Here is a 288358-nt window from a genome sequence, read left to right on the forward strand (position 1 = left end):
TGGAGGCTGTTTGGAAAGGTGGTTTTTAATGGTGGACAGGACCACATGGTTTGAGGTTCTGGGGGAAAAGGGGAGAGATGCTGAGAGTGCCCTGGTTTTATGCCCTCTCTGGGCCCCACCCCAGAGCTTCCCGTCCCTGTGCAAGAAATGCACTCTGATTGGTGGTCAGAGTCCCAAGGGACGTGGGTCTTAGCTAACTTTGTAGGCTGTCTGTCTTTTGAGTCCCAAGCTTGGTTGAGCTGTTGCTCGGTGATGATGTAACAAAAGGGTTTCAGGATTCCTATTATGGCTCTGCCTGAAGTAGGTAGATCTTTGTTATGTAGAATAGACTGGCGCAAAGATTAATGGCCCATTGACAAAGTGGGGGGGGGGCAGAGCTGCTTTGTTTTTGAAACGTGTTTCTCCTTTTTTCATCCAGGGAAATATAATATTCTGCCTTTTTAAAAATATTTCCTAAAATATTTCATTTTTCTAGGAATGGGGTGGGTGCTAACTTCCTACATTTCCATCCATTGCTTCTTTGATCTACCTTCAGGTGCTTTGGAGAATAGGTTGGTCCCCTCTTCTTTGCGGAAGTCTAAATTAAATGCCCCATCAACAGAAAATACTAAAACCAGTTATACTGGGAGAACTAACAAGAGTACTTCATACTGTGTTTCAAACTCAAGTTAAGTCAACGACACAAGAAGACAGCAGCTGTTTCTATTCAATCAGGATTAACAGATTGACAGAGTTGCAAGGGACTTTGTAGGTCATCTAGTCCAACCCCCCCACCCAAGCAGGAGAAGTTGAAAATGTTGGAAAATGTTTATTCTCCCCCCCCAGCCCCGCCCAGGGTTCTGCCCTTTCTACAAATTGGTCATGGTCCCAATCCCAGTTTTCCAAGCCTTTCCCCCTGCAATCCTATCACACCCTACCCCGAGGAAATCCAGAATGCTCTGCACTCAATGTGACAGTTTCATTTATAATCTCTTTGGCAAGAGAGGACCAGCTTGCCTGAAAAACTTGTTAAGTCTCTGCCTGCAATTGGCTCTTCAGGATTTGCCAAAAGAGAACTGGCTGGATTTACCTGGGAACAGAAAATCAGGCCCATCAATAGCTGCTCTCTTCTACCGGCTCTGCCTTCTGAATGAAATTGTTTTTCACTGGGGCCTATTTTAGATGTATTTTAATAGTTTTCTTACGTTGCTTTAAATAAAATTATAAGCTGCTCTGAATAGAAATATCACTAGTTCTCGAATAAGCGAGTGACTAAATAAAATGCAGGCCAAACTGAATGGAGGGGAGGACAGAAGGGAGGGAGAGAGGGAAGGAAGGAAGGAGAGAAGGAGGGAGGGTGGGAGAAAGGAAAGGAGGGAGGGAGGGAGGAAATTAGAGAACAGAGTTGGAAGGGACCTAGTCCAATCCCCTGCCCAAGTAGGACAAATGGCATTCCAGTCTCTTCTTAAAAGCTTCCAGTGATGAAGCTCCCACAACTTCTGAAGGCAAGCTGTTCAAAACTGTTCAAGGAAGGAAGGAAGGAAGGAAGGAAGGAAGGAAGGAAGGAAGGAAGGAAGGAAGGAAGGAAGGAAGGAAGGAAGGAAAGAGAGAAGTGGGAGGGAGGGAGAAGGAAAGAAGGAAAGAAAGGGGAGGAAGGTGATGGAGAAAGGAAGGGAGGAAGGAAGGGAAGGAAGGAGAGAAGAAGAGGGAGGGAGAAAAGGGAGGGAGAAGGAAAAGGAAAGAAGGCGATGGAAGAAGGAAGGAAGGAGAGAAGAGGAGAGAGGAAGGAAGGAAAGGGAGGGAGAAGGAAAGAAGAGAGAGGAAGGAAGGAAAGAAGAAAGGTGGTGGAGGAAGGAAGGAAAGAAGGAAGGAAGGAAAGAAGGAAGGAAGAGATGACTCTACCTAAGGAGTTTCCATGAATTATGGTCACCATGAACTATGTTAGTTGAGGAACAAGAGCAGAAATCTATGGTTGCTCAAGGAAACGCATCCATGGCAGTGAGGTTTAGCAACTGCAATCAGGGTGGAGAAACTTGGATGCTAGTCGAAGGGTGTGAAACTATGTGTTAAGTAATCCAGTGTGACATGGTTCTTCTGCCCTCATTTCCACTTCATGGTAATGGAGCTCCTAGCATTGCACAAATGCTGCTTCTGTGTGCTAAACCTACGAAGCTGTGATCCTCCATAAGCTTAGATCATTGGTCCGTCTTCCCCGAATTGACCTATCCTGGGCCTTCCCCCACTTGCATCTTTTTCCAGTAATCCCTGAACTCCCATGATGTTGCTTTCACCTAGTCCCCGGTGCATGAGTAAGAATAAACTCTGCCTTACCTGATCCAGTTTTTAAAAAAATAAATTTTATTCATAGACTCTTTTTTGAAAAAAAACAGTGCATTGTCAGGGTACATCATTTATAAATAAAAAAAGACCAAAAAAGAAGAGTGGTGTTAAACATTGACATACAAGCTAATAACAACAATAATGATATAGTAACAATACTAATAATATAACAAAAAAAGCTTTTAGCTAGGTTTCTTCTTACATTAAAGTATTGTAATTATTATTTCCTTATTTTCAGTACTAACACTTAAGATCTTTTCTCTAATTCCTACCTCTTGCTTCTATCCATTTATAGCATTTATTCAAATCATAAAATATTCTGCATCTCCTTGATCTTTAATTTTAAAGGTTAATCTAACTATTTCGGCACAGTAAAAAAAAATTCGAATTACAGCCTCCTCTGGTGGGGTATTCACATTTTCCCAATATTTAGCATATATGATCCTTGTTCCTGTCAGTATGTGTAAAACTAAATATGTGGTCCCTTTATCATGGCCTCTGGCAGAGATGAAATTCAGCAGGCTGTGACCAGTTCTGGAGAACCAATAGCGGAATTTTGAGTAGTTCAGAGAACCGGTAAATGCCACCTCTGGCTGGCCCCGCCCCCATCTATTCTCTGCCTCCCGAGTCCCAGCTGATCGGAAGAAAATGGAGATTTTACAGTATCATTCCCCTACCACGCCCACCAAGCCATGCCACGCCCACCAAGCCACACCCACAGAACTGGTAGTAAAAAAAATTGAATCCCACCACTGCCCTCTGCTAGTATACCTAAAAGAGACATGTTTCTGATTTCAACTCAATATTCTGTTTTGCTTATCATTTCCAGCCAGTTTTGCATTTTCCCCCAATATTCTCTTGCTTTACTACATGTCCACCACATGTGGTAAAAAGTGCCTGGGGTCTGACTGCATTTAAAACACTCAGCGGACAGGTCACTAAACATTTTTGCCAGTCTTGCAGGTGGCAGATGCCACCTGTAAAACAGTTTATAGAGATCCAGTTTTAAAGTAGCGTTTCCCCCCCCCCCTTCAGTCAGTGTGTAAAACCTGATAGGCTTTGCTTGTTACCACCCCAGGTAGCTTCCCCCAACCTGATGGACAGCTATCTGGCAGATTGTTGGGGCAGGAGGTAAAACCCAAGAGCCAAAACTCTGTGAGTTTTGAAAAAGCATTAAGCCCCACTGTCAACCTCATGAACAACAGTTCAGTAGTGAGGGGATTGCATGCTAAAAAGTGGAAACCTGTCAGTCTACTAATCAGCTGCAAAAGGTAGGGCATCCTGCTTTCTCCTGGATATCAAAGTGAGACAACAGATCTATGTTTAGTTTACAGTACTTTATTGTCATTGCACCTCATACAATGAAATTAAAGACCATCTTCAGTATGCATTATACATTAAAAAAAATAAAACAAAAAAATTACACATCCTTCACATTTTATACAAATGAATTGAAAACTCCTGATATTGCATTAATATTGCACTATGCAGTAGAATTCAAGGGACATAGTGGCTCAGTGGCTAAGATGCTGAGCTTGTCGACCCGAAAGGTCGGCAGTTTGATGGTTCGAATCCCCAGCGCCACATAACTGAGTGAGCTCCCGTTACTTGTCCCAGCTTCTGCCAACTTAGCAGTTTGAAAGCATGTAAAAAATGCAAGTAGAAACATAGGAACCACCTTTGGTGGGAAGGTAACAACATTCCGTGCACCTTTGGCATTTAGTCATGCCGGCCACATGATCACAGAGACAGCACTGGCTCTTTGGCTTTAAAACAGAGATGAGCACCGCCTCCTAGAGTCGGGAACGTCTAGCACATATGTGCGAGGGGAACCTTTACCTTTACAGTAGAATTCAATATAGTTACTGCCCTGGGGTAGAAGCTGTTTTTCAGCCTACTTGTCCTTGTTTTTGTTATCCTGCACCGTCTTCCAGATGGTAATAGTTAAAAAAAAAAAGGTGCCCAGAATGAGATGGATCGTTAAGAACGTTTTGAACTTTCTTAAGGCAGAGGAAGCTATAAAGCTCTTCCAAAGAGGGGAAAGGGCAACCAATGATCCTCTGGGCAATGATGTTAACCCTCTGGAGCACTGTCCTATCTGCTGTTGTGCAATTGGCAAACCTTACACAGGTGCATTAAGTTAGAATACTCTCTATGGTGCAGCGGTAGAAGGTCACCAGCAGTTTTTTCATTCAGTTGTTGTTTCCTGAGAAGTCTCGGGTAGTATAATCTCTGCTGGGCCCTTTTGACCAGGGCTGCGATGTGAGCACTCCAAGTCCTCTTTTATGATAACATTCCTCTATGAAAACTAGAGGAATGCCATGGTCGAATGTGAGAGCTGGCTTAGACGTTTGATCAAAAATCACCACATATTCAAGTCCCAATCCTTATCAGCCCTCCATCGTAGACCAAACTGGGAAACCAAAGACATGCAAGTTATTACTTTTATTATAAGTAGCAGAAATTTGCAAGCTTGATCGTGCTTCCCTCCCCCCTTCTTTTATTTTTGTGAGAACATGGGAGGGTCGTCTCCGAGACACTTTAGATCAAGGGTCTGCAACCTTGGCAACTTTAAGCCTGGTGAACTTCAAATCCCAGAATTCCCCAGCCAGCAAAGCTGCGAAAATCTACGACATGAATTTCATGGGATAGGTTTTTAGTATCAGTTCTGGGAAGGCCTGGTGAGGCCTGTGGCATCAGAAAATCGAGACCTCGCCATGCAGTTTGGATAAAAATGACCTCACCCACAACCAGCTTTTCCATGAAAGCATGAAAAGCTGTCATCGCTAATTTTAACTGAATAAATGCTTGCAGAAAAGTCAGGCACCCAAAATTTGATCTAACAGAAGCTAAAAAAAAATGAAATAAGGCAAATGATCAGACTTTAGAGCCTAGAAACCAATATGGAAAAGACATACATTGTCATATATTACACCAGAAGCTATGGATTACAAATCACAAAAATAAAGTTCAACCATTGTCCTAAGCCGAACCCAAAACGTATTATGATTTAGCACAGTGAATACATGCAAGCTAAGCCTGCTAAGGAAGCATCAATCCATTTTGATCCTTAAAATCTTTTGGCATTCTTTCCGCAATTTCTGTGAGATTTCATGGGGAAAGAAAACTTGCCAAATTAACTCTGTTTGTCCAGTCTGGCTACAAGCCTACATTCAATTGATGAAAAGAAAAGCAGGGAAGCTGCTTGACATGTGTTGGATTATGGTACGTGCTAGTTGATTTCCTTATGGGCAGCCTGTGTTAATATATGAATTGGGTTTAAAGGAGAAAGTTATTTTCTCATTAGCTGTGAAGAGGCAGGAGTGTTTGTGCGACCTCCAATAGGAGATGCTCCCTTGTCTGCTGGAAAAAAATCAAACTGCTAATATACAGCCAGCAACAGCTGGAACAGCTGGTTATCAAATAACAGATGTGAGGGAATAAATGCTAGAATTGTTAATGAAAGGAGCAGAAATGATCTAGGTATCCAAAGATTATTCTTCAGTAAAGTGATGTAATTCTGCTTCTAATATAGATGAAACATTTGCATTTGGGCATATTGCTAAACCATTTAATATAGTTTGCTAAAGAGAATCAAAGGAGGTATTCAGCCGGTTTGGATCGGTTCAGACGAACCAGTAGTGGAGATCGCAGATGGGCCTGACCACCCGCTCCGCTCCCCGGCTCTATGCTGTCCTATTTAGCCATGTTTTTGAGGCCAGGTGCCTGGGTGGAAGGCGCACACGCCAGGGGTGGGTACCGGATTCTTTTACTGCCTGTTCGCTCAGGGACGCACTTCAGGCGCTTGTGCAAAAGTAAAAAACAAGATGGAGAGAGTGTTTACTTCCACACTGGAGAGGGAAAGAGAGAAGTGAATATGGGTTTTTTAGCTTATTAAATGTAACCTTATAATTTGAAAAATAAAAGTGATATGCAATTCAATTCAGCATGAAAACCAGTTCAGGCATGTGTACGGCCAAGTTACTACCTATTCGGTCGAACCGGTCCAAGAAGGGAGGAACCTACCTCTGGTACATGCAAGCAAAGTGCATGTGCAGAATGCCAGGAGCCTGCACAGAAGGTGCACACACACGCAAAGTGAGTGTATATAACCAGTAGTAAAAATAAGTGATACCCACTGCTGAAGAGAATGCTACAGTATGGTCAGGAAGGGGGGGGGGAGCAAAAAAACAGAAAAAGCAAACGTAGAAAAGAGACTTATAATTAAAATTAAACATTAAGTAAAAATGTCAAAATATCATTCATTTAATTTTTTTTATATGTAAGTATCTTAACATCAATCTGAAACTTTAGATCATTGTTGAAATCAAATAAATATGATGTAACTAACCGCAGCCATTAGTGTATTCTGAATAATGGATCAAGATAAAAATTATAAGAGTTTATAAATTATTTTAAAAGTAACCTTGTTTAGCAAATCAAATGAAAACTTAAAGGTTGAGATCTTGAATTAAAACAAACCCAAACTCTGGGTATAGCACAAACCCAGGCATATACTGGTAATCCAAGAATGATTTTCATACTGAATTGAACTGCATATCAGTTTTGTTTTTCAAATTAGAAAGTTACATTTAATAAGCTAAAAAAAATCCACCACATTCATTTCTCTCTTTCCCTCTCCACTGTGATAGTTGAATGATAATAAGTATTCTTTTTTTTAAGGAAAGTCATATATTTCCTAAATCAGAATAACTACTACTTTTGATTTGCACTAAAGAGAATAGAAAACATTGACTACTTTTAATTTCATATTGTAATGTGAAACAACCAGGAATATTTTCTTAATTACATCCCGCTCAGACGGAATCTTATCATTTTTTCCATTGCTGCTCAAATACAATTCTCGTTGCAGTTAGTATATGCCAAATCAAGTATATAGTCTTTTTATCATATTTTTCTGGTAGAATGCCCAACAAAAATATCTCTGGTTTCAGATCTATATGTTGTTTATCATTTTTTCCAGCTACATATGTATTTTCACCCAGTATTTTTTTGCTTCTGGGCATGTCCATCACATATCGTAATATGAACCAGATAATTGATTACACTTCCAACATTTAGCAGATCTGTCTTTATACATTTTTGCCACTCTTGCCGGTGCAAAGTGCCATCTATAAAACATTTTATACAAGTTTTCCTTATATTTATTTATTTATTTAGTTTGTCGAAACATATGCGAGATAACAAGTATAATATAAACATGGACATGAACACAGGAAATGGATATGAATAAATGGGAACAGTAGGACAGAGATGGTAGGCACATTGGTGTGCTTATGCACGCCCCCTTATGGACTTCTTAGGAATGGGGTGAGGTCAGGGATGGGTTCCTGCCAGTTCTAACCTCTTCTATAAAAAAAGGTTCCACAAATCTACTGTGCCGTTTAGAACCTGTTCCAGCTCCCTCCCCCTCCCCTTCCACACCATGCTTATCCCACCCGCCGCTCACTGATTGGCTGACTCACCAATCACCCCGCCCGCCTCTAAGAGTCCTATCTAAATCTTAAAGTCTTAAAGCTGTCAAGTTTGAACACCCCTGGGTTTTTTTAATCTAAAGGGTTAGGGGTGCAAGGGTCTTGTAACTTGACAGCTTTAAGATTTGCGTGCTTCAAATGCCAAAGTTTCTGAGCCAACATTTTGGTTGTTAAGCAAGAGCATTGTTAAGTGAGTTTCACCACATTTTACAAGTTGGCCACACCCACTCAGTCACATGACTACCAAGCCACTCCCACCCAGTCACATGGCTGGCAAGCCACTCCCACAAAGCAGGCCACACCTACAGAAGAGGTTCTAAAAAAATTGAAACTCACCACTGGGCGAGGTACACAGTGGACAGTTTAACGTTAAAGTTATGAGGGTTTGAGGATGTAACAACAGAGTCAGGTAGGGCATTCCAGGCATTGACCACTCGGTTGCTGAAGTCATATTTTCTGCAATCGAGTTTGGATCTATTCTTTGCCCGTATATTATTGCGATTGAAGCTGAAGTAGTCATTGACAGGTAGGACGTTGTAGCAGACAATTTTGTGTACTACGCTTAAGTCAGATCGTAGGCGTCGTTGTCCAAGGCCAAAATTTCGAGCTTGGTGGCATAGGGAATTCTATTGTGAGTAGAGGAGTGGAATACCCTTCTTGTGAAATACCTCTTGACTCGTTCGATTATATTAATGCCCAATATACAGTGTGGATTCCAGGCAGATAAGCAGTTGACATTGTTAATTTATTATTTCTATCCCACGGTTTCTGTCTTTTGTCTAATTCTATTGCATATCCAAAATTTTTGGCTGTGATATCAACTTGTTTTGTGTGTGCAAATGTGTTCCACACTGGAGCAGCAGTGACACTCAAGGCCAAAACTCTGCTTAGGATAATTTGTTATCATTTTAAGGAAGATTCCTAGCACCAGTGATGGAATTTTTCTGGCATAGTAGCTGGGTGTTTCAGGGACAGTACACAGGACTTCGGAGACTCATGGTTTGCCCATCCCAGCTTTAGGTGGTGGCAACGATTTGAATATTTAAGGGTGTACCTAGTTTCAGTGGTAAAGTTGAAGCAAATACTTATTAAGTTCAGCTTGGGTGCTGGAGTACTCTTTCAATAACAGCAGAAGTATCAATGTGTACAGGAAACAAGTATTCCAGGGAGTCAAGGGTTTCTAAAAAAAAAACCATCATTCTCCTGGATACTTTTGGGTAAAAGAAGCTGGGATTTAAGAATGTCTTGTGATATTTGACAAACTTTAGCAAATATAAATCCAGCATCGGGGGATTTTGCAAAGCTGCAAAAAGGGACAGTCGGCATTTCATTCCCTCCACCCACCCCCAGCCCTAAATAACTCCAGCTTTCTGCATGTATGTCTTTTATTGTCAACTGAGCACCAAGTTGTCATTTCTATTGTTTTCAACTTTCAGTGGGAAGCGCAGGCTAGTTAATGCCTTATAGTAGAAGCAGTTAGTAGGGTTAACTTTGGCTTTTGACAGCTTCAGTCAGTAAGGCCAGTGGTAATAAAAGCAGATAGTTCAGTAACATCCTGGTGGCTCACACTTTGTGTATCTTAGTCTTCCGATATTCCATCGACAGGCATTCAGCAGTTATCTATTATGGTTTGCTGCACCATCATCCAGATGTTGAGAGGGGATTTGGCATTTTTATCAACCTATTCAGTCCTTCCCAAGGACTTGGGATAGGCAGATGTGGTTGTTTGATGGAGTTAGAGGTATTGTCACAGGATGTAAGCTGTTTCAAGTAAATCTGCCTTTTGCAATTGACCAATGGCAAATTTGTCATTTTGTTGTTGTTGTTGTTGTTGTTGTTAGTTGCAAAGACATGTACAACCCATCACAACCTCATGGACAATGTTCCTCCAGGCCTTCCTGTCCTCTACTATCCTCTGGAGCCCATTTAAGCTCACGCCGATGCTTCGGTGACTCCATCCAGCCACCTCTTTCTCTGTTGTCCCATTCTTCTTTTGCCCTCAGCATGGGCTCTTCTCCAGGGAGTCCTTCTTCCTTCTCCTTAGGTGGCCAAAGTCTTTGAGTTTCCTCTTCAGGATCTGGCCTTCTAAAGAGCAGTCAGGGTTGATCTCCTCTAGGACTGACCAGTTGGATCGCCTTGCAGTCGAAGGGGCTCGCAGGAATCTTCTCCAGCACCAGAGTCCAAAGGCCTCAATTGTTTGGTGCTCAGCCATCCTTATGGTCCAACTTTCAATTTGTCATTATTATGATTAAAAATAATATTAGCAGTAATACAGGTAGAACATCAGTTCATTTAGTGACTGTTGAAAGTTATAATGGCACTGAAAAATGTGACTTATGACCATTTTTCACACCGCTGTTGCAGCTTTCCCATGGTCACATGATCTGAATTCAGGCGGTTGACAACTACTTCATATTTATAACGGTTTCAGTGTCCCGGGGATCATTTTATCCGCTTTTGTGACCTTCTGACAAGCAAACTCACCGGGGAATCCAAATTCACTTAATTACTGTGTGACCAACTTGAACAAATGCAAAGGATTCCCTTAATAACTCTGGCAAGAAAAGTCATCAAATGGGAGCAAACTCACTTAACAAATGTTTCATGTAGCAAGATAAATGTTGGGCTCAATCGTGGTCATAACCCGAGGACTATCTGTATTGCATTGGTATCATTTCCTCCCCATGTGAAGCTTTTCAAATATGTTCAGATTGTAATTTTTATCTTTGGGAACTAGGATGCTGCCTCAGAAAGACTGAAGCTCTAGCACAATGTTTTTCAACTTTGGCAACTTACTAGTTGGAGAATTCTCAGAGTTAAAGTCCACATATCTTCAGGCTTGGCAGCCTGAAGACACACTTTTCTAGCACAACACAACTGAAAGGCAGCAGAATGGGAAGTCTACAGTGGTGCTCAAATGTTTGTGACCTCTTTCTGGGGTTCCAACTTCAACAACCCAATTTCTGCAGAAATATGACCTAAAACCCAGCCTGAAGATGGTGAGTGAAACTTCGCCGAAACGTTGCCAAGATAATCTCAATCTTACGTGGGGAAAGACCCGAATACAACAAGACCAGCATATCTACACCCGTGAAAATCTACGAAAAGACACACACGCACGCACACACGCTCACGTGCGTGCGCGCGCGCACACACACACACACACGTTCATTGATTTCTTTATTTGAATTGTTCATTCATTTATTTTTTGGGAAGGTTATGTATTTTTAGGATTTGTGTGAACAGATATTTTGGGTCCTATATACATAGCAATATTGAACATTCAAAAGGGGCCACAAAGCTTTAAATGCCACTGTGTATTATCTCGAAAGAAAATGGGGAAATGTTTTTTTAAATGAGTCAATACATAGTCAGATAAATTATTATCTGAAAGATATGAAAAGAGAGAGAACTTATTTTAAAATATATATATATATAATCTGGGAATCCAAAATGTTGCTAAATCCAAAGAGAGGCAGATAAGGATAAAGAGCAGGAAGTTTGGGGCCATCATTTACAGAAGAGGTGAAGAAAACAAAAAGATAACTGAGAATGTCACCATACTTAATGACCTCTTTGCTTTTATTTGAATAAGGATGGTAGTGTATATAGGGTTGTGTCAAAGGGAGGTTTATGCAAAATAGCCTGAAGAACTGGAACTTACTGAATCTTAAGCAGGGGAAAAGGGCAAGGCACTCTGTGTAATTTATATCTCTATAACTCCTTTGGTTATCTTGTTTTCCTTCCCTAGTCATTATAAGGCAGAATTTTAATACTGCCAAAAGATAATAGACACATATAGACACACAAACATATGCACAAAGAATTTAGAAGACAAAAAAAAACATAGATGAAATTATATCCAGCAATTATGAAGTCATCTATGTCAGGGCATCAAAAATAAAGAAGCCCAAAGTGACAGGTGTGATACTGATTTAAGGTGTTATTCTTCAATTAAGATGACAAAGTAACTCAGTAAGGCTTTTTGCAATACAGCGAGTACCAAGCATAAACCAGTTCTAGGCCATATCTGAAGTTTGTTTTTGAAGCCCTATTTATTATTTGGCCTAATGGAGCATAAGCAGAACGTCAGGAAAAGGAAACTATTTTAGATAAGTTTATTATTACGAACTCCCTCCCTCAAATAAGGTTTGATCAGAAAACATTGCTTCTTTTACAGGTGGGCCTCGAGTTATGACCACAATTGGGACAGGGAATCTCCATTGGTAAACAAGGCAGCTGTTAAATGAGTCGCATCAGATTTTATGACCTTTTTTTGGCCAGCGAATGACCGCAGTTCCTCAATGAGTTATGCGGTTGTTAAGTGAATCCAGCTTTCCCCGTTGACTTTTTGCTCACAGATTTAGAGTTGGAAGGGATCTTGTAGGTCATCTAGTCCAATCCCTGCTCAAGCAGGAAACCCTACACCACTTCTGAAAGATGGCAGTCCAGTCTCTTCTTGAAAGCTTCCAGGGATGAAGCTCCCACAACTTCGAAAGGCAACTTCTGTTCCATGGATTGATTGCTCTCACTGTCAGAAAATTTCTCCTTATTTTCAAGTTGAATCTCTCCTTGTTCACTTTCCATCCATTATTCCTTGTCTGGCCTTCAGGTGCTTTGTAAAATAGCTTGACCCCCTCCCCTCTGTGGCAGCCCCTCAAATATTGGAAGACTGCTCCCATGTCTACCCTGGTCCTTCTCTCCACTAGACTAACCAGGCCCAGTTCCTGCAACCGTCCATTGTATGATTTTAGCCTCCAGTCCCCTCATCATCTTGGTTACAAGAGCCGAGGTGGCGCAGTGGTTAAATGCAGCACTGCAGGCTACTTCAGCTGACTGCAGTTCTGCAGTTCAAATCTCACTGGCTGAGGGTTGACTCAGCCTTCCATCCTTCCTAGGTGGGTAAAATGAGGACCTGGATTGTTGTTGGGGGCAATATGCTGACTCTGTAAACCGCTTAGAGAGGGCTGAAAGCCCTATGAAGCGGTATATAAGTCTAACTGCTATTGCTATTGCTATCGGTTGCTCTTCTCCGCATTCTTTCTAGAGTCTCAACATCTTTTTATAATATGGTGACCAAAACTGGATGCAGTACTCTAGGTGTGGTCCTACTAAGGGTTTATAGAGTGGTATTAGTACCTCCCTTGATCTTGATTGTATCCCTCTGTTAATGCAATTTAGGATTTGGCTGCTGCTGCACACACTTGGCTCATATTTAGCTAGTTGTCCACTAAGACTTCAAGATCCCTCTCACAGTTTCTGCTATTAAGCCTGGTTTTACCCACTCTATACGTGTCCTTTTGGTTTTTCTCAGAAGCCATCTGGGGAGGCTTCACAAAGGGAGGTCACAAACAGTGATCACATGATCTGGGAATGCTGCAACCATTGTAAATAACACACAGGTGCCAAGCACTGAATTTTGATCTTTTGGCCATGGACATACTATGATGGTCGTAAGTGCAAGGACTGATCATGTCACCTTTTTCAGCGCCCTTGTAACTTTAGATGTTCACTAAGTGAATGGCTATAAATTAAGGAGTGCATGCAGCTGTCCCAGTATATGCCAAAGGGTGGGTTATATATGTATTTTTTCAGGAAGTCCACCACAGAAGGACTATTATTTCTATACATTTATAGTCAATTAAAAGGGAAAGGGAAAGGGAAATAATGTGTCTGAAAGGGGAAGGAATAATGCTAATGCTGTTATAGATTATGAGTAAGAAAAGGGTGGTTTTTTTTTAAAAAAGAAATCAACATATTAATTTTGGCTTGACTACGTCTTGAACAGCCAAGTGTCATGGAGAAGCAAAGTATCAAAACGTCCCTTGTTCTAGGATTAAAATGTCAAGGAAGGTCTTCAGAAATGTCTATGGAGATTCTCAGTCATTCAGGTCATGGTTGTCCCAAAGGTGCTTTTTTTTTTCCAGGAGGCAACTGGACTTTCTGTTTTTTTCTTTGAAGACGTTTCACTTCTCAACCAAGAAGCTGCTTCAGCTCTGATGGGATGGTGGGGAATGGAAGGATTTATACTCCTTGCAGACAGCTGGTCATTTGCATGTTGTAATATAAATCCTTCCATTCCCCACTATTCTGTCAGAGCTGAGGAAGCTTCTTGGATGTGAAGCGAAAGGTCTTCAAAAGAAAAACCAGAAAGTCCAGTTGTCTCTTGAAATAATGAAAGCACCTTTGGGATCTTTGCTTGCTTGCTTGCTTGTTTGAAAAAACAACATGAATCGTGCAAAGCGCCGCGGCGTGAAAAGCAACTCAACCCAAGGGAGGAGGACAGATTCCCAGCTTTTCCCGGAAAAAAATTCCCGCCTCTCCCCTCCCCTTTGATCGAGCAGGGCATCGCTGCCCTTCCCCTTCTTGGCTTTCCCTCCACGCCCGGCAAGGAAGCGCGCCTGGCCGCAACCCCCGAGCGGCCATCCCGGGCGCTCGACGCGGCACCGAAAGGGTTAACAAGGCAACACGCTCGCCCCGCCCTCTCAGTGTGACGCCCCCTCCGCCCCAGGCCTGTGCGTGACGTCGTCGCCGAGCGCGCCGTTCCGTGACGTCACGTCCGGGAGGCAGAGTCGAGCGCCAGGAGCTGCGGTTTCCGGCTGAGGCGCGGGACCGGAAGGGAAACTATGAGTTGGTGAGTGGGGGTCCCGGTGGGCGCCTCTTCCGCCTCCAGCCCCGCCGAGGAGGAGCGGTGTGGGGGGAGGGCTTCTTCTTCTGAGGCGGCCTCTTGGCTCCAGGGGAGTTTCCCGTGGAAGAGGCCGAGAGGGGCGGGGGGGGATGGAGGGGCTTCAGCGGAGTTGTTAGGGAGAAGCTTCGGAGCACCCGGGTCGCTAACTGTGGTGGGTGGCCGTGGAAGGGAGGAGCCCGTCGGCCTCAGCAGCTGCAAGGAACTGTGGGGGTGGTGGGTGCTTTCCATCCTCTGCTGGTGAGGGGTGTTTTCTGACGTCCCTGCAGCCGAACTTGGCTTTAGTTGTCTTTCTTTCTTTCTTTCTTTCTTTCTTTCTTTCTTTCTTTCTTTCTTTCTTTCTTTCTTTCTTTCTTTCTTTCTTTCTTTTTCTCTTTCTCTCCCATTCCTTCTTTCCTCTTTCTTTCTTTTGTTCTTCCTTTTTTCTTTCCTTTATTTTCTCTTTCTTTTCGCTTTCCTTCACTCCTTCCTTCCTTTTCTCTTTCTTTTATCTTTTTTCTTTCTTTTTCTTTTTTCCTTCTTTCTTTATCACTTTCTCTTTTTTCTTTCTTTCTCTTTCTCTTTCTGTTCCTTCTCCATTCCTTCCTTCCTCTTTTGTTCATTTGTTCGTTCTTTTTTCTTTCCTTTTCTCTTTTTCTTTTCTCTTCCTTTCTTTCTTTTTCTTCCTTCCTTTCTTTTTTCTTCCTTCCTTCCTTCCTTCCTTCCTTTTCTGATTCTTTTCTTTTTTCTTACTTTCTTTTCTCTCCTTCCTTTTTTCTTTCTCTCCTTCCTTTTTTCTTTCTTCTCTCTCTCTCTCTTTCACACACAGACACACACACACACACACACACTGGGGGAGGGGGCTATTTTTCTCTTAAATCAGGTTCTCCACTCTGTTATACACCATTTTCTTTGTGTGACTTGACTTTGTTTGCAGGCTAAAACATTGTGGACATTGTGCAGTTGCAAAAAACAAGGCTGCAGTTCCTCCCTCCTCTTACATGCACAAATATTTATAAACTGGCATAAACCGAACCCTGCTTGTGTTTGGTTTTTGGGGGGGCATGGCCTGGGCCTGAATTATCCAAGCAGCTTCTGTTTGGTTTTGATCCCAAGGAGTTTCTAAAGCATTTTACTTGCTGAATTCTAGGAGATTTTTTTTTGTAAACAACAGAGACTAAAAACACTAAGTGGGATTAGTATAAAAGTTTATGTCCTTGTTTGCTTTTTAGGAAACCATAAACACCTGTTTTAAAAAAATAGTTATTTTACTACACTTGTTTAATTTGTTTTTGTTATACATTACTATGATTCAACGGTATAAAAATTTTATAGTAATACATACTTCACAAAAAGATCCCTGATCAAAAGATTTTGATGCTACTGTTGCATTATAATATTTCATTTTACCCTTTCAGGATGATTATTTCCCCCCCCTCCATACAGCAATCTTTCATGCGAACAAAAACAAGATAAATGTTACTGGATCCATATATCATGCTAAAAAAAGTTTGTTTAATCATGGTTTATTGCAGCAGTCCCCAAGTCCGGTATGCAGCATGCCAAAAACTGGGCCACACAAACAAAGTGATACCACATCCACAAAACACAAGCAGCATGTGAAACCACACATACTCCTGTCCGTGGAAAAAAAAAAATCTCCCTCCACGGAACTGGTTCCTGATGTCCAAACGGTTTTTTTTTTGGGGGGGGGGGTGTCACTGGTTTATTGTAAATTATCTGGACTGGCATAGCATCCTTTATCAAAATGAAGCAAACCATATGATGACTTAGTATAGTGTGAACCTAGTCTTCATTTTTCCATTTAAATAATACAATACAATGCAATAGCAGAATTGGAAGGGACCTTGGAGGTCTTCTAGTCCAACCCCCTGCCTAGGCAGGAAACCCTATACGGTTTCAGACAAATGGTTATCCAACCTCTTCCTAAAAACTTCCAGTGTTGGGGCATTCACAACGTCTGGAGGCAAGCTGTTCCACTGATTAATTGTTCTAACTGTCAGGAAATTTCTCCTTAGATCTAGGTTGCTTCTCTCCTTGATTAGTTTCCACCCATTGCTTCTTGTTCTACCCTCAGGTGCCTTGGAGAATAGTTTGACTCCCTCTTCTTTGTGGCAACCCCTGAGATATTGGAAAACTGCTATCATGTCTCCCCTGGTCCTTCTTTTCATTAAACTAGACATACCCTGTAACCATTCTTCGTATGTTTTATCCTCCAGTCCCCTCATCATCTTTGTTGCTCTTCTCTGCACTCTTTCTAGAGTCTCCACATCTTTTCTACATCGTGGCGACCAAAACTGAATGCAGTATTCCAAGTGTGGCCTTACCAAATGGTATTAACACTTCACCAGTTTCTGTCTGTGTCATCTTCATTTAAAAGGCTTTTCAGCGTGAGCCTGGGAAGTGTTTTTGTTTGTTTGTCAAATATGTACAAGATAGGAAGTATAGGTATGAACATAAACATGATTTACTTCCATTTACCAAGGAAGTAAATCAGATAAATGGGGTCAGTAAGACAGGGACGGTAGGCACACTGGTGCGCTTATGCACGCCCCTTTTATGGACCTCTTAGGAATGGTGTGAAGTCCACGGTAGACAGTTTAAGGTTAAAGCTGTGGTTAAGGCTATAACAACACTCGGGTAGAGCATTCCAGGCATTGACTACTCTGTTGCTGAAGTTGCAATTTCTGCAATTGAGTTTGGAGCGATTTACCTTGACTTTGTATCTATTGTTTGCCTGTGTATTATTGAGGTTGAAGCTGAAGAATGTATGTATATATGTATGTATGTGTCTCTCTCTCTGTCTCTGTCTCCCTCCCTCCCTCTCCCTCTCCCTCCTTCTCCCTCTCCCTCTCCCTGGAAGTCCTTTAACATTAGCTACAGTTCTCAGATGAATCAAGCTAACTGCAATAGTAGCAAACATCACGCAGAACTAACATTTAGCAGGCATTCATGGCTAGGTTCCGAGCTGTAATATGGATCATTGCTTCTGGCATAGCACAGTGTGGAAACCCAACTGTTGTAATGAACTGTGATTTACAGCTTAGCATATTGTGTGAACTCTTTCCAATTTGGGTTTATACATTGTCAAGGTAAATACAATATACGCAGTACAATATATTCATTGTATTAACACAATCATTAATCTGTATCAACACTCTTGCGTATTATCAGTTTCAGTTCACAGTTCTAGGCTACATAAACAGAGGGATAGAATCAAGATCATGTGAAGTGTTAATACCACTTTATAATGCCTAGAAGTCATTTGTCCTTTAACTTGTGAAGAAATATGCAAAAGCATATGAACAATATTAGTCTGATGTTGACCTTTTGCTGTTCCATCAGTTTGGTACACAACCAGACTCCCTTAGGATACGTTGTTTTAAAACTGAAAATCTTTACTTAATAAGGACGATAACTGTGTGGTTTCTAAGATCTCAGAAGTTCTTCAGAAGTTGTGGTTGCTCCATCACTGGAGGTTTTTAAGAAGAGATTGGACAGCCATTGTCTGGAATGAGCAGGGGTTTGGACTAGAAGACCTCCAAGGTCCCTTCCAACTCTGTTATTTTATTATCTATGGCAGTGATTCTTCAACTGGGGAAAATTACTCCTCAAGGGGATAATTTGGGCATATCTCGGGATTAAAGAACAGGGGTCAACTTGGGTGGATGATGAATGGCTCCCCCCAGAGGAATGAAAAGAGGAGCGAAATGGGGGAGGAGTTTTCAGGAGATAATTAGTTCGCTTAATTGGTTCGTGACTCAGATTCCTTGTTCGTGACTCTCTGAGCTCTCCAAGCCAGATAAGGTCTGTGACTGTAAATCCTCCCTTGAAAGACTTTGCCGGCTGTGAATGATCAGAATTCACAGTCAATTAATAAAAGGGGTTTTTGTTGGGAGAAGGAGTTTGCTTCATGCTCTAGGGAACCCTAGATCAGAACACACCCCTGGTTTGGAACTTTTCTGTCTCACTAAAATCAGCATTTCTAACATTCTGAGAATTCCTTTGTCAGTTGGACACTGAAGTTGTTAACTTGGCTGCTCAGAGATGGGGGGCAGTGATCCCTTTTGTATGATCTAGCAAGGGCTCCCTCTTCTTTCCCAGTTCTTTGTGAGGGACCAGCTGAACAAACCAAGGGGCCTGTGCTTTGCCTAGTGTCACAGGCCAGGTAACTTCCTTGGTGGGTTGCTGCTTAAACAAAACTACAAAGCAAGAACAAATTATTGGAAGAGGAACAAACACCGCATCCCTGTTTGATGTAATATTAAAATCTCATATGAGGTTCCATGGTTTTTTCAGCTGCTTCAGATAAGCTGCATGGCCCAGAAAACTGGCAAGATTCGTTATTCTCGCCATCTACATTTATATACATCTGAACTGGACTGTATTGTGTCTCTGTGTCATATCTGGGTATTTGCATAATTTGTTTTGTTTATATTTTTGTCACGTTTATGTAGTGCATATTAGAGATCTGTATGCGATGAAATTTCATCTTTTTTGTATTTTTTTTATTTTAATACAAAGAATCCATCTTCCATTAAACAGTGTGTCATCTGTGTACAAATGTTTTGTGCAATTACAATTAAAATTTACAGTCATATTCACTATTTAATCTATTCTTAGCTTAATGCCAATCTCTTAAGTGTCTAACAATCCTCTTAATTTATTTAACTCTATTAGCTCTATTAATACATTTTCAATCTACTTTCTTTTCTAATTCTTATATTTATCTCTAACCATCAATAAAATTATTCCCATATAGTATAGTAATCAGTTTGTTCTTTCTCTTAGATTGCCAATGTTAATCTGTTCATTTCTGCACATTCTAATATTTTCCTAATCACATTCTCCTCTGTAGGAATCTCTTCACTTTTCCAGTTTTGTGCAAATCTAATTCTAGCTGCAGTTATTACATAGATAATCAAATATACATTTTCTTTACTATATGTTTCTGGTAAAATCCCCAACAGGAGTAAACAAAATTTCATTTAATGTATGATGATTAGTTTATACTTAAAGTGACAATAAAGTTAGTATAAGTCTAAACTTTTAGTTCCAGTGACCTAGAGAGAGATCACACAAAGGTTGTGTGCTATGAGTAAGCACGCAGTGCGCTTGTGTTCCAAACACAAGAAATGTTTTTATTGTTTTAACTCGCCTACAGATTTGTGTTTGCTTTTTTGCCCCACACAATCCTAATCTAGACGTGAGTGAGTGGCAGGACAGATTTAAAGATAACAGGGATTACAAGTAGTTCCCGGTTTACAACAAACAATGGGGTTATGTTCTGAATTTCTGTCACTAAGCAAGGCGAATTGTGCCCAATTGTGTGAGGGGTTGGGGTTTTTTGCCACAGTTGTTACGCCAATATCTGCAGTTAAGTGAATTGTGTGGTTAAGTGAATCCAGTTTCTCCCATTCACATTGCTTGTTGGAAACTAGCTGGGAAGGCTGCAAATGGTGATCACATCACCCTAGGACACGGTAAATATATCAGTGGCCAAAGAGCCAAATTTTGATCTTGTGGCTGTAATGGTTATAAGTGTGAGGACCAGTTGTAAGTTACATTCCCCCCTGCCCCACAGTGCTGTTAAACTTTGAATGGTTGCTAAATGAATGATTGCAAGTCAAGAACTACCTGGAATTGGTTTTTGAATGTTACACATGATAATCCTCGTATCTAGGCCATTTCTCAGAAGGGATTGCCGATTTATAGGGCGTGGAACTTGAAGGAATAACTAGTCCAGTGGTAATTGTGTGCGATTTGCCTTTGAGGGGAAAATGGCGCTCATAATATTAAACATCCCTGCGTTTGGGTCTTCTCTATGGGTAAGGGGATGTGGCGGACATTTTAATTGATGTGATTTGATACCTTAAAACATGTAATAATAGCAATAGCACATAGGCTTACACAGCAGTGGACGAACCAGTTGTTAAATTGTTTTAAATTGTTAAGTTGAAATCCACAAGTTTTAAAGATGCAGAGATTGGGAGCCCCCTACCTTAAAGTATGTCCGTGTGTGCATGTGTGTGTGATCGATGCTGTATTATCTGCTGGCAACCCTTTCTAGTATATCTTTAGCTTTTACAAAAAAAAAATTATCTTACTGGAGGATCTATGCCTTCTTGAAAGAGATTGCAAATCAACCGTGTTAAACACAGACAGTGATAAATCATTCCAATCATATCAGGCAACTAGGTCCTTGCCAAGAGTGATATCTGGAGGATGCCAGATTAAAGAAAGTTGATCTTTAATCTCTTTTGGGGTGTAGATCTGGAATTCTAATTAGAGAACTTTAGCTGCCCATTTTTTTTCTAAAGTCCTGTGAAGTTCCGTAGTACAATAATTCTATTCCTAGAATCCTACATATCAAATTAGAGCATGCTGCAATAGATCATTTAAGGAAGTGATTTTGGCACACTTAAAAAAATAATAATAAACAGAATATTGCCTTGAATGAATGTCTTACACACCATGTTTCCCCGAAAATAAGAGAGGGTCTTATTTTCTTTTGACCCCCCCCAAAATAAGCACTTGGCCTTCTTTTTGGGGAGGTCTTATTATTTTTCAAGGTATTTATTTAGTTATTCATACATACATACATACATACATACATACATACATACATACATACATACATACATACAAATCTCATTTACATAGTCCATTTTACATCATAGTCTTGTTTTCACTTTTGGCCAAATTATTCTCTTCCATTATTTTTCATCTTTATAATTATTTTTTCTTACTATATAGCCAGTATCTTCAATTGCCCCTTTACAGTTTCACCAAATTTTCATTTATTTTCTCCATTGATATATTTTGCTACAAACAATGTATATTCTCTAATTCAATTTAATTCTAGAGAGCATTTCTTTCAATTTTTTCTACATTTAACAATGTACTAAATTTCTTAATTTCTTAATTATTTACATAACCATATCAGTCTTACTATTATTCTCTTTAGTTTACTAATGTAACTCTTTTTCCCTTTCTTCCTCTTTTAGCCATTTTCTCTTGTGCTCTTAAAAATCTCCACTTTTATTTCTTCTTCTTCTTCCCCTTTCCCCTAACTACTACTTTTTCTTTTTCCTGTTTTTGTGATTGTTGTCTCTTTCATTCAGGGTATTTCCTTTTATTTTTCTAGTAACTTTCCCCAGGGTTTCCCCTGTTCGCTTATTATTTTTGAGGTGCAGGAAGCGGCAAGCGTGGTCACCTCACGGCTGCTGCTGCGTTGCAATATTTTCGGGAAGGGCTTATTTTCGGGGAAACTGTATTATTTATGCATTCTTCAGTTCCAAATACAAATGTGAATTATTTTTTTTTAAAACAAAAAGATTGTTTTTTTCTCATCTTTGAGAAACGACATCCCCAAGGACCGTTGCTTATTTTAAGCATCACACCCATCCCTCCCAGCATTTAAATAAAGGCTTACTAAAAGCCCAATGCTTCAATTTAGAATACCGATAACCATGAAATATATTTGCAGTTGCAGTACACAACACATTATAATAATGAAGTCATTCTGAGTGTTTCAGTGAAAAAAAATTGTTCTAATAGTTACGATAATAATACAGAGGGGACGGGAAGTGCATCAAAATGGATGCATTCCCAAGCTGGTTGGGAAAATCTTATTCTCCACATGGATATAACATTCATACACTGATTTGGGATTTAAAGAACTCTTGGAAGGTGACATTCTATACATTCTAAGTGAGGTCCTTTTTGTAGACTTCCTTTGTATACCAATAACTTTTTGGGTAGCTGGATAATAGCAAAAAGCTCCAGTGCCCCTTTTCAGTCTTCTTCTAGTCAGAAAACGAGTGTATTTTTCAGAGTATAAGACGCACTAGAGTATAAGATGCAGCAAGGTTTTGAAGAGGAAAATTTAAAAATGAATAACCCTTAGGAGGCCTGTAGAGTGCTCCTGGGGGCGAAGGGGGGCAAAAACGAGCAACAACGGCCCATTTTTTTGCTAGCCTTTGGATAGCCTTTAGGAAGCTTATAGAGTGCTGCTGGGGGGAGGCATAAAACAGGCTGTTTTTAACTCATTTCTGCCCTCCCCAGCCCCCAGGAGCACTCTGCAAGGCTCCTAAAGGCTCTGCATGGCCATTTTGGTGAAGGGGCAGAATTACGGGAGGCAAAAAATGCTGTATTCAGTGTAAGACGCACCCAGATTTTAAGCCTCTTTTTTGAGGGAAAAAGGTGCATCTTATACTTCGAAAAATATGGTACCTTGCCCAGGGGTCTCCAACCAGCTTTGCTGGCTAAGGAATTCTGGGACTTGAAGTCCACAAGTCTTAAAGTTGCCCAGGTTGGAGATCCCTGAGGTCCTAGCCAATTTTGGCTGAGCTTGAAAACTAAGCAATCCGCTTAAAACAGGTACATCTCAAACTTACATCAGTTGATTTAGTGACCATTGGAAGTCACAATGGCACTGGGGAAAAAGTCACCTATGACCGTTTTTCACACGACCATTTCATCATCCCCATGGTCATGTAATCAAAATTCAGACGCTTAGCAAATGATTCAATTCAGTTTATTACCACGTAACACCTAGGTAACATCATCAGTGCTAGGAGGAAGTGGAGTTTGGGAGAGGAGGAGGAAGAGGAGTGGGAGGTCCTTGGTGTTCTCTGAGCCTTGCTTGTGTTCTTGCAGACGTTTCCTTACCCAAACTAGGTAACATCATCAATGCTAGTCTAGTCATGAGTCACTAAACATTGATGATGTTATCTAGTTCGGGCAATGAAACATCTACAAAAAAACAAGATCAGAGAGCACCAAGGACCCTTGAAGCCAAAGATGATTATTTCTTAAGCCCTTGTTCAAGAAACCAGGTTTTAATGTGCTCTTTGAACCTGATCAAAGATAAGGCACTTTCCTTACATGGGGCCATGGGTATCAGAAACTGAGCGACAGAGTTGGAAGAGACCTTGGAGGTTTTCTAGTCCAACCCCCTGCTCAAGCAGGAGACCCTGCACCAGTGATGGCTAATGGGGGGATTGCATAACCTCCCCACGCTTGCCCTGCCCGAGACATCCTGTGCTCCCCTGTTTGTGTGCCCCCTCCCCTTGCACATTTCACGAGTGCATGCCACCCCGTGTTGCCCTACACATGCATGCAATCCCGCACGTGCGTGCCCCCCCCCCTGCACAACTGTGTGTGTCCTGCGCGGCAGAGACCCAAAAACCATCTGGCCAGTGGGAGGTGCACGCACATGCATGGTGGAGCTTAGCTGGGATGATGGCTTGGGTGCCTGCAAAGAGGGCTCTGTGTGCCACCTGTAGCACAGATGCCATAGGTTCTCTATCACGGCCCTTCACCATTTCCAAAGAAGCGTCTGTCCAGTCTCTTCTTTTTTAAAAAAAATGTTTTTTAATTCAACAGAAATTAAAACATTGGACACAGTGTAACTGTCCTGGGAAGATCAATGCCATACATTCTAAGATACAAAGTTGTATATTATAACCACCATGTTTTTAAACCTTCAATCTATTGAGTATTTAGAAATATAAAAATATCATATTTCCAACCATATTGCTTTGTTCTTATCTTATACATTTTCACTAGTATAGTTTCATACATGATTCTAATCTCCATTCTATAAATCTTAGTCATTGCTTATTTTGGGTCTTTCCTTTTTTGTTCCAACCATCGGTAAAATTTGTCCCAGTTCCTATAATATTCTGATTCGTCTTTATTCTTCAATTCCCACATCAATTTATCCATTTCAGCAAAAGTCAGAATTTTCCTAATTATTTCCCCTTCTTGAAGAATTTCCCTGTTTTTCCAGTTTTGGGCAAAGACCATTCTATGTACTGTTAAATAAATTACCCCTTGTTATAGTTATTGTTTATGATTCCCAAAAGAAATAGTTCTGGTGTGAATTCTATTTCCTCTTCGATTATCTTTGTCAGCCCGCTTTCCACCAATATTCTTTTGTTTTTTGGCACGGCCACCATATATGGTAGTACGTGCCTGATTCATGAATACATTTCTAACAATTTGGTGTCTAGTCTCTTCTTAAAAGTCTCCAGTGATGGAGAATTCCTGGCTGTTTCCAATCTGGGATGGTCGGAAGAGGGAGGTTGCTTCGTATCTTCAGGTGGGGATTTGGGGAATGACCTCAAATGCCCGGGCCCTTGGAGAGCACACGAGCCGCATTCATAAGCAGAGCATTCTTGGGAAGCATGGAGCAGATCTCAGGAAATGTATTTCATTGGAAAAAAATAAGAGATCATTGTCAGAAGTGTGGCTTTTTAAAGATGGGCCATTCTTGCCTTCTCTCTGGCTGCCGATTGCGCGTCACTCCTTGTGCACATGGCGGCCTCCCTTTTTGTACGTGAATACCAGCGGGATCACACTGCAGAGATCTGCCAGTGTGTAAAAAGCACACAATCACCCTCAGTTCGGTTTGTCAATAGTTGGCAGGGACAGCCTTGACTGCAACGGTCCCTCATTCATGCCAGGGGATACATGCCGCCACTTGTTTGAATGAATTGTCTCATTCATGGAGCGCCGGAATGCCCTACGTCTTCCGATGGGGAAAGGGTCCCGATGACGTCCAGACCCGGTCTGTGGAAGGTCAGTCCCCTCGGCCAAAGATGCAGCAAACTCCGCAGCAGACAAGGCGGTTAAGCCATGAAATTGGGGGTGGGTGGGGAGGTAGCCTCTATTGCCTACCCTCCTTGTGTTCCTCAAATGTCACTATAGAAAAAAAAATCTTTTTCTATCACTTTGTATTTTGTAGTGCTGCACAAAAAGAAAGAACAGATGAACTTCACTTCCTGTGTTGAATCCCCAATATTTTCTTTCTGCGGGAGATTCACCACAGCTTAGTTTAATCCGCGTGTGCTGCCTTCCTCCATTATTTGCTTCAGGTCCAGCAAACTTTTGCATCTCAAAATCTTATCTAAAAGTGCTGGCATGTTGATGTTCTTAGTTGCGAAGTTGTATCTGGCCCATCTTGACCCCATGATAACGTTCCTCCAGGCCTTCCTATCCTCTGCCATCCTCTGGAGTCTAATTAAGCTCTCACCAACTTCTTCGGTGACTCCATCCAGCCACCTCATTCTCTGTCATCTCCTACTACTTTTGCCCTCCATCTTTCCCAGCATGAGGCTCTTCTCCAGGGAGTCCTTCCTTCTCATTAGATGGCCAAAGTACTTGAGTTTTCTCTTCAGGATCTGGCCTTCTAAAGAGCAGTCAGGGTTGATCTCCTCTAGGACTGACTGATTGGATCTCCTTGCAGTCCAAGGGACTCGCAGGAGTCTTCTCCAGCACCATAGTTCAAAGGCCTCCATTCTTTGGTGCTCAGCCCTCCTTATGGTCCAACCTTCACCGCCATCCATTGCAACTGGGAAAACCATAGCCTTGACTAGACACACTTTTGTTGGCAGGGGGATGTCTCTGCTTTTTAGTCTGCTGTCTACATTTGCCATCACTTTCCTCCCCAGGAGCAAGCCTCTTTTAATTTCTTGGCTGCAGTCCCCATCTGCGGTGATCTTGGAGCCCAGGAAAATAAAACCTGTCACTATCTCCATTTCCTCCCCATCTATTTGAATTGAGAGGGCCGGATGCCATGATCTTAGTTTTCTGAATGTTGAGTTTCAAGCCAACTTTTGCACTCTCCTTCTTCACCCGCATCAAGAGGCTCCTCAGTTCCTCTTCACTTTCTGCCATTAGAGTGGCATCATCTGCATATCTAAGGTTGTTGATATTTCTCCCGGCAATGCTGGCATGGAGTGCTCCAAATATCTAGCCATTGCTCCTAATTATTTCTCTTCTTCTGGGTCTGGCTCCTGTTTGTTTGTTTCCATTGTAAATATTGGTACTGGAGAAATAGCAAAAAAAAAGCATGGGAAAAAATAACAGGTGAAGGAAACTGATAATTGGGTGGTTTTTAAGATTTTAAAAATGCCCAGAGTTTAAAATTAAAAACAGTTTTCTTCTGAGCTTCTAAAGAGCATTGATGTGGTTCACACTTTGGGCTAAGCTATGCAATGTTTAGTTGGATTTGGCTTAATCTTCTGTGTTAATTGGCCATGCGGTGTATAACCATGATATTAGAAGTGTTCTATTGGCAAGAATTTTTTGTGATTATGAAGTCACCCGAGTTGAGCTTTCTGTTATGTAATGTTATTAATTTGTGATTTTATTCCTTAGCGTTAGAGAAACTGTGGTTTAGCACAAATGTGAATTCAGATTTATCTATGAAGTTTCTCAGTCATGGTTGTCCCAAAGAGGCAACTGGACTTTCTTGCTTTTCTTTGAAGATGTTTCGCTTCTCATCCAAGAAGCTTCTTCAGCTCTGACTGGATGGTGGGGAATGGAAGGATTTATTTTCATTACAGGCAGCTGGTCATTTGCATCCTTTTAGAGGGTCATTGAAGCACTTGGAGGTTTATCTGTGTCCTCAGGGTCACCTGAGTGGTGCAAATGGTTCCTGTAGTCTGCAGTTTTTCCTCTGGAAATCCATCCACACCACTCAAAGGGTGTCCATCCCAAATTGTATGGCTAAAGGTCTGTAGAGATTCTCCGTCATCCAGGTCCTAGTTGTCCCAATGGTGCTTTTTCAGGAATCAACTGGACTCTTTTTTTTTCTTTTGAAGATGTTTCGCTTCTCATCCAAGAAGCTTCTTCTGTTCTGACTGGATGGTGGGGAATGGAAGGAGTTATATTCATTGCAGACAGCTGGTCATTTGCATCCTTTTTAGAGAGTCGTTAGGCCACTTGGAGGTTGTCTGTGTTCTCGGGGTCATCTGAATGGTGCAGATTTGTGTTGCGCTTTCTTGGAAAGTGTTGAAAGAACTGTGTTGTAGACTGGAGATAGACAATGTCATATCCCTCTCCCTCTGTTGAGAGAGGGCTGTTCAATTTTGACACAGATGCCCTCTTTGAAGCTTCTTTCAAGCCAGTGGTTCTATCTGTCCAAAATGTGCCCTTTGCTGTCTTCAAAAGAGCATCCTTTGCCTTTTAAATGCAGATAGGCTGCCAAATCTTGTCCTGATGGGTTTGTTCTCTCTTGTTGTTGTTAATTGCAAGGTTGTGTCCGACCCTTCGCGACCCCATGAACAATGTTCCTCCAGGCCTTCCTGCCTTCTACCATCCTCTGGAGTCCATTTAAGCTCACGCCGACTGCTTCAGTGACTCCATCCAGCCACCTCATTCTCTGCCATCCCCTTCTTCTTTTGCCCTCCATCTTTCCCTGCATTAGGTTCTTCTCTGGTGAGACCTTCCTTCTCATTAGGTGGCCAAATTATTTGAGTTTCCTCTTCAGGATCTGGCCTTCTGCAAGAGCAGTCAGGGTTGATCTCCTCTAGGACTGACCGGTTGGATCTCCTTGAAGTCCACAGGACTCGGAGGAGTCTTTTCCAGCATCAGAGTTCAAAGGCCTCCATTCTTTGGCGCTCAGCCTTCCTTATGGTCCAGCTTTCACAAGCTTCCTTAGGGGGAACATTCCCAAAACAGCCACCCACCCCACTTAAACAAGGCTTCTGTTCTTACTGTCAGCTGTGTCATCTCTAGCAACCAACTGTCATACTTATTCAGTGTAGCCAGCTGAAAAACGGGATCGAGAATTGCTTCACACGGTTTAAGATGAATTAAGCTTTAATTAATGCCTGCAAGAGCACTTGATTGCAATTAAGAGATGGGTGTAACTGCCCTGAGATGCAGATCTTTTCTCCTCCCTTACCGCCTTTCCTCCTAAGACTTTCATCATCATCATCATTCTCATAAAAGACCTTCCTATGTAAGTAGGCCTGGCCTGTTACAGGGATATACATGGAGGATTGGTTTGGTTTAAGAATGTGGTGCACTTCTGCCAAGGGTCTCTAGGGTTTGGCTCTCTTATATGTTGAGGGAGAAGGTGAGGGATGACTAGCTCCTCAAGAACAAATCCTGGATCCAAAGATACTGTGGTTCCCTGAAAATAAGATAGGGTCTTATTTTCTTTTGACCCCCGAAATAAGCGTTCGGCCTTATTTTCGGGGAGATCTTATTATTTTTGAGGTGCAGGAGGCGGTGAGCATGGTCACCTCATGGCTGCTGCTATGTTGCAATATTTTCCGGGAGGACTTATTTTTGGGAGAGGGCTTACTTTTGTGCATGTGCACAAACGCCCGATTGGGCCTTTTATCCGGGAAGAGCTTGTTTTCAGGAAAACAGGGTACATAAACCATTTTGAAAGGGTGTTGATGTAAAAAAGGGGTGTCAAACTCAAGTCCCGGGGGCTGAATCTGGCCTGGGGGGTGCTTAGATCTGGCCTCTGGAGCCGGCCTGGAAACAGCAGAGGACTGCGCCCCTCTCCCGGCCTGTTTTCACTGGCAAAGGGGTATCAAAACAAACTAAGAACAAAACAAAGGGAGAAATGTTCCCCTCTTGCATTTGAGCATCCAAGGAGGGATAGGAAAGGAGAAAAGAAAAGAGGAAAAACAAAGAAAAGCAAGGAAGGAAAAAGAAGGAAAGAGGGGAAAGAAGAAGAAAGGAGAATGAAGAGGGAAGGAAAAAAAAGGAAGGAAGGAAGGAAGGAAGGTTAGAATGAAAGTGAGGGAGGGTCTCAGGAAAGTCCTGCCTTAGCACTTGGCCACCACAAGTACCCCTGACACAATTCCTGCCCACCATGGCCACGTCCACCCTCCTCTGCCTATGCCCCCTCCGGCTCTCTGAGGTCAAACGCAACCCTGATGCAGCCCTCAATAAAATCAAGTTTGACACCCCTGATGTCAAACTGTCTGTATTTTCTGCTCCTGCTTCTCTCCGGGGCATTGAAACACATATTCCTACAGGTTCTTACCTATCGAGAAGCAAGCAGTCTTCATTTTTTGTCATCTCCTGAAGCCTTGGGGCACAGGTCTCCAAATTTAGCAACTGTAAGACTTGTGGGCTTCAATTCCCAGAATTCCCCAGCCAACCAACCATGCTGGGCGAGTCAATTTCCAGGAGTTGAAATATGCAAGTCTTAAAAGTTGCCAAATTTGGAGAGCACTGGGTTAGAGCATGGATGGAAACAACGGCATTTAAAAAAAATTTCAGCAGTTTTAAGATAGGTGGACTTCACCTCCCAAAATTCTCCAGCTACCACGACTGGGAGTTAGAAGTCCAGACGTTTTAAAATTGCTTAGAGTGAGTGACACTGCTTTAGAGCAGGGGCAACTTTAAGGCTTGTGGACTTTAACTCCCAGAGTTCCTCAGCCAGCAAAGCAAAGCTGGCTGAGGAACTCTGGGAGTTGAAGTCCACAAGTCTTAAAGTTGTCAAGGTTGGAGACCCCTGCTCTAAAGTATCTCACAATTAGAAAATGAAGGGTTAGTAGTAGCTGCTGTCTTTTTCTTGCATTAAGCATCTGGCAGCTTAATCCTGTGAGAAAAGAAACAGCCACCAGGAGCCAAAAGGCTAAAATCTGGTTCCGTTCCCTGCAGAAAACGCGAGCCAATTCTTCATTTGCCAATATGAAAGGAAAAATAACAGGAATGGCTTCCTACCTCCTTTTAGGAGTCTATATGGGTAATGTGTCTCCATTTGCAGAGGTGATCACTTCCTGTCTGATAAAACTGATAATATTCTACATCCTCTTTTTGTTTAATTTGCAATGTCAATCTATCCATCTAGTATCTTCTCGTGGTATATCTTCATTTTTCCAGTATTGGACAAAAAGCATTGTTTTTTAAGGTGGGGTGACAGCATTCCGATGGATGCCCTAATTAACTCATGAACCTCAAGCCAAATTTCAAAAGAAATCCAGTTATTTGTCAGGCAGAACATTCAGCACTGTTCCCATTTGAGGTCAAATCTGCCACACATGATTTACAGTTCAACTGTGACCGTGTTTTCCCCCTCCCAGACTCCTCCCAGAATGTTTCATAAATCACATTATCCAATGAGGCACTTTCGCGGACTGTAAAATCCACGCCTTTCAGGCCATCTCTGGTAATCCAGGATCCAACTTGAGGAAAGTATGCGTGGTATGTGCTTTTGATGTAGCTGTTTGGGTCCGCTGGCAGCCTGCGGAGCTGGTAGCAGAGCCGGACAGTGAGGAAGTTGGGGAGGAATATGGGCCAGTCTTGAAGTCTGGGGAAGGCTCGGACGAGGGCTCTCCATCAGAGGCAGAGATCGGGCCAAGACCATCTGGTAGTGATGTGCTGCCTCTGGAGTCTGACAGCGAGACAGAAGAACAATGTGAGCCTGTTCCCAGTGTGTGCATGAAGGCAAGAACAGTTAAGACAAAAGGGGTGGCTTGGGAGTAAGTCTTGGAGATGATTGGCCCCTCCCATAAGACATAAAGGAGGAGCAAACGGACATGAGCCTTTTCAGGAAACAATTTTGTTCGTTCTGGGAGGTTCAAACTCTGAGAAGCTCTGTTTGACTCTGCTCCGTTTGGCCTTGCAAAACTAATTGGCAGTTAGGTCTCTGGCACCATTTCAAGGGAGATAAAGGTGGGTGCTTATCAGCCTTACCCTGAAAGACTGTGGCAGACTTCTGTCGGACTCTTCGCAGACTGTTTGTGAATCATTACGGGCTGTGAATGACCATAATGCACAGCCGTTTCAATAAAAGAGGGTTTTTGGGACTAAGTGTGTGATTTTTACTGTCTCAGTAGATGCTGAACTCCTCCCATCAGGCCTCCTCCTTCCTGTCCATGGCAACTCGAGAGCAGACCCTGATTGCTTTGCGAGTTGACATGGGGATTCGTTTCTTTGTGTCTCCGGTGTCTTGCTTTCTAAGTTTTTGATGTTCTCTTGTCCTGAGCTCTGAGTGCTAACCTTGTTGGTTCCATTTTCCACTCAAGTGGAGAGGCATTTTTTAAAAAACAGTGATCTGCTTTCAGCCTTTTAAAGCGCCACTTGCAGCCTGCGCAAGGGGGGGAGGGAAACCTGTGAGGAGCGTATAGCTTCTGCGGCGAAAAGGGGGCCATTACACTTTCTGTCACTCGCTCTACAAGTATCTAATAGCAGGGCGAAGTAATTTGAGTTTCCCGGAGTTATGGAATAAGTGCATTTAAAGCAAATGCTCAACCTGGATTAATTCTGTAGCTTTCTACCTCCAGTAGGCAAAGTTGAAAGCTCTTTAAAAAAAAAAAAAAGACAGCAGGAATCGAGCTGGAAAAAAAAAGTGGAGACAAGGAGAGTTTTTAAGCATCGCAATGGTGGTTTTTTTTTTATATGCTTCCACAATGGCTGCTGTGTTTACTCTGGCAATAAAGCCGAAAATGCACACTGTGAATGTAGCTGCATTATATAAAGGCCTGTTCATGTAGCTCATTAATCAATAATTGGCTTTCATATTCCATGGTTTGGTCTTTATCCTAGAGACCAGCTGGCAAGTACTTATGCAAACTGGAATGAATGCTTGTGTTAATTTTAAGATCAGGGGTATGTATATGGACAGCAAGCATGCAAAACATACACATGCAACATTTTTTCAAAGAATAGCACCTGGAATTCTTCAATTTGTTTTGATTTGTGTAGTGCCCCCCCTTCTATGAATTCCCAAATAAATGTAGATTAACCGATTAGTTGGAAGGGACCTTGAAGGCCATCTAGTCCAACCCCCTGAAGCAGGAGACCCTACATCAATGATGGCTAACCTCTTTGTTGTTGGGTGCCAAAAATGTAAGGGCGTGCACACAATAGCAGGCATGCGTGCCGGCACCCATAATGCAAAGCGCGCCCCCACATGTGCATGTGCACACAACCCCCACACGCTCTCCCCACCTTCACGCACTGCACTACTCGCCTTCAAACTGAGCTTGGTAATTCCTGGGGGGGGGCTGGGGGAGGTCATTTTCACCCTCCCCAAGCTCCAGGAAAGCCTCCAGAGGCTGGGGAGGATGAAAAATGGGCCCAACGGACCAACTGGAAGTTCGGAAATGAACTTCCCGTTGGCCTGTTGGGCCCATTTTTAACTCCCCAGGGTCCTGAGGTCTTCCTGGAAGACTGAAATTCAGTTGCTACTATTCCAGGTAGCATAGTATTCTGTATCTCCTTTTATCTTTTATTCTTAGCGTTAGTCTGTCCATTTCCGCACAGACTAGTATCTTCCTTATCGTGTCCTCCTCTCAAGGGGTGTTTTCGCTCTTCCACTGCTGCACAAACACCATCCTTGCTGTGGTCAAGATGTGTCATGTTAGGTATATTGTCCCTTTATCATAGCCATCTGATATAATGCCTAATAAAAATAATTCTGGCTTAAACTCTAGACATTGTCTAACCATTTTTTCTAACTACATCTGAATTTGTATCCAAAATTTCCTTGCCTTTATATAGGTCCACCACATGTGGTAGTATGTGCCAGGTATTTGCTTACATTTCCAACAGTTTGGGGGCATATTGCTAAACATTTTAGCCAATCTTGGCCGGGGGGCAGATGCCACTTCTAAAGATGCTCATGTGTGTTTAAGTTACAAAACTTCTAGTAGGAGTTAAGCAGTTGTAAAAAGCGATATAATTACATTCAAAGCCATTATACTGTTGCCTTCAGTACGTTGGTTAAAGTAGCTCCAGTAGGAGAGGCTAATGCAAAGGTTTTCAGAAGCAAAGTGTTGGTCTGGCTACTATACCCTTTCATATTATTATGGCATCTAGCTAGCTAGACCAATCCTAGGTCCAGGTACTCTGTTTCCCTGAAAATAAAACCTCTCTGGATAATAAGCCCAATCGGGCTTTTGAGTGCATGCACTAAAATAGGTCCTATCCCAAAAATAAGCCCTCCCTGAAAATATTGCAACACAGCAGCAGCCATGAGGTGACCACGCGGGCCTCCTCCTGCACCTCAAAAATAATAAGACCTCCCCAAAAATAAGGCCACACACTTATTTTGAGGGTCAAAAGAAAATAAGACCCTGTCTTATTTTGGGGGAAACACAGTAGCTAAAAATATCCAGGTAAGAGAAAAAAATATCTGTCATATTTTTCTGCATATAAGACACACCGGAGTATAAAATGCACCAAGATTTTGAAGAGGAAAAATTTTTTTAAAAAGTTTTTGCACTTTACAGACCTCCCAAAAATGGCCTGTTTTTCATGAAAACAGGGTCCCCTTTTTTTAAAAAAGGGCATGAATAGCCTTTAGGAGGCTTGTAGAGTGCTCCTGGAGGGTGCCCCCCCCAAAACGAGCAAAAAATGGCCCGTTTTTCACTAAAACAGGGCCATTTTTATCAAAAAAAGGGCATGCATAGCCTTTAGGAAGGTTATAGAGTGCTCCTGGGGGCTGGTGGGGAGGGGCAAAATTGAGCAAAAGACGGCCAGTTTGGTGAAGGTGGCAGGGTTTCGGGAGGCAAAAAAATGCTGTATTCAGTGTACCCAGATTTTCAGCCTCGTTTTTTGAGGGAAAAAGGTGCATCTTATACTCCAAAAAATGGTACCTTCAGTCCCTAAAGAGCCAATAACCCCATGGGGAGACGAATTCAGAATTCATGGGCAGATGCAAAATAGCTTTCCTGCACATATTTATCTGGGAATACAAAGAAGCGGGGGGGAAAACTACGCAGATCAAAACAAATTGAAGAATTTCTGATGCTATTCTTTGAAAAGTGTTGCATGTGTGTGTTTGCATGCTTGTTGTCCATATACATACCCCCGATCTTAAAATTAATGCCAAGCATTCATTCCACTTTATATAAGAACTTGCCAGTTGGTCTCTAGGATAAAGACCAAATAAGGCCAAGCACTTATTTTAGGGGTCTAAAGCAAATAAGACACTGTCTCATTTTCGGGGAAACACATATATTGGGGATAAAAGAAGAGATTAGAAGCTCTGTATAGTGCTGGTCATATCCAGCCCCCTAAATATTTTTTGAAAAGAGGAATGAAATCAACAAAACCGATCTTCTAATTTTCTATTTGCTCAGGATGCCACCAGTGTCATTTGTAATGGAAAAAAAATTGTGGGTCATCGTTTTACTGTCTTGTTTCCAAACACAGACTGTAAAGTTACTCCCCTACTGCTTGAACACGGTTATTTTTGTAGAAAAGTCAGCTAACACAGCCCTGTAGATTTCTGCTTGCCCACATGCCCAGAATCAGTAATTTTCCTTTGATGGTTGAATACAATATCATTAGGGCCTCCTTCCCCCCCCCTTTTAATGACCAATTTGCAATAATTGGCTGCTTATTCAAATAACGTTTGAATAACCATAAAGGAAGAGGAGCCCTCCTGACCCCAACAAGCTGGCATAACAATTAACACAATTGATTAACCTGAAATCAAGTTAAATAACAGATTATGCCACAATGGCTGGCTAGGAATCTCCTTTGCTGGAACTCCATCTCTCCCCCCCACAAATTTTCGTTTTTAAAATCCTGTTCTTTTTTTTTAACATAGTGTGTCAGATATCTTCTTTTATTAAGATATTTCTATACCATCTGACAGAATTTTTCCCCTCTCCAGATGGCACCCAACATATTTTACCCCATTAAAAATGCAAACACATAAAATAATACAAAGTTAAAATACAGTAAAACAGAGAAATTGCATAAACCGGTGGCTGTGAGCAGTAAGTCTGCCTTTTCTTCCATGAGCTGTCAAATGTCATGATAAATAAATATCTTATCAGATGATACATCATCAGCAATTTTTGGGGGTGGTGGGAAGAGATTTTGGAAAGATTTCTACTTTATCTTTTAACATTTATGACATGGTTTTTTAAAATATTAATAATCAGCTTGCATTGATACTGTGTTTTCCCGAAAATAAGACAGGATCTTATTTTCTTTTGATCCCAAAATAAGCACGTGGCCTTATTTTGGAGGAGGTCTTATTATTTTTGAGGTGCAGGAGGCCGTGAGCATTGTCACCTCATGGCTGCTGCTGTTTGCGCGTTGCTGGGCCTGCCACTCTTTTTGCGACGGCCATTAGCTAAGGTTGCGATGGCTAAGGTTGCAGGAGCGTCCGTTAGGTAAGGGTATGTGGGGTGCATAGGGTATGTTCCCCCTTCCCTCCCCCCCTCTCCGGCCTCGTGTCCTCACCTCGTGTTGTTTGCACAGCAAGCAACCAGAGGAAATGGTGGGGACCGGCTGCCCATGCATTTAAATATTTTCAGAGAGGGTTTATTTTGCTGTGTAAATATGTTTTATTTTCATTTTCATTTCATACAGTCACATATATACTGTGCATAACCGGGGGCATATAACATTGAACAATAAACACAGCCATTCTTGTCAACAATACCCCCCAAAATACAAACCCAATATACCACTTCAACCCTCCATACACCCTTTCTTTCACCCCCCTCCACAGAGAAGGTTTATTTTAAGGGGAGGGCTTATGTTAGAGCATGCGCTCAAAGGCCCGATTGGTCTTATTATTTGGGGAAGTCTTATTTTCAGGAAAATAGGGTAGTATGGATCTCTTAGCAAAATCCTCAGAAATACAATCCCCCTCCCCCTTCTTCTTAGTGAATTAGAGTTAGGACTGAGCACGTCCATTGGCCCGAAAAAAGTAATGGGCATTTTTGGCGACGAGGGGATGGAATGAGGGAGGACTAAGAGGAACACCGGTGGTTAGATGCCTAAACAGGAACGGGTTTTGTTCTATGGCCAACTTGTCCATTGGCAAATTAATGCTGCCTGATTTAAGCCTTTCAGCTGACTTTCCTTCTCAAAACAGCCTAGGTGGTAGAGAATTTAGATTGGCATTTCTGTCAGAATTAGCAGTTTGTGGCCTACTTCAATAATTATTTCCTCTGGTGCTTTTTCTGGTTGCTATATAGGGACGAGAAGTAGGATGGGATGGCTTATGCAGTTTCCATGGACACCACGAAACGCAGCGGCGATAAACCCAGAAGGAGTGGGGAATCTGATTTCCACCATCTACAGGTTTCCACTTTCCGCTCCAAAATAGTCCCCTCCCCCCCAAAAAGGATTGGACTTTTCTTTGGCCCCCGTGAACTCTGCGGATGGGCAGCCTCAAGGAGCCACCAATAAGATTTATGATAGGAGGAAGTAGCTGGATGACATGCAAACATTCAAATAATTTTCCAAAGCACTTTTGGCTTTTTGTGTACGGCAAAAGCTCTTGATAAACGAGAAGGAAGGCTTAGCTTTGTGTATCATTTTAGCTTTGAAGTCTGTGGTGAGGGATGCCCGCGCACCAGCCTTGTATTCCTGGTCTCACCTGCCAAATTCAAGGAATTCTCACTGTGTCTGGCCAGCCAGCGGACAGATAGGAATGAGGATGAGAAGAGCTGTGTAAAACTCCCTTTCATCTCCCAGAACTCCCTTTGAACTGGCCTGTATCGTCGTTGTGTATCTTAGTCAGGCTGCAGTAACGGCAACAACATGCGTATGGCAGGAAGGGGCATTTTATTTTCCCGAGAGGCCACATGAGAAACTGGGACTGTTACGGAGGTCGGACGAGCCAAGAGGTCGTACTTGATTCTGCTCAATTGCGTGAATGGCGTCCACTTATTTGATTTCTAATTTCCGATTGACTTTGCACAGGTAGGACATGGACAGCCAAAAGTTAAGCCTGGAGGCCATAAAATGCTCAGGTCTGATGTATGTGCATATGTGCGCGTAGCTTCACTTGTATTTGTCCGTGGCACGACAAAACCGGGAAGCCCTTATCCGTGGAGATATAAGCGCGTCGCTAAAGCCGCGACGTCATCACCGTGCGTCATCACCGCTGCGACAACAGCGCGGCAACAGAAGGGCGCTTTAAAACGGCGCCGCGGCAAAAAGCCGATTTCAATTAAGGTAAGCGTTAGGATTAGGTTTAGGGGTTTGGTTTAGGGTTAGGTTTAGGGTTAAGTTTAGGGTTAGGGTTAGGTTTAGGGTTAGGTTTAGGGTTAGGTTTAGGGTACTGAGTGCTTGGGAATGCGCGGATTTGCCCTCCGCGATTATGTCATCGCGGTAGGGTCGCGTTTTTCCTTAGCGCTTCGAACGGCACGAATTAGTCTTCGTGCTTATGTCTCCGCGGATAAGGGCTTCGCAGATTTGTGGTGGAACCGTATTTGTCAGTGTTCCACGTAATGCACCCATAGAAAGCAGAACTTCTCAAAGAGCAACTTATTGGATACATCACACCAACTGGTGAAAACCGACTCTGAAAACTTCCTGCGGCTTTCACCTAATTAAAAAGGAAAAGTTTCCCTTTCCCCCTCCAAGTCACTGGTCATACTGTCTAACCCAGGTGCTGTCTGGTTGCTTGGTTACTTCACTCCTCCTCTGGCCCGCTCCCTGTCAGAATGTCCTTGGTTCCCACAGGAAAACTTTATTGTTTGGGCTACAAAACCCCCTCTAGCTATCCCCCCCTCCCCGCCTCTTCTTCTGCTTTGTGGCAACCCTGAAGCCTCCAAGATGGCCTCAGCCAGGTGCGCTTCAGGGGTGACAGTATGAGCAGTGGACAGTATGAGCATTTGCACAAGCAGTGGGCGCCTGTGCCTGCCACTCATGCAATGGGGCTGCACGCATGCACTTGCCTGCCACTCATGTGAAATCATCCCCTCCCCCCCACACTGCAAAGCCAGAAAGGTTGGGGGCCGCAGGTATGATGCAAAGAAAAAACTACCCTGTTTCCCTGAAAATATGAGCCAGCTACACAAACAGAGGGAGAGAATCAAGATCGCGTGAAGTGTTAATACCACTTTATAAGGCCTTGGTAAGGCCACACTTGGAATACAGCATTCAGTTTTGGTCACCACGATGTAGAAAAGATGTGGAGACTCTAGAAAGAGTGCAGAGAAGAGCAACAAAGAGGATTAGGGGGCTGGAGGCTAAAACATATGAAGAACGGTTGCAGGAACTGAAGAAGAAGGACCAGGGGAGACATAATAGCAGTCTTCCAATATCTCAGGGGTTGCCACAAAGAAGAGGGAGTCAAACTATTTTCCAAAGCATCTGAGGGCAGGACAAGAAGCAATGGGTGGAAACTAATCAAGGAGAGAAGCAACCTAGAACTAAGGAGAAATTTCCTGACAGTTAGAACAATTAATCAGTGGAACAGCTTGCCTCCAAACGTTGTGAATGCCCCAACACTGGAAGTTTTTAAGAAGAGATTGGACAACTATTTATCTGAAGTGGTGTTGGGTTTCCTGCCTGAGCAGGGGTTTGGATTAGAAGACCTCCAAGTCCCTTCCAACTCTGCCATTGTATTGTATAAAATAAGACCTCCACAGATAATAAGCCCAATTGGGCTTCTGAGCTGATGCCCTCCGTGAAAATATTGCAACATAGCAGCAACCATGAGGTGACCACGCTTGCTGCCTCCTGCACCTCAAAAATAATAAAACCTCCGTGAAAATAAGGCCAAGTGCTTATTTTGGGGGTCAAAAGAAAATAAAACCACGTCTTATTTTAGGGAAAACACGGTAGTTACAATCTCATTCAATCTTTTCTTTCCAACACTCCCCCCCCCCATGATCACGGCATCTTAAATACAGGTGGGGCACAGGTGTATGAGGGTCTTTCGGTCTTATGAACACAGGTAGGAGCAAGCTGGATGAAGCCAAAATTCTTGCTTCTGGCCATTATCAAGAAGCTGTCAAAGGATTTGAAAGTCCTATTTGCCTGCAGTTGTACCTAATCCTGAAGGTGCAGTGTCACTATTGTAGTTAATGGTTACTAAGCATAAGAATTTCAGCTAAGATCAATTGAAGATCCTATCTAAACCCAGCAACATGTTCCCCTCCTGTGAGAACCTGGTGGCTCAGTGGCTAAGACGCTGAGCTTGTTGATCAGAAAGGTTGGCAGTTCGGTGGTTCGAATCCCGAGTGATCTCCCGTTACTTGTCCCAGCTTCTCTCAACCTAGCGGTTCAAAAGCATGTAAAAGTGCAAGTAGAAAAATAGGGACCACCTTTGGTGGGAAGGTAACAGCGTTCCGTGCTCCTTTGGCATTTAGTCATGCCAGCCACATGACCACGGAGACGTCTTCGGACAGCGCTGGCTCTTGGGCTTTGAAACGGAGATGAGCACCACCCCCTAGACTCAGGAATGACTAGCACATAGGTGCGAGGGGAACCTTTACCTTTTTAAGCATAAGAATTTGACCAGGATCAACTCAAGAGCCTATCTAAACCCAGCAACATGTTCCCCACCTGCGAGAAACAGCGCATTATAACAGTAGCATTACTATTTTTTTTTCCGCTCTTCCATAGCAACTGGTACTGAGGAATGTACTACTTCAAGTTTTTGTTTCTAAATTTCATTAGGCATCTTGAATATTCATAGCGTAGAAAGAGAGTGTAGCAATCAAATAAATAGATTTAAATCCTTAGAGCCCCTGGAAAATCTAGTTTCCTCTTTCTTAAAAACTATTTCTCTTCGTGTGTCCTCCCACATGTCAGTGAGTTCTGCAACTTAACTACGTAGTACAGGTAGGGCCCCACGTATGACCATAAATGAGCCCAACATTTAACATTTGCTAAGTGAAACATTCATTAAGTGAACCTGCCCAGTTTTATGACCTTTCTTGCCACAGTTGTTAATTGAATCCCTGCACCTGTTAAGTTAACAACACTGTTAACGGAATCTGGCTTCCGCATCAACTTTGCTGGTAAGAAGGACGCAAAAGGGGATCACGTAACCCCAGGACATGGCAACCGTCGTAAATACAAACCAGTCGCCAAGCATCTGAATTTTGATGACATGACCCCGGGGATGGGGCAATGGTCGTAAGTGTGAAAAATGGTCATAACTCACTTTTTTTCAGTGCCACGGTCACCTGTCGCAAGTCGGGGACCGCCTGTAAGTATATCACAGAAGTGAGTACACCCCCTCACATTTTGTAAATATTTAAGTATATCTTTTCATGTGACAACACTGAAGAAATGATACTTGGCTACAATGTAAAGTAGTGAGCATACAGCTTGTATAACAGTGTAAATGTGCTGTCCCCTCAAAATAACGCAACACGGAGCCATTAATGTCTAAACTGCTGTCAACAATTATTTAAATATTTGCAAAGTGTGAGGGGGTGTACTCATGTTTGTGATACACACACAAACACACACACACACACACACTTTGCAAAATGCATTTGACTGAGTGAAGCACATTTCCCAAACCTTTAAAGCAGCTGCTTCCTTTGGAAGGACTGGCCCACTGTTCCTGCCTGTCGGTATGCATGGGAACATTGCAGCTACAGGTACATTGAAGGGTCCTTGGCATACCTATGCATTCAGCCCTGGGTGGGCTTCAGGGCAGTTCCAGCAGGCTTCATGGACATGGCTGCTTGCACACCTCGAGGACAATTGGTGTCCTGTGTGTTAGCTTGTTCACTCTCCAGCACCGCTTTCTAGTGCTTTGCACAGCCCGAATTGGATACCTAACAAAACCCATCCTTTGAACTAGAGTTGATATCAGACATTTGGAAAATTGGATTGAATCAGGGGTGAAATGCTCTGAAGTCTTCTACTGGTTTGCTTCGTGCGTGCCAAATGCGTGCTTTGCATGCCTGCGCGCCAAAGCCTTTTCTGAGACTGCAAAGGTAAGTAGCACAGCGAGGGGAGAGGAACAGCTGTGCCACGCAATTTAGATTCACTAAAAATCTCACAGCACAGCTGCTTATCACACAGCTGATCGTTGGAACTACCAGTTCACCTGAACTAGTAGCATTTTACCCCTGGACTGAGTAGGAGCAATGTGTCAAATGCTTGCTTTTCTTTCCTCTTTTCCCCATCACTTCTTAAAACAAAATGCCTTATTCCTCAACCAGCAGGCAGTAAAAACAGTTATCACTGTTTTTCAAAAATTCAGAAATGGTTAGGTCTTTTTATAAATGTAATAACAGCAGCAATAACAATTGAGAGTAGGATAGCGACTTTATGCTGAATTAAACTATTGGTCTGTGTAATTTTAGGACTGCTTCCAAAGTTCGGTACAACAAGTGTTTCAATATCAGCCTTGCTTATTTTCTCCCCAGTTTTATCCTGTCCCGGCACTTGCTTTCTTCAGAGTCTTAAAGTGGAGTTTTTTAAATTTTATGTGCTTTTAGTGCTGCTGTGTAACTGATGCTTGTTCTCTGGTGCCAATGTTTGCCCAGGGATTTTTTTAAAGCCAGCAATCTTGATGGCACTATTACTGAACATTCAAATAATTTTTTTTTTCTTAAGACCACTTTTAAGATTAAAACCAAATGCTGTGAACTTAAATTTCAATCATTTTTTGTCTGAATTTAAGTCTTACCTAGTTCTGGTTTTCTTAAAGATAAGATTACTTTTTTTTTTTACGGTGAGTGTGCTGGTCCACATGCTTGCTTTTCTTTCCCCTTTTCCCATCATTTTTTTAAACAAAACAAAATTACCTTTGGTGGGAAGGTAACAGCACTGCATGCGTCTTCACCGTTGACTCATGTGGCCACATAACCACGGAAATGTCTTTGGAAAGTGCTGGCTCTTTGGCTTTGAAACGTTTCCCCCTAGAGTCGGGAACAACTAGCACATATGTGCGAGGGGAACCTTTACCTTTATATGTATGTATGTATGTATGTATGTATGTATGTATGTATATGCACATCTATCTATCTATAAACACACAGACATACATACCCATACATAGACATATATCATTTTTGAAGTATGTATATACACACCGGGATGGATGGATGGATAGATAGATGATAGATAGATAGACAGACAGACACACATACACACACAGAGACACACACACACACATTAATCACTATCAATTTTGAATATATAGCAGAAAGAGGAAACTTGAGAATTTACAAGGTTGATGCTATCAAGTATACAAAATAAGAAAACCGGTTGGTTAAGGTGCTGGACTTAGAAACTAGGAACTTGTGAGTTCTAGTCCTTCCTGAGGCATGAAAGCCGGCTGAGTGACTTTGGGCCAGTCCTTCTCCCAGCCCAACCCAGGTTGCGGTTATGGGCAGAAGGAGAAGCTCAAGTATATGGCACCCTTCCTTGGATTCTCAAATGAAGATGAATAAAAATAATAAGAACGTGATAATTTTCAGATTAAATGCAGGATGTATTCCTAATAAATACAAACTAAAAGTTCTCATGCCACAATTGTGATTTTTCTCTCCAAGATTGTGTTCCCGGTTGCAATTCTGATGCATGCTTATAATCGGACTGTTGGGAAAATGATTGTGTCCAATGAGGAATCCAGAATGGTCTGTGCTCAGCCCTCAGTGCCCTCTTGAGGCAGATTAGGGAACAGCATCCGAAAAGCTCTTTTTAGATCAGACTAAACACTTGTTCAGTGTTCCCCACCCCCCCAAGAAGTCTACTTGGTGATAACAAAGCCTCTACATTTTGCCTATTTGCCAGCCTATTTTGTCAACTCTGAGAGGTGTATGCAACGAAAATTTTATTTTAATGTATGCCGATTAGTGTACACTAAAAGTAACAATAAAGTTATTCTAAGTCTAACTGATGTCAATTAGTGTCATTGAACCTGCAAGTTTGTTTGTTTATTTGGAAATTTATATTGCTGCCTATTTGCACATGGCGACTCAAGGCAGCTTACAAGAAGTGTGTGTATCTATCTATCTATCTATCTATCTATCTATCTATCTATCTATCTATCTATCTATCTGCGATTCGAATCCCTAGCACTGCATAACAGAGTGAGTTACTTGTCCCAGCTTCTGCCAGCCTAGCAGTTCGAAAGCACGTAAAAATGCAAGTAGAAAAATAGGGACCACCTTTCGTGGGAAGGTAACAGCGTTCCATGCACCTTCAGCATTTAGTCATGCCTGCCACATGACTCCGGTGATGTCTTTGGACAGCACTGGCTCTTCAGCTTTGAAACAGATGAGCACCGCTCCCTAGAGTTGGGAATGGCTAGCACATATGTGCGAGGGGAACCTTTACCTTTAATTACTCTATTAAATGGTCTACTGAAATCTTCCTGCAGATGGAGAAGGTGCCGTTGAAAGAATCTTCCAGCATATTCTTCCAGTTTCGTAGATCATCCTTTTAGTTTCATTTTATTTTGTTCCAGTTTTTGGCTTTTTTTTTTTAATCGTCTCTAAAATATCACTTTTGAAAAAGAGAACTTTGTAACTTTGTATCCTACAGATATATATGAAATTTCTTGCACTCTTAACTCACCTTTCCATTCATACATGGTATTAGATGTCATAAAGCGAATGCGCTAGCCGATAGAGGATGGATGGATTTCATTATCTCTTAGTTAATCGTTGGAGAAATTCTTGCCATCTCAGGCTAAAAAATAGGAGCAATGCTATATAAACCCAGGCAGGCTGCTCTAGGATTACTGACGTTCTGAAATACTAGCGTAATCTTCCATTTCATCTAAGCTTGCAAAAATTGCTCGACAATGGCTTTTCCGGACTGTACTCTTGGTCTTTGATTGGTATGAAGTGCTAAGGTCTAGGTCAAATGACTGTATTCCGCCACAGAATGACCAATTAAATCACAGCTTTTTGCCACAGTTATTTCCATTCATTCGGGATGAATATGCATGTGTTCCGTGGGCTGACTACTTCCAAAAGTTCCCATATTTGATTACGTGCCTAATAATGCTTTAAGGTTAGATGTTTGATCCCAACCATTTTTCTCATCTTGAATGTCATATAAATGACTAGGGAGAGATCCACCCCAAGATAAAGGTAAAAGGTAAAGGTTTCCCTCGCACATTTGTGTTAGTCGTTCCCGACTCTAGGGTGTGGTGCTCACCTCCGTTTCAAAGCCGAAGAGCCAGCGCTGTCTGAAGATGTCTCTGTCGTCATGTGACTAGCATAACTAAACACCGAAGGTGCACGGAACGCTGGTACCTTCCCACCAATTTTCTACTTGCATTTTTTACGTGTTTTTGAACTGCTAGGTTGGCAGAAGCTGAGACAAGTAATGGGAGCTCACTCTGTTAGGCAGCTCTAGGGGTTCGAACTGCCGAACTGCCAACCTTTCTGATCAACAAGTTCAGCGTCTTAGCTACTGTGCCACCGTGTCCCTTGTAAAATAAGACCAAGATGAGACACTCCAAATCAGAGTCTATTCAAGGGCTCGGTATTGTGTTGGCAACACAATAGAAGTGGTTTCTCATGGTCTTTTTCCAGATATATATTTCCTCTCCCATTCTAGTACTGCTGTAACTTGAATAGGTACACTTTGACCTGCCCATTAACTTGCATTCATCAAATAGTTTGCAATTATAATGTAGGTGGCAGGCTGTTTTATTACTTTTCATCTAAATTCTAATTAGCATAACCGTTGAGGTTGTTTTTTTTTGCTGCTTGTGTTTTTTAATGTTTGGTTTTGTAGAATTGTATGATTTTATTTTATTTATCAGAAAGCGTGCAACTAGACTTGGCTTTATATAAATCTATGATTAATGTGAATAAGCCAAGATCAGAAACCCTTATTTGATCTTTTTTTTAAAATTATTATTAATAATTGAATCCATAGCTTTCTCTATTCTGTGCGGGAGGTATATTTAAAACGGAAAGCAAAAATGTAAGTTTTCTTTTCTTGTATAAAAGAATAGTCATGTGGATGATGAGATGCCTATAGTGGACCTGTATTGACCTCTGACCTCAGTTATTGGGCAGTGGCTACATTGATTTATTTTTCTCAATCAATTATAAATGAAGCATACACACACACATATCATCATCTTTTTCTTTTAATGACCTCATAATCCCTTGGGAAGTGGAGTCTGGCCAATTGAATGGAGCTGAGTGCTTACTGGCCAGATGCCCTTCCTGCCGCCAATGCGGAGTTTTTTTTCCAGCAGATACAGTCTCATTGTGCCCAGAGAGAGAGAAATATCTGTCTCTACCTAGGATCAAACTCTCAGCCTCCTGATTGTAAGGTGAGAGCTTCATCTCTAGGCCACCATACCAGCTAGTGCGCGCTGTGTGCGTTTGTGTGTGTCTGTGTATAAAAATATATCTCCAACCAGAAAAAGGCAGACACCATTGGATCTGTAAAGCACTGGATTTCACAGTAGAATAATAGTACAAGATCAGAGGGGTTTGCACATTTTAAGAGCAATAATAAACAGCAATGCAAACTAAATGATAAAAAATGAAAAAGAACAATCAAAAGGTATAAAGAAATAGCTTCCAATCTTCACAGCAGTTATAATAAGTACAGTTATATTTTAACTCCCCCCTCTCTCAAAGTTACATCATGACTCTCCTCTGGCTATAAACTAAGATCAGAGACATTTGTTGATGTGCAGAATAACCTGCTAGTTTCTTACTACTTTCCCACACTTCAAAGTAGCTTAGAAGTGAGCCTGGCTCCAAATTATTGCATCTATTAAGCTCTTTCTTTCAAAGTTGGGCACTTTCCATTGTGAAATATCTTTAATCCTTTTTTTCTTAATCTTCAAGGCTTTTTGACCTGTCAAGGGCCCCTATGATATCTCCAACCTTCTCAGACATTTTGTTTTTGCTATCTTTCACCCCGATCAGTCAAAAAGACTGAATCACTTCCTTGCTGAAACCTACTGAAGATGCAACCATTTTTTAAAAAAAATATTGCATTATCTTTAATATCATGGATTACTGTTCTGTAACTTGGTGTCTTCCAAATGTCTTGTGGTTAAATTTCCTGGAATTCTCAGCCAGAATGGGAGTTTTAGGAGTGATCATTCCAACATCTCTGAAGATTTCAGACTGGGGGAATTAGCTGCTTTTTCTTCCTCCCTTCCACCTTTTGCCATAGACCTTTTCTAAGGGAAAAGTAAAGGTTCCCCTTGCACATATGTGCTATTCGTTCCTGACTCTAGGGGGTGGTGTTCATCTCCTTTTCAAAGCCGAAGAGCCAGTGCTGTCCGAAGACATCTCTGTGGTCATGTGGCCGGCATAACTCAATGCCGAAGGTGCACAGAACGCTGTTACCTTCCCACCAAAGGTGGTTCCTATTTTCTACTTGCATTTTTACGTGTTTTCGAACTGCTAGGTCGGCAGAAGCTGGGAAAAGTAATGGGAGCTCACTCCATTACACAGCGCTAGGGATTCAAACTGTTGAATTGCTGACCTTCCTGATTGACAAGCTCAGCATCTTAGCCGCTGAGCCACCGTGTCCTTTTCTAGATTTAGCTATATTCTCATACATCCTTACTGCAGGATATTTCTACCAACTGTACAGAAAGTGATGGCTTATTATTCTACAGAATTAATTTATCACATCAGCAACCAGATTTTCCCTTCTTTTCTAAAACATGAAGACTAATTTTTTTTAAAAAAAAAGCTATCTCACATTCTGTAACACGTACATACCATAGTCATTTCGTAGGGGAAGAATGTCAGAAAACAAACTGCTCTTGTATTGTTTCATTAATTCCCTGTAAGAATAACTGTGGAACTACCGTACCTTAATTTCATGGCTTTCCCTGTGTAGAAGAAATTTGGAAGGAAAATTCTTGCGTCTAACCCCCAAATTGTGTTGACGATGTCATTATATGCCAAGCACTCATTGTTAATGGAAGCCATGTAATTCATTGCTGTCGGGGTTAAAAAAAAAAAAGCCCACAAACCAAGAAAGAGTTAATGGACTAAAATTACATCAGCTTTCTTGCCCAGAACAATAAACAGGAAGCGTAGCAAAAAGTAAATTTATACGTTTGTGACTAAGGCTGTTTGAGAGCTTTGCGCTCGGCTCAGAAGGGTCTGGTTTTCAGGCCAGGTTTATTATTGGTGGCAAAATTATATACTTGGTTAGAAAACAATGCTGTCGACTGGGCAAAGAAGGAAAGAAGAATTACTTAAACCTTTATTTATGACCCTTCTCTCTCTTCAGCCTCATTGGTCAGATTATATATAGTGGTCAGCGCAGAGCACTGTTTCCTGTGGGGCATAGTATTTGTGGAATGCCCTCAAAGTATCCACGGCAGGTGGCTTCATGCGCAGGCGCACCAAAGGTCGATCCCATCACGCTCAAATTAGGGCACCTGTTTGTGTAGGATAGAATATATAGAATATAGGATTGTTTATTCGCCAAGTGTGATTGGATACACAAGGAATTTTTTCTTTGGTGCATATGCTCTCAGTGTACATAAAAAGACAAGATACATTCAATAGAATAGAATAGAATTCTTTATTGGCCAAGTGTGATTGGATACACAAGGAATTTTTTCTTTGGTGCATATGCTCTCAGTGTACATAAAAAGACAAGATACATTCAATAAAAATAGAATAGAATAGAATAGAATAGAATAGAATAGAATAGAATTCTTTATTGGCCAAGTGTGATTGGACACACAAGGAATTGGTCTTTGGTTCATAAGCTCTCAGTGTACATAAAGATAATAAAATATATTAATCAAGAATCCTAAGGTACAACTCTTAATGATAGCCATAGGGTACAAATAAGCAATTGAATCATACTAGGAAACAATCAATATAAATCGTAAGGATACAAGCAACTAAGTTACAGTCCTACAGTCCTAAGTGAGAGGAGATGGGTGGTATGAAGGATGAGAAGACTAATAGTAATAGTAATGCAGCCTTAGTGAATAGTTTGACAATGGTGAGGGAATTATTTGTTTAGCATTTATTTATTTATTTTTTACAATGACAATAAAGACTATACTATACAGTCTGGTTCAGAGCTGGTTGTAAGTACAGGTAGTCCTCGATTTATGGCCGCCATCGAGCCCAAAATGTATATTGCTAAAGTGAGAAATTTTTAAAGTGAGTTTTGCCTCATGTTACAATCTTTATTGCCACTTTCGTTAAGAGAATCACCATGGTCGTTAAGTTAGTAACACGGTTGTTAAGTGAATCTGGCTCCCCATGGACTGCTGGTTAGAAGGTCACAAAAAAATGGTCCGCCTGACCCTGCAGCCGTCCTAAATATGAACCAGTTGTCAAACCTTCAAATGTAAATCACCTGCATATGGGGATGTTGCAGCAGTGTGAAAAACCCATCTTGTTGATTTTCTTCAGTGCTGTTGCAACTCCAAACGGTGACTGAATGAACTGTTGTAAGTCGAGGACTACCTGTAGAATGGTGTTCTACTGATAAAGGAGAATATTTGTAGCCCAGGGTTGAAATAGCACTTAGTAATAGCACTTAGACTTATATACCGCTTCACAGTGCTTTACAGCCCTAAGCGGTTTACAGAGTCAGCCTCTTGCCCCCAACAATCTGGGTCCTCCTTTTACCCACCTCAGAAGGAGGGAAGGCTGAGTCAATCTTGAGCGGGTCAGGATCAAACCCCTGGTTGTGGGCAGAGTTTGCCTGCAATGCTGCATTCTAATCACTGGGAAGGAAGGAAGGAAGGAAGGAAGGAAGGAAGGAAGGAAGGAAGGAAGGAAAATAGCAATAACACTTAGACTTATATACTGCTTCACAGTACTTTACAGCCCTCTCTAAGCGGTTTACAGAGTCAGTCTATTTGCCCCCAACAATCTGGGTCCTCATTTTACCCACCTTGGAAGAATGGAAGGCTGAGTTGACCTGAGATAGACAGACAGACAGACAGACAGACAGACAGACAGACAGATGGATGACAGACAGGAGAGAGGGAGAGACAACAATAGAAATAGCATTTAGACTTATATACTGCTTCACAGTGCTCTACAGCCCTCTCTAAGCGGTTTACAGAATCAGTCTATTTGCCCCCAACAATCTGGGTCTTCATTTTACCCACCTCAGAAGGACGGAAGGCTGAGTCAACCTTGAACCTGGTGAGATTCGAACTGCTGAACTGCAGCTAGCAGTCAGCTGAAGTAGTCTGCAGTGCTGCACTCTAACCACTGAGCCACCTCGGTGAAGGTCTTTGGTGCTCTTGCTTGGTTTTAGAAAATGTGAAGAATTAATCCACTCTTCCTTCATCTCACTTCCATCACCCTCCTCCAGCAAGTGTGACACAAGAGGAATTGAGAGGTCCTTGGTGCTCTCTCAGCTTGGTTGTTTTTTTGAAGACGTTTCATTAGCCAAAATTAGGTAACATCATCAGTGCTAGAGCAAACCCCATTCCTTACCAGCCCTAATGATGTTACCTACTTTGGGTAATAAAGCAGCCATAGTGGCGCAGTGGTTAGAATGCGGTATTGCAGGCTAACTCTGCCGACTGCCAGCAGTTCGATTCTGACTGGCTCAAGATTGACTCAACCTTCCATCCTTCCGAGGTCGGTAAAATGAGGACCCAGATCATTGGGGGGCCATAGGCTGACTCTTTAAACCGCTTAGAGAGGGCTGTAAAGCACTGTGAAGCGGTATATAAGTCTAAGTGCTATTGCTATTTTCCTTCCTTTCTCCCCTCCCTCCCTCCCTCCCTCCCTCCCTCCCTGTGGTTAGAATGCAATATTCCAGACTAACTCTGCCGACTGCCAGCAGTTCAATCCTGACCGGCTCAAGGTTGACTCAGCCTTCCATCTTTCCGAAGTGGGTAAAATGAGGACCCAGATTGCTGGGGACAATATCCTGACTCTGTGAACCTCTTAGAGAGGGCTGTAAAGCACTGTAAAGCGGTATATAAGTCTATGTCCTGTGGCTATCTGCAAGAAAGCAAGCACAGAACATACCAAGGAGCCCTGCTGCAGGAGTAGGATGGAAGTAAGCTAAAGGAATAGTGGATTAACCCTTCACATTTTCCAAAACCAAGCAAGAGGAAGGAAGCCTTCTTCTTAAGACCATCTGGTTTCCTTCTGCCTCTAAGGCTGCCTTGAGGCATGACTATATCTATATACTCTTGCACATATTTCCCTATAGGTAAGTCATGTTGAACTTGGTCTTGTTCTTTGCTGAGTGGCTTCTGCTAGAGGCGAAAGAACACATGTGTACTAGAAAAGAAGTGTGCGATGAAACATTTATGTCCTGGCCATTGGGAGTGATTGAACTGGTATTCTTGACTGGAGCCTGCGTTTGGAAGGAGCGAGGTGAAACAATGCTCTTTATTTATTTTAAGCAGCATTAATTCCACTTGTGGGTTGCAAGACGGGAGAGAAAAGCATATCCATTTTTAATGTCAGCATCAAAGCAAAATTTTGAAAGTGTGGCTAGTTCTCTCGACCTTCTGTTGCAGACCTGGTGATGCTTTTGTTAACTGACACAAACCTTGTTGAAGAAAGCAGTATAAATCTATATACACTGTGAGAAGGGAGTTTAATACTCCACTATTAAAGGGGCCGAAGCTTACTTTTGGGGCAAAGTTTTGCTTCTTTCTTAGTGGCAATGAAAATGAGATTCGCACCTTCTTTCACTCATGGTGATCATGCTCCGAAACGAAAAGATATTGGCTGACTATACGTTGCAGGATTTAACTATATGTCGAATAGAATTCAAACCGGAAATGTGTCTCCTGGGGAGTATAATAGAAAGTTGAAATACTAGATGTTACATATAATAACGGCAAGGATTGCTTTTGTGCAATATTGGAAGAAAGATAGTATTCCACCAGCGGGATTAGTAATCCAAAAAAAATATTTGATTGTGCAGAAATGGACAAATTCACGTTAGAGTTAAAGGGAAAGGATGACTCGGAATATTATGCGGTATGGGAGAAATTGTATGAATCAGTGGTGGGTTCTGGGCGGTATGGCGCGGTACGGGCGTACCAATGGCTGCTGGGAGCAGCGACCACCGTACCGGAACGGTGGCTTGTTGGGACCACTCGCCCGCCTGCCTGCGTTCCTTACCACTTTTTGAGTGAAATAGGCCACTTGTGCACACGTGCACATGTACGGTGCCTGCGCAACCTTCGCCGAGCAGCTGGGGCATCACAGGGTGATGGTGTGCGCATGCCTGTATAAGAAGCAATTGGTGGTAGTGGGGAAGCTTAGTGGTGGTTGGGGAGGAGGGATGGGGAGAGAGGATCTGTGTTCGCCAAGCAAAGATGGGAGCCCCTGTGCGATGCTCGGCTCCCAACTTTATTTCTTTTTTAATCCCCAATATCCCTCCTTGAAAAGATAATGTTAAACATGACATGCTGGCTTATTTGCCTAGGACCATGATGGCGAACCTATTGCACACATGCCACAGGAGGCACACAGAGCCCTCTCTGTGGGCACACCAGCTGTTGCCTCAGCCCAGCCCCACTGTGCATGTGCGCGCCGAATGCTGACCAGCTGGTGTTTGGGTCTCTGCTGTGCATGCGCAGGCGGGGCCTTCCCTGATTTCAGCAGGTTCCCTCCCAGCCAGTGGTGGGTTCTGGATCCCATTCCAACCGGTATGGTTGGAACGTGCCTGGCGGCATCCACATGAACATGCACGCACATGCGCGCAGTGAGCACATGCGTCTTAGCGCCTGCGAGTGCATGGATGTGCCAAAGACTTAAAAGACCGGTAAGGAGCTGGGGCAGGTGAGTGGGCCCTCCGGAGCACCATACCGGAACGGTATCCGGTGCTCTGGGCAGGCTCCAGTACGCCCATACCGGGGCGTACCGCCTGCAACCCACCACTGCTCCCAGCACACCCTACTCTTCTCCTGCATTTCTGCTGCCTGTGCCTTCCCCGATCAAGTTGCCCCCTCCCCAGTGTGCCCTATCCTTCTACTCCATTTCTGCCACCCGCAACAACCTGGAAGCCAAAATGGGGTGCTGGGGGGTGGGGGTAGGGCGTATGCACTGGTAAAGTGCATGCGTGGGGAACGTGCGTGGATGCGTGGGACTGGGGCGCATGCACTGGGGGCACTGCCATTACATTTTGGGGATTGGGGCACAAACGCGTGCATTTGTGTGCACACACACGCTTTGGGCACTCGGCACCAAAAAGGTTAACCATCACTGGCACTAGGATCTTAATCTCTGCCGCTTTCTCTTCTCTTTTTTCCCCATCCAGGATTCCGTTCAAGATCGGGCAGCCTAAGAAACAGATTGTACCCAAGACAGTGAGTAAATCAGTTTTTCTCATCCCCCCTCTCCTTCTCTCCTTTTTTTTTTTTTGAAAAAAAGAATCTTGCCTTTGATCATATGGCTGATGACTCAAGCCAGCACACATTAACCAGCCCGCTTTTAATATGTTTATAGGCGTGTGGGTGGGAGGAAAAAAAAAACCCCATGAGTGAGCTGAAATTGCTTCTCTTTGGCCATGGCTCTCTTGACTGAGGGGGAGTCTCAGCGCCGGGTGGCTTATTTTGGTATCTTCTGGATCTGTGTCCCTGCTCCTTTCTTAGCACCCCACTCCTCCTCCCCTGCCTGTGTGTGTGTGTGTGTGTGTGTGTGTGTGTGTGTGTGTGTGTGTGTGTGTAGAGGAGGGGCCTGTGTCGCTCTGGCATGATTTTCCTAGGAGATGGTTGAGCAGGCTTCCTTCCTTCCTTCTTTCAGCTGTGTGGCTTGTTTGTTCCTCTTCTTTTTTTTCCTTCGGAGCAGATGGAGATGGAGGCCTGCTTCGTCTTACTGAATATAACTGTTTCCGAAGGCAGGCTTATTAGAGGAAGCATGAAAATGCTTAGTGCCCGGGTGTGAATTCATTTGGATTGCAGAGGAGCAGTTGCTTTAAAAAGGCATTTTAAGACACACACATACACCCAGTACACCCAGTTTCATATTATGGAGGCAGCCTAATTGTCTTACCTTGAAGCAACTGGCACAGGGCATGGGGTATTCACTCACACACACAAACACACACACACACCGAACTGATTGCAAACATGGACCTTTGTGTGGTGTTTGTGCAACAAAGAAATCCGTCTGTAGAGGAGGCATGGGAAAGCTGTAGCTTTCCAAATGTTGCTCAGCTACATTAGTCATGCTGGCTGAGGCTGAAGTAGCATGAAGTTGCAGGAAACCCCCCACCCCCCCAGGTCTTTTGAAAAGGTTCCCCTAGTCCAAGGTTCAGCAATCTTAAATACTCAAAAGAGCCACAAAGGTCCTAACCGGAAGCCTCCCCCCCCCATTCAATTCTGGAGCCAACCAGAAGTCAGATTCCCCCACCATAGAGTCTCCTAGTGTGGTGTCCTTTTTCCTCTACCTGTCTTAACCGAAAGCCCTATCAATTGTGGAGCTGACCAGAAAACCCGTCCCTTGCCATAGTGTCTCCTTTTGGCGTACCCTGCTTCCCCCTCTCCCAAACTGGAAGCTCCTCTCAAAATTGTGGTGCCAACTGGCAATAGGGAGCCACAGCAGAGAGATGAAAGAGCCACATGCGGCTCCAGAGCCGCAATTTGCTGACCCCTGCCCTAGTCCAACCCAAAATTAAGCTGGCACAATCTGTCTGCAATCTTGAGGTTTTCTGAATTTAGCTACCCTGTTTCCCCGAAAATAAGCCCCAGCCGGAAACATAAGCTAGAACCATGATGGCAGACCTATGCCATGCGTGCCACAGGTGACACACAGAGCCCTCTTTGTGGGCACACAAGCCATTGCCCCGGCCCAGCTTTACCGTGCATGCATGTGCGCCTCCCGCTAGCCAGCTGGTCTTCAGGTCTCAGGGCCTTCCCCAATCTGCACAGGTTTCTCCCCCAGCACGCCCTACCTTTGTACTCCATTTCTGCTGCCTGCACCAATCTGGAAGCCAAAACGGGATGTTGGGCGCCGTGCGAGACCCCCCCGCACCACGTTTTTGGCCTGGAAAGCCTCCTGCACCAACCTGGAAGCCAAAATGGGGTTTTGGGGAGGGCCCAGGGCTCATGCATGGGGGTGGAGGGAACACATTGCATTTTGGAGATTAGGGCATGTGTGTGTGCGCGCACGCTTTGGGCACTCGGCACCCAGAAGGTTACCATCACTGCCCTAGCATAATTTTTCAGGATGCTTGTAATATAAACCCTACCCCCCAAAAATAAGCCCCAGTTAAGATTGTCAGCCAGATGAACATACTTAGTACCGTATTTCCCTGAAAATAAGATCCAACTGGAAAATAAGCCCTAATGGATCTTTTGGAGCAAAAATTAATATAAGACACAGTCTTATTTTGGGGAAAACACGGTAGAAAGTGGATATAATAACTGTTGTAGTGAGATACTTTTTCTACTTATGAGCACCCAATTAATTCTGAACCATGATGCCTCAGAGAGCAAGTTTGGGCTTACATGGCTTCTGGAAATTGGGCAAGGTGAGAATAGCATGAAAGCTTTGTGATGCTCCACTCTAATGACACTTTGTGTTGGGCAAGATGTTGGCCTTGGGGTTTCACAACAGGAGAAAGCAATTGTTGCCTTCTAAGGTTTTGTATCTTATTCCCAAAAGTGCTTTTTCAGGAGGCAATTGGACTTTCTTGTTTGTTTTTTTAAATTTGAAGACGTTTTGCTTTTCATCCAAGAAAGTTCTACAGCTCCGACTGGATGGTGGGGAATGGAAGGAGTTGTCTTCCTTCAGCTATCCTGTCAGAGCTGAAGAAGCTTCTTGGATGAGAAGTGAAACATCTTCAAAAGAAAAGTCCAGTTGCCTCTTGAAAAAAAGCACCTTTGGGACAACCATGACCTGGATGACTGAGAATCTCTACAGACTTTTAGCTATACAAATTGGGATGAACACCCTTCAAGTGGTATGGGAGTAGGAATGGATTTCCAGAGAGAAAAACTGCAGGAACCATTTGCACCACTCAGGTGACCCTGAGGACACAGATAAACTCTAAGTGGCCTCAAATGCTCTCTGAAAGGATGCAAATGACCAGCTGTCTGCAAGGAATATAAATCCTTCCATTCTGTGTTATCTACAAACTTTTGTATCTTTGTTCCCCTTAGTTCTAGCCTGCAGAACAGATAGCAAGAGATTGTAGGAATTGTAGTCAAAGATGTTTTGAGAGCATCCAGGCTTGATTTAAATGTTTTAGAGTAACCTTAACACTTTCAAATCAGCAAAGGGTCATATAGGTATAAAGGTAAAGGTTCCCCTCACACATATGTGCTAGTTATTCCCGACTCTAGGGGGTACTGCTCACCTCCATTTCAAAACCAAAGAGCCATCGATGTCCGAGAATGTCTCCGTGGTCATCTGGCTGGCATGACTCAATGCCGAAGATGCATGGAACGCTATTACCTTCCCACCAAAGGTGGTCCCTATTTTTTCTACTTGCATTTTTACGTGCTTTCGAACTGCTAGGTTGGCAGAAGCTGGGACAGGTAACAGGAGCTCACTTTGTTACGCAGCACTAGGGATTCGAACCATTGAACTGCTGGCCTTTCTGATCGTCAAGCTCAGCGTCTTAGCCACTGCATCCCTCCTACGTATACATATAATATGTACTTATACATAAAGCATATTTTTGGGAGTATAAGACCCACCACGATTTTGAAGAGGCAAATTTTAAAAAAAGTTTTTGCACTTTGCAGACCTTGCGAAAACGGCCAGTTCCTATTAATAGAATAGCAGAGTTGGAAGGGACCTTGAAGGTCTTCTAGTCCAACCCGCTGCCTAGGCAGGAAACCCTATGCAATTTCAGACAAATGGCTATCCAACATCTTCTTAAAGACCTCCGTGTTGGAGCATTCACAACTTCCGGAGGCAAGCTGTTCCACTGATTAATTGTTCTAACTGTCAGGAAATTTCTCCTCAGTTCTAAGTTGCTTCTCTCCTTGATTAGCTTCCACCCATTGCTTCTTGTTCTACCCTCAGGTGCCTTGGAGAATAGTTTGACTCCCTCTTCTTTATATCTTTATATATAAAGCTATCTTTATATATAAATATATCTTTATATATAAAGATATATTGATATCTGTCAATGCTTCTTTGCTTCTCACATGTCCACCGCATATGATAGTATGATCCAGGTAACTGGTGACATTTCCAACATTTAGCTGATTTGTCTTTAAACATCTTTGCCAACTTCGTTGATGGAAAATGCCATCTATAAAACATCTTATATAAATTCTGTTTATATGCGGTATCATTTTGACTTTTTTTTTATCTCTTTCCAGAAATGTTTCTAGTTACAAAATGATGATTATTCTGAATCAGGGGTCTTCAACCGTGGCAACTTTAAGACTTGTGGACTCCCAGATCCCAACTCCCAGATCTCCAAGGTTGGAGACCCTTGCTCTAAATTGTTCACTGACATCCTGGGTAGGATATCAAAAGTGCAAGATACTTTGTTCCGTTTCCTAGCCGCTGTACCTAGCATTTGTCCAATATTCCTCATTTGATTTATTCTACTGCCATGTTTAGCAGGCATTGTCAGTGTTCCAAATATCACCCAGAATTAAATCAAGAGTCCAAGGCAAAACTTTCCTCAAAGTTCCAATTTAATAAGAGAGACATGTTGGTACATCTGTGGGAAACCCGAATCTGAAAGCTTCCTGGGGTTCCCACCCAGTTGAAAGTTCATGATCTTGTTTCCACACCCACAAGTCCATCACATGGTCCAATCTTCCACTGCCACGCTGGCATTTCCACCCATCTAGTTCCAGTTAGGTACAGAGGTGCAGAGACAAAGAATGACCTTGGGCTTCTAGAAAGGAATGTTTTATTTTGACAACACCACATTCTACAATTCTACTCCTCACTATTCCCCCTCCCAATTCCCCACTAATGAAACAGCCTAGTAAAGAAAGAGTATGGCAGGCCAAAGATCCTAAAATGAATTTGACTACAGGCCTGACAGGCATCTTTTAAATATTCAGTCTATAACGGAATTGCTTCTTTGAGTGGTCCCCTTTTATATTTTGGATCTTCTCTTATGCCCGCTCCTTCTGCATGTCCTTCCTTGGTTTCCACAGTCTTCTACAAAGTCTTTTATGAAAACCATGTTGCTTCAGCGAACTGACAGGACGCTTTTCCTCATCCTATTCCCATATAAAGGCACATTCCTGACCACCAGTTGCTGCCATATTTATGAAGAGTGTTTTATTTTTGTACAGTAAGATTGCCTGATGTCACTTTCAGTTCTGAGCTATGTATCTGTACCATCCTTTTAAAAAACCTCTTTGTTCTCCTCTTCAGGATCCCACTTGTCCATTATTTAAAATGGGAAGAAGCGCATGGAAAAGGCTTCAATCTGCAACTGCCTTCTCCCACATGCCATAAAGAAAAGAGAAGCCGGAATATTGTACATAGTTCAATGCTTAGAAGGGTCTTCCTTATGAGAATAGCTTAGAATAGGGGTGTCAAACTCAAGGCCCATGGGCCACATTCGGCCCACACAATGCTTAGATCTGGCCCACGGGGCCGCCCCAGTGGTAAAATTCAATTGGTTTTACTACTGGTTCTGTGGTAGGTGGGCATGGTGTGACTTGATGGGCATGGCTTGGTGGGAGTGGCAGGGGAAGGATACTATAAAATCTCCATTTCCTCCCTACTTCTAGAAAAGGATACTGCAAAAACTCCATTCCCACCCCACTCCAGGGAAAGGATACTGCAAAATCTCCATTTCCTTCCCACTCCAGGGGAAGAATACTGCAAAATCTCCATTCCCTCCCATCACTGGTGTAGGGTCTCCTGCTTGAGGTGGGGGGTTGGACTAGATGACCTACAAAGTCCCTTCCAACACTGTTAATCTAATCTAATCTTATCTAAAAACACCTTGAATTGCACCTGGGAGTGAACCTGCAATCAATACAGCTCACGATGCAGTGGGTGTTCATGCACCCAGTAAGGGTATACTTACCAGCCTTGAGTTTATTTATAGAAATAATAAAGGTAGGATAAAAATAAAAATAAAAAACTAAAGCAGATACAGATAATCTCAATATACAACCGTTCATTTATTGACAGTTTTGAAGTTCTAACAGCGCCGAAAAAAAGTGATTTATGACCATTTTTCACACAACCATTGCAGCATCTCTATGGTCACCTAATCAAAATTCAGATGCTTGGCAACTGACTCCTATTTATGACGGTTGCAGTGTCCCAGAGTCATGGGATCCCCTCTTGCGACTTTCTGACAAGCAGAGTCAATGGGGAAGTCATTTATGACTACAGACCTTATCTATCTTGGAAAGCTTTCATGTAAATATTTTCCAAATGAGGTGCTGTGCAAGGAAAGACTTGGTACAGAGTCTCTGAGATTCACGGACAGATCTTCACACTCCTGAAATGAACAAACGAATGAATTGTTTCCTGCAAAAGCCCACTCCTCTTTTATTTCCTATGGGAGGGGCCAATCACCTTCCATCTGTGACTTTACTCCCAAGTCTACCTTGATTTCTGAGTTGTTCTTTTCTTCTGGCAGCTATGCGCATGCGCACACTGGGAACCGGCTCTAGCTGTTCCTCTGCCTCATTGCTGTCTACCTCTGTAGGCACCTGATCACTGCCAGATGCCCTCGGCCCCGTCTCTGCCTCCGACACAGAGCCCTCGTCTGAGCCTTCCCCAGCCTTCAGGACTGGCCCATGTTCCTCCCCAACCTGTGCAATGTCTGAGCCTGCTGGCAGGCCACAACAACTTGAAACTGCAGTGATTCACTTAACAACTGTGGCAGGCAAAGTCATAAAAATGGGGCAAAACTTACCACAAATGTTTCATTTAGCAACAGAAATGCTGGGCTCAGTTGTGGCCGTTAGTCGAGGACAACGAATAGAATGGGAATTATGCAATTAACTTCTAAAATTCACTGCTATGGCCCACCAGCGGCCAGCGAATCTGGCAGCAGATTCAGACAGTGAGGAGGTTGGGGAGGAACATGGGCCAGTCCTGGAGTCTGGGGAAGGCTCTGATGAGGGTCCTGCATTGGAGGCAGAGAGTGGGCTGAGGCTGTCTGGCAGTTCTCAGCTGCCCTCGGTGCTAGACAGCAGTGAGGCAGAGGAAAAGCTGGAGCCTGTTCCCAATGTGTGCATGTGAAAATCAGGCAGAAGAAAAGAACTCAGACATCAGGGTAGACTTGGGAGTAAAGTCACAGGTGGAAGGTGATTGACCCCTCCCATATAACTTAAAAGAAGAGAGAGAGTGGAGTAGACTTTTGCAGGAAACAATTTGTTAGATTCGTTATCAGCTACCTTCAGAGTCGGAGATCAGTGGGGCAGAAGTACAGCTGGAGCCTTTTCCCGATGTGCGCATGCGCAGAGCTGCCAGGAGAAGGGAACAGCTAAGGAACAAGGGCTGACTCCAGAGTAAAGGCACAGGTGGGCGATGAATGCCCCTCCCAGAGAGAATAAAGAGGAGCGAAAGGGGAGGGGAGTTTGCAGGAGGCAATTAGTTCAATTCATTAGGGTGAAGATCTGTTCCTGACTTCTTGCCAAGTAATTGCTGATACAGAGCGGCGTTTGGAAGATATCGGCCTGGCAGCTCTCCAAGCCTGATAAAGGCCTGTAGTTGTGAAATCTCTTGAAAGATTATTGGCCACGACTTTGCTGGAGAGGAATTCACTTTAAACTAAATAAAAAGGGTTTTATCGGGACGAGGAGTCGGCTTTGTGTTTTTGGGAAGCCTAGGTGAGAACATTCACTGGCAAACAGTACAGTGATGACCACTTCTTAAATATTTGGAAAAGGTTAGATTGTGCACATATTTAGAAGGCTAAGGATCCCTCTGGCCAAGGCAACTTTGTCCTTAAGGCCATGCCTCTTTGGTGCGGCGGGGGGGACGGGACTAGACCCCCTTCTTTGTAACGGGCTTGTGGCCACTGCTGGTTTCCTGCCATTTGCAGAATATAAATGGCCTGCAGTGGAAAACGGAGTGACCTTTTTATTTCTTTGTCCGTCTTCCAGATGTTCCCCTTCAGATTATGTTTCAGGAAGTGGGAAGGTGAGGCATCTTTATTGGCTGCATCCCCTGTTGATGTGAGAGGGAAGTGGTTTGACTGAGAGGCTCTCCCACTCGCAACTAGCCTAGATCACAAACATACACACACAGAGGGGAGCCTGGGTGGAAATTAACAACGGGCTATTTCCAGAGTCAGCTCCAACTTCCAACTATGGAGAGGCAGGCAGGAGGGGGTTGGCTTAAAAGGGGTTTTTTTTCCCCTCCCCAGGCAGGCAAAAAAAAAAAAAATCTCATTCCAAGGATGGCTCAGTAGCACTTTTAGAAGATGATCGGATACAGCTGAAAAAGACATTAGTTATCTCTTTAATGAGCCTCCTCAATTCCACTCCTTCGAAAGACGTCGTAGTGTCAATTGTATTGAATCCTAGTTCTTAATCAGTCCCAAAAGTGCTTTTGCAGGAGTCAGTTGGACTTTCTTGGTTTTTCTTTTGAAGACGTTTCGTTTTCCATCCAAGAAGCTTCTACTACTGCAATGCGCTCTACATGGGGCAGCCCTTGAAGAGCATTTGGAGACTTCAACTTGTCCAGAATGCAGCCGCGCGAGTGATTGTGGGTGTACCTCGATACACCCATGTTACACCTATCCTCCGCGAGCTGCACTGGCTTCCAATCAGTCTCTGGATACGCTTCAAGGTGCTAGTTATCACTTATAAAGCCCTTCATGGTATTGGACCTGGGTACTTGAGAGACCGCCTACTGCCAATTACCTCCCAAAGACCCATTAGATCGCACAGGGTCGGCCTCCTCCGGGTTCCGTCTACCAGCCAATGCCATCTGGCTACGACCCGGGGGAGGGCCTTCTCTGTTGCAGCTCCGGCCCTTTGGAACGAACTCCCCGCAGAGATTCGGACCCTCACCTCTCTCCAGGCCTTCCGAAAAGCCGTTAAAACCTGGCTGTGTCAGCAGGCCTGGGGTTGATGAGCTCCCTTCCCCTCTCGACAGGTGTGGTTGTTGGCTATCTTAAATGCTTGTCTTTGTGTGTTCCCTCTCCCGCTTGAGTTGTTCGCCGCCCTGAGTCCCTGTAGGGAATAGGGCGGCATATAAATAAAACAAATCTCAATCTCTTCAGCTCTGACTGGATGGTGGAGAATCCTACCCCCACACCATTCAAAGGGTGTTCATCCCAAATTGTCTAGCTAAAAGTCTTTAGAGATTCTCAGTCATCCAAGCCCTGGTTGTCCCAAAGGTGCTTTTTCAGGAGGCAACTGGACTTTCTTCTTATTTTTCCCCTATGAAGACATTTCGCTTCTCCTCCAAGAAGCTTCTTCAGCTCTGACTGGATGGTGGGGAATGGAAGGATTGATATCCCTTGCAGACATCTGGACATTTGCATCTTTTTAAAGAGTTGTTGAGGCCACCTGGAGGTTTATTTGTATCCTCAGGGCCATCTGAGTGATGCTCCTGGTTCCTGTAGTCTGCAATTTTGTTTTCTCTGGAAATCCATTCCTACTCCCACACCATTCAAAGGGTCTTCATCCCAAAGTGTGTAGCTAAAGGTCTGTAGAGATTCTCAGTCATCTAGGTCAGTGTTTCTCAACCTTGGCAACTTGAAGATGTCTGGACTTCAACTTCCAGAATTCCCCAGCCAGCATTCGCTGGCTGGGGAATTCTGGGAGTTGAAGTCCAGTCATCTTCAAGTTGCCAAGGTTGAGAAACACTGATCTAGGTCACAGTTGTCCCAAGGGGCACCTTTGGGACAATCAAGTGCTTCAACGACTCTCTAAAGGGGCTGCAAATGTACAACTGTCTGTAAGGAGTATAAGCTTCTTGGATGAGAAGCGAAACGTCTTCAAATAAAAAACCCCAGAAAGTCCAGAAAAAGCACCTTTGGGAAAACCGTGACCTGGATGGCTGAGACTCTCCATAGATTTCCTAGTCAAAGGATATCTGTTATGAATTGATTTGACCTCAGCAATCTTCTCCAAAACTGTCTGGCTTCAGTTCCAGGCAGAATCATCTCTACGGGTAATCTTCGACTTATGACCACAAATCGAGCCCAAAATCTCTGTTGCTAAGTGAGACAGCTGTAAGGTGAGTTTGCCCCACTTTACAACCTTTCCTGCAACATTTGTGATGTGAACCACGGGTTGTTAAGTTAGTAACCTTTGGGAAGTGGATCTGGCTTCCCCATCAACTTTGCTGGTCAGAAAGTCACAAAAGGGGATCACGTGACACCCTCTCCCACGGGACACTGCAGCCGTCATTAATACATGCCAGTTACCAAACTTCCAAATTTTTATCACATGACCATGGGGACACTGCAGCGGTCGTAACTGTGAAAAATGCTCATAAGTCACTTTTTTCAGTGTTGTTGTAACTTTGAATGGGCTTTAAATGACTCTTGTACTGCAAGTTGTAAGTAGTGAAAATGGAAAAGTTTCCCTCGCACATATGTGCTAGTCGTTCCCAACTCTGGGGGGCGGTGCTGATCTCCGTTTCAAAGCCGAAGAGCCAGCGGTGTCTCCATGGTCATGTGGCCGGCATGACTCAACGCCGAAGGTGCACAGAATGCTGTTCCCTTCCCACCAAAGGTGGTTCCTATTTTTCTACTTGCATTTTTTACGTGCTTTCAAACTGCTAGGTTGGCAGAAGCTGGGACAAGTAACGGGAGCTCACTCTGTTATGCAGCACTAGGGATTCGAACTGCCGAACTGCCGACCTTTCTGACCGACAAGCTCAGTTTCTTAGCCACTGCATCCCTCGAACATATACATATAATATGTACTTATACATAAAGCGTATTTTTCAGAATATAAGACCCACCATGATTTTGAAGAGGCAAATTAAAAAAAAAGTTTTTGCACTCTGCAGACCTTGTGAAAGCGGCCAGTATTTTTGAAAAGAAAAAAAAAAGCCATGAATAGGCTTTAGGAGTCTTGTAGAGTGCTTCTAGGGAGGTGGGGGCAGAAACGAGCAAGAAAAGGCAAGTTTTTTACTCATTTTTGCTCTCCCCAGCCCCCAAGAGCACTCTGGAAGCCTCCTAAAGATTATGCATGGCCATTCTGATGAAGGGGGCGGGGTTTTCGGAGGCCAAAAATGCTGCATTCAGTGTATAAGACGCACCCAGATTTTCACCCTCTTTTCTGAGGGAAAAATGTGTGTCTTATACTCTGAAAATTACGTAGTATAAAATTAGTAGTATACTTGTATGCAAAAAGATTCATTATCTTTTAACTGGATCAGAATGGAAACCAAAGGCCCCTCTCCTGTCTTTGTGAGAGGCGATGGCTGTTTGCAGATTTGCTTGTGGTCCCTGAATACTGAGCATCTTTGTGTCACTTCTAAAGCCATCGTAGTTTTAGCCCTCCTGGAACTTCCTTCTTCTACTGTGGTTTTTGTTTTGTTTGGGCTGCCCAGATGTTTCTTGGAGAATTCCCTTGGTGCAAAAGTTGGTTTGAAAGACAAAATCACATCTGGCTCCCTAGAGCTGCGGTCACCAACTGGTGGTCCATAAAGCACTGGTGGTCTGCGAGAAAATTTTGGTGGTCCACAGAAAAAGTAGTTGCATTTTTTTATATTGCAGTGGGGGACGCGGTGGCTCAGTGGCCAAGACTCTGAGCTTGTCGTTCAGAAAGGTCAGCAGTTTGGTGGTTTGAATCCCTAGCACCGCATAACGGAGTGAGCTGCCGTTCCTTGTCCCAGCTTCTGCCAACCTAGCAGTTTGAAAGCACGTAAAAATGCAAGTAGAAAAATAGGGACCACCTTTGGTGGGAAGGTAACAGCACTCCATGCATCTTCACCATTGATTCATGCCGCCCACATGACCACGGAGATGTCTTCGGACAGCGCTGGTTCTTCAGCTTTGAAATGGAGATGAGCACCGCCCCCTAGAGTCAGGAACGACTAGCATATATGTGGAAGAGAAACCTTTACCTTTACCTATATTGCACTAAATCTGAGGTCCTCAAACTACGACCTCCTGGGATGGATACGTGCAGTGAACACTTGTGTTGCTGCAGAGAGTCTCCCTCTTTGGGGTCTTTTTGTTAGGGTTAGAGGGGGGCAGAAAATCCAACATGGTGTCTGCTTCAGCCTTCTGGTATGGGGCTTTGGGTGAAGGTTGGAGGGAAGCGCCCCTGGTTACGAAGAGCTGGAGGGCCTCGTTCCAGTGGGATCGCATTATGGTCTGGAACTGGCTGACCCTCTCAGCCTGCTGAGCCTCCAGGCGCTGGTACTTGGCCTTGCACTCACTCAGGTCTTCCCTCTGCTTGGAAAGCCTATGCTGGTAGTCCTCAGTGAGGTGCTTCTGCTGAGCCTCCTTTTCGATCAGATCCAATTTGAACTGGGCTGTTTTGCCAACTCTTTCTCTTGGTGGCTTCTTAGCTCCAACAACTGCTTCCTGTTGGGGCCCTAAGGAGCCTGGGCGGGCGGGTGAGGAGTGGCTGGGAGGGGAGGGGAGGGGCGAGTAGAGGGTGGCAAGGCGCCCCTCAACATGAATGACATTGAGTTGGCCACGCCCACCTAGTCACATGATCACCTATTCACGACTAGCCAGCTGGTCATTAGGCAGATCATATTAGTGGTCTGCGGGATTTAAAATTATGAATTTAGTGGTCCCTGAGGTCCAAAAGGTTGAGGACTCCTGGTCTAGAGTCCCAAATAGGGCAAAATGGGCCACATTCTCCCTTTTTCCTGCTGGTCGGTGCAATTGTAAATTGCTGATTGTCTTCCACCCGAGGGTCCTGAGGAATGCAGCTAATAACAAGACCTCTTTCAGTGGCCCTTCTGCAACATAAATTGAATACATATCGCTAGAGCAGGGGTGTCCAACCTTGGCAAAGTTAAGACTTGTGGACTTTGGTGGCTAGGGAATTCTGGGAGTTGAAGTCCACAAGTCTTAAAGTTGCCAAGGTTGGACACCCCTGCTCTAGCCTTCCAACCATGAGTAGGTGCAACAACTAACGTGTTTATTAGCAAAGATGTGATTATGGAAAGATAAAAGTAACTGTATTCAATTGTTCCATGGAACATACTATTTAGATAATAGCTCCATGGGGAATAATCGAAAGGGCAGAAACCACGGTGCAAACTTTCAAGTTTTCCTGAGCCCTCCATTAGCCAAGAAGTTGCAAATGCAGGGATTGGGGGAAAACAGCAGGAAAGTCTCAAAATTAAACCAGCTGTTTCAGCCATTGGATCAGTAGTGAAAAGTTAGCTAAAAGTTAGATATCATTTGTATCAGGTTCTCTCTCGCTCTTCCTCCCCTTTCTCCCTCTCTCTCTCCCTCCCCCTCCCCCTCTCTCCTCCTCCCCTCCCTCTCCCTCGCCTCTCCCCCGTTCTCTCACTCCCTCTCACTCACTCCCTCTCTCTCTCCCACCCCTCTCCTGCCCTCTCTCTTTTCCTCTCCTCCTCCTCCTCTCTCTCTCTCTCTCTCTCTCCCCCTACCCTTCCTATCTCCCTCCCTCCTTCTCCCCCTCTCCCTCACCTCACCTCTCCTCCCCACTCCCTCCCTTCCTTCGCCCTCTTTCTGTTTTCTACCAGACCAAGAATTTGGGAGCTTAGTCTTTGCCAGGAGACAAAACTGTAAATATTTTCAGAAGTGTGATAGATTATACAGTGACTTTCCGTTGGATGGATATGCTCAAATGCATTCAGGTTACCCACTTTTAATTAAAAATGGCTTTTGTTTTCCTATACTTTTGGGTCTAATACATTACATTACATTACATTTTTTTAAAATTCTGTACATTGCCCAAGGCTGGTATTGAGTTGACCAGCATTATAAATCTAAGCTATAAACAATCAACCTGGTTTTCAAATACAGCGGCAGACTATCGTGCTATACAAAGGCAGACAAATCGCATCGTGGCTGCGGGAAGGCTGGCGAATTCAACCATGATGTGGCAAATGGAAGGAGTTAAAAACCTGCTCAAAACGTCAGCCGTCTATTTGTGGAAAAAACAGCCCCGTGTCGGTAGAAGTAATCCAATGCCACGGGTTCCTTTTGTTTGCCTGGGTCAGTTTCCTGCATTTTTACAGAAGTGGGAGTCAGGAACCTCCTGGGCGGACATGCCTGAGTAGGTGCTGGAATAAGATAATGCGTCTATTTCGAGCAGCCCTGCAGATGTAGCGTGACCGAAATGCATCTCTATCTCATTCACCCGAGGTTGACGTCAGGTGCTACCACCAAGATATCGAAATTGGCAGGGGCTTAAAAAAAAAAAGACGAGGTTCACTCCTCCATCCAATGCTTAGAGACCTTGGAGTCTCTCTTGTTTTTCCAAAGGTACAAGTAGAGATATTAGCAGGGGTGGGTTTCAACCGGTTCGTGGCGGTCCCTGCGAACCGGTTGGTCGCCGAACCCGGAAGTAAGTAACTTCCGGGAACGGCGAAGGGGCCGCCCGCCCACCCGCGGTTCTTACCCGGTTTTGACGAGTTCTGCGCTTCCACGCAGGCGCAGGACGCATACAGCGCCTGCGTGATCGTCCAGGAGCAGCTGGAGTGTCGCACAGACGCTAGTATGCATGCGTGCACCTTGCGCGTGCACGAGGACGCCGCCGGCCCTGTTCCAACCGAACCGGTTCGAACGGGGCGAGAAACCCACCCCTGGATATTAGGCAACACTCGGCTCAAAAACAAGTAACTGTGAGAGGGACCTTGGGAGTCCTAGTGGACAATCACTTAAGCATGAGCCAGATCTGTGCGGCAGCAGCCAAAAAATCAAATACATTCCTTGGTCGTGTAAACAGAAGTATAAAATCAAGATCACGTAAAGGATTAGTACCACTTTATAAAACTTTTTAAACCTTATCAGGGACGCAGTGGCTAAGATGCTGAGCTTGTCGATCAGAAAAGTTGGCAGTTTGGCGGTTCAAATTCCTAGCGCCGCGTTACAGAGTGAGCTCCCATTACTTGGCTCAGCTTCTGCCAACCTAGCAGTTCAAAAGCATGTAAAAATGTAAGTAGAAAAATAGGAACCTCTTTGGTAACAGCGATCTGTGTGCCTTCGGCGTTGAGTCATGCCGGCCACATGACCACAGAGATATCTTTGGACAGCGTTGGCTCTTTGGCTTTGAAACGGAGATGAGTACTGCCCCCTAGAGTTGGGAATGACTAGCACATATGTGTGAGGGGAACCTTTACCTTATAAATCCTTAGTTGGGCCACACCTGAAATACTGCTTCCAGTTTTGGTCAACCCATTACAAAAAAGATAATGGGACTTTAGACAAAAAAGGGCACAGAAGAGCAACTAAGATGATTAAGGCCCTGGAGATAAAAATTTATGAAGAATGGTTGCAGGAATTGGGTATGGCCAATCTAGAGAAAAGAAGGACTAGAGGGGGACATGATAGCAGTATTTCATTATTTGTGGGATGCCACAAAGAAGGGGGGGAGTCAGCTTATTTTCCAAAGCACCAGAAGGCAAGACAAGAAACAAGGAATGGAAACTAACCAAGGAGAGAAGCAACTTGGAATTGAGAAATTTCCTAACAGTGAGGACAATTCACCAGTGGAACAGAAATTGTCTTCAGAAGTTGTGGGTGCTTCCACACTGCAGGTTTTTAAGAAGAAACTGGACAGCCACCTGCCTGAAACGGTATAGAGTCTCCTGCTTGAGCGAGGGGTTGGACTAGAAGACTTCTAATGTCCTTTCATGCTCTATTCTGATTGATATTGATATTGAGTCTGGTTACTGCCATGTGGGCTAGGTGAACCCAAGCATGTTCTTCTGCAGTGTTTCCTTCCAGCAGCCAGCCTTGCAGGTATGTTTCAGTCTTAACAGATTAACAAAGTTGGAAGGAGCCTTGTAGGTCATCTGACAAATGGCAGTCCAGTGTCTTGAAGTGATGACGCTCCCACAATTTCTGAAGGCAGGCTGTTTCATTGGTTGATTGCTCTCACGGTCAGAAAATTTCTCCTTATTCCTACCAAGACTGTGGTTGGTTTAGTAAAGCTGGTATGTCGTATAGCCTCAAATTCTGCCTTTTGGTACCTTTTTTTTAGCTCACTGGTTCTTACTTGTAAAATTCTGAAGTTGTTAAGTAATGCTTGGGAAACAGCGTTGATAGCCTCAAAGACTTTTACCTAGAAATAAAAAGATCCACTGATTTTTAATGTAATGTGTGGATAGATTGGTTTAGTGGAATGTGTGTTCAGACTTGCTCAATCCAAAGACTGGATCCAAGAACTCGTCAACACACAGTATTCATTCACTGGCATATCCTCCTCTCTCAATTGCTCATCTCACAAAGCCTATCAAATGTCTTCTAATCACCTGAAAAAGTTTGAGAGGAGTTACACATTTGCCCTAATAGAACTCAAAGAGGACGTCAAGCTAATAACCAAGAATATCTGTAGCTCAGAGTTGACCTATGGAGTCCTTCATAGTTTGTTTATTTTTATTATTAGCTTGTCCAACATGTACAAGATAGCAGGTATTAAGTATGAAGATGGACATGAATACAGTTAAATGGGGCAGTAGGACAGGGAAGGTAAACACACTGGTGCACTAATGCATACCCCCTTTATGGACCTCTTAGGAATGGGGTGAGGTCCACGGTAGACAGTTTGAGGTTGAAGCTGTGGGGGTTTGAGGATGTAACAAGGGAGTCAGGTAGAATATTCCAGGCATTGACCACTTTGTTGATGGAGTCGTATTTTCTGCAATCGAGTTTGGAGTGATTTACCTTGAGTTTGTATCTATTCTTTTCCCGTGTTTATTGCGGTTGAAGCTGAGGTAGTCGTTGACAGGTAGAACGTTGTAGCAGATAATTTTGTGTACTATGCTTAGATCAGACCATAGGCGGTGTAGTTCCAGGTTGTCCAAGCCCAAAATTTCCAGCCTGGTGGCATAAGGAATTCTATTGTGAGGCAGAGGAATGGAGGACTCTTCTCGTGAAATACCTCTGGACCTGCTCAATTATATTAATGTCCAATATACAGTGTGGATTCCAGGCAGATGAACGGTATTCGAAAATTGCTTGCACGCATTTTATTACCCAACTAGGTAACATCCATGCTAGTGAGTGAAGGGTTTACTCCCTGTTTATATATAGTAGCTTACCCTTCCAGTGTTGGTAAGGGATGTGCTTTTCTACTTACTAGTTTATCTCCTGCATTGAAGTGTCAAAGTACCTTTTCAGCATTTCAAGTATTAAGTGTTAGGATAGAAATCAAGTGACAAATACTAGTGTGTGATTTGCTCATGCATTGTTTAAGGTAAAGGTAAAAGTTCCCCTCACACATACGTGCTACTCATTCCCAACTTCAGGGGGCAGTGCTTATCTCTGTTTCAAAGCCAAAGAGCCAGCGCTGTCCGAAGACGTCTCCGTGGTCATGTGGCCGGCATGACTAAACGCCAAAGGCGCACGGAACGCTGTTACCTTCCCACCAAAGGTGGTTCCTATTTTTCTACTTGCATTTTTACGTGCTTTCGAACTGCTAGGTTGGCAGAAGCTGGGACAAGTAACGGGAGCTTATTCCGTTATGCGGCGCTAGGATTGGAACCGCTGAACTGCAGACCTTTCTGATCGACAAGCTCAGCGTCTTATTCATTGAGCCATCTCATCCTTCTTTGGATTGATTAGTTATTTGTAAATAATACATATGTTACCAAATCTGCGTAAAATCCTGGTAGTGATACTGGTGTCATGGGTATATTTTCCTTTTATATCACTTGGTACTATGTCCTTCTGATTGCCAGCTGAGCTGATCCAAATCCAGACATTCAGTTTTTCTTGGTCCTGTTACTGGCAGTTTCTTTTTAGCTCAAATGCTGGGAACTGAACCTTGGCGTTTTCTGCCCCCAAAATATGTGCTTCTGCCATCAAGCTATGTATTTATTTACTATATTTATATCCTGTTCCTTCAGCAGTGCAGTGTTCCCGAGGCAGCCTACAATTAAAATGAAATTTTAAAAAACAAAACAAACACACAAAACTAAACAAGACGGCAATAAAAATCCAGCAGATGAAATGCGCCCGGGGATGGGGGTGGGATGGGGTTCCGTTAGGTATCCTCAATTGCGGTGGGCAGAAGCGGTTGGAATTGAAAATGGACAGGGAGTCAGGATTGCTGAATTGTCGTCCCCTTCTTAGGTCAGTAATGCAAGGTTGCAAAAACCTTTTCTTTAGAGCAGGAGTGTCAAACTCAATTTCATTGAGGGCTGCATCAGGGCTGTGGTTGACCTTGAAAGAGGGGGGAACTGGGTGGGTATGGCCAACTGGATGGGTGTGGCCAGCTTGACGCCACTCTCCAAACTGCTGGCATGTTTTCTCTTCGCACTGGATAGACCGTGTCAAAGCTACTATTGTGGCCCACTAACCAGCAGATTCAGACAGTGAGGAGGTTGGGGAGGAACATGGGCCAGTCTTGGAGTCAGGGGAAGCTCGGATGAGGGCTCTGCGTCGGAGGCAGAGAGAGGGCCAAGGCCATCTGGTAGTTATTTGCTTCCTCTGGAGCCTCCAAAGTCAGACATCAGCGAGGCAGAAGAACAGGAGCTTGTTCCCAGTGTGCGTATGTGCAGAACAATTAAGAAAACAGGGTCGACTTGGGAGTAAGGCTTGGAGATGATTGGCTCCTCCCATAAGACCTAACAGAGGAGCGAATGGGACATAAGCTTTTGCAAGAAGCAATTAGTTCAACTGGTTGGTTCAAGCTTTGAAAAGTTCTGTTTGACTGTGCTAAGTTTGGCCTTGCTGTGGATTTGGCAATTAGATCTCTGGCAGCATTCCAAGGGAGATAAGGTGGGTGTTTATAATGTTTCCCTGAAAGACTGTGGCAACTCGAGCAGACATCTGTCGGAATCTTCACAAACTGTTTTTGAAGCCGTGCAGGCTATGAATGACCATAATTCACAGCCGTATAAATAAAAGTTTTGCAGACTAAGGTTGTGATTTATGCTTTCTCAGGAATCCTAGGTCAGAACAGCTAAGGGAAATGTTGTTAGAAATAATATGTAAACATTATTCAACTGATGCTACCTTTGAGATATGCTTGGCAGACTTTGAAACTGGCTGAATCCGTGGGATCACCTTAAACATGGAGGAGAAAATGGGAAGACACAAAATAGGCACACAAAAGATATAAATCTGTATGTACAGATGTTGGAAATCATTTTCAGCCGGAAGACTTTAACAGAAATAACAGAATAACAGAGTTGGAAGGGACCTTGTAGGTCATCTAGTCCAACCCCCTGCCCAAGCAGACCCTACGGCATTTCTGGCAAATGGCAGGCCCGTCTCTTGTTAAAAACCTCCAGTGATGGAGCCCCTACAACTTCTGGAAGCAATATGTTCCATTGATTAATTGTTCTCACTGTTAGAAAATTCCTCCTTAGTTCTAGGTTGATTAGTTTCCATCCGTTGCTTCTTGTCCTGCCTTCGGGTGCTTTGGAGAATAGTTGAGCCCCTTTCTTCCTTGTGGCAGCCCCTCAAATATTGGAAGACTGCTATCAATCAGGTCACCTTGGAGATCTTCTAGTCCAACCCCCTGCCTCAATCAAGAGATGTGGGAGGGACAATACTTGGGACCTTCAAATATTGGAAGACTGCTATTGTGTCACCCCTAATTCAAGTACAGGTCGGAATGATAGAGGTGGAAGGGAACTTGTAGATCATCTAGTCCAACCCCTCTGCCCAAACAGGAGACACTGCACCATTTCTGACAGAGGGCAGTCCAGTCTCTTCTTGAAAGCTTCCAGTGATGAAGCTTCCACAACTTCTGAAGGCAGCTTCTGTTCTATGGATGGTTAGTTCTCACGGTCAGGAAATTCCTCCTTATTTCCAGGTTGAATCTCTGCTCTTGGTTTAACCTAGGTTTAGCATGTTGTGGAAACCCAACCAGAAAGCCCCAGCCTCTTTCCCCAGACAGGACTGATGGAAATAGGCGATGGCCGGCTCAAGCAACCCCAATTCAGACCTCCTCCATCTCCCCCACTTCCCACCCCTTTAACTCCACTCCTTTAACTCCACCCCCTCCTTTAAAGGCTCAGGGCAGTAATCTGAAAAAGGGGATATTTAAAAGATAGATTGGTCCTTCCCGATCGCCTTCCAAGATCCAAAATAAATGATGTCTGCAGGCCTGACAAGTGGTCTCTCCTCAGAAAAAAAGCATATCCTGTAAAGAGAATAATGTGGGGGGTTAACATAATCATAACTAACCACCTCTCACCCCCAGGGGGGTCCCTTTGACTTATCGGGAAAGTTATTGTGCAATTATTTTACTAACTTAGCAGCTTTTACATTCCAACTTTTCACCCCTGTAGCTTCAGACAAAGGGTACCCCTTCCAATGCACTAAATATTGCAAACAACCTCTATACAATCTAGAGTCTAAACATTTTTTTCATCTCATAGTGAGTTTCTCCCTCAATCACCATTGGAGGAGGGGGTGGTTGGGTCAGTGGTCTTAGATTAGACCCAATCACATCTTCCATCTTCCCATAGTCTTTATGCCTCCCGAGTTTAGGTCGGCGCTGGGTCTCAAGACCCTGGACAGCACCCTGAAGTTCGGGGTAGCTGGTGAAGTAATGGATATTTGGGTTAATGTTAGGGTTCCAAATAGCATCCAAAAGTAAATCAGAGTCCAAAGCAAAGTATTGCTCAAAGTTCCAATTTATTAAGAGAGCCATGTGGGCACATCTGGGAAAACCCAAATCTGAAAGCTTCCCATTTTCCCCACCCAGTTGAAAGTTCAAAATCTTGCCCCCACACCCACAAGTCCATCACATGGTCTAATTTTCCACTGCCATTCTGGCAATTCGACCCATCCAGTTCCGGTCAGATGCAGAGGTGCAAAGACAAAGGATGACCTTGGCTTTCTAGAAAGAATTTTGTTATGGCTACATATCATCTAACTCCATACAATCCTCCCTCCCATTTTCCCACAATAGAAAAGGCATAGTAGAATAATAGAAAGTGTGGAAGGCCAAAAATCCAAAATAAAAAGAGGTCTGCAGGCCTGACGCGAGTTCTTTGCTCTGAATTAGACAACCTAAAAGTTTGGAAAACTCACATTCCAAGTTTGACCTTATTCAAAGGCCAGTTGTAAAATGGAACATACACTCTTGAGATCTCTTGGAAGAAAGTCAATAAATTGTCCCCCTCACCTTTTGGTAGACCTGGCTGAACCTTTTTCTTTCACATCTTTTTACGGGAAGAAGAGAACACCCAAGCAGGGAGATATTAAAGCAAACAAAACTGCATTTACCAATATGAGCTCGTCTTGACAGTTTGATGCTCCTAGCAGTTTAATCAAGATGGGCTTTGAATGCTGGAACACACTAAATGTTACAAATTACCGAAAGCTTTATTAGTCATTCTTTTGAGTCTTCTTCTGTAGGCAAACAAGAGTAGGGAAATATATGCAAACAAAAATGAGAGCAATATAGATCAAAGCAATCACATTGATCATAGTTAAAGATGCTGCCTTATGCATCATGGATAATACTGTATTCATTTGCAATCCTGCTGGGAAGATTCAGATTTCAGTTTTGAAGCACAAAAAGGTCGAACTTTGGCTAAGTCTTGGTTGGGACCTCTCCCCAAAAAGCTCTTATCAAATGGATCAAACAAGAAGCACAAAATGATATAAATATCCTTAGTAAGGTGAGTAACCTGAAATGGCTGAGCAAATACAAATGTACTTTTCAAGTAGTTGCAAGCTACCGTATTTTTCAGAGTATAAGACACACTGGAGTATAAGATGCACTGGAATATAAGACGCACCAAGGTTTTGAAGAGACAAATTAAAAAAATTTTTTTTGCACTCTGCAGACTTCCCCAAAAAGGCCTGTTTTCGCAAAAACAGGCCTGTTTTTTTGTCAAAAAAAGAGGATGCATAGCCTTTAGGAGACTTATAGAGTGCTCCTGGGAGCTGGAGGGGGGGGGCTAAATTGAGCAAAAAAGCACTCCGTTTTTCACTCATTTCTGCCCTCCCTAGCCCCCAGGAGCACTGCAAGACTCCTAAAGGCTATGCACGGCCATTTTGGTGAAGATGGTGGGGTTTCGGGAGGCAAAAAAATGCTGTATTCAGTGTATAAGACGCACCCAGATTTTCAACCTCTTTTTTGAGGGAAAAAGGTGCGTCTTACAGTCCGAAAAATATGGTATTTGAAATTACAACTGCCGTAAAATCTTAGGGAGATATTTACTCGAGCGAGATTCAAACAGCTTGACACAATGGTCAGATATGGGAGATTACATTCTATACCCTACAATGAGCTTATCTGGCTAACATCCTATTTCATTGTTGCTTGTATAAGGGGGTGAAAGACAGGTTCCTTGGTCTATATACCAAACAAATCACCCTTATGGGATTCCCATATCAAAACAACTTATTTTATGTGTTGCCAGAACCCGAAAATAACATTTAACACAGCACAGTGTTAAACAAAATGCAGCCCTGGATTTTTAGCATAATTTGGATTCTTTTTCCTCTCGCAGGTTGAGAGAGATTTTGAACGGGAATATGGAAAGCTTCAACAGTAAGTATTCTTAGCCATTTCATTTGGGTGGGTGTTCATTCTTGGCTCTTTTCTCCTTACTTTTGTGTTCCTTTTCAAACTGACAGGTTCTCCGAGCCATTTACAGAATAATAATAAAAAAAATCCTGTAATCAAAAACAACATAATACCAGAGGAGAGGAAACAAGATAAGTTAAGCACCAGTTCTTAATGTTTACTGCTCCTGTTAAGGCTAGGTAGGATGGAAATGGGGCTACAAAGAGGCCTAGATGAGACCTTCACCTCCAGAGTTGATGATCTTTTCACCACCTGTGGTTTAGTTTAGTTTAGTAGTTACAGGACTTCTTTTGCCACCAATCGAGTCATACATTGAGTCAAGACAGTTCACAAATCCATTAAACATGACTAAAAACAAAAGTATCCTTCCTCCAAGTACCAGGCCAAACATCCTCACAGCTCAACCACCATCTTAGCTCAATAAGTCCTTTATTATAATACTTTATTCATTAAACATGAAATTCAGTCAACTAAACGTTCAAAAATGCATCACAAATACCATGATGATCATGATGATTGGTTAATCTTTGGTGAGATTCACAGCCTTTGGGGCTGGTTGGTAGCTCAACAGCTCGCGTCTTAACCAAGGACCTAGGAACTGTTAAGAAAATGTGGGAGGATATAAGCTGTTCCAAGTAGTGTGGTTTTTTGTAGAATCAGAATGTTCAAATCTGATAAATTTAAAATTTCCAAATAGTGAGGGAGTCCTTTAGGAATTGCTCTAAGGGCTCCAATTACAATTGGGACAACACACAATTTCTTTTTCTACAGTCGCTCAACTTCAATTTGCAAGTCCCAGTACTTTGTGATTTTTTCTTGCTGTTTATCTTCAATTCATGCATCTCAAGGTATTGCAATGTCAATGAATCATACTTTTTTTCTTTTCAACGATTGTTATGTCAGGTGTGTTGTGGACCAAGTGCCTGTCAGTCTGAATTCTGAAGTCCCACAAGATCTTGACTTTCTCATTCTCTAAAACCTTCTCAACCTGATGGTCCCAGTGGTTTTTGCTGTACTCAAATCCAAACTTTTGGCACAATTTCCAGTGAATGATCTTAGCAACGTGGTCATGGCGTTGTAGGTAGTCAGTTTGTGAAATTTTGCTGCACCCACTGATCAAGTGGTCGACTGTCTCGTCTTTCTCATTATAGAGGCGTCATTTGCTGTTGGTGGTAACATGTTGAATTTTTGCCTTCATGTAGTTTGTGGCTAAGGCTTGTTCTTGAGCTGCCAAAATAAAGCCTTCTGTTTCTTTTTTCAGTTCTCCTGATCTTAACCAATTCCAAGTTAACTTTTGGTCAGCTTTGCCTTTAATACTTTTCAAGTATTGGCTATGCATAGCTTTGTTTTTCCAATTTTTAGCTCGCTTCTCAATTACTTCTTTCTTATATTCAGTTTTTGACTTAGTTGTCTTTAAAAGGCCTCCTTTATTTACTTCCTTAATCATTGGTTCTTCACTTTTCTGGATGTAATCATTCAAGTTGTGTTTTTCTTCTTCCACAGTCTGTTTTACTTGTAGGAGTCCTCGACCACCCTCTGCTCTTGGTAGATATAATCGGTCAACATCACTTTTAGGGTGCAAAGCATGATTCATTGTCATAAGCTTCCTTGTTTTTCTGTCCAAATTGTCCAACTCCATCTGGGTCCAGCCAATCATTCCTGCATAGTATCGGATCACAGGTATAGCCCGGGTATTTATGGCTTTTATGATGTTTCCTCCACTCAATTTGGACTTTAATATGTTGCGAATTCGTTGAATGTACTTGGCTGCAGTTAATTCCTTGACTTTATTATGCATTAAGTCAGAGGCCTCTAAAATCCCCAAGTACTTGTAGCCTTCTTCTGGTTTCATCATTTCTTCATTCTCAAGTTGTATTCCATCATCTTCAAGGACCTTGCCTGCTTTAGTTGCCATTGTTGCACATTTGTCAATTCCAAACTGCATACCAATGTCTTGGCTAAATTCTTTTGTGCTTTCAATTAATAAATTCAGTTCAGCTTTTGTTTTACCAAACAGCCTCAATTCATCCATGTACACCAAGTGTGAAATTTTCAGTCCTTTCTTTGCAAGTTCGTATCCATAGTTCATCTTCTTCAAAATGATTGTCAGTGGGAGTATAAAAAGTAGGGGTGAAAGGGAATCGCCCTGGAAAATGCCTCATTTAATTTCAACTTCACCCAGTACTTCTTCATTAACTATAAGCTTCATTTTCCAGAGGTCCATTGAAGTTTCCATGAATTTTTGTATGTTGCTGCTGATGCCAAAGATTTTCAGGCATTTCTTGATCCAGCTATGGGGAACTGAATCAAATGCTTTTTTATAGTCTATCCAAGCCATGAACAGCTTGGTTTGTCTTTTCTTTGAATTCTTTAGGATTAGCTTGTCAATCAGCAGTTAGTCCTTTGTTCTTCTTGAATTTTTGCAGCATCCTTTCTGTTCTATAGGAAGCAAGTTATTTCTTTCCAAGTATCCATAAATTTGGTTTGCAATGACACCAGTAAGGAGCTTGTATGTTGTTGGCAAACAGGTGATTGGCCTATAGTTTCCAGGATCCTTTTCTTTTTCTTTATCTTTTTGGATCAAAAATGTCCTTCCAGTTGTCATCCATTCATCATTTTCAGGTGTTTTAAAGATCTGGTTCATTTAGGCTGCCAATCTTTTGTTAAAGTGCCTTTAACCAGAAGCCATGTAACTCGTCTGGTCCAGGTGCACTCCAGTTCTTCACTTTTCTTGACTGTCTTTCCACCATTTCTTTTGTTATTTTCACATCTTCCAGTTTATGCACTTTAATAGAATCCTCAATCTGTTTGATCCATTTTGCATTTCTGTTGTGCTTCTTGTTTTCCCACAAATTCTTCCAGAATTTCTCAGCTTTCTCTTTATCAGGCTTTTCATTTGTTGTTACTCCATCTCCACTTTCTAAGCTCTTATAAAACTGGTGGTGATTTGCTCTGAACTGTGAATTTTCCTTGAATTGAGTTACTCGGTTTTCATATCTTTTAATCTTTTCAGCAGTGGCAACAACCCTCTGCTTCAGCTCTTCAATTACTATCGCAATCTCTTTATTCTCCAAATAGTATTTTGCTTCCAGGCTGCTTTTGATCTGCTTGTTTTTTAGCTGACCTTGCCTTAGGTTCTTCAAGTTGCTCAAGTCTCCACGAAATTTTTTGATCTTCAGTTCCAACCGAATTTTCCATTTAGGCTTCCTCTTCTTGCCTCTTTGGTTCTTTTGTATTTTCAAACCCAATTCTTTGGTGGTTATGAAGGCTGCTGCATACATCACCTGGTTTGTTTCAGCTAGTGTAATGGTTTGAATGGTTTGCACAGCCTCATTGACCTTTTTTGTACCTTTCTCAATTCTTTCTGGTTCACTTGGTTCAGTTGTTGTTGTTGTTGTTGTTGTTTACTTTATTTATTCATTAAACATGAAACTCAGTCAACTGAACATTAAAAAATGCATCACAAATACCATTGACTGGTATTGATGGTTGATACGGGTTGCTGCCAGCGTCCTAGGTATCAACCAAGTACCATTATTGTTGTTGTTGTTGTTGTTGTTGATATTGTTGATATTGTTGATATTATTATTGATATTATTATTAAAATATACATCCATATTGTGTGTGAACAGGGTTGATTCTGGGTATCATCCATATTAATCCAATTCACAGTGTAGTAATCTCTATCACATTTATCAGATTTAAGTAATCCTCATTATATTGTTCAAACATATATCAAAGCAAGAAATGCCTAACTCCTCATTTTTATCTCTATCTTCATCTATGTCTTCCTTGTTCAATCTAAACATTTCTCTATCATATATGAACAAATTTGGCTAGGCATCATTCATACTGATCCAATTCAAATACAAATACAATAGCAGAGTTGGATGGGACCTTGGAGGTCTTCTAGTCCAACCCCCTGCCTAGGCAGGAAGCCTTATACCGATTCAGACAAATGGCTATCCAACATCTTCTTAAAGACTTCCAATGTTGGGGCATTCACAACTTCTGGAGGCAAGTTGTTCCACTGATTAATTGTTCTAACTTTCAGGAAATTTTTCCTCAGTTCTGTTCTCAAGATGCTTGAGTCCCTTCTTTTACCTCCTCAGTTGGAAAATACTAATGTTTGTTTACACACAAGGAGAATATAGAGAGGTCTTCCAAATCCACGTTGGTTTAATTGGTTAATTATGCATTAATTAATCAGTTTAATTACATGGTGTGTATGCAACAAATACTTTTAGACAATGTATAGAAACGAACAGAATCTAGTGTCTTGGCACGAGATGGAAGTTAAGAGTTATGCAGGGGGGAAAATCATATTTTTGTTAAAAATATAAAGTAATGATAGAAACTGCAACCACTTAGATCATATGCAGTTATTTATATGCTCAGCTCCTGCATACTGAATTCCATTTGTGCTCTTACTTGGTTTCTGTTCTGTGAGCTACTGGGAAGTATCCTTGGGAACGGGGATTTGCCTCGATGCCTTTTCATTGGTACAGATAGTCCTCAACTTACAGCCAGTTACTTAGCAACCATTCAAAGTTACAACTGATCTTCCTAGTGGATATTTACAAACTGGATTCAAAGTTCTGACGGTCCTACCATCAACACCACCACAGTTACGAGTGTTTGCAGCATCACATTAGTGTATGTCTGTGAGATAGATAGATAGATAGATAGATAGATAGATAGATAGATAGATAGATAGATAGATAGATGATAGATAGATAGATAGATAGATAGATAGATAGATATAGGATGATAGAGATGATCAAGGAATAGATGGTAGGTAGGTAGGTAGGTAGGTAGGTAGGTAGGTAGGTAGGTAGGTAGGTAGATAGATAGATAGATAGATAGATAGATAGATAGATAGATAGATAGATAGATAGATAGATAGATGATAGAGGATGATATAGATAGATAGACGATAGAGGATGATAGATAGATAGATAGATAGATAGATAGATAGATAGATAGATAGATGATAGATAGATAGATAGATAGATAGATAGATAGATAGATAGAATGATAGATAGATAGATAGAATGATAGAATGATAGAATGATAGAATGATAGAAAAAGATGATAGAGATAGATAGATAGATAGATAGATAGATAGATAGATAGATAGATAGATAGATGAATGATAGAGGATGATAGAGATAGCTAGATAGATAGATAGATAGATAGATAGATAGATAATGATAGAGATAGATAGATAGATAGATAGATAGATAGATAGATAGATAGATAGATAGATAGATAGATAGATAGAGATAGGATGATAGAGATGACTGAGGAATAGATGTTAGAGATAGATAGATAGATAGATAGATAGATAGATAGATAGATAGATAGATAGATAGATAGATAGATAGATAGATGATAGAATGATAGAATGATAGAAAAAGAGATGATAGAGATAGATAGATAGATAGATAGATAGATAGATAGATAGATAGATAGATGAATGATAGAGGATGATAGAGATAGCTAGCTAGCTAGCTAGATAGATAGATAATGATAGAGATCGATAGATAGATAGATAGATAGATAGATAGATAGATAGATAGATAGAGATAGGATGATAGAGATGATCGAGGAATAGATGTTAGAGATAGATAGATAGATAGATAGATAGATAGATAGATAGATAGATAGATAGATAGATAGAGGATAGATGATAGATAGACGGATAGATGGAGAAAGAGAGAGAGAGAAAGAAACTTACCCACATTAGACTCATGTCAAAATGTGTTGAAAATACTTTCCAACCAATCTTTGGAAACCAGTATCTGCACTTTGCTTTCCACAGTGGGCAGTGGAGCTGTTTTCCATTTTACTGTATGATGCTTATGGGTTTTTCATTATTCTTAGATTTGTAAGCCACCTCGAGACATGCAATTGTGGAGCTGCAGAAATATCGTAAATTAAAAAAAAAAGCAAAGAAGCAAGTTAGCAGGGCCAAGAAAAAGCTTGAACTGATTTACATTAACATAATGACTCCCCAGGTATGCAGTACGTTCCCTCTTCTGTCACATTAAGTATGACAGTTGCTTTGGGAGTTCTGTACGATTCTTTGCAAAGCATGTACAAAATAAATCTGCAGAAGCAAGGTATCTACAGGGAGATCAAAGGACCGCCTGTTTTCACTGCAGTTCGTTGCAGGTGCAATTCATGTTAAAAAGGAACAAAGGATACAACTATGCAGTCAACAGTCACCAACTCTACTCCATATTTATTTCATTCCATATTTATTCTACTCTACTCTATACCATATTTATTCTATTCCATATTTATTCTACTCTATTCTACTTTATTCTATTCCATATTTATTCTATTCCATATTTATTCTACTCTATTCTACTTTATTCTACTCTTATTCTATACCATATTTATTCTATTCCATATTTATTCTACTCTACTCTATTCTACTTTACTATACTCTATTCTATACCATATTTATTCTATTCCATATTTATTCTACTCTATTCTACTTTACTCTACTCTATTCTATACCATATTTATTCTATTCCATATTTATTCTACTCTATTCTACTTTACTCTATTCTATACCATATTTATTCAATTCCATATTTATTCTATTCCTTATTTATTCTACTCTTCTCTACTCTATTCCACTCCACTCCACTCCACTCCACTCTACTCTACCATATTCGATTCCATATTTATTCTACTCCACTCCACTCTATTCTATACCATATTTATTCCATTCCTTATTTATTCTACTCTACTCTACTCTACTCCACTCCACTCCACTCCACTCCACTCCACTCCACTCCACTCCACTCCACTCCATTCCATTCCATTCCATTCCATATTTATACAATACAATAGCAGAGTTGGAAGGGACCTTGAAGGTCTTCTAGTCCAACCCCCTGCCTAGGCAGGAAACCCTATACCGTTCCAGACAAATGCTATCCAACATCATCTTAAAGACTTCCAGGGTTGGGGCATTCACAACGTCTGGAGGCAAGCTGTTCCACTGATTAATTGTTTGAACTGTCAGGAAATTTTTCCTCAGTTTTAAGTTGCTTCTCTCCTTGATTAGTTTCCACCCATTGCTTCTTGTTCTATACTCAGGTGCCTTGGAGAACAGTTTGACTCCCTCTTCTTTGTGGCAACCCCTGAGATATTGGAACATTGCTATCATGTCTCCCCTAGTCCTTCTTTTCATTAAACTAGACATACCCAGTTCCTGCAACTGTTCTTCATATGTTTTAGTCTCCAGTCCCCTAATCATCTTTGTTGCTCTTCTCTGCCCTCTTTCTAGAGTCTCCGCATCTTTTCTACATTGTGGCGACCAAAACTGAATGCAGTATTCCAAGCGTGGCCTTACCAAGGCATTATAAAGTAGTATTAACACTTCACGTGATCTTGATTCTATCCCTCTGTTTATGTAGCCTAGAACTGTGTTGGCTTTTTTGGCAGCTGCTGCACACTGCTGGCTCCTATTTAAATGGTTGTCCACTAGGACTCCAAGATCCCTTTCACAGTTATTACTGTTGAGCAAGATACCACCTATACTGTACCTTTGCATTTCGTTTTTCTTACCTAAATGTGGAACCCTACTCTTTTCACCATTGAATTTCATTTTATTAGATAGTGCCCAATGTTCAAGTTTGTCAAGATCCTTCTGTATCTTAAGCCTGTCTTCTGGAATGTTGGCTATTCCTGCCAGTTTGGTGTCATCTGCAAATTTGATGAGTTCCCCATTTATTCCCTCATCCAAATCATTGATGAAGATGTTGAAGAGTACTGGGCCTAAAACAGAGCCTTGGGGTACTCCACTGCATACTTCCCTCCATGTAGATGCAATTCCATTGAGGACTACACGTTGAGTGCGGTTGGTCAGCCAGTTACGAATCCATCTGGTGGTGATGCTGTCCAACCCACATTCTTCTACTTTATCTAGTAGTAGGTTATGGTCTACCTTATCAAATGCCTTATTGAAGTCCAAGTAAACTATATCGACAGCATTCCTCTGGTCCACTAATTTATTTATTCTATTCCATACTCTACTCCTATTCTATTGTGTTCTGTTCTATTCTAGTGCATGTAGAAGTTCAGTCCTCCATGACAAATCGATAGAAAAGTTAGAAAAAGCTGAATTTTCATTTACTGTCTGATGATCTCCAGCGATTCTTCCTAATCCTATCGGCCATGAAATATATATTCCCTGTGTTTCTCCTCTTCTGGTCTTCTCTGTTGGCTCCTACGTCTCACAAACCAAAACCCAGCAACCGTCTTCTCACTTCTTCTCTGTTCCTCCTTCTTGTCATTTGCAAGTTTGTTTTGCACTGAGAGAGAGCTTTAATTATATGCATTTTAAAACAAAACTATTTTTTCTATTTTTAGGTTGGAAGATCAAACGAAGAAGCTCCAAAAAGATATGAAGAAAAGCACAGATGCAGATCTAGGTATGTGAATCTGATGTACTAAGTGAGATTTGAGCCAGTTTTGACCCCCCCCCCCCCAGCTATTTAGCCACAGTTCATAAAGCCTGTGTTGAGTTTTTTTCACTGGCCAAAATGTCCCATTTTATATAAAACAAAGTATTCTAAACTATATTTTGCAAACAGATTAGCACAAAGGAATAACAAATACTTTCCAACAGCCTGTAAAAAGACAAATTATCTGGGGAATTCCTGATTAAGGCTGGATTTAACTTGGCTTTGGACACTGTGATAAGCGTAGGAAGCAGTGAGTAAACTGGCAGCCATTTCTTCTGTTTGTTCTTTTCCTACTGACACAGCTGTTTGCTTCTGAGATTTTGGAGAGAAACATCTGGATTCCGGGTGTTGATTTTCTCCTGCCCTTTTGTCCTTTTTGTGTTGTGTTCTGTGGCATCTCCAGCAGAAACCCAATTGGGTCCCATCCCATCCGACATGGCATCTAAGCAAATGGAAAGGAGAGAAATGTCGATAAAGAACCAATTAAGGGTCCTAAAATAATGATAGAAATAGCTCAGCAGATTTTTGCAACTCCTACAAGTTGCAGTACAATTTGCGGGATGCGGTGGCTCAGTGGCTAAGACGCTGAGCTTGTTGATCAGAAAAGTTGGCAGTTCAAATCCCTAGCACCGTGTAACAGAATCAGTTCCCGTTACTTGTCCCAGCTTCTGCCAATCTAATAGTTCGAAAGCATGTAAAACTGCAAGTAGAAAAAATAGGAACCACCTTTGGTGGGAAGGTAACAGCGTTCCGTGCACCTTCGGCGTTTAGTGATGCTGGCCACATGACCACGGAGATGTCTTCAGACGTTGCTGTCTCTTCGGCTTTGAAACGGAGATGAGCACTGCCCCCTAGAGTCGGGAACACATATGTGTGAGGGGAACCTTTACCTTACAAGTGGATAGTAGGTATTTTGCTGTAGCCACAGATTGTAGAAAACGTAACAAAATTTTTACTCGATGTTCCTCTGATCCTAAACAAGTCCTCGGTCATCGTCACATTACTTTGAAGATAAAATGAATGCATTACCAGAGCAAAAGCAAGCCAAGAATGAAATGAGATGAAATGAAAAAGCCAGAATGAGAGGGCGGGGAATGAACATTTTTTTCCCCTGGAGGAAAAAAAAACCAAGTGGAACCATAAAGGTCACTCCACTAAATGGGAAAGTGAGGAACAGTTTTAAACTTCGGGGTACTTCACTGTTTGCCTCCTGATAAAGATCAAAACATTTAAATAAATTCCGTTCTCTTTGGTTTTCTTGGAAACCAAAAAAGCTGATGAACCTGAATGCTTATGTAATTTTCTGAACACAGGATTCAGCTATGCATTAATGCAGAATTTGAACTTCTTTCTGGTTCTGAGTTGACCCAGAAATTCTAGTAAACTGCAGAGCAACCATCTGTACCATTCTGGTTTTAAATATGAAAAGCTGGTTCTCTGCTTTTGCTTATAAATTAGCCTGCAAATTAGGAAGAAATTTTCTTCCTTTCTCCTATTTTCTGTCTCCTTCCTTCCTTCCTTTCCTCCCTCCCTCCTTCACGCCCTCCCTCCCTACATTTTCCTCCCCCCCCTGGATAAGTGGATAACATCTGTAAACAAAACATTGTGTTATAGCTGACTTCTACATTTTCCCCCCTGGAATGTCAATATAGGTAAATGAAGTTCAAAAGTCGATGGTGACATAGGCCTTGCATACCAATTAATATTAATTCCCATTAATTTTAAGACATAAAACGTATCTTTAAAACGTCTCCAAGGACACCAGGAAAGGTGTAGGAGTTTGTCAGGATTCCAAGTAACACCCGCAACGAAAGAAGACCCCGAGGCTTTTGAGTTTCCTCAAAGTTCCATTTTATTAGAAATGTCATGTTGGAACATCTGGGAAAACCTGAATCTGAAAGCTTCCAGCTTTTCCCCAACCAAAAGAAAGTTCAAACCTCTGCCCAGAAGCCACATGTCCGTCCATCACATGGCCTAATCAGGCACCATCCCAACTGGAGATGCCTCCCAGTCACGCCCTTCTAGGTGCAGGGCAAGATCTGCTTGATTCTCTGAGAAAGGAATGTTATTTAGACTATATACCATGTTTTCCCCAAAATAAGACAGTGTCTTATTTTCTTTTGACCCTCAAAATAAGCACTTGGCCTTATTTTTGGGGAGGTCTTATTACTTTTGTGGTGCAGGAGGTGGCAAGCATGGTCACCTCATGGCTGCTGCTGTGTTGCAGTATTTTCATGGGAGGGATTATTTTAGCACATGCGCTCAGAAGCCCAATTGGGCTTATTATCTGGGGAAGTCTTATTTTGGGGGGAAACAGGATATCTTTCATACTCCATATAATCTCCCTATTTTCCCACAGTAGAAAATGTGGCAGGCCTGAAGGCCCAATGTAAACAATGGCTTTCAGATCTGACAGGAGTACATTTTTATGCCATAGCACCTGTGAAATTTGAACCCAGGTTTCAGTTAAAATTCATTGATGCTCCTTGGTCCAACCTTGGTTCTGCGAAAGGATGCTCCTATGTTTTGATTCTGAAACTGTCCCCAGGACAAAATGTGCTAAAATGTGCTTATAACACTTTAGCAGCTTAAATGTTTTCCCCATATATAAATCTCACTGGATTGGTTGGGGTTTTACACCTTGCTAACTTTGCTTTGCCTTCATTATCTTGTCACAGCTGCCAGAGGATTTTTTTTTTTCTTTTTCTTTTTTTTTGTAAAACTACCGAAAGCTGCGAAAGCTTAATCGGTTGCGATTTGTTAGGTTTGAAAGAACTGCGGTGAAACGACGCAGCCCTTAAGAGCGCTGAGAAAAGGCTGCCTCTCCTTGTCTAGCCACTTCTGCGCCTGCTTTAAACGGAGCCTCCACTCATGCACTTTTTTATATAGAAATGGTGCATTTAAATAATGTGGACTTGATTACACATGAGTGTTTGTCCCGATGTTTACACAAATTCATTAATAGCTCTTCTTTTCAAACCACCAGTTAGCGTTCCTGGAAGTTTTCCCATTAGCATTTCATGCACTCCGGAGTGTCTCTCTCTCTCTTTGTGTTTCAGCTTATTGTGAAGTCGGGAGACAATGAATGAATTCCTGAAAAGCTGGATTATGAATCACTTGACCTATCACCAGTTCGATTGAAGAAGCTAGCTTAAGAAAAGCAAAATTTGCTTTCCAGTCATTAGGCCAGCTGAATCATTTCAGACCCTTATATTTGCATTAGGAAAATGGAAGTATGGTGAATGGATACTTCACTTTTTCTAAGGAGAAGGACTGTTTAGACATGGCTACCACTTTCTAAGTAGAGCATAATAAAGGTAAAGGTTCCCCTTCCATTTTTACATCCTTTCGAACTGCTAGGCTGGCAGAAGCTGGGACAAGTAACAGGAGCTCACTCCATTACACGGCACTAGGGATTCAAACCACCAAACTGCCGACTTTTCTGATCGACAAGCTCAGCGTCTTAGTCGCTGAGCCACCGCATCCCAGAGCATAATAGGAATTACAATAAATAATGGATATAATGCCAGTTATATAGCCTGATGGGAAACAGTTACCAGGAATTTGGGGCTCGTAATCTTTTCTCTCCTTTCAGTACTAAGGCTGATCAGGTCTGAGCTTCAACATTGAGACTGCCAGCAGGTGGCAGCGAAGAGACACCACAGTAACTCTTTGCTGCCCTCTCTGGCAGTCATAGTGATGTTTGTAGTCTTGATTTGATGATATTTTTTGATGGAATTGCAGGAAGACATTTAGAAAGCGTTTATGGCTCTTGTAAATTATTGGGATTATGCACTTGTAGAGGTTATTTGGAAAGATGGTTTTAGGAAAGCAATCTAAATTGAGGGGTCCATGGTGCTTTCTGAAGGGATGTGATGACTCAGTGGCTAAAACACTGAGCTTGTCGATCAGAAGGATCGGCAGTTTGGCGGTTTGAATCCTTAGCGCTACATAACAGAGTGAACTCCCATTACTTGTCCCAGCTTCTGCCAGCCTAGCAGTTCGAAAGCACGTAAAAATGCAAGTAGAAAAATAGGGACCACCTTTGGTGGAAAGGTAACAGTGTTCCATGCAGCTTCAGCATTTAGACATACCGGCCACATGACCACGGATACATCTTCAGATAGCGCTGGCTCTTTGGCTTTGAAACAGAGATGAGCACAGCCCCCTAGAATCAGGAACAACTAGCACATATATGCGAGGGGAACCTTTACTTTACTTGGTGCTCTCTGAGGTTGGTTGTTTTCTTGTAGATGTTTCATTAGAGCCAAGGTGGCGCAGTGGTTAAATGCAGCACTGCAGGCTACTTCAGCTGACTGTTCGGCTGTTCAAATCTCACCGGCTCAGGGTGGACTCAGCCTTCCATCCTTCCGAGGTGGGTAAAATGAGGACCCGGATTGTTGTTGGGGGCAATATGCTGACTCTGTAAACCGCTTAGAGAGGGCTGAAAGCCCTATGAAGCGGTATATAAGTCTAACTGCTATTGCTATTGCTATTCAGCAAGAGAACAACCAAGCTCAAAGAGCACCAAAGTGACCCCTCTTTTCAACCCTGAGCGACAACTCTTTCTCCATTATTGGAACCCAAGCTTAAACAGCTTTTGAAGCTGGTTTATTTCTGTTCGTTACATTTAAGATTACTGCAGTCATATTTTAGGAATTACAGTAAGGTCAAATGCAACATAGTGAATGTAAAATGAAAGTGAAATCGTTCAATCAGGACATTCCCCGAATGGCACTAGCTGAATGGAATTCATGGTAACATCTGCCTGTGTTGTTCATATGCTTTTGTAAGTTGGCTTCTTCATAGGTGGGCCAATCTTGTATAAATATTTTGTACCAGGTTTCTTTTATGCCTTGTCATTCCTACCAAAGTAGTGATGACTTAAATCATAAGTGAGACATGAAAAGGAGGACAAAGTGTGTTCGGTGATGTTCTAACCTAGGCTTCCCAAAAGCACCAAAAATTCTTTTATTTAGGTTAAAGAGAATTCCTCTCCAGCAAAGTCCCGGCCAACAATCTTTCATAAGATTTCACAACCACAGACCCTTATCAGGCTTGGAGAGCTGCCAGGCCGATATCTTCCAAACACCATGCTGTAGCAGCAAGTACTTGGCAAGAAGTCAGGAACAGATCTTCACCCTAATGAATTGAACTAATTGCTCCTGCAAACTCCCCTCCCCTTTTGCTCCTCTTTATTCCCTATGGGAGGGGCCATTCATCGTCCACTTATGGCTTTACTCCCCAATCAGCCCTTGTTCCTTAGCTGTTCCCTTCTCCTGGCAGCTCTGCACATGCACACATCGGGAATAGGATCCAGCTGTTCTCCTGCCCCACTGGTATCCGACTCTGAAGGCAGCTGATAACTGTTGGACGGCCCTGGCCCCATCTTTGCCTCCGACACAGAGTCCTCATCAGAGCCTTGCCCAGATACCAGGACTGCCCCATCTTTCTCCCCAACCTCCTCACTGTCTGAGTCTGCCACCAGCTTCACTCCATTTCCATCAGACCGTCTGTGATATGGGTACAGTTATTTGAACAGTCATAATCCACATATTTGTTATCATATTCATCACAATAACATTAATAATCTAGCTATATATTAATATAACTACAATAATATATAACATCGTCGTTAAATCCTCTCCACATTAGCATTTCCTCTTTTTATATTACCTCCTTTCTAAATTGTTTCTATTGCGTAACTATTGATAAAATACATCCCACGTAAAAAAATATTCAGTTTCTTCTTTATCCTTAATAATAAGTATTAGTCTGTCCATTTCTGCGCATTCTAGTATTTTCTTAATGACATTCTCATATGACGGAATCTGATCATTTTTCCGTTATTGTGCAAATACAATTCTGGCTGCAGTTGGTAAGTACTGTGTATCTCTTAATAGCATTAATCCTTAATCAATTTTTCCCTGAATTCTATCCCAAATCTAGCCATGTCGAAGTCTGCTGTAAAAATCTCATCTGATCTCTTGGCCAATCCTCTCTGTGAACAAGACCCTAAATTTCTCGAAATGGTGATGGCGCTGGACACGGCAATGAAAAGAATGGATTCTTTTAATCAAGAGAAGGTACGTTTTGCTCTGGATATATTCCTAAGGAGGAAGGAGAAGTTCTCCAAGTTTTGACATCCTTAATTGTGAAGTTTTCCTTGATTGTTCCATAGTTCTTGTCAAAACTGTACCATGTTTCCCCGAAAATAAGATAGGGTCTTATTTTCTTTTGGCCCCCGAAATAAGCACTTGGCCTTATTTTAGGAGAGGTCTTAATTTTTTTGAGGTGCAGGAGGCATGGAGCGTGGTCATCTCATGGCTGTTGCTGTGTTGCAATATTTTCGGGGAGGGCTCATTTTCAGGACTTATTTTAGCACATGCGCTCAAAAGCCCGATTGGGCTTATTCGTTCGTTTCGTTTGTTATATTTATATGCCGCCCTTTTCCCCCGAAAAGGACTCAGGGCGGCTCACAACTCAAACCAGGGAAGGGGGATACAGACAAAAATTTAAAAAACACACATAATAATGCATAATTAAAAAAAAACACGCACAACAGTCATACCATTCGAGACGGGGACAACAGCTCTTAGTCCCAGGCTTGTTGGAACAACCAGATTTTAAGGGCTTTGCGGAAGGCCTGGAGGGTGGTGAGGGTTTGAATCTCCACGGGGAGTTCGTTCCAGAGGGTCGGAGCAGCCACAGAGAAGGCTCTCCTCCGGGTAGTCGCCAGTCGACACTGGCCGGCGGATGGAATTCGGAGGAGGCCTAATCTGTGGGATCTAATCGGTCTAGTGGAGGTAATTGGCAGCAGGCGGTCTCTCAAGTACCCAGGTCCAATACCATGAAGGGCTTTATAAGTGATGACTAGCGCCGAGGAGGTCTTATTATCAGGGAGGTCTTATTTTCAGGGGAAACAGGTTATTACTGACTTTATATATTAGAGGATGTGCAAAAGGGGTTAATGAGTGTTATTGTACAGTACCAGCAGCTACACCAGTGCAAAGCTCTGTGTGCATCTCTCAGGATTTTAAAAATCACTTAGTGTTATTACAGAGTGAAGTTTGAAATAATGACAAAGAACAAAATAGGCAATTAATTCTTAACAATTTGAGATTTAGAACAGTAATTGCCACAGAACAGTAAATTCTCAATCTGTGCTTCTTAGGCTGGGATTTGCAGCCAGGTGAATTTGCACAATTATTAGATGTAAATCAGAACTTCCTGAATTTGATAGAGTTGAGGTAATTATTTTGGCTTATCTCTTGTGGATGGCACAAGCTGTATCAACCCAACTTCTGTTGGCATTCATGGAGTTCGGTTGTTTTTCTGCACTGATGTTCCTGGTAGCCTGGCGTTGAAATATCTGCAGGAAAACAACAAAGCCAGGGGTGAAATCAACTTACATTTGGTACAAGTTCACAAATGTGAGCGCGCGCACTGGACCTTCCGCGCATGTGCAGAGCATCAAAAACGGAATGTGATGACGTCCGGGCGGGTGGGCAGAGCCCGCTACCAAGCGCACCTGCAAGGGTAAGTAGAACAGTGTGGGTTGGGGGGGGGGAATCCGCTGCGCTACGTGATTTAAATTACCGTATTTTTTGGAGTATAAGGCACACTTTTCCCCCTCAAAAAACAGGGTGAAAATCTGGGTGCGTCTTATACACTGAATACGGCTTTTTTTTTGCCTCTTGAAACCCTACCCCCTTTGCAAAAATGGCTGTGCATAACCTTTAGGAGGCTTCCAGAGTGCTCCTGGGGGCTGGGGAGGGCAAACATGAGCGAAAAACATGCCATTTTTTGCTCATTTTTTGCCCCCCCTCCAGGCCCCAGAAGCACTCTATAAGCCTCCTAAAGGCAATGCATGCCCTTTGTTTGACAAAAACAGGCCCATTTTTGTAAAAAAACAGGCTGTTTTTTGCTCATTTCTGCCCCCCCCCAGCCCCCAGGAGCATTCTACAAGCTTCCTAAAGGCTTTGCATGCTCTTTTTTTTAAATAAAAAATGTGTCCCTTTTCACAAAAAACTCTGGTGCATCTTATACTCTGAAAAATACAGTGACTAGAAAGTAGGAAATCCGATATTTTAGCTAATATAAATCATGTGTCACAGCTGATCATCGGAAATACTGATTCGCCTGAACTGGTAGCATTTTTACTATCAGTTCAGGCACACCGGTCCGAACTGGTAGCATTTCACCCCTGAATCAAGCTCAGAAATACCCGAAATCAACAGTGCAACCCTGAACTTCATCTGTTCTCTATTGTTGAGAATCAACTTTTGCCTTCTGTGCTTACTCATAATGCTTTTTTATATTTTGTTGTTTGTTTTTAAAACAATTTCATGAAAGCTTTTAAAAACAATGATAAAAACTAATACTCATGTAAAGAAAAAAAGATCAAAGGGAAAGCTAAAAGCATAAGAGAGAAAGAAAAAGAGAAGAGCAAGTGAAAAAAAATACAAAGAAGTGACTTCCGATCTTCTTTGTAGATCTATAAGTATAAATATGCCTCATGACTGGTTGGAACGTGACTCTCTTCTTTCTAGTATCTATCTATTCCAGTCATCAAACCATAAATCATTGAGTTAATTTTGTTCTGATTTACAAAAAATGTACATCAAAGTTTTCCATTGTACTTTTCTCTAATAATGAAGTCAATTTGGCCATTTCAACAAGTTCCATGATCTTCACCAACGAGCCCCCATTGTTTATATTGTTGTATCTTTCCATCTTTGTGCACACAATTAAAAAAACAGAGTTCCATAACTACCCCCCTCCCCCCAACTGTTTGTCCATCAATCTGGCTCTTTATATTCTGAACTAATTTTAAGATTTTATGTTATATTATAAATCACATTCCCGTAATAACAATCTTGTATTATGAGTACCAAATATAATGAACACTGACAGAATTGGAGCAAGAGTAGGTCCATTAAGAACCAAGAGAGCAAATACCAAAGTATTTAGAGAAACCGTTACAGTTAGCTAAACTGTTTTTGGGTTTGTTTGTTTTTTGTAAAAATCCCAACAACTAAAAAGAAGCAAAATTCTGGTGAAGATTTAACATGCTCAGTAGCCACAAAATACTTAATTTAGCTAAAAATGAAAACATGGAAAGGACAACCAGTGTTGTGGCCTGCCAGTGGCCAGCAGAGCTGGCAGCAGATTCGGACAGTGAGGAGGTTGGGGAGGAACATGGGTCAGTCCTGGAGTCTGGGGAAAGCTCTGATGAGGGCTCTGTGTCAGAGGCAGAGAGGGGGCCAGAGCCATATGCCAGTTATCAGCTGCCTTCGGAGTCCGACATCAGTGAGGCGAACAGCTGGAGCCTGTTCCCAGTGTGCGCATTCGCAAAGTTGCCAGATGAAGGGAGCAGCTAAAGAACAGGGGTTCACTTGGGAGTAAGGTCACCGGTGGATGATGAATGGCCCCTCCCAGAGGAGATAAAAGAGGAGCAAAAGGGAAGTGGGGTTTGCAGGAGATAATGAGTTTGCTTAATTGGTTCGTGACTCTCCAAGACTCCTTGCCAAGTTTTGCAGATATCAGCCTGGCAGCTCTCCAAGCTAGATAAGGTCTGTGACTGTAAATCCTCCCTTGAAAGACTTTGCTGGCTGTGAATGAGCCAAGAAATTCACAGGAAATTAATAAAACATTTTTTGTCGGGACAAGGCGTTTGCTTCATGCTCTTGGGAAGCCTAGGTCAGAACAACCAGAGTGGAAAAGAATGTATTTGGAAAATATGGAGTTAATTATGAAGTTCCATTGATTCAAATCAGAACTGAAATGGGGAATTCTGTCTGGAGTATTCTGGGAGTTGAAGGCCAGACATCTTCAAGTCGCCAAGGTTGAGAAACACTGGCTCCAATGATCTGCCTTGCTGGTTATTGAAAACATTTCTTCTTCTTTTAACAGGTGAATCAAATCCAAAGAACCGTCATAGAGCCCCTGAAAAAGTAAGTTGTGATGTTTCCCTATAAGCAACAATCTTTTGCAATCTTTTACAAATGAATGTGATTTAACATGGGAACAAGAAACCTGCTTTCCCTCAAGGCTTATTGGGTGAAACCTACAGCTTGTGAAATTCTGCAGATCCCAACTTGTGTTTAGAAAAACAACAAACCCGGAATTTCTAGCCTTCCTTTTAGAGAGAATGTGCAAGCAAAATAGTATTAAAAAATTAGTAGTGAGTGTATACATATATAAAAAAATATCATCAGCAAACTATTACAACTCTTTTGCTCATTTGCTGATAGAGTCAAACCTCTTCCATTATTTATTTATTTAGCATGTGGCATATAATGTCAAGCTTGTTGATCAGAAAGGTCAGCGGTTCGAATCCCTAGCGCCGCATAACGGAGTGAGCGCCCGTTACTCTGGTAGAAATAGCAGCCGCCGCCTTCCTGAAACTGAAAAAAAGTAAAAATATTCTGTTTAAAAGTGTATTTTAGCCACGCATATATTCATATACGTAGGGTTTTTTTTAAATATTATTGCAAGTCTGTGAGCTTCTTTTCCATGTTTCTTTTAAAACTCATTAGCATTTACTTGAGCTATAAGCCAAGCATTTGAGGATCTTTTTAGAGAACTTCTATTACTACAATCAAACGATTGCCGAAATCTTTAGATTCACTTTTTTTGTATTAAAAGGAAGTTGTGTGAGCAGAACAAAATGACTTTAATAAGACAGCGAGTGAGGCAAATTGCTCAGTTAACACCTTTTGTTTCACTTGACATTTTTTCCTGCTTCTAAATTAAAGCAACATAAAACTAAGGCGGTTGCATTTATCGCCTGTTAGGAATGGAGCGGGATTTGGGAGCAAGGTAGTTGAAGGTGGTCTGGAATTTTGTAGCATTTGTTTTTCCATCTTCTTCCTCCTCCAAACGCTTGGTTGAAATTGTAGACAGATGTAGAAGCCTGCTGGACAGGGACGCGGTTGCTCAGTGGCTAAGTCAATCAGAAAGATCGGCAGTTTTGCGGTTTCAAATCCTTAGCGCCGCGTAACGGAGTAAGCTCCCCTTACTTGTCCCAGCTTCTGCCAACCTAGGAGTTCGAAAGCACTTAAAAAATACAGGTAGAAAAATAGGAAGCACTTTGGGTGGGAACATAATGTCAAGCTTGTCAATCAGAAAGTTCGGTGGCTCGAATCCCTAGCGCTGCACAACGGAGTGAGCTCCCGTTACTTGTCCCAGCTTCTGCCAACCTAGCAGTTCAAAAGCATGTAAAAATGCAAGTGGAAAAATAGGAACCACTTTTGGTGGGAAGATAACAGCGTTCTGTGCACCTTTGGAGTTTAGTCATGCTGGCCACGTAACCACAGAGACGTCTTCGGACAGTGCTGGCTCTTCAGCTTTGAAACAGAGATGAGCACCACCCCCTAGAGTTGGGAACAACTAGCACATATGTGGGAGGGGAACCGTTACCTTTTTTAATAGTGGTCTTCCTCCAGCTGATGTCCTTCAAATATGATGGGATTGGCAATTTCTAGGTAACGTAATTTTGCTGGTTAGGAATTGGGAGAGCATCTTGTCTCCAACCCATATTTTAATGTGCTGTCAGCTTGAATATTTGATTCATATGGGAAGACATTAAAACCGAACAGTTTTAAGCAGGCCGCCTATGTTGTCATGTAGAAAAATTGAGTACCGAATATGTATTTTTATTTGGCGTTTTGGAGTTAAGGGAAGAACCTGTCAGCATTTACCCAAAAGCTCATTATACTATCTGGAAAGGCAGATATAAATTAAAAGGAATCTTCTCTATATATATAAAAAAATGTGTTTGTGTCTGTGCGTTCCAGTATAACTCTGGAACGCCTCGAGCAATTTCAACCAAACTTGGTACACAGATGACTTGCTCTCTGGAAACAAATACTGTGGGGGTAAGACACCCCTAAAAAACCTTCCGTGTGTGTGTTCTGTTAACATACAGACTGTTGTGCCTTAACATGGCTTCCACTGTACTGCTGTAAAATGGCTCCTACTGTACAGCACAGTGGAGTTGCCATGGTAACGGCTTCACAGTACTCCACAAGGGGGCTCCCTCTGGTAAGGGGGAAAATCCAATATTAAAAACTACATTTGATCCAGACATTTCCCCCCTATAAATAAATACCCCAGCAATGCCAGAATGGGCTTAGCATTGGGGTTTTTGTGGGGCAGAGAGTTTAGAGTGGGATGACTGCATTCCCTCTTATCAACCACTGAGCTGGGCATTTGCAAGGGGAAAAATCACCCAGGCAAACATGATACTAGCTTAGCTTTTCTTCCATTTCCCTGCCCTGTTTTTTTGGGAGATCAGTAAATCTCAGAAGTTATCAAATCTGAAACCTAATTCCCTATTGTTTATCTCCAGAGGCTGGCCACCCTTCCTCCCTCCCTGACTCTCTTCCTTCCATGACTGACTTCCTTCTCTCCTTCCTTTCTTCTTTGATTTTTTTCCCTCTTCCAATTCTCATGTTCAGCTCCATCCAGTCGCCCAGATTCTATCCAAAATTAAGATATTATACCCCCAAATTAGGATTTTTCCTCTTTCTCCTATTTTCTTTCTCCTTCCTTCCTTCCTTCCTTCCTTCCTTCCTTCCTTCCTTCCTTCCTTCCTTCCTTCCTTCCTTCCTTCCGTGATCTTTCTCTTCCAATTCTCGTCTTCCGCTCCATCCAGTTGCCAGATTCTATCCAAAATTAAGATATTATACCCCCAAATTAGGATTTCCTCTCTTTCTCCTATTTTCTTTCTCTTTCCATCCTTCCTTCCTTACTTCATTCTCCCATCTTTCTCCTTCCTTCCTTCTTTCCTTCCTTCTTTCCTTCCTGCCTTCCTTCCTGCCTTCCTTCCTGCCTTCCTTCCTTCTCCCATCTGTGATTTTTTTTTCTCTTCCAATTCTCATGTTCAACTCCATCCAGTCGCCCAGATTCTATCCAAAATTAAGAGCTTAAAGGGTCATAAAAACAGACAATTCTCGTATTTCCCTCTGCTTTGTGATTGTGCATCGTGTGGGGGTGGGGTGGGGGTGGCATGGTATCCAGGGAGGGTTTGCTTTGTGTTTGAGTTGAGTGTCCGCCTGTTGCATCCATGGAGGATCTGGAAAGTGAAGGGGGGAGGGGGAGGCTAAAAAATGTACTCCTATTAGCAACATTTTTGGAAAAAAAAAGCCTCCAGAGCTACGGTACTTATCTGTTTTTGGGAAACCTCCTAGTTCTCCCACCTAACACCCCGTAGGTCAGAGTTGAATGGGAATGGCCTTTTTTTAAAAACAAAAAATAAAACAAAATAAAATGAAGCATTGCTTTCCTCAGAGGAGAATCTCCTCCCAGGCCTCACCCAGGCTTCCGGAGTACAAGAAACTAATTTTTTTTTATTCCAACAGCTGCATTTCATTACTCCCCTTCAGTGGTGGTCCGTAAAATTTATTAGGTTTTTTTTTTTTTAAGATCAATGCAATTTGGGACATTATCATTAGTGGCAATACAGCCTAATCGGAATCAGATGCAGAATCAAATTCCCTCCACTCTGGCTCAGCACCGGAAGCTGCGGGAGGCGCTTGGCCAGTTTGGAGCGCGAAACGGCTTTTCCTCCAAAGCTGCAGCGGCTGAGTGCGGGAGGCAGGCCCAGGTTCCCTCCCTCTAACCATAATCAGGGACTCTTCGTGTTTTGAAGAACGGTTGCAGGAATTGGGCATGGCTGGTCTAATGAAGGGAAGGACCAGGGGAGACAGGATAGCATCTTCCAATACATGAGGGACTGCCAGAGAGGAGGAGGTCAAGTTATTTTCCAAGTCTTAAAGCCTTAGTAAGGCCACACCTGGAGTACTGCATCCAGTTTTGGTCACCACACTCAAAAAAAAAAGATTGAAACTCTAGAAAAAGTGCAGAGAAGAGCAACCAGGAGGATAGAGGACTGGAGGCTAAAACATACGAAGAATGGTTGCAGGAACTGGGCATGGCTAGTTTAGTGAAGAGAAGGACCAGGGGAGACAGGATAGCAGTCTTCCTATGTTTGAAGGGCTGCCACAGAGAGGAAGGGGTCAAGTTATTTTCCAAGGCACCTGAAGGCCAGACAAGGTACAATGGATGGAAACTGATCCAGGAGAGATTCAACCTGGAAATAAGGAGGAATTTTCTGACAGTGAGAGCAATCAACCAGTGGAACAGAAGTTGCCTTCAGAAGTTGTGGGAACTTCATCCCTGGAAGCTTTCAAGAAGAGACTGGATTGTCATCTGTCAGAAATGGTGTTGGGTCTCCTGCTTGGGCGGGCGGTTGGACTAGATAATACAATAAAATAGCAGAGTTGGAAGGGACCTTGGAGGTCTTCTAGTCTAACCCCCTGCCTAGGCAGGAAACCCTATACCATTTCAGACAAATGGCTATCCAACATCTTCTTAAAGACTTCCAGGGTTGGGGCATTCACAACTTCTGGAGGCAAGCTGTTCCACTGATTAATTGGTCTAGCTGTCAGGAAATTTCTCCTCAATTCTAAGTTGCTTCTCTCCTTGATTAGTTTCCACCCATTGCTTCTTGTTCTACCCTCGGGTGCCTTGGAAAATAGTTTGACTCCCTCTTCTTTGTGGCAACCTCTGAGATATTGGAAGACTGCTATCATGTCTCCCCTAGTCCTTCTTTTCATTAAACTAGACATACCCATTCCTGCAACCGTTCTTCATATGTTTTAGCCTCTAGTCCCCTAATGCAGAAGAGCATTGTTGCTCTTCTCTGCCCTCTTTCCAGAGTCTCCACATCTTTTCTACACTGTAGTGACCAAAACTAACTGCAGTATTCCAAGCGTGGCCTTACCAAGGCATTGTAAAATGGTATTAACACTTCACGTGATCTTGATTCTATCCCTCTGTTTATATAGCCTAGAACTGTGTTGGCTTTTTTGGTAGCTGCTGCACATGGCTGGCTCCTATTTAAATGGTTGTCCACTAGGATCCAAGATCCATGCCACAGTTATTACTATTGAGCAAGGTACCACCTACACTGTACCTGTGCATTTTGTTTTTCTCGCCTAAATATAGAACCTTACTCTTTTATTACATAGTGCCCAATGTTTAAATTTGTCAAGATCCTTCTGTAGCTTAAGCCTGTCTTCTGGAGTGTTGACTATTCCTGCCAGCTTGGTGTCATCTGCAAATTTGATGAGTTCCCCATCCATGAAGTTGCAGTTCCATTGAGGACTACACGTTGAGTGCGGTTGGTCAGCCAGTTACGAATCCATCTGGTGGTGATGCTGTCTAACCCACTGTCTAGATGACCTGCAAGGTCCCTTCCAATTCTGTCAATCTGTAATCTGTAAAAATGTTAAATAGCTACACAGATAGATCGACATATAGATACACAGGTAGGCAGGCAGGCAGACAGACAGATAGATTGATAGGTAGATAAGCAGAGAGATAGATAGACAGAGATGCTAGACAGATTTTTAAATATTTTTATATTGATAGATAGATAGACAGACAGAGATGATAGACAGAGATTTTTAAAATATTTTTATATTTCTAGATAGATGATAGATAATAGATAGGTAGACAGACATATGATAGATAGATAGATAGATAGATAGATAGATAGATAGATAGATAGATAGATAGATAGATAGATAGATAGATAGATATAGAAATATATAGAGAGAGTCGAACAGTCAATGGAAAGATCCATACTATGAAAGAATCTTGGATTTGCATCATGTATTTTCCAAACAACAGTTGTCTCCCAAGGGCCTTGTGGCAGGAACGAACTATATAGAAAACTTGGTCTTAACTTCCATATTTGTGGCCATTTCTGAAGCCAAGGTATGCCACAGGTGCTTGCCTTGTTCTTCATCGTGTTTCAAGGCTGCTGCTGCTGCTCCTTCAAAAGCCCCCGAGGCACTGGAGAGAATTGGAGAATAATTGTAGACTCCCTTCCAAGCTTAGAGGATGGTGCAATATGTTGGCTGTCCTGGCATTAATGCCGAGGGGAAGGGGCCAGGCTAGCAAGCTGCTTGACACAGTTGGCAGTTTTTCCTTAGAGATTCAGAACTGTGCTGGTCTCTGTGGGCAGAATTTATACCCAGGCCCGAGGCTAGATTGACAGTTCCATTTCTGAGGGTAACCATAGGAGACAGAATGGAAATATTAAAAAAAAAAAATTTGCAAATGGGACATTTGTCATATCTTGCACCCTTCTGGGCGAGCTGCTTCAAATCCAAGGGATGAAGTCTTCCAAACCAGCTTGCAGTTCCTGTGGTTCTCTGCAAATCAGAGCTGAAACACCATACAAAGTTTGTTCTGACCTAGGCTTCCCAAGAGCACGAAGCCGACTCCTCGTCCCGATAAAACCCCTTTTATTTAGGTTAAAGGGAATTCCTCTCCAGCAAAGTCCCGGCCAATAGTCTTTCAAGAGATTTCACAGCTACAGGCCTTTATCAGGCTTGGAGAGCTGCCAGGCCGATATCTTCCAAACACCACTCTGTAGCAGCAATTACTTGGCAAGAAGTCAGGAACAGATCTTCACCCTAATGAATTGAACTAATTGTCTCCACTCCCCTTTCGCTCCTCTTTATTCCATGTGGGAGGGGCCATTCATTGTCCACCTGTGCCTTTACTCCCAAGTCATCCCTTGTTCCTTAGCTGTTCCTTTCTTCTGACAGCTCTGCACATGTGCACATTGGAACAGGCTCCAGCTGTTCTTCTGCCCCACTGATCTCCGACTCCGAAGGCAACTGATAACTGTCGGAGGGCCCTGCCTCCGACACAGAGCACTTCCTCAGATGCCAGGACTGGCCCATGTTCCTCCCCAACCTCCTCACTCTCTGAGTCTGTCACCAGCTCCGCTGGCCACTGGCGGGCCACAACATTGTTGTAATGTGGGTTTGTTTAAGCCATGTGCATTCAGCTGGTGTGGTTCATGATTTACACTTGCTGTTTATTAACTAAATGATGAAGCAAGCCATGGGTGTGTTAGCATATGGTGTTACTTACACACATTATGAACTTGAGCATAACTGACATTGGTTCCTGCCCCTGTCTAGGGTATTTTATACCATCTTTGGTAAAAGTAGAACTGCAAACTTTCTGAATTGACATGTTTGCAAAAGCTATATTGACTCACAACTCTGTCAACCTCAAGGCAGGTTTTTCACAACAGCTGAAACTGGTGTGTGTGTGTGTTTTTCCTTGTTTGTCTCAAAGGTGCTTCCTCCCCATCCCCCCAAAAAGCAACTGGACTTTCTTGTTTTTTTCTTTGAAAACAGTTTGCTTCTCATCCGAAAAGCTTCTTCAGTTCTAACTGAACCGTTCAGTTCTCTGAACTTTAGTTAGAACTGAACAAGCTTCTTGGATGAGGAGCAAAATGTTTTCAAAGAAAAAAATACAAGGGGGAAAAAAGCACCTTTAAGACAACCATGACCTGGATGATTGAATATTTCCACAAACATGTTTTCTTGTTTGTTTTAAACATTTTACCCCAGTCCAGAGCTCTAGTTTCATCAAGCTCTGCCTTTTCCATAGAATAAAAGAGAAGAGAATAGGAGAGGATAGAAGAGAATAGAGAAGAGAAAAGAGAGGATAGGATATAGGATAATAGAATAGAGAAGAGAGGATAGAATAGCATAGAATGGCATAGCATAGAATAGTTGGAAGGGACCTTGAAGGTCTTCTAGCCCAACCTCCTGCTTAGGCAAGAAACCCTAGACCACTTCAAACAAATGGCTATTTAATCTCTTCTTAAAAACTTCCAGTGTTCGAGAATTTACAACCTCTGGAAGCCAAGTTGTCTCACTTGATTAATTGTTCTGTCAGGAAATTTACTCTAGCCATCTTGAAATCCGTACTAAGTACTGTACTTAATACACACAGAGGGGAAGCGTGGATTTTTTTTCTCCCTTCATTCTCCATAACCCCCTAAATCTTCCATCAGTTCATCGCACAGTCTTGGCCTGTGAATCTTAGACAGTGAAAACAGATGACCCAACAGCTGGATTTCTCCCGGGACGGGGTGGGGGTGGAGAATTAAGAAACCGGAAGCTGCAAAAGAAATCTTTCCAGTCCTTCTAGATCTTTAATGAGGGTTTCATGCAGAAAGTTAGCCACATGGCATGGCCTTCCCCATCCGTTTGCTGTCTCTCCCTCCCCGCCCCCATCCTCCCCACTTTCTGGGAGCTCTTAGGTCTTAATCCCCGGTTGGTTTGAGCTGTCATCTTCTTTTTTCTATGGCTTTTTGCTGTAGTCTAAAAGGATGGTTTTAATTTCCCCTTCCTGGTGGGTGGACAGCCCTGCGATGGACGGACGAGTGGGCATGGATTGTGGAATGGCATTCCTGAACGGAATGCTTTGGTGTAGCTCTGTGCCAGCCTGTCTTTGTCCCAATCCTCACTTCCTCCTGTATATATTTTCCCCTGCTGCCTTTTCTGGCAGTTACTTCCCCTCACCCTTTCTCTGCTCCTGATTCTCTTCTCCTCCTTCTTATTCTTCTCCCCCTCCTCCTTTTCTCCTTCTCTTTCTCCTTTTCCTCCTCTTCCTCTTCTCCCTCTCTTCCTCCTCATCACCCAAGTCTTCCTTTTCTCCTCCTCCTCCTCCTCCTTTTTTCTTTCTTTCTCTTCTTCTCCTCCTCCCCCTCCCTTACCTCCTCCTCCTCCTCCTTTTCTCCTCCTCTTTCTCTTCTCTTCCTCCTTTTCACCTTCTCCTCCTCTGCTTCTTCTCCTGCTCCCCCTCCCCCTCTCCTCCTCCTCCTTTTCTCCTCTTCTCCTTCTCCCTCCTCCACCTCTTCTCCTCCTCCTTTTTCTCCTTCTCCTTCCTCCTCCTCCCCCCTTCCAAATCTCTCCCCACCCCACACACAATTCACATATTAATGTCCTTTGAGCGACATCTCTCCTTTGATTTTCTTTTGGCCTTCTCACCACATGTAACGCTGCTCCAAATTGCTCTGTGCCCTGTTATGTGATTTATTGTTCTTTTTATTAGCAGCCTGAGGATGAGGGAGGGAAACACGTCCATTTTTTGGAAACCGCATAAGATAATTACTTACTTTTTTGGGGCCAGTTGAAACAATGAAACAATACTGTGTGTTTGGATTGTTAAAAGCCAGCGGTTTTCTGAGTCCGCATTAAATTGGTAAACTTTACTGTTCCAAAAATGTCCTATCCCATGAATTGTGCTTTCCAATTACGTATAGTCCTCGACTTAATGACCACGGTCAAGACTGGAACTTCTGGCGTTAAGCAAGGCAGTTGTTAAGCAACTTGTCTCTGATTCTACCACTTTTTCCCCCCACAGTCGTTCAGTGAATCACATGGTTGTTAACTGAATCTGACTTCTCATTGACTTTGCCTGTCAGACGCTGTCTAGGAAGGTTGCAAAGGACAATTATGTGACACCAAGATGCCGCAACCATCTTAAATCATGGTTGCTAAGCGCCCGAATTTTGACCACATAACGACAGGGACCCAGCAACAGTTGTACGTATGAGGACTGGTAATGTTTTTCAGCAGTGTCATAATCTAAACAAATTGTAAATCGGGGTTTACACATACTTTTTCAAACCACGATAAAAAAGAAACCCTTAAAATCATCAGAATGAAGACAACAGTTCTACAAATTGTTGTTGTTAGTTGCAAAGTTGTGTCTGACGCATTGCGACCCCATGGACAATGTTCCTCCAGGCCTTCCTATCCTCTATCATCCTCTGGAGTCCACTGAAGCTCATGCTTACTGCTTCAGTGACTCCATCCAGCCACCTCATTCTCTGTCGTCTCCTCCTTCTTTTGCCCTCCATCTTTCCCAACATTGGGCTCTTCTCCAGTGAGTCCTTCCTTCTCATTAGGTGGCCAAAGTATTTGAGTTTCCTCTTCAGGATCTGGCCTTCTAAAGAGCAGTCAGGGTTGATCTCCTCTAGGACTGACCAGTTAGATGGCCTTGCAGTCCAAGGGACTCACAGGAGTCTTCTCCAGCACCTGAGTTCAAAGGCCTCCATTCTTTGGCGCTCAGCCTTCCTTATAGTCCAAACTTCACAGCCATTCATTGCAACTGGGAATTCTATTCTACAAATAAAAGACATCTACTTTTTATGGATGGATGGATGGATGGATGGATGGATGGATGGATGGAAGGAAGATAGATAGATAGATAGATAGATAGATAGATAGATAGATAGATAGATAGATAGATAGATAGATAGATAGATAGATAGATAGATATACACATGTATACATACATACATACAGTACATACGCGCACACACACACACACACACACACACACACACACACACACACACACAAACAAATCTGTATCTCAACGCAAGGCCAGATTCCATGCAGTTTTGATTCAGTTGTGAATGCCTCTGTCAACGTCAGTGGAGGGAGTTTCGGATTGTACATTATCATATTGGGAAAGGAATCTGGCATGATTCCTCTCATTTTTCACCACTGCGTGAAGAGACACAAAGCAGCGTTTTATGTACACCATGTACCGCTCTGTGGCACAGTCTCCGCGGAGAGCTTGCGGAGAGCAGTAAAGAATCCTTCAGCGAAGGAGTGCATTTTGGGGGAAGGAGAAAGCATTGTCAAGGAAGGCTCCGAGCAAAGAGGGGAGGCCACTTGGAGCCTGCTAAGATAATGAAGGGTACTTAACATTTCGATTCAGCCCCTGGTGTTTTGAAACTGTCAAGAAGTAGTTAGTCAATTCAGAGTGCCCACTTCACTTGTGCTTTCGCTGTTCTTATCCCTTTATTTAAAGACGAGGAAATGTCTATTTTAGCAGGCCTGGCTTTGAAGACATCCTTGTAGAAAAGGAGTTCCCAGCCTTTTTACTTACTATCAGTTTAGATATTATGCTTTGGATTATACTATACACTATAAAAAAGATGTTGAGACTCTAGAAAGAGTGCAGAGAAGAGCAACCGGGATGATTAGGGGACTAGAGGCTAAAACATACGATGAACGTTTGTAGGAACTGGGCCTGGCTAGTCTAGTGAAGAAAAGGACCAGGGGAGACATGATAGCATCTTCCAATATTTGAGGGGTGGCCACAGAGAGGAGGGGGTCAAACTGTTTTCCAAAGCACCAGAAGGCCAGACAAGGAATGATGGATGGAAACTGATCAAGGAGAGATTCTTGATTCTTCAAGTTGCCTTCAGAAGTTGTGGGAGCCTCACCATTGGAAGCTTTCAAGAAAAGACTGGATTGCCATCTGTCAGAAATGGTGTTGGGTCTCCTGCTTGGGCGGGGGTGGTGGTGGACTAGATGACCTACAAGGTCCCTTCCAACTGTGTTAATCTGTAATTGTAAAAAAAAAGTTAGATAGCTACACAGACAGACAGACAGACAGACAAATAGATAGATACACAGGTAGGTCAGACAGACAGACAGATAGATAAGCAGAGAGATAGACAGACAGAGATGATAGATTTGTAAATACTTTTATATTGATAGATAGACAGACAGACATAGATGATAGACAGATTTTTAAAATATTTTTATATTTCTAGATAGATGATAAGATAACAGATAGGTAGACAGACAGACAGATGATAGATATAGAAATATATATATAGAGATGGGGGTTGGACTAGATGACCTACAAAGTCCTTTCCAACTCTATTAATCTGTATCTGCGTCTCTATTCTCCCTACATTACAGATGTGGATAAATGCTCGAGTAACATCCATACCCTTGTAAATAAATAAATACTCAAGAAAATATAGGAAAACACTTTACTGCTGTGAAGCCAAGTACCACCTATTCTACATCTGTGCATTTGGTTTTTCTTGCCTAAGTGTAAACCTTACATTTCTCATCACCAAATTACTTTTTGTTGGACAGGGCCCCGTGTTCAAGTCTGTCAAGATCCTTCGGGATCTTGAACTTATTTTCTAAAGCAGCGCTCACCAACTTGTGGTCCATGGACCACTGGTGGTCCGCGAGAAAATTTTGGTGGTCTACAGAAAAATTATTTGCATTTTTTATATTGCACTAAATCAGGGGACATCAAACTACGGCCCCTGGGATGGATACTGTTGCTGCAGAGAGTCTTCCTCTTTTGGGGACTTTTTACGTGACGGAGGGGGGCAGAAATTCCAACTTGGGGTCTGCTTCAGCCTCCTGGTGCGGGGTTTTGGGCGAAGACTGGAGGGAAGCGCCGCTGGTGGCGAAGAGCCAGAGGGCCTCGTTCCAGTGGGACTGCATCATGGCCTGGAACTGGCTGATCATCTCAGCCCAGTGAGCCTCCAGGCGCCGGTACCTGGCCTTGCACTCCCGCAGGTCTTCCCTCTGCTTGGAAAGCCTATGCTCGTAGTCCTCAGTGAGGTGCTTCTGCTGAGCCTCCTTCTTGGTCAGATCCAATTTGAACTGAGCTGTTTTGCCAACTCTTTCTCGTGGTGGCTGCTTAGCTCCAGCAACTGCTTCCTGTTGGAGCCCAGGCAGGCAAGCGAAGAGTGACTGGGAGGGGAGGGACAAATACAGGCTGGTGAGGTGCCCCTTGACGTGAGTGACATTGAGTTGGCCCCGCCCACCCAGTCACATGACCACCTAGTCAGGCCCACCCAGCCGGTCATTAGGCAGATCATATTAGTGGTCCACGGGATTTAAAATTATAAATTCAGTGGTCCCTGAGGTCTGAAAAGTTGGTGACCCCCTATTTTAAAGTGTTGGCTATTCCCCCCAGCTTAGTGTTGACTGCACATTTGATGAGTCCCCCTTCTATCCCCTCATCTAACTTATAAAGATGTTGAAGGAGTTGAAAAAGTAAAGCCTAAACATAACAGATGGAAACATTTTGAGTATGCCTTTAAATTCTTGCCTTCTGGCTGGTTTTAAGTACATTGTACTGCTGGATTTTCTAAAGAAATGGACGCTCACTGATGTTCTATTTATTGTTGCTAATTGTCACAGACAGAATTATCTGTATGTTTGACTGTACTTTTACCCAAAATATACCATATGCCAATATTAGTAACAATTATAATAATAAAGCAGTAAGCAATACCTTCAAATTTAAAGCAATTGAACAATTCCACTTGATGAAAGCAGAATCATTAAAATAATGGGGAAAGGTTAATTTGGCCCCCAAATGAATGTGATGTCAGCATGACTCTCACAAGAAGGTGTTCTGAAATAGGTGCACCACTACGGAGAAGGCCTCAATTGAAGCCAGCTTTAATGCACTTCCATAAATAGAATGTAGAAAAGAATCATCTCCTCTGATTATTTTAATAGCACGAACTGTGCAGCACTGAGTAGACTTTTATTCTGGATATTTTATAATTTCATTTTTGTTTTCTTCTTTTCTTGGTCGGGGCAAATGGGGAAAGAATAGGGGTAGGGGTAGGAGTAGAGTAGAATAGAATAGAATAGAATAGAATAACAGAGTTGGAAGGGACCTTGGAGGTCTTCTAGTCCAACCCCCTGCTTAGGCAGGAAACCCTATACCACTTCAGACAAATGGTTATCCAACATCTTCTTAAAAACTTCCAGTGTTGGACATTTACAACAGTGTTTCTCAACCTTGTCAACTTGAAGATGTCTGGACTTCAACTCCCAGAATTCCCCAGCCAGCGAATGCTGGCTGGGGAATTCTGGGAGTTGAAGTCCAGACATCTTCAAGTTGACAAGGTTGAGAAACACTGCACTGGTTAATTGTTCTCACTATCTGGAAATTTCTCCTTAGTTCTAAGAAATTGTTCAGAACTTTCACAGCTTCATTTGACTGGACAGAAAAAGAAATAGAGCCGAATGCTATATGCCCCTGATGCTGAACCTATGACACGTGGAGCCATATCTGCTGGCACACGAGCTGTCAGCTCCAACGAGCATGCGCGCGCCACCCAGTTGATTTTTGGCATTTGGGAGGGCCGTTTTCGCCCTCCTCAGGCTTCAGGAAAGCCTCCGGAGCCTGGGGAGGGCGAAAACTGCCTCCCCCGCCCCCCCTGGAGGAAATGCCAAGCTCAGCTTGGAGGTGAGGAGTGCGGCATGCGTGGGGGGAGGGGTTATGCACACATGCACATATGGGGGGTGCACTTTGCTTTTTGGTTGCCGGCACGCACATGTGCTATCACGTGCGCTCGCATTTTTGGCACCCAACAACAAAAAGGTTAGCCATCACTGCCATATGCATACCAATAACCCTTGAACAAAAACTATTCTATTCTATTCCATATTCTATTCTATTTCTATTCTATACCATCTCCTATTCTATCTCCTATTCTATTATATTCTATTCTGTCTCCTATTCTATTCTATTTCTATTTCTATTCCTATTCCTATCCTATTTCTATTCCTATTCTATTCCATCTCCTATTCTATTCCTATTCTATTCTATTCTCTCCTATTCTATTCTATTTCTATTCTTATTCTATTCCATCTCCTATTCTATTCCATCTCCTAGTCTATTCTTATTCTATTCTATTCTATCTCCTATTCTATTTCTATTCTATTCCATCTCCTACTCTATTCTTATTCTATTCTATTCTATTCCATCTCCTATTCTGTTCTATTCCTATTCTATTCTATTCTATTCTATCTCCTCTTCTACTCTGCTCTATTCTATTTAGATTAGTCATCCTTCATTGCCTTACAGCCAACATTCTTCTTTGTTTCTGAGAGTTCTCTGATATTTCTTCTCTTGGAGAACTTGTTCCTCCTAGGTCTTCTAGAACAGGGGTGTCAAACTCAAGGCCCGGGGCCCGAAAGGGGGTGCTTAGGTCTGCCCCACAAGGCTACCCTGGAAACAGAGAAGGTCCAGCCCGTGGTGCCTCTACCAGCAAAAACTGAGCTGGGGAGACTCGTGTGAGACCCTCCCAAGCTTCGTTTTCACTGGCAGAGGATTGCAGGAGGCCATTGCACCTGAAAATGGACCTCGGGAACCTGTTTTCTCTGGCAGACAACTCAGGCCACCAGAGATGCTCCTGACACAAGTGACATCAAGCTGGCCACACCCAACCACACACCCCCAATCCTCCCCCCCACCTGAGGTCAAACACAACTCTGATGCCCTCAAGGAAATCAAGTTTGATCCCCCTGCTCTAGAAACTGAAATACTCCCAATAGGTGCAGTTAGAGGAACACAGTGGCTCAGTGGTTAAGACACTGAGCTTGTCAATCAGAAAGGCTGGCAGTTCAGCGGTTCGAACTCCTAGCATCACGTAACGGAATGAGCTCCCATTACTCGCCCCAGCTTCTGCCAACCTAGCAGTTCGAAAGCATGTAAAAAATGCAATTAGAAAACTAGGGATCACCTTTGATGGGAAGGTAACAATGTTCTGTGCACCTTCTGCATTGAGTCATGCTGGCCAAATGACCACAGAGACGTCTTTGGACAGAGCTGGTTCTTTGGCTTTGAAACAGAGATGAGCACCACCCCCTAGAGTTGGGAACAACTAGCGCATATGTGCGAGGGGAACCTTTAGCTTTTAGGTGCAGTTGGATTGTGCATAATCTCTCATGCACATTTTTATTAACATCCCAATGAACACCTCTTGATAGGCCTTGTTAGTAGTCTGTTCCTAAAATCTCTGCATCCTGCAGACTTCAACTAACTGAGTCTCAGCTAAATGTACAGTTGATCAATGGAAGGCAGGTAATTTGAATTGATAATGCCAGCTTTAAAGTGAATGGAAACCAAAGGCAGAAAGAGTGAATTAAAAATAGAAATAATGATAATTATTATTATTCATTAGCTAATTATCATGCAGTGATGATGAATGAATGAAAAGTTAACTGCCACAGTTATTATACAATGGAGGGTTTTTTTTAAAAATTCAGTACTTAACTGTGCCATGAAATATCAGTTATTGTAAATGTAAGCTAAGTATACTTCCAAGATTCTTTTTAATTGTGTCCTCTGGCCAGAAGTCTCTGGTAGCTTACAGAAATATATCAGAAAATAGGGGCTGGATAAACCACAGATCAGGTATACTCAGTTGTCAAAATTCCATTTCTTTTTGAAGGCTCAAGCAATTAGGCTTTGAAAGACAGCATCTGCACTCCTGGGTTTGCCTCTGTAAGCCTAATAATCAAGATATTTGTTCTAGTACAGGGCTGTCAAACTCAATGCCTAAGGGCAGGATCCAGCCCGCGGGGTGCTTCGATCTGGCCCGCGAGGCTGACCTGGAAACAGTGGACTGGCCTGCGGTGCCTCTGCCAGATTAACACAGTTGGAAGGGGACCTTGTAGGTCATCTAGTCTGTTCCCTACCCAAGTAGACCCTACACCATTTTTGACAGATGGCAGCCCAATCTCTTCTTGAAAGCTTCCAGGGATGAAGCTCCCACAACTTTTGAAGGCAACTTCAGCCCCATGGGTTGATTGTTCTCACTGTCAGAAAATTCCTCCTTATTTCTAGGTTGAATCTCTACTTGTTCAGTTTCCATCCATTATTCCTTGCCTGGCCTTCGGGTGCCTTGAATAGAGTAGAGTAGAAGTAGAATAGAATTAGAATTAGAATTAGAATTAGAATTAGAATAGAATAGAATAGAATAGAATAGAATTCTTTATTGGCCAAGTGTGATTGGACACACAAGGAATTTGTCTTTGGTGCCTATGCTCTCAGTGTACATAAAAAGACAAGATACATTCATCAAGAATCATAAGGTACAACACTTAATGATAGGGTACAAATAAGCAATCAGGAAACAATATCAATCAAAATTGTAAGGGTACAAGCAACAAAGTTACAATCCTACAGTCATAAGTGGGAGGAGATGGGCGATAGGAACGATGAGAAGATTAATAGTAATAGTAATGCAGCCTTAGTGAATAGTTTGACAGTAGTGAGGGAATTACTTGTTTAGCAGAGTGATGGCATTTGGGAAAAAACTGTCCTTGTGTCTAGATGTCTTGGTGCGCAGTGCCCGATAGCGTCGTTTTGAGGGTAGGAGTTGAAACAATTTATGTCAAGGATGCGAGGGGTCTGTAGATATTTTCACAACCCTCTTTTTGCCTTGTGCAGCATACATTTCCTCAATGGAAGGCAGGTTGGTAGCCATTGCTTTTTCTGCAGTTCTAATTATTCTCTGAAGTCCGTGTCTGTCTTGTTGGGTTGCAGAACCAAACCAGACAGTTATGGAGGTGGCAGATGACAGACTCAATCATTCTTCTGTAGAACTGAATCAGCAGCTCCTTGGGCAGTTTGAGCTTCCTGAGTTGGCGCAGAAAAAACATTTGGAGAGTAACTTGACCCCTTCCTCTCTGTGGCAGCCCTTCAAATATAGGAAGACTGCTGTCATGTCTCCCCTGGTCGTTCTCTTCACTAGACTAGCCATAGTCAGTTCCTGCAACCGTTCATCGTATGTTTGAACCTCCAGTCCCCTAATGATCCTGGTTGCTCTTCTCTGCCCTCTTTCTAGAGTCTCAACATCTTTTTTATAGTGTGGTGAGCAAAACTGGATGCAGTACTCTAGGTGTGGTCTTACTAAGGCTTAATAGAGTGGTATTAGTACCTCTCTTGAGCATGAGCAGGGGGTTGGACTAGAAGACCTCCAAGGTCCCTTCTAACTCTGTAATTCTATTAGATTCTAAGTGCAAACTATGAAGACCATTCCAAATGCAGGGAGATTTAATCTTTGAACTTCTTTACTTTTATGAAATCTATTCTGGTCTTCTTAAGTTGAGGGCATGAGCTGATCATTCACATTAGAAGAAGAATTCTTGAAGTGACCCAAAGAGTCAGATGGTTGAAAGGTGTTAAATACTGGCAACTAGTAGCGTTTGGCTAGTCTCTCCCTATTTTGATCCATTATTTGAAGACTTTAAGAGACGCAGTTGTCGGTTCTGAAAAATAACTTACTACTTCAATCTCCATCCTGTTGCTATTTTTAAAGCAGTCTGTTGTGCTCTGTCCTTCCATTAGTGACTGGAAAAACATCACTTTGATAAATCAAGACTCGTAGCAGGCTCTAAAGAAGAGACACAAATACGCTAATTAGTTTTTAGGAACAGATATAACTCTGAAGTGGAAGGCTTTTATGTACATTTTTATAATTTCTGATTTCTGACAAATTGATTTATTATGCATTTTGCGAAATGGGTTTTAGTTAGCAAAAAGTCTGCGTCTTATAGCATGTGTTAATTTGTAAGGTGCACGAGGACATTTCTGGTAGATTTTGCTAGTCTTAAACATGCGCAGTTTCCCCTTGGATAATTATTTCAAGAGTGGTATTAGTATCTTTCTTTTTTCTTTTTTTCTTTTTATGGAATAATATAATGAGGGAAAAAGGTTTCTCTCTTTAGAAGGTTGCAATTTAAATTTCATTTACCGCAGCAAATCAAATGGGAACCGTTACTGATCTTGGAATTTTTATTATATTAAATTGTTGATTATACTGTAAGATGCCTTGAAGCCTCTGTTGTAATGAATCGTTGACTAAAAAATACTTCAGCTTCGTTTCGTTGAGGGTTGAAAGCTAAGCTCATTATGTAACGTAAGAGGGCAAGGTCTGGCTTCCCCCATCCATGCCTTTGAGCCTTATCTAGTCTTTGCTAGGCAGAAGCTGCCAGTCTGGGGGAGATTGTGTGTGTTTCAGCTGCCAAAAAAGTCAACACAGTTCTAGGCTGCATAAACAGAGGGATAGAATCAAGATCACGTGAAGGGTTAATACCACTTTATAATGCCTTGATAAGGCCACATACAGTATACAGTTTTGGTTGCCATGATGTAAAAAAGATGTGGAGACTCTAGAGTGCAGAGAAGAGCAACTTTAGGGGATTGGAGGCCAAAGCATTAGGGGACTGGAGGCCAAAGCATGTGAAGAATGGTTGCAGGAACTGGGTATGTCTAGTTTAATAGAAAGAAGGACGAGGGGAGACATGATAGCAGTCTTCCAGTATCCCAGGGGCTGCCCCAAAGAAGAGGGAGTCAAACTATTCTCCAAAGCACCTGAATGTAGGACAAGAAGCAATGGGTGGAAACTAATCAAGGAGAGAAGCAACAGAAATTTCCTGACAGAACAATTAATCAGTGGAACAACTTCCTCCAGAAGTTGTGAATGCTCCAACACTGGAAATTTTTAAGAAGAGATTTTTTTAAGAACTATTTGTCTAAAATGCTAGGGATTCCTGTCTAAGCAGGGGTTGGACTAGAAGACCTCCAAGGTCCCTTCCAACTCTGTTATTCTGTTCTATTCTATTCATTTCATTATTCTGTTCTGTTCTATTCCTGATTCTATTCTATTTGTAATTTTATTGTATTCTATTTATTATTCTACTCTACTCTACTCTACTCTACTCTACTCTACTCTACTCTACTCTACTCTACTCTACTCTACTCTACTCTACTCTACTCTACTCTACTCTAATAGATTCATGTGAAATAGGCACAGAACAATAAAGTAACTAGCTGAACTTTACACATTTGGGTCTGATTATTCACTAACCTGCCCCCATTGCATGAAGTACGGAAGTAGAATGTGCAAAGCCTTCATTAAGCATCTAATTTTTTTCCAGTTATGTACAAGTCTGATCTCATGTTCTCGGATACAGAGCAAAACAGCCAGTAAATCTTGGGCAGGAAATTGTCTCGCCCAGAGCTTGCTTGCCTAAGCAAAATTATGCAACTGGCTTATGGAATGTACTCCTTCTATAAGCAAATGTGGGCCAAAGCACCCTTTGTGATGTGCCTTGCAGGGAGTGTGTGGCCATAACCTAGTGAGTGAAACATTGGACTGGGTAATAGGAAGTATTTAACAGATCAAAATTGAGAGATGTGTTAACTGATTTGAATTTAACAGACTTAACAGATTACCAGAGTTGGAAGGGACCTTATAGGTCATCTAGTCCAACCCCCTGCCCAGGTAGGAGACCCTCCCTACACCATTCCTGAGAGATGGCAGTCCAGTCTCTTCTTGAAAGCCTCCAGTGATGAAGCTCCCACAACCTCCGAAGGCAACGTCTGTTCCATGGGTTGATGGTTCTCACTGTCAGGAAATTTCTCCTTATTTCCAGGTTGAATCTCTCCTTGGTCAGTTTCCATCCATTATTCCTTCTCTGGCCTTCAGTATTTAAGACAGTCGCAGGGCCCCAGGGTCATCTGATCACCTTTTGCAACTTTCTGACAAGCAAAGGCAGTGGGGAAGACAGAGTCATTTAACAACCGTGCTACTCACTTAACAACTAAATGATTCACTTAACAACTACAGCACAAAAGGTTGTAAGATGGAGCAAAACTCATTTAACCACTGTCTTGCTTAGCAAGGGAAAATTTAGGCTCAACTGTTGTCAACAACAGTTGTACTACCTGTAATATATTTGTAAAGACTTTGGTGGTGCTTCATGGGAAATTTTCATATCTGTGAAAATCTTTTCTCAATGCTTTTAAGGGCTGAAGTCTAATAAAAATGCCTGAAATTTTCTTCTACTTCATATCGCAAGATCATTAAGATCATTAAGTATGAAGGAACTCTTCATTCTACAGGAGTGAGAAATGGGCATAGCGTATTTTTCAAAGTATAAGATGCATCTTTTTCGCTCAAAAAATAGGGTGAAAATCTGGGTGCATCTTATACCCTGAACACAGCATTTTTGGCCTATCGAAACCCCGTCCCCTTTGCAAAAATGGATGTGCATAGCGTTTAGGAGGCTTCCAGAGTGCTGCTGGAGGCTGGGGAGGGCAAAAAAGAGCAAAGAAAATGAGTTGTTTTTGCCCTCTAGCCCCCAGGAGCACTCTACAAGCCTCCCAAAGCCTCTGCATGCCCGCTTTTTGGGGCAAAAAAACAGCCCGTTTTTGTGGGAAAAAGGGCCATTTTTGTTTGTTTCCCCTCCCCAGCCCCTAGGAGCACTCTAAGAGCCTCCCAAAGCTCTGCATGCATTTTCTTTTTGCAAAATCGAGGTGTGCAGAGGGTTTGGGAGACCTGCAGAGTGCAAAACCTTTTTTAAAAAGTTACCTCTTCAAAATCAAGGTGCGTCTTATACTTTGGTGCAACTTATAGTCTGAAAAATGCAGTATATACCTGCTTTATTTAAGCATGGATTTAAAAAAATAGACGACATGGGTTGGAGGAAGCTGAGCTGTTCTCCATGTCATGCCAGACCTACCCATTGCAAACAGAAGAAACCATTGGAGGAAACCTGGCAATACTATTTAGACCAGGAGTCGGCAACCCAAGGCTCTGGAGCTGCATGTGGCTCTTTCAGCCCTCTGCTGCAGCTCCCTGTCACCAGTTTGCTCCACAATTGATATGCCTTTTGATTAGGACAGGTAGAGGAAAAAGGACGCTGCATAAAGAGGAGATGGTGGGAGAACGGGACTTCCGGTCAGCAGAGGGAAAAGGATGCCACACTAGGAGGAGACTCTATGGTGGGGGAACTGGACTTCCGGTTAGCTCCAGAATTGAATGGGGGGCTTCTGGTTAGGACCTTTGTGGCTCTTTGAGTGCTTAAGGTTCCCAACCCCTGATTTAGACCATTGGCAAAGGTGTGAAAGCTTTTAAAAAAATAAATCATAGGCATATGCTCTGAAGCCCAAATTGAGATTTCTGACACTGGGGATGTCTTAACCATTGTGGTCATGCTGCACCGGTGTTTGCTCACCAAGGTTTTACTTGCCGGATACTGTATTTTTCAGAGTATAAGATGCACTGGAGTATAAGACACACCAAGATTTTGAAGCGGCAAATTAAAAAAAAAGTTTTTACACTCTGCAGACCTTCCAAAAACAGCCATTTTTTGCAAAAATAGGCCTGTTTTTTGTCAAAAAAGGGGAATGCATAGCCTTCAGGAGGCTTATAGAGTGCTCCTGGGGGCAAAAAGGAGCAAAAAACTGCCCATTTCCCACTCATTTTTGTCCTCCCCAGCCCCCAGGAGCAGTCTGGAAGCCTCCTAAAGGCTATGTACGGCCATTTTTGCAAAGGGGGCGGGGTTTCAGGAAACCAAAAATGCTGCATCCAGTGTATAAGATGCACCCAGATCTTCACCCTCTTTTCTGAGGGAAAAAAGTGTGTCTTATACTCCAAAAAATATGGTAGTTTGATTTTATTGGAACCACAGCTCCAACCCATGTTCCATTTTATGTGGTTGCATTCCGCGTAGGCATAAAGACCACCAAGATTTTAAGAACGAAGAAGGAAGTTTCAGGAAGCAAGGCAGTTCCTCATTGTCTCCTTTTGGGCAGGACTGAGGGGCCGTCTTCCAGATTCAGAGTTGACGCTTGGTTGATGTTTTAGTTTTGCTCTGATGCCACATGATTTTCTTCATGATTTGGAGTCAGTGCAGAGAAAAACCAAACTGAATGCAAGTGTGGATCCACTGATGCTTGATAAAGGGGTTGCAGTGAAAGAAGCATGCTGACAATCTGTGGCATTCAGATTGCAGATATCTTCAAGGATGGTGTTCTGGTCTTCTCTAGATTCCCTTCTCAAGAGGGAGCAAGTGTCTTTAAGTACTGAAACATATGCACAGTTCACAATATGAACAGTTGCAGGAACTGGGCATGGCTAGTCTAGTGAAGGACCAGGGGAGACATAATAGCAGCCTTCCAATATTTGGGGGGCTGCAACAAAGAGGAGGGGGGGATCAAGCTATTTTCCAAAGCAACCAAAGGCCAGACAAGGAATAATAGATGAAAACTCAACAAGGAGAGATTCAACCTGGAAATAAGAAGGAATTTTCTGACCCTGAGAACAATCAACCAGTGGAACAGAAGTTGTCTTCAGAAGTTGTGGGAACTTCATCACTGAAAGCTTTCAAGAAGAGACTGGACTACCATCGATAAGAAATGGTGTAGGGCAGGTGTCGGCAACCGGTGGCTCCAGAGCCGCATGTGGCTTTTTCATCCCCCTGCTGTGGCTCCCTATCAGCTGAGCCTACCACTGGCTGGCCCTGCCTCTCGCCCTCCCCTTCCGGTCACTCCCGCCTGGCCTGAAATCAAAGAGACAGAGAGAGAGATGAGAGACAGAGAGAGAGAGGGTGAAAGAAAGAAATAGAGAGAAAAAGAGAGAGAGACACACAGAGATATCTGTTTCCTACAGAAAACAGCGGGATCCACAAAACCTGGGTAGGTGTGGCTGGGATGTGTGTGTGTGTCATATTGACTGGGTAGGAGTGAGTGATGTCGAGTTGGCCACACCCACCCAGGTTTCGTGGCTCCCAGAGTTTTCTTTTCTGTGAGAAACGGGTCCAAATGACGCTTTAAATGTTTAAGATTGCAGACCCCTAGTGTAGGATCTCCTGCTTTGATGGGGGGGGGGATATTGGATTAGAAGACCTCCAAAGCCCCTTCCAACTATGTTAATCTCTGTTAAACGATGGCTAGTGAAAATAGCAAGCAAGCATTTGAAGCTTTTTAATGAGATTCAGAGTATAGGTGAGGACTCTTAAGATGAAATTACATTCTTTACAGATAATTTCTCAAACCTCGAAAACTACAGCATTAAGTGAGAAGAGCGTATAGTTACCCCTTCTTGCTAGCATGCTAGTTAACTGCCTCCATCAGTCTCTCCATTAATGACACAAAAAGGAAAGGGGAAAAAATTAAATTAACATAAAAGGAAAGAAAAGCTGAGGCAAGCTACATGCATGTATGCAGCAGGACTCCAGCCTTTCATAGGCCTTAAATCTGCAGCATGGTATAAATCTATAGCAACGGTAGCCCAGCATGGATTGTGTAGTTAGTCTGTGAAATCAAAGTCCTTCTCGCCAGTGTGGAAATCTAAGTATAGAAGCGAATGTCAATAGCTCTTTGTGTTAAATAATACTGCATTACCTTTCCTGCTGTTAATGTCTTTCGTACAGAGTATTTACAGGTGAGTCGGTTTTATAGATTAGTTTTTACGGCACAGCAGCTTTTGAAATTGCTAAGAGCACAACATGGTGTACCAGTAAAGAGGTGGGAAGGAGGGGGGGGGGCTGTTAGCATAATGTTTGATATACTTAGATCCCCACCTTATAGAGGCTCAGTAAGAGCCTTATTAGTGGGTTTATTTTATTATTATTTATAACTCCAGCTGGAATTCTAAGAGCAAATTTTCTGGGAAATTTCATTTTCAGAGGGCAATCTTCATGAGAACATATATTCTCTGCATTCCAATTGCTTTGTGTACTTTGTGAGCAGTTACATCTCGTCCTGCTTTCATTAGAGCCTCTGTCGTAACCCTGACAGCTTCCTTTAGAGCAGGGGTGTCAAACTCAAGGCCTGAGGGCCAGATTCGGCCTGCAGGGTGCTTAGATCAGGTCCACGGGGCCATCCTGGAAACAGCAAAGAACCGGCCCGTGGTGCCTCTGCCAGCAAAAACGGCGCTTGGGAGGGCCATGTGCTCCGTTTTTGCTGGCAGAGGGATACAGGAGGCTGTCCAAGCCAAAAACAGAGCTCAGGAACCGGTTCTCACTGGCACAGGTGGCCCCGACATGAGTGGCATGAAGCTGGCCATGGCCCCTGGCCACACACCCCAGCCCTCTTGAGGTCAAACACAACCCTGATGCGGCCCTCAATGAAATCAAGTTTGACACCCCTGCTTTAGAGTATTCAGCCAGCATATGTTGACAGTTGGTCCTTCTTTAATGGCCACTTGTTTAGCAAAAGTTGGAAGTTAGGATGGTGCTGAAAAAGGGACTAATGATTGGTTCCTGCAACTGGTCCTTGAAACCACAGGATGTCAATTCAGGTGCTTGCCAACTGCCACACATTTATGATGAATGCAGCATCCCACAGTCACAGGGATAGCGTTTGCAACCTTCCCAGCTGCCTCCGACAGCAAAGTCAGTGGGGAAGCCTGAGGAAATTGCAAGTCATCAAGATTTTGAAGAGGCAAATTTTTTAAAAAAGGTTTTGCAACTCTGCAAACCTCCCAAAAGAAAGACATTTGATTCTAAGTCTTACATCTTCTTTTAAATAGTTCAATGAATTAGTTCAATTCATTAGTGTGAGGATTTGTTTGTCAGAGACTCCTTGTCAAGTATTTCCTTGTACACCGATATTTGGAAGATATCAGCCTGGCAGCTCTCCAATGTCTGCAATTGTAAATTCACCCTTGAAAGACTGTTTGCCAGGACGTTGCTGGATGTGAATGAGAGGAATTTACATTAGCTTCATAAAAAGGGGTTTTGTCAGGACAAGAAGTCTGCTTCGTGATTTGGTGAAGCCTGGGTCAGAGCTGTACGGTATTTTTCGGAGTATAAGATGCATCTTTTTCCCTCAAAAAAGAGGCTGAAAATCTGTGTGCGTCTTAATACACTGAATGCAGCATTTTTGGCCTCCCGAAACTCCGCCCCTTCACCCAAATAGCCGTGCATAGCCTTTAGGAGGCTTCCAAAGAGGTTCTGGGGGCTGGGGAGGCCAGAAATGAGAGAAAAATGGGCCGTTTTTTTGCTCAATTTTGCCCCACCCCACCCCCAGAAGCACTCTATAAGCTTCCTAAAGGCTATCCATGCCCCTTTTTTGAAAAAAAAAAACGGGCCTGTTTTCATGAAAACCAGGGTGTTTTTTGCTCATTTTTGCCCACCCACCCCCGAGCACTCTACAAGTTTCCTAAAGGGTATTCATGCCCTTTTTGGGGGGGAAAAAACAGACCTGTTTTCACAAAAAACGGGCCATTTTGGGGAGGATTGCAGAGTGCAAAAACTTTTTTAAAAAAATTTGCATCTTCAAAACCTTGGTGCATCTTATACTCTGAAACATACAGTATTTTATCTTCTTTTCAAGCCCCTGCTCCTCTTCCTCCTCCTCTTCTTCGTTCACACCTCAAAAAAAGGGTCCCGTCTCGTTGCCTTGTCTTTCAGAAGAAACCCAATTAATTGAATTTCCCAACGTCGGGCTAATGGCCACACTCAGTGCGTTAATGGAAACCGTCGTCGGGATGATTTGAAGTTGAGAAAGGTTGGATGGGATCCTCTTTTTTTTTGGCAGTTTCGACAGCCATAATTTATTGGTACTTCTCTGCCACCTCTGCATCCCGTGACGATGCATCCAGAATTATGCAAGGATTATTAATCTGGCTCCTGTTGCAGCTAATGGGCTGAAGGGCTTAATGGCTCATTGTGTGAGAGATGAGTGTCCCTCCCTGAAAAACAATGAACCTGTTATAGGCCCCATCCCTGAATGAGGCAAGATTAATATTTATGACCTGCTATGCTTTCGTTCAACAAGCCTACTTCGTTCACACACCCTGTCTGGTTTTTTTTTTAATCTCATTTTTTTTATTTTTAAATTATTGTTTTTTAAAAGTTCTTTTGCTTTTTATTCTCTTACATACCATTGTAAGTATACATTCACATAAATGTTATTCTTTACATTTGTCATTCTTATACATTGGTTACTCCATTTAATAGGTTATAATATACAATTTGGGTTGCTTTATTTACCAACCCTTCTTCCTGTTGTAACACCACCACCTTTTCCCTTTCTTTTCTCCCTCCCTCCCTTCTCTACTTTCCTCCTTCCTCCTCTCCTTCCCCTTCCTTCTTCCCTTACCTCTCCCCTTCTCCTACTCTCTTTCCCCTTCCTACCCTGTCTCCTTCTCTTTCCCCCTTTCTACCCTCCTCTCTTTACCTCTTTCTTCCTTCCTCCTCTTCCTCTCGTTCTCTCCTCCTCTCTCCCTTTCTTTTTCTGTTGTTATGGGTGTCTCTTTCAAATCTCCGTTTATGTTTCCTTGGGATGGTAATTCCACAAACCCAAATATAATTTGGTATCATTTCTTATTCCCTTACCTTCACTAATCTATCCTAACTATGGGGGTTCCCCCCCCTTTATATCTCGCTTTTGAATATATACTTGTATGTTTAGTACTTTTCTTGTCTGTTTTTTTTAAAGGCACCTAACCCTATTTAAAATGACATTCTTTGTGGCTTGTATGTTATCTTGCTTTTTTGCTTCATAACATGTGTTATAAAAGAAATAGTTGCAGAGCCCGCTGGCTGAAAGGAAAAGCTTTGATGGTAATTAATGGGGTTGGAGGATGTTCAACAGCAAACAAAAACCATTCTTCAATTGCCCTTGATTTGATTTGTGGCTAGGATGGAGCACCCGTTTCCTGAACTGACTTGTCAAAATGGGTGCAATTGCGATGCTTACTTGTGGGAAACATCCACCCAATCTGTGAAAACAAGGATGCCAAAGCTACACAGTGGCAGGAAATTTTTCCCGTGCCAGATAAATATCCACGCTGTGGGTTTCCCGTGGTTTTTATTTATTTATCTTGAGAAGCAACACACTAGATAGATCATGCTGGAAACACACATGGTTTAAAACCCCTGATTGTAAGTCAGCTGGAGCCAACTATTTTTATTTGTTTTCTTTATTTTATTTAGTTTGCCAAACGTGTGCAAGATGACAATATAAGTATAAACACGGACATGAACAAGAGAAATGAGTAGAAGTAAATGGGGACAGTAAGACAGGGACAGAAGGCACGCTGGTGCATTTTTCATGCCCCCTTTACGGACCTCTTAAGAATGGGGTGAGGTCCATGGTAGACAGTTTAAGGTGAAAGCTGTGGGAGTTAGAGGATGTAACAGGTAGTGCATTCCAGGCATTGACCATTCTGTTGCTGAAGTAGTATTTTCTGCAATCGAGTTTGGAGCAGTTTACCTTGAGTTTGTATCAATTGTTTGCCCATATATTATTGTGGTTGAAGCTGAAGTAGTCGTTGACAGGCAGGACGTTGTAGCAGACAATTTTCTGTACCTCAGCTAGGTAGTTTTATGTGTGAGAGTGAAGGGCATAGATTACTCCCAGTGTGTGAGATCCTAGGAGAGAAAGAATAAGAGGAAAAGCTTATTTCTCTGTAGTAAAGGAAAAAAAATTAACATTCAGCTTTTGTTCCTCAAAAAAAAACCCAAAGTTCTCAGTGAAGAATTAACTTAAATACTGTACAGTATGAAGAATATCAAAATCATTTTTTTGAAAATCCCCACAGATTCAGCGGCGTCTTCCCCAGTCTAAATATGGCGGTAAAGCGGCGTGAGCAAGTCCTGCAAGATTACAAACGGCTCCAATCCAAGGTGGAGAAGTATGAAGAGAAGGAGAAAACGGGCCCCATCCTGACCAAGCTACACCAGGTATTAAAGAGCATTAACAGAGCTTGCAATAATAATAATAATAATAATTATTATTATTATTATTATTATTATTATTATTATTATTATTATTATTATTATTTTGCTAGGCCAAATCCGGCGAAACAACTGGCCGCTGTGATACAATTGTATAATAATAATAATAATAATAATAATAACAACAACAACAACAACAGCAACAACAACAACAACAACCCCTCCGAGGAGCTTTATCTTGTCGTGGTGGAGGGGCTTGCACACTCTAATGAACCGTCGCCCAGATTAACAAGGATTCCGTTGGATGCTGACGACTCCTGGGCATTCTGCACAAAATGAGCTACAGGGTTCAGCTCCCTCTGCTAGGCAACCAGGGCATGGAGCTGACAAGCTACTGGAAGAAAAAGTGGAAAAGCGAAAAATCTGGACTAGGGAAGAAAACATCTCTATTATGAAAGCTTACTATCAGTCTGAGCCACCAAAACGTGGATATCAAAAATCAGTATATCAGATTTGGAAGGTGAACCACACGGACTGTGATATCAGTGAACAAAGGCTAATGGACCAGCAACATGTAATTCTAAGCCACAAATTTTTCACTACAACAGAATTAATAGGAATTGAGGAGAAAGCAACTAATGGTCTGAGTATACCAACAAAGAAGAGTAACATCAAGAATGATTTGCAGACTCAAAAGCAAACTGAGGAAGAAAGGGAGGAAGAGGATGCTGAAATGGATGAAGATAAAGAACAAGGAAGCACTGAAGAACAAACACCAACAGATATTGCTCAATTAGCTGAGAAAATAAAGCATCAAATGGAAGATGCTGAAAGAACACGTTTGCCAAAGTTGAACCAAGTGAACCGGAAAGAATGGAGAAAGGTACTAAAAAAGGTCAATGAGGCTGTGCAAACCATTTAAACCACTACATTAGCTGAAACAAACCAGGTGATGTATACAGCAGCCTTCATAACCATCAAAGAATTGGGTTTGAAAATACGAAAGAAACAAAGAGGCAAGAAGAGGAAGCCTAAATGGAAAATTCGGTTGGAATTGAAGATAAAAAAATTTCGTGGAGACTTGAGCAACTTGAAGAACCTAAGGCAAGGTCAGCTAAAGAACAAGCAGATCAAAAGCAGCCTGGAAGCAAGATACAATTTGGAGAATAAAGAGATTGCGATAATAATTGAAGAGCTGAAGCAGAGGGTTGTTGCCATTGCTGAAAAGATTAAAAGATATGAAAATAATAACTCAATTCAAGGAAAACTCACAGTTCAGAGCAAATCACCACCAGTTTTATAAGAGCTTAGAAAGTGGAGATGGAGTAACAACAAATGAAAAGCCTGATAAAGAGAAAACTCTGAAATTCTGGAAGAATTTGTAGGAAAACAACAAGAAGCACAACAGAATTGCAAAATGGATCAAACAGATTGAGGATTCTATTAAAGTGCATAAACTGGAAGATGTGAAAATAACAAAAGAAATGGTGGAAAGACAGTCAAGAAAAGTGAAGAACTGGAGTGGCCTGGACCAGACGAGTTACATGGCTTCTGGTTAAAGGCACTTTAACAAAAGATTGGCAGCCCAAATGAACCAGATCTTAAAAACACCTGAAAATGATGAATGGATGACAACTGGAAGGACATTTTTGATCCAAAAAGATAAAGAAAAAGATAAGGATCCTGGAAACTATAGGCCAATCACCTGTTTGCCAACAACATACAAGCTCCTTACTGGTATCATTGCAAACCAAATTTATGGATACTTGGAAAGAAATAACTTGCTTCCTATAGAACAGAAAGGATGCTGCAAAAATTCAAGAGGAACAAAGGACCAACTGCTGATTGACAAGCTAATCCTAAAGAATTCAAAGAAAAGACGAACCAAGCTGTTCATGGCTTGGATAGACTATAAGAAAGCATTTGATTCAGTTCCCCATATCTGGATCAAGAAATGCCTGAAAATCTTTGGCATCAGCAGCAACATACAAAAATTCATGGAAACTTCAATGAACCTCTGGAAAATGAAGCTTATAGCTAATGAAGAAGTACTGGGTGAAGTTGAAATTAAATGAAGCATTTTCCAGGGCGATTCCCTTTCACCCCTACTTTTTATACTCCCACTGACAATCATTTTGAAGAAGATGAACTATGGATACGAACTTGCAAAGAAAGGACTGAAAATTTTGCACTTTGTGTACATGGATGATTTGAAGCTGTTTGGTAAAACAAAAGCTGAACTGAATTTATTAATTGAAAGCACAAAAGTATTTAGCCAAGACATTGGTATGCAGTTTGGAATTGACAAATGTGCAACAATGGCAACTAAAGCAGGCAAGATCCTTGAAGATGATGTAATACAACTTGAGAATGAAGAAATGATAAAGGCAGTAAAACCAGAAGAAGGCTACAAGTACTTGGGGATTTTAGAGGCCTCTGACTTAATGCATAATAAAGTCAAGGAATTAACTGCAGCCAAGTACATTTGACGAATTCGCAACATATTAAAGTCCAAATTGAGTGGAGGAAACATCATAAAAGCCATAAATACCTGGGCTATACCTGTGATTTGATACTCTGCAGGAATAATTGACTGGACCCAGATGGAGTTGGACAATTTGAACAGAAAAACAAGGAAGCTTATGACAATGAATCATGCTTTGCACCCTAAAAGTGATATTGACCAATTATATCTACCAAGAGCAGAGGGTGGTCGAGGACTCCTACAAGTAAAACAGACTCTGGAAGAAGAAAAACACAGCTTGAATGATTACATCCAGAAAAGTGAAGAACCAATGATTAAGGAAGTAAATAAAGGAGGCCTTTTAAAGACAACTAAGTCAAAATCTGAATATAAGAAAGAAATAATTGAGAAGCGAGCTGAAAATTGGAAAAACAAAGCTATGCATAGCCAATACTTGAAAAGTATTGAAGGCAAAGCTGACCAAAAGCTAACTTGGAACTGGTTAAGATCAGGAGGACTGAAAAAAGAAACAGAAGACTTTATTTTGGCAGCTCAAGAACAAGCCTTAGCCACAAACTGCACGAAGGCAAAAATTCTACATGTTACCAGCAACAGCAAATGTCGCCTTTGTAATGAGAAAGACGAGACAGTCAACCACTTGATCAGTGGGTGCAGCAAAATTTCACAAACTGACTACCTACAACGCCATGACCGCGTTGCTAAGATCATTCACTGGAAATTGTGCCAGAAGTTTGGATTTGAGTACAGCAAAAACCACTGGGACCATCAGGTTGAGAAGGTTTTAGACAATGAGAAAGTCAAGATCCTGTGGGATTTCAGAATCCAGACTGACAGGCACTTGGTCCACAACACACCTGACATAACAATAGTTGAAAAGAAAAAGGTATGGTTCATTGACATTGCAATACCTGGAGATGCACGAATTAAAGATAAACAGCAAGAAAAAATCACAAAGTATCGGGACTTGCAAATTGAAGTTGAGCGACTGTGGAAAAAGAAATCATGTGTTGTCCCGATTGTAATTGGAGCCCTTGGAGCAATTCCTAAAGGGCTACCTCGCTATTTGGAAATTCTAAATTTATCACACTTGAACATTCTGATTCTACAAAAGACCAGCCTACTTGGAACAGCTTATATCCTCCAACGTTACCTTAACAGTTCCTAGGTCCTTGGTTAGGACTCGAGCTGTTGAGCTACCAACCAGCCCCAAAGGCTGTGAATCTCACCAAAGATTTAATTATTATTATTATTATACAATTGTATCACAGCGGCCAGTTGTTTCGCCGGATTTGGCATTGGTTACTAGCATTTGCATTTGACTGAAGGTGATTTTGTCAATTTTTAACTGTTTCAAATGTAATTCCAGTGCTTTTGGTATAGCACCCAGTGTGCCAATTACCACTGGAATTACCACTGCTGGTTTGTGCCATAGTCGTTGAATTTCGATTTTTAAGTCCTGGTATTTTGCGATTTTTTCAATTCCAGTGGTAATCGGCACACTGGGTGCTATTCCAAAAGCACTGGAAATACATTTAAAAGAGTTAAAAATTGACAAAATCACCTTCAGTCAAATGCAAAAAGCCGCACTGCTTGGATCCGCACGAATATTACGAAAATATGTTACGACGTCCTAGGCCCCTGGGTGGGGCCCAACTAGTAATCAATGCCAAATCCGGCAAAACAACTGGCTGCTGTGATACAATTATGTTGATGATGATGATGATGATGATGATGATGATGATGATGATGATGATGATGATAATGTACCTTAATAACGTTAAGGTAACGTCGGAGATAACAGTTTCTAGGTCCTTGGTTAGGATTCGAGCTGTTGAGCAACCAACCAGCCCCAAAGGTTGTGAATCTCACCAAAGATTAACCATATAATAATAATAACAACAACTTTGAGGGGTTTTTGGGGGTGCGAGGAAACATGGATGCCAGTTCTAGAATTTTGTGCAAATGAAGGTGTGTGTCGGAGGAGAACACAAAGAGTTGTGATACCCTCTCATCAATGACACTATGAGAGTTTCAGTGAGGTGTAGACTGAGAATTGTCTAGATCAGTGTTTTTCAACCTTTTTTGTGCAAAGGCACACTTTTTTCATGAAAAAAATCACGAGGCACACCACCATTAGAAAATGTTAAAAAAATTTAACTCTGTGCCTATATTGACTATATATAAAGTAATTTTCCCACGGCACACCTTACACTATGTCACGGCACACTAGTGTGCCATGGCACAGTGGTTGAAAAACACTGGTCTAGATGTCTATGGAGGTTCTCAATCGTCCAGGTCACAGTTGTCCCAAAGGTCTTTAAAAAAGACAATTGGACTTCCTTAATTTTTCTTGAAGATGATTCAGTTCTCATCCAAGAAGCTTCTTCTATAGACTGAGAATTGACTTAGCGATCTATTGATGATTCTTCTCTGGGAAATTTTCAGATTACTCCAGGATTAGCAAGAAAGGGAGGCTTCCCTTCCGTAAAAGCATATATTGTTGAAATAAAGAAATATTACAGAAATGATATTTTGTGTTGAGAACTTAATGAGCTGGATTCAGTTCTGGAACTGAAATTAAATCCAGGGGCTCAAGTTTTAGAAGAAGTCATTGGGCTTCCAGCAAAAATAAAATCAATTCAAAACTGTTCTGACCTAGGTTTCCCCAGCAGCACGAAGCTGAGTCCTCATCCCGATAAACCCCTTTTATTTAATTAACAGTGAATTCCTCTCCAACAAAGTCTTTCCTCTCCCACCGCCTTTCAAGATAGTTGAAGATAGTTACCATTACCAATCTTTATCAGGCTTGGAGAGTGGCCAGGCCGATATCTTTCAGATGCTGCAATACTTGGCAAGAATGCAGGAATGAACTAATTGTCTCCTACAAACACCCATCCCTTTTCACTCCTCTTTTATTTGGGGAGGAACATGGGCCAGTCCTGGAGTCTGGGGAAAGCTCTGATGAGGGCTCTGTGTTGGAGGCAGAGAGGAGGCCAGGGATGTTTGCCAGTTATCAGCTGCCTTCAGAGTCAGACATCACTGAGGCAGACGAACAACTGGAGCCTGTTCCCAGTGTACGCATGCACAGAGTTGCCAGATGAAGGGAACAGGGGTCAACTTGGGAGTAATGGCCCCTCCCAGAGGAAATAAAAGAGGAACAAAAGGGGAGTGGAGTTTGCAGGAGACAATGAGTTTGCTTAATTGGTTCGTGACTCTCTGAGACTCCTTGTAAAGTTTTGCAGATATCAGCCTGGCAGCTCTCCAAGCCAGATAAGGTCTGTGACTGTAAATCCTCCCTTGAAAGACTTTGCTGGCTGTGAATGAGCAGAATTCACAGGAAATTAAGAAAAACGTTTTTTGTCGGGACAAGGAGTTTGCTTCATTCTCTTGGGAAGCCTCAGTCAGAACAGCTGCTTTGGGTCTCTGAGAGTCATTCCAGTCTATAGATGGAGATCATGCCCAGCGCTGGAGGAGCTAACCAAGGAGGACAACATTTTGAGATCTTCTTCTCCTCTTCACACCTTCTTTTGGGTTCCTCCAGGCTCGAGAAGAACTAAGGCCAGTGAAAGATGACTTTGAAAGCAAGAACAAGCAGCTTCTGGAAGAGATGCCCAAGTTTTACAGCAGCCGCATCGATTATTTCAAGCCCAGTTTTGAATCTCTGATCCGAGCGCAGGTAAGGTGGAGGGGCTGTCCTCCCTGTACCCACCTTTGGCTTTTGTTTTCCTAACCATATCCCCCCAAAAATATTCAGTTTTTTTTAACTTTCCTACAGGTAATCTTCCCCTTAAACATTTACTGACCCGTTCATAATTACAACGGCAATAAAAATGACTTATGACCATTTTTCACCCTTAGACCATTGCAACATCCTCATGTGATCAAAATTTGGATGCTTGTCAACTGACTCATATTTATGACTGTTGCAATGTACCTGGGTTATGTGATTTCCTTTTGGGACCTTCTGATAAGCAAAATCTATGGCGGAAGCCAGATTCACTTAACAACTGTGGAATAGAATAGAATAGAATAGAATAGAATAGAATAGAATAGAGAAATAGGATAAGAATAGAATAGACTAGAGAAATAGGATAAGAATAGAATAGAATAGAATAGAACAGAGAAATATGATTAGGATAAGGATAGGATAGAATAGACTAGAGAAATAGGATAAGAATAGAATAGAATAGAATAGAATAGAGAAATAGGATTAGAATAGAATAGAATAGAATAGAATAGAGAAATATGCTAAGAATAGAATAGAGAAATATGCTAAGAATAGAATAGAGAAATAGGATAAGGATAGAATAGAATAGAATAGAATAGAGAAATAGAATAAGAATAGAATAGAATAGAGAAATAGGATAAGAATAGAATAGAATAGAGAAATACGATTAGGATAAGAATAGAATAGAATAGAATAGAATAGAATAGAATAGAATAGAATAGAGAAATAGTATAAGGATAGGATAGAATAGAATAGAGAAATAGGATTAGAATAGATATAATATAATATAATAGAGAAATAGGATAATAGAATAGAATAGAATAGAATAGAATAGAATAGAGAAATATGATTAGGATAAGAATAGAATAGAGAAATAGGATAAGAATAGAATAGAGTAGAATTGGCTGGGGAATTCTAGAAGTTGAAGTCCACAGGTCTTAAAATCGCCAAGGTTGGACACTTACTGATGTAGACACTGGAAAACCCAGCTCTGTAAACCATATAGACACAAAGAACATGTAACCAAAAGTTGAAGTGTGCAACAATTTACCCATGTTTCCCCAAAAATAAAACAGGGATCTTATTTTCTTTTGACTCCCGAAATAAGCACTTGGCCTTATTTTCGGGGAGGTCTATTATTTTTGAGGTGCAGGAGGCAGCGAGCTTGGTCACCTCATGGCTTCTGCTGTGTTTCAGTATTTTCAGGGAGGGCTTATTTTGGGGAGAGGGTTTAATTAGCGCATGCGCTCAAAAGCCCAATTGGGCTTATTATCCGGGGAGGTCTTTTTTTCAGTGAAACCGGGCAGATGATTTTAGGAAAAGTTTGAATTAACAATAAATGTCATTCCTTCCCTCCCTCCCTCCCTCCCTCCCTCCCTCCCTCCTTCCTTCCTTCCTTCCTTCCTTCCTTTTCTTTTTCCTTCCCTCTTCATTTTTCTTTCTTCTTCCTTCCCCTCTTTCCTTATTTTTGCTTCCTTGCTCTCCCCATCTTCCCTTCCTTTTCGTTGTCTTTCCCAGATCCTATAATATTCTGATTCTTCTTTAGTCTTCAATTCTCACATCAATTTAGCCATTTCAGCACAAATCAGAATTTTCCTAATTATTTCCCCTTCTTGAAGAATTTCCATGTTTTTTCCAGTTTTGGCCAAAGACCATTCTTGCTGCTGTAATAATATGTATTGTTAAATAAATTACCCCTTCTTGTATTTATTGTTTATGATTCCCAAAATAAATAGTTCTGGTGTGAATTCTATTTCCTCTTCAGTTATCTCTATCAGCCACCTTTGAATTTTCCGCCAATATTATTTTGTTTTTTGGCACGACCACCACATATGGTAGTACGTGCCTGATTCGTGAATAAATTTCCAACAATTTGGCACTAAATTTCTGAACATTTTGCCTATTCTTGCAGGTGGAAGATGGCACCGATAAAACATCTTATATAAGTTTTCTTTATACGATATTGACAATGTTATTTTCCTATTCTGGGAGAGGCACAGTTGGTGCTCCAAACTACTGAACTATCATTCCCATAAGTTCCAGGCAGCATGGACAGCAATCAAGGTTTACAATCATGGGAATCATCAAACTCAGGCTGACCCTACCCAGATAGATTTAATACAGTGTTAGAAACGGGAGCACAATTCCTTTGTGTTTGTGGGGGGTGGATTTAGCTTAAATAAAGAAGTGTGTGTAATCCGGCCGGAAGCTACCGGATCAGATCCTTCCAAAGGCTTTGAGATCAGAGCAAGGAGAAGGTCAGGTCCAAAAGGGGAGGGCCCCCGGGCCGCCCCCACCCTGCATTCTCCCCCCCCCCTCCGGTCTCTATCTCTTTTTCCAAGCCTCATTAAGTTTTAGATTTTGTCCTGTACAGGATTGTGTTACAGAGCGGGAATTTCTACATCTGCTCTCTTCCTCTTTGGTTTTTTCTAAGAGGTGAGATGCTTTGCCTGGTGTGCAGCCCACACAGGAGGGACTGTGCCTTGGTTTTCTGGATAAGCATGCAAAGAAGACAATCTTTAAGGGGTTTAATCCCATTAAAGTGGCCCTGCACACCAGAACAACTAGACACAAGGATAGCTTTTTCCCGAATGCCAGCACATAAACAACTAATTCCCACAACACTGTCATATTACCTACTAAGACTGTACTACTATTATTGTTCTCTTCCTTCCTAGTATCTATCTCTTCCCACTTACGACTATAACCATGTTGCTTGTATCTTTAAAATTTATATTGTTTTGTTTCCTAGTACGATTTGATAGCTTATTAGTAACCTTGACTATCACTGTTGTATCTTTTTATTCTTGATGAATGTATTTTATTCTCCTTATGTACACAGAGAGAATATGCACCAAAGACAAATTCCTTGTGTGTCCAATCACACTTGACCAATAAAGAATTCTATTCTATTCTATTCTCTTTCCTAATTCTATTCTGTTCTATTCTCTTTCCTAATTCTGTTCTATTCTTTCTTAATTCTGTTCTATTCTCTTTTCTAATTCTATTCTATTCTCTTTCCTAATTCTATTCAATTCTGTTCTATTCTATTCCATCTCCTATTCTATTCTCTTTCTTTATTCTATTCTATTCTATTCTGTTCTCTTTCCCAATTCTATTCTATTCTCTTTCTTAGTTCAATTCTATTCTCTTTCCTAATTCTACTCTGTTCTATTCTCTTTCCTAATTCTGTTCTATTCTATTCTATTCCTGAACAATGGAATTGGCTTACTTCGATTGGAGCTCTCGGTGATAAGCCAGTCTGGAAGTGCCTAGGGAAGAACTACTTAAACAGGAAAATGTCAACGGAGAATCTCGGTCGTCCAGGTCACGGTTGTCCCAAAGGAGCTTTCTTGTAAAAGTCAGCTGGACTTACTTGTTTGGCTAGAAAATATGTCGCTTCTCATCCAAGAAGCTTCTTTGGTTCTGACGGAATGGTGGAGAATGGAAGGATTTATGTATGTGAAATTTACGGAAGGACAGCTGCAAGGAATTCTTCAGAACTGAAGAAGCTTCTTGGATGAGAAGCAAAACATCTTCAAGGAAAAACACACCAAAAAAAGCATCTTTGGGACATTTAATAGGAAGACTACCCTGATCTCAGGAACTACAAGGGGTGACTTTAGGAAGGCAGATTTTTGGCCAAAGGTGTTTTGTTTGCACTAAGAAACATCTCTTTAGGGAGGCTTTTATACTATTGTAACAATTGCATAATTAGTGCATTTAATTGTTCCTTTTGTATGCTGTCAGCTATCTTGAATGTTCAACAGGTAGGAAGGCAGGATATAAATTAAGTTTAAAAAATTGGGGAGAACTTCCAAGAGCACAAAAGATAGTCAAGAAGAGATTTAGTCTTGGATGGCTGGTTTATATTTTACCTCTGAAAAATTATTTGCATTTTTTCTATTTCACTAAATCAGGGGACATCAAACTATGGCCCCTGGGCTGGATACGTGCAATGAACGCTTGTGTTGTTGCAGAGAGTCTCCCCCTTCAGGGGCTTTTTGTGCGGGTCAGAGGGGGCAGAAATTCTGACTTGGGGTCTGCTTCAGCCTACTGGTGGGGGGCTTTGGGCAAAGGCTGAAAGGAAGGACCGCTGATGGCAAAGAGCCCGAGGGCCTCGTTCCAGTGGGACTGCATCATGGCCTGGAAGCGGCTGACCATCTCAGCCCGCTGAGCCTCTAGGCACCGGTACCTGGCCTTGCACTCCCACAAGTCTTCTCTGTGCTTGGAAAGTCTATGCTCCTAGTCCTCAGTGAGGTGCTTCTACTGAGCCTCCTCCTCAGTCAGATCCAATTTGAATTGAGCTGTTTTGCCAACTCTTTCTCGTGGTTGATGCCTAGCTCCAGCAACTGCTTCCTGTTGGGACCCGAAGGAGCCTCAGCGGGCAGGCGAGCAAGGCGTCCCTTGATGTGAGTGACATTGTTGCCCATGCCCACCCAGTCACATGACCACATGGCCACGCCCACCCAGTCGGTCATTACGCAAATGACAGTAGTGGTCCGCGGGATTTAAAATTATGAATTTAGCGGTCCCTGAGGTCCGAAAGGTTGGGGATTCCTGGGCTAGAAATACCCTTCTTAAGAAAAGGAAAGGAAAAGAAAAGAAAAGAAAGAGGGAAGGGAAGGGAGAGAGAGAGAGAGAGAATACACTCCATCATTTGGAAAAACTTCCTTTTTTTCTTGCTAATAGGTTTTTGAACCTTGAAAAGTAACATATTGATATTCTAAAAAGAAGTGTCCCCTCCCCCTCCTTTGCCATTTAACCAGAAAGCTCAATTGATGGAAAGTTTTAAGGTCAAGTGCTTATGACAAGCAGCGCATCATAATAAGAAACATCATGAGATAAATAAATCAATTGTAGAGATAGAATAGGGCTGTGATGGTGAACCTATGGCTCATGTGCCACATGCTACACTCTGCAGGCACGCCAGTCATTGCCCCAGCACTGCTCCAATGCGCATGCATGCATGCCTCCCACTGGCCAGCTGGTCTTCAGGTCTCTGCCGCGCATGCGGGGGACACACACGTTCATGCATGGGGAGTGGGGTGCATGCATGGGGGATCACTTGCATTGCATTTTGGGGCCTTGTGCAGCGCCCCTGCGCCCTGTTTGGGCTTCCAGGTTGTTGCAGGAGGCTTTCCAGGCCCAAAACAGGACATGGGGGGGTGCACATGCATGGACGGGGGTCACACACACATTGCATGCATGCTTTTAGCACGCGATGACAAAAATGTTAGCCATCACTGAAATAGGGATTCTTCTATATATATGAAAGCTTTAAGATTGATTGTTGTGGTCCAGCGGTGGCCTGCGGAGCTGGCAGCAGAGTCTGACAGTGAGGAGGTTGTGGGCGGAACATGGGTCAGTCCTGGAGTCTGGGGAAGGGTCAGACAAGGGCTCCGTGTCCGAGGCAGAAAGGGGGCCACAGCAATCTAGGAGTTATGTGCTGCCTCCAGAGCCCCCAGAGGGGGACATCAGCGAGGAAGAGGAACAGCCTGTTCCAAGTGTGCGCATGCACAGAGCTTCCAGAAGGCAAAAGCAGTTAAGACAAAAGGGGTGACTCAGGAGTAAGGCTTGGACATGATTCGCCCCTCCCAGAAGACATAAAGGTCAAGCAAAGGCAAGTGAGCCTTTGCAGGAAGCAACTTTTTTCGTTGTGGTCGGTTTAAATTCTGAAGCTCCGATTTGAGTCTGTGCTCTGTGTGGCCTTGCAAAGCTAATTGGCAATTAGGTCTTTGGCAGCGTTTCAAGGGAGATAAAGGTGGGTGCTTATCAGCCTTATCCCGAAAGACTCTGGCAGACTTCTGTCGGACTCTTTACAAACTATTTGGGACTCATTACGGGCTGTGAAGGAACATAATTCACAGCTGTTGAAATAAAAATAGGGTTTTGGGGACTAAGTGTGTGCTTTTTACTGTCTCAGGAAGCCAAGGTCAGAATCTGGTGGACTTCAACTCCCAGAAATTGGAATTGACTCAGGAGATACGTCGGTTTTATTTTTAAACATCTCCTGCCCCCAAATCCCCCTTGGCCTCTCCATGAAAGAATTCCAGCCCTTACAAAATATGTTAGGACTACAGTGGTTAGAGAGCTTGTGAGTCATTCTCTGGGCTGGATTGTAAAAAAAAACAACCTCTTGAGGTTCTTCACGGTTTCCCCACCTGTTGGAGCCTCTCCTAGGCCACCCCGGGAGTTTCCTGGTTTTCATTTGTTTGCAATTTAATGTGAGCAAGGAGAGAATTGTGGTTGCTTTACCAAGCTTCTTCCAAACTTCTCTTCATCAGTAATCTCCACCTTATTTTGTTTCTAAATGCAGTTGCGTTTTGCGCTGATTGCGCAACACTTAATTGACTAGGTAGGATTCTCCCAGGACTTGATCCAGACCTTGGCAGCTGTGGGGAAACAATCAGCACAAACTCAAAAAAAAGGCAAACATCAATCCAGCCAGGAGTAAGAAAACAATTTAGGTAGTTAGTGGCTTCTGCACAAGAGTTTGGTCAGCAAGAAAATAGAGTGTAACTTCTTTATTTCTCAAGATTTCCGGGGTTTGTTTAGTAGTAAGGATAGAGGCTGCTCCATGTGTTTGTATCACCATAGAAGGTTTTCTTAGAGTGAGTTAGAACAGATTAACAGACTTGGAAGGGTCCTTTTAGGCCATCTAGTCCAGCCCACCCACCTCCTCCCCAAGCAGGAGACCCTACACCATTTCTGACAGATGGTAGTCCAGTCTCTTCTTGAAAGCCTCTATTGATGAAGCTGCCACGACTTCTGAAGGCAACTTCTGTTCCATTTATTGATTGTTCTCACTGTCAGAAAATTCCTCCTTATTTCCAGGTTGAATCTCTCCTTGATCAGTTTCCATCCATTATTCCTTGTCTGGCCTTCGGGTACTTTGGAAAACAGGTTGACCCCCTCCTCTCTGTGGCAGCCCCTCAAATATTGGAAGGCTGCTATCCTTTCTCCCCTGGTCCTTCTCTTCACTAAACTAGCCATGCCCAGTTCCTGCAACCATTCTTCGTATGTTTTTGCCTCAAATCCCCAAATCATCCTGGTTGCTTTTCTCTGCACTTTTTCTAGAGTTTCAACATCTTTTTACATTGTGGTGACCAAAAATGAATGCTGTATTGTGTTGTGCTTGCTGCACCTTGAACCCTTAGGAAAGATTTTCCCCCTTTGTTTAGCTCTTATCAGCTTACACAAAGTGGCTGAGACCCTCCATGGATGCCTTGCTCAAGATACTTCCACTTTCAGAGGTCGGATGATGATGTTTGAGATCAGTCCATAGAAGAGCAAAAATTAACTGTATGACCAAGTTGTTGGTTTTTTCCTGTCTTCTTTCCAAGGGGCCTGAACGAACAGTAGGGATTTCTGACTAAGTTTAGTTTACTTTATTGTCACTGCACCTCATACAATGAAATTAAATGCTGTCTTCAGTGTACATTCTAACTATAAAAATAAAAACACAAAAACACCACCTTCTCATGCTATAGAATTGAAATTGAAAACCCCTGATATTGCATTCATATTGCACTATACAGCAGAATTCAATATAGTTACTGCTGTGGGATAGAAGCTGTTTTTCAGCCTATTTGTCCTTGTTTTATTGTCCTGTACCGTCTGCCAGATGGTAATAGTTTTTTTAAAAAAAGTGGGTGCCCGGATGAGATGGATCTCTAGGGACACTTTGAACTTTCTTAAGGTAGCGGGAGCTATAAAGCTCTTCCAAAGAGGGGAGAGGGCAATGATGTTGACCCTCTGGAGCATTGTCCTTATCTGCCACTGTCCAATTGGCAAGCCATGTTGCTGTTGTTGTTAGTTGTGAAGTCGTGTCTGACCCATCGTGACTCCATGGACAACATTCCTCCAGGCCTTCCTGTCCTCTGCCATCCTCTGGAGTCCATTTAAGCTCACGCCGACTGCTTCAATGACTCCATCCAGCCACCTCATTCTCTGCTGTCCCCTTCTTCTTTTGCTCTCAATCATTCCCAGCATGAGGCTCTTCTCCAGGGAGTCAGTCCTTCTCATTAGGTGGCCAAAGTATTTGAGTTTTCTCTCCAGGATCTGGCCTTCTAAAAAGCAGTCAGGGTTGATCTCCTCTAGGACTGACTGATTGGATCTCCTTGCAGTCCAAGGGACTCGCAGGAGTCTTCTCCAGCACCAGAGTTCAAGGCCCTCCATTCTTTGGCACTCAGCCTTCCTTATGATCCAACTTTCACAGCCATCCATTGCAACTGGGAAAACCATAGCCTTGAATATGCACACTTTTGTTGGCAGGGTAGTGTCTCTGCTTTTTAGTCTGCTGCCTAGATTGGCCAAAGCTTTCCTCCCCAGGAGCAAGCATATGGCAAGCCACACACAGGTGCAGCAAGTTAAGATGCTTTCTTAAGATAAGGTGCAATGGTAGAAGGTCACCAGCAGTTTTTCATTCAGCTGTATAAATCTCTGCTGGGCCCTTTGACCAGGGCTGCGATGTGAGTTGCCCAGGTCAGGTCCTTGTTTTCTAAGCAGCTTGGAGGCCTCTAGCTGTTTAGGAATCTTTAAGTCCTCCTAGCTCCAGCGTGATCCGAGGCAGGGCGACGGAGAAAGCTGTGGGCTGAACCCATCATGAAAGTTACAGATTTTTCCCCACACCGTCCAAAGATTGCAATAATAATTTGAACCGAGATCGCTGGACTTTGATTTGGGGTTGAGTTGTCCAACCTGCCTCAGGCCAACGCTTGAAGCAATATCCCTCTTCCTCCTGTAAATATGGAGTACGTGTTCTAATGTAAAATACTCCCACCCCCCCACCCCCTGTAAGGTTCACCTGAATTTTTGGAACCGAATATTTCCCCCCAGCCACGGACTTTGATGTTCCCACACTAAGATGAAAGAGAGGTAGAGTGCATGCTTTCTGGTTGAAGGGGGGCCTGATAAGAATGCTTCCTTCTCTACTTGTCCTTCTCATTCTGTACAAAACAAAACAAAAATCTGATTTCCCCCTCTGAACTTTTAAGATGTCACCGTAGGCATAAACTGATGCTGTGTCTGCCCAGCAGGTGCATCAAGACTTAAAACTCTTTGGGATCATTTTTCTTGTCACTATTATTTATAGACGCCTGCTTCCCCAATCTCATCACTCTCTAGAGCAGGGGTCTCCAACCTGGGTAACTTGAAGACTTGTGGACTTCAACTCTCAGAGTTCATCAGAATTCCGGGAGTTGAAGTCCACAAGTCTCCAAGTTGCCCAGGTTGGAGACCCTTGCTCTAGATAGATAGATTTCATCTAGCATTCTCCAAACATCGGGGTGCTGCTGCAAATTCTGGGAACTGAACCCCACACTCTTTAGATCTAGAAACTGCCAGCTTGACAAAAATTGTTTCGTCCTTCTCCTATCAAGTATGCCCTGTGGTGGGATCCAACCTGTTTCACAACTGGTTCAGTGAGCACATACTTTGCACTCCCTTCCCCCCCCCCCCCATGCCCCATTTTGGGCCTAGGAGGCCTCCTTGTAGCCTTCTGGGAAGGAAAAGGGGTTGCGGAGGTGGGGGGCTCCCACATCCCCTCGCACTCCATTTTGGGCCTAGGAGGCTCCCTGCAAACCAGAACGGGGCACGTGGGGACTCCTCAGGGGGGAGGGCGGAGGCAGGACCAGCTGGTCATCGGAACTGCCATTTTGCCGAACCGGATGTAAAATTAATATCCGGTTCGCCCAAACCGGCTGAATCCCACCCCTGCTTAACAAAAGGGATATTTTGTTACCTGATGAATGCAGAAGTTACTGTGTTTCCGCAAAAAATAAGGTGGGGTCTTATTTTCTTTTGACCCCCCAAAATAACTTGGCAATTTTGGGGGGAGGTCTTATTTTTGAGGTGCAGGAGGCAGTGAGCGTGGTCACCTCATAGCTGCTGCTGTGTTGCAATATTTTTGGGGAGGGCTTATTTTAGCGCATGCACTCAAAAGCCTGATTGGGCTTATTATCGGGGGAGGTTTTGGAGAAACAAGGCACCTGCTACTACAGAGAACATCTGTTGAAATAAGGCTAGGAAATTGAAAACAGGACGGTTTTTTTCAGCTTGTGTCTTAATTATTATTATTTTTTGTTTAACTATTTGTAGCTTGCCCTCTGTCCTTCAAACCTTTGGGAGAAGGAATCCGTTGGAGATTTACCCAGTAGCGTGCGGCATGTATATTTTCAAACCTACATATTAGGTTAAATTATGTGGCCAAATGCAGCCTGCCATGTTTGCAGAAGGGACGGAAGTCTGGTTAGAGGTGGGTGGTGTGAATTGTTTTATGACTTTAGTTTCTATGTTGGGGGGGGGGCAGTTAACAAAGGTTTATCATAGTTTTCTCTGCGATGCTGAAAGTCTCACTGAAATTCCCAAGACGACGTATGGAAATTTAGGTGAAACGTGTTTTCTTTGAGGGGGGAATAAATAGCAATCCAATAATGCAAGTGGAAGCTTATTAAACAGATTAACAGAGTTGGAAGGGACCTTGTAGGTCATCTAGTCCAACCCGTCACCCAAGCTAGATCTAAATGTATCGTTCTATATACAGAATCCTTTTGTTCTTTCTTTACAAAACATTTTAGAAAACAAATGAAAGTAGCATCTGTAAAAGCTCCAGAATTTAGAAAGAAGAATTTATTGTTCTTATATAATTGCTCCGTCCTTATGTCTTTAGTTTATTTCTAATTCACCTCTTGTTTGCTCACAGTTTGTAATCATAATCAAAAATAGGTTGCAAGTTTTGCAAAAGGCTATAAACAATCAATTTAGAATAAAACCTGCAAATTGGGGACGTTGGCAAAATGTGCAAATGCACTTTTTTTCTGAATATTGCTGCCAAATAGCCAAACTCCAGAGTTAATTTTTGGAGACTAGTCTTCGCATATTAATGGCCCATGCTATATCTGAGTCCCAACGATTTTCCATATTTTCTTAGCCTTTAAATTTAAACATTATTCAAAATATATGAGATATTTGAAAGATACGGTTTTGACTAATTTAATAATAATAAAGTGCCCGTTTTCATTGAATTAATATAAGCGGAGGAGGGGTTACCATGCACAGAATTAACCATTTCTTATTAAAATTAATAATATTTGCACTTGTGCACTTCGGTATATTAATAAGAATTTTAGTTATAAATCTGATTACGTGGAACTCTCTCCTTGAGTTTGAAGAATGCTCTTTGAATGTAATTGTGTTTTATTTGTTTTTACTTTTGCTTGCAAAAAAAACTTTAAAAACTTTAATGGACAATTATCTTAGCACAGCTTTTTTTAAAAAAAAACAGGTTCAGATTAGCTTTATGTTACTTATATAGGATGTGAAAATTGACAAAAAAAGAGATGTTTCTAAAAAGAGTTTGGGAAGAAAGTTTACTGAATTAAGCCAAAAGTTGAAGAATCATTTTTTTAGAGGAGAGTAAATTGATAAGTTGATAACTGTCAGTACAGATTCTTAATTGTTTTTTTCCCCACACCTATTAACGGCATAATGTCGTTATCTGTAGAACTTGTTAAAATACAGCAGTTGTGTTGCACCCTATTCTTTGCTTCCAGCAGGAATATGGTGCCCCCACGTGGATTAACTCGGTTCCTACTACTGCTCTTGATAGCCCCTCCTCCGTCTCTTTGAGGTTGGATGTGGGTTGTGGAGTCTTCCTTGTCTTGACCTCATTTTCAGACCCTTCTTTTAACCGAGTGAGTTTGCTTCTCTAAGGAGAGAGGCATTGGTTTAGTTCTGTACTAATAAAAGTTTTCATTCAGAGTTCTGTCTAGAATTCCATAAATTTTGTTAGCTCTTAAAGAGTTGGACCTGGGAAATCCACGGCAGCCAGATATATTTCTTTAACGCAGTGTTTCTCAACCTTGGCAACTTGAAGATGTCTGGACTTCAACTCCCAGAATTCCCCAGCCAGCGAATGCTGGCTGGGGAATTCTGGGAGTTGAAGTCCAGACATCTTTAAGTTGCCAAGGTTGAGAAACACTGCTTTAACGGATAACAGATTAAGAAGGGACCTTATAGATCATCTAGTCCACACCCACCCACCCACCCACCCAAGCAGGAGACCCTACCCCATTTCTGACAAATGGCAATCCAGTCCCTTCTTGAAAGTCTCAAGTGATGAAGCTCCCACAACTTCCGAAGACAACTTCTGTTCCATGGGTTGATTGTTCTCACTGTCAGAAAATTCTTCCTTATTTCTAGGTTGAATCTCTCCTTGATCCGTTTCCATCCAGTGTCTGGCCTTCCAAGTGCCTTGGAAAATAGCTTGACACCACCCCCATCCCCACCCCCGTGGCACCTCCACAAGTATTAGAAGACTGCTAACTTGTCTCCTCTGGTCCTTCTCTTCACTAGACTAGCCATGCCCAGTTCCTGCAACCGTTCTTCATATGTTTTAGTCTCCAGTCCCCTAATCATCTTTGTTGCTCTTCTCTGCCCTCTTTCTAGAGTCTCCACATCTTTTTTCATAGTGTGGTGACCAAAACTGGATGCAGTACTCTAAGCGTGTTCTTACTAAGGCTTTATATGGTGGTATTAGTACCTCCCCTGATCTTGATTGTAGTGAATTAAGTGCATTTCTCTGAATCGCCTTTGAATGTGTATTCAAACTGTAATGCTGCAGTAAGCTAATATTTTCTTTCGGGACAGAACAAACGTTAAATTTTAAGAAATCACAGTAAGGGGGCCTGAAAATACCAACTTTAAATCTATTTCATGCTGTCACCCATTCTGGGGTTTTCCAGAGAGGAAGCTTTGTGTGATTTAAATTTATTTGTTACCAAACTTTAATATTCAACCATCCAGACATCATAACATCAGCAAAACCATTATGCCCAAAATTTAAAAAGATGGGGCTACAATGAAGTATCTCTAGAGTTGCCCTTTGCGTTGTCTCTAGGACCCATGCAACTTCTCAAAGCCTCCCAGGGGAAGAAGGCATATTGTTAAAAGAAATGGAACAGCCATGTTCCACCTCGAATTTCCTTACTTGGTTCTGATCCACGCTGTCCTATTTTCTTTTTTTATATATAAATGTTATTTATACGTTTTTCTTTAACATATCTAAGTGTTGTGGCCCAGCAGGATCCGGATGAGCTGCTGATGGACTCGGATAGTAAGGAACCATATGAGTCTGCCATGGAAGATGTGGAGGACCCTGGGCAGGGTTCAGACTCAGAGCAGGGACCAGAGAGGCTGGTTGGCCACCAGGAGGGGCAATGGGGAGGATCAAAGGCAGTTTGTCCCTGATGCTAGATTGAGATGGGCTGAGAAACGGAAGCAGCAACTCCGTAGGCAGACTCACAGAAGATAATTAAGCACAGGTGGTTGTTGATTGGCCCCTCCCAAGAGAGATTATAGGTGAGCCGTTGGGAGGGAACATTTGCAGGAAACAACCGTTCAAATTTGTAGTGAATAAAATCTATCCGTGTATTCTAGCCGTGTCTGTTCGTTTGGACTCTCTGGGTTGCTTCGTTTGGATTATCTGGGTTGCTGCAGTTACTGTATTGAACGTGAGTTGCCTAGGCCCTCAACCAAAGGATTCATTATCTCAGTAATTGAGCAGTGGCAAACAGCCAAGCCTGTGTTCTAGTGTATTCACAGGCCGGGGATCAGAACATCTAAGTGCTTAAGAAATAGTGTGTTGTCTGGGTCAATTTTAATAATAATAATAATTGATCAGTGGATGCAGCAAAATTTCACAAACTGACTACCTACAACGCCATGACCACGTTGCTAAGATCATTCACTGGAAATTGTGCCAGAAGGTTGGATTTGAGTACAGCAAAAAACACTGGGACCATCAGGTTGAGAAGGTTTTAGAGAATGAGAAAGTCAAGATCTTGTGGGACTTCAGAATCCAGACTGACAGGCACTTGGCCCACAACACACCTGACATAACAATAGTTGAAAAGAAAAAAGTATGGTTCATTGACATTGCAATACCTGGAGATGCACGAATTGAAGATAAACAACAAGAAAAAATCACAAAGTACCAGGACTTGCAAATTGAAGTTGAGCGACTGTGGAAAAAGAAATCATGTGTTGTCCCAATTATAATTGGAGCCCTTGGAGCAATTCCTAAAGGGCTACCTCACTATTTGGAAATTCTAAATTTATCGGACTTGAACATTCTGATTCTACAAAAAAACCATCCTACTTGGAACAGCTTATATCCTCTGACGTTACTTTAACAGTTCCTGGGTCCTTGGTTAGGACTTGAGCTGTTGAACTACCAACCACCCCAAAGGCTGTGAATCTCCTACCAAATATTAACCAAATAGGAAGAGGTGGAGGTGGAGGAGGAGGAGGAGGAGGAGGAGGAGGAGGAGGAGGAGGAGGAGAAGAAGAAGAAGAAGAAGAAGAAGAAGAAGAAGAAGAAGAAGAAGAAGAAGAAGAAGAAGAAGAAGAAGAAACAACAACAGTCCCTGCCCAATACCCATATACCCATCACATGGTCCAATCAGGCACCATCCAAAACTGGAGATGCCTCCCAGTCACGCCACTCAAGGTGCAGGGCAAGGTGTCCTTGACACTCTGAGAAAGGAATGTTATTTTGACTATATATATCTCTCCCATACTCCATATACCCCCCCTCCCATTTTCCCACAGCATTGAATGTGGCAGGCCTGAAGGCCCGATGCAAAAGATGGCTTCCAGACCTGACAGAAATGCTCATCATCTCAGAGAGGAGGAGTGACTGCCTTGGCCCTTTTTCCTCAAAGAGCATTGGCTTCTCCCTTGGGGTTTTGGCTTTTGTGTGTGTGGTCATTCTTGTCTGGAGAATGGGCACAGGCTGTCTGTCTCCGGTTGCTTTCCTTCTGCAGCCTGCTAATAGTGCTCAAGGCAGCTTTGCTGGTACAAACCGTTCAGCTGAAACAATTATGTCCATTGTACCATGACCCCATTCAAATGGATTTCCCTCCAGAGCTTGTAATTCCTATAATTATTTTCTTCAAGCTGTAACCCTACAGGTTGTCTGTATGCAAACTCCTTAGTCACGGTACAAGTTGGGTCTTGATTAGTGCCGTTAATGAATTCCACAAAGGGGGGTCGCATCGATCGAGTTTGCATTATTCAAAGTGATGTTTCTGTAAAAAAAAAATACAACGATGGGTTGCAGAATGATGGAAATGAGCAAGGAAAATGTTTAAACATACATTTTTGCATGTATATTAATGAAATGTCATGAAGTCTAAAAAGAGTATGCTTTAAATGTATAGCAGTAGTATTTATATACCGCTTTACAGTGCTCTACAGCCCTCTCTAAGTGGTTTACAGAGTCAGCCTCTTGCCCCCCAACAATCTGGGCCCTCATTTTACCCACCTCAAGAGGATGGAAGGCTGAGTCAACCTTAAGCTGGTCAGGATCGAACTACTGGCAGTTGGCAGAATTAGTGTGCAATATTGCATTCTAACCATTGAGAGAGGGAGGGAGGGAAGGAAGGAGGAAAGGAAGGAAAATAGCAATAGCACCTAGACTTATATACCGCTTCACAGTGCTTTACAGCCCTCTCTAAGTAGTTTACAAAGTCAGCCACTTAACCCCAACAATCTGGGTCATCATTTTACCCACCTCAGAAGGACGGAAGACTGAGTCAACCTCGAGCCTGGTGAGATTTGAACTGCCAAATTGCAGGCAGTCAGCAGTCAGCAGAAGGAGCCTGCAGTACTGCACTCTAACCACTGTGCCACTGCGGCTCATGATGAAGTCAAGGAGTAGCTATAGAAAACAGATAAAAAAGAAAAACTTCCTTTTTTGTTAAATTTATATGCCACCCATCTCCCTGATGAAGTAACTGAGCAGCTTACAAAGTATGAAAAGATAAATACAAAAACAATTATGGTACAATCTTAAAAACAATATAATAACTAGAACCAAGGAAACAGACAGCATAGGGAGGAGATTGTCTCACCCTGTCAATCACCTCCAGTGTTGAGGGATATCCTTGGGGCCACAACCCAGCTAGCAAAGCCAAGTTTTGATACTCTACCGGAAGGTCAAAATGATGGGAGCAGTTCTCACTTCTGGTGGAAGATGGGGCCACGATGGAAAAGGCTCTTCTCCTTGACCCCGCTCACTGGAATTTCTTAGCATATGGGATTCCTAGTGTTGGCCCGCCAGTGAATCTGGCAGCAGATTCGGACAGGGAGGAAGTTGGGGAGGAAGATGGGCTAGTCAAGGAGTCTGGGGAAGGCTCTGATGAGGTCTCTGCGTCAGAGGCAGAGATAGGGCCAGGACCGTCCAAAAGTTATCAGCTGCCTTCGGAGTCAGACATCAGTGGGGCAGAAGAACAGCTGGAGCCTATTCCCGATGTACGCATGCGCAGAGTTGCCAGACGAAGGGAACAGATAAGGAACAAGGGCCGACTTGCGAGTAAAGACACAGGTGGACGATGAATGGCCCCTCCCATAGGGAATAAAGAGGAGCAAAAGGGGAGGGGAGTTTGCAGGAGGCAATTAGTTAACTTAATTAGTGTGAAGGTTTGTTCGTGACCCTCAGAGACTCCTTGCCAAGTGTTTCCTTGTACAGCTTTGCGTTTGGAAGATATTGATGCCTGGCAGCTCTCCAAGCCTGATGAGGTCTGTGGTTGTAAATTCACCCTTGAAAGACTGTTTGCCGGGACTTTGCTGGAGGTGAATGAGAGGAATTCACATTAGCTTCATAAAAAGGGGTTTTGTTGGGACAAGAAGTCTGCTTCGTGATTTGGTGAAGCCTAGATCAGAACACCTAGCAGGCCCCTTCCACTGCAACGAATAGGGCATGTTAGTTTGACTGAACACTTTAACCATATTAAAGATGTGGAAACTCTACAAAGAGTGCAGAGAAGAGCAACAAAGAAAATTAGGGGACTGGAGGCTAAAACACATGAAAAACAGTTGCAGGAACTGGGTATGTCTAGTTTAATGAAAAGAAGGACTAGGGTAGACATGATAGCAGTGTTCTAATATCTCAGGGGTTGCCACAAAGAAGAGGGAGTCAAACTATTCTCCAAGGCACCTGAGGGTAGAACAAGAAGTTATGGATGGAAACTAATGAAGGAGAGAAGCAACTTAGAACTGAGGAGAAATTTCCTGACAGTGAGAACAGTTAATCAGTGGAACAGCTTGCCTGTGAATGCCCCAACATTGGAAGTCTTTAAAAAGATGTTGGATAGCCATTTGTCTGAAACGGTATAAGGTTTCCTGCCTAGGCAGGGGGTTGGACTAGAAGACCTCCAAGGTCCCTTCCAACTCTGCTATTGTATTGTATTATTATTGTATTACACTGTATTTTCAGGCATTTCAACATCTTGTCCTTTTTTTACTTTGCTGTGAACCCACCTTCTTGATGTCGCTCATCAAGAACATCACATTTTTGTTCTAATCCAAGAAGAAGCCATTTGTTTTTAAAATTGTAGTTTTCCTCTGACGGAATCTTTCTTTTCTCCGTTTTGCACACCTAAAGAAGATAGCATCTAAAACCCCAACTGCAGTTGTGCCGGTCCAAGCCTCCATGTTGCACTCCCTAGCTGCACCCACTGATCTTTGGATCCCATTAAACAGAACTTAATCAATTTTATTAATTAATTTACAATTCACATTAAGCAAATTTTACTATTCAAAGTTACCCTAATTGTGACCTACTTTGGTTCTTTAAGAATTATTGCTGATGTCTCTTTATAATCTATCTATCTATCTATCTATCTATCTATCTATCTATCTATCTATCTATCTATCTATCTATCTATCTATCTAATCTGTCATCTATATATCCATATCTGTCTAATCTGCCTATATCTATAATTTATCTATCATCTATAAATCTATATTTAAATCTATCTTGTCTGTCTGTCTGTCTATTTATCTATCTATCATCTATATCATCTACATCATCTATAAATCTATCTAAATCTATCTAATCTGTCTATTATTCTCTGTCTTGTCTGTCTGTCTATATCTATCTATCTATCTATCTATCTATCTATCTATCTATCTATCTATCTATCTATCTATCTAAATTGCCATCTATATATCCATATCTAAATCTATCTGTCTAATCTGCCTATATCTATAATTTATCTAGCATTTATAAATCTATATTTAAATCTATCTTATCTATCAATCATCTATATCATCTACATCATCTATAAATCTAAATCTATCTAATCTGTCTATTATTGTTCTCTCTGTCTTGTCTGTCTATATCTATCTATTCGTCTGTCTGTCTGTCTGTCTGTCTACCTACCTACCTACCTACCTACCTACCTACCTACCTACCTACCTACCTACCTATCTATCTATCTATCTATCTATCTATCTATCTATCTATCTATCTATCTAGTATCCATTTTCTCATTAGCCTGGTAGACTTAAGATGCCCAACATGACTTGCCACCAAATAAAAATGGAAGAATTACTTCCCACTGGTTGTCTGCTCCCTTTTAGATGAAGAGTTTTAATAAGATTACCAAATGAACCAGCAGTTAGCCAACACTTTTGATTGTGGACACTCCCTCTTCTTTCATACCATTGCAGAGAGGCTGAAATAAAAGGAGGCTCACTCTTGAACTTAAAAATAAAGGGAATCAGAATATTTTGAAGTCTGGAACAGATTTTATGATTGGTGTAAGACAAGGTGACAAGACTGGAACAAACTGTATATATTGTGATTGGACAGAAGGATAGACAATGTATTAAGTAGGCTAATAGTTAATGGTTGAGACTAGCTGTATATAATGTGAATGTATGGTCACTTTGACTTCGCGGTACTGCATGGTTTTAAATGTAAAAATAATAAAAAATATATTAAAGAATCAAAAGATACAACACTTAGTGATAGTCATAGGTAAACAATCAAATTATGCTAGGAAACAAAACAATATAAATTTTAAAGATATAAGCAACATGGTTTTAGTCATAAGTGGGAAGAGATAGGTGGGAAGAGATAAGAAGGAAGAGAAGAATAATAGTAATACAGTCTTAGTAGGTAAAATGACAGTGTTCTGGTGTGCAGTGCTCTATAGCATCAATATTTTCACAGCCCTCTTTTTGACCCATGCAGTGTACAGGTCCTCAGTGGAAGGCAGGTTAGATCAACTAATAAGGGTTGTAAATCAGAAGGCCTTCCTTGCATTCCTTAGCAGTTCAAAGACTGAAGAAGTGTATGGGATTCTCCATAGTTTGAATACTGCAACCTATTGGCTTAACCCCTGCTCTTTCAGGCTCCAGAATTGGACTAGAGCTGGAAGTGACCATGGAGGTCTTCTAGTCCAGCCCTCTTGAGCCTTGTTCACGCGCTCATTATGAGCCTTGTTTGCTTAGCTTCTAGTTGTGTTCCCAGGCACAAAGAATCAGGGCTATATATTAAGTTTTGTCAGAATGTTCATGAACTGGAATAGGGCATAGCAACTAAGTCAGCCAATGAAGGCTCTTTAGAAATGGAAAGAGTATTTGCTGGGAGACAGCTAGGCGCTTGGCCGTGGCTTACTCCAACTGTTAATCTGTAAACTTTGAAACAAAGCTAGTCTGGACTTGTCTGCTGATCTGAACTGAAATGAAACTGCTTGTACTTACTACCACGTTGGAAGAATCTGTGTGGGTATTGTACATTTATTCATATGTTGTTATGTATATAAAGAAGTGAATGAATCCTGCTGAATCCATTACCCACATGTGCTTTCTGGATTTCATTTTTGCAACAAACTGTTGACAAGTTTCAGTTCAGAATGTTTATTACTCAAGCCTATATCCAAGAATCTAGTCAACTAAAGTTGAGTGCTAAATGGGCACCAGATAAGTGTTGGCTGGTGGGCCCCCGGAGGAGAGCCTTCTCTGTGGCTGCTCCGACTCTTTGGAATCAGCTACCCCCAGAGATCCGGACCATACCCACTCTCATGGCCTTCAGGAAAGCTGTAAAAACTTGGCTGTTCCGGCAGGCCTGAAGCTGTTGACCTCACTGTTGAGGTCCAGCCCCGATTAGAATGAATGTATGAGGTGTTGCTATTTTAAACCGTTTTCTTTTGTTATGCGTTCGTTATGTGTCTTTTTTTTTCTCTTTATTTTTGTAAGTCGCCCGGAGTCCTTCGGGATTGGGTGGCATATAAATGTGGTTAATTAAATTAAATAAAATAAGGATTCCATGGAATTCCAGGTAGCTTGGACTTAAACCATGTGTGGCAACGTAACGTCTCTAGGCTGATGACTCATTTTAATTCCACCACCCAGCCCTGCCTGATCCTCTCCTACAGCTATAGTTCTTCCAATTTTGGCTGTTCTGCTGTTGTCGATCTGATTTCATTAGTCATTGTTGATAAGGCAGCCGTCTTGCTGAGTCACCACACAGCTAGTTTCATCATCTGCTGATTTGAAGGGATAGCAACCCCAGAGGCTCTCAGAACCTATGTCTGAATGAGACCCAGGGCTCTAATGTTCCCGCTTCTCATCAACCTGACCAAAGGGCAGGACCAAGGCACTTGTAGTGTCCTTGAAATGTAGAGATTCCCACAAGAAGCCGCCTTCTTCCACTAAAAATAAGAAGCCAGTGCACGGTGATAGTGTGGAGGAGAGGCTGGTCTCCATGGAGATGGTTTATATATCGGTACCCAAGCTACTTTCTCTTAAAAGCAGTGAGAACCATTTGGATGGAGGGTGATAGTAGCCTTGTTCAACACTCTAAGCAAGGACAATGACTACCTTTGACATTTTGACATGTAATTGTTGGAAGAAGTGTCCTTCTGGGTTCAGTTCCAAGTGGGGGAAAAGACCATGGAAACATGGAGGCTGCTTGGAAAGATGGTTTTAATGGTGGACAGGACCAGATGGTTTGAGGTGATCCCATGCTTCCAGATGTTGGGTGAAGAAGAAAAGAAAAAGAAAGAGGAGCTTGCTGAGAGTTCCTGAGTTTTTTATACTCTCTGTTCGGCCCCACCTCTCTGTTTCCTGTTCCTGTGTAAGAAATGTATTCTGATTGTCAGACTCCCAGGGGTGGAGTGGGTGGGGGGGGGTCTTAGCTAACTTTGTAGGTTGTGTCTTTTGAGTTCCAAGCTTGGTTGCGTTCCCAAATGCCATGTGGTGAGTTTCTGTAGAGGGATAATCCTATCTGTGTTATGTAGAGGAGTGGCTCAGGCATTTTAATGGCTCATCGACAAAGGTGGGGGCTATTAAGAGTGAGTCTGCTTTCTGCCCAAAAACATATTTCTCCATTTCTGGTCCAGGGAAATATAATATTCTGCCTTTTCAATATTTTCCAGGACATTTCATTTTTCTAGGAGGAGTGTGTGTGTTAACTTCCTACATGATAGTTGAGGGGCTGCCGTAAAGAAGAGGGAAGGGGTCAACTTCTTTTCCAAAGCACCTGAAGGCAGGACAAGAAACAAAGGCTGGAAACTGAACAGAGAGAGAAGCAACCTAGAACTAAGGAGAAACTTCGTGACAGTGAGAACAATTAAAGCCAGTGGAACAGCTGCCCTTCAGAAGTTGTGGGTGCTCCATCAATGGAGGATTTTAAGAAGGGACTGGACAAACATTTGTCTAAAATGGTCTAGGGCAGTGATTCCCAACGTGAGGGCCCACGCGGGGGCAATTTGATTTTTAATGGGGGCAATTTGAACCTTGTTTAAACCAAGTTAATGGCCTTTTAGGTTTCCTCTGTGTGAGTAGAGTTCACTTTTTGAGTAAAGTTATATGTCACGGGGGGGGGGGGGGGATATCAGGATTTAAAAAATGCTTAGGTGGGACATGGCCAAAAAAAGGTTGGGAATCACTGATATAGTGTCTCCTGCTTGAGCAGGGGGTTGGACTAGAATACCTCCAAGATCCCTTCCAATTGCTGTTCTATTCCTATTTTTTTATTCTGTTCTGTTCTATCCTATTCTTTTGTTCTATTCTATTCCTAATTCTTTATTCTATTCTCTGCAATTCTACTCTACGCTATGCTACTCCTAATTTTTTATTCTATTCTGTTCAATTCTATTCTATTCCTAATTCTTTATTCGGTTCTCTTCTACTCTACTCCTAATTCTTTATTCTATTCTGTCCTATTCTTCTGTTCTGTTCTGTTCTATTACTATTTTATTCTATTCCTAATTCTTTATTCTGTTCTGTTCTACTCTACTCCTAATTCTTTATTCTATTCTGTTTTATTCTTCTAATTTCTATTTCTATTCTGAAAGTGAAATTTAGGTTGTCATTCTTTCCGTAAGACCAAGTTCTCCCTTGATCAGAGTAGGATGAATTTCTTGTGAGTGCAGGTCCTGTATAGAAAAACAGCAGCATTTGGTATCTATAGAAGCACTGGAGTTGTCATAAGGTTTGGCAACAAGGCAACTACTTATGCATGCCACGAAACCATAATTGGTTGCTTAGAACGTACCATTAGATATGCCCTGGTGTGATTCTCCTACACCCAAGATCTCCTTCCACACAAAGTAACTTTTCTTAAGAATTTTGCAAGGCCAACAACTGGGGATCTAGAACCTAAGAAGGGGAGACATCTGGATCGATCTCGGGAGGAGCCAGCCTAGGTCCTGCCATTGAAGTGGGAATTCAACCAGGGAGAAAAGTTTGAATGCATTGTGCTTGGGTGCCCCCCTAGAAGTCATGGAGTTTGCAGATGGGAATACTCATCCCCCTGTGCCGGCTGTTGGGATGACTGTGGGGCAAGCATCACCGCGATGGAAAAAGCTGGGATTCTGAGCATATGCTGTCGTTTTCGGTTGCCATGGTGACGGTGCATGAAAGGGAGAGTCGCAGCAAGGCAGTGTGATCTAGTGAGTTAAGCTCCATGGCAAATGAGGCAAAGTAACCTCCGCTTTCAATCCACGCTCTTTGCTGGCTTAGGGTAACCTTGGGGTGAGGGGGGGGGCAGGGAGGTCCCTGCCCTTTTGGCGATCTGTTTAGAGTGCAAGCTCTAAGAATAGCTGCGTTGTGGGGGTGTTGGACAGGATTAGCCAGCATTTGTGAAAATCCTAGCGTTGCTAGTGAAATCTTCCCGAGGGTTAAGACAAACTCCCCGGTTGGTTTCTCTGGGGAATGTGCCTCTTCTCTCATACCTCTAAAGGTAGCTTGGTGTGGGGCAGGGAGGGCGTATGTTTTCGGCACCAAGTGACCAAACCGGAACGCATGTGCCAGTGGTGGGTTTGGCAGCCTGGGTCACTGGAACCAGCAGCGACCTAGACCTGCCACCTCCCTGAACTGGTTCTCCGGCACCGCCATCTTGTTTTTCACCTCTGTGCATGTGCAGAACTATTTTTATTGCACTGCGTATGCGCACACAGCATGCATCAAGCACACGCCCATGAGCGAACCAGCAGTAGTGCCTGTTGGAACCTACCCCTGGTGCGTGCATGTGTGTGCAAGAGCACAGGCCAGAATGCCGGAAACCCAAAGACTAGCTAGCCAATGTGCATGCACCTGCCGGCCAGCTGATCTTTTGGGTTTCTGGCACACGCTTGCATGCCGGCCAGCTGATCTTCACGCTTCCCAGAACCCCGGAAACCCAAAGACCAACTGGCCAGTGCCCACATGCCTGTTTTTTGGCTGGTTTTAAGGCCATTTTTCAGTGCTCCAGCACCCGTGAACACCAGCTTCCGGCGCGCCGGAAGGCAGAAGAGCAGCTGGCGGCAGTACACATGCCCACAGAGGGCTCTGTGCCACCTCTGGCACGCTTGCCATAGGTTTGCCATCACAGGTGTAGGGGGGAAACACTCTTCTCCTATAATGGAATCTAGCTGTCAACCCTGAAGCTGGCCAGACCAAGGCCATTTGGAAGCTTCAGTGGAGGAAGGGGGGAAATAAAGATTGCTGGGGTTTTGTAGCCAAAACAAAATACTTTCTCCTGAGAACCAAGGACATTCCCGCAGGTGGTCGGAGAGAGGAGGAGCGATGTCACCAGGCAGTCTGACCGCATGATTGGACCATGTGACTGATTGTATGGGAAAGGAGGGGAAACTTGCTTTTAATTAAGTGAAAACTACGCAAACTTTCAGAGTCGGTTTTCATCAGCCTGTGCCAATATGATATATCCAATAAAAACTGCTCTTTGAGGAATTTACCTGCCTCGGAGTTCTGACACTAATACTTTCAAGTTGTCTAGTAGAATTATTGTGTGGCATTGATTTTGAAAACATTAAAAAAAAAAAACCTGCCTTTGCTTCCAACGTTGCAGTTTGGCTAGGGTAATGGGCCAGTTTATTTGCAAGGAGTTGTGTCCCAGATCACAACTTTTCAAGCGTTTGTGTTTGTCCGGCGCATGGAGTTTTCATAGCAGTAGCTATAGACAAGGCTGAATGTTCGTCTTATCTTCCAGCGATTTCAAAGAGAAACCTTAGGCAAGACTTAACCGGTATGGTAACAAATAATTTTGAAATCTTTTTTTTAAATCACCCACAAAACCAATTCCTATTTCAAGTATTAAAATTCCGCATTGGTGTTGTCAAGTTTCCTAACAATGCCGTAAACGATTCAAAATAAGCGAGCCAATGTTTTAATACAAAAACCAGTGATTTATTAATAGCTTCATTAGGGAAGATTTATTTGCAGCCAATTCTTTGCTTTGTTTACCTGCTTCTGAACTTTTCCCTTTCCTTTCCTCCCCTCAGTCTGTGTCATAAATCACGTTACCCAATAGATACACCCATCTCAACCCAGCTACTGTAATCTGAGATACAGCTCTGCCAACATTATGTATGGAATGTCAACAGAGAGTTGACAGGTGTTTTCTCCAGGTGAGGTAGGATGGCTGAAACAGATGGCTATGTTTCTAAAAGATTCCGATTCTGTCCCTCCAGGTTGTATATTACACCGAGATGTACAAGATATTTGGCGAATTAACGGAACAGATTGATGAGCCTGACTTAACAGACGAGCAGAGGGAGAAGGAGAGTGAAGCCAAGCTGAACGAGTTGAGGGCCCTCTCCATTGTGGCTGATGACTGACCTCCAGCTTTTACGAATCCTTGACGCGACAGCTAATGATGAAGTGGATAAAGACAGGAAGTTGAACATTGCTTCCGATTTCTGAAGGCTTGAACCCTTTAAAGCAGGGGTCTCCAACCCTGGCAACTTTAAGACTTGTGGACTTCAAGTCTTCAAGCTTTGCTGGCTGAGGAACTCTGGGAGTTGAAGTCCACAAGTGTTAAAGTTGCCAAGGTTGGAGACCCCTGTTTTAAAACCTTGTTAGCACTGATTTTAATCTAGAATGTTGCTATTTGCTACAGCTCTTTAAATCCTGAACGTCTTTTATCTGTATTAATAACAACATGGTAAGAGTCCTGCATTAAGAGATTTGTGAAGTTTGAAAAATCAGAGGAATTTACACTTAAAAAGGATAAGTGAACAAGCTTTTTAATTCAGCCTTTCCGAAATCAGGGTCTGCCTGACAGCTGAATTGGGAGTGGTATTCTCAGTGAGTGTAGTTACCCCCAAAAAGTTACCCAAGGTGGCTCAATGGCTAAGATGCTGAGCTTGTCAATTGGAAAGGTCGGCAGTTTGGCGGTTCAAATCCCTAGCGCTGTGTAACGGACTGAGTTCCCGTTACTTGTCCCAGCTTCTGCCAACTTAGCAGTTCAAAAGGACATTAAAATGTGAGTAGAAAAATAGGGACCACTTGGGAAGGTAACAGCATTCCATGCACCTTTGCCATTTAGTCATGCTGGTCAATGACCATGGAGAAGTCTTCCGACAGCGCTGGCTCTTGGGCTTTGAAACAAGAGATGAGCACCGTCTCCTAGAGTCGGGAATGACTAGCACATATGTGCGAGAGGAACCTTTATCTTACTCCCCCAAAATATTATTACCGGTAACCTTATTGGCTAAAAAGTTTTTACTTCTGATGTTTAAAAAATGTCATCATTGCACTGAGCTCCTTGTCTGGTTTGTGTCTTTGTGGCATTGAAGGCTGTCTAAAAATAGTGGCATCCTTTACAAACGGATTGGTAGAGTAGCTTAATCCTACTGAATGTAATATAAATTTACAAAGTGTAAATCATGATTTTCAAAAAACAGGACAGGACAGAGATTATATTTTGCCTTGGTACAATCTACATGAATATTATATCTCGCACTGTCCAGGTTTCAATGGAAGTGCATCACTACTGAAATGTTATTTTCAGGGAAAACAGTCTCAGTGTGTTGGTGAAATCCTTTGGCCATCCTATACAGGTGGCTGTGATTTAAACTAATAAATGTTGTTCTTACTGGGGGTGGCGGCTAGCCAGGAATGCAGGTCTTCCTTTATCTTTCTGGACTAACCTCTGGTTTGTTGGTATTGATGCCTCTCAACTGTTGCCTTTGCCTGTCTTAATTATGATTAATGAGAATGCTGTAGATGATTCTTTTTGTTCTTCTGTAGCCCATATTTCTAATTTTATTTTTTCAAAAAAAAACAACACATCTCACTGGATTATTTGACTCTGTCCCTCTGTACGTGAGAATGGAGCTGCACCCATGACTGATAACTGATGCATGGAAAGCTGCCTAATTAATTTTGCAAAGCTGTTTGAAGGCAGCCGGAAATAACTTGACATTCTCTGTTTAGGTCACATTACATACATTTTAAGAATTGAGGTACGGGCAACATTTTATTAATTATGGTCAAACTCAACCACTCTCGTAAACATGATAACAAAACAGCCGCAAAGGCTTGTACTGTATTGGTTTTTCTTTCCCCATACTTGTGAAGCAAACTGCACCATATCACATTCTCAAATGTTGTCCCAAAGGTGCTTTTTCAGGAGGAAACTGGACTGTCTGGTTTTTTCTTTTGAAGACGTTTCACTTCTCATCCAAGAAGCTCCTTCAGCTCTGACAGGAGGGTGGGGAAGGGAAGGATTTATATTCCTTGCAGACACTGGTCATTTGCATCCTTGCGTCATTGAGGCCCTTTGGAGGTTTTTCTGTGTCCTCAGGATCACCGAGTGGTGCTCCTAAATGGTGTGCAAGTAGGAATGGATTTCTAACCCAGTGACCCCTTGAGCAACAGCATGCCAGCAGTGTGCGTGCATGGAACAAAAGGCCACCCAAGAGCTGTGTCTGGACGCAAAAAAAAAAAAAAAAAAAAAAGAGGCAGAGCCCATTTCCAAGTGAGGAAGAGACTTTTATAAAAGTAACTTGGCCAGTTAAATACAAGTTGTTACCACATTTACAGACTAAAAGCAACACATTCAGAAGTGACAGACCACCTGAGGGTGGGGAAGCAGGTGGCCAGGGCAAATGCAGCGAGTACCTACTGGAGGGAGGGGCCTGAGCCCGGCCACTGCTTTGCATAGGCCCACCAGTTACTCTGCTAAAGTCTACACCGTGGGAACCCCATGGCCTCCAGCTGTGCCCAGCCCTCACAGCTGTGTGCTATGTCTTTCCAATGGAGGTTTAAGGGACCGCAGGCCCCTCTCGCTGCCAAAAATCCCAGATCCTCAAAACTCAAGATCCGCTGAAAGGGAATTTCACTTTTGTCGGAAGGCTAGTGATGAAAACTCAAGTGGGTCCCGGAGCAAGTAAATGACAGGGAGTGGAGGAGGAAGAGGAGGGACTCACGGCGTGTTTTTTTTCTTAAAATGGCTAAAATGCTGGCCCAAAGTATGTACGATGTTGACGCTCAAGCCACAGCACCCGAGCAAAACTCGCGAGCCACCCTGAACGTGCGACCCAGAAAAGGCAGAGGCAGGAAGAGTTGCTGGTCTTAGGGCTAGCGGATGAAAGCCTGCCGACCGCCAGGAGGCCGTCTCCCCCCCCCCCAAGGCACCAGCCGGCCCAAGGCAGGCAGAAGGCCACCCCTCAAGCTGGATGTAGAGGGGACGGGGAGAGAGAGGGGCTTAAAAACATCTCCATGCAGCAGCACAAAGAGGCTAGCGATGCCTGGTCTTCTGGAGCAGTCAGGACTCGTGTGGCTCTCGGTACGGAGCTAACGTTCCCAGTCCAAGACTTGCTGTTGGCCAACAGCCCCAAATACCTACCCTGTAGCTTCTTCTGACCATCAAAATGCCTAGCTCTAACGGGTATTCCTTTAAACAAGTGGGGGAGGGGCAGGGGGGGTTTCCAGCAGATGAAGGGTGCCTCCTAGTCATGCAGGACTAGGGGCCCTTTTCCCCTCCCCAAGCCTGGGGTGAGGAGGGGGTGTTCGAGGATGAAAACCAGCTGCTGTAGCCTTTCACAGAGCAGCAAAAAAGTTGATGGTTTCAAAGGCTTACCTACCCCCCCACAACCGCTTTACTCACACACCCCCAAAATATCAAACCAAAGGTGGTACTGATCTCCCCTGCCAAGATGATTTCCTTCTCTAGGGAGCATCAGTTGCTGGAAACAGAGGGCGACGTGGCTTCCTTCTCTAAGCAGTTGTTGGTCTGAAAGAGACAAAGGGAAAATAGGAAGAGAGAACAGGTAGAGCAAAGATTGTTGTTTTTTTTAAGTTTTTTATTAGATAAACATTAAAAAATGTTGGACGTAGTGCAACATTTCTGGCATAAACATTTCCACATAGTGATTAGACCTTACAACAATTACATTTTATATCAATTACATGGGTGTATGTAGTCAGTCAGATTACCTGTCCATTAATCCTTTCTTTTGTATAATTACTAATCATATAAATACCCAGTTCATACCTATCACACATTCTTAATACCATATTTTCCGATTCTTAACTCGTCTGTGTTTTTCTGTCCCGGCCTTTCCCCCCCATTTCTCACCATCGTTGTCCCAGATTTCGTGCTATTCCATCTCACCCTCGTCTTTGAGCTCTAGAGTCCATCTGTCCATTTCTGCACACGTCTGTATCTTATTTATTATTTCTTGTTCCGAGGGAGTCTCTTTATTTTTCCATTTTTGTGCAAAAACCAGTCTTGCCATCGTTAAAATATGCAGCATTAAATATAGTCCACCTTAAGGCAAAGATTGCTAACGATTTACAACAGGGGTCTCCCAACTTTGGCAACTTTAAGCCTGGCTGGGGAATTTTGGGAGTTGAAGTCTGCCAGGCTTCAAGTTGCCAAGGTTGGAGACCCCCTTGAGCTACAACATGACAGTCAACCTGACTGGCATATTTCCTGAACAATCAGAGCAATGGCCCGCCTTCAGAAGTTACAGATGCTCCATCATTGGAAATCTTCAAGAAGAGACTGGACAACCCATTTGTCCAGAATGGTGTAAGAGGTTGGCATAGAACAGGAGACTCCAATTGTGGCAACTTTAAGACTTGTGGACTTCAACTTCCAGAATTCTGAGCTCTGGGAGTTGAAGTCCATAAATCTTAAAGTTGCCAAGGTTGGAGACCCCTGGACTAGAAGACCTCAAAAGATCCGTTCCAATTCTTTTATTCTACATTCTAACCCAATCACTTTGCTTTAAGCTACTATAAATACCTTCATCTGAATTCACGGAGCTCATTGCCATGCTTTGCTTAACCAGAATCCTGATTATTGTGTCTCAATTCTAGACACACTAAACTGTCAAAACCTTCGTTTGGTGCAGAGTCCAAACTGATGAACTGTATGTTCCAAGCAGTCTCAAGGATGCAACGTTATTTCAGGCACAACTGGAGAAAGTAGGTAACTGAAAAGTTCCCGCTCCCAAATGCCTGGACAAAGGATTTTCATCTTTTTCATCACTCTTTGCGAGGGGATATGTTGAAAACTGGACATCTGCTCAGAAACTCCTAGGCTGTGTGGACAGCTGTGCAGCACTTAGTAGAGAGTGGGAGAACTCTCATCCCTTTGGAAGGACACCTTGAGCTCCTAAGAGAATTGTGCTTCCAGATCGTGTGTGTGTATTTGTTCAGAAGTCAATTCCATTGACTTCAGTGTGCTTAGGACAACAGGTAATACAACTGCTATGTTGAAAACAGATCAAGCTCATAGTTGATTTTTTTCGGCTGCAGTGTGAAAAACTTCATGACTTCTCTACAGGTGCAAATTTGCTCTTGGGAAAAAAGGTGCGCAGAGGGGAGAAAACACCGGGGAGGGGGGGGGCAGCATGCTAAAATCCTGGTCCCCCATTTGTTGTCCTTTGGTGCCAAGGTCTCCCCCAAACACCTCCGTGGATAGACACCAAAAGAAGTTAACTGCTTCAATTCAGTCTTCTATATAGGCTTGCCTACCAGCCCAGAATAGGCTAAGACGCTCAGCTTGTCGATCAGAAAGGGCTGTTTGGTGGTTCGACTCCCTAGCACCACGTAACAGAATGAGCTCCGGTTACTTGTCCCAGCTTCTACCAACCTAGCAGTTCAAAAGCACGTAAAAATGCAAGTAGAAAAATAGGAACCACCTTCGGTGGGAAGGAAAGAGTGTTCTGTGTGCCTTCGGCATTGAGTCATGCCAGCCACATGACCATAGAGATGTCTTCGGACAGCGCTGGCTCTTCAGCTTTGAAACGGAGATGAGCACCACCCCCTAGAGTCGGGAATGACTAGCACTCATGTGCAGGGAAACCTTTACCAGCCCGAAATTTTTTTTTAAATGGACACTGCAGGGAACATTGTGGGAAGCTACAAACGTTTGGGGAAGCAACAACACCAATTTTCATTCTTTTGGGTCACATTTATTTTGTACCAGTAGCAATGTAATTTTTCTCCAAAACACCACAAAGAAAAAGACCCACCTGCTTCCCCAAAATGGGAGAAACTTGTACTGATAGCAACATTTAACATATTCGGGACCAAATAAAACATCATTTCACTTTTACAGACCAGCATATATGAACTATTTTAAAGTATCATCCAATATTGGGACAAAGTCAAGCAGAGTTAGTGGGGTGCCTTAAAAGCATCCAGCTCTTCATGGCGTTCCCTGATGAATGCGGGCTCACAAATACCTGATTTTCTCTCTTTTTTTAAGGAGGTCATCTGGGACTGAGGTAGAAATAGCAATGCCACTGACCAACATGGAAAAAAAATCCAAAGAGGCCATAGCAGTTGTATTGCCTGTTGTCCTAAGCACACTGAAGTCAATGGAATTGACTTCTGAATAAACACACACATGATCTGGAAGCACAATTCTCTTAGGAGATCAAGGTGTCCTTCCAAAGGGATGAGAGTTCTCCCACTCTCTACTAAGTGCTGCACAGCTGCCCACACAGCCTAGGAGTTTCTGAGCAGATGTCCAGTTCTAGATCTATCAAGCCATAACTGCTTGAAGATCAACACTCCACATCTTCTACTGTATAAATATATAAAAATGGCTGTGTGTGTGTTGCAGCATAACTCTGGAAAGCCTCAAGCAATTTCATCCAAACTTGGTACACAGATGACTTGCTCTCTGGAAACAAATACTGTGGGGGTAAGACACCCCTAACACCCTTCAGGGTGCGTGTTCTGTTAAGATACAGCCTGTTGTGCCTTCAAATGGCTTCTACTGTACTGCTATAAAATGGCTTCTGTACAGCACAGTGGAGTTTCAATGGTAACAGCTTCACCGTACTCCACAAGGGGGCTCTCTCTATAGTAAGGGGGGGAAACCCAACATTAGAAATTACGTTTGGTCCAGACATTTTCACCCTATAAATAAATACCCGGGCAATGCCAGGTTACCGGCTAGTTTACTACAAAAGCCCCATTGGGTTCGATTGTCAGCCTACCTTCTCAATTATCTTCTGGATTTCCAGTTGCAAAGGAACCAGACGCTTTTTATTCTCCTGCAGCAGCCTTTGAAAAAGGGATTTTTGCTTTTCAGATACTTTTGACTGCTCCTCCATCTCAGTCAGGCGCTTCTGTAAATCTTGCACTTCCAGCGTCAAAGCCTTGTTGGATGCCTCCGTGGATAAGAAGCGTAGCTGGGACTCTTCTACGCGGGCAGTCGATTGGAATTGTTTTCCGAGCAGAAAGTTAACAGAGAGAAGTGTAAGCTCCTAGTCAGAACAAGGGAGAGCCAAAATTGCCAGTATCTCACTGGAGGGGAACCTATTTATATAAGGACCAATTACAGTAATCTGTAATTATGGTAATTATGGAATCTGCAGGGAGCAGATTCCAGGGTGGGAACCTTTGACTTTTACAATTGTTACAGATACATTTTCTAAACCTCTGGAGGGTATTTTAAATGCATGGGCCTGTCTGTTGTCTGCCACCTTCTTTATGCTTCCATCCCTTTGTTTGTAAGCCACCTAGAGTTGCTGTGAGCGAGTAAGTGGCTACATAAATTTTCTACATAAATAATTACATCTCCATTTTCTGGATGTTTATGCAGGTAGAAGTATAAGAGCCTGCTTTGAATTCGTCTCAGTTCCCGTAAAGGAGTTCCATTACTTTTCATGGAGAATACAAAACTTGGCTTGAAACTCAACATTCAGAAAACTAATCTCATGGCATCCAGCCTTCCCAATTCTGGCAACAAAATGGGGAAGAAATGGAGGTAGGGACAGATTTTATTTTCCTGGGCTCCAAGCTCACCCCAGATGGGGACTGTAGCCAAGAAATTAAAAGAGGCTTGCTCCTGGGGAGGAAAGTGATGGCAAATCTAGACAGCATGCTAAAAAGCAGACATATCACCAGGTCAAGGCTATGGTTTTCCCAGTTGCAATCGATGGCTGTGAAAGTTGAACCATAAGGAAGGCTGAGTGCCAAAGAATGGAGGCCTTTGAACTGTGGTGCTGGAAAAGACTCCTGCAAGTCCTGTGGACTGCAAGGAGATCCAACCGGTCAGTCCTAGAGGAGATCAACCCTGATTTCTCTTTAGAAGGCCAGATCCGGAAGAGGAAACTCAAATCCTTTGGCCACCTGATGAGAAGGAAGGACTCCCTGGAGAAGAGCCTCATGCTGGGAACAATGGAGAGCAAAAGAAGTAGGGGACGACAGAGGTGGTGGTGGCTAGATGGAGTCACAGAAGCAGTCGGCGTGAAGCTTAAATGGACTCGAGAGGATCCATGGGGTCACAAAGGGTCGGACACGACTTCGCAACTAACAACAACTTTTCATTCCACATTCGCAGCCCAGAATGGCAATTCAGTTCTTGCTCAAGAAGCCATTCAATTCTACAAAGGGTACGTAATGTTTGGTACCCCTTGCATGCAATCAAGATTAAGCCCAATAAATACAACATTTTGGGCTGGAATCCTGCTTTCCTAGATCAGTGGTCTCCAACCTTGGCAACTTTAAGACCTGTGGACTTCAACTCCCAGAGTTCCTCAGCCAGCTTTGCTGGCTGAGGAACTCTGGGAGTTGAAGTCCACAGGTCTTAAGGTTGCCAAGGTTGGAGACCACTGTCCTAGATAACAAGAGTAATCAGAATTAAGACTGCAAAATTCCACATGACCACTGGGGGGCAGCAAATACTTTAAAGCACATCACTTTGCTGCCATTCACTGGTCACCCAGACATTAGAAGCCCAAATCTGGTTAACCCAGAACATAGAATTTATCAAATGAAGCAGTTCCACATTGGTACAGATGGCAATCAAGGTGAACTGCCAGGAATCAGGATGGCTGGTTGTAGATGAATTAAATCTATAGACCCTCCCCCTGCAGCACTCACCCAATTTTAGCTCCAGGGTATGGATTTTATTTTCCAGGTAGAGTCGGCTGTTTTCTGTCTGCTCGGCTTTTTCCAGGAGTTTGCTGACATTAAGGACAGCTCCATTGTATGGGATCAAATTGGTAGACTGAGTCTCTCGGGTAGATTTAGTCAAAGGAACCGATGAGCGCAAGAAATGGAGGTTGCCTGCAAGAAGGAAGTAGTATTTATCTTGCTTAACAATCAAGGACACCTTGATTTGGGGAATGGGGAGAAAAAGGAGCAAAAAAGCATATGAATTCATTGCTGCCATTCCTGCTGGTCTGAAGCGTCATTCTCTTCCTTGCCAACTGTTGTGGCCCACCAGAGGAGCTGGCAGCAGACATGGGCCAGTCCTGGAGTCTGGAGAAGGCTCTGTGTCAGAGGCAGAGAGGGGGCCAGAGCCGTATGCCAGTTATCAGCTGCCTTCAGAGTCAGACATCACTGAGGCAGAAGAACAGCTGGAGCCTGTTCCGTGTGTGCGCATGCGCAGAGTTGCCAGACGAAGGGAACAGCTAAAGAATAGGGGTCGACTTGGGAGTTAGACCACAGGTAGACGATGAATGGTCCTTCCCAGAGGAAATAAAAGAGGAGCGAAAGGGGAGTGGAGTTTGCAGGAGACAATTACTTCGTTTAATTGGTTTGTGACTCTCCGAGACTCCTTGCCAAGTTTTGCAGATATGGGCCTGGCAGCTCTCCAAGCCAGATAAAGTCTGTGACTGCAAATCCTCCTTTGATTTTGCTGGATGTGAATGAGCAGAATTCACAATCAATTAATAAAAGGGGTTTTTGTTGGGACCAGGAGTTTGCTTCATGCTCTTGGGAAGCCTCGGTCAGAACACCAACTGACCCAGCCTGACAAAGAATTCTGCTTTCCAATAGTGAGCCACATTTCAATGGAAGGAGATATTGGGAAGGAAATCCTCACATACCTGGAACACAGTTAAGTCCTTGGCTTACGACCATAACTGGGCCCAAAAAATTTCCTTGCTAAGCAAGCCAATGAATTCTGCCCCGAGTTACAACTTTTGTTGTCCCCGTTGTTGAGTGAATCGGGCTTCCCCCATTGATGTGGCTCATCAGAAAGTCGCAAAGGGGGAATCTCACATGACCCCCGGAACACTGCGACCCTCATAAATATGAGTCGGTGGCCAAGCGTTTGAATTTTGATCGTGTGACTGTGGGGATGCTGCGATGGCCGTGAGTGTGAAAAACGGTTGTAAGTCACTTTTTGGAGTGCCTGTTGTAACTTCGGTCACTAAATGAATTGTTGTAAGTTAAGGACTGCCTGTATTTTGTTGGGAGGAGACAAAAATGTAAAGACCCCCTCTCCCCCAATCCAGACCTCCTCCTGGCACACAGAGGGCTCAATAAAACCGATTCCTGAATTGGAACCAGCATCACTTAAAAAGCAAGGTACAGTGGCATCCCATCCCTAATGCCCCGTAGAGTCACGTCCCACCCCGTACCTGCAACTCACCTGATAGCTCTTCCTCTCCGAGGCCGGCCTCTGTACCTTCCTGCCGGCTGTAACGCAGGCTGCGGTAACGGCACACAAACTGCGTCACAACCCTGTTCACCAAGCGCTTCACCTACCAGCAGATGAGACAGCCCCTTAGAAGTTGCCCTGGGGAAATGCGGTCAAGAAAGCCCCTGTGCCCACGGTCCAGAGGGCAGAGGCTGACTCGTTCCACCAATCGCTGACAGAACCCAGCCGAGGCTCACCTGCTCTTTGCAGAGGTGCAGTCCCAAGGTGAGCAGGATCTTGTCCATATCCTTCCTATGCAGGTAGCCACAGAAATTCAAGTCGAAGTAAATGAAGGCAAGAAGGGCATCCAAGGGCAACACAGTACTTGGGTCCAGCTCTCTGGGCTAAGCATGGCATATAAAAAGAAGAGGGAGGGGGGAGGAAAGGGGGACAGTCTCACTCTGTGCTCCATTTCACTGGTCCAGAGATAGCAATAGCACTTAGACTTATATACCGCTTCACAGTACTTCACAGCCCTCTCTAAGCGGTTTACAAAGTCAGCCTCTTGCCCCCAACAATTTGGCTCCTCATTTTACCGACCTTGGAAGGATGGAAGGCTGAGTTAACCTTGAGCCGAACAGAATCGAACTCCTGGCAGTGGGCAGAGTTAGCCTGCAATGCTGCATTCTAAACACTGCGGCACCAGGAAGGAGAAGAAGAAAGGGAATAACAGGAAGAAAGGAAAGGAAAGGAAAGGAAGGAAGGAAGGAAGGAAGGAAGGAAGGAAAGAAGGAAAGAAGGAAAGAAGGAAAGAAGGAAAGAGGGAGGGAGGAATAGCAATAGCACTTAGACTTATATACCACTTCCCAGTGCTTTACAGCCCTCTCTAAAGAGTTTAGAGTCAGCCTCTTTCCCCCAACAATCTGGATCCTGATTTTATCGAGAGGATGGAAGGCTGAGTCAACCTTGGACCTGTTGAGATACGATCTACCAAACTGCTGTTAAAATTGATGTGGTTTTCTGGAAGTATAGATTATTCTCTGCTATTTAAAAGAAGATACAATAGCACTGGGCCTCTTCGGGTCAAGCATTTATTTTAAAATTTCTTCATTTTGTTGAGTTGTCTAGAACAATAATAAAGCAGTCTTTAAAAAATAAGTCTAATAAATTGAGCATTCTCTAGGCATTTACAGTTATTGACTTACTCCTCGCAACAAACAGTAAACAGCCCGATTAGCACAAGAAAAAAACACCTGCCTCTGCCTCCCAGCAATTTGCCTCCTTGCAGCAAAAAGCAAGTTTCACTTTCAATTTCAGTTTAAGCACAGGCAGATGATCAGCTGTTTCAGGCTGCAGGGATTGCCATAGCCTATTGCAAGCCCCATTTACTCCGTTTGCTGCAAGGAGGTAAATTGCTGGGAGGCAGAGGCCAAAGGATGGGCGCCGGTGGGTGGATGGGACTACATATCAGTGTATAAGATGCACCCAAGTTTTCACCCTCTTTTGGGGGGGGGAAGTATGTCTTATACTCCAAAACAATATGGTAATTTTTTTCAGATTCCAGAATTTGGGGGGTTTACACAACTCAGTCCACTGGAGCTTTCCCTCAATTACCTAGCTTAAGATGAAAAAAAAAATCCAATTTCTGAGAAAACAATTTTGCCACCATCTACATTCTATATAAATTCATGCAAATTTTCCTGCTAAAGATGGTTTTGGAATGAAGTCTCCAGCGCCAGAATTGGTATGTTACAAAGCCAGCAACGTTTCCAGAAAAACGTACTGTGGGTTATACCCCAATCTTGTCTTCCCAAGACGGCTAATTAAAGCAGGATACATCCATTAAGAACATTCAGACGTAAACAAGCAAACCAAATATTTAAGACGAGCTGTCTACTAACCATATCAGGAAGGGAGGAAATCTCGATTTCAGACTGGTTGGATGCAACGGATCTCACTTCGGCGTCTTCCAACTTGACACCTGTGGATAAGGCAACATGACCTGCTTCAGAAGCTGACTTGTCAACTCTGAAGCGTACCTGACTGAAGCCATCTTGTGCTGCCTCCTAGTTGCCACGAAGCCTGAGAGGGGAAAGGGAGGGGGGAAGTAGATAGCCTGGCTAACAGTCAAAACAAAAAGTTTTTCTGTTGGAACCAAGGTCATTGCAATAGGTGGTTGTTGAAGGAGGAGCCAAAGGATGTCTGCCATCCATCCTAATTGGACAATGTGACCGGTGAGGGGTTTTTTCGCTCTTAATTAGGTGAAACCACGGGAACTGTTAAGAGTTGGTTTTCACCGGCTGTGCCGATATGATGTATCCAATAAACATGTTCTTTGAGGGATCTACCTGCCTCGGAGTTATACTTTCAATGTGCGCATTACTCAGAACGCTGACACTGAGTGGATCTATTCAGTGTCTTTACCAGAAGATCCTGAGAGCGCAAGAAATGCCTTCCAATGCCCCAAACCATCAGTCTGAAAACAGCCCTGACGTAGCTGAACACAGACCAGGGACGCCAAAAGGAACTTGGGAATCCTGATTTCCCCACAGAGAAAAGCCAAGGGACTTTCATCTTGTCTACAACTAAGGGAAGTGATAAGGGCAATTCTCTGCAGCTACTGTGTTCCCCTGAAAATAAGACCTGGTCTATATATATATATATATATATATTGCCACCAAAAAAGGCACCAGGTCTTATTTTCTTCCTCATCTCATGGTGGCAGCAACAGCCCCACTCTGCCCTCAATCCGGAGTTCTGTTATCGGCTGCAAAGGCCTTTCCTGAAGCTCTCTGACAGCAAATAGAAGCCGAGGTGACTCGCGCAAGCAGCTGCAGAAGAAGTGGGCCAGCAAGGAAAGGCAGGTGTCGGGGCCTGGCAGCAACTGTCCGAAGTAAGTAGTAGGGCAGCTCCACCCCCATCCTAGCTTAATTTTTACCCGTGTGCCTTGCGGGTAGGGTCTAGGACTTATTTTGGGGGTGGGATTTATATTGGGTGCACATGTACAAATCAAGCTAGGGCTTACTTTCAAGGTAGGCCGTATTTTTGGAGAAACACAATAATATGAGTCCCCACCACGTAGGCAAAATTCAACCGAACCGTGTTACATTTCCCAGACTACTTACCAAAATCCTCCTCTTCGTCCTCTCTTAGCAGCAAGAGGTCATCTTCCATGCTGAGCTCACAGAGGTCATCAGTGGAATCCTTCGCTTCGGCTTTGACATTCCCACTCACCTTCTCCTCCTTGGTTGCATTGGCCCCATCTTGATTCGGAGGCTTCTTCTCAGCCTCCCCACTCCCCTCTTTCTGCACAAATAAAAAAGACAACATCAGTGCCTTATACCCCCCCCCCCCCCAAAAAAAAGAACCCCACCTATTATCCTTCGCAATCGGAAGAAAATGGAAACCGTGCAATGTTAAGAAAGATGAGGAGGGGATGTAACTGGCCAAACATGAAGGGGCCACCCGATTGTACTGTAAGGCCTGAAGAGTTGCATAGACATACTTGAACTTCCTTCTGGTTACTATCTGGCGCATCTTCTGCTACAGGTTTCTCCTGAGGTTCCTCCTTCACTTCGTTCTCGGCTTCCTTTTCCAATTTCGGCACTTTTTCTGAATCAGGATGTTTGGCCTCCGGCGGCTCCTCCTTTTCCGGCAGGGCCAGCAGCGCTTTATAAAGCTTGTAGCCAAAATCCCGCTGAAGCATCTCCTGGAAAGTCTCTGCCACCACTGCCACCTCAGGGGGGAAAGAAGGAGCAAGAGAGATCAGAGAGCAAGAAGCTGGGAAAGATCTTGTGGCCTAAACTATGAAAATGTTAAGTGTCCGTATGTCTAGGGGTCAGCAACCTGCGATTTCGGAGCCACATGTGGCTCTTTTATCCCTATGCTGCAGCTCCCTGTTGCCGGTTGGCTCCACAATTGATAGGGCTTTCAGTTAGGACAGGTAGAGAAAAAAGGATGCCACGCTAGGAAGAGACTCTATGGTGTGGGAACCGGACTTCCAGTCAGCTCCAGAATTGAATGGGAGGGTGGGGAAGGGGGGCTTCTGGTTAGGACCTTTGTGGCTCTTTTAGTGTTTAAAGTTGCCGACCCCTGATCTATACGGTGTACACCTGATTTAACAGATTGGGGATTCAACAGATGGAAATCAGGAGATACGCTCTGATAGGATGCTGGCAAAAGAGGCTGCGAAGAACGAGGAGAGAAGGTGTTGAGCAGGCTGGAGGGACATCGGCACTGGCAGAGACAGCACTGGGAAGCTCAATCCACTGGAATATGCTCCGGTGCTAAGTGTCAACCCTGAGGTTGGCCTAACTGAGGCCATTTGGAGACTTCAGCGTTGACACACTGGAGAAGAGGGTCAGGAAGGGGGGTGGGGGATAGAGATAGTTGGGGCGTCAAAACAAAATACTTTTTCTTGGGAACCAAGGACGTTCCTGCAGGTGCTCAGAAGGAGGGGACTGGAGTCACCTAGCAATTGGACCACGAGACCAATTGTTTTGAGAAAGTGGGAAAACTTTTACTTTTAATTGGGTGAAAACTGCGGGGATACTCGGAGCTGATTTTCACCAGCCTATGCCAATATGACACATCTAATAAACTTATTCTTTGAGGAATTTACCTGCCTCAGAGTTTTAATTGCTACAGGTATGTTACTTGGAAGCCTCATATTAAGGAGGAAGGGTTGTTGATGCACAACAGCATAATGGTTAGGGACTCTCTGTCCTTAACATCTATGTGGCTGTTCATTTCTTCAGTATGGGATTTATTTCAGTTTAGTTCATTTCTGCATTTATAAAAATTATGAACATTTTGATACTCAGCCCCTACCAGATCTACCCTCACAAAATCCACTTTCCACCTCCACTCTTTCCATCTTCAAAGGTTTCCCACCCCTCATTTGTATCCTATTGCATCCTATTCTGCTGGTTCTAATCCCATGGGGGCATCTAAGCAGCCAGAGCCAAGCCAGACAAGAGGGCCAGCCACACACATCCCTCAAGAACTTCCTGTCAGATCTGCAGCCATCTTTTCTTTTGGATCTTTGGCCTGCCACACTTTCTATTATTCTACTCTGCATTTTCTATTGTGGGAAAATGAGAGGGGGGATTGTAGGAGTGAGATGCAATGTAGCCATAACAAAATTCTTTCTAGAAAGTCAAGGTCATCCTTTGTCTCTGCACCTGACCAGAACTGGATGGGTGGAAACTGCCAGCATGGCAGTGGACAATTGGACCATGGGATGGACTTGTGGTAATGGGGGGAAGATCTTGAACTTTCAATTGGATGGGGAAAACCGGGAAGCTTTCAGATTCAAGTTTTCCCAGCTGTGCCAACATGGCTCTCTTAATAAATTGGAGCTTTGAGAAATTCTTTGCCTTGGACACTGATTTAATTTTGCATGCTATTTGGAACCCTGATACTTCCATCTGAGAGAACCAAACCTACCTCAAAGGAGAGCTTCTCCCACTGCCTTCTGTACTCAAGCAAAGTGTAAAGAGAGATGTTGGTGCAACTGGGCTGCCCATTTTGCAGTGCCAGCTGAGGGTAAACAACTATGGCTGGTTCCAGTGGAGGAACTGGTGTCTCTGGTTCAGAAGTCGACGTCTCCAGAGCCGGCTCGGGGACCGGTTCAGATGGCTCCATTTCCTGCTCACAGGACTCCATTTCTTGCTCCGTAGCTGGTTCAGAAGACTGTTCAGTTTCTTCCACCTGTTTAAAAGCATCATCGTTAGAGGGCAAAACATCAGAGATATATCTAGCGTATTTTCCAGAGTATAAGACGCACCAAGATTTTGAAGAGGCAAATTTAAAAAAAAATTTTTTTGCACTCTGCAGACCTCCCCAAAATGGCCCGTTTTTAGCAAAAACAGGTGTTTTTTGTAAAACAAAAAACGGCATGAATAGCCTTTAGGAGCCTTGTAGAGTGCTCCTGGGAACTGGGGGAGGGGGGGGGAATGAGCAAAAATTGGCCCATTTTTTGCATAAATAGGCCCGATTTTTGTCACAAAAAAAAAGGGGCATGCATAGCCTTTAGGAGGCTTATAGAGTACTCCTGTGGGCTGGGGAGGAGGTAAAAACAAGCAAAAAATGGCCCATTTTTCGCTCATTTCTGCCCTTTCCAGCCCCCAGCAGCACTCTGGAAGCCTCCTAAAGGCTATGCATGGCCATTTTGGTGAAGGAAGCGGGGTTTTAGGAGGCCAAAAATGCTGTATTCAGTGTATAAGACACACCCAGATTTTCACTCTCTTTTTTGGGGGGAAAAAGGTGCATCTTAAACTCCAAAAAATAGAATAAGTTGAAGATCCAAGGACTCCAGCCAAAATCCTTCCAAAAGTGGCCACCAGACTGCAATTCAGGAAGCAAGCTATTGCAATTTTTGAAGAGGAGAACAAATTAAATCAAATTTAGTTTTTCACTTGATTCCCATTGACCTCTTGGCCCTGATCTGGCTCACGTTTAAGGTGTTCTGCTCAAAAGCCAACTTTGACCCTCAGCAAAAAGTTGTATGACTTGAATCTATTTCCGGGGTCTCCAAACTTGGCAACTTTAAGACTTGTGGGCTTCCACTCCCCGAATTCCCCAGCCGGCTGCAATCTACAGGTCTTAAAGTTGCCAGACTTTGCAGATCCCTGATCTAGTTAAGCAGAAGTATGCTCTCAGGAGCCAAGAATGTCTAATTTCAATTAAAGGCAAGGCCAACAATCAAATCACAGCTGTCCATTTAAACTAACGGAGGTCACAATAAAGTGAATGTCACAAAACATGCCATCCATGGAAATTTCAATGAGGTAGGATATAAAACACAAGAAGTGGATTTGATTTAAATCAAGTTGATTTAAATCACAATTTAAATCATTATTTAAATCACTAGTAAAAAAGGCTTGATTTAAATCAACTCGATTTAAATCATGATTTTTAAAGAGCAGCTGTCATCTCTATCCCGCAGCAGCTCCTCCTCTGACCTGCTGTTGACATCAATATTGCAGAATGCACAGCCTCATGCTAAATAACTAAGCTCAATTTCATGCTGTATAAATTAAAGTATTAATGTATCTTAAATAGAAAACTGTTGTGGCCCAGCAGGAGCCGTTGGAGCTGCCACCAGACTCCGACAGCGAGGGGCCCTATGAGTCGGCTCTGGAGGATGTGGAGGACCCTGGACAGGGTTCCGACTCCGAGCAGGGCACAGAGAGGCTGGTTGGCCACCAGGAGGCACCTGAGCCTTGGACCAGTGGGGCGGAGAGAAGGGAGTTTAATCGTGATATCATGCATTGGAGCAGTGCGGGGGAGCCAAGGGAGTTGTTCCTGGATGCACGACACCGGAGAACTAATAGGCGTAAGGAACAATTCCACAGTTACAGGAGATAATTGCACTCAGCCGGTGGTAATTAGGCTCCTCTCAAGACTATAAAAGGAATGATTGTGCACCCGCCCTTTTGCAGGAGTCAACGTATTCATTAAAGTTGGAGAACTTTCATGGCTAGCTTGGCAAGCTGGATTGCTGCCAAGGCCTGGACTAGGCTAGATTGCTGCCAAGGCCTGGACTGTGCTGGATTGCTGCCAAGGGCCTGTCTATGTATCAATAAATCCTGGAAGTATCTTTGTCTCAGCGTGCTTTGGTATAGGATGGGGGGGGGGGGGTGTCAGAACAGAAAACTATCTTTGGATAGATTTTTACTCTGAAGGCATTTTATTGAAATAAATTTGATAAAAATAAAAATAAAATCCAATTTGAATTTTAAAAAATCCAATTTAAAATTTAAAAATCTATTTTTTTTATTTTTTATTTTTAAAAAATTATTGATTTTTATTTACCCTGCAACAAGTCCATGTATGAATGGGAAGAAATGGATTAGGCACTAAGACTCTCTTCACTTTTCCCCCTCATCTGAGAGTGACCCCCTCCCAATTCCTTCCTGCTCAAATGAAACTTTAGATCCAGGTCGAATCCATTAACCATTCTTACCGACTCGCTTTTTACTTCTGAAGGTGCTGCAGCTTTTTCTGCTTTCTGTTTGCATAAGGCCTCCCACTCTTCAAGAGAGGGCATCAGGCTCCAAATATCTGGCAGGAAAACCACAGTCTGCTCCTGGTAAGATGGGTTTCCCTCACGCAGGTATCTGAACTCAGCCAACCGGTACCTGACAAACATCAAGGGCAGAGAATTCAGATAAAACCATAAAAATGATTATTCCCCAAAAGGTGTCAGTCCCATCCATGGGAGCTTAGCCAGAGTTTAACCGCAGCCTGGATGCAGAGCTGTGTGCTTGAAAGTGCCTTTCAGTGGTTGAATAGCATCATACGGCTGGAAGGGACCTCGGAGGTCACATAGTCCAACCCACTCCACAAGGAAAGAGACTTCTACCAGCCCAGTCAAATGGCTGTCTATTTTTTAAAAACCTCCCATGATGGAGAACCCACAACCCTGGAAGCAAATTATTCCATTAATTCATTGTTCTGTTAGAAATGTTCTCCTTACTTCTAGATTGCATCTCTCTCTAACAAGCTTCTGCCTATTACTTCTTGTCCTGCCTTCTGATGCCCTGGAGAATAAGTCAATCCCCTCTTCTCTGTGGCAGCCCATCAAGTACTGGAAGACGGTGATTATCATATCCTCCCTGACTTTACTAGCTAATAATATGCCCAAGAAGTCTTGGATGCTTCTCCTTGCTTGGGGTTTGCTCTTTCTTACTGCTAAAAGAAAAGCCACTGGGACACTAAACGTTCTTCTCTTGGCCCAAAACAGCGGAAGAAGAATCAGCTTCCTTAACAGAAACCATTTGGGCCAAGGAAGATAGGTTGGAAGTACTGATACGTTAGAGCTGGGGGGGGGGGAACCTATGGCAACTCAGTCCAGTCTCTTCTTGAAAGCATCCAGAGATAAATCTACCACAACTTCCAAAGGCAGCTTCTGTTCTGTTGGTTGATTGTTCTTACTATCAGAAAATTTCTCATTTCCAGGTTGAATCTCTCCTTGATTACTTTCCATCCATTATTCCTTGTCTGGCCTTGGGGTCCCTTGGAAAATAGCTTCACCCCTCCTCTCTGTGACAGCCCTTCAAATATTGGAAGACTGCTATCATGTCTCCCCTGGTCCTTCTCTTCACTAGACTAGCCATCCTTACTTCCTGCAACTGTTCATCTTATGTTTTAGCCTTTAATGTACCTAAGCAACCAACTTCCTTTATTGTTATCTTTTATACAATCTTGTGGGGCCACTTTACTAACCATCAAGGGCCACATGTGTTCATGGGCCACAGGTTGACACACCTGCTTTAGGTAAACATGGAACAATACTTTGCTGTACAATCTACCTCAATGAGACTCAACAATTTGGGGGGTGGGGGACATTACTTATTTGGCCAAGATGACAATAATTAAAATCAAAGTTCCAGCCCCAAACCAATCTGCCATCAAGCCTTACCCCAGAACTAAATACGCAAAAATACAAAAATTAACTGCCTACAATTCCTGCCCTAATCTAGCCCTTGTAGGATCTTCATTCATACCTTCTGTTATACCTTTCTTATGACTGGACTTCTGCCCAGATAGAATTAACTTCAGAAAATAGACTCTACTACAGAACAGAGCACATGGATTTCGTAGAAATGACAACCTCCCAATCTAGACTGAATGCCACATGTGGCAATGATTCATGGGCCCCCCAATTCTTTTCTTCTGAGGTCTGATGCTTCCCCAACAAAGTCACATGTGCAGCCTGATTTACACAAAATAAGTTTGGTTGCCATGGTTATCTAGCACAAGGAAGCTATATATAACCATACTCCTTCCAACTAAACCAATGCACTCCAAGTTCTGGCATTTTTTTCTCATTGCTGATTGGGTGAAGGTAAGAGCATGTGAAGTCTTCTCTGGCTCCTAAGACCTCATGCACAAAAGCATGTGCAAGGCCTCCAGAAAACCAGAAGCTCAGGGTCCTTGATTAACAGGGAAGTATGAGGAGGCTTCTCTGAAAAGCCCACAGGGACACAAAACCAACCAAAATCTTGTGCCTAGGCATTGTCAGAAAATATCAACTCATACTGGTACCCGTACCCTTTTCTCTTGGCAATGGAGCTTTCTCTAGTGATGGTTCCTCCAAGGGAGAACGTGAAGAGGAAGTGAAAATAGCCAACATAGAAATAAATGGCAGGTTGAAAAAATGAATTATATCTTTGGCTCACAGAAAGGCAAAGACAAACTTAAACTTAAAAAACAGAGTATTTGGTTTATTCCAAGGGGATCCCCAATTTTGTACAAATCAAAGGTCTTTTCACCCCCCTTTGGGCCACATGCTACACTCCAAGAAGCAGGCAGTGCAGGGTGGAAAGCAGGTTCTGATTTATTTCAATCAAAATAACACAAGGTAAACACAACTACCATAATAGTATAACTCCATTTATTTTCCTACAGCCCCTTACACCAATTAAATATTATAATTCAACAAAATTTCTAGAAAAAGATTTCAGTAAGTCTGCTGTACAGCTTGCACGTCTGTTTCCTAGACCCCACCTCTTTTGACAGATTCCTGCTGATCTTATTTTCTAATAGAAAATGTTATTTAATTTATTTAGTTAATGTAATTTGTTTCAGGCAATCGCAATATACATTAATTTGACCCACTAATCTTAGAGGTAAAATTATCCTCCAAAGCAAGCCCAATCTTCTCTTTCTACAAATAAAGTACACAAGAGAAATTCTTCCTTTTGGGCAGGGGGGGGGGGGGGGGGGGCGGATGTCCAGTCATACAGATCCAACTCAATGCTGCAAGACTTTGGCACAGAAGAGTTCAAAAAATCCCTCCACACTGCTTTCTGATAAAGTGTCATGCAATAACACAATTATTACAAAATGCACCATCTAGTGGCCCAGCTGGCTATTTATTCCTCCCTTTGAGGCTATTGAAGAAGGCAAATGACTCTAATGCACCCCTTGAAGTCAAAATAAAGGAAAACAAACATTTTCAAGACCGATGAATGTATTGCCACATCAGAATCCATGGACTAGTTCCCCAAAAATCATGGGAAGTGATGATACAATAATGACTTAACATCTGGGTGCCATGTAACATTCTTGCTTATATGTCTATGGAGATTCTCAGTCATCCAGATCAGGGTTGTAGAGAATGGAAGAATTTATATTGCACAATGCAAATGACTAGCTGTCTGCAAGGAATATCAATTCTTCCATTCCCCACCATCCAGTCAGAGCTAAAGAAGCTTCTTGGATGAGAAGCGAAACGTCTTCAAAGAAAAACCAGAAAGCCCAATTGCCTCTTGAAGAAGCACCTTTGGGACAACCATGACCTGGATGACGGGGAATCTCCATAGACGTTTAGCCATGCATTTTGGGATGAAGGCCCTTCAAATGGTGCAGGAGAATGAATGGATTTCCAGAACAACTGCAGACTACAGGAACCATTTGCACTTTTGAGTTTGAGATGCAGACAGCACAGACTCCTCCCCAACAGCCTGTGCCTGTCTTAGAGAAGGGACACAGGACAGAAAGCACAGTTCAAAACCTCTCAATGAAAGAATAAAACAGATTAATTTCACAACGGAGTTAGAAAGCTGAAGAAGCTTCTTGGATTACAAGTGAAACATCTTCAAGAAAAACCAGAAAAGTCCACTTGCCTCTTGAAACATTTACTACATTTACTGGTCTTGAAAATGTTTATTTTGACTTCAAGAGGCGAGGAAATTCTTGCTTATATTTGCTTGGATGAGCTCAGACACTCAAAGGATAGCGCATAGTCTTGCAGACGGGGATTCCACCTCTCGCTCCATCACTTCAGGAGTCTGGCAGCACCTTCCCTAACTATCATAGGGGGTTAAAAGGCAGAAAGGAAAGTGAGCTGCAGCTCACTCATGGATTCACGGAGTGGTGGAGGAGGATGTGCCCCAATTTGCTCCCTGCAGCGTCAGTTCACAACAAATCACCAGACTCTTATCTCAACGACAACAAGAAGAAGGATGGGGATGGAAGGCACAGAGCAATGGCAGAAGACTCACCACTTCGTGCAGGGGCTCAAATCCAAGCCGATCTGGGCTTTGACGCAACGAATGGCTGTGCGGATCAGGACCGTGGGGCTCGTAGCTGGGTCAGCACCATCCAGAGAGGGGGACCACTCTCCTCCCAGAAGCACCAGCTCCTCTGCCTTCTTTCCCAGCAGGAACTGAGAAAAGAAAAAGGGAAAAGCTCTCAGGCAAGATTTGCAGACAGAACTACAAAGATGGCAGTATTCTGTTGATCAAACCTCCGAGAAGGACAGAGGAGACATGGAAGTGACTAGATTTTTTTAAGATTAGTTTAGAATAATTTTATTGTCACTTTGGATGTACACTAATCGGCATACATTAAAATGAAACTCCCAAAGGGTCACCACATCCAACATAAACTACATACGATAAACATGACAAAATGAATATAAAATTATGCATATAGCCACATATATTATATGACACAGAAACAACCAACTAGTTCGGATATATACATGTACATGGTGAGGAAACGAATCTTGCGAGTTTACCAGACGGATGGCATCAGGAATAAAAAGCTGTTATAGAATTTGGTAGTCCCAAAACCTCCTCCCAGAGGGGAGCAACAGAAACTGACCGTGAAGTGGGTGTGTAGGGTTTCTAACAATGCTTTGAGCTCTACGCACAGAGTGCTTATAGACAATATCCTGAATAACAGGAAGCAAGCTTCCTATATTCTTCTCCGCTGTCCTCACCACTCTCTGTAGGGACTTTCTATCTGCTACCACCAAAGCAAACAGGGATGCAGTTTGTTAAAATGCTCTCAATCATGCCACTAAAGTGGCCAGGACAAAAGAAGGAAGATGTGTTCTCCTCATCTGACACAGGAAATGCAGACACTGGTTTGCATACTCCAAATGATGTGTGGAGAGACCAGTTCCAATTGTTAGTTGCACCCCCAGATACTTAATACATTTTACCACCTCTGCAGCTGCCTCCTTGATACTGAGTGGAGTACGACTATGCCAGCTCTTTCTAAAATCTATAATGATCTCCTTTGCTTTATTAACACTTAGAACAAGGTTACTTTTATTGCATCAGTTCACCAGAGCCTTCAGACACTTCTGTTCACAAGGATGGTCTAGATATCCACCCACCCCAATGCAAAATGTGGATCCAGGGAAAAAGGTTTGCTGACAAAAATAATTCTATGTGGGAAAAGGATGTGTGAAGGCTATCTGATTCTACATCCCTGTTTCAGCTGGGGGCTGCACTCTTTTTTTAGACTGAAAGATGCCCTTGTATGATATACTGGGGTCAGACTCCAAAAGTGGGAGGGGCCCCTGGTTGATATCCATCTACCAATTGATTTTCAGAAAATGTATCATGAACGAAATCTTGGCAGATGAACTACCGTGTTTCCCCGAGAATAAGACAGGGTCTTATTTTCTTTTGATTCCCCGAAATAAAGGCTTGGTCTTATTTTCCGGGAGGTCTTATTATTTTTGAGGTACAGGATGTGACAAGTGGAATCACCTCATGGCTGTTGCTGTGTTGCAATATATTCAGGGATGACTTATTTTCCGGGGAGGGCTTATTTTAGCGCATGTGCTCAAAAGCCTGATTGGACTTATTATCCGGAGAGATCTTATTTTGGGGAAAACAGGGTAAGAACTCCTGAATTATGGACAGTAATTTCCTTTTTAGTGAGGAGACCTTCAATGTATTAGCTTAAGACTTTTTAGCTGCCCAAGATAAAAGAGGTGAAGGTGAAACCTACAGAACAAAAATGAAACTTAACTTCCAAACAACTGTAATTCCCATGATTACGCCTTACTTATTAAATATAATAATCAAAATTTCAGGCAACACTGCATTTGGACACAAGTACAACTCATTTACATTACTTCCAGCAAATGTTGCTTACCTTAATTTGCTTTGTGGGATGTTCAGGGATTTCCCTCTGCTCGCTGGGCTCCTCAATATACAGCAGAGAATTGCGGTAGAATTCCTCAATGCCAGGAGAAGAAAGCAGCAGAACCTACATCGGAGAGGAGTTGCAGAGCAGTGTGAGTGCAGCTGCAATGCATGCAGAAAATACCAACAAAATCCACTACCAAAACTTCAAACAAAAGAAGATGCCAATGCCCGAAATCATAGAGAGGCATTACAATTTACAGAAGATGATGGTGGATTTAATTATGACATTAAAAAAAGATCATAGCTATTGTTTTATTTGGAAGAGAGTAGATTGTTGATAAGGTAGGAGCCAACAATGAATTATCTGCCTAGCTGAATTAGAATGCCCATATTCTTACTCGGTTTTAAGGAGGTACTGAAACGGTTTCATGCAAGCCTTTTTCTTGAATGATTCTATTCTCTGATTTTGAGATTTCCTTAAAAATAGGCCTGTTTTTCAATCTGTGTTTACTTTAACACTTGTTATCTAAAAGCTGTGATTTTTCAGATAAAAGGGAGCGAGATTAAGACGTGTGAAAAATAAACAAAAGAGAAAAACATGTTGTATAACTACCTTTATAAAATAGACAGGATTTTACTAATCCAGAAGGCTTCCATGCACACCTATATTATCGGTGCTCCCAAAAAGGAATCTCACAAAATAGTTTGCAAACAACATATAAAGCGCCTACCCGTTTATTTCCTCGCTAACTGTTGTACTTCAAATATTTTAAAATATTTTTTGGAGTCTAAGCAGCTCCGAAAGATATGACGCATCTAGCTTTTGGGGAAGAAAACAAGGGGGGTTGTCTGTCTCTGCCTTCCAGCAATTTGCCTCCTTGCAGCAAACAGCAAACAGTACAGAAGATATACACAGTTTGTGTATATTTCATTTGAGACTATACTTGTACAAATGCTGTTAAAATTGATGTGTTTTCTGGAAGTATATATTATTCTCTGCTATTTAAAAGAAGATATAATAGCACGGGGCCTCTTCAGATCAAGCATTTATTTTAAAAAGCTTCTTCATTTTATTGAGTTGTCTAGAACAATAATAAAACAGTCTTTAAAAAATAAGTCTAATAAATTGAACATTCTATAGGCATTTATAGTTGATTTACCTCCTTGCAACAAACAGCAAACAGCCTGATTAGCACAAGAAAAAAACATCTGCCTCTACCTCAGAGCACTTTGCCTCCTTGCAGCAAATAGCAAGTTTCACTTTCAATTTCAGTTTAAGCACAGATGATCAGCTCTTTCAGGCTGCAGGGATTACCATGGCCTATTGCAAGCCTCATTTTCCCGTTCGCTGCAAGGAAGTAAATTGCTGTGAGGCAGAGGCCAAAGGGTTGGGGACGGTGGGTGGATGGATCTACATTCAGTGTATAAGACGCACCCAAATTTTCACCCTCTTTTAGGGCGGGGGGAAGGTGCATCTAATACTCCAAAAATCACAGTAAAGACAAAACAGGAAGGGATTTTAAATGAATTTAAACAAATAAATTGCAAAGGAATAAACATTATAGCAGGGGTCATGTTCACCCAACAAATTCGACCACAGAATAAATTTATGCAGCAAAATTGGTTGAGAAGAGGGAGCAAAACATTAATTGAAATGTGCATCTAATTTCTGCCCAAACAGCCCTGGAGAATTCAGCTCAGCTCATTAAAACTCTTTGCACTTCCTCTTTGTCAGCTGTTTGAAGAGAACAGGGTCCCAAAGTGTTCACCTTAGCACTGAATGCAGGATTTGCGTCCTCCGGCTGAGCCTCCAGCCTGGTATCCTCTCCCGTCTGAGGCAACTCTTCAGCAGGACTGGCCACTTGGATACGGCTAGGGTGCTTCAGAGTCAACGGCTGGCTAAGAGGGAAGGTATCCAACCAGCAGAGGCGGACATCATAGAATTCCTTGGGCAGCTGGATGCTGCAGTAGCGCCTCAAGATTTCCATGGCATCACAGAAAGGGCTGGCGAGACAGAGACCAAAACAAAGGATCCCCTTTTACAGGACGTCTAGTTTGTCTTATTCAGAGCAGGTGGAAGGTGAAGTTTGCTCATTCATTTGAGCAATAAATCAACACACTTAAGTCAACGTTGACTAAGCTAGATGTGTTTGTTCTCCGTATCTAAACCAAACATTTCCCCAGCATTCACCAAGCCTTTCCCCAACACACCATTTCTCTCGTTTACAAGAAACCAAAGCAGACATTTGCTTTGTTACTAACGTGACCTCGGGGCCTAATAGTAACATAATGCATTGTTTTTATCTTAACCAATGTTGAACTCTGCTCAACTTAGGTCGTCAAAAAGTTTTGATCCTGAAGATTCTGGTTGCAGGCCAGCAACTCCTGTCCAACAATGGAGATATTGGAGGGGGGAGGCAGACAGCAGAGTGCTGCGGTGGCCTAGAGGTGCAGCTCTCACCTCACAATCAGAAGGCTGCGAGTTCGATCCTAGTCAGAGGCAGATATTTCTCTCTTTGGGCACAATGAGAATATATCTGCTGAACAAAACTCCGCATTGGCAACACAAAGGGCATCCGGCCATTAAACACTGTTAGCTCCATTCAGTTGCCCAGACTTCACCCCACAAGGGATTATGGGGTCACTAAATGATGGTGAGAGTGTGGGGTAGACACTCGTCCTGATATAACTCATGAAAAGCAGCAATCTCTTTCCACCCCGTCTTTCTGGCCACTCACAAGGCTCCCATTCGCTCTTACCTATTCACAGCATAGCAAGCCAACTGGACTCGGTATTGGGGTGGCTCGTGCCGAGGCTTCTTTGCCCCCCAGGGCTCATTACCCTTCTGCTTCCTCTTCTTGGAGTCAAAGTCATCCCTAAAAGGGAGAACAACTTGGTCGCATCAGCCAGAGTTACATGCGGCACTGAAATCCTAGGTTTTTCCCAGTTTGGTTCTCGGCAAACAACCTTGAGTACAACTCAAAAGAGAGAGAGACAATGTGGATATGCAACTAGTTTGTTCCATGGAAAATAAACCCTCTTCTCTGAGGAAAAAAGCAATCCTACTGGAGACGTAATGACTGCACCCACACAAAAGTGTCATTTTTGGTCAGAATTTATGGTTTTTCTGGGCTTGAGATGAATGACTTTTCCGAGACTGGTTTCCTATCACAGGAGTCTTCCATTCAGGGTTGACCCAAAGGGAGGTTTTGTTTAATTGCTACGGCATTTTCAAATCATATGAGAACCAAAGCCCAACTGTGGTGGGTCATTCCGTGAAGTCTACCTTGGGCAGCGTTCTGGGTTAGCTGTGGCCATCTGTAAAGCCCACAGGGCAGAGATAGGAGTTTAACAGGCCCTCTTTGGTCTTTGGTCTCCCTATCCACCGTCTTCTTGGAACCCACTCATCTACCCTGCCTGGGGCTCTGTGTAGCAATCATTGCCATATGGGGACAACAAGAAATATACAGAAACCCATGTGAAGCAGGGGAAAGCAGGGAGAAATCTCAAAAGTACCATTCTGCTCCTTCTCTAAAGCAGAAAGTGGGTGTCAGCCCTGGGAGCCATCTTTTTCGTTGGAGCTTCAGGGCTGCCACATTAGTACCTGGGGAAACGGGAAGAGGAGTTGCGAGGAGTGGTGAAGGATTAGCCATAACAACATTCCTTTTTCTGGGAATCAAGGACATTCGGCTGGCACCTGGATGGGTTGTCTCCAGTTGGGACAATGAATTGACTGGCCCAAGGCATGGATTCTGGACTGCCGCTAAGAAAAGCAGACCATCCTGCCTCTAAAACAGGGGTGTCAAACTAGAGTCAATTGAGGGCCACATTAAAGTTGGGGGGGGGCAGCTTAACCTTACTCGTGACGGGGGCACATGTGGTGACCAGAGAGCTCTGCCAGAGAAAATGGGCTCCCAGGCTCCATTTCTGCTGCCACAGCCTCCTGCAACCCTCTGCCAGTGAAAAGGGAGCTTGCACAGCCTTTCCAATCTCTATTTGTGGGCCAGTCCTACGCTGTTTCTAGGGCAGCCCCCGCAGGCAAGATCTAAGTATCCCGCAGGTCGGACATCCCCGTTCTAGGAGGAGAAATATTCCCCCCCAGGAAATAGGGAGGATTGCTAGATTTGCATGAAGAGCTTTTCTGCTCAGTGGCAAGGGGCAGCTAAGTAACAGAAAGCTGCACCCAGTGGATTGAGAGACCAGCTGGAAGGGCAAAATGTGCTCCTGAAAAAAGGGGGCAAAGAAAGGCTCCTTGGGAAAGTGGGAACTCACACTCAGTGGTGCGACTGGCAGGATGCTGTGCCAACCCAAAAGGACCCGTTGAGATTCTTACCATCTGCCTGACTCCTGCCTGCCTTTAGGACCTCTACTGGCGTATCTCCCAAGGTGGCCCAAGTGGAGCGATGGAGATGTCTGGAAGAGGCTCATTGCTGGAGAAGAAACATATTCAGCCTTATTTTCTCCTTCTCCAAGGAGAACCCATTTGCTTCTTCAACTGGGCCTTACATCATGCCAGATCCGCTATCTGTTGTGGCCCACCAGCCGCCAGCGGATCTGGCAACAGATTCGGACAGTGAGGGGGTTGGGGAGGAACCTGGGCCAGTCCTGGAGTCTGGGGAAGGCTCTGTGTCGGAGATAGAGAGGAGGCCAGAGCCATATGCCAGTTATCAGCTGCCTTCTGAGTCAGACATCAGTGAGGCAGAGGAACAGCTGGAGCCTCTTCCCAGTGTGCGCATGCACAGAGTTGCCAGATGAAGGGCACAGCTAAAGAACAGGGGTCGACTTGGGAGTAAGGCCACAGGTGGATGGTGAATGGTCCCGCCCAGAGGAAATAAAAGAGGAGCGAAAGGGGAGTGGAGTTTGCAGGAGACAATTAGTTCATTCCTGCATTCTTGCCAAGTATTGCAGCGTCTGAAAGATATCGGCCTGGTCACTCTCCAAGTCTGAGAAAGATTGGTAATTGTGAACTATCTGGAAAGTGTGGGAAAGGAAAGACTTTGCTGGAGGGGAATTCACTGTAAATTAAATAAAAGGGGTTTATCAGGATGAGGACTTGGCTTCGTGCTGCTGGGGCAGCCTAGGTCAGAGGACTACCACTGGTTCCAGGTTACATGTACCTGGGTGCATGTAACTTTATCCACCTCGTGAGGAGAAACCAGGATGACAAAATGACGCACTTCCCAAAATGCTATTCAATTTCTTTTTTGCAGACAAGGCACCCAAATAACACCACAGCTAGATCTAGATGATTTACCAGGATCACAGACTTCTCTCGTGGTCTAGAAAAGCTGTTTCCATTATTCCCTTCCATGAATCAGAATGAACAGGGGAAAAACTATTTAGAAAATAAGCCACGGCTTCAAATTTCCCATCTGGCTTCTGAAAGAGTTTTGTCTCTCTAGCTTCCTCATAGTGTAACGAATCTCGGATTCAAGTTTTAACGTTTAACGCTCCGCCTCTGATCGGATGTCTTCACCATCCGACGCTGTGTCACTAGCATAAGATGCAAGTCACACTTACGTTTCTGGGGGAAGAGAGGGGGAATCCGGTGCGGCTGGAAGAGGAGCTGGGGCTGAGCTCCCAGAATGCCTTGCTTCTGTCCCAAAGAAGCTACATGGAGCAGAGGAGTGGGGGGCTTCAGAAGAGGCTGGGGGGAAAATTATTAATGAAAATTTGTAAACTAATTTTTCTTACTGAAAAACTTCCAAACCGTGAGTGAACAAATGTTTCCTAAACAAAAAGATAGCATTGGACCTGCCACAACTTAAGTCTCTAAATCAGGGGTGTCCAAACTTGGGAACTTTAAGACTTGTGGGGAATTCTGGGAGTTGACATCCACAAGTATTAAAATTCCCAAGTTTGGACACCCCTGCTCTAAATAGAAACAACGCTTGGCCCCATTTGTTGAAAAAGGTATAGTTTACTAGAGATCAAGTGTATTGCAGTAGTGCAAAGCCAAAACTGGGAGTCATGCACCAAACTCCCTCAATTGTTCTTTTCCCTCCCTCGATTTCGTAACAGATGGTCCAAGCAAGCAGTTTGGTATGTGTCCCCCTCCTCCTTCCAGCTGGGTGACCTTGAGGCAGCAGCATGAGCCACAGTGACACAGCGGTTAGAGTACAGTACAGAAGGTTACTTCTGCTGCCTGCCGGCTGCCTGCAATTTGGCACTTCAAATCTCACTAGGCTCAAGGTTGACTCAGCCTTCCATCCTTACAAGGAGAGCAAAATGAGGACCCAGATTGTTGGTGGCAATATGCTGACTCTGTAAACTGCTTAGAGAGGGCTGGAAAGCACTTTCCAGCATCATATACATCTAAGTGCTATTGTAATTGCTATTTCCCCCTTCATTCCCCCTCCTCAGGTTCATGACACTCTGACACAAGCAAGCATAAGATAGCAGCTGACAGATGGGCTTATTAAATTACTCTGTCTTAGCCACGATAACATTCCCCTCAATCTGATTTCTTTGTCGTTTTAACTACCGTGTTTCCCCGAAAATAAGACACGGTCTTATTTTCTTTTACCCCACAAAATATGGCCTTGGGCTTATTATAGGGGAGAGCTTGTTTTGGGGTTGCCGGGCAGCTGCTCCCTTGCAAACTGGCTCCCGAAGAGCCGGGCTCAGCCTCAGGGGTGAAGCAGCCATGAGGTGACCATGCTCACGAGCAACCGCCCAGTAAACCCCTTCTCTAGCCGGGCAGAGCGCCATTCACTGACCTAGGGGGTATCCCTAAAGCGCCAAACCACTTGGTGCTCTGTCCACCCCCCAGCTCTCGCAGCTTGGCACATTAGGGATATCCCCTAGGTCATGCATGGAGCTCTGCCTGGCTGGAGAAGGGGGTTGCACAAGCGCCTGTTCCGCCCCCAGCAAGCATGCCTCCCGGCCTCACCATGCCCTGGCCCAGCTCTCCCTGCAGGGGCAGGACGTCGCCTCCGCCGCGCTCCAAGCATAACTTCTTCTCCGGCTTCCAAACGCCAAAACTCAGCTGCTGAGTCTTCCAGCAGCAGCCGCTCTAGGAGTGTGCTCTATGGTTGTTAGCGCTAAATAAAAGTGTGACGCCCCTTGTAACAGATTAGCACCATGACAGAAACCAAAGCCCAAATACCAAGAAAGAATCGTTTTATCCACCTGAAGAGCAAAACTGGCTGCTACCTGATTTGACAAGGTCTGGACCTTCAAGGCATTCCAGGGCACCGACTGGCTGGGGTTGTAAACAGCTTTCACCAGCACTTTCTCCCCAATTTGTGGGATCCGGCCTTTGACAACGCTGAAAGGAAGAAAAGAGAGGAGTTCCTTACTTCGGTTGGCCCAGTCCCTGAGAAACCTCATTGTAACCCCTTCGTAAGAAACTCCTTAGACGTCAGTATTGATTCGCCTTCTTCAACTGGCATTAGTCCTCTGATCTCAGGCCACGTTTCTTCCATCACATACTCTCCGATCCATCTTTTCACTGGAGGTGTATTAGGTGAGCTTCCACACACACAAAAGGTGGGGAAAATCACATTTCAATGTTGTAAAGCTTTGCAAGTAGATGCTGGCACAGGAAAAGCTTAGCTGGAAACCTTTTTTTTCTTAGAATACTTGCATTTTTCTAGCAGGATGCATCACAATCTGTAGTACAACAGATTACACCCAATTCCAAAAGCTACAAGCAGCCAGGCTTGGGTGATCCTCAAACCTTGGAAGCAGCCCCTTTACTGCTCTTCCAAAGCTCATGTAAGGTTGAAGAGTGGCACAGTTACACAGTCCACGAGCAGCCATTTGCTGCCCACTTCTGTCCCTGCTGCTGCTCAGCAACCCTCTACTCACCTTAACTGGAAAAAAACTTCATCATCCACCACGCCAAAATAATCGTGGAGACTGGTGACAATGCCAGTAAAAACACGCTGCTTCTCTCCTCCCTAAAAGCAGAGAAAATCACTGTCATTAAATGACTCTCACCTGATCACTACCACCCTGTCCGAGGTCAACCAGTACATTCATGAATGCTGCAGATGTTGGCTTTGTAGGAGCCTAGTTGGCTTTCTTTATCATCCTTCGGAACTCTGAACCAACCAGCGGGCTATTTGAGGTGGAGACGACCTCAAGCCTTTACCCACTTCCTATTTAATTAATGATCTCTACTTAATGCATTCTGCATCAGCTATTTAACACTGGCTCTAAAAGCCATGGGCAAATAAATGCTAAGTCACTACTTAAATGTACAACTGTTCCTTTTAGGGTTAAATAACCCAACTTTTAACTTCCTTTTCCTGTCACACTTGAAGCATTTTAAGCAGGTTAAGCATACACATGCACCTTCTGCAACAATGCGCATGAAGACCTGCACAACAAGTCTTGTAAAAGCCTTGGGAGAGAAATAAAGCATAGGAAATGAAGAGTTCAAGCCATATATTTGTGGCGTTTCACCTTTGCCATTGCTGCAGCTTCTCACTATTAGCTAAAAATCCTCCTGCATCATCTATGGCTCCCCTTTTATCAAAGCCAGAAGGTGTTAAAGCCACGTGCCTGAGATATCAGAAGAGCTATGGAGATTTCCAAGGGGTTTTTACCTCACCTTCTGGCTGAGATTCAGCCTAGGAGAGAATGGGAATTGCTGTCTTGTTTCCAAAATATAACATTCTTGGCAGAATATCACAAGGGACCAGAAATCACCTTGTAACTTGAACAGTTCACAAAAGCCTTTTGTTGAGGTAAAATCCCCAAATTGTCCCATATCAAGAGATGGAAAGAATATCAGGATTTCAGCACCTGCCAACTAAGAAACCCATTAAGAGAAAGCCAATTAATTCTCTACCTGAAGATGACGTGTTGCTTGAATGATATCTGCTGAAATAGGAGGATTTAACAGACCTGGGGCCGGTCCTAGTAGAGAGGCTGGCTGTGTTCCTAGAGAAAAGGACCAAGTGTCAATATTATTGGAATCCAGTGGAAATAAAACTATTAAAAGACAATAGGTACATTTTATTTATCAATAAATCATACTCTGTAACCATTCTAGCCACATTATTTTCCATACAACTACAGCTTCAGTCTTGTTATATTTCTTTGCCAGTGAAGTAACAGAAGCCTGAGTACAGAGATCAGCTAACATAACTTTCAAATATTTCATTATTTATAGATAGATAGATAGATAGATAGATAGATAGATAGATAGATAGATAGATAGATACACACACACACACACACTCGCATATACAGTGGGGAAAAAAAGTATTTAGTCAGCCACCAATTGTGCAAGTTCTCCCACTTAAAAAGATGAGAGAGGCCTGTTACTGACATCATAGGTAGGCCTCAACTATGAGAGACAAAATGAGAAAACAAATCCAGACAATCACATTGTCTGATTTGGAAAGAATTTATTTGCAAATTATGGTGGAAAATAAGTATTTGGTCACCTACAAACAAGCAAAATTTCTGGCTCTCACAGACCTGTAACTTCTTCAAGAGGCTCCTCTGTCCTCCACTTATTACCTGCATTAATGGTACCTGTTTGAACTTGTTAGCAGTATAAAAGACACCTGTCCACAACCTCAAATAGTTACACGCCAAACTCCACTATGGTGAAGACCAAAGAGCTGTTGAAGGACACCAGAAACAAAATTGTAGACCTGCATCAGGCTGGGAAGACTGAATCTGCAATAGGCAAGCAGCTTGGTGTGAAGAAATCAACTGTGTGAGCAATAATTAGAAAATGGAAGACATACAAGACTACTGACAATCTCCCTCGATCTGGGGCTCCACGCAAGATCTCACCCCGTGGGGTCAAAATGATCACAAGAATGGTGAGCAAAAATCCCAGAACCACACGGGGGGACCTAGTGAATGACCTGCAGAGAGCTGGGACCAACGTAACTAAGGCTACCATCAGTAGCACGCTACACCGCCAGGGACTCAGATCCTGCAGTGCCAGATGTGTCCCCCTGCTTAAGCCAGTACATGTCCGGGCCCGTCTGAAGTTTGCTAGAGAGCATTTGGATGATCCAGAAGAGGATTGGGAGAATGTCATATGGTCAGATGAAACCAAAGTAGAATTGTTTGGTAGAAACACAACTCGTCGTGTTTGGAGGAGAGAGAATGCTGAGTTGCATCCAAGAACACCATACCTACTGTGAAGCATGGGGTGGCAACATCATGCTTTGGGGCTATTTATCTGCAAAGGGACCAGGACGACTGATCCGTGTACAGGAAAGAATGAATGGGGCCATGTCTCGTGAGATTTTGAGTGCAAACCTCCTTCCACCAGCAAGGGCACTGAAGATGAAACATGGCTGGGTCTTTCAGCATGACAATGATCCCAAACACACTGCCCGGGCAACGAAGGAGTGGCTTTGTAAGAAGCATTTCAAGGTCCTGGAGTGGCCTAGCCAGTCTCCAGATCTCAACCCCATAGAAAACCTTTGGAGGGAGTTGAAAGTCCGTGTTGCCCAGAGACAGACCCTCAAAGCATCACTGCTCTGGAGAAGATCTGCATGGAGGAATGGCCCAACATACCAGCAACAGTGTGTGCCAACCTTGTGAAGACTTACAGAAAACATTTTACCTCTGTCATTTCCAACAAAGGATATATAACAAAGTATTGAGATGAACTTTTGATATTGACCAAATACTTATTTTCCACCCTAATTTGCAAATAAATTCTTTCCAAATCAGACAATGTGATTGTCTGGATTTGTTTTCTCATTTTGTCTCTCATAGTTGAGGTCTACCTATGATGTCAATTACAGGCCTCTCTCATCTTTTTAAGTGGGAGAACTTGCACAATCGGTGGCTGACTAAATACTTTTTCCCCCCACTGTATATAACATTTTTGTCACATCTTATCATACTTTAACATTACATATTCTTTAACTATCCTAATGTTTGTCTATTATCTATTTCATTGATCATCTTTCTGGCTCTTCGGCTTTGAAACAGAGATGAGTACCGCCCCCTAGAGTCGGCAACAACTAGCACATATGTGCGAGGGGAACCTTTACCTTTATATCAATCTCTTAATCACAGTTCATAACAATTGCTGTAGTTACCTTTTATTCCTTCAATATGAGAAATATTAAACTACTACACTAAAACAGACCTAAAGTTTTCAAAAGTCCAATCCAAACCTCAAGGAATTAGAACAGAAATTCCCATTTCACCCACATTGCCCAATTCTGGCCTCCACTAAAAAGCCACTCAAAGGTTGCTCCCCCTGCTTTACTGACTGCGAAAGAAAGGAGAAAGGAAAGGAAAAGAGAAAGGAAAGGAAAGGAGAAAGGAAAGGAAAGGAAAGGAAAGGAAAAAGAAAGGGAGAAAGGAAAGGAGAAAGGAAAGGAAAGGAAAGAAGAAAGGAAAGGAGAAAGGAGAAGAGAAAGGAAAGGAAATGAAAAGAAAGGAGAAAGGAAAGGAAAGGAGAAAGGAGAGGAGAAAGGAAAGGAAAGGAAAGGAAAGGAGAAAGGAGAGGAGAAAGGAAAGGAATGGAGAAAGGAAAGCACCAAACCTTTTTTTTAAAAAGGGCCACTTCCAGAGTTTTGCCTGGCACTTTGTCCCGTGGACCCTGCAGGGCAGCTGAACAACCCATAAAGGCATAAAGGCTCCAAGAGGCAAGGCAGCCCCATTCCGCAGAGGTCCCTAAAGGGAGCCTGCAAAAGCCCCCCAGCCTCCCGTCCCTCTCCCCCGTTTCAGGGACCCAAAATCACGTTCAGACTCATGCAGGTTACCTCATACACGGCCGACGAAATAAATCAAATGCAAATAAATAAATAAAAAGAAGAGGGACCCCCAGGTGGGGGGAGGGAGGGGGCTCCTTTGGGGGGACCCACCTGAGAACGACCCCCGGGGGGCTCCCTGGAGGCTGCTGGTCCGCAGAGGCTTCTGGCGCTTGAACTGGGCCATCTTCGGGGGCCGCAGGAGATCTGGGGGTTGAAGGGCCTGGTCAGAAAGGGACACAAACGCCCCGCAGGAAAAGCCCCAGAGGAGGAGGGGGGTTAAGAGGGACCTGGGCTCGTCTAGATGCCCTCAGGGTACGCCCACACGCACAGCCACCTGCACGGGGGCGGCCAGGGAGCCTTTCCTGCTTCCCCAGAGGCTACTTCGGGGACCCAGCCGGCCGAGCAGGGAGCTCGGGAGAGCGACGTGTCTTCCAACCGCCCCGCCTGGCAGCCTGGCCTGCACTGCGGGGTCTTCGTGACCCTCCCGCCACACACACACGCGCGCACACGGAGCGCGGGGGTGGGGGCTTCGGCGGCGCCTGCGAGGCTTCCACGGGGTCGGGAGGCGAAGGCGGCCAACGGGCGCTGAGAGGAGCCGAGAGGAGGATTCCTAGAGCGCCCCTCTCCGCCCTGCTCGAGAAACAGGCCGGGGGGGAGAGGGGGGAGGACCCACCTGAGGCGGCGGGGAGAGCGCCCGGCTGCGACCCCAGGGACAAAGGAACCCGGATGTGCGCCTGAGCGGAAACGCCTCCTTCCGCCACACCGGCGGTGCAGCAACCGGAAGGGCTCTCTTGCCCGGATGAAGCGCCACCAGGAAGCGAATGGGGAAAAACCGGGGGAGGCGAGACTCGGTCCTCCCAGAAGGGAAAGACCGTCGCTTCTCGAAGATGGACCCTTTCGGGAGGGGGGGGGAGGATGGATGGCCATCCAGATGTGTCTGGGTTACACATCCCAGCATCCTGGGCTGCTTGGGGCAGGAAGGATGGGGAGACTCCCCGCAGGCTGCTTGAAGCCACTGGCAGCGACACAACGCCTCCAAGAATTCCCAGCCCCTGGGCGGCATCGCTAGGGATTCTGGGAAGTGTGGTCTGGCACATCAGGTCGCACCTGCCAGCAAGAGGAAGGGCCCCGCTAGATATGATTGAGGGGCAAAAATAGCATCCAACATCATTAAATACTGTAGGATTTGGTGTTTTTTGAGTTTTGAAACTGCATGGACAAAATCCCATGTGTTTATTTGTTTTAGTTTGCCAAATATGTAGGAGATAGCCAGTGGTGGGTTCCAGATCCAGTTGTAACTGTTACGGGGCCCAACATCTACAACATGAATGCGTGCAGTGCACATGCATACTTACCATCTGCAATGCTCTGCAACGCCTCCGCAATGCTCCAGCTGCTCGGTGGAGCGTTGCGCAGGTGCCGTATGTTCCGTGTGCGTGGAAGCCCTGAAGAGCTCAAATATAGGTAAGGACGATGGGTGGGCAGTTGGGCCCTCCAGAGCACCGTACCGGAATGGTACCCGGTGCTCCCAGAAGGCCCCGGTACACCTGGGGCCTACCAGTCATAACCTAACACTGGAGATAGCAGGTCTAAGTATAAACATGGACATGAACACAGGAAATGGGTACAAATAAATGGACACAATAGGACTGGGAGGGTAGGCACGCTGGTGTGCTTATGCATGTCCTTTTACGGACCTCTTAGAAAAGGGGTGAGGTCCATGCTAGACAGTTTAAGATTACAGTTGGAGGGTTTGAGGATGTAACCAATGGAGTCGGGTTGAGCCTTCCAGATGTTTGGAGTGGTTTACCTTGAGTTTGTATCAATTGTTTGCCCATGTATTATTGAGGTTGAACCTGAAGTAGTCATTGACAAGTAGGACGTTGTAGCTGACAATTTTGCGTACTATGATTAGGTCAGACCATAGGGGGCATAGTTTCCCGTTGGCCAAGCCCAAAATTTCAAACCTGGTGGCATAAGGAATTCTATTGTGAGCAGAAGAGTGGAGGACCCTTTTCGTGAAATACCTCTGGACTCACTCGATTGTATTAATTATGTTTTAAGGAAGTGTGGAATAAATCACAGGCTCCCAGCTCTGGAAATAATGAGAGCTGACCGATTCCAAAGGGCTGCCATTAGTCCACTTAATTTTGTTTAAAAGTGTTTTGCTACCCGGTGGCAAGTTGGAGAACTATTGTGAGCCTTTTTCTTTTCCAGCCCCAAGTTTGTACATTTGTAGGTGTCCTCTTATTTTGCTCCCTTCTTCACATCTTCTCAACGTGCAGTTCGAACTGATCAGACATAAGCAGATCATTTTGATGGTTTAATGTAGGAATCACTAAGCCACAATAAATTAAGAGCTGCCAGGCATCTACGTTAGCCACACAGGTCATTTAGACTATTTATATTCTGTGCTGTATTCATTGACCTGGTCTTGTTTTTTATCAAAGTGGGGAGTTCAGCGGGCTGTTCGGAGATGGGCTGCCTACATCCTCCCATTTTGCAATCTTTTGTCCCAGGCTTCCTAGATCATGCACAATTCTTGAAATCAATACAGACACCAATACTTCTCTCACAAACTCCCATCTTCCATTAGAGGGAGAATAGAAATGAATGGACTCCCTTTTCCATTTCACAATGCATGTTTTAAATCACGCTCTCTTGGCTTCGACAGCATCAGAATACAAAGATTTTAAAATCCCTGGGTTTTTAAAATCAGAGTTGCTATCCAGCTTCATTTGGATTACAATTCTCTACATTTAAGAAGCACATTCTCTTTCTCTGCAGAAGGAGATGTGCAGCCTGAAGGGAGCACAACAGACACTTTCCCAGCTATACAAAATATCATCTCCACCCACCAGCAATTCTTTCCATCTTGAATTCGAGTTTCGGGGCTCTGGATTTTCCTAAAGACCTTCTACTTTATCAGGCTATTGTAAGAGAGTTGCTGCCCAATATCCCTTCTGTCCTTGGTGTTTGCCTTGATTAGATGGATGGCCCCACCCAAGCAACTATTTATTTAGGGATTAGAACGCTGATGTTCTTGGCACCAAGGAGCTCAGCATTTTCCTTTCCAACATTTAAGCTGTGGTAAATTAAGTTTTAAAGTTGCCAGGAGGATTTATCATACATTGGAGTGAGGTCAGCCTCCTTCAGCACTAGCCACAAATGACTGGGGATTATGGGCATTGGAATCCAATGTATCTGGGCAGCATCAGATTGTGAGACACTAAATCACCTTTCTAAACTTAACGCAATTGAAAACATTGATACAAGCCTTCTAGCTGTTGCAACTGAAAGTCAGCTGCTCCCAAATTCAACTGCTCGTATCCACTGGGAAACAGGGTGGGAGGTTAAATGGATCCCTGGTATGATCCAACAGGTCTCCTCTTGACTCGTGATATGCTACTTCTCTACTGCAAAAGACTCCATATATCTCCAGAAACAGTTTTTCAACCATGCTTCCTTCCATGCGACATGAAAGGATACAGCCCTGGAAAGCTTTGGTACCACGTTCCATTGAATTTAGGTTTTCAAACAAATTATCTCTATTCTCAGGATTCAGGTTTTTAAAAGATTGCAAAACATTTGATTTCCCATAAATAAAACACAATATATACAATTAGAATAATACAATGTAAAATTATAATAATATAATAAATAACAATTATAATAAAGTAATAAATAAAACTATAATAATGTAATAAATACAATAATAATAATGTAATAAATGCAATTATAATAATATAAATATAACTACAATAATAGTATAAATACAATGAATAAAAACTCGCATATATAATAATTTGTTAAAAATGCTAAAAATTACTGTACAATTTAAATTTAAAAATACAATTTCATCTTTGAAGTTATACAGTTACATGCACCAAATGGGAAGAGAAAGGGAGGGGCATAGAGAAAAAAACAAGAGAACATTAGATTTAATTTATTTTATTTAAACAGTTTAATTTTAAAAAGCCTTGAACAATTAAACAAACTAAACAACAAAACATTCTGCAAAGCAGGGATTTCCCAATGGACATGTGGGAACAGAAGATTGTTCTGTTTGCACCATTTTTTCTGGCCTGCAAATTATTGCTTTTAGGGACTTTGAAGTGATCAAAAGCTTTCTTTAATGGTTGCAGCAGATGCAGCCTTCCATTGTTGCATCAAATAAATACCCCTTTCAATTTTGCTGCAGTAATCAGCAAGTTCTGAACGTTTTTCATGGTGCCTTCAAGTTGACCTCTGGCCACTGCCCTGAAGTTTCTTTGGGCAAGATTTTTTCAAAGTGGTTTGCCATTACTCCTTCCTAAGATTGAGGGGGAGTGACTGGCCCAATGCCATGCAGCTGGCTTTCTTCCTAAGGCAGGGAACAAACCACATGGGCTCCTAGTTTCCAGCTTGACGCTAGAAGCTCTGCACCAAACTAAAATCTTTATTTTTAATTGCATAAGGTCACCTGCGAAGAGAAACGACCTCAAATCCTTTGGACAATATGCAATATATCCAAACCATCAAAATGCTTACAGAATAAAGAGAGGGTCAAAAGGACTTCTTGTTCCCATGTTATGAAACAACAACCAAAACACCTCCTTTGCAGCTGGCCTTGTTTGTTTTTGATCCTGTCAAGGCCAAGGAGAGCAAGCAAACCCAAAAGGTGAGAAACAAGGCCATGTAGCTTTTCAGAAGTTGATTAGGTGGTTTTGCTTCGCAAGCAAGCTATGCCAAATCAGCTCCCATATCTCAGATCCTTGGTCCTCCTTTCACGACTGGTGGGAGCATCAGCAGGGATAATTGTTGAACAATTTGATCTTGAACTGAAATCAGCTTGCCTGCTTTTTAAATAGACTTCTAGTCCCGCTCGAGGCATGAAAGCCAATTGAATGGAATTCTCCCCCATCCCAAACCTTCCCAGTTTGTTGGGGAGGGAAAGGAGGAGGGGGGGAAGGAAATATTGAGGTCAATAGGTCCCCCTCCCTCACACAGTCCAGGATGGAGTGGAGTGACTGCATCTTGAACCTCTTGTAAGCCAGATGCTGATTCAGGTTTTTGAGGTCCAAGATGGCCCTCCACCCCCCTGAGCTCTTGGGCACAAGGAAGAGGATGGAATAGAACCCCCTCCCCTCCTGACCCCTGGGGACTGGAGTTGTTGAGTTAGTAAGTGGCTTTCCTGGTCAGAAGGTCCCAAAAGGTGACTGCCTGATCCTGGGACGTAAATACGAAGCAATTGCTAAGTGTCTGAATTATGATCCCCTCTCCAGAGGGAGGCTGCAATGATCGTACAGTATTTTTCAGAGTATGAGACGCACCTTAACTTTGGGGAAGGAAATCAGGAAAAAGACCCTTTCTGCCTCTTTCCCAGCAGCATCCATCAGTATTTATCTGGCTAATGTCTTTGTTGCCTCGGTCGGAGCCTGATTCCCGAAGCTGCCCGGGGAACTATGATGAAAGCCTTTTCAATGAAAGCGATTTTGGGCTGTAGCACCACAATCCCCTCCCTGATTCCAAAAAGGACGTGTGCAGAGGTCAAACAGGTGCATCGTGTTTCAGGTGGTTCCAGCATGCACTGCCATCTGAAAATGCTTTCCTTCCCAGTTCCCCGGTGCACATCGCAGAGCCACACGCCCTCCTCCTCTACATATTCGCTGCCTGTTTTCTCCCGGCCAGCACCATTGGCTGGAGGAGATAAGAAGAAAAGCGAGAGGGCAGCACAGTCAGGCAAGGGTGCAGGAGCAGGGCGAGGACACAGGGTGGCATATTTGAGGCAGCTGGCCGATTGCTGACTTGCCAGCTTGGCTGCTGGCCTCTCGGAGTGCGCAGGCAGCAAAGGAAACCCATGTGGTGGCTTTATTAAGATGCGCATTTCATGGTGGGGTACAATTTGGGGGTGGCAGGTGGGGTAGGCGATGGAGTGTCCTGGCATCTGCTTCTTGGAGCTCAGTGCCCACGCCCTTAAGTTCCGCTGCCAGTCACCACAGTTTTGCGGCCCCTCTCCCGGATGGTCGAGAATTCTTCTCTTACAAAGCTCATCAAGTCAATGGGAACATAACTATATAATGAATGAACACTCCATAATTACATAATAAGACACTAACAGGTCACCTTTTTGTAACAGTCACTATTTCATTCTGGTTATGTGTATATAAAATGTCAGAATGCTAATATAATAAATGCTATTTTTATGGAAGAACGACTTTAGCAAACAGTAAACGTAAAACGTTTTCTTCATATATCTTCAATGCAGAGTAAACGTACCAAATGTGGGGTGTATGATTAAAGGAACAATTATGTACAAGTTGAGGGAGTGTGATCAAAAACATGTGTACTGTACAGTATTAGAAACTTAGGAACTGGTGCGGGGGCGTGGCAGGCGTGGGTCACTGATGTTTCTGCGACCCAGGCCTACCGGTTTGGCTGAACCGGGCTGAACCAGCAGCAACCCACCTCTGGTGTTGCCTTCAGATAGTCCTCAGCTTATGACTACAGTGGAGCCCCACATTCCTGTGGTTAAGCAAGACATCTCTTGCATGGGTTTCCCTCCATTTTACAACCTTTCTTTCCACACCTGTCAGTTGAATCACTGCAGTTGTTGAGTTAGTAAGTGGCTTTCCTGGTCAGAAGGTCCCAAAAGGTGACCGCCTGATCCTGGGACATAAATGCGAACCGGTTGCTAATTGTCCGAATTTTGATCCCCTCTCCAGGGGGAGGCTGCAATGATCGTAAGTGGGAAAAATGGTCCTAAGTCACTTTTGTGCCCTTGTAATTTCGAATAGCCACTAAAATGAATGGCTGTAAGTTGAAGATTATTTGTAATGGGATAGAAGCATCAAGACAGGATTCAAATCCATTCTAGGCCATGAAACTCAATGGGTTGATCTTGAACAAAGCTCTCCCTCCCTCCCTCTCTTTCTTTTTCTCTTTCTCTCTCTCTGTCTTTCTCTCCCCCCCCTCTCTTTATTTTTCTTTCTCATGCTCTCTTTCTCCCCCCCCCTTTCTATCTCTCCAATGGGCACCAACGTCTATTACAATTTATTAGCTATAGCAATTTCTTACCTTCTCCTTTTCTTGGCGATTGATCCGGTTCTCCAGGGCCTGGAATTTAAATTCTAATTCCTGATATTTTTGCAGAAGTTCTTTGTAAGCTTTCTGCAATTTGGAAATTTTCTCCATAAGGCTGGAGCAGTTCTCCAGGTACCAAATGTAACCCAACCCTCTCTCCAGCGCTTGGATCTGTTTTAGGCTACAATTCTCATCGTATCTCTACCCACTGATCACAGTAGTTGGAGCAAATACAGGACGTCCTCGACTCCTGTCCACAATTGAGCCCGAAATTTCAGTTGTTAAGGGAGAAATGTGTTAAGGGAGTTTCCCCCCCCCCCATTTTATGATCTTGCGGTTATTGCGTTAAGGGGATCTGGCTTCCCCATTGACTTTGCTTGTCAGAAGGTTACAAAAGGGGATCGCATGCCATCGGGATACTGCAACCGTCATAAATATGAGTCAGTTGCCAAACATTAGAATTTTGATCCCGGGACCATAGGGAAGCTACAACAGTCATTAGGGTAGAAATTGGTCATAAGTCTTTTTTTTTCACAGCTGTTGTAACTTCCAACTCTCTCCTCCCCTATTCTATCTCTCCCACGGGCACCTATATCTATAAATCACAGTGTATTATCTATAACAATTTCTTACCTTCTCCTTTTCTTGGGAGCTGATCCACTTCTCCAACGCCTCGACTCTAACTTCAACAGCTTCCAGTTTTTTTAGAATTTCTGCGCCAATTTTCTGCAATTTGGAAATTTTCTCCATAAGGCTGGAGATGTTCTCCAGGTACCAAAAGTAACCCAACCCTCTCTCCAGCGCTTGGATCTGTTTTAGGCTACAATTCTTATCATATCTCTTCCCACTAATTACACTAGTTGGAGCAAATACAGGATGTCCTCGACTCCTGTCCACAATTGAGCCCGAAATTTCAGTTGTTAAGGGAGAAATGTGTTAAGGGAGTTCCCCCCCCCCCATTTTATGACCTTTAGAATTTTGATCCCAGGACCATGGGGATGTAACAACAGTCATTAGGATGGAAATTGGTCATAAGTCACTTATTCACAGCTGTTGTAACTTCCAACAGTCTCTAAATGAACTGGGTCAAGGACTAGCTGTATGTCAGTCCAACTTATTTGGAGAGCACCCCAGTTGCACAGCTACGGGTCTGCCACTCTCACAGTAGAGAAGTCAAACAGCAGCGGTTGAACAAGCATAGATCACTGCATAGACTACTCACACTAAACCAACATTCTTCCCACATCTGACTTAAGGAATATTGAATGAACCAATATCATCCTCTTATGGCGTCACAACGTTTCTCTCTCCAGACCGAGTTCTGATTTATCACCAGTCTCAGTACTGGCAACCCCCCAATTTCCAGCTCACCTTATGCTTCCTGACCGATGGCCTCTTCTGAAAACCGCTCTTTTTTTTTTTTACAGTTTTGAAATATTTTATTTTCTTTTCATAACACACACTCACATGTATACTATACATAGCCCATATCATCTAGTATTAAATAATAGTTACATCAGTTCCTCTTGTAAACAATGCCCCCCAAAATAGAAACCCATTATAGCTCTTCTGCTCTCCATACACCTCTTTCTTCTACCACCCTCCAACTTTCTATCTTCCTTCCATCATCCCCCTTTACTCTACTTCCCCCCCCACTCTACCACTCCTCTCTTCACAATCCACTCCCCCCCATCTTTCTCATCTCCCCCCCCTCTCTCCCATCCCTCTCTGCCCATCTTTCTTCTTTCGTACTCCATCTCTCCTTGGTGTATTTCCGCTACATGTCAATATGCTTAGCCTATCCTATTTTTAAAGGAAAAGTAATAATAGTAATAGTAGTAAGAATGTAAATAAAGAAAGAGAAAAGAAAAAAAAAGGGGGGGGAACAGTATACATGAGGTGTCAGATACATTGAAATCTAACACCTCTCATCGATCCTGATATATATCCCTCCCCCCCACCCTCCCCCCCAGACCCCCCACAACATACCCCGCCTCGGCTTCCCAGAACCCGTACACAGTATAGATTTTTAACAAACACAGTCTAAGATATATTGGGGAAAAAAACAAGGGATGAGAAATTAATAACATCTTTACATTGAACTTAGCTCCTCCTTGCTAAACTAACTTTAAACAATTTAAATCATTCCTGATCTTAAGCATAGGCTATCTGGAATTTCTTAGTCCCATATTTATTTTGTATATAGTCAATCCATTTTACCAGTCTCGATTATATCTCTCATTTGAGTGGTCTTTAAGATAAATTTGTGACTTTCAATGTCCATTCTTGGATTGTACGCAGGTCTTCCTCCTTCCAGTATTGCGCCACCAACAGTCTTGCTGCCGTTATTAAGTGCAAAATCAAGTTGATCTCTACCGCTGTACAGTCAGTAATTATACCTAACAAGAATAACTGAGGAGTAAACTTTATCCTTTTTTAAATATTTTGTATAATCCACCATATTTTTATCCAAAATGCCTTAACCTTTTGACAAGTCCACCATATATGGAAATATGTAGCATCGAGAGAACCACATCTCCAACATTTGGGTTGTAAATTCGAATACATAGAAGCCAACTTTTTAGGATCTAAATGCCATCTATAGAACATCTTGTAAAATTTTTCTCTCAGATTTTGGGCTTGTGTAAATTTCACATTTCTTACCCAGATTCTTTCCCGTGTGTCCAACATTATTGGTTCTTCAATATTTTGAGCCCACTTTATCATACAATCTTTAATTAATTCTGTTTTGGAATCCATCTGTACTAATACATTATATATCCTCTTTATATGCATTAAACTTTGATCTCTTATTTGTTTAAATAGATTATCCTCAACTTGCATGAAACCAATTTTTTGATCTGTTTTCCACCTGGCCTGTAACTGCCCGTACTGGAATCACGTTTGAATTATCCTTTCCTCTTTTAATACATCTAAGGGTTTTAGTTGTAATACCCCCCTTTCTAGGGTAAGAAGCTGTCTGTAAGTAATTATATCCTGTTTTTGTACTATGTTCATATTTTCTATTGCATGTCTAGGAATTGCCCACATGGGTATCTTGTCATTTAATTTGTATTGATATTTTTTCCAAACCCGCAATAAAGCATTCCTTAAAATATGACTTTTAAAATTTATGTCCACTTTTTTGTTGTATAACAGGTAAGCATGCCAGCCATATACCAAATCATGTCCCTCGATATTAAGTATCCTATCATTAGTTAAATGATGACAGCAGGGTCGACGAGAAGGAATATGAAAAAATTGTGAAATACCAGGGCTTAAAAATCAAAATTCAACGATTATGGCACAAACCAGCAGTGGTAATTCCAGTGGCAATCGGCATACTGGGTGCTATTCCAAAAGCACTGGAATTACATTTAAAACAGTTAAAAATTGACAAAATCACCATCAGTCAAATGCAAAAAGCCGCACTGCTTGGATCTGCACGCATATTACGAAAATACGTTACGACGTCCTAGGCCTCTGAGTGGGGCCCGACTAATAATCAATGCCAAATCTGGCAAAACAACTCGCCACTGTGATACAATTGTATAATAATGATGATGATGATGATGATGATGATGTACTGCTTAGTCCCTTTTTTCCCATGGAACCAATAGAAGGCGAGAACTTTAGATCTCTCTTTCATCAAGTCTGCAAGAAGGAACCGCAGCTGGTTATAAAGGTGGCACTTCCATAATCCAAGTTAAGAACAGGTGGCTTCTTAAGAGGTAATTTCTGGCCTTTATGATGGATTGTATTGCATGGCAGGATTCCCAGGCTCCTCCTGGACTCCCCCTTGTCCCTCTGAATGAGGAATGGTGTGCTTTGTAATGAATGGGAGGGAGGGACAATGGCACTCTTCTGACACCAACAGGAATGCTTTATCATGTGTTGCTTTGAAAGTAACTGCATTCTATTTACACAGGAGGCACAGTGTGGATTGCCCATTTGGCCTGAAGCCTTGTGACTCTTCCTTCTTTGCACTCCTTTCATTAGGGGGCAAGCTTGCAATTAAGTCATCTCTACTCAACAGAAAGAAGTCATCATTCCCATCTGCACAGTGGCTAAGACGCTGAGCTTGATCAGAAAGGTTCGCAGTTTGGTGGTTTGAATCCCCAGAACCATATAATGGAGTGAGCTCCTGTTACTCGTTTCAGCTTCTGCCAACCTAGCAGTTCAAAAGCACGTAAAAATGCAAGTAGAAAAACAGGGACCACCTTTGGTGGGGAGGGAACAGCATTCCGTGTGCCTTTGGCATTGAGTCATGCCGGCCACATGACCACGGAGACGTCTTCGGACAGCGCTGGCTCTTTTCCTTTGAAACGGAGATGAGCACTGCCCCCTAGAGTCGGGAACAACTAGCACATATGAGTGAGGGAAACCTTTACCTTTTACCTTAGCTTCCTTTGCGCAAGGCAAACCATGGTTTGAAAAGCCCAGTGGCTGGGTCAGCATAACAAACGGAAAGGTTTAATCCAGGCAGTGCTGCAGAGGTGGAGGATGGCTTGGTGAATCCTGAAACTTCACTCCAAGCAGTTAAAAATGAAGTTTCCAGATCTTCTCTATCTCATCCTCTTTTTTCTGCCTGCAGCAGATTCCTGTTTGTCAGAGTTGGTTAGAGAAGGCAAGCAGGTGGATTCCAGCACGTCTTTTCCCCTCTTATCTTATCTGTTCCTCTGTCTGTCTCCCCTCCACATCCTCATTCTTTGAAACCTTTGCTAAACAGAAGACTGGTTGGGGGGGGGGGGGGAAACCAGGGCTCATCCTGGCCTCTTCCAGGCTTCTGAAGCAGCTCCATGTTGCTCAAAATATAGATAAGCAAACAACTATCAGAAATAAGCCTCCAATGGAACAGCTGAGAAATCTCTTATTCTCAAAAGAGTTCCTACCCCTCCCCTCCCCCCCCCCCCGCTTTCTGTCCTTAACTCCTTTGTCCTGTTTTTATTTATTTTTTGTTCTGGTTTTCTGCCTGGTTTTTCAAGCTGGTCTGTATTGAGGGTTTAGCTTGGTGTGTAGTTAGGAAGGGATAGAATATCAAAATTAATAATAATAACAACAATAATAATTAATATTTATCATTTGTATTCTGACTTTGCAAAAACAACAAAAAACACCACCACCTTACTCGGATACAAATAGTCCTTGACTTACGATCACAATTGAGCCCAACATTTTTGTTCTTAAGTGAGATATTCGTTAAGCAAATTTTGCCCCATTTTACGATCTTCCTTGCCGCAGTTGTTAAGTGAATCCCTGCAGTTGCAAACTAACACGGTTATTAAGTGAATCTGCCTTCCCTGTTGACTTAGCTTGTCAGAAGGTTGCAAAAGGGGATCATGTGACTCTGGGATACGGCAACCGTCATAAATATGAACCGGTTGCCAATGTCTGCATTTTGATCACATGACACAGTCATAAGTCACATTTTTCAGTGTTGTTGTAACTTTGAACAGTTATTAAATGAACTGTTGTAAGTTGAGGACTACATATTGTTGGAAGAAATGTCCTTCTGGGTTCAGTTCCAAGTGAGGAAAAAGACACTGGAAACTTGGAGGCTGCTTGGAAAGATGGTTTAATGGTGGGCAGGACCACATGGTTTGAGCTCCTGAACAGAAAAGGGGGATCACATGCTTCCAGATGTTGGGTGAAGAACAAAAGAGGGAGAAGAAGGGGCTTACTGGTTTTTCTATACTCTGCTCGGCCCCACCTCTCTGTTTCCTGTTCCTGTGTAACAAATGTATTCTGATTGGTTGTCAGGCTCCCATGGGGCCATGCAGGGGCAACTCTCTAGGCGGTGTTTTGAGTCCCAAGTTTGATTGAGTTTCCAGATGCCATGTGGTGAGTTTCCGTGGAAGGCTGATCCTACCTTTATTATGTAATGTAGACTAGTTCAGGCTTTAATAGGTCATTGACGAAGGGGTGGGTGGGCAAGAAGTTGTAGGGAGCTACTCTGTCTTTAAAAAAATGTTTCTCCCTTTTCACATCCAGGGAAATATAATATTCTGCCTTTTCAATATTCCCCAGGATATTTCAGTTTTCTAGCAGAGGGGTGGATTTTAACTGCCAACAGTGTATACTCAGACATTACCTTAACAGCTTTTAGGTCCTCTGTTAGGACTTGAGCTTGTTAATGACGTGAAGATCTATCCCAAGACCCTCCTTTGACATACCCACACCTGACCCATCATGGAGCATTCCTGAGTCAGTTTTCAGTTCTGGTGGGAGAGAAAATGACACTCTCTTCTTTCACCTCTAGCTGAGTGAAACTGTGTGATAAATTACAGCGGTAATTTTGGGTAGATGAAGCAAAGAAGTGTTGTCTGTATCACAGTTCTACAATATTGAATGTTAGTCTTCCCTTTTACAGATGTGGAATTAAGGCACACTACCGCAGTGTCTTGTCCAAGGTCCTAGAGAAATGGGAATGTGCACGCTTGCGCGGGAGAGTTGGAAACTGGAAGTGCAGTTCCCCCGGCGCTCATGCGTGCACCAATCGGCTGAGCTTCTGGGACTCAGCCGATTTCCAATGTGGGCATATGTGCCTGTCACCTGGTTTTCCGGTTTCTGGCACACATGCATGTGCGAAGACTAGCTGGCCAGCATGCATGTGCATGCTGGAAACCAGAAACTCAGCTTCCCAGCATGCACATGCGCATAAGGGAGCTGCTTTTCCAGTTTTCACAGCTTCCGCATGCACAAAGACCAGCTGGCCGGTGTGCATGCGTGCACTGGAACCCAGTAAAGCAACGAGCGGCAGCTGGCATGCCCAGAGAGATGGCTTTGCGTGCCACTTCCAGCACACATGCCATAGGTTCGCGTTCACGGTCCTAGAGTGAATGGGTAGTAGATTTGGTCATTCATTCATTCATTCATTCATTCCTATCCTGCCTTTATTACTTTCACAAATCACTCAAGACAGAGAACATATCCACACCCCTTCCTCCTCCTAATTTTGGATTGGGCTGAGAGAGAGAGAGTGACTGGCCCAAGGTCACCCCAGTGGCTTTCATGGCTATGGCAGGACTTGAACTCACGATCTCCTGCTTTCTAGCCTCAAGCTCTCGACGCAGCCCTTGGTCAGTCCTACTTAGCACCAGCAGGGAGTCAGTCGGGCTGGAGAATTCGAAGCGGTGATACTACATAGGTGAGGTCCCACTTAAGGAGAGAACAGGATTTTCTGGTTTGGCTCTTTTTTTAGTTTGTGGGGTTTTTTGTGTGGGGAGGTTTTTAAAAAACAACAACAATGCTGTTCAGCCAATTTTGGGATAGACACAGTGTTTTTCCTTTTTCAGAATGCAGCAACCGTCCTGCAGTTTTACTAGTGGGAGTTTCTGGGGTCTTTTTAATAGCTGTTGAATGTGTGGGGACAGAACGGCCAAATTTAAGCAGCTCCTTTGCTCAGCATTTTGGGTGGGGGGGAGAGAAAAGGGGATGGCAAGGTGGGAACAGCAATGGAGTCTCATTTCCTGAATTCTCCCATTCCTATCCTGAAATTCTCCTTGCAAACTTTTATGCAGATTCTCAACTATCAAGCTCACTGTTGTCCCAAAAGTGTTTTTCAAAAAGCACTTGGACTTTCTTGGACTTACAGTAAAGTCCTACATTTAGGTAAGAAAACCCAAAAGGACACATGCAAACTGGTTGTGCACTGCCTGTGAGGGGGATCTTGGAGTCTTAGTGGACAACCAGCTAAATATGAGCCAGCAGTGTGCGGCAGCAGCCAAAAAAACCTAATGCAATCCTAACTTGCATTAACAGAGGGATACGATCAAGATCAAATGAAGCACTAATACCACTCTATAAAGCCTCAGTAAGGCCACACCTAGAGTACTGCATCCAGTTTTGGTCAGCACACTATAAAAAGATGTTGAGACTCTGGAAAAAGTGCAGAGAAGAGCAACCAGGATGATTAGAGGACTGGAGGCTAAAACATACGATGGACGATTGCAGGAACTGGGCATAGCTAGTCTAGTGAAGAGAAGGACCAGGGGAGACATGAGAGCATTCTTCCAATATTTGAGGGGCTGCCACAGAAAGGAGGGGGTCAAGCTATTCTCCAAAGCACCCAAAGACCAGACAAGGAACAATGGATAGAAACTGACCAAGGAAAGTTTCCACCTAGAAATAAGGAGGAAGTTTTTGACAGTGAGAACAATCAACCAATGGAACACAAGTTGCCTTCAGAAGTTGTGGGAGCTTCATCACTGGAGGCTTTCAAGAAGAGAGTGGACTGACATCTGTCAGAAATGGTGTAGGGTCTCCTGTTTGAGCGGAGGGGGGTGGGGTGGAACTTGATGACCTATAAGGTCCCTTCCAATTCTGTTAATCTGATATCACTTCACATCAAAGAAGCTGCTTCAGAATTTTGGGTCTGCCTGCAAATGCCAAAATGCAAGTTGGAGAAAGTTGCATGTGTCCTCCAGATGTGATGGAGTGTTGCAATCCTACAACACCAAGGCCTGCCACGTCATCTACCTGACTATGCTACTTGTAATCGTAGGTTAGCAATGTTTGAAGATGCAAAGATGCCCTTCTGTAGTTGTTTTACGTAAATACCCTGCTCTGTCCCCAGGGCTCAAGGCTTCTCTCAACAATTCCGAACTGCATAGCCTTTGTAAAAGTTTAACCAGAAAAACAATGCCCATATAAATAGAACAGCAGGAATGGAAAAGGGAAGGAAGGAAATGCGATATGGATAACTGGAGGCCACGCTTGGAAGTATTGGCCAAAGCTCAGTTTTGACCGCAATCTATAATTTGCTGGGGCAAGAGGTGGTTACGGTTACTACTTCAGTAGGTTTTAGAAAGTGATTAAAGCTATTGAGGTAGGGTGAGGGAGAAGGTTTTAAAACCACTTGGTTCCTGGACATTTTAACCGTCAGTTAATCCAGTTTGTGGCAATAGCCATCCCGGGAGGGGTTGTGTTTAGGTTTTGGGCCCTAATGCACATATCTGATGTTTAATTATTGTTGTTAAGACAAGTGGAAACTTTCCCTCCCTCTGTTTCCCACTTTTTCTGGGCATAAAGAACAGGTTACATTAAATCAACAAAAAATACATTTTTGATCCAGGGGTGAAATTCAACAGGTTCTGGAGAACCGGTAGCGGAAATTTTGAGTAATTTGGAGAACCTGAAATACCACCTCTGGCTGGCCCCAGAGTGGGGTGGGAATTGAGATTTTACAATATCCTTCCCCAGGAATGGGGAAGGAATGGGGATTTTGCAGTATCCTTCCCCTTCCCCGCCCACCAAACCACACCCACGCAACCGGTAGTAAAAAAAATTGAATTTCACCACTGCATTTGATCAAACCTTAAGTTACTTGTTCAGCTCGCTCTCCCTCCCTCCCTCCCTCCCTCCCTCCCTCCCCCCTCTCTCTTATTTTCCTTGTTCCTAGACCATCCATGTCCCCCAATCATTTAGAACTCAGAAATCTCTAATGCAGAGGTCTCCAACCTTGGCAACTTAAGACTTATGAACTTTAAGTTCACAACCTGGCTGGGGAATTCTGGGACTTGAAGTTCACAAGTCTTGAAGTTGCCAAGGTTGGATGCTCTTAATGCATCAAATATAGTGCTTGGGATTCGGCCACATTTGCAGGTTCCAGTCAAAAAAGATTCAGGAAATAATGGCAAAGGGAATTTAACCTTTTCTTTGTGGTCCTTCCCCTTGGCTTATGATACATGCCTCGTTTGCATCTTCTTGGCAGGTTAATTCCTGCCTTGATTTATTTACAAGTTCTTTTGCAACCCTGCAGTTTCGTTTCCTTAGGTATGTAGTTAAGAATTTAGTCCATCATGTCTTAAAAAAAATACCTTAAACTTTGGACTGTTCTTAAACTTTGGACAGCTGCAGGCATAATGCCAGAGTTTCAGCTGAATAGAATAGAATTCTTTATTGGCCAAGTGTGATTGGACACACAAGGAATTTGTTTTTGGTGCATCCGCTCTCAGTGTACATAAAAAGACAAGATACATTCGTCACAAATCATAAGGTACAATCTTAATGATAGTCATAGGGTACAAATAAGCAATCAGGAAACAATCAATATCAATATAAATTGTAAGGAAACAAGCAACAAAGTTACAGTCCTGAAGTCATAAGTGGGAGGAGATGGGTGATTGGAATGATGAGAAGACTAATAGTAACAGTAATGCAGCCTTAGTGAATGGTTTGACAGTGGGGAGGGAATGATTTGTTTAGCAGAGTGATGGCATTCCAGAAAAAACCGTCATGTCTAGTTTTTCTTGGTGTGCAGTGCTCTATAGCATCGTTTTGAGGGTAGGAGTTGAAACCATTTATGTCCAGGATGTGAGGGGTCTGTAAATATTTTCATGCCTCTCTTTTTGACTCGTGCAATGTACAGGTCCACAATGGAAGGCAGGTTGGCAGTAATTGTTTTTTCTGAAGTTCTGATTATCCTCTGAAGTCTGTGTCTGTCTTGTTGGGTTGCAGAACCAAACCAGTGTTTGTCAAAGCACAAACGATGGTCACTCTCCCTTAAATTTATTGGTCCAGTCTAAGCCATTCCTTCTCATAGATTTGATTCCTTCTTCAGCAATATTTAGAGAATGATGCCTGGGTCTCCTTAATGTGTTCCCTGAGACCATTATGCAAATATTGTGCATCCACTGAAATGTTCAAAAGGCTAGAAAAATGCTTTAAAAAGGCCAGCTGATAATTACCATTTCTGGAGTTGAAATGGCTTGAATGGGTTATAGCAAAATCAGCTAGATAGGTAGATCTTCAACATACGACTATAATTGAGCCCAAGATGTCTGTTACTAAGTGAAACAGTTGTTAAGTGAGTCCTGCCAAAATCTTTCTTGCCACCGTTGTTAAGTGAATCACTGAGGTTGATATGTCAGTGACAAGTTTGTTAAGTAAATCTGGCTGCCCACTGATTTTGCTGGTCAGAAGGTCACCAAAGGGAATCACCGTGACCCTGGGCCACTACAACCGTCATAAGTATGAGTCAGTTGCCAAGTAGCTGAATTCTGACCATGTGACAGTGGGAAATGAGTGTAATGCTCTACAATGATTGTAAGAATGAAAAAGTCGCTTTTTTCTGGGCTATTGTAACTCCGGGTGCTAAACAGAGTGTTGTAAGTCATGTGCATTTCTGGATAAATGGGTTATGGAGGCCACTTACCATAATTTTGGAGTATAAGACGCACCTTTTCCCCCACTAAAAGAGCATGGAAATGTTGGTGCATCTTATACACTGAATACAGCAATTTTTTGCCTCCTGAAGCCCTGCCCCTGCATCCCATTTTTGTGAAAAATGGGCGAAAAACGGGCTGTTTTTCACCAAAATGGGTGAGTTTTTGCCTTCCCCCAACCCCCAAAAGCACTTTGCAGGCTTCAGCAGAGCTGGGGGAAGGCAAAAATGCCCCCGTTTTGGTGAAAATGGAGATGGTTTTGCCTTCCCCCAGCCCTGCTGAAGCCTGCAGAGTGCTTCTGGGGGCTGGGGGAAGGCAAAAACTTTTTTTCTTACTTACCTCTTCGAAATCTTGGTGCGTCTTATATATCGGTGCATCTTATAATCCAAAAATGCGGTAACTAATTAAGAACATTAAGGACTAAAATCAGAGGTGATGACTGTGGAAGAGATGCACGAAAGTTCTTTGTAACCAATTGACACACTTTCTACAATTTGTAATGGAGGATGATTTTTGCTTGTTTTTATTTAAAAAAATTAAAAAAATTTTTTAAAAAAGGACTAAAATGTTTTTGGCTCAACCCCAAGTTCTTATCTTCATCTACTCTTTGGGTGTTAAACCTGGAGGATTAAAATGACTTTAAAAAGTACAATGTGTACAGTGGTGGGTTTCAAAAATTGTTCGAACCTACTCTGTGGGTGTGGCTTGCTGCCCATGTGACCGGATGGGAGTGGCTTGCCGCCCATGTGACCGGATATCAAGATGTTGATGACACTTGTCAGAACCACCTTACATTACCTCACACAGAGCACTGGCATGCATAAGAATATGATGTAAACTTGATTTTTAAAAGGCATCTTTGGTTTGCGTTAAAATAACTTCAACACACGCAGTGTTCTGATTGCACCGCAAACACAGTAGTCATCCTTACCTTTCACAGAGGCACTGAGTTTTATAAATATGAGCATGATAGTGTAGAATAATAATATCCAAGGACTAGTGGTGGGTTTCAAAATTTTTTGGAACCTCTTCTGTAGGTTTGGCCTGCTTTCCGGGTCCACTGGTGGAACCTCTTCTAACCGGTAGGGTAGATTTGACGAACCGGTTCTACCAAATAGTTGCGAACTGGTAGGAACCCACCTCTGAATGTGTATAAATGGATGATCTCTTGGCATCGAAATTTTGGGCAATCAAGTGACCAAGCAAGGATGCTCAGTTCTTCTTTCTGTTCTAGCCTTTAACTACGTTAATAATGAGGTTAACATTATGTATGAAAGCCTACAGGCAGTAAGTAGGTATGATAACTCTAAATAGTAACTGAAGGGTTACGTAAGTCCAACATGCTGTATTAAAATAAGTGTGGCTCTCTAAGTTGTGTGAATCCAGCCATACGCTTGCTTCTGGGTGGAAGGCATGCCACGAGTGTTGATGAATTGTTCAGCTCCCTTTCAGGTAGGAGAATGTATAAGTGAATTAAGCATAAGTGAATTTCAGATTTCTCCCAAGCAGGAAACCCATTTTTATTACTGTTCATGTCAGTGGTGGGTTCCGGATCCCAGTTGCAATGGGGCCCGGCGTCTACCACATGAACGCATGCAGCGTGCACATGCGTCTTGCGATGCCTCCACAATGCTCCAGCTGCTTGGTGGAGTGTCGTGCAGGTGCCATGCGTTCCCTGCATGTGCATGGAAGCCCCAAAGCAGTCGAATACAGGTAAGGAACACAAGCGGGTGGGTGGGCCCTCCGGAGCATCGTACTGGAAGGGTACCCGGTGCTCCAGACAGGCACTGGTATGCCGGTACCAGGGCATATTGCCTGCAACCCACCACTGGTTCATGTGGACCAACAACAATATCATTTGTATGTCATTTTATTCTATTTAAATTATATTGTCTTATCCTATAACTATTGTATTTTACCCTACTTTTATTTTAAACTATTTGTATAGGATTTTGTTGGTGATATATATTTGAACCTGATGCTTTGATATGGCCTATAGCAGTGGTGGTGAACCTTTTGGGCACCAAGGGCCCAAACCAGAACACACATGCATGTGTGTGCAAGAATGCCAGAAACCCAAAGACTAGCTGGCCAGTGCACTCATGCCTGTTTTTTGTCCATTTTTCAGGCTGTTTTCAGGCCATTTTTTGCGCCATTTTCAGGCTGTTCTGGGGCTTTTTTCAGGCCATTTTTGCGCCGTTTCTGAGCCATTTTTTGGCCTGAAAACATATAGAAAACGGCCTGAAAACGGCCCGTAAAAGAGTCCAAAAAAGGCCGGAAAAATAGCCTGTTTTTTAAACCAGAAGAAGAGCTGGCAATGCACCCGTGCCCACAGAGAGGGCTCTGCATGCCGCTTCTGGCATGCATGCCATAGGTTTGCCATAAATCTATATATACATATAAGTGAATTGAGACTTCAGAGCTGGAGTGCTTAGAATAATGTTATATGAACATCGCGACATCGTGACGGTACAATTGGCGATCTTGAAGCTCCAAGATCGCCGTTGATATCTCTGCCGCTGGATGGTCCTTTTGGACCTAAACCGTCCTGTAGAGATGATGACAGAGAAGGACACATCCCACTGATCCCAGGGACATTGCAAAGTCCCTGGTAGATCCAGGAGAAGCTCTTTTTTTCTGGCGGCAGAGAAGCGGCCATTAAAGCCGCTGAAGTTGGGACAGCTCCGGAACGGAAGAAAAGCTGGAAGGAAAATGTGTCGATTTGGTGAGATATGCATTATTATTTGACAGAACACCTTAAAAGACTAAAAAATAAAGTTAAATTTTAAGACAGAAGAGGTTAAGTAGTGAGATTAAGCCTGAGTCAAACTTAGTGGGGGTCTTTTAACCCTTTTTATTGCTGGAACCTTTAGAAATGCTCTTTTAATTTTTAAACTGGACTGTTTTTTCCCCCCTTCCTTTTTCAAATACTCACATAATAATTTTTATTGTTTAAGACTTTCTCTCTTTTTTCTTTCTTTAATGTCTTATTGTATTTTTTTAATTCCTTTTTTTTTAACCAAGGAAGCCAAACTAAAAAACGGAGCATATGGATTGCATGTGCATAGAATACCAAATGGCATCTGCCACCTTCTCCAGTTTATATCCTCCAGGCAACTAAGATCTGGAACTCCAATGCCAAATTGGGACACCATCTGGGAAGGCTGCAGTATAGGAATCAATTGATTCTATAGGTAGTCCTCGATTCGCTTAGTGACATTTCAAAGTTACAACAACACTGAAAAAAAGTAACATATGACCATTTTTTACACTTACGACCATTTGCAGCATCCCCATGGTTACATGATCAAAATTCAGATGCTTGGCAACTGACTCATATTTATGATGGTTGAAGGGTCCCGGGGTCATGTGATCACTTTTTGGGACTAAGTCATTACAACCTTGTGACTAACTTAGCAGCGGCAGTGATTCACTTAACAAACGCGGCAAGGAAAGTCGTAAGATAGGACAAAACTCACAACAAATTTTCACTTAGCAGCAGAAATTTTGGGCTCAGTCATGGTCGGAAATTGAGGACCAGCTGTACAATCTTTTCATGGGGCTCTTTTTAAGAGGATAGCAGTCCATACAAAGGAAATTGTGATGGTTTAGAACAGGGGTGTCCAAACTTGCTTTAGACTTATTGACTTCAACTCCCAGAATTCCCCATGCTGGCTGGGGAATTCTGGGAGTTGAAGTCCACAAGTCTTAAAGTTCCCAAGTTTGGAGACCCCTGGTTTAGAAGAATTCTTCAACAGAGAAGAGGTCATCTACCACTAACAAATTCATCCAGTCTAGGTGTATCTTGAGATTCACTATAAATTGTCACTTCGTGGTGGAGAAAAGCCTGGGCTTTTCTGCCTGTTGGCTTTCTTGCTTCTTCTCCATCTCCTGCTTCACCTGGCGAAGTGTTCAGGAGCATCTGAAAGCTTGCAGTGTAGGTCATTCCCGAGCTTATCGATTTTAATTATTATTTTTCTTTAGATCCAAACAGCTTTTTCAAACCAACATAGTACAATTTGGGAAATCCTTTCCACTCATCGACAAATTGTATTGTAGGAAGTTGGCACCTACCCTTCTCCTGGGCGGGATGAGATATCATGGGAAATATTGAGAACGCGGAATATTGTGTTTCCCTGGATAGGAAATGGAGAGAGATGTTTTGGGGCAGGGGGAGGACTCACTCTTGGCGGCCTCCACCTTTGTCAATGAGCTATTAAAATGCCTGGACTAGTCTGCTGGGTTTACCCTCTACAGAAACTCACCACATGGCATCTGGGAACTCAACCAAGCTTGGGACTCAAAAGACACACAACCTACAAAGTTAGCCAAGGAACCCCCCCCCCCCCCGCGGCCCATACCTGGGAGTCTGACAACCAATCAGAATATATTTCTTACACAGGAACAGGAAACAGAGAGGTGGGGGGCAAACAGAGTATAAAAAACTCAGGAACTCTCAGCAAACCCCTTTTTTTCTCTCCTTTCTTCTTCACCCAACATTTGGAAGCATGCAACCCCACTTTTCTGTTCAGGAGCTCAAGCTTGTGAACCTGTCCACCATTAAGCCACCTTTCCAAGCAGCCTCGGTGTTTCCAATGTCTTCCCCCCGCCCCCACTTGGAACTGAACCCAGAAGGACATTTCTTCCAACAGTATTAAACAGGCCTCACCTTACGTTTGATGCTACAGCTAACCAAGCATGGCAGGCCCACGTTTTTCTGGTATGTTTGTCTCATTTATGGATGTCAGGAGGTTGCTATTAAAATAGACGGCCTGTGGTAGAGTATTCTGTGAAAGTGAAAGTATCGGAATTGGAAAGAAGAATGCAGATGATGGATAATCACAGGTTTGCTTCCATGCCGGCTATTTTGCCTAGCCACAAGGGGAAAACAATAAACAAACTCGACTTAAAAAAATATCAAGGGAGGTTAGCAACTTGCAGATAATTCTATTGAAATATAAGAATGAGAGTTCAGGGTGAGGGCAATGCGCCCTATGTAATGCAATGAATGGGTGGGTAGCTGAGGAAACAAGAGGGATAATTCTGTAGTTTAGAATAGAATAACAGAGTTGGAAGGGACCTTGGAGGTCTTCTAGTCCAACGCCCTGCTTAGGCAGGAAACCCTACACCACTTCAGACAAATTATTATGCAACATCTTCTTAAAAACTTCCAGTATTGGAGCATTCACAACTTCTGGAGACAAGTTGTTCCACTGGTTAATTGTTCTCATTGTCAGGAAATTTCTCCTTAGTTCTAAATTGCTTCTCTCCTTGATTAGTTTCCACCCATTGCTTCTTGTTCTACCCTCAGGTGCTTTGGAGAATAGTTTGACTCCCTCTTCTTTGGGGCAGCCCCTGAGATATTGAAAGACTGCTCTCATGTCTCCCCTAGTCCTTCTTTTCATTAAACTAGACATACCCAGTTCCTGTAACCGTTCTGCATATGTTTCAGCCTCCAGTCCCCTAATCATCTTGGTTGCTCTTCTCTGCACTCTTTCACTTGTAGTAGAGCAATAACAACTGATCAGAGGAGGATCTGGTTCCAATGCAGGAGGCCTACAATCTGGAGGTACAAATGTAGAATCTTTTGGCCAGTGAACACAATTAATTTCTCCATTTGAATGTTCCTTATCTTTCTTAAGCAAAGGATTAAGATGGGAGGATGGGGGAGCAGGGTTAAGGTGTCAGGTTTCCTGGAGATAATTTAAATTTCTAATCCCCTTTTATCTTTAGCTGGCCAGGTGTCAGATGCTGTGTGACTTCCTGCCCTTCAAAGTAAGAGCAGACGCCCCTGTGCTCATCAAGAAAGTATTTTCTCAGGTACAATCACTCCCAACTCCTGCCCCCTTGTCCCCTTTCCTTCAGCCCACCAGACAAGGCTGAACAATCTGTTTGCAGATTGAATTAGAAGATCTCAACCACACAGAGGTGCATTTATTGGCTCGGAGCAAACAGGCTCCAGACTCACAAGATGCACTTTGTCTTTGATTAGACCAAGTAAATCAGCAACTAACAGCCAGGGCAAAAAAAGAGGGTGAGGTAGAGAAGCAGAGCTTATGTGCCTCTGTCTGCTTGCATCCTGAGTTCAGGAATTGTGATTGATAATGGAACCACATGACTGTTGGGAGAAATGTCCTTCTGGGTTCAGTTCCAAGTTGGGGAAAAAGACACTGGAAACTTGGAGGCTGCTTGGAAAGATTTGATTTTTTTTATTTTGATTTTAACTTTATTTGTATGCCGCCCTTTTCCCTGGGGGGACTCAGGGCGGCTCACAATTCAAGGGGAGGGGAAGTACAAAACAAGTTATACACATAAGACAATACATCGTTAAAAACACAACAGTCGTACTATTCGGGTGGGGTTGAAATCTTTAGCCCCAGGCCTGTCGGGACAGCCAGGTTTTAAGGGCTACGCGGAAGGTCTGAAGGGTGGTGAGGGTACGAATCTCCACGGGGAGTTCGTTCCATAGGGTCGGAGCAGCCACCGAGAAGGCTCTCCTCCGGGTAGTTGCCAGTCGACATTGACCGGCTGATGGAATTCGGAGGAGGCCTAATCTATGGGATCTTATTGGCCTAGTGGAGGTAATTGGCAGTAGGCGGTCTCTCAAGATGGTTTAATGGTGGACAGGATCACATGGCTTGAGCTCCTGAACAGAAAAAGGGGATCAATACAATACAATAGCAGAGTTGGAAGGGACCTTGGAGGTCTTCTAGTCCAACCCCTTGCCTATGCAGGAAACCCTATACTGTTTCAGACAAATGGCTATCCAACATCTTCTTAAAGACTTCCCGTGTTGTGGCATTCACAACTTCTGGAGGCAAGTTGTTCCACTGATTAATTGTTCTGGCTGTCAGGAAATTTCTCCTCAGTTCTAAGTTGCATCTCTCCATTAGTTTCCATCCATTGCTTCTTGTTCTACCCTCAGGTGCCTTGGAGAATAGTTTGACTCCCTCTTCTTTGTGGCAACCCCTGAGATATGGGAAGACTGCTCTCATGTCTCCCCTGGCCCTTCTTTCTATTAAACTAGACATACTCAGTTCCTTCAACCGTTCTTCATTGTTTTAGCCTCCAGTCCCCTGATCATCTTTGTTACTCTTCTCTGCACTCTTTCTAGAGTCTCACCTTCTTTTCTATATCATGGTGACCAAAACTGAATGCAGTATTCCAAGTGTGGCCTTATCACATGCTTCCAGATGTTGGGTGAAGAAGAAAAGAGACCAAGATGCTGAAAGTCCCTGGTTTTATGCCTTCTCTGGCCTTTGATCTTGATCTTGTATTCTGATTAATTGTCGGACTCCTGTGGGACCATGCAGAGGCAACTCCGTAGGCTGTGCTTTGAGTCCAAGTTTGAGCATTGCTTCTTCCCAGGTGCCCTGTGGCGAGATGCGCAAAGGGCTAATACTATCATGCCTTAATCCCATCTCCCTGGACCTGAAGGAGAGGAGATATTTGTTATATAGAATAGACTGGCTCAGGCCTTTTAATGGCCCATTGACAAAGGTGGGGGCTATTAAGAGCGAGTCTGCTTCCTGCATAAAAACAGGTTTCTCCATTTATGATCCAGGGAAATATAATATTTTGCCTTTTCAATATTTCCCAGGATATTTCATTTTTCTGGGAGAGAGGTGGGTTTTAACTTCCTACACTACTGTGATAGTTAATTAGCATATGACATGTTACACATGGACTAGCAATATACGTATGTATATGTATATACAATGTGTGTGTGTGTGTGTGTGTGTGTGTGTGTATTGTGTCACAACCCCTGGTATGCCCAAATATGGGAGGGAGCATACTGCTTCCCTTTTCTGTTTTCCAGCTCACCCTAGGAGCCATCCAGGCAGAAAGCCATTTTTTTATGTTTCCTTTGTTACATTATTGTTGCATTTGTGCTGATAAATAAATAAAGTCTCCATATATATATATATATAAAGTCTCCATATATAATAAATAAATAAAGTCTCCATATATATATATATAAAGTCACAACCCCTGGTATGCCCAAATATGGGAGGAAGGTCACACTTCCACTCTCTGTCTTCGGCTCCTCACAAGAGACCATCCAGACAGAAACCCAATATTTTTTACTGTTGCCTTTTTGTTACATTTGTTATATTTATGCTGATAAATAAATAAAGGGAGACTAGTATAGATCTATTTCAAGCTATTTAGCTCTCATCAGCTAGCCATACCCTATGTTGGGAATAGAGTAGAATAGAATAGAGCACAGGTTCAATTCCCAACATAGGGTATGGCTAGCTGATGAGAGCTAAATAGCTTGAAATAGATCTATACTAGTCTCCCTTTATTTATTTATCAGCATAAATATAACATATATATATATATATATATATATATATATATATATATATATATATATATATATATATATATATATATATATATACATACATACATACATACATACATACATACATACATACATACATATATATATATATATATATATATATGAATTGCTACATGCTAGTAATATTGTAGACTATTTTTATATATACATACATAGATATTGTCACGCCCCACTCCATTCCATAATTAGGAAAGAAGACCAAGAGACTCCATGGGTTGGAAATCCAAAGTACTTTTACTAATTATAAATGGTAAGCGAGCAGTAGTGAAGCAAGATCTGAATAATATGGCGCGAAAGCAATTGATATATAGCAAAGCCCGTTCCCCCCCCTTAGGATCAAAGCTCCAGTCCAATCATAAGTCCTTCAATTGTCAGGTGTGAGATAACTTCAAAAAGACAGGCCAAGATGGAATGTGAAGGCCGTTGATGCAGGCGGGAAACACGTACGCATGCGTAAACCCCAACGACTGGAACATCCCAGAACATTCCTTCAGCAGACCTCCAGCACATCAATTAAAACCCTCCCACATACACGCCCCCCCCTTCCCGTTTCATGGCAGCTGAAGCAGCAGCAAAGCAGAAGCTGACATCCGGCCGTCCCCCGGAAAAAGGCTGTCAGGCCTGGAAGAAAAAACAAACAAAACAGACAAACAACAAAAACAAGAGAGGGAAAGGAGAAAAGTCAAGGCTTGTCGGGATAAGCAGCATAAAATTTTCGGAGTAAGCGGGGAGCACGAACGTGGGACTTATCAACCCATTCCGTGTGGGAGGGGGGGAAATGTTTCCAAGCCACAAGGTATTGGATGCGATTGCGGTGCCTGCGGGAGTCCAGAATGTCCCGGACCTCAAAATGACGTTCCCCATCAATAAGCAACGGAGCAGGTGGAGGGTCATCTACGGGCCGTAGGTCAGACATCCGAACTGGTTTGATGAGGTTGATATGGAATACCGGATGGATCCGGTTAAGATGTTTGGGCAATTGCAAACGAACAGAAACAGGATTGATAACTTTCAAAATCGGGAAAGGGCCAACATACTTAGGACCCAATTTCTTTGACTTTTGTGTGGTATGCAAGAATTTCGTGGACAAATACACTAAATCACCAACGTGGTACTCATAAGGCTGAGAGCGTTTCCTATCAGCCTGCTTCTTATGAGCCTTGTGGGCGGCGTCCAAGGTGGAACGAGTGAGGGGCCAAAGGCGACTGAGACGTTCACTCCAGTCGGCAACGGAAGGAACTTGAGGCTGGGCCGTAGGCAGTTCGGGGATAGGAACAAAATCCTGGCCGTAAACGACCCGGAAAGGGGTGAAACCAGTGCTGGAGTGAACGGAATTGTTATAGGCCACTTCAGCGTGTGGTAACAAGTCCACCCAATCGTCTTGTTGATAATTGATGAAACAACGTAAATATTGTTCAAGGACGGAATTAGTACGTTCACATCCGCCATTAGTCTGAGGATGGTAGGCGGAGCTAAGGCCCTGGGCGGAGCCAATACGTGTGAGGAACTCCTTCCAAAACTTGGATGTGAATTGGACCCCACGATCGGAGATAATACGGTCGGGGACCCCATGCAAGCGGTATATGTGGGAAAGGAAGAGCTTAGCCAACGCCTTGGCGGAAGGAATCTTGTGGCAGGGCACGAAATGAACTTGCTTGGAGAACAAATCAGTAACTACCCAGATAACCGTGTGCCCCTGGCTCTCGGGAAGGTCCACAATAAAGTCCATAGAAATCTCCTTCCACGGGGCAATGGGGCGGGCGACGGACTGCAGAAGTCCGTGTGGTTTCCCCGGAGGTTTTTTGGCGGTAGCGCAAACCGGGCAGCTGGATACATAAAGTTCAATGTCCTTTTTTAAAGAGGGCCACCAGAATTGTCTCTTCACGAGGTGCAAAGTTTTCACGAATCCAAAATGACCCGCCATCCTGGAGTCATGAGCGCGACGAAGGACCACAAGACGTAGGGAAGCGGGGATGTATAATTTAGCTCCAATCCACGGTAGATCGTCCCTCATGGTGCACTCGTCCCGATGGTTCAAGAACCAGTCGTCTTGAGGAAGAGCCGCTTTGAGGTCAGAAAGCAGATCGTGAGGCACGTCCTTTTGGGCCTTGGTCTGGTGACGTGTGAGCACCGGAGCTGCCAAGAGCGGTTGGACGATACTCAGCTTGGAACAATTATACTGAGGTAACCGGGACAACGCATCAGCCATGAAGTTCTTTCCGCCCGGGATATACTTTAGAGTGAAATTGAAACGGTTAAAATATTGGGCCCAACGCATCTGCTTTGGGGAGAGACGGCGAGGCGTGCGCAACGCCTCCAAATTCTTGTGGTCAGTCCACACCTCAAAAGGGTGTTTAGAGCCTTCAAGGAAATGGCGCCAAGTAGCGAGGGCCCAACGAACTGCAAAAGCCTCTTTCTCCCAGACCGCCCAGCGCCGTTCTGTGTCAGTGAGTTTACGTGAGGTGTACGCGCAAGGCTGTAAGGTACCTTGGTCATTGGCTTGTAGCAGAACTGCTCCAACAGCGACATCACTGGCATCAGCTTGGACAACGAAGGGTTGGTTGAGATCAGGATGTTTAAGAACTGGTTCAGCGGCAAAAAGGCGTTTGAGCTTTTCGAACGCCGCCTGGCATTCCATGGTCCAGTCCAAAGGCTTACTGGGTTTAGGCTTCGGGTCGCCTTTAGTTTTGAGCAAATTAGTAATAGGGAGAGCAATGTCGGCAAAAGAGGGAATAAATTGACGGTAGAAATTAGCGAAACCCAAAAATTGTTGTAGTTGTTTACGAGTTTTGGGAGCGTCCCATTCAGTGACCGCCTTTACTTTCTCAGGGTCCATTTCAACGCCATGAGGGGAGATACGGTAGCCCAGATAGTCAATAGTAGTTTGGTGAAACTCACACTTAGACAATTTGGCATACAAGTTGGCAGCACGGAGTTTTTTCAAAACAGTGCGCACCAGATTGACGTGGTGGTCGTAAGAGCGGGTATAAATGAGGATATCGTCCAGATATACGATAACGCCCTTATAGAGATGATCGTGCAGGATCTCATTAATAAATTGCATGAATACAGCAGGAGCCCCCTGTAGGCCAAAAGGCATAACCCGGAACTGGAAACAACCAAGAGGGCAGTTAAAGGCGGTCTTCCATTCGTCCCCCTCCTTAATGCGAACCCTGTAGTAAGCTTCTCGCAGGTCCAATTTTGTGAAGATGCGACCCTTCCCCAGTTGCGCCAACAAGTCCTTCATCAAGGGTAGTGGGTAGAGGTTTTGAGAACAGATGGCGTTAAGGTTCCTAAAGTCACAACATAAACGAAGAGACCCATCTTTCTTCTCACGAAATAGCACAGGGGCCGCCACCTTGGGTCGGGCCGGTTCAATGAAACCACGTTTCAAATTTTTGTCAATGAAAGAACGCATCTCCTCCATTTCCCTGGGTGACATGGAGTAAATGCGGGGTTTTGGGAGTTTGACCCCGGGTAAAATGTCAATGGAGCAATCAGTAGGCCTGTGGGGGGGCAGAATGTCCGAAGATTGCTCGCTGAAGACTTCCTTAAGATCCAAATATTCTTTCGGAATTTTCTCCTCTCCTGCAATCCTCTCCTGCCCCCTAGCGGCCACTTCAGGAACGTTAGTGACGTCAGGCTGGTTTGGAGAGCCCTCCCCCACTGGAGGCACTTTGGAGCGAATACGCAAGCGGCCTGTCCGCCAATTTATGTGAGGGTTCCATTTCCGGAGCCACGGGATGCCTAAAATAAGTGGCCTGTCCATGCCAGGTGCGACCACAAAAGAGATTAATTCAGTGTGGGTACCCATTGTCATTTCCAAAGGCTCAGTAAAAAAATGGGCGCCCCCCTCCCCCGCAACCGATCCGTCTATCTGGCAAAAAACAATAGGGGTTTTCAAAGTGCGCAATTTGAGGCCTAATTTCTCAACCATGGCTGGGTTGATCATGGACCGGGAACAGCCGGAATCCAGTAATGCTAGGAGGGTGGCAGGTGTTCCCTCAGGAGGAACTTTTAATTCAATAGGGAGTAGAAGGGGCCCCTTGTTTGAACTCACCCAGCGAGGTGAAGTGTCGTCATCTGAGTCATCAGAAGAGGAGGAGTTAGCATCCGCGTCATCCTTCAATGGTTGGGCAAGAGGAGGGGGGTTGGTTTCTCCAGCGAAAGCTGTTTCCCTCTTTTTCTTTTCAGAGCCTCTTGCAGGCTTCTCCTCACGTCTGGGAGGGGGTTGGGCGGAGAGGGGTGATTTCGCCCGACAGAGGGGGGCGGTATGCCCAAGCTTGCCACAGCGAAAACATGTTAAAGGTCTGGAGGAGCCAGAAGGGGGCTCTCTCGCGTCGCCTCGGCGTTTGGAAAGCGCTTGAGTAGCAGGAGGGGGGAGGGCCTTGGCAGCCCTTTCCTTCCGCTTCCTTCTTTCTTCAGTGGCATAACGCAGACGAATTAAGTCAAGCTCAGCGTCAGCAGCATGCTCAAACCAAGTGATTAAGCGTCTCGGCAGGTTACGATTGACACATTGTTGATAAATGTCAGGGTTTAAGCCTTCAGCAAATCTGTCCAGAAGCGCATCCTCCCCCCAGCCTCTCATGTACTGAGACAGACATTGAAATTCCTGGATGTATTGGGCGACCGGTCTATCGTCTTGGTCGAAGGTTAAAAACTTCAATTTGTTCCGCTTCTCAGTTAACGGGTCATCAAAACGTTGGCGGAAAGCCGCCATAAAACGGTTGAAATTCCCCAAGAGGGGAGAACCAGACATATGCAAAGCAGTTGACCACGTAGCCGCTTCACCATCCAAAGATAAAAGAACCATTCTGACCCTTAAAGTGTCAGATTCAAAGTCCCGCCCATATATCTCCATGTAATTAAAGACTTGCATAAGAAAGGAGGGAAGGTTGGCTGAAGTACCATTAAAACGCACAGGCAAGGGAGGGATTTTAGCCATCCGATGTCTTCAAGGGGGAGCCTGGGGGGGAGGTGCCCTTTGATCAGCAAAACCTCTAGCCGCAGGGGGTGATACAGGCCGAGGGGGGGGTGGGGGAGAATCCTGGCGTGGGTGACGTTGCCAACTTCTCCAGTCTCTTTCCTCCTCCCCCCTCCTGTCCTCCAAAAATGTTTGACCCCAATAATCAGGTAACTCACTCCGCTGGGGTCTTCTCACGGGGCCCTGGTGCTGATAATTTCTCCATTCTGCTTCATCGCCTCTTTGGCTCCAATAGTCAGGGAACTCACCCGCCTGAGGTTTTCTCACGGCACCTGGCTCCAGCGAAGTTTGTTGAGGTGGTCTCTGGGTGAGTCCAGCATTCCAGCTTGTCTCTATTTCTCTCTGCCCCACTGAAGTTGACCAACGGGGTAGGGGGGAAGGCTCAGGCTGACTGGAAATTTGCAGTTGAAATAAATCTTCGTGCAGAGGTCGGTCAGACGGGCTGGGCTGGTGTAAAGAAAGGTCGGGAGGTCCCAGTTCACTGGAATCCGTCCCTCCAACGGCGCCTTCCTCCTCTCTGGTCGGAGAAGACATTATGTCCCTTCTCGGTAGACGTAAATCTCCTGGAAAGGGATATTATTCAGATCTTGCTTCTTGTCACGCCCCACTCCATTCCATAATTAGGAAAGAAGACCAAGAGACTCCATGGGTTGGAAATCCAAAGTACTTTTACTAATTATAAATGGTAAGCGAGCAGTAGTGAAGCAAGATCTGAATAATATGGCGCGAAAGCAATTGATATATAGCAAAGCCCGTCCCCCCCCCTTAGGATCAAAGCTCCAGTCCAATCATAAGTCCTTCAATTGTCAGGTGTGAGATAACTTCAAAAAGACAGGCCAAGATGGAATGTGAAGGCCGTTGATGCAGGCGGGAAACACGTACGCATGCGTAAACCCCAACGACTGGAACATCCCAGAACATTCCTTCAGCAGACCTCCAGCACATCAATTAAAACCCTCCCACATACACGCCCCCCCCTTCCCGTTTCATGGCAGCTGAAGCAGCAGCAAAGCAGAAGCTGACAGATATAAAACTAGTATATAGCAATTGACATACACAAACACATACACACAATACACAGCTAGTGTGTAGCAATTGAAATTGCTGCATACAACCTACACTGCAACTGTCATAAATATGAATCATTTGACCAGCAGCTGAATTTTGATCCCATGATCATGGGGCTGCCACAAAGGTCGTAATTGTGAAAAAGGTCATAAGTCTCTTTTTCAGTTGAATGTTCAATAAATGAACTGTTGTAAATCAAGGACTATCTGTATATAGTATTGGGGATGGGGGGAGAATGATCATCCTTAGTTCACCCCCAAGCAGAAACCCATGAGAGTGGAAATGAAATACTAGATTCCAATAAAGTTTATGCTCAGACCTGATTAGTGTCTTCCCTGTTGGCTGGCTGGATAAATCCCTGCAGTTTTCCTGGCAAGATTCTTTGGGAAGTGGTTTGCCATTGCCTCCTTCCTAGGGCTGGGAGAGAAGGGCTGGCTGAGGGTCAGAGCTGGCTTTGTGCGTGAAGCAGGAGCAGGACTCACTGTCTCCCAGTTTCTAGCCCGATGCCTGAACCACTGCACTAAACTGGCTCTTAATAAGCCACATACCAACTACTAAAATATTTACAGTGCTAATCCTTACTAATACTGTGCCACAGGCTTGGCTTATTGAGCCATACAGGCAGGTAGACAGGGCAGGTACAAAGGTAAAGACAGAAAATATTTGAATCTAATGACTATGGAGATTCTCAATCATCCAGGTTGTTCCAAAAGTGTCCCCCCTCCAAAAAAAGAGGCAACTGGCCTTCCTTTTTGTTTCATTTTGAACTGAAGAAGCTTCTTGGATGAGAAACGAAATGTTTTCAAAGAAAAAATAAAAACCAAAGAAGTGCAGTTGCCTTTGGTGGGGTGAGGGGGGGAAGAATATTTGGACAATCTATGAATTGTCTACCATCTCAATTGCAATAGCAACAGCATTTGGACTTATATACTGCTTTACAGCCCTCTCTCAGCAATTTACAGAGTCAGTCTCTTGCCCCCAACAATCTGGGTCCTCATTTTACCCACCTCAGAAGGATGGAAGGCTGAGTCAACCTTGAGCCGGTGAGAATTGAACTGCTGGCAGCCTGCAGAGTTGTCTGGCAAACTGCCTTCTAGCCGCTGTGCCCCTAACGCACAACATACAGGAAAGGATTTTAATTTCACCTATTATCTCTTAACTTCTGTTGACTTTGTGGGGTGGGTTGCTACCTGATACCACATCAGGTTGCCATTGGATCTGGGTCAGAATTGCCAGTTGTGGCTTTCAAATGGGAGCCTTTCCTTGGAGGACTGGATTGCTAACAATCCAGGGGGGAGGAAAAGGGTATTTTGGGCCACCTCTGGAGTCTTGTAACCCAGCCTTTCCTGGAGCCAGATGTTAAAGGGAAGGAAGAGCTCCTGCAGAGCTCTGGGCCAGAGGTGGTATTCAGCCAGTTCTGACAGGTTCTGGAGAACCGGTAGCAGAAATTTTGAGTAGTTTGGAGAACCAGCAACTAGGCTGGCCTTGCCCCTGCCGCCTCCCAGTCTCCCAGCTGATCTTCTTTGTTGCCCTGAACAGGAGAACAAAGCTGGAAAGCAGATTAGAGGGGTAGGGAGGGAATGGGGATGTTGCAGTAACCTTCCTCTGTCACGCCCACAAAGCCATGCCCACAAAGTAATGTCACGCCCACAAAGCCACATCCATAAAGTAATGTCACGCCCACAAAACCACACCCAAAAAGTAATGTCACGTCCACAAAGCCACACCCAGAGAACCAGTAGTAAAAAAAAATTGAATCCCACCACTGCTCTGGATCCTTCCATTTGGCCTTTTCATGACAACCTTCTGAGACCCCATGGAGAAGACCCTTTCCTCCTTTGTGCTTGACAAAGGTCACCCAGTGGTGCGGTTGTAGGGCAGGAGGAACTAAATATACATATTTATTGCCCTTATCACTTCCCTTCCCCATTTTTAATCTGGCAGTCATTGTGTAGTGGAAATAAACCATCAGTCATAATTGCCCTGAGTCTCATTGTCAGATTTTGCAGATAGGGGCTCTTACAATGTCTGCATTTCTCTGGGTTTTCTCAAGACACCAAACTCCAAAGAAGCCTCACGTTTGTGTTTGGAATTAGCCAAGGAAAACTTTGTAGCCAAGCAGACTTTTGAAGCTACTCTCTCTATTCAGGGCCTGCCTGTCCCTACAGGACAAGTAAGTTACCCAGGAGTCAGATCAGGCAGGCCGAGAGGCTTTTTCTGCAAAAGCAGCCCAGGCAGTTATCCTAGAAAAGCATCTGGTGGGGCCTGGTCCCTTTAAAGCAATGTTTCCCAAACTTTTGACAGATGTGTACCCCTTCTATAATTTTCGTAACGCTGAGTACCCCTCATAAAAAAACTTATGCTTTAATAAAAATCAAAATATATTTCTTTTTTCTTTTTTTGGTACATACGCAAAATAAACGAAAGTTATATTATAAAGAACATTTATTTGATTCAATGAGAAGGATGAAATTGTTTGTGTTGAGATGACAGATCATCATAATTTGGTTCCCTGGTTGTTAATTTTAATCAGAGATGCGGTTCCACGTCCCATAGTCTGTTCCTTTTTTTCAACTTAATGCGTACCCCCACCAAACTCTTCCCGTACCCCTGGGGGTACGCGTACCACACTTTTGGGAAACACTGCTTTAAAGCAACCCCAGGCTGGGAAAGCAGGAGGTAAAAGCAGGAATGGAAAAGCTTTTGGAGGTCAGCTGTAGATAAATCTTCCCAGATGGAAATATTGGATCCCAAAGGGTTATACTTGACTTTATCTCTATAACTGAGTCCTTTGAGGGGTGTGTGTGTGTGTGTGTGTGTGTGTGTGTGTGTGTGTGTTCTTCTTCTCTGCATTAAAATAGGGATGGTTCTATTGGAAAGAGTAGGGCAAGGCATTGCAAAGGGGGATGGTAAACAATTTTAAGGAGTATAATATTCTTAGATTAAGTTCACTGGCAGTTTATTTTAAGGATTGGGCTCTGTGTGTAGTGCATTGAGTGGAAGAAGAGTGGGTTGCATAGAAGGCTTTCCCTTGAATTAATAATAAGGAAAAACATTGGCAATGTTCACCCAACAGGCTTTGGAGGGCACCTAACTTTTCCAGGTGGGGAGGGAAGCAGAACAACTCAGGCTTAAAGGTGGTCTGTTTGTGGGAGAGAGAGGGGGGAAAAACCCTGCCTTTCTTATTTTAAAAAATAACTCCAGGTGGCAAACATATCTAATCCTCCTCCTTTCTCCTGTTTCCCCCACAACAACCCCCACCCCTAAGAGGAATTGAGCTGAGAAAGACTTGAGTGGCCCAAAGTCACCAGGCAGCTTCCACCCCTAAGGCAGGATTAGAACTCAGTTCCCTGGTTCCTCTCCTGCTCTTGACTGCCTTGGATGGGAATGGGAGTTCCAGCAATTTGGCAACAGGTGGTGAGAAAGAAGGGCCCCCAGTCCAGAAGGCTACCTGGCCTCAATCTGGCCTTTAGCTGGGGACTATGGGGATTGTAGTCAGCACAACCTGAGGATGTTGGATTGTGTCAAAGCTAGTTTCCGGGAAATGTAGAAGGAGGCGGGGGAGTGTTTATTTTAGGGGGACAGTGGAATGTGTATCTGATAAATAAACGGATTAAACATCTTTTTAGTCAATTTGCAAAGGATGCTGCTGTTTTTTTTAGACCTTGGCCAGCAATGCTGTCAATACCAGAAATCGGAAGAGATTGACCAGGAGCTGTGGGTGCTTCATCGCTGGAGATAAGAAGAGACTGGGGAAGTCTTTGTCTGGAATCGTAGAAGGTCTCCTGCTTGAGCAGGAGGTTGGACTAGAAGACCTCTGAGGGTCCCTTCCAGCTCTATTCCGATGGAGGCTGCCGCAGAGCCTCCGGCTTAGCACGTCTCCTCCTCATTTGGAAAGGCTTCCCCGCCTCTCGGGCGCTCGCCTCCTCATCCTCGCCAGGTGGGGCAGCGAAGGGCGGGAAAGGCGCGGGGCCAAGGCGAACTTTCCTCTTGGCTCCGGGCGGCGGCTTCTGGGGATGGAGCTTCGCCTGAGCCGCCTCGCTTTCCCAGCGCAGGAAAAGAAGAGAAGCCAAAGGGGGAGTTCCAGGCCAGGCTAAGCGGCGGAGGGAAGGGCGCCTCTCCTTGCGCGCCTCTGCCGGGATTTCGGGCTGCCCGGGCGGGCTCAGCAGAAGCGGAGGGTGCAACCTCTCGGGCTCCGCTCAGCGCAGCACGAGGAAGAGGAAGAGGAGGGAGGGGGAGGGGGGAGAAGAGGGGGAGGGAGAGGAGGAAGGAGAAGAGGGAGGAGAAAGAAGAAAAGGAAGAAGAGGAGGGGGAGAAAGGAGGAGGAAGAGGGGGAAGAAGAAGAGAAGGAAGAAGAGGGAGAAGAGAGGAGGAGGAAGAAGAGGAGGGGGAAGGAGGAGGAAGAGGAGGAGGAAGAAGAGGAGGAGGAAGGGAGGAGAAGAGGAGAGAGGGGGAAGAGGAAGGGGAGGAGGGAGGGCACCCGAGGCTCGGGACGCTCGCCGCGGAGCGAAAACCCCATCCCGGACCGCGGCGGAGGCGCCCTACCGGAGTTCCTTCGGCCTTCCTCCGCCCGCCCGCCCGCCCGCCTCGCTCCCCTGCCGCCTTCGACTCCTCCAGGGCGGTGGGGGCGTCTCCTGGCGGCCCCCGGGAGCAGCCTTGGCGGCGTCTTGGGAGCCCCTCCCGGCAGAAAACGCCCCGCGGGCTCCGCCTAGCAGGTCGAACGGCCGGAGGGGCGGCTGGAAGCGCTCGCTGCGTTCCTCTCGCGCGGGGCTCGCTTCGGACTTCGCAGCGGTCTCGGCGGCGCATTGGTGGCGGAGTCGGAAGCGGTGTCGGCGGCGCCTCGCTCCTTTCGGGATGTTTCCCAGGCGGGGCATCTACCGGTTGCCTCCTTGCAGCCCCGGCGGTAAGTGTGGGGTCGCCTTCGGGGCAGCCTTTTCCCCCTGCCCAGCTTTGCCTGCCGGACTCCCGGCTCTCCCGTGCAGCGCGCCCGGCCGAGCGCTTGGAATCGCCGCTGCCTGCCCGAAGGGAGCCAAGGAGCCTGGGCGGCGATCCTGCGGGTGGGTCCGCTTCCCCCCCCCCCCCGGTTTCCTGTAAAGTTTCAGGGTAGCTTTTCTCTTGCTGAAAGACGCTCGGTTGCTAGATGGGCGGCAGTTCTATATAAAATAAGCGAATAAAGGTTTATCTATATTTCATAAATGAATAAAGGCATATATCTATATCTGTATCTATATATCTTTATCTGTCTTATCTATCTCATATCTCTCTGTCTGTCTATCATTTATCTCATATATCTCTCTGTCTATCTAAAGTGAATAAAGGCATGCTATGAGGGAAGGCCATTCCATGCAGTGGTAGAAGAAGTGTGGGAGACACACATAAGGTAGCTAAATCAAGGACGCAAAAACGCGCCTCCCCCAGAGACCTTGGCTGCAACTCTTTCCATTTTCCATCAGCAGCAAATGATTGGCTGGGAGAATAATAGGGCTAAGAGAAAAGCAGATTGAAGCACCTGGGCTGCTGGCCTCCTTCAATTAGATTCATTAAAAAGCTTCTTTTTTTAAATTGCCCCAGCGGTTAACAGGATTCACAATTCAGCCATCAAGGGGTCAGGATTGTCCTGCTAGAAGTGAGACCTGAGGAGGTCTTGGTAGATGAGCTTCCAAGAATGAGCCTAGACGGGATGGCCTTGAGGTCAAACCACACAGGGTGAAATGTGGTTGGTTTGTTTCCTGGACCTCTTTATGGAGATTCATTTTTCAGTGCCCGATTCACACAGGTATGCTTTGTGCTGCAGGGCACAGAAATCAAATCTGACCCCCTTATTCAGCACATCTGCTCCAGGATTGCATGGAGGAGGAAACACCTAAAGTCCCCTAAAACAGGGCAAAGATGCTGTAGTGTGTGAGCACAAATTTGATTGATATATTCCTGTTTAAATGCTCCCCTGCCCCATCTCAGGAAAACTGTGAAGCTGGGTTGCGTACAACAACTACAAAATGTTATTTAAAAAAAAATCCAAAGAATTAAAAATTGTGATTAAAAGGCAAAGAGAGAGCAGCAATGGAGCCACCAGAGCAACTCACCAGTTTCTTATGCCACCCTCGCCGTCCCAAGTCTGATGGCATAAGTTACATTTCTGGAAAATCAGGGATGGACCCCCCCCCCCCATTTGGGAAAGAGGGCATGATCTATAAGGTGGGTGCCTTGGCAGGAAAGGCCCATTTCCTATGTCCCACCCAATATAGCTCTTTTGACACCTGTGATTTGTGGCATGTTTTTCCTGCCAATTTGTTGGGTTCAGCTGGAAAACAGCTGTTTTCTTTTTTTTTTTAGTGACAATACAAACATTTCATTTTCATTATCCAATATGGAAAAGAAGCAGCCTTTTCAAAACAGTTTGTGGAAAGAAAGAAAAAAGGATGGGAGATTAGGCCAGTGGTGAAATTCAATTTTTTTTAATACTGGTTCTGTGGGCATGACTTGGTGGGCAAAATTGCAAAATTCTGGGAATTTGTAGGTCCACACATTTTAAATTGAGAAAGATTGCCTTATGCAAGGGTCTCCAAACTTGGCAACTTTAAGACAGATGTGACATCAGCTCACAGTATTTCATGGTGGCTCAGGAATTCTGGGAGTTGATGTCCGTAAGTCTTTAAACTGCCAAGTTTGGAGACTCCTGCCTTCTTAGAGCATTACCCAGCCTGCAAGATAGGAGAGGTGGAAGGATGATGGCTTTGGAAGTCCCCGTTGGCTTGGAGCCAGATTTATCCAGATTTCTAGATAGCAGTTAGTAGACTGCCAGTCCCATGGTTGGAGATCCAATCACAAGGGTCATCTCAAAACTTTGATCACCAGTTGATTGGTTGTGGCCTAATCCCAGGGTGAAATTCAGCAGGTTCTGACAGGTTCTGGAGAACCGGTGGCGGAAATTTTGAGTAGTTAGGAGAACCAGCAAATACCATCTCTGGCTGGCCCCAGATTGTGGTGGGAATGGAGATTTTGCAGTATCCTTCCTCCAGGAATGGGGTGGGAATGGAGATTCTCTATCTGGCAGGCTAGCTGGGCAATTGTGGGACTTGAAGTCCACACTTCTTAAAATGCCAAGGCTGAGAAACATTGCTGTATGATAATCCTTGAAATAACACCCTGAACAATTTGGGAATTCTACAAGATAGTTTTAATATACAGACACTTATTCTGGGAGCAGCATAGCCACATTCTTAAGGAGAAACCACAGTAGCCTCTCTCCCTTCTTACTTTTCTGTTTACTTTAAAATTAAACACTTGTTAAGAATGCCTTCATAAAACAAGTCACTTGCTAATAAACCTCACTGTTCCTTGAGCAAGTTCAGCTTATAAAAGCTCTGAGCTTTAACCAGATGCTTGAGTTGGTGTTTCTAGTTGAAAATCTGCATAGTAGTGTAAAGTTCTCAAAGCAGGAGTCTCTGAGTAAACTTCCAGGTTTTTTGCTTAATTGTGTTCCTCATTCTCTGCCTTCTTCATGCTAACTCAAGGGTCAGCAACCTGTGGCTCTGGAGCCGCATGTGGCTCTTTCATCCCTCTGCTGTGGTTCTGCTGTCGCAGGTTGGCTCCACAATTGGTTTAGGTTTAGGTTTAGGTTTAATTTTATTTGTATGCCGCCCTTTTCCCTGAAGGGACTCAGGGCGGCTCACAACTCAAAAAGGGAGGGGAAATACAAACAGAATAACAAAAACATAAAAACCATACATAGTTAAAAGCACAACAATCATACCATTCGAAGTGGGGCAACGAGTCTTTAGCCCCAGGCCTGTCGGAACAGCCAGGTTTTAAGGGCTATGCGGAAGGCCTGGAGGGTGGTGAGGGTACGAATCTCCACGGGGAGTTCTTTCCAGAGGGTCGGAGCAGCCACAGAGAAGGCTCTCCTCCGGGTAGTCGGCAGTCGACACTGGCCGGCTGATGGAATTCGGAGGAGGCCTAGGAGGATAGGGCTTTCGGTTAGGACAGGTAGAGGAAAAATGATGCCGTGCTAGGAGGAGACTCTATGGTGGGGGAACCAAACGGGGGACCTCTGGTTAGGACCTTTGTGGTTCTTTGAGTGTTTAAGGTTGCCGACCCTGTGCTAACTTATCATATGTACAATAAAGCTTGAAAGCATTGTTATCACTTGCTAGCAAAAGGGTGAACGTACACGCTTTGGGGAAAGTTTTATTATCCCTTTTGATCTCCTCCTTACATTATACCACAGATTGGTATCAGGGTAACTAATTTGAGTAAAATTGGGGGAAAAACTGGTCTCGAGAAATGAATAGAGATGTTCTTGCCACCCCATTCATAAATGAACTCCCAAGTTTGGAAAATCCATTTACTCTTATAGGATTCTTAAAGATGCCGTCAACTGAATTGCATATTGCATAGACAGCTTGTGCGCCTGTATTTAAAGTAGTACTGAATCTTATAAAAATTGTAATTCTTAATTGCAGGAAATCTGCACTGGGCCCCTTCTAGCTAGCATATGTTGTAATGCTTGTTAGAAGGGGACCAGGGCAGATTTCCTGGTTCAATTTTTAGCATTCGCTTTATGGACTGTATTTGCTCATTGCTGATTAATAGTCTCTTACAGGTTATCCAGCCATTAATGGGACAATGTAAGTTCTGAATTCATTACTGGCATATCAGAACAGTGTTGGATGATTGACACTAGAAGTTCCAGTTATACATATAGCATGGAAGCACAAAGAAGGAACTTGCGCTGTGAACTTTGCTATTGGCCAAAAATAGCTGTTCCCATGTGAAAATTTAATTGATGGATCATAAATCATAAATAAATTAGGCACTATCTAACAAAATGAAATTCAATGGTGAAAAGAGTAAGATTCTACATTTAGGCAAGAAAAACAAAATGCACAGGTACAGTATAGGTGGTACTTTGCTCCATAGTAGTAACTGGAATCTTGGAATCCTAGTGGGCAACCATTGAAATAGGAGCCATCTGGGTGTATCAGCTGCCAAAAAAGCCAACACAGTTCTAGCTGCATAAATAGAGGGATAGAATCAAGATCACGTGAGGGATTAATACCACTTTATAAGGCCTTGGTAAGGCCGCACTTGGAATACTGCATCCAGTTTTGGTCGCCACGATGTAAAAAAGATGTGGAGACTCTGGAAAGAGTGCAGAGAAGAGCAACAAAGATGATTAGGGACTGGAGACTAAAACATATGAGGAGCAGTTGCAGGAACTGGGCATGCCTAGTTTAATGAAAAGAAGGACTAGGGGAGACATGATAGCAGGGGTTGCCACAAAGAAGAGAGAGTCAAACTATTCTCCAAAGCACCTGAGGGTAGAACAAGAAGCAATAGGTGGAAACTAATCAAGGAGAGAAGCAACTTAGAACTGAGGAGAAATTTCCTGACAGTTAGAACAATTAATCAGTGGAACAACTTCCCTCCAGAAGTTGTGAATGCCCCAACACGGGAAGTCTTTAGGAAGATGTTGGATAGCCATTTGTCTGAAATGGTATAGGGTTTCCTGCCTAGGCAGCGGGTTGGACTAGAAGACCTCCAAGGTCCCTTCCAACTCTGCTGGTGTGATGTGTTGTGTGGTGTGGTGTGGTGTTGTATTAAATGAGTGTTTGTGAACTGTCTTGCAGGGAAGATTGCTCTTAATGGTATTTTAAGGTCTGCGTGCAAAAATAGAATGCAATGTCCTTTGATACCGATCTGATAGTCTTTTTTTCTGCTAATTTTTTAAATTTTATTTTAATATAAACAATCCATTTTTCATTAAACAGTGTGTCATCTGGGTACAAATATTTTCTGCCAACAATTAAAATTTACAATCATATTCATTGTTTAATCTATTGTTAGCTTAATTTCTAATTCCTTAAATGTCTGATACTATAACAATCCTCATCATGATTTTATTTAACTATTAATTGTATTGACTATTAATACGTTTTCTATATTTTATACAACTTCTTTTACTATTAATTCTCATGTCTATTCTCTAAACAAAATGATTCTCAATTTGTAGAATAATCAGTTTGCTCTTTCTCTTTGATAGCCAATGTCAATCTATTCATTTCTGTACATTCTAGTATTTTCCTAATCATATTCTCCTCTGTAGGGATCTCTCCACTTTTCCATTTTTGTGCAAATACAATCCTAGCGGCCATTACAACATGGTTAATCAAATGTGCATTTTCTTTGCTATAGTTTTCTGCAGTGGTGAAATTCAAATCGTTTTACTACCGGTTCTGTGGGCATGGCTTGGTGGGCATTATGTGGCTTGGTGGGCATGGCTTGGTGGGCATGGCAGGGGAAGGATACTGCAAAATCTCCATTCCAGCCCCACTCTGGGGCCAGCCAGAGGTGGCATTTGCCGATTCTCTGAACTACTCAAAATTTCCGCTACCGGTTCTCCAGAAACTGTCAGAACCTGTTGGATTTCACCCCTGGTTTTCTGGTAAAATCCCCAACATAAATATTTGGGGTTTTAAGTCAAATCTGTTGTTGTATCATCTTTTCCAGCCACGTTTGTATTTCAGTCCAGCTGGCCGTGGGCTTTGGGGATCTGTTGACACCCTTGCAGTATGTCTAGAAGCCAAATTCTTCTGACACCACACGGACTCAGTGCTGGGAGCTGTTTCACGTTTTGGGAGGGGATTACAGACAGGTCATGTTAAGTTTTGAGGAAGGTGTGCCCTTCATATTAAAACATTTGGAAAAGCTGCGTTTGACCGAGGTGCTTCCCAAAAGCCGGCCCTCTGCCACTTGGATGTGGAGTCGCCTTCAAGAAAAGTTTGCAGCCCCTTCCTCATTTTCATCTCCAATGATTAGAAATCTGGATTTGGACCAAACTTGCATTTTTGTTTTTTTCCTTTGAGCGTGGCTGTTTCTTCATATTAATGCAAGGGCTTAACTGTTCCTGGGATATGTTTGCTCTGCTTTGGGGGTGGGGGTCTACTCTTTGTAGCATTGTCCATATCGTTCCAAGTGTTCAGGAAGTGTGAGCCTTTCCTGTATGTATCTCTTCCTGTAGGAAAGGAGGGGGAGGGAGAAGGGGCGGGGGAGAGGGGGAAAGAGAGAGCTTTTCTAGGTTAGCTTTCTGCCTGCACACGCCCTCCCCCCACGCACCATTATCTGCTTTCGCACATAAAAACCTAGATGCAAGTGGATGGGATCATAGCTTTCATACCTTGTGCTAAGGCAGGTTTAGTCAATGAACTAGGATTAAATGACTAAACCGTCATTAGCTAGATCAAACATGCTAAGTCCAAACAAACAAGCCACGTTATGGTGCAGTGTGTTATGTTAACCAAGCCAGTGAATGGCGTTGTGGTTGCTTTGTTATTTGTTAGATTTGTAGTCTGGGTTTTCTGCAACAGCTCAAGGCAGCATAAGGCAGCTCAGTGGTGGGATTCAATTTTTTTTACTACTGGTTCTGTGGGTGTGGCTTGGTGGGTGTGGCTTGGTGAGTGGGGCAGGGAAAGGATTCTGCAAAATCCTCATTCCCTCCCGATCAGCTGGGACTCAGGAGGCAGAGAATAGATGGGGACGGGGCCAGTCAGAGGTGGTATTTACTGGTTCTCTGAACTACTCAAAATTTGCGCTACCCTTTCTCCAGAGCCTGCTGAATTCCACCTCTGGTAACATGTCCCATTCATCTTCTTCCTAATTACTCCACAACAACCACCCTGTGAGGTGTGTTGATCTGAGAAAAATTTGACTGGCTCAAAGTCACTCAGCTGTCTTCCATGGCTGAGGCGAGATTACAACTCACGGTCTCCTGCTTTCTAGCCTGGCACCTTTAAACTGGCTTTCCAAGAACAAACTGGCAATTGTAAATTAAGCTAAGAGAGAAAAGCCAGCATGGCAGAAGAGGGATTAAAACTTTTATTTCCTCCTTTTCCAACACCTTCATTATTGTGCCGCCATATCCTTTGGGAAAAATATGATTACAAATACAACAAAACATTGTTATTTAAATTGTTATTCTCATTTAAATGAGAAGGCTGGGCTCAGTTTCTTGAGATAGAATGGAATGGAATAGAATAGAATAACAATTGGAAGGGACCTTGGAGGTCTTCTAGTCAAACCCCAGCTTAGGCAGGAAACCCTACACCACTTCAGACAAATGGTTGTCCAACTTCTTCTTAAAAACGTCTAGTGTTGGGGCATTCACAACTTCTGGAGGCAAGTTGTTCCACTGATTAATTGTTCTAACTGTCAGGAAATTTCTTCTTAGTTCTAAGAAATAGTTCAGAACTTCAAGTGTGATGGCCAAGCAACAAAGTTATAGTCCTGCAGTCATAAGTGGGAGGAGATGGGTGATAGGAATGAAGAGAAGATTAATAGTAATAGTAATGCAGACTTAGTAAATAGTTTGACTGTTGAGGAATTATTTGTTTAATAGAGTGATGGCGTTCAGGGGGGATAAAACTGTTTTTGTGTAGTTCTGGTGTGCAGTGAGTCGTTTTGAGGGTAGGAGTTGAAACAATTTATGGTCCAGGATGTGAGGGGTCTGTAAATATTTTCACAGCCCTCTTTTTGACTTGTGCAGTATGCAGATCCTCAATGGAAGGCAGGTTGGCAGTAGGCAGAAAGCAGGTTGGTAGTAAGAAGGCCGGGCTCAGTTTCTTGAAATTGGCCGGGGTAGTTGAGCAATCGTAATTGCCCTTGGAAGTAGATCTTCTCTAAAGTCAGTGTTCTCTACTCCCGGGTAAAAGCGTACAGAACTGCGGCCTCTTAAGAGCATGTCCGTGTTGGGTTTTCATGCAGTCGGATTGGACGAGCAGGCTGCAACTGTAATTCTGTGCTGCCGTAAGAGACTTCACAGACTCTGGCGGCAGCCCAACTGAGCGAGGATCAAAGCACCAACCTCTGTTTTCTGTGGGGCTTCTCTTTCCTTTCTTCCCCTTTTAAGTATTTGGCTGCCTTGTTGGGTGGAAGAGGGCTGCTCACCCAGTTGATGGATCCGTACTAGTTTCACTGGTTGCAGTTATGTTCCGAATTGTAAAGTGATGGCAGATGTTTTCCTTCCATAAATAGCTACGTGAGGGCTGAAACTCTCGGTGAACAAAGCCGTTTTCTACACTTCAGTCAGGCTGCCCAGCTGGGGAAATTTATAGGAGGGCTACAAAGGCTGAGCTTGCATGCCAGGAAGAAGATAGAAATTTATTTATTTACTTATTTATTTATTTAATGTAACATGTATTAGATAATAGGTATGTATGAACATGGACAAGGAATGAGTAAAAGTAAATGGGGACAGGAGGATAGGGACGGTAGGCATGTTGGTGTGCTTTTGCACGCCCCCATATATGTTATGTTGTGTGTGTGTATGTGTGTGTGTGTGTGTGTCAGTATGCTCCCTCCCATATTTGAGCATACCCGGTGCTATGACATAACACTTACTTATTTCCTTGGCTCAGCTGATAAGGGAGGAGAGCTTGTGGCTTAGAGGCTAATACAACTGCCTACTGTGTAAAAACAGCCCAGGTTCAAATCCCAGTAAGAGTATGGCTAGCTGATGAAACCTAAGTAGCTTGAAATAGATTTATACTAGTCTCCCTTTATTTATTTATCAGCACAAATGCAACACACACACACACACACACGAATAATGCTATTACCTGTGATTGTGAATCTTTTCAGCACCGAGCGCCCAAACCAGAATGCCTGTGCATGTGTGCGCGCCCGAGTGCCAGAAACCTGAAGATCAGTTGGTCCTGGCTTTTTGGCCATTTTGGGGACTGTTTTTAGGCTGGTTTTTGGACCAAAAACGGTCTGAAAATGACCCTAAGAACAGCCTGGTTCTTTGGGCATTTTGGGGGCCATTTTCAGGCCATTTTCTGTGCTCCAGCGCCTACGAAGTCCAGCTGGAAACCATGTGCACCAGAAACCAGAAGAGTAGCTGGCGACGGCGCGTGTGCCAACAAAAAAGGCTCTCCGTGCTGCCTCTGGCACACGTTCCATAGGTTCTCCACCACGGCTATCACTATTATAAGGGTGTAGCAAATATTGAATAACTGAAGAAAGAAGGATAACATTAGAAGCACATGAGTTTGCTTAATGTAGTCATTCTCATTGGCATCAATATTATTTTTGTGTCAAAATGAATGACACTCAGATGTCACACTGTCCTTGTAATAATGTTGATGTATATTTAAAAAAAAAACTTTAAGCAAAAAGAGGAAGACGACGAAGATGGGGAAGTAATGGCTTGGTTGCCAGTGGCTTTTTAAAATATTATTTACCAATAAGCTTTGAAGGTTTTTAAACTGGTCTTCTGACCAAACATCTCTCCAAGTTGTTGAAGGGAACCAAAGCATAAAAATAAAGCAAAACTTACAGCCTTAAAATAACACCTACTTCAATGTACTTTAGTTCAGTGTTTAAGATGTCTGGACTTCAACTCCCATATTCCCCAGCCAGCATAGCTGGGAGTTGAAGTCCAGACTTGCTTTAAACTTGCCAAGGGTGGGAAACATTGCGATAGAAGAATAGCGTTTTTATTATTACGGTCAGACTAGAGGTATAGACAAAAGCACATTAAAAAAATAAAAGTGAGTAAAAACAAAACAGGACAAGTAATTAAAATAAGCAAAGCGTGTCTCATTTTTACAAGCAATATTTAGTTGCTCCTAGGCAACGTGCCCCATTGGGTCATTTTTTTCAGTGATATTTTCTTATTAAACAGAAACAAACCGTTACTGAACATTGAAAATCAATTTCATCACAGGACTGCAACAGCAGTCCAGTAATGCAGCTGCCGCTGATAGCCACGATTCCCCAAATTTCATTCCTTCATGGATTCTGGATTTTGGGTGCATTCTTTATTGTAGCCCACTTGAAATAGCTTGGCTCAATAAATCACTTACCAGCGGGTGTCGCACATTGGCAGTTTTGACACATATTTTGAATGACAAGGAGCCACAGGTTGAAAGCTGCAGAAGGATGAAAAAGCCACACGTGGCTCCAGAGCTGCAGATTGCATCCCCCTGACCTGGATGGTTGAGAATTTCCCAAGACAGAAGGAAATAACTTCTCATTTAATGAAGGAATGCGGCTTTTTAAAAGGCTGAGATGGAGCACAAATACATATCATGTTTCCTCACCCAAAATGGCAATTTTGGAACGATGTATGGGTCGAGCACTGTGCATTTATTCTCTTTGTAAACACGAGGCTGATGTCTTTGAGTAAGCGAGTGTCATTTCTGCTCACTCTTGGTATAGCTGTCTGTCGAGGTGGGAAGGAATGCTGGATGCCTTTAAAAAAAAAAGAAAATCAGACCTCAACTCATGCAGTCCAGGAGTGTTCATTGCTAGAAAGGTTACACAGCTGTTGAGATCTTCAAATATTTGAAGAGCTGTTGCATAGCTAGAGGAGTGCGTGGCTCACTAGAAAGTAGCATTGGGTTGAAATTACAAAAATAAGGATTTCAGAAATTCCTGCTGGATAGGTCAGCTGATTGGAAGTAAGATTGTGTTCTCCCTGTTTTAAAAAACCTGATTTTATGTAGACGGTTTAACAATTCTTTTGTGGAGTTTGAATTAAACCATCATTTGAAGTACTAATGTTGTTAGTTATGAAGTCGTGTCCGACCCACTGCGACCCCAAGGACAATGTTCCTCCAGGCCTTCCTGTCCTCTACCATCCCCCAGAGTCCATTTAAGCTCACCTCGACTGCTTTGGTAACTCCATCCAGCCACCTCATTCTCTGTCGTTCCTTCTTCTTTTGCCCTCAATCTTTCCCAGCATGAGGCTCTTCTCCGGTGAGTCCTTCTTTCTCATCAGGTGGCCAAAGTACTTGAGTTTCCTCTTCAGGATCTGGCCTTCTAAAGAGCAGTCAGGGTTAATCTCCTCTAGGACTGACTGGTTGGATCGCCATGCTGTCCAAGGGACTTGCAGGAGTCTTCTCTAGCACCATAGTTCAACGTGCTCAGCCTTTCTAATGGTCCAACTTTCACAGCCATACATTGCAACTGGGAAAACCATAGCCTTGACTAGACACACTTTTGTTGGCAGGGGGATGTCTCTGCTTTTTAGTCTGCTGTCTACATTTGCCATCAGTTTCCTCCCCAGGAGCAAGCGTGTTTTAATTTCTTGGCTGCAGTCCCCATCTGCGGTGATCTTGGAGCCCAGGAAAATGCTACCTCCATTTCTTACTGTTCTTACTGTTGTTCCTTGACCTACATATAGGTTTCTCAAGAGACAAATAAGATGGTCTGGTACTCCCATCTTGTCAAGGTACTGAGGATTTAATAGTTGCCAGCTGATGTAAAGTTGTAAGCTGTAATCAGTAAGCTAATGCAATGTGGCTGATTCATTGCAGCTATGGTATCGCTTCTTTAAGACTCTGGTGGGGTCCACACAAGTCATTTACTGTTTTAAGAGGAGTCTCTATATAGGTGGGCATTGGAAGTTTCTCTCTTTCTCTCAGTATGTATTCAGTTCTCTCCTTGTGTCTGTAGTGAATGGTAAGGGAATTTATCTCCTGCATGTATATGTCTGTATATATTTGTAGATAAACCAGTGTTAATTGACTAAAGCTCTCTGTGCTGTGTTTTTGCTCCTGAGTTTATCACATAATACTAGTCACACTGCCAAAACTCTGACAGCGTTTAAGAACTTGCCACAATTTGTTGTGATCCACACAATCAAAGGCTTTAGCTTATCAATGAAGCAGAAGTAGATGTTTTTCTAGAATTCCCTAGCTTTCTCCATGATCCAGCGCATGTTGGCAATTTGATATCTAGTTCCTCTGCCTCTTCGAACTCCTGCCCGTACTTCTGTTAGTTCTTGATCCACATACTGCTGGAGCCTAGCTTGTAGGATTTTGAGCATAATTTTATTAGCATGTGAAATGAGTGCAATGGTGCAATAGTTTGAACATTCTTTGGCATTGCCTTTCACTAAAGCCCATGACTAAAAGCTGCACTCAAAATTCAATTCTTATCTGTTGCAGTTATTTCACTAACGATGTTTGTGCAGTAGAGAGGTGTCACCTTTTCATGCGATTCTGTTCTCAATTTATCTGTCATACCTGGGAAATGTCTAAGGCGGGTTTTTTTAGGTTCATTTAAATAACATTTGTAGAACAGACTGTGCTCCGATGGGATTTTATGATTCACTTCTTTTATCTTAGACAGAAATGACTCTCAGTCTGGATTTCCAGAAAGAAAGTATTCAAAAACAAAAACAGGCAGAAATGTATCCAAAATGGATCTGAGTAGAAAAGGATTGAAATGATTCTAAAGCAGGATAGGTAGAAGGTGGATTATGGTAGTGTAGAGAAGTGATCCTCAACTTGAGGATATGTGGACTTGAACTCCCAGAATTCCCCAGAATGCTGAATTTCCAAGGAGCTGAAAAGATATCAGTAAACTGAAATATTTGGGTGGGGGAATAACAATAGCACTTAGACATATATCACTTTATAGTGCTTTTACAGCCCTCTCTATGTGGTTTACAGAGTCAGCCTATTGCCCCCAACAATCTGGGCCCTCATTTACAATACAATACAATAGCAGAGTTGGAAGGGACCTTGGAGGTCTTCTAGTCCAACCCCCTGCCTAGGCAGGAAATCCTATACCGCTTCAGACAAAAGGCTATCCAATGTCTTCTTTTTTTTAATTGAAAATTTTAAAAAGCTTTTACAAATATTTACCTCTCTCCCCCCTCCCCCCCCCGAGCCCATCTCCCCCCCCCAACCTCCCCCCCCCCGACTTTCCAGAGCAAATACAGGGTATAAATCTTTAACAATCATATTCTAAAAGAAACTTGGCTTCATCTTTCATTTGTGCTTTAACTCCTCTTTTGTTAAGCTAACTATAAACAAATTATATCATTCCTTGCTTTTTCAATCGTAAGCTGTCTGGAATTTTTTAGTCCTGTATTTATTTTGAATATAGTCAATCCATCTTCTCCACTCCAGTTTGTATTTCTCATCTGAATGATCCTTAAGATTTGCTGATATTTTAGCCATCTCTGCTAAGTTTGTTACTTTTAATGTCCATTCTTGAATAGTAGCCAAATCTTCCTTCTTCCAGTATTGCGCCACCAACAGTCTCTCTGCCGTTGTTAGGTTCAAAATCAAATTAGTCTCTATAACAGTACAATCAGTAGTTTACCTAACAAGAATAACTGAGGGGTAAACTTTATCCTCTTTTAAAAAATATTTTGCATAATCCACCATATTTTTATCCAAAATGCTTTAACCTTTTTGCAAGTCCACCATATATGGTAATATGTAGCATCAACATAATCACATCTCCAGCATTTAGGTTGTAAATTCGGATACATGCAAGCCAATTTTTTAGGATCTAAGTGCCATCTATAAAACATCTTATAAAAGTTCTCTCTCAGGTTTTGGGCTTGTGTAAATTTTACATTTCTTACCCATATCTTTTCCCAAGTGTCCAACATTATTGGTTCTTCAAACTTTTGTGCCCACTTTATCATACAGTTTTCAACTAATTCTGTTTCAGAATCCATTTTTATTAATACATTATACATAATACATTTATATGCATTTGACTTTGATCCCTGATTTGTTTTAGTAGATTGTCCTCATTTTGCATGATACCAATTTTCTGATCTTTTTTTGCATCTGGCATGCAACTGTCCATACTGAAACCATGTTTGGATTACCTTCTCCTCTTTTAGTACATTCAAGGGTTTTAACTGCAATACACCTCTTTCTATAGTAAGAAGCTATCTATATGTAGTTACATCCTGTTTTTGTGCTATACTTACGTTCTCTATTGCATGTCTGGGAATTGCCCAGATAGGTATCTTATCATTTAATTTATATTGATATTTTTTCCAGACACGCAATAAAGCATTACTTAATATATGACTTTTGAATGTCTTATCTACCTTCTTGTCGTATATCAAATAAGCATGCTTGCTGTATATCAAGTCATGCCCCTCGATATTCAGTAACCTATCCTCTGTTGAATTAATCCAGTCACTAATTATTGATAAAACTATTGCTTCATAGTATAGTTTTAAATTTGGCATTTTCAAGCCTCCTCTCTCACGTACGTCTTGCATTATTTTAAGTTTTATTCTCGTTTTTTTCCCTGCCCAAACAAATTACTACCCTTCTGCCATTCAAGCAAATTTGCGTCTTTTTTAAGTATTGATATCATTTGAAAAAGAAATAGAAACTTAGGCAAGACATTCATTTTCACTGCTGCTATTCTTCCCAACAAAGATAATTGTAATTTCCCCCTATTTTTCATCTCTACCTGTATTCTATGCCATAATGGCTCATAGTTATACTTATATAGTTTCCCATTTGAAGTTGAGATATAAACTCCTAGATATTTAATCTTTTTAACTATTTCACATCCTGTTATTTTTTCTAAGTCTTCCCTTTGATTAGTGTTCATATTTTTAACTAACATCTTTGTTTTCCCTAGATTTATTTTAAACCCAGATACTTGGCCATATTGATTAATCATATTCATTAAAACCTTGGTAGATTTCCCTGGTTGGGTTAAAGTTATAACCAAGTCGTCCGCAAATGCACGTAATCTATATTCTTGGTGCCTAATCTTGATTCCCTGTAAATCATCTGACCGCCGAATTTTATTGAGCAATAACTCCAGGGTTATAATAAACAATAATGGCGATAGGGGGCAACCCTGTCTTGTACCTTTCTCGATTTTAAAAGATTCTGTTAAACTTCCATTGACTATAATTTGTACTGTTTGTTCCTGATATATTGTGTTGATTGATTGTAGAAAATATTCTCCAATTTGTATCTTTTGCATTGTTTTCATTAAAAATTGCCAATTCACTCGATCAAATGCTTTCTTGGCATCTAGAAATATAAGCGCTGCGGGGACTTGGTTATTCTTTCCCAAATATTCCAATATATTAACAATTTGTCTTACATTACTTCTCATTTGTCTTCCTTGTATAAAACCGGTTTGATCATTATAAATCAGTTGCTGAGTAACCAACATCAACCTATTCGCTAGTATTTTAGTAAAAATTTTATAATTGTATTGAGTAGTGATATAGGCCTATAATTTTTTGGTTGACTAAGTTTTTATCCAATGTCTTCTTAAAGACTTCCAGTGTTAGGGCATTCACAACTTCTGGAGGCAAGCTGTTCCACTGATTAATTGTTCTGTCAGGAAATTTCTCCTTAACTCTTAAGTTGCTCCTCTCCTTGATTAGTTTCCACCCATTGCTTCTTGTTCTACCCTCAGGTGCCTTGGAAAATAGTTTGACTCCCTCTTCTTTGTGGCAACCCCTGAGATATTGGAACACTGCTATTGTGTCTTCCCTGGTCCTTCTTTTCATTAAACTAGACATACCCAGTTCCTGCAACCGTTCTTCATATGTTTTAGTCTCCAGTCCCCTAATCCTCTTTGTTGCTCTTCTCTGCACTCTTTCTAGAGTCTCCACATCTTTTCTACATCGTGGTGACCAAAACTGAATGCAGTATTCCAAGTGTGGCCTTACTAAGGCCTTATAAAATGGTATTAACTCTTCACGTGATCTTGATTCTATCCCTCTATTTATGCAGCCTAGAACTTGTTGGCTTTTTTGGCTGCTGCACACAGCTGCACACAGCTGGCTCATATTTAAATGGTTGTCCACTAGGACTCCATGATCCCTTTCACATTTTACCCATCTCAGAAAGATGGAAGGCTGAGTCAACCTTGAGCCTGATGAGATTTGAACTTGCAAATTGCAGGCGACTGGCAGGCAGCAGAAGTAGCCTGCAGTACTGCACTCTAATCACTATACCACTGTGGCTCATGAATGCCTTGAATTGAGTGTGTGTCTAGGAGAGAAATCTCACTGCTTCACTGGGATGGTTGTATTGGAAAGTTTGCACGAGACCCTTCTTCCTATCACCATCAGCTCTATATTTTAAACACAAGACTCAGCAGCCCAGAGCCCTTAATTTCTAGTCTAATTTAGAAAACAGCCTGCAGGTAGTCTGTGCAGACATGGAGTGAGGACTTCTTCTCCTTTCCCATCATAACCCATTCTGGAAGTGTAGAAGGGGGGGGGGATTTAAGATGCACATTGTACTTGAATCCTGGTTTCATTACTGACTTATTTAATAAGCCACCATCAGCAGGGCTCAAACAGTACGTAGTAAGCCACACTACAGTTTCCTTATGAAAATGCATGAGTAGAAAGAAAGAAGAAAGGAAAGAAAGAAAGAAAGAAAGACGGAAGGAAGGAAGGAAGGAAGGAAGGAAGGAAGGAAGGAAGGACTACTTTCCCTCTATTTTCTCTGCCTGTTTCCTTCCTCCCTGTTTGAGACCAAATGGTAGAGAGAACAGAAGAGCTGGTACTTTTTGCAATCTAGGGATATGGTGTAATTATCTATTTCTTTATTTAGTTCGTCAAACATGTACGAGATAGCAGATATAAGTAAAAATATGGACATGAACACAGGAAATGGGTGCGAATAAATGGGGACAGTAGGCAGGGTGGTGCGCTTATGCCTACGGTCTGACCTAAGCATAGTACACAAAATTGTCTGCTACAACGTCCTACCTGTCAATGACTCCTTCAGCTTCAACCTCAATAATACACGGGCAAACAATAGATACAAACTTAAGGTAAACTGCTCCAAACTTGATTTCAGAAAATACGACTTCAGCAACAGAGCAGTCAATGCCTGGAATGCACTACCTGACTCTGTTGTTACATCTTCAAATCCCCATACCTTTAACCTTAAACTGTCTACTGTGGACCTCACCCCATTCCTAAGAGGTCTGTAAAGGGGCGTGCATAAGCATACCAGGGTGCCTACCATTCCTGTTGTATTGTTCCCATTTATTCGTACCCATTTCCTGTGTTCATGTCCATGTTCATACTTATACCTGTTATCTCGTACATGTTTGACAAACTAAATAAAATAAATAAAAATAAAACAATCTAGAAGCACTTCCCCAGGGATAATTTCTCGGGAAGCCTCTCCAGGCTGCCTTCTCCATTCTTCTGGCCAGACCTGGCTGCTGCTTGAGTCATGTACCTGTAAGGAATATTTTTGGAATGCAAATGTTGCCAGGAGCTTTCTTCAGGTGGCTGATCCCAAGCTCTTGGGGATCATTAGCATGGGGAGGGGCTGAGGCATGGCTCTCACCTGGCCAGCCACTCTATTTACATAGTTTCTGTGCATCCTTGGTGGAAGGGGAGTGGCTTCCATTCATCAGTCTCCATTCTCTTTGCAGAGAGTGTCCGGAGAGCAGCTGAGAACCCTGTGGTGTTAACCTCAGTCAACATGTCCTGGAAGCTGCAGATCACACAACCCCAATCTCGGCTCAGTCTGGTTCTTGGACACCAGATGACCATAGGGAATGATAGATTGGCTGAGGCTGGGTCTCCAACGGATGCTCTTCCCCATCCGTTGGCTTTCTTGCCCATGAGTGGGCGTCTTCTGAAATCTGAATCGGAAGATTCTGGCGTGGAGTTGGCCAGTGGCGACCACGTCCCTTTGACTCCGGTGGAATCCGAAAAAAGCTTTTCTCTGGATTGCCTGGATGGAGATGATTCTGTTCCAGCTGTTCAGGAGGGTCATCCCCAAGAAAGGCCAGAAATACTACTGCCCATTCTGGATTGTGCCTGGCAGGATTTCTGTGTCAAAAGAAAGCTTGGCAACGTGGCACAGAGCTCTCAGAAGAACATCGTGCTTATGCCCAAGAAACCTACTCCAGATTTGGAGGAGCTGAAGTCCTGCCACCACCCATGCCAGCCAGTGAGTGTTAAAGGGGTTCTGGATGAGGCTTCTGGAGGATGCAGTCAAGCTACCTCAGGAGGCAGCACCGTTGAGGAGGAGAAAACAAACGAAGAGGTGAGTGTTGGGAAGATGCCACTTGGATCAAGTTGACCCGAGGAGTCTTCTGAAATTGCTCTGGTGGAGCAGGGGCAGCGGGGACTGGAAATGGAGGGGCTTTGCAAGGGCATTCCTGGTGATGGGCATGGTCAGAGAGCCAAGGATCATTATTAGCTGTGTCTTCCCTCTGGGACTATTCAATCTCTCCTCCCACTAGCCAGGTGGGTTAGATTCGTATGGGAAATGCTCTTGAATTCCACCTGTGAATGTGCCTTGCATCACTGCCTCTTGCTAGAGGGCCCCGTGTCTTCACCTTTCAAAATCCCTGCAGGTAGAGACTCTTTCTCTGCTGACCTAGTTTGCAGCAGAGAGTTCTGATTCTCCAATAAGTACCACATGTTATAATATACTTGTAAGCCATGCTGGTTACCATTGGGCAAATCAGACCATCAATGGCTTGTTCCATAAACCAGGTCTTCCTGCAGTCTGTGAATCCATATAAGCTCCTGAGATGTTCATGGGATATTTGCAGAGGCTGAACTATTCATCCAGGATTCACGTCCACTTGATGTGTGCGGGGTATGTGTGGAATGCTAGCACAAATTCCTGATGTCCTGGGATAAGCTGGAGGAACCAAGATGTTCGGCCTGGAGAGGAGACTTAGGGGCCCATGATGGGCCATGTTCAAGAAGAGAAAGGGAAACTCCAGAAAAGGTGCACCAGAATTATTTTCCATTACCACAGGAAGTAGGATCAGAAATGATAGCTGTAATAGTAATAACTGGTTGCAGCTACCTAGACTTGGTTTAAAATACAAGGATATCTTTCTAATGGTGAGAGCTGTCCAAGAAGACCGCAGTTTACCAACCAAAGTTATGGGTTTTCCAACAGGGGAAGAGTCTAGTAAATAAGGCTGTGAGTTTCCCATCTCTGGAGACGTTGAAGACGTTGGATAGTTTAATTGGTTTTCCTGCACATTATGTGAAGGCCAGAGAAAATATTATTTCTGGAGCGTGTCCTGATTCCAGAATTCTGCATGATGTTCATTTTCTAGGCACAACAGCCAGCATCCCACCCCATGCCAGGACCGGGTCTACGCTCCCTGGAGAACCTCTGTAAAACCATGGAAAAAATTGTGAAACTGCAGAAAGCCAACAAGGAAATCCAACATGAACAACAAGTATTGGAATGTCGAGTCCGGACCTTGGAGAGCTGGGTCTGCACCTTAGAACAAGAGAAGGTAAGAAAGAGTCATAGCTAATAAATTGTAATTGATGGAAGTTGGTTCCCATTGCAGAGACAGAATAGCGGTGGGGGGAGAGAGAGGGAGAGATGGAGAGAAACAGAGAAAAAGAGGAAGGGAGGGAGAGGGAGGGAGGGAGGGGGAGAGGTGGGAGAGAGAAAGAGGGAAAGCAAAAGAGAGAAAGAAAGAAAGAGAGAGAGTGAGAGAAAGAGAAAGAAAGAGACTGAGAGAGAGAGAGAGAAAGACAAAAAAGAAAGAAAAAAGAGGGAGAGAGAGAAAAAGAGAAAGAAAGAAAGAAAGAAAAAAAGAGGGAGAGAGAGAGAAAGAGAAAGAAAAAGAGAGACAGACAGAGAGAAAGAGAAAGAAAGAAAGAAAGAAAGAGAAGGAGGGAGGGAGGGAGAGAGACAGAGAAAGAGGGAGGGAGAGAGAGAGCGCTTTGTTCAACAGGTTGATTTTCAGGGCCTGGTATGGATTTGAATCATGATTTGATGCTTCCGTTCCATAACAGGTAGTCCTCAACTTACAGCCATTCATTTAGTGACAACTCAAAATTAGAAGGGCACATAAAAAAGTGGCTTAGGACTATTTTTCACACTTACGATCATTTCAGCCTCCCCATGGAGAGGAGATCAAAATTCAGGCACTTAGCAACTGGTTCGTATTTATGACGGGTGCAATGGCCCAGGATCAGGTGGTCACCTTTTGGCACTTTCTGACAAGGACAGTCTCTCCTCCTAGATCCCACCAGTAGGAATTCTTTAACCTCAGTTGTCCAACCTTGGCCAACTGAGGACTTCAACGCCCAGAGTTCTTCAGCCAGCCATAGTGGCTGGGAGTTGAAGTCAACAAACCTCCTGCCTGATCAGGAATTATAATGAACTATAAGCGGGAAGATTCAACTTTTGCTGTCACATTTGGATGCTATGAATATTCTGAAAAGTCCTGAATGCCTTCTGGAAGGTTTGATTTTCTTCTCCCAGGAGCAGCCAGTGTTCGATTATGCTGGATAAAAGTTCTGGAAACTGAAGTCCAAAACCTTATGGGGGACAGAAAGTTTAGGAAAGTGGATATTTGTGGAAATTTCCTTTTTAAGGCTATGTTTTTTTAAGAAATGTGAATCCCCAGAATCCCCGTGGCTGAGGAATTCTGGGAGTTGAAGTTTACCTATCTAAAAGTTTGCTGAGGTTCTGAGGTGTCATTTGAGGCAAACACAGTGATCTTTGCTTGCTTTCCTCAAAATCTGCAACTCAGCTTCGGTTATTCTTGGCTGCCTGGAACAGGAATTGACAGCAGGGAGTCAATAATAGCTCCTGTCCAAAGTAAAGTGTTTGCCAATGGCAAAATGCAATATGTGGATCCAGGGAGTGACTAAATATTTGGCAGTGAGGAAGGTCCTAGAGAGACCATGAAGCAGACAAGATAGTATAAGACATGAGGAGCTGAATTCCAGGCTGATCCAAAATTACATTTGGAGAAATTGTGTTCCCGTTCTCCATAGCTGTTGTGTTACGTCATCTTATTTCACCTGCATATATCACCACCCAAGTTCCTCCTCTCTCTGGTTGTATTTTGGATGGATGGGGGAGTGGCAGGATAAAAGGATGATTAATTAGTCATCAGCAAAACATCTACTTGGGCTAGTAAGGAAATATAAGTTCAGGTTTCTGGGGTAATCCTGGCCACTTTATTTGTTATATTCCTGCTGATGAAATCCCACAGGTGTATAGCAAAGATTTAGATATAGCAAAGATTGCTTTTGACTCTCAAATTTAAAGAGACTGCATCTTCTAATATACTTGTAAAGGATTGGGTTTAAATTTGCTATTCGGACACTACTGATAAATTCCACTGTTTTAAATAGCTGCAAGCTACAATATTTCAAGTCCTTTTTTCTATAGAAATGCTATCTCTTCTGTTTGGTTATTTTCTTAAGAGCCTATACTCCAATTTCTACATTGCCATGCTGGTTATCACTGTGCAAACCAGGCCATTAATGGCTTGTTCAATAAATCACGTTTTACTGCAGCGAGTGAATCCAGTGAGTGTTGAGGCGGCTCTGGATGAGGCTTCTGGAGGATGCAGTCAAACTACCTCAGGCGGCAGCGTCCTTGAGGAGAAGAAAAGAAAAGAAGAGGTGAGTGTTGGAATGAACAGAAAAGGAAACTTCAGAAAAAGTGCACCAGAATTACCACAGGAACTAGGACCAGAAATTGTAGCTGTAATAGTAATGGTATAAGTTGCAGCTATCTAGACTTGATTTAAATATAAGGAAATCTTTAGTCTACCAACAAAAGGAATGGGTTTTCCAATAGGACAACAGTTTACCAAATATGTTTGTGAGTTTTCCATCCCTGGAGACGTTGAAGAAGTTGGATAGTTCAATTGGTTTTTCCGCACATTATGTGAAGGCCAGAGAAAATATTATTTGTGGGAAGGGTTCTGATTCCAGAATTCTGCATGATGTCATTTTCTAGGCACAGCAGCCAGCATCCCGCCCCATGCCAGGACCCGGACTACACTACCTGGAGAACCTCTGTAAAACCATGGAGAAAATTGCCAAACTTCAAAAAGCCAACCTGGAAATTCACCATAAATGTCTAATACTGGAGTGCCGAGTCTGTACCCTGGAAGAAGAGAAAGTAAGGAAGAGTTATGGCCTATAGCAAATAAATTATAATTTATAGAATTTGGTCACACCCTTGGAGAGTCAGAATAGAGAAGGGGGACTTTTCCAATATTGTGCAAATGCAATTCTAGCTGCAGTTAATATATGAATAAGTGTGTATTCTCTTAATTATAAGTTTCTGGTAATATCTGCAACAAAAATATTTCTGGCTTTAACTCAGTGCGTTGTTTTATCATCTTTTCCACCCATATCTTTATCTTAGTCCAGTACTTCTTTGCTTCTCCACATGTCCACCAGAAGAAAGGAACTTGGATCTGATACAGCAAATTTGTACAGATGCTTTAATGTAAATACTGGGGGAGTTTTCAAAGAGTTTACACATTTTGAGACCGATAGGAAGGCCCTGTGTTGTTTCATAAACTTTGTTCCCACTTTATGAAAACCCCAAAGAAGGACTGGAGAAGTAGCTGTTGGTTCCAACACGCAGAGAGATAATATCTGAAATTAATCATCTGTGTTGTGTTGAGCCAAGTGCTTCCTGTTTCTGTTTGACTTTCAGTTAAGCATAGTGCTGGCTTCTTTTGTGGGATTGTGACTGCAACAGGGGTGGGTTTCAATTTTTTTTACTACCGATTTGGTGGGCGTGGCTAGATGGGGGGCATGTGATTGAGTAGGCATGGCCAACTTGATGTGACTCACACACACTCAGTCACATAACCCCCTCACCAAGTCATGCCCACCGAAACTATAGTGAAAGGTTTTGACGGGGTGGGGGGGTCTCCAGTCTCGCCGGAGCTAAGGGAGCACTTGCAAACTATCCAGTAAGGGGAAAAAAGTTTTTGTCCTCCCCGGCCCCTGGGAGCATTCTGCAGGCTTCAGCAGAGCTGGGGGAAGGGAAAAATGCCTCCATTTTTGTAAAAAATGGACGGTTTTTTGCAAAAACGGGGGCATTTTTCCCTTCCCCAAGCCCTGCTGAAGCCTGCAGAGAGCTTCTGGAGGCTGGGGGAAGGCAAAAATGCCTCCTTTTTTTGCAAAAACTGGCCCATATCTGGGACCTCTCTGGGACTGGCATGCACACACCATTGAAAAAGGGGGGAAATACATTTTTTCAATGGAGATTGTTCTGCGCATGTACAGAACAGAAAATAAAGATGGTGGTGCCCAGGATACAACTGGTACAGTCATGTGTCCAGCCGAGTTACTACCTATTCAGCCAAAGTGGTAGGAGCCCACCTCTGGACTGCAAGTCTCGGTATTCCCAGTTAACAGGCTTGGAATTCTGGGACTCAAAGTCAGAGCCCGTCTGAAGCTCACCAAGTTGGAGGAGGAGGAGGCTGCTCTGAGATATGAGTCCTTGGGAGTAAGGGAAGCATTGTGTCCCAGCCTTCATTTCCTTTTGGCTGCTTCCTCTCTCACTGTGTGGGTCTCTCTCCTCCAGAAAGTCCGATCCCTCTGGGGAAGATTGAAGGGGCTGTTTACGAAAAGGAGAAGGGGATCTCTAAAGCCTGAAGAAGTCATCCAAGTCACAGTGACAAGTCACACCAGTAGTGACACCTCATCCCAAAGCAGGAACAGTTGGTAAGTAAGGAAATGATCTTGCGATTATTCAGATATAGGACTGCCCCCCTCTGTCAAGTGCTGAGTCTTGGATACTGACCACCAAAAGAATGTGGGGTCTGCTGCTGTTTCTGATAGATGTGAGAATAATAAGAGACCTTTTTAGTTCTACAACTACTGGATTCCATTCAAGTATAATAGGAATTAACACAATAGGAATCATCTTTCCAGACAATCTAATGAATGGCTCTACCTGTTATTGTAGGAAAAAAATATTGCAACATCCGAAGAGCAGAGCTTGCTTGCTTACCTGTCTATGTATTTATTTATATATATCCCACCTTTATTACTTTTATAAATAACTCAAGGTGGCAAACATACCTACTTCCTCCTCCTCCTCCTTTCCCTCTCCAACAACCTGGGAAGGTTTGGGTCGGTGATGGCTAACATTGTTCGGCTCCCGTGCCAAAAGCAGGGGGAGCACAGGGGGGTATACCTAAGGTGACCAGACGTCCCGCTTTTGACGGGACAGTCCCAATTTTTAAAAATTTGTCCCGCGTCCTGTGGCGTGTTCAAAAAGTCCCGATTTTCCAGTGCTCGGTCCTGGGCCAAGCAGCTCAGCCATCGGAAGTTGTTTTTTGGGGGCCCGCTTCTCTTGGTGCCACTCTCCCTGCAGCCATGCCAGTCTTCCAGTCTATCCACGCCGTCAGCAACCTGGTCCGGGTGAGCTGAGGGGAGGCAGGCGGGGATCCGGTTGGAAGAGGCTGGCAATGGGAGTAGCTTTTGAAAGGGTTGGGGAGAGTTGGGGGAATGGCAATCGGGGGAAGGCTGCTTTGCAACCGCCAGCGAAGTCCCGTCTAAACTTCTTGGTTCGCCCTTCCCGGCCCGGAACAGACCGTTCTTGGGGAAGCCGGGTTCTTCCTCCCTCCCTCCCTTCTCTTCCCTTCCTCCCTTTCCCCTTCCTCCCTTTTGCCTCCCTCCCCTCTTTCCTTCCCTCCCTTCCCTCCTTCCTTTCTTCCTTCCTTCTCTTCCCTTTCTCCCTCCCTTCCTCCTTCTCTCCTTCTCTTCCTTTCTTCCTTCCTTCTCCTCCCTCCTCCCCTTCCTGCTTCCCTCATTCTTTCCTTCCCTATCTACCTTCCCTTCCTTCCTTTCTTCCTTCTCCCTTCCTTCTCCCTTCCCTCCGTTCCTTCCCTATCTACCTTCCCTTCCTTCTTTCCTTCCTTTCTTCCTTCCTTCTTTTCCCTTTCTCCTCCCTCCCTCCTTCCCTCCTTCTTTCCTTCCCTACCTTATCTTCCTTCTTTCCTTCCTTCCTTTCTTCTCCTCCCTCCCCTTTCCATCCTGTAAACTGTTCAGAGAGGGCTGTGTAAAAGCACCATGAAGCGTTACCTCTGCCGCCGCCTCCTCCTCCTCCTTCTCCTCCTCCTCCTCCTCCTCCTCCTCCTCCTCCTCCTCCTCCTCCTCCTCCGTGCTTTTGAGGAGCCATGAGGCCACGGGAGCCAGTGGGAAGGTGGTGGAGGGGGCAGGAGCAGGGAAAAAAGGCCATGGCTCCTCAAAAGCATGGCGGAGGAGGAGGAGGCGGTTGCAGGGGTAATGCTTCACGGTGCTTTTACAGAACTCTTTTTTTTTTACAGCTCAGGTGCTCCAAGCCCTTCCCCCCCCAATCAATCGTGTCCCGCTTTACCCATCTTAAAATCTGGTCACTTTAGGTATATCCATAATGCTATGTGTGACCCCCTCCATGGGCGTGCATGCGCGCGTGATCAGCCCCTGCTTTTGGCGCTGTTTTTTTTGCCCTCCCCAGGCTCCAGAGGCTTTCTAGGAGCCTGTGGAGGGTGAATACATTCCACCTAGCTACCCCTGGAGAGTGAAAACAGTCCCTTCAGCTCCCCCCAGAGGGCGAAATATGAATCTACGTGGAACCCAGAAGTTCAGGAATGGTGACTTCCGGTTTGTCCGTAGGTCTGTTTTTTGCCCTCCAGAGCCTTCAGGGAAAACCTCCTGAAGGCTCCAGAGGGTGAAAAATGGACCAACGGGGAATTGGAAGTTCAGGAATGGTAACTTCCAGTTTGCTCGTAGGGCTGGTTTTTGCCCTCCGGAGCATTCAGGGAAGCCTCCTGAAAGCTTCTGAAGGGCGAAAACCAATCCTACAAGCAAACCGGAAGTCCTTTCCTGAATTTCTGGTTTGCCTGTAGGGCCAGTTTTGAGGTGAAAAATGACCTCAAAAGAAGGCCAAAGTCAGTTGGCCAGCACGCGTATGCACGTTGGAGCTGACAGGACAACGCCTGTGTGCCCCCTGTGGCACGCATGCCATAGGTTCACCATCACGGATATAAGATGAGGGAGAATGCCATTCAGTTGGCTTTCACGCCTAGAATGGGACTAGATTTCCAGCCTCTTGATTTCTAGCCCGGTGCCTTAACCACTATCTCTCTACCCAACTTGCTGGCTGGGGAACTCTGGGAATTGATGTCCATGCATCTTAAAGTTGCCGAAATTGAGAAATGCTGTGTTAGAGTGTGAGGTTGTGACAATTAAAGGAAATAGAAACACTAGAGCCAAGCTTTTGGTTTAACACAGCTGCTCATTGCTACATACACAGGCACAATATGTGCATTTATTGTGTGTGGGGGGGGGGGACCATTAGGTGAACACTGAAAAACAGTCCTTGTATGATGCAGACTTGTACCTTTTGGTTCTCTTTCACATCTGTTTTTCCTCTTTGTAAAGATGGGTTTGCATTTTACTAAGAGCTAGCACCAATGATAAAAGCCAAAAAAAGCAGTTTTGGACTATAAAAATGTACAAAGCAGCTTTGCAAAGCGAGATGAAAATATACCATGCAAAGCGCTAATTAAGGAAAAGAAATACAACTCTCTTAGAAGTCTATTTAAAAAGCAGGCAAACTGATTTCATTTTGAGATGAAATAGTTCTTCCAGCACCAGCCCTTCCCCCCAAATTTCAGCAGGGATGGCAAAGAAATAGCAGATTGCTCTCCCAGGCTTGGAAACATTATATTTGCACAGGTACAGTATGTGTGGTACCTTGCTCAATAGTAGTAACTGTGAGTGTGAGAGGGATCTTGGAGCCCTAGTGGACAACCATTTAAATATGAGCCAGCCGTGCGCAGCAGCTACCAAAAAAAGCCAACCCAGTTCTAAGCTGCATTAACAGAGGGATAGAATCAAGATCACGTGAAGTGTTAATACTACCTTTTAAGGCCACACTTGGAATATGGCATCCAGTTTTGGTCGCAACGATGTAAAAAAGATATTCAGACTCTAGAAAAAGTGCAGAGAAGAGCAACAAAGATGATTAGGGAACTGGAGGCTAAAACATATGAGGAACTGTTGCAGGAACTGGGTATGTCTAGTTAAATGAAAAGAAGGACTAGGGGAGACATGAGAGCAGTCTTCCAACATCTCAGTTGCTGCCACAAATAAAAGGGAGTCCAACTATTCTCCAAAGCACTTGAGACAGGACAAGAAGTAACAGGTGGAAACTAATCAAGGAGAAGAGCAACTTAGAACTAAGGAGAAATTTTCTGACAGTTAATACAATTAATCAGTGGAACAACTTGCCTCCAGAAGTTGTGGATGCTCCAATACTGGACGTCTTTAGGAAGATGATGGATAACCATTCGCCTGAAATAGTGTAGGGTTTCCTGCCTAAGCAGGGGGTTGGACTAGAACACCGCCAAGGTCCCTTCCAACTGCTATTGTAAAACATTTTAACTACCGGTTCGCTTGAAGCAATAATAAAAAAAATGCTAAAAAAAGTTTTTTTAAAGTTCCAACTATCAGCTGTGCCACGCGATTTCAAGCGAATCTAAATTGTGTGACACAGCTGATTGTCGCACAGCTGACTACCGGTTGCCCGAACCAGTAGCATTTTTTATTACTGGTTCAGGCAAACCGGGCCAAACCGGTAGCATTTCACCCCTGGTGCAAACAGAACAATCTGTTGTTTCCTCATGTCCATTGGGGAATCCCTTTCTTGCAGAATGTGAAATGTCTTGTTTAGTTTGTTTAATTGTTCAGTGTTTATTTTTAATTAAACAAATTGATTTTTTTTTCTCTCTCTCTCTCTCTCTCTCTCCCTCCCTTCCTCCCTCCCTCCCTCTGTCTTTCCCCCATTTGGTGCAATGTAACTGTTTAACTTCACAGATGAAGTTGTGTTACTTCATTGAAATTGTTTTTTTTTTTTGTATTTTTAACAGATAACTATATATGTGCAGCTGTGAGTTTGAATATATTTATTGTATTTATTGTACTATATTTAAAGAAGGAAAATAAAATGTTTTGCAGACATAAAAACCTGAATCCTGAGAGTAGAGATAATTTGTTTGAAAACCTAAATTCAATGGAACGTGGTACCAAAGCTTTCTACGGCTGTATCATTTCATGCCGCATGGAAGGAAGCGTGGTTGAAAAACTGTTTCTGGAGATATATGGAGTCCTTTGCAGTAGAGAAGTAGCATATCACGAGTCAAGCGGAGACCTGCTGGATCATACCGGGGATCCATTTAACCTCCCACCCTGTTTCCCAGAGGATACGAGCAGTTGAGTTTGGGAGCAGCTCACTTTCAGTTGCAAAAACTAGTAGGCTTGTATCAATGTCTTCACTTGCATAACTTTAGAAAGGTGATTTAGTGTCCCACAATCTGATGCTGTCCAGATACATCGGATTCCAATGCCCATAATCCCCAGTCATTTGTGGCTAGTGCTGAAGGAGACCAACCTCACTCCAGTGTATGATAGATCCTCCTGGCCAACCTAAAAAGTTAATTTACTACATCTTAAATGTTGGAAAGGAAAATGCTGAGCTCCTTGGTGCCAAGAACATCAGCGTTCTAATCCCTAAATAAATAGTTGCTTGGGTGGGGCCATCCATCTAATCAAGGCAAGCACCAAGGACAGAAGGGATATTGGGCAACTCTCTTACGATAGCCTGATAAAGTAGAAGGTCTTTAGGGAAATCCAGAAACTTTAGAACATGATCCTGTTTCTGCTTGAAACTGCGATGTTTCCACCTTATGCCTTGGGATTTAGAAGGGAGAACAGGCAATAGGGGTGCATACATGGGAGTTTTAGGATATACGGAAGTCCCAGAGTGAGCAATAGATCAATGAATTCAAGATGGAAAGAATTTAGCCTTTGCTGGTGGATGGAGGTGATATTTTGTATAGCTGGGAAAGTGTCTGTTGTGCTCCCTGCAGAGAAAGAGAATGTGCTTCTTACATGTAGAGAATTGTAATCCAAATGAAGTTGGGTTGCAACTCTGATTTAAAAAACCCAGGGATTTAAAATAGTCTTTGTATTGTGATGCTACCCAAGCCGAGAACGTGATTTAAAACATGCATTGTGAAGTGGGGAAGGGAGTCACTTAATTTCTATTCTCCCTCTAATGGAAGATGGGAATTTATGAGAAGAAGTATTGGTAAGGTGATCAGATTTTCATATTGGTAAAGAGGGACACCATTGACCGGGGGGATCGGGGGGCTTGATTAAAAAATTTATATTTTGTCAAAAGCTCACAAAAGACGATTAATGACCCCAGGACTGAAACCATCATAAATACGAATCTGTTGCCAAACAAAATTTAGATCACATGACCATGAGGATGCTGTAACGGTCGCTAAGTGTGCAAAAATGGTCGCAACGGTCGCTAAGGGTGAAAAATGGTCATCAGTCACTTTTTTCAATGCCATTGTAACTTTGGTCACTAAACGTTTTCCCCATCCTTGAGACACCTCACTTCTTCCTTCCTTCATTCCTCTTGCTTATCTACCTTCACCTTATCCGTCTTCTGCTCTTTCCCTCTCTTCCTTCCTTTCTCCTTCCATCCTCTCTTTCCTCACTCCCTTCCTCTTTTTCTCTTCCTCCCTCCTTCCATTCTTTCAGCTTCCTTTCTTTTGCCTATCTACCTTCTCTGTCTTTCTGCTCTTTCTATCTCTCTCTTCCCCTTCGCTTCTGTTCCTTCCTCCTTCCATCCTTTCTCCTTCCCTCCTTCCTATTTCTTCCTTCTTCCTTCCTTCTGCCTATCTACCTTCACCTTCTCTGTCTTTCTGCTCTTTCCCTGTCTTCCCCTTTCCTCCCTCCCTTCTTTCCTTTCTAGTTCCATCTTTTCTTCTTTCCTCTCTCTCCCTTTTTCTTTCTTCCTTCCTTCCTCCTTCCTCTTGCCTCTCTCTCCCTTTTTCTTCCTTCCTTCCTTCCTTCCTTCCTTCCTTCCTCCTTCCTCTTGCCTATCAACTTCATTCTCTTTACCTTTCTGCTCTTTCCCTCTTCCCCTTCTCTTCCTACCTCCTTCCCTCTTTTTTCTCTCCCTTCTTCTTTTTCTTCCTTCCTTTCTTCTTTCATCTTCCTCCTTCTCCTTCCTCCTTCTATTCTTTCTCCTTCCTTCCATCTTTCCTCCTTCCATCTTCTCCACCCCTCCCTTCTTCTTTTCCTTCCCCCCTCCTTCCTTCCTTCCTCTCCTTCCCACTCTCTCCTTGGGAGGGGACAAAACCCAAGGGCTAAGGGGGCGGGGTGGGGGGCAGCAGAGACCAAATAAAGTCAGTAGATCTTATTAAAACTTTCCTATTTGTTGGATCGCATTGCTGCGAACTTATAAACCAAATCAGGGGAACATTTTGCAACCGAGGGTGCTGCAAGGAAAGTGGGGAGGGTGGCAGCTCTGCCATTTTGCAAGGAATGAGAAACGGTGCTTTAATCCGAAGGAACTGCAATCGGAACCACAGACAGAGAAAGAAAGAAAGAAAGATCCTTGTAGCACAAAACCCACCTTTGCATAGTTGTGAGAACATAGGTAAAACAAAACAAAAAAGCACAGCGCCCCTCCGCCCTCTGAATGGGACTCAGCATGACTCTGATTTGAATAGAAGGACACGGGCGGGGAGATAAACACCTTCATTTGCATTCTCTGCGACCATGATGCTTTGCGAGGAACAATCCCAGGGGCTACCCGTGACTTTTTGCAGATTTTTCCTTTTGTGCTAAAAAAAAAACCAGGACTTTTTAAAAACGCGACAGAATGAGCTGTCCTCCTCCTCCATCACTAACAGCTGGGGGCTCAGAAATCAGAGCGAAAAGCCAGTCTTCCATCTCTTCCCTCTTCTTGGATTCACTCTGAAGTTTCTTAAATCCCCCCCCTCTCTTTCTGTATCTGTTTCTCTCTCACTCTGTGTGGCTCTTTGTCTCTATCTCCCTCCGTCTCTCTCTCTCTGTCGTTCTCTCTGTGTATCTGTCTCTCTGTGTGTGTCTCTCTCTCTGTGTCTCTCCTCCCTCCCTGTGTGTGTGTGTGTGTGTGTATGTTTCTCACTCTGTATGTGTGTCGCGCCTGTCGTCCTGGATCAGGCTGAGCTGCCTGTCTTTCTTCAGCACCTCCCAGGGGTGCACATCCATCGTAAAATCCATCGGGTCATCCAAAGTTGCGGGGCTCAGCAGGACCTTGGCTGAATGCATGCAAATGCTCAAGTCCGCTGCTCGCCACTCCTTAGCTAGTTGCAAAGTTCTCTCCAGAGATTCTGGCAGGCGGAGGCAGCGCTTGCCTCTCGAGCTTTGGCGAAGGGGATTTTTTCTGCGGGATGGAGCCTGGGCGGCAGGGAATTTCCCCGCCGAAATAGAAGGCGAGGCTTTCAAACTAGTCTGATCCTGCTTGAAAAGGTTGCTGCGGCGGAGCAAAGGGTGCCCTGGCTGAAGATTCCCTCTTTCAGTCGGTCTCTCGAATTCACCCCCCTCTTTTCTTTTCTACAGAAGGAAAGGGTTTTTTGACTGGGCAGCTTGACATGATTAAGGCCGTTCTGCTCCTCCTTTGCGCTGCCCTCCTCTCTCTGATAGCCACCTGGTTAAAAAGGAGGAGGAGCCCATCGAGGAAGATGAGGAATGCGAGGGGGATCCCTGCCCCCGCAGATGGGCTCTGGACTAGTGGAGCCTCCTCTTTCTCCTTTTTAACCAGGTGATCTTTGGCTGCTGCATAAGCCCATGGGCACAAGCTGCCCTCTTCTCTCTGATAGCCACCTGGTTAAAAAGGAGGAGGAGCCCATCGAGGAAGATGAGGAATGCGAGGGGGATCCCTGCCCCCGCAGATGGGCTCTGGACTAGCGGAGCCTCCTCTTCCTCCTTTTTAACCAGGTGATCTTTGGCTGCTGCATAAGCCCATGGGCACAAGCTGCCCTCTTCTCTCTGATAGCCGCCTGGTTAAAAAGGAGGAGGAGGCTCCGCTGGTCTGGAGCCCATCTGCGGGGGGAGGGATCCCCCTTGCGTTCCTCGTCTTCCTGGATGGGCTCCGACCCAGCAGAGTTGCCTCCTCCTTTTTAACCAGGCGGCTATCAGAGAGAAGAGGATAGGGCGTGCCCGTGGCCTTGTGCAGTGCCCGAATTCTTGCCTCCTGTTCTTCGGCTGTTGCACAATCCCAAGGGCACGGGCTGCCCGGTTTGCTGAATCCAGCGTGGCTTCAGAGAAAGAAGGCATGCGAGAAAGCCCCCCCCCCTCATCCCCGCTCCTGAACATTTGAATGAAGGAGGCTGCAGGCTCCTTTGTTCTCGGCTATGCGATTTTCTTTCGTTTTCTGCTGCCTGAACAAGTGAATGAGGCAGAGGGAGAATGAAAGGAGATTGCGTCCCTTATGTCTCCCCGTTGCTCAGAAAAGCAACTCTGGGAAGGTCCTTTGGTGGCTGCAGGCATTCTAGAACCTGCTTGCTAGCAAAGGACCTTCCCGAAGTTGCTTTTCTGAGCAACGGGGAGACAGAAGGAACAACATACCAGCCGGCTGGGATGGGTATACAGGGCTGGGGGCGGGGCAGGCTTACTTCCGGGTCCAGTCACAAAAATCGGGAGTTTTTAAGAATGTTCCGGGACGCGGGACAAATTGTGCAAAAGCGTGATTGTCCCGTGAAAATCGGGACGTCTGGTCACCTTAAATTAGCTGAATATGTGCACCATATGATGAACAAAATTTGACACTTAGAATAGTCCTATTGTGCAGTAGCAAAAAATGAAGATAAAGGTTAGAGCTACGTATTTTGTCTTGCATAGGAAGATGGCCTCAACTCAATTTAGCTACAAAGCATAAATAATTTAAACGCTTGTTTATTTTCCAAAAATAGGCAAATGACAAAATGGTTTTACTATCTGCTGGGAATTCAGTTCTTTTCAAATTGTTTGTATATCTAAGTTATAAAATAATGAAAAATAAACAATTATTTCAGAAACAATTATTTGTAAAAGCTAGGTAAACAAGCATGAAAAAGTATACAGAATAACACAAAGAAATTGCTACTAGGAAGTAATGCAGATGTGCTAGATCAAATGCTGTTAATACTACTACTAATAATAATGTTAATAATGTTAATAATGATAATGCTAATAATGCTAATGTTTCTTAATCCTAAATACTAATAGTACTACTATTGCTATTTCCTCTCTTATGACGGTAAATTTCTAACTTCATCTTTAGCAAATATCACATCATTGCTCTTTCTGTGGGGAAGTCTTTCCAGAGTCTTTCAATGATGTAGAAGTTTTATTTTCTTCAGTTGGATTCAGTGTGTAGCTGTGCTCTTAAGCTGCTCTTGATAATCATTACGGACATCCATATCCTCCACCACCAACTCATCTTCTTTTGTGTGAGAGGCAGAAGGCACATATCTCAACTGCTCTTCCTCATCACCAATAAAGTTATCTAAGAAAGCCACCCCATCTTCTTTTCTATGAGGAAAACGCTCCAACTGTTTAGAGTCTGACCTTTCCCTTTTCATGAATAGTTCTGGCACGGTTAGCTCTTGTCCAGGCTTTACCCCAGTTGCAATTTCAGCTTCTTCTTCATCTCCTTCATACTCATCTAAGAAAGCCACGCTATCTTCTTTTCTGTGAGGAAAACGCTCCAACTGTTTAGAGTCTGACCTTTCCCTTTTCATGAATAGTTCTGGCACGGTTAGCTCTTGTCCAGGCTTTACCCCAGTTGCAATTTCAGCTTCTTCTTCATCTCCTTCATACTCATCTAAGAAAGCCACGTCATCTTCTTTTCTATGAGGAAAACGCTCCAACTGTTTAGAGTCTGACCTTTCCCTTTTCATGAATAGTTCTGGCACGGTTAGCTCTTGTCCAGGCTTTACCCCAGTTGCAATTTCAGCTTCTTCTTCATCTCCTTCATACTCATCTAAGAAAGCCACGTCATCTTCTTTTCTATGAGGAAAACGCTCCAACTGTTTAGAGTCTGACCTTTCCCTTTTCATGAATAGTTCTGGCACGGTTAGCTCTTGTCCAGGCTTTACCCCAGTTGCAATTTCAGCTTCTTCTTCATCTCCTTCATACTCATCTAAGAAAGCCACCCCATCTTGTTTTCTGTGAGGAAAACGCTCCAACTGTTTAGAGCAGTGTTTTTCAACCACTGTGCCGCGGCACACTAGTGTGCCATGACATAGTGTAAGGTGTGCCGTGGGAAAATTACTTTATATATAGTCAATATAGGCACAGAGTTAAAAATTTTTAACATTTTCTAATGGTGGTGTGCCTCGTGATTTTTTCATGAAAAAAGTGTGCCTTTGCACAAAAAGGTTGAAAAACACTGGTTTAGAGTCTGACCTTTCCCTTTTCATGAATAGTTCTGGCACGGTTAGTTCTTGTCCAGGCTTTACCCCAGTTGCAATTTCAGCTTCTTCTTCATCTCCTTCATACTCATCTAAGAAACCACCCCATCTTCTTTTCTATGAGGAAAACTCTCCAACTGTTTAGAGTCTGACCTTTCCCTTTTCATGAGTTGTTCTGGCACAGTTAACTCCTGTCCAGGCCTTACCCCAATTGTAATTTCAGCTTCCTCGTCACCTTCATACTCATGCAAGACCACTACATCTTCTTTTTTACAAGGTATGGGTAGATCCTGGGTCATGGAGATTGAAGTTTGACTTTGAACAGATGCTAATTCTGATTTCCCCTCAGCTGTATCGTTCTCTTGATCCGGGAAAGCCTTCATATGTTCCACAGTACCCATAGAGGTCCTAGGTTCTGACGTCATCTTAACAGATGTTGTATCTGACTTTAGTATGCTTTTAAAGGATTTCATGCTGAATCCTTTTGAATGGCCTGAGGTACTTGCTGCAGGAGATATCATAAATTTTGTGAATGAGGAAGTAATACTCTGTAACAAAAAAATGTATTATGAAAGACAGTGTTAATGATGGCAGTTCAACAGCATTCTTCCATTTCCTCTCGTAATCTGAATACACACTATGTATCTGAGATAAAGACAGTGTACATCTGATTTTAAAAGTCTTATCATCATGATCACTCATATTCCTTTTGAAATCTATAATTTAAATAATCTTTGGATTCATTAGCTATAAACCATCCTTCCACATAGCCTTCAAACTCTGCTTTGGGACAATTTTAAAATATATATAGAGATTATTATAATTCCCAACATCCTAAATCAGCTTGTAAGAATTGTGATCCCATACCAAAACTCAAGCCTTACTGTCTTGTAATCACTTCCCCTCTAAAGATTGTAAATATCTAAAGCATCTGTTCATTTCCTCCTCCTAATTATTGCAGCATGAAGACAAGCATTCCAGAGGGCACTGGAGTGAGGGAAAGGGACTATAAGATCCAACCTTTTACCCAGCTTCCTCAAGTATCAAATTTGGGGACCTTCCCAACCATACAACTGGAGTTGTATTCTTCTGATACTGTAAGCAGGAAGGCTCAAGTAAAATCATATGCAAAAACCGTCACATAATTCTCCATTTAGCAACTACTTCACTTAATGACTGAGTTGCTGGTCCTAACTGTGGTCACTAAACAAGAACTAAGTATACAGTTTTTGAGACAGATGGGGACTGAGGCCTCAGTCTAGACATTCAGCTGCTATGGGTTCAACAGCTTTAGTACTGCATCCAATGAATTTCTGACAGAAAGAGTAATTATATCAGGTCTCCTTTATGAACATCTGATATTTTTTAACAGCCTGTGTAATGCAGCCTTTTCCCAGACAAAAGGGGTATAAGGTATTTCAGAGTGGGTTACTCCCTACTATTGGAATTTATTAAAAGGGCCTTAAGTATCTTAAAGGCAAACGGCAATGAAACTGTACTTTTTATACTTTGCATTTGTCTAGGAACGAATGAAATGAAGAAAATAACAGAATTGGGGGGGGAATCTCCAGAGAAATTAGCCAAATATGTTGCTTGTGATGCATTTTTTCTAAAAAATAGCTGGAACCACACAAAGGGCGAGGGTTCATGCCAAAACCTCTAAACTCTGAGAGTTTTAAATGAGTCTTCATGTAGCTGGCACATCCTGTTTGAGCAAATCAAGAAGACCGTGATGAAGATTCTATATTAATTTCTCTACCACCTGTCAATAGAAATGCTAATAACTGAAAGGGTCATTGTGATAAAATGCCTATCAAAGATCAGGTTAGTACAGAACACATACTACCAAAGGAGGAGGAGGAGGAAGAAAAAGAAGACGAAAGAAATTTTCTTGTTTAGAGAAAGAAATGTCATCAAATACTCCTTACCCCTAATGAAATACTTGGAGATTGCCAAGGCACGATGGTATTGGTTATTACACATACAGAAGCATTAATGTAGTTTTTTGTTGCCTGGACTGATGATTTTTGCAACGAGGGTATTAAAGCAAGTGTGCCAGCTGCTCCAATATTGCAAACCCCAGTTACTACAAAGCCAATGGTATAATTGCCATATGCATCATACATTACACCTGAAACAAAAATATGTTGTTTACTTTTGTGCTTCCTTTCTCAAAACAGAATTTTCTTTCAAATGATACCATACATTCCAGTATCAAAAAGATTTAAGTAATCACAGCATTCACCTTCCTGATCCCAAAAGCTATTCAGCTGGTCCTTGCTTAACTGCTAATTGGAATTGAAAACGCCGTAATTTAGCAACATAGTTTTATATTAAAAAAATAGCGACCATACCACTTAGCTGCAACAGTTCTTGCAATCCCCAGTTACCAATGTTAAGTGAGAACTGTGCAGTTCGTTAAGCGAGAACCTCTTATGAGCATAGCTTCTGACTTCCTGCTGGCTTCCCCACTGACTTTGTGAGCAGCCAGCCAGAGAAATTCTTATCACATGACTGCAAGATGCTACAATGGTTGTAGGTACGAAGTCCCATTGTAACTACCCTTGTTCAGTGCTGTCATAAGTTCAAATGGTTGCTAAATGAGTAGTCATTAAACAAGGAGTACCTATATAGGCATACATAGAAAAGAAAGGAAAAAAGACCTAACTAGTGGTGGTAAGTATGGCAAAGTATCATTAAGTCTCTGTTCTTATTATGTGCAGACCTTATTGTGTCCTGCCACTCTGTTCTGGGTGGGCATGTGTCCTTCTGGGCTCCTGAGCAGCTAAGAGGGGTTAAGAGGGGCTCAGAGAACCAAGTGGAGGCTGGCCTTGTTGCAGAACCAGTGGAAATACCTAGCAAGGAATATAGCCGTTATCTGAACAAGAATGGACCTGTCTGACCAGAGGAAACGGACAGGGTCTTTGGGGCTGTAAGCTCAGCCCCGTTCTTTAGATCCATGTCCCTCTTTGCTGATTAAACTGGTTCAGGGGATTATGTGAGTAGGTTTTAGCGATGGTCAGTTTGCCTCACCTGCTCCTCAAGAAGCCAGGCAAGCGTGAGATGGGGGTGAGGCATCCATCCTTGCCCTGTTTGACCTCTCTGCAGTTTTTGATACCTTTGACCATGGAGTCCTTCTGGATTGAGTTTGATTGAGGGTGGGCGATAAGAGTGCTGCTCCAGTTCACTTCCTTTCTCCGGGGCTGATTCCAGGTGAGAGTAGTTGGGGAAGAGAGATCTGAGGGACTGCTTCTTCCTCATTATATGTGCTTGTCCTACCAGAGAAAGCAGGCTGCATGTCCCAACTATTAGGGAATTAAACTTGGGTCTCAGAAGGCAGACTGTCTTTGGTGTGGCACTCCCATTTTGAGATATTTTACCCCCAGAAGTGAGGCAAAGTCCATCCTGTTCAATATTCAAGTCCCTCAGGACCTGGCTGTACCATCAGACCTGGGGGTCCTAGCAGACTGGGGAAATCCTGTGATGCTATTGTCAGGCCTGCAGCCGATTCCTTTTAGGATCTTTGGCCTGCCACACTAATATTCTTTTCTACTATGCTGTTTCATTAGTAGGGAATTAGGAGGGGGAATAGTTATAAGTAGAATGTATTGTTATCAAAATAAAATTCCTTTCTAGGAAGCCAAAGTCATCTTTTGTTCTCTACCTCTCTGAGCCTGACCGGAACTGGATGGGTGAAACTGCCAGCATGGCAGTGGAATATTGGACCATGTGATGGACTTGTGGGTGTGGAGGCAAGATTGTGAACTTTCAACTGGGTGCGGAAACCCAGGAAGCTTTCAGATTCAGGTTTCTACATATGTGCCAACATGTCTCTCTTAATAAATTGGAACTTTGAGGAATATTCTGCCTTGGACTCTGATTTAATTTTGGATGATATTTGGAACGCTGACAACTATTTTACTGTGGCTCATATCATTCCCCTTGCTTGGGTGCCATTTTATTGTTTTGAAACATGACTGTTTTTAAATATTTATTGGTTTTTCTTTTTAATTCACTGCTGTATGCCATATTTGTGAGATTTGCAGGCATACAAATATAATAAGCAAATAAATACTCAGGCAGGCCTTGGGAAGAGTCAGTTCTTGGACACATTAGCAGTATAGTTTTCTCCAGGCTCAGTGTTTTTTACAGACAAATTGCATTAACTGGTTTACCTGCAAAGGGTGGACCAAAACAGCTAATTGCATTGACAGCCATCATAAATCCCCATGCAACAGGCATTCTTTCTGCTCCCACCAAATCAAATGTAAGGATAGGTAGGAGAACATAGTTTCCTGCATCGAAAAATCCCCAAAAGGAGCAAACGACTACAAGAGCGGTAAAAGATGTGCAATGAGGAATAATAAAGTAGACCACACCTGAAAAATAAAACATGAAGGACACAGATTTCAATATGAACCAAATGTATTTATTTACTCTATAATGTAAACTAAGATAAAACAGCACTCATCAGGCTTTGCCACTGCTAATTTCCAATACTTTAGTTCTGCTTACCAAAAATTTTGTTTCTCAAGTATGATAGTAATGCATCTTCTGTGCCTCATATTAAGGAACCTATGCATTGGCTCCAAGTGCCTAAGGGTCTTCTGCTAGAGTGCCATAAAGAAATTACTGTATATTTCAGAGTATAAGACGCACCAAAGTATAAGATGCACCAAGGTTTTGAAGAGGCAAATTTTAAAAAAAAGTTTTTGCACTCTGCAAACCTCCCAAAAATGGCCCATTTTTCACAAAAACGGGCCTGTTTTTTTAAAAAAAGGTCATGAATAGCCCTTAGGAGGCTTGTAGAGTGTTCCTGGGGAGTGGGTCGGGGGCAAAAATGAGCAAAAAACAGCCCATTTCTTGTGAAAACAGGCCCTTTTTTGTCAAAAAAAGGGCATTAGAAAGCTTATAGAGTGCTCCTCGGGGCTGGGAGGGCAGAAATGAGCATAAAATGGCTCATTTTTTTGCTCATTTCTGCCCTCCCCAGCCCTCAGGAGCTCTCTGAAAGCCTCCTACAAACTATGCACAACCATTTTGGTGAAAGGGGTGGGGTTTCAGGAGGCAAAAAATGCTGTATTCAGTGTATAAGACACACCCAGATTTTCAGCCTCTTTTTTGAGGGAAAAGGGTGCATCTTATACTCCAAAAAATACAGTAGGTTCTCCCATGAGAACCCACCTCATGTGTCAGATTCCATTCTCCTAATTCCTAATTTCTACTCATCATGTTCCAGTGAGAACTGGAATTCAAGCCATCACACGAATGGCCTCAAGAAGATTTGGCAATAATTAACTTAAGGCACAGTGTTAACTTGTAGTTGTGCTGATATAACTCATATGTGCAAGAAATGACACTCTAGATGTTTCTAGGTCTAAAACCATAATTTCTCAGGCAAAAAACATTCAGAAGCTTACTGTGAAACTTACCAACAGATAATATGGATGCCTGGTTAACATAAAGTCGGTCGACACTTTCAATATCACAAATTTTTCCAAACAGAAGACAACTAATCATGCTGCTTACTCCAAGTCCCACCATAATGTAGGATGCTTTTTCCACAGGAATACCCAAATCGTCTGCAAGTTTCATCTGCAAAAAAGAAAATGAAGCACGATTTTTAACATGTCGGGTTTAAAGTATTCTGTTTAGTGAACACTAGTCATAATTAAGCTAACCTAGTAATTAAATATAGCCGCAAATTCAGTCATACTTGTTTAAAGATTTATGCAAATAGTTAGCCAAAAAAAAAAAAGATGTAACTGACTGACAATTCAAACATTTCATACTCCTCTCCTGATAAGTCTATCTTCATTGGATACATTAGTGTTCTCCAATTTGGTGCCTCCATAATGCATTGCCAAAAATCAAACTGACAGGGGACTATGGGATTTAATCCAATATATGAAGGCGGCACCAAATTTATATCCTTTGGCAATGACACGATGTTTTCTTCAAAAATTATTCCTCAAAAGTAATTGACCAAGTATTATTCAAGTTTTGAAAGTTAGTACAGTCAAGACTGCAGTTGGTGTATCTGACACTATTGAAATAAATGTACACTTGTTCTCAGTGACCACTTACCTATTATGGACAAACGACAATCTTACAGCTACTAAAAATAAATCAACTTGGCCCAAATTGATGTAGCCCTTCTCCAAAATTGAGTTAAGGATTAAAACTGGTAAAAATTGAATGTTTAGCCACATGTCTTAAAATAGTTAGAATTAGCTGATAAATCGGGGTAGTCTGGGTATGTATTTATCCCAATCCTGTATTGGAGGGAGCCCCTCGTGGAGTACTGTGAAGCCGTTACCATGGCAACTCCACTGTGCTGTACAGTAGAAGCCATTTTAAGGCACAACATCTTTACAGAACTTGAATCCAAAAGGCATACATTCACTGTCAAAAGTACTGTGACTTGACACTATAGATATAACATAACATACTCCATTTGTGCAAGTACCATGCACACATACCTACTGCTCATTTAAATGGAGCGTGTGTATGTGCTTGGCTGGTGCTCATGCAAGTGAAGATATGCGTGGACACACACACACACGAGCCAGCCATTACCATGGTTGCAAACCCTCAAAGCCCACTAGTGGGTCATGGCCCACAGGTTGGGGACCCTCGTTCCAAGCTATAACAGAAAAGCCAAAAAAAAAAAGATAATGGCAACTTACCATATGCACAAAAGGTATATAGAATCCAAATTTTTCTAATCCAAGAGAACTGACTCATATCTCAAAAATACGATCTTTCCATAAAGCTAAATCGACTATAAACCCTCTTAGAGGCGATGTGTTAAATTTTTCAACTACACTTGGATGAGTTCTATCTGTAAAATACAAAGTAAAAAAAAAGAAATTATTACTGTGTACGCAATACTGATTAATTTCACCAGAAAGCAATAAATACAACAGTTATGTGCAACCCGGATAACATAAAAAGTGCATCACAAATGAGCACAGGACGGATTTGTGTGATGTTTAAGCAATTATTTTGAGGATGATTGCAAAAAATGATTTTATACACCTGAACTGGGCACCGCGTTATCCCTCTCCCCTCCTCCTTCGCCGTGCTTTTGAGGAGCCATGAGGCTGCGGGAGCCAGTAAGAAGGCGGCGGAGGTGGTGGGAGCAGGAAAAAAAGGCCTCATGGCTTCTCAAAAGCACGGTGGAGGAAGCGGCGCCGGCAGGGGTAACGCGGGGCCCAGCTCAGGTGCTCCAAGCAGAGGGGGAGGCGTCGCTGCCACAGGTGGGGGTGCTGGCAGGAGCTATGGCGGCTTCACCTCTGCCACAGCATCGGGCGGCAAATCTGGCAGTGCTGTTGGAGGAGGAGGAAGAGGCGGCAGCAGATATTCCGGTGGTGGCGGGGGCTTTGGGGCTTCACTTCAACCACAGCACTGGGCGCAAGCGGCTAGGAATGGCCACCCACAAAAGGGGCTTACCAAGTTTACCCACCTTCTCCAAGAAACAACTCCATTTCTCTCTTTCTTTATCCCCTATGTTACTTTTTTTTCAGTTTGTACATGTTCCTGGGTGGTGTCTTTTTGCCCACTTCTACTTAAGGATGGAAGTCCTCCCTAGGAAAATGATTGCGCCTGACATACTATCTCTTCTTAGTTGGTTAGTTGAAACCCACCACTGCTCTGTATGCTGGTTTGTGTGTTCTCCAACACAACTCTCACAACGCTTCGCTGAACGTACTCGCTCTCCCAATGGAAAGCTTACCTAACAAGTTTTCTCATGAAAAAGTGCTGCAAAGCAAAAGCAAAAGCAAAAGCAGAAGCAGAAGCAGAAGCAGAAGCAGAAGCAGAAGCAGAAGCAGAAGCAAAAGCAAAAGCAAAAGCAAAAGCAAAAGCAAAAGCAAAAGCAAAAGCAAAAGCAAAAGCAAAAGCAAAAGCAATGCAAAGCAAAAGCAAAGCAAAGCAGAAGCAGAAGCAGAAGCAGAAGCAAAAGCAAAAGCAAAAGCAAAAGCAAAAGCAAAAGCAAAAGCAAAAGCAAAGCAAAAGCAAAAGCAAAAGCAAAAGCAAAAGCAAAGCAAAGCAAAGCAAAAGCAAAAGCAAAAGCAAAAGCAAAAGCAAAAGCAAAAGCAAAAGCAAAAGCAAAAGGAAAAATATGTTTTCAAAAACAGAAGAAATGTGTGACAAAATTTGATTTTAATGTAAAGCCTTACCTGGAGTGTAGGCCAGACTTGATCCCACACCAACAATGATTCCACGTGTGAAAAACAGCATTTTTAACTTTTCAGTATATGATGACCACACTAGACCACCTATGGTCACTAGATCTCCAACTACCGCCACTTTTATAGCTCCATACTTCACCAGAAGTTTTCCAGAAACAGGACCAAACATCATGAAATGAAAGCATAGCTGATAGATCCAATCCAAGCTTAAAAAGACAAATGCATTTAATTAAACATATAAAAAAATATCATTAAAAAAATATTATCAGCTCACTTGTATGTTTTACTGATGTAAATGACACGAATTCTTGTGGATTTCAAGAGCATTGACATATAGCTTAAACCATTTGCTTAAAGACTGTTAATAAGCAGGACATAATTATAAACAAAACTGCAGTACAATATATCAAAGCTATGTGTGGAAACCTTAATGTAACAATGACCTACCTATCTGCCAGTTACTTGATTCAACAGTATCAAGAAGGGGCAGCATGTAAACACCGAAGGCACTATGAAATCCACTGACAAGCAAGCAGTGAGTAGCAGCAGCCGCCACTACAACCCAGCCCCAACCTCCATCCGGAGGGGGTTGTAAAAAAGAGACATCCGACCTGATATCCTCCAAACCAGTGTTTTTCAACCTTGGCAACTTGAAGATGTCTGGACTTCAACTCCCAGAATTCCCCAGCCAGCGAATGCTGGCTGGGGAATTCTGGGAGTTGAAGTCCAGACATCTTCAAGTTGCCAAGGTTGAAAAACACTGCTCCAAAGTACATGTTCTTCTTAATCTCCGTTTATTGAAGAAATCACGGACTTTCTTCATGACTGGGAACAAAGAATTGCAGAGAAGAAAAAAAAGCATTATTAATCTCTCAAATAGAAAAGATTCAGCACACCTGTCCAATAATCAGAATTTTCTTACTAAAGCAGCATGCACATAGGAGCAGTCTTTGCATTACACCATGTCAGCAAACCTTTCAAACCTGTGGCAGTGCTCAACAAGGGGCACTTGCAATTGGTCTGCAGAGTTCTGGCCATCGCACCGTCTCTGCAGTTACACAATTGAGATCTGGGTTCTTGGCACTTGGTTTGCAATTGCAATGTTGCAGCAAGCTGCTATGGTGCTAGTCAGAGGTGGGTTCCTACCAGTTCGCACCTATTCGGTAGAACCGGTTCGTCAAATCTACTGAACTAGTTAGAAGAGGTTCCACCAGTGGACCCGGAAAGCAGGCCACATCTACAGAAGAGGTTCCAATTTTTTTTTGAAACCCACCACTGGTGGGTGTGTAATGTCCCGCAGTTATCTATGCATTAATAATGATCTAGTAATATTTCCTTATACATTTTAGGGACCTTTCCTTACCTAATTGGTGTTTTCTTTCATACTTTTGGATTTCTACTTTCTGTTTCCGTTCATTGGCAATTGCTAAAACCAATCCCACGTGAAAAAGTATTCAAAGCCTTCTTGATTTTAATTGTCAATTTATTTATTCCTGCACATTGTAATATTTATTCATTTACATATCTCTCTTTTTCCACTGTTGTGCAAACACAATTCCAGCAGCTGCTAACATGTGTAAAATTAAATATATATTATACTCCCTTTCAAATAGCCAACAAAATATTTCTGGTTTTAATTCCATATCTTGCTTTACGATCGCTTCTAACCACTAACTTCTGAATAGCTACTTGGACCGACCTAAGTACTAATTCATAATTTCATATCTGGTCACATGGGCGGCAAGCCACTCCCATCTGGTCACATGGACAGCAAACCACTCCCATTCGGTCACATGGGTGGCAAGCCACTCCCACAAAGGAGGCCACACCCACAGAGTAGGTTCCAACAATTTTTGAAACCCACCACTGGTGCTAGTGCAATTTCTGAAGTTTCCTGCTGACTTCCCAGTAGGAAAGTCAATGGGGAAGCGAGCAGGAAGTTGGAAGTCACGGTCATGTAAGGTCGGTGTTTAATGATCCACACAATGGTCTCTTAATGATGAAAACTGGGATCGCCATCCCTAAGCAGCACAGTCACAGGAAAATGCACCACTGCATTGCTTACCAATGGCAATTCCAGTCCCAATTGTCTTTATAACCCGAAAAACTACCTGTACTGCTTGCTGGCAAAGCTGACTTGACTATTTATTTACAACTTTTCATAAGTTATCTAAAAGATGTTACAAGGGTCAATTCCTAGAAGCATAATTTCACAATTAATTTTATAAGACTATAAAAGCTATTATATTCATCAGTGAACATTTCACTATCAGAGAAATGCTAGGTATAAGAGGATTTTTTAAACACATGCCTTGTTTTTGCTGATATTGTCAAGTGGAAATCAAGACATTCAGAAAGTTCACATGAGTAATAAAAATTTATTGCAAGCTTAAGCTCTCTACAAATCTGACCCACTAACAGTCAAGGGAAATGAGTAGAAGAGAAGCATTCAAGGTGGGCTGGACTTGCATGTCTTGTGAACATGCAGGGACTCGTAACTTATAACGCATTTGACCCTTCCCTCGGGCTCAGCCTGGTTATCTCCTGCAAATATTTCTGATACCAGACAAATGTTCTTAAATCATCCATCGAATCTAACTAAAAATATCTTCTACTTCAATTTGCTAACTTTAAATATTTTTAAACTGTAAATTGGTTTTTGATAAAAATAGAGAATATAGTTCTGAGAGAAATCTGTCCCTTAAGAAATCTTCTTTCTGATATTTTTCCCCTGAAACTTATGGATCAATATACTTTTAAATATTTTGTACACATATACTCAAGTTAAAGACTGTTGGCTTACGTGAACGGTTGTTCTCAGGGCACTGCGAGGAGAATCCAAGTGTGGGTTAACACAGTCTATCTGCTCTAGGACTGAGTGAGTTTTTTCTCTTGGCCACGCCTCCTTTTGCCTCCATTATTCAGTTTAAAAAACGAGGAACCACCGAGCAGGAAGCCCGTTCAGTCATGTCCAGTCATCACCCTCGCATCCGCGAAGACCCGGGGTGGGATTGGACTCTCCTCACAGTGCCCTGAGAATGACCGTTCAGATAAGCCAACGGTCTTTCTTCAGTGTGCTGCTTGGAGCGTAGGACATGCCCAAGCTATAGTGTCCCCGGGTGGGAAGAAACTTGAGTCTCCGGAACATCCACAACCTTCTGTAGAACTCTTCGCCCAAAGGAGGCTTTGGCTGAGGCAAAGGTGTCAATCTTATAGTTCCTGATAAATGCAGTGGGAGAAGCCCACATGGCCGCTCTGCATACATTGAGAATAGATGCCTGGGTCGCCCAAGCCGCAGAAGTGGCAGCGCTCCTAATCGAACGCACAGTCACCTGGCTAGGCACAGACCTGCCCTGATGTTCGTAGGCAAGCTTGATGCAGGCCTGCAACCAACGCCCAATGGTGTGGGAAGACGCTTTGTGACCAAGCGACCCCAGATGAATGGCAGGTCCCAGGACGGGTAATGGTGAACAGCTCGGGGGCAGATGTTTGTCGCTTCCTTCAGGAAACTCTTGACCTGCGGGTGTTGGCTCAAGGGCCAGGAGGACCCCTTGATCAGGATGGTAGAAAGGGCCACAATCTGACGCTGGAGAGTGCTGGGGGCCAGACCCCTGTCCAAACCCTCCTGCAGAAAGTCCAGCAGCTGGGGAACAGACACGGACACAACCCTTATGCCTTGTTTCTGGCACCAGGAAGAAAACGCAACCCAGGTCAGCCTGTATATCCTGGTGGTCAAAGGCCTCCTGGAAGCCTGGATAGTGTGAATGACCATGTCCAAGATCTTTTGCCTCCTCAGGAGCTTCCCCTCAAGTGCCAGACAGCTAGTTGCAGCCACTGGGGATCCAGGTGGCGAACCGCCCCCTGGCAGAGGGAGATCTGATCCTGAGGAATCCTCCACAGTCTCTGCATCAAGAGACCCACTAGATCCAAATACCAAGACCTCCTGGGCCAATGGGGGGCGACCAGGAGGATCTCCGCACCTTCTGCAATGAGCTTGGATACCACGTGCGGAATGAGAGGTAGAGGAGGGAATGCGTACAATAGTCCTGGAGGCCACTTGCACTTCAGTGCATCTGTCCCCTCCGTCCACTGAGAACGGTATTGGGAGAAGAATCATGGCAGATGTGTGTTGGCATGTGTGGCAAAGAGGTCCACTTGTGGTTTGCCGAATCTCCTCACAATCTATTGGAACAGGTCTGGATGCAGCTGCCATTCGGAGTGGTCAATCTGCTGCCTGCTCAACCAATCTGCCTCCTGATTGCTGGACCCTGAGATGTGGTCCGCTCTGATGTATGCCAGGTGGTGTTCTGCCCACCTGCCCAGAGATTCCGCCTCTGCCATGAGCTTTTTGGAGTGGGTACTGCCCTGCCTGTTTATGTGAGCCTTCGTGGCCATGTTGTCCATCAGCAAGAGTACATGGTGCCCCAGGCTCGAGAACTGCCTTAGGGCGAGGCTGGCGGCCCTCAGCTCCAACCAGTTTATGCTTTGGGAGGCTTCCCTCTGGGTCCACAGTCCTTGTGTGAGTTGGCCCTGACAGTGAGCCCCCCACCCGAAGAGGCTGGTGTCGGAAGTCATCACAATCCGCTCGGGTTCCTTGAAGAGGCACCCCTTCTCGACTGTCGCCGTCCTCCACCAGGCAAGGGACCAGATCACCTTGGGGGAAGGCATCACCCATCTTGAAGAGTTGCTGGTCTTGGCTTTCTGCATCAGCAGGAGAAACCATTGCAGCTCCCTGGCATGGAGATGTGCCCAGGGAACCACCTTCAAACAGGAGATCATGATCCTGAGGAGCTGTGACAGCATGACAATTGGCACCAACTTGGATCTCTGACATTGCTGTACTCTGTGTCTGAGGTTCTGCAGGCAGTCTGGAGTGAGAAATACCTGACAGGTGAGAGAGTCTATGACCGTGCCTAGATTTTGGATGTGCGTGGTCGGCTCCAGCTGGCTTTTGGCCAGATTCACTGAGAAGCCGTGTAGACGCAATGTGAGAATGGTCAGCTGGACGTCTCGCCTGGCCTGCTCCCAACTTGCGGAGTGAATGATGATGTCATCCAGGTAGCATTCTAGATGAATCGGGTGGTTCCTGAGTTGAGCCGCCACCACCGCTAGGATCTTTGTGAAGGTCCTGGGCATGGACGAGAGACCGAACAGCAAGGCACGGTTCTGGTAGTGCCTCCCGTCGTAGAAGAACCTCAGGAACTGTCTGTGAGTTGCGTGTATTGGTACGTGCAGGTAGGGCTCCTTTAGATCTATTGACGTGAGAAGATCTCCCCGCCTGACGCAGTCCAGGATGGAGTGGAGCGACTGCATCTTGAACATCTTGTACGCCAGATGCTGATTTAGGCGTTTCAGATCCAAGATGGCTCTCCACCACTGTTCCCTCTAAGGTGCGTGGCTGCGCGGCCGCGCACGTGGCAAGAAAACCCCATGCAGCAGTTTTAACTGCCGTGCAGTGATTTCTGCCAAAGCAAACGTGGGGAAATCCTTTGCGGGCAGCTAGAACTGGCCGTTCGCAAAGGACCTCCACAGACTTGTTTTGATGAGCACGGAGCGACTGACGGTAGTTTGTGCTGGCCGCGGCCGCTCAAACTAGCGTCAGTCGCCCCTGTGTTCAGCAAAGCAAGCCCGGGGAGGTCCTTTGTGGACCGCTAATCCTAGCCGCTTGTGCCCGCGCTGCGGCTGAAGTAACCCCCCAATGCCCCTGCCGCCACCAGAATATCTGCTGCCTCCTCCTCCTCCTCCTCTAACAGCACCGGATTTGCCGCCCGACGCTGCGGCTGAGATGAAGCCGCCAAAGCTCCTGTCAGCAGCACCCCTCCCTCCCCCTCCACGCGGAGCACCTGAGCTGGCCCGCACGTTATCCCTCCCCCTTCCACCTCTGCCGTGCTTTTGAGGAGCCATGAGGCCACGGGAGTTAGTAGAAAGGTGACGAAGGGGGTGGGAGCAGGAAAAAAGGCCTCCTGGCTTCTGAAAAGCACTGTGGAGGTGGAGGCGGCAGCAGGGGTAACCCAGAGCCCAGATGAGGTGCTCCGAGCAGAGGGGGAGGCACCGCCGTCGCTGCCATGGGCGGGGGCGCCTGCGGGAGCTTTGGAGGCTTCACCTCGGCTGCAGTGCCGGGCAGCAAATGTGGTGGTCCTCTTGGAGGAGGAGGGGGAGGCGGCAGCAGTTATTCTGGTGGTGGGGGGGCTCGTTGGCATCTTCAGCGGCAGCCCTGCCCCCTGTGAAAAAAACCCGAAGATGGAGCAGATCCACGCAGATGACATCGCCGCAACATGACTGGAGGAGGAATTCTGGGAATTGAAGTCCACAAGTCTTAAGCTGTCAGGTTTGAAGATCCCTGTGTTTTTTTTCCCCTAAAGGGTTATGGGTGCAAGGATCTTATAACTTGACAGCTTTAAGACTTGCATGCTTCACTGCCAGAGTTTCTGAGCCAACATGACTGGAGGAGGAATTCTGGGAGTTGAAGTCCACAAATCTTAAAGCTGTCAGGTTTGAAGACCCCTGTGGTTTTTTTTCTAAAGGGTTAGGGGTGTGAGGGTGTTGTAACAACAGCTTTAAGATTTGCGTGCTTCAAAAGCCAGACTTTCTGAGCCAACATTTTGGTTGCTAAGCAGGAGCGTTGTTAAGTGATACTGATATTATATAACACTTTTAATTAAGCGGGTACCTTGAATAAATATAACTTTGAGTTTCAAATAATACTGATTTCGTTGTTGTCTTAGGTGACATCTGTTAAAAAAATTCAGGTGCTCAGGCATGAAAATATGCCGCTCAAACACTATACTTTTCTGCTCACACTGAAAGAAAATTAGAGGGAACATTGCTCTCCACCCCCCTGAGCTCTTGGGGACTAAGAACAGTATGGAATAGAACCCCTGCCTCTCCTGTTCTTGGGGAACGGGTTCTATGGCCCTGATCTGGAGAAGATGAGCAATTTCCTCCTGCATAAGGGACCTCTTCAGGGGATTCTTTGGGGTTGGGCACCGGATGAATGTCCTTTGTGGAAAAGAGAGAAATTCTAACACCAGGCCCTTCCTGATCGTGTTGAGGACCCAAGAGTCTGTGGTGATCTCCTCCCACACATTGGCGTATAACTGTAGCCGACCCCCTATGCGAGGACCCCTGTGATGGTCACTTGCCCTTACGGAACTGGCGGGAGTTGTTCCCACCACAGTACAGCTTCCGAAAGGAATGTTGCTGCTGCTGCCTGCCGTGTGACCCAAAGGAACCCCTGTTCTGATTCCTATCCCCACCCTGGGAATAGGGTCTCTGGTAGGTGGAAGAAGTGGACGGCTGGTTGGCGTCTGGAGCCCGAAAGGACTGCTTCCGAAGGGAACCAGAACCCTTGCACTCACCCTTCTTCGAGGTGGCTGGGAGAATCTTACGTTTGTCTTTCGTCTCGATGACAAACTTGTCCAGGAGCTCCCCAAAAAGCAAGCTTCCATTTGGCCTTCATGTCGGCTTGCCAGTGACGAAGCCACAGCAGCCGCCGTGAAGTGACATTGATGCTAATGCTCTAGAGGCAAATTTTGCGGTGTTCAATGAGGCATCTGCCGAGTATTCCACAGCCGTAATGATCTTGCTGAGGTCATGCTTCCACCGGGATCCCCCGGCGGGAGTCCTAGCCCTCAGCTGTCTGAGCCAAAGAAGGGACGCCATGATGAAGAAAGAGGCCGAGGTGGATGCCCTGATAGTCCAGGTGGCCGCCTGGTGCGTCTTATGGCAGGCCTTCTCAGAACATTTATCCTCCGCCTTTAGACCTTCCAGGAGGTCTGCTGGCAGGTTCAAGGTCGATGTTAAGGAAACCACTGGTGCATCCACCTCGGTCAGTTTCAGCACATCCTCCATTTTACCCTCCATGGAATGAAGGGATTTATCCGCTCCGCTAGGATTGGTCAAGGTACCAGGCTGAAGCCACTGTCTCTGGACTACGTCCCAAAACAGATCTGGAACTGGAATTAGCTCCTGAGTGGGAGCAGTCTCCTTGAACAGACCTTCTTTGGGATCCTTGGTAGAGGAGGATGCAGCAGCTGTAACCTTAGGGGTAGAACCTAAGTCAGTAGCCGCCTTGGCCTTATGCAATATGGACCTAAACAATGTTGGTTTGAACAATCCTGTAAAGGCTGGCTTGTCAGGAGGCAAATCCTCATCCTCTGACAATTCAAAACTTCCAGCCTCCCCCCATCCTAAGACCGACTCCTCTGTGGCGACCGAAGTGCCCGGAGAGGCTGGAGCCTGAGCCTGAGCGGAACTCGAGGTTCACTTAGACCTGGGGGTCCCAGATGCCCCCGCCTCCCTGTGCTCAATGCCTTCAGCGATCCCTTGGGATATGGCAATGGAGATGACCTCCTTCATCTCTGCAGACAAGGCCGAACCTTTGTCCTCCCTAGGCCGAGGCCTAGCTGGACCAGGCCCGCCCTGATGCCTCTCTGAGCTGGACCTCTCCTCAGCAGGGAGGAGACCTTGGAAGGGCCCCAGCTCCTCTCTGACAGAGGAGCTAGGGGAATCGGGGTAACCCCGGGATGCCTCTGGGGAATCACCCCCAGATCTTTCGTCTATCAGGGAAGGGGACCTGCTGCCCTGGAAAGAGTGGGAGTCCTGCATTTCCCCATGCCACGGGGGCGAGCCCAACTCGTGGCTCATGTTCACCAGAGACCCTTGTGGTTATGGGGCCTTAACCTCAACAGCCCCCCCTGGTTGGGAACCTTCCCTGGCCCTGTCACCAGTCCCAGAAGTCCCCAGGGAGGCTTCTCTCCTTTACTTCCTACAGGCACCCTTCCCTCCTTTACTTCCCTTGGTTTGAGGGGATAGCTTGCTGCGTTTAGCGGAGGGCCCTGCCTGCACCTCCTGTGCCTCCTTGCCATCGTCTGCCATGATGTTCTACACAGACAGGAACTTTCACTGCAGCAGCTGGGCACTGGGCACCCTGCCAGCCGGCAAAGGTGTGCCCGCAGACCAAACGGGGAGGATAGGGCCACCCAAAGGCTGGATTCCCTCCTCCTGCCTCCCTCGGAGACTCCAAGCAGTGGGGAACAGGAAGGCAGGCCTGGCCGGTGCCCTGGACAAGGCCCGCTTTCCTGGCGGTGGTCTGCAGCTGAGGGGCTTAACAAGGTCTTCTTCCTTGGTCCGACAGCACACAACTGCTCCCTCCGTCCACGAAGCTCAACCAAAATGGCGGCCGATATGTGCGTAGCCGCAAGCAAAAGCATGCAAACTACAAAAATGGCCACCACCTTTCCCAGGCAAGAGGAACACCGCCGCTCTCGCCGGAGTGCTCAAGCTCACCGTGCGAGCTCACGAAGGCCCAGTGGGGATCAGCGCCATTCAGGAAACTTCCCAATGTCTCCTTGCTGACCAGCCCTCGCCAGACAAGCGACCTCTCGTTCCTGCCCACGTGTGACCAGCAGGTGAAGAAATGGCCAGAGCCCTCTCAGCACATAAACTACCTGTAAGTCGATCTTCCGATCCTCATAGAACACCTGAAAGAAAAAACTGAAGCAAAACTTTAATCTCAACTAAATGCAACCAATTTAGATTATATAGCTAACGTGGGGAGTCCAGTTATCTGTTCTAGGACTGGAGCGCTCCTCAGAACAGTCCAAACGGGCGGACTGAGTTTCTTAAACTGAATAATGGAGGCAAAGGGAGGCATGGCCAAGAGCAAAAACTCACTCAGTCCTAGGGCAGATAGACTGTGTTAACCCATGCTTGGACTCTCCAAGCAGCGCACTGGAGAAAAAATAGGGTTATTGTTTTAGTATATCAAGGCACTTACCTGGCTCAGCTTATTTACATAAAAAAATATTTAACTATTTTATATAGAAAATCTGTACAAGGTGGAAAAATACAAAAATTATGAAATCATTCTAGTGTAAATATTGGTTCCTGCTTTTTCTTAAAATTCTTCTTGCCTAAAAGCAGATATGAAAAATTATTGAGGGAATAGATTTTATTAAAAACACACAAACACATTCGTTATCATGTTGTCTTCCAATTTAGAAAGATGCAGCAATTTTATGCCCATTTAAAGTGGAAAAAGTATAGCTGTGCAGGCTTCTGAAAATAAAGAAATGCTCTAGAATATGCCAAGGATTAAAGGGGCACTAATGTTGCATTGGTTTGCAAGTCCTTAAAACAGCTACACTTTATTCTGGAATCAATCATACAGCTTCTGCAACAAAAATGCATTTCATTTGAAGAAGTGCAGAGTTGCCTGCCTTCAAAAATCTGTGTATTTTTAAAAGAAACATTGTAGCAGTTTACTGTTTATTTAAAACCAAAATGGGCAACCATCTGAACATAAACTACATTTAACACGTGGTCTAATTTTATACAACCCCCCAACATGTGTTATTTTTCTTTCTCTCCTTTTCCAAGGGATTCATGGAAAACAAAGAGTACCAGCAGGTTGAAAGTAGGATGCCTGTCACAGATTGTGGTGTTTATATTGTTCTCTGTTTCATGTCCTGCACAGCTTAGTCTTTCCAAAGAGGTATTCAAATTCTTTTCTCTACCCATAGTCCTCACCCACACAATATTCATAATTTCAGGCATGTCCCTATACAAGCCTGCAAGCAATCATTATTACTACAAAGCAAATTGACAGTCCTACCACATTTACACCAAAGTTAGCATTTGAATTTTTGAACATTCCAACTGCTGTTGAACAATAAAATCATAGTCACATTCTCTGATTTAATGCATAGAATAATAAGGTTGGAAACGACCTTGAATATCTTTTAGCCCAACCTCCTGTTCAAGGCAGAACTTAATTTACCCAATTAATACATTTTGTAGGTGCCCAAAAGCATCTTGTTTCAGTTTTTTGAATGTGCTACCAGTTTAAAAGTATCATGGAAATAATCAATGGAACCAATTTCTTTCCCTTTCTAATCAAAGTGTAGAAATATCTAATAATCGTTAACAATGTTAACAAACCAAAGGTCCTTTTACCAAAGGTATTTGGACTTCGCTTTTCATATCTCATCCAAGAGGCTTCTTCAGTTCGGACCATGGATGAGAAGCGAAAGATCTTCAAGGGAAAAACAAAATGCAGCTGCCTTTTGAAAAAGCCCCTTTGGGCTAACCATGACCTGGATGGCCGAGAATCTCCAAAGCCATTAAGCGTTAACAACAGGATTTCTTAAATAACACATGCTTAAATCAGTGTTTCCCAAACTTGGCAACTTGAAGTCCGGACATCTTCAAGTTGCCAAGTTTGGGAAACACTGGCTTAAATAATGCCAAAAGCTCTGTGGCCAATCAGTTCAAAGTTGAGTTTCTCAATAAATGTGCTTCGGCAGGATGAATCCAGTGGTCCTACGAAGCCCAATTCAGTTCCGTTCCCGTTCCTGTTCCCATAGACCTATTGTGTGCCTATCTTAATACCTCTTTCTTTTCGTTATACCCTACGATAACACCAGCGCTAGCCTCCTCCTTTTGCGCTATTCCGTATCTCTCCTTGTCCCAACAGTTAGGCTAGCTAGACGACGGAGGGTGTCCCCGTTATTATGGGATACCCAGCCCTCCAGCGCCTCCTTTGAAGAAGCTCGGGTCTCCCACGCTTCAATTTTACACTCCCTTCTCCGAGCCCAGCCTTCAAATGCCGCTTAAGAAAAAAAAACAAACCACGGCTCCTGTTTTTATTCAAAAGCAATGACGTCAACTTTTAGAACGCTCGCTAGAAAAGTTGGTTGGAGGGGTGGGGCGGAGGGCAGGAGAGCGCAGTTCCATAACGGAGGCGGAAAGAAGAAAAAATGACCACCGTCCATAACAGTATTTCCCAACCGTGGCAACTTGAAGATGTCTGGACTTTAACTCCCAGAATTCCCCAGCCAGCCAGCTGATGGTGTAGACCAGTGTTTCTCAACCTTAGCAACTTGAAGATGTCTGGACTTCAACTCCCAGAATTCCCCAGCCAGCGAATGCTGGCTGGGGAATTCTGGGAGTTGAAGTCCGGACATCTTCAAGTTCCCAAGGTTGAGAAACACTGGTGTAGACAGCTGGCTGGCTGGGGAATTCTGGGAGTTAAAGTCCAGACATCTTCAAGTTGCCAAGGTTGGGAAACACAGATCTATATGGAGATTCTCAGTCATGGTTGTCCCAAAGGAGCTTTTTTTTCAAGAGGCAACTGGATTTTCTGGGTTTTTTTTTCTCCTTTCCTTTGAAGACTTTCACTTCTCATCCAAGAAATGAGCTGAAGGAACTTCTTGGATGAGAAACGAAATGTCTTCAAAGAAAATAACAACAACCAGAAAGTCCAGTTGCCTCTTGAAAAGCAGCCACCATTCTCCAATGAGGGTTTTGTGGAGGCAGCTTATAATTCACTAGCTTGGCTTCAGTGGCATCCCAGGCGTGAAAAGCTGTTGGAAGGGCGAAATAACTGTGAATGGGAAATAGCCGGAGGTTTTGAAAGCTGCCTTTCAATGTTGAGCCTGAGTGAAATTGCAAGGTCGGAGTGAACTCGGTTGTAAAATCCGTCTTTCTAGGCGTTGCTGCTGCTAGTACCATATCAAGCCTGTCATAAGAATGATGGTGTAGACACCAGAGCCGGAGGGTAGCACGAACCTGACAAATGGTCAAAGTGGGACATAAAATAAAGTTCTTACTAGCAATAATATTCCACAAGAGTAATTTTTAGTTCCATTTCTGGAGAGCCACCAAGATATTTAAAGTCATAAACAGTCATCAACTACTATTTCTCAGTCGCCCCCTCACCCACATTTCTATTCTTGCAGTGGGGATAATCATGAACGATATTGCAAAGCTGTGGGTAAATTGTTTACTTTTATCTGGAGCTTCTTGGGATGATAGAAATAGACAACGACAAAGCAATTTCTTAAGTGCACACACTGCCTTTATAAAAAGCCCAACAAAATCTTTTTGAGAGGCTGCTTTGTACAGTCACAGTTGTGCTGAATGCCTCTTTCCCCTTCACCACCATGTAAGCAGTGCAAATGCTGCAGGTATACAGGAGGTTCTCAACTTACAACAGTTCATTTAGTGACCGAAGTTACAGTGGCACGCAAAAAAGTGACATGACCATTTCCCACACTTACGACTTGCAGCATCAACATGGTCATGTGATTTACATAGATACCTGACAGCTGGTTCAGATTTATGACAGTTGCTGTGTCCCGGCATCATGCGATCCATCCTTTTGCGACCTTCTGACAAGCAAAATCAATGGGGAAGCCAGCTTCACTTAACAACCATGTTACTAATTTAACAGCTGCAGTGATTTACTGCAGGAAAAGTAGTAAAATCAGGCAAAACTCACTTAACAGATTTTTCACTTCACAAACACAGTTGAGCCCCGAATTTATGTTGCTAAGTTTAGGGCTACCTATACATGTGTAGCCAAGAAGCCCCCTCTGTAGATAATCAGCTTGTCAATTGAGAAATATGTCCTAATTATGTGCAAGTATTTGGTAGCACTTGTGGCAGATTGGCCGAAATGTGCTCAAACTGATCCAATCTTATCATTTACAGAAAACACTGCATGTGACATGGTGGGCAGGGTAGACTCAATTCTACATTTTCTCTGTATTACTGAAAAGGTGTTATGTGAGTGTCTTTGTTCACCAAAGCCATGATGGGCAACTGAGATCAATATCTGTGGGCCCAACTGTGATATACAGAAGGCTTTATACAATATAGGATGTAGGAAGAGTAAATGATAAATGGCATGGATTAACATATGGAATGGAAAAAAGAAGGGGGAAGGATGTAATGTTTCTGATTGAAAGTGGTCTGATCTTGTGGAGCAGAGTTGATGTGGTGGCATGGTGGTTAGAATGCAGTATTTGCAGGCTCTACTTCTGCTGATTGCCGGCTGCCAACAGTTCGGCAGTTTGATCCTGACCGGCTCAAGGTTGACTCAGCCTTTCATCCTTCCGTGGTCAGTAAAATGAGGACCCAGATTGTTGGGGGCAATATGCTGACTCTGTAAAGTGCTTAGAGAGGGCTGTAAAGCATTGTATATAAGTCTAAATGCTATTGCTATTATTAAACTGATTCCCTGACAGCTTACAGAAGGCAGTAATAATTTAACAACAGTTAAAGCATCTACAGTAACCTATAATCCATACATTTGAAAACTCTAATGAAGATATAGACTTAATATATAAGTGTGTGCTTTGCGCAAAAGTAACCAATGATGATCTTTATACTACAGGTGTCAAACTTGCAGCATCACATGGTCATCATGTGACATTTTGCGATGTTTCCCTCTTCTTGGAGCTGGTTGGGCGTGGCCTGTGTGTGATGCATCTGTCCCGCAGGCCGCCAGTTTGACACCCATCTTATACATATATGTAGTTGCATTATAAGTCACATTGTCTCATACTCGAGATGCAATCCTGTGTTGTGTGCAGTACTCAAAATATGTCCCACTGAACTAAGTAGGACATTTTATCAGGTGAATTGATGTAGTACAACTTTAGTATTCCCTAGGAAGCTTGGACCACAGCTTCAGGGACACTTCATTCTCAACATGTGACCTGGAGCATATAGAAAATGCAGTGCAATACCAGAAAAACTTTAAAAGCTTTAAAAATTTCAGTGATGTAATTATATCACTACATGTAATTACGGAACTAGCTTAGGGCCTTTCAAATACCACTGGCTTAGTACTTGGTATTAACTGAGCCACTATAATCACAGCTTATGGCTTGATAGGAAAAGTGAATTTGGCCACAGAATGCAATGGAAACTTCTGACTTCATACTGAACCTCAGTAGATCCATCTTTTCCTAATACTTAATACCTAATGAAAGTATGCTGTATAAAACTCGATTATTTTTTGTGAGTCCTCTGCAGTTATTTTTCTCATATTTACCATCTAACTACAATAAATAGTAGTTTAGGTAGGAATAGATCTTTGAAAGTACTATTTATAAAAGGAGAAAATGGAATGAAAACACAATGTCTGCAAATCTCAACACATTTTTGTTTTTGTTTTAAGCTAAGTAGGGACTCTTGTTAAACAGTATTTATCCCACTTGACTCCAACCCACCAAAGCCCATCACAACACTAGTAACAGTTGCATGGACGTCAGCAACCGTAGTTGTATTAATTCATGAAAAACTATATAAATTCATTGTTGGCTTCACCAACTAAAGTGGCAAAAAAGTACACGTAAGTGTTACCTTCTCTAGAACTCAGTCTACCACAGAAACAAGATTTGGGGGGGAGGGGAGCCCAAAATTTAAATTTTCACAATGTTTCCACCATAAGTGCTTGTATGGAAAGGAATCACTTTGTTATTTAATATACTCAACAAGTAGAAAGCAGACTGAAACTAAAGCAGCCTTTCCTACTAATACTTTCCTCAACTGCTTGGCTATAATTCATATGAATTACAAATATCATGGCCTAACAAGCCAGTGGTGGAAGGCAACCTTAAAAATAAACTGCAAATCACAACCAATTTCAGTTTACTGATAGTAATTGGAATAATTTTAATTTTTTTAAAAAAATACTTCAAAAGTTGTCAGTTTTTATTAAGGTGCACTAAGATGCTCAAAAAAATGGCCAAGGATTAATATAACTAAATCACAGATAATATATTGCTGAGTATCAATTAAAATTCTTGTACAAAGCTTATTAGTAAACACTGTATTTCTATATGTATTTAAACATAAGCATAGCCATATATGATATACAGACCACTTAGGTTTTATAACTTAAGGTGTCTAGAAGCAGGCTAAAGAAGGTTCATACTCAGCATTAAAAGACAAGGATGTATGTGTTCCTTGTGCATTGATTTTACATCCTTTTTCGAGCCAGTTATACCACCTATTCCATATCTTGTGGTACTGTTTCCTCTCTATCTCTTAGTTCCATCGTAAACATAATGAAAAGAGATGGCATATAATTAGAAAGCAATAGAAATGGAAATATTGTATATAGATGTATATATTGTAAAAATGAGAAAGTATGAAACAAAGAATATATATAAGATAATAGAATGGAAAATGGTAAACCCGAAATCAGAAAAAAGAAATACCGATAACGGAAAGCTGTAAAAATATAATTGTGATTTTAATGTTTAGATAATGTCAAATAATACTTAAAAAAATAAAAGACAAGGATCACAAAGAGAATATTGAAAATTGAGGATCCCCTTGGCATAAACCAAATATTCTGTAACTGTGGAACCTCTCACTCACTCACTCACACACACATACACACACAATATAATTCACAGTAAGGACACTGGGGCTAATCTAAACAGCCCTGGGTTACAGGTACTCCTCAACATATAACCATTCATTTAGTCACCGTTTGAACGGCACTGAAAATGTGACTTCTTTCCAAAGAAAACATCTTGTTCAGCACTAGCCACAAATGACTGGGGATTATGGGCATTGGAATCCAATGAATCTGGGCAGCATCAGATTTTGAGAAGTTAAATCGCCGTTCTAAACTTAACGGAATTGAAAACATTGATACAAGCATCCTGGTTGGTTCAACCGAAAGTCAGCCAATCATATCCTCTGGGTAACAGGGTGGGAGGTTAGATGGCTCCCCGGTATGATCCAACAGGTCTCCGCTTGACTCATGACGTGCTACTGCAAAGGACTCCATATGTCTCCAGAAACAGTTTTTCAACCATGCATCCTTCGATGTGGCATGAAATGATACTTCAAACCTTTTGAGCCAAGGTGGCGCAGTGGTTAAATGCAGCACTGCAGGCTACTGCTAGATCAGCAGGTCAGCGGTTCAAATCTCACCGGCTCAGGGTTGACTCAGCCTTCCATCCTTCCGAGGTGGGTAAAATGAGGACCCAGATTGTTGGGGGCAATATGCTGACTCTCTGTAAACCGCTTAGAGAGGCCTGAAAGGCCTATGAAGCGGTATATAAGTCTACTGCTATTGCTATTGCTATATGATACAGCTCTGGAAAGCTTTGGTACTACATTCCACTGAATTTAGCTTTTCAAACAATTTTTCTCAACTCTCGGGTTCAGATTTTTAAGTCTGCAAAACATTTCATTTTCCTTTTTTAAATACATTCAATGCATTCAACCTCCCAGCCACATATGTAGTTAGCTGTTACATCATAACTAAATAAGTTGATCACCATTGGAGAGAGACAGCTATAGCTCTTTCTCACTTTCTTCTTTCCTAGGGTGTACACCCGGCTCGCCAAGGCCCGGATTCTAGACTCCAGGATTGGATCCTCATGCTGGATTTCTTTGTTCTCCTTCTGCACTTTGGCAATTTTCTCCATGGTTTTACAGAGATTCTCCAGAGAACATAGACCCAGTCCTGGCATGGGGCGGGTTGCTGGCTGTTGTGCCTAGAAAATGAACATCTTGCAGAATAGAGCCGAGGTGGCGCAGTGGTTAGGGTGCAGTACTGCAGGCCACTTTAGCTGACTGTGATTTGCAGCTCAGCGGTTCAAATCTCACCTCCTCATCGGACTGTGGGGGCAAGTTGCTGACTCAATTTGCTAAAAATTTGTAAACCGCTTAGAGAGGGCTGAAAGCCCTATGAAGCGGTATATAAGTCAAATAAATAAATAAATAAATAAATAAATAAATAAATAAATAAATAAATAAATAAATAAATAAATAAATAAATAAATAAATAAATAAATAAATAAATAAATAAATAAATAAATAAATAAATAGTAGAATCAGGACACTCAGCCTTGGTCTTGCCGTAATGCTGTCTTCTTCTCCCGCTGATTTGAGGGCTTCCTCTGGACCAGTGAGGGGACTGCCATCTTTGTCGTGATCTACAGAGTATCCCCTCTGTCTTTGTCACCTCTTCAGGGTGATGTCGGTCCCATAGGACCTCCTGGGAGGTAGAATTCAGCATGATTTCATTGAGCCCTGCTAATCCACGCTGCCGCCGCGACATCAGCTGCCCCTCCAACACATGACCCTTGTTCTCATTTACCCTCTGTCTTGGTACTGGCACCCTACCAACTTCCAGCTCACCTTACGCTTCATGCCTGATGGCCCGTCTGAGAGCTGCCCAATGCCTGGTCCATTAAACTGTCAGAGTCAATGGTGGACAGCATGGTGTGATCACTCTTGTTTCCTGGAAAGATGAAAGAGCTTGAAGAAATCCACTTTTTTAGGAACAATAGAAATCACCGTATTTTCAAATCTAGGCTATTTGTAAAGCTAGTCAATTTTAGGGAAAAATCAGTGGAATTGATTGAATGTGGCTTCTAGATGGCAATCAAAGCCAAGAAATGGGGGAGCTATGGTCAGCACAGAGTGGCCAGCAGATTATGGTCCTGGAATATTATGACGTGCACCCCGGGAAACAGTTAGCACTGATCCTTCTAGATGCACAAAAAGCTTTTGACAATTTAAATTGGCAGTTTATTATTCGACAATAAAAAATAAGAACTTTGGGGAGAAATTTGTAGGGATGATACAATCAATATACTCTATTCAAACAGCAAGAGTGATAATAAATGGGGAAACAACAGAACAATTTAACATAGCCAAAGGGTGTAAGATAAGGATGCCCTCTTATCACCTTTGTTATTTATTCTATCCTTAGAAGTACTATATTACTGGGACACATTAGACAAGAACAAGAAATAAAAGGCTTACAAATAAAAAAGGAAGAATAAAAAGTGCAAGCATTTGCAGATGATTTAGTATTTATCTTAGAGGAACCATTGGAAACAGGACCCAAACTAGTTTAGGAAATAGAACAATTTGGCAAAGTGGTCGGACTTAAAATAAACAAGGATAAGACAAAGATAATAACTAAAAATCTTACCAATAAACAGAAAAGAGAACTAGAGTGAAAAATGGATAAGCAGATAACCAAGATAGTCAAATACCTGGGAATCTGGGTGATGGCAAAATGCTCATCGATTAAAGAGGATAATTACAATAAGATACTTCATCAAATAAAAATGGACTTCGACAATTGGAAAAAAACCTCTTCATTAAACAGAAGAATAGCCACAATTAAAATGAATGAATATATTACCAAAAATTCTACTTCTATTTCAAACTATACCGATAAAATGAGGGGTTTAATTTTTGTAGAAGCACAGGATAAGCAGGTGAAACATTCCCTGATTTCATTCAAACAATTTGCAAAGCCATTCTTGTGGTAGAGAAGTCAAACAGAAGTGGTTGAACAAGCAGAGATCAGCTCATTGATTGTTTATAGAAAACCAGCATACTTACCAGGTTCTAGGATGCGGACTTGGCACTCCAGTATTTGACATATATGGTGAATTTCCAGGTTGGCTTTTTGAAGTTTGGCAAATTTCTCCATGAGTCTGGAGTGGTTCTCCAGGTAGTGTAGTCCTGGTCCTTGCATGGGGCAGGATGCTGGCTGCTGTGCCTAGAAAATGAATATCATGCAGAATTCTGGAATCAGGACGCTCTCCAGAAATAATATTTTTTCTGGCCCTCACATAACGTGCGGGAAAACCAATTAAACTATCCAACATCTTCAACGTCTCCAGAGATGGGAAACTCACAGCCTTATTTAGTAGACTCTTGCCCTGTTGGAAAAGCCAACCTCTTAGTTGGTGGACCGTGGTCTTCTTGGACAGCTCTCACCATTAGAAAGATTTCCTTATGTTTAAACCAAGTCTAGGTAGCTGCAACCTATACCAGATTACTATTACAGCTACAGTGACGTGCGGTGAGGTTTATGGCTGGTGAGGCACTGATGTCACACACACACACACACACACATACACACACAGAGGCAGATGTCACACACGGGCCCTTCAAAGACTAAACATTTTTTTTTTACTGGTGGGGAATTAAAACTCCCCTTTTCCTCAATGGGAAATCATATTCAGACAAAGAAAATTATTAAAATTATCCTTTCCTTTCTGAAGCCTGGCTCTTTCTCTGCACCTATATTGGGAGGGGGGGAATAGGGGAAATGCAAGCGGTGAGGCCAGCCTGCCCCCTTCTTGTCTCCCACCCCCCCTTCCCAACGGGACAAGAAGGCGGAGGGCTGGTCTTGCAAACGGGGATCAGCGCACTCGCCGCCTCCCCCTCCCCTGGGAGGAGCTCTGCAGCGGGACAGACGAACGGAGGGGGAGATCGCCCCTTCCTACTCCGCGCCCCCAAACCCCATCTTCCCTGGCCTGCACCCCTGCGCTGGAAAGGCGAGCAAAACGTGCAACTCGATGCTATGCCATGCAATGCAAGCGATGCAATGCAATGCAACGCAACGTGCCCAGGCTCCTTTGGGTTCGGGGGTAATCTGAATGGAGGGAGCGGGGGATCCCCGGGGTGGAGGCCTCCCGGTGCAATGGTCTTCCGCAGCTCCGGAGCGAACCTTCGCCTTCCCCACCCACGATTGCAAGGCTGGAGGCCTCGGCAGCAGCCACCCCCACCCCCAGCCGGCCAACCCTCGCCCGTACCGTCAGCAGCGGGACCTGCGTAGTTCCTCTCCTCCCCGGCGCCAACCCTCGCCCGTACCGTCAGCAGCGGGACCTGCGCAGTTCCTCTCCTACCCTGCAAGCGCTGGGTGCGAGTGCTGAATGGCCGGTCGGCATGGAAGGCAAACCGGCACTTTAAAGGCATGTTGGCACTTTAGAGTGCCGGCAGGGCTCGGCCGCCATTCAGCGAAACATGTTTCGCTGAATGGCAGCCGAGCTCTAAAGTGCAGACATGCCTTCCGGGCCGGCCGGCCATTCAGCTGCTGAATGGCCGGCCGGCCCGGAAGGCATGCCAACACTTTAGAGTGCCGGAAAGGCTTGGCCGCCATTCAGCGAAACACGTCCTGGTTTGTGGCCGGGCGCCACGCTTGCACTTTAAAGTGCATGCCGCCTGGACACAAACCAGGACATGTTTTGCTCTATGGCGCGCCGAGGCCTCATGGCTTAAAAAAATTAAAAAATAAAAATAAAAATAGATGTGCCAGCCCGCGCGCCAGCAGGAAAAAAAACCACACACACACACACACAGACACACGCACATACACATAATAAAACAAATTACAATTACATTATAAATAAATTGAATTCCTCCCCTCTGCCCCCTCCCTCTGACCCACATACCTTCCAGCTGCGTCAAAAATGCTAGATTTGGTCTAGCTAGGGCCAGGCAGGCTAGGATAGTTGCTGCAAGAGTCAGCACGTGGATGACTCTGCTTAAATGTTTTAAAATG

At 43.4% G+C, this 288358-nt stretch overlaps 3 protein-coding genes across 5 annotated transcripts; 2 read left to right on the forward strand and 1 right to left on the reverse strand.

The window, feature by feature from the left end:
• The first annotated feature begins 14367 nt into the window (after positions 1 to 14367).
• BIN3 (bridging integrator 3) lies at positions 14368 to 153445 on the forward strand. Its single transcript, XM_087706126.1, has 9 exons — positions 14368 to 14448; positions 52165 to 52213; positions 74346 to 74386; positions 82811 to 82872; positions 88855 to 88991; positions 92821 to 92861; positions 120716 to 120857; positions 126878 to 127012; positions 151834 to 153445. The coding sequence occupies exons 1-9, from the start codon at positions 14441 to 14443 to the stop codon at positions 151978 to 151980; spliced, it is 762 nt and encodes a 253-aa protein (XP_087562252.1). The 5' UTR covers positions 14368 to 14440; the 3' UTR covers positions 151981 to 153445.
• A 672-nt stretch (positions 153446 to 154117) lies between these two features.
• Positions 154118 to 188361, reverse strand: CCAR2 (cell cycle and apoptosis regulator 2). 3 transcript variants are annotated; one of them, XM_014064352.2, is made up of 21 exons: positions 188252 to 188361; positions 187690 to 187782; positions 184686 to 184777; positions 183698 to 183789; positions 183041 to 183155; positions 181406 to 181532; positions 180219 to 180315; positions 178645 to 178761; positions 177655 to 177889; positions 175893 to 176006; positions 173999 to 174162; positions 169954 to 170128; positions 167433 to 167696; positions 165490 to 165720; positions 165110 to 165290; positions 163886 to 163965; positions 162242 to 162388; positions 161997 to 162108; positions 160499 to 160684; positions 158608 to 158813; positions 154118 to 155381 (listed from the first exon to the last, which is right to left on the reverse strand). In XM_014064352.2, the coding sequence occupies exons 2-21, from the start codon at positions 187760 to 187762 to the stop codon at positions 155328 to 155330; spliced, it is 2862 nt and encodes a 953-aa protein (XP_013919827.2). In that variant the 5' UTR covers positions 187763 to 187782; positions 188252 to 188361; the 3' UTR covers positions 154118 to 155327. The 3 variants fall into 3 exon arrangements, with proteins under 3 accessions (XP_013919827.2, XP_087562250.1, XP_087562251.1); XM_087706124.1 differs by having other exon boundaries at positions 183017 to 183155; XM_087706125.1 differs by lacking the exon at positions 188252 to 188361 and adding an exon at positions 187913 to 188100 and having other exon boundaries at positions 183017 to 183155.
• Positions 188362 to 224755: 36394 nt separating this feature from the next.
• Positions 224756 to 262899, forward strand: CUNH8orf58 (chromosome unknown C8orf58 homolog). Its single transcript, XM_087703768.1, has 7 exons — positions 224756 to 225131; positions 242426 to 243045; positions 244082 to 244267; positions 246297 to 246404; positions 246745 to 246909; positions 248335 to 248474; positions 262676 to 262899. The coding sequence occupies exons 1-7, from the start codon at positions 225083 to 225085 to the stop codon at positions 262770 to 262772; spliced, it is 1365 nt and encodes a 454-aa protein (XP_087559894.1). The 5' UTR covers positions 224756 to 225082; the 3' UTR covers positions 262773 to 262899.
• The last annotated feature ends 25459 nt before the right edge of the window (positions 262900 to 288358 follow it).

The sequence above is a fragment of the Thamnophis sirtalis genome, unplaced genomic scaffold (assembly GCF_051295495.1).
Source record: "Thamnophis sirtalis isolate CommonGarterSnake01/CBP01778 unplaced genomic scaffold, rThaSir2_p1.2 scaffold_2, whole genome shotgun sequence".
Classification (NCBI taxonomy): Eukaryota; Metazoa; Chordata; class Lepidosauria; order Squamata; family Natricidae; genus Thamnophis; species Thamnophis sirtalis.

Coding starts and splice junctions, on each gene's coding strand:
- BIN3 (XM_087706126.1), top strand. Junction 74,387..82,810: donor GAATATGGAAAGCTTCAACA/GTAAGTATTCTT, acceptor TTCTATTTTTAG/GTTGGAAGATCAAACGAAGA. Junction 82,873..88,854: donor AAGCACAGATGCAGATCTAG/GTATGTGAATCT, acceptor TCCCAAATCTAG/CCATGTCGAAGTCTGCTGTA.
- CCAR2 (XM_087706124.1), bottom strand. CDS start 187,762: ATGGCCCAGTTCAAGCGCCAGAAGCCTCTGCGGACCAGCAGCCTCCAG. Junction 183,790..184,685: donor AAGCAACACGTCATCTTCAG/GTAGAGAATTAA, acceptor CTCTGCTTTTAG/GGAGGAGAGAAGCAGCGTGT. Junction 181,533..183,016: donor CAGCCAGTTTTGCTCTTCAG/GTGGATAAAACG, acceptor TTTTCCCCCCAG/CCTCTTCTGAAGCCCCCCAC.
- CUNH8orf58 (XM_087703768.1), top strand. CDS start 225,083: ATGTTTCCCAGGCGGGGCATCTACCGGTTGCCTCCTTGCAGCCCCGGC. Junction 246,405..246,744: donor AGAAGAAAAGAAAAGAAGAG/GTGAGTGTTGGA, acceptor GTCATTTTCTAG/GCACAGCAGCCAGCATCCCG. Junction 246,910..248,334: donor GTACCCTGGAAGAAGAGAAA/GTAAGGAAGAGT, acceptor TCTCTCCTCCAG/AAAGTCCGATCCCTCTGGGG.